This window comes from Chamaea fasciata, unplaced genomic scaffold (assembly GCF_029207755.1).
Source record: "Chamaea fasciata isolate MVZ Bird 193981 ecotype frontalis unplaced genomic scaffold, bChaFas1.0.hap1 SCAF_1, whole genome shotgun sequence".
In the NCBI taxonomy this organism is placed as follows: domain Eukaryota; kingdom Metazoa; phylum Chordata; class Aves; order Passeriformes; family Sylviidae; genus Chamaea; species Chamaea fasciata.
Window position 1 is genome coordinate 69,634,964 of NW_027094086.1, and position 243,793 is coordinate 69,878,756.

Consider the following 243,793-nt stretch of genomic DNA (forward strand, 5'->3'; position numbering starts at 1 on the left):
GAGTTTGCTCATCCCTTTCTATCTTCTACTTTGTACACTAGTGATCTAAACTCAATTCTAAAAGGAAGATAAGAACAAAGAAATTTGAAGAACGTTTTGCTACTGTAAAGTAGTAGGCGATAGCAGCAGTGAGACTGAGTTCTCCTTGAGTCTGAGCTCTATTGAAGCCAGAAATTTTATTTAGTGACTAACTTGGCTAAGGCCTGGGGAAAAAAGGTTAATAAGAATAATGGAAATATTTAGGTTTTTTATATTGTAAAGCTGACCAAAAATTGGGCTTTTCACCCAGTGAAATAACAAATTCCTAAGAATTAATAGTGCTATGTAGTAAAATGATTTCATACTCTGTGGATTGTGAAAAGTACCCTTAAAGTGGAAGCAAATTATTTTTGGAGTGTGAAGGGCTGTAAAAAAATGTCCAGGTAGTATTTTGTCCGTTTTTTGGTTTTTTTGGTTTTTTTTGGTTTTTTTGGGTTTTTTTGTTTTGTTTTGTTTTTTTTTTGTTTTGTTTTGTTTTGGTTTGGTTTGGTTTTTTTTTGTTTTTGTGAAAAACTGCAATGAAGAGCAGAATCAAGTCCAAAGTTCTTACCTAGGTTTGCTCCACAGAGTTTGCCTGTGCGCCAGGAGATCGAGAATATTTTGCCATGTTGCTTCTTTTAATTAGTTGTATGCTTTGTTTTAAATTATTCTTTTCTTAGAGTTTCTGGAGTTGTTCACTGGATGTCCTAGGTGGTCTCTGTGTGGCTGTAATGCCTGATAGCATTAGAATATCACAGCAGGGGCTTCATCTGCTGCTGAAGTCGAGAAACTTGTGAGCATTTCAGGGTACAGTCTCTGATGTGGGATATGTTTGTCAGCACATAGCAGGGTAAGATTGTGGCCAGAATCAGAAATTACACCAACCATGGGCTTTGCACAAACAAATATGAGAGCACAGCAGAGCTCCAATCTACTTCAGTTCCCGGAGAACAGAAACAGAAATTTATAAAAGAAGGTACATGGATTCCAGTGTTTCCAAGCTGGGGTCTTTCCTCTATGGTTTTAATTTTCTGTTCATGGTAGAAACTTGCAAATGCACTCTTTGCTGTTTGGTTTGGGAATTCTTGTTCAAGTAATCATAATCTAAATACACATACTAATTAGCAATTAGGATATCAAAACAAATGTCAAAACACCCTAATTCTACTCTTAGCTCTGCCTCTAACCTGTTAAACCATCTAGGTCTCTCTGCCTGTGAGATCCCCTTCTTACACTGACTGGTTTTTTATGGTGAAAACCCTAACACAGCTATCATATCTCATGATACATTTGTACGGTGCCTGGTGGAGCAGAATCCAGACCTCAGCTGGAGGTGCCAAGGGCTAAACCCATATAAATAATTGACTACATGCAACGTTTGCCTGTGAATGTTTTAATATTAACTGCTGAGTCTGAACATTGTACTACATAGTTCTCTTTATTCATATCCTTTCGTACGGTTGATGTCTTTGTGTTATGTATCTGTTCACCAAATTTTAATATATAGTGTTAAATGAGTAACAAGAAAACCACAGAGAAGCTGAAATGTTGCTTATGTAGCAGTAAGTACATCTCATGATCTCACAGTGTTGCAACCCTGTCCTCCCATACCCCCTCTTTTCCCATCCCTTGTGTGGTGTCATCACGCAAGCTCCTAGGGGCAGGGATCAGGCAATTCTATACGCCTATAAAGCATCATGCACACCTACTGTCTGGAGCTTTATAAATAATTATACATTAAAAATTATGTTAAAATAATATTATTAGGGATACTAAGTCATGTGCTCAACTCAAAGTTAGGTAACTTCCATATTAAGGCTCTGTGTGTAATCTTAGATTCTCCCCTTTTAATGTCAATTCCCCCCCTTTTTGTACAGTATGATAACATCTCTGGTTACAGTGATGGGAGTCAATTTTATTTTCTTTCTAAGTTTCAGTACTCAGTTAATAAAACAGATATGCCACTGTTCACTCAGTTCAAATTCTCTTCTGGAGACAGAACTACTTCATTTCCTTTGGCTCTTTTTATCTTGCTCATTGCACTGGTATTCACATGCTATGCAGACTTTAATTCATTTCTCTGCACAGTGCTCATGTGATATGAAGAAGTGGCATTTTCCTGTTTTAGGGAAGGAGAGCTGATGGACAGAGAGTCAAGGCAGAGGAGTAAACAGATAGACCATGACAGGACCACCTTTTTTTTAGAGGACTGAGCATTAAATAGAATTTCATGTATCAGAATGTAGCTCTCCTTTTCCTCCAAACTTTGCCATTGGAAGACATTTGAACGTTTTGCTTGAAATAAAATAATAGTATGATTATGGACATTATATAAATTGTCATGTGGACTGTCACCTCACAGAGGTGTGTAGTTTCTCAACTTTATAAGCAACTGAAATCAATGTTTTAGAGGGGGTCACTCTTAAGAGTGGTTCTGCTGGCCTGTCTCAGAGAAGGAAAAACACTTGAAAATACCAGACTTTTTTAAAAAATTCTAGAAAGATTTTAAATGTATTGAAATGTTTAAGAAATAAAAGTATTTTAAAATATAATGGGAACTTTGTAGTTATAAAGATATAAATAAATACAGGCTTGTGTGACAAAAAGACAAAATACCATGTAAATGTCTGAAAGGGATTTTCCCCTCCCTTGAGTGTCTGCTCCAGTAGCCATGAGAGAGGAATATTTTTTCACGTACAGCTAGTAGAGGACATAGGGTGGGGGTGGGGGAGCCCTCCAGAGATCAGTTTGTGCTGTGGGTCTGGACAGAGATAATCCCATTTCCTCCCTTTCTCTTGGAAGAATTTGTTACCTTTGGCTCTGGTCAGGGTAGCTGAAGCTGCTGGGAGGACAGTTCTTTTGGTTACCAACCTGAGAAGTACTTGCTGTTTGCTACTAAACTGTTTGGGATTTGAACAGTTAGTTAAAAACAAAAGCTTGAAATTATAGGGGTGGGTGAACCTGTTCTGCTTAATTTTCGGTCCATTCACATTCAAATGTTACAGGGTTTTGTATTCCACTTGGGAAGGACAGGACAGAAGGAGAAGTCAGTTGCTGGAAAGAATTCAGCGTGGAAGCTGGTCAGAAGAAATAAAAATAGTGAGTGGCAGAAGGCAGGAAGGAAAGAGAAAAACTGCGGTGAAAAATAGCAGTGTATGTATTTATTATATATACCTCTGTGCACAAACACTTTCTGTATAATTACTTGTCACTTGTCTCTGAGAAACAGGAGAAAGTTTAGTTCTGTTATTTCTTTATAGGATAGGTTTTATTTTAACTGGGTAGGGCTGTTTCACTTTTTTGAAAACAGTTTCAAGGGCTAGGAAAGTAGAGAAAGGGTTAAAGTGACAGGGAGAACCTCAGGGAAGAAAAATTATTTAATTAAGACCCAGATGTCTGACAGATTTGCAAGCCTCTGCTTCTTACATAGTTTTCCTTCCTTATCTCTGGCTTTCCCTTTCCCCTTGTTCCAGAAAACTCTTCAAATTTGGAAACTTTAGTGGACTTTTTTGCTGGCAGATATTCATGGAGGAAAGATATTATGGATATTATGGTTAAGTAATAGATACTCACAGTCATTCTAGGGCAAGAATACTTGATTAGCCTTTCTGTTAAACTCATCCACTGGAAAAATACTGTATGCTTTGGAGCTGTACAATATTTTAAATATTAGAGAGCAGCTTGGGTTGCTAAAGGCATGCTGTTGTTTTACAGGAGAAGAAGGTTCTGGTCCTTTTCTGTTTCTATTTTTCTGTGTAAATCAAGAGAAGTCATTTGACTGTACCATCTTTTAACTTGCACTGTTACATTGCACAGGTGATGTGGCTGTATTAAGATCTAAATCATGCTAGCCTACTTTCCTGACTATTTCTGGCAATTCTGTCTGCCTACGGGCTTTCCTGTTGAGAAGCCATTGCCAGAGGAGGGGGAGTGGGGGTACATCCAGCTGTATGGCAACTACAAGCTACTGTTTAGGCAGCAGGACCCTGGAACTGACATATGTCGTGTACTCTGGAAGCTTAAATCACTCTGGTATGTAACAAGCTTAGAGATTTCTAGCATTAGAACACAAAATGAAACTATGCAAAAGCATATTTGTTTGCTTTCTATTTAGATTCTTGACCAGTAATCATGGAGGAAAGTTGTAAAAGGTCCATAAACCCAGCTGCTGTTGAAAAATTGCTTCATTTTCCTCCTCGTCTCTGTTTTCAAGTTCTTATTGTTAATTGGGTAGCAGTATATCTGAAGACACTACTGGACCTATGTATTACAGAATTGAAAAATAGTTAAATTCAATCTCTGATGACTTTTATTCAGCACAGAAATAAATGCAGTGTAAAGACCTTTGTTTGATGTAGTCCGACAGAACTAGAAACAGAACACAAGCTAAAAATGGAATGGAAGTGATACCTGTACCTTGCTCTCAAAAATATGTTTTTATTGCTTTTTTTATTGCCTATCTAAGAACATAAAAAAGAAGGTTATCTGGTATTCAGCAGAATATGACCATATGCTTTTTCCCTTTCCTACTTGCCTGCCAATATCAGAAATCTTCTGTCAAACACAAGTGGTGACATTGCTATCTAACCAGTCCTGAATTGGTTGTTTAGTCTACAACTTTTGAATTTTAACAGACTTTGGTTAAAAATTCATTCTCAAGTTCACAGGAGGCAGTAGAAATGAAAGATATCACTGGTCAGGTCATGGCTTAGGTGACTAGAAAGTCCAGCACTTACTCTAGCTGCTCTCCTGCTGCAGTTATATTACTTCCTTGAAAAGAAATGAAAAAAAGTTACCTAGCCTAAGAAATGCAAAAAATGGAAAAATGGTCTCTAAGATTGTGGAAACCATTGGTTGATCCAGAAAGCAGTTATCTTCGCTTTTGAAGAGTATTTTGCCGCATCACTCTCAAAAATGAATATATAAAAACCCTGTGTTTACTTAATGCCATCTTTCTGGCCTGATTGAATAGCAAGTTGTTTTCAAAAGGCTTCAGCCATACTCCTGCAACTTGAAATCCTTCAGCATCGATCTCTACTTTAACACCTACCTTGATATATACACAAAGTAGAAGCATTTCTCTTTGCAGCATTTATGTAAGAGGTGAATATCATGGATTCATTTTAAAGAGGACAAATTTGAATACATAAAGGTGGGTTAATGTAATTCCCCAGCACCAAACTGGGATGACTGTCAGAGCTGGGAGGGGATCCTAAATGTTCCAAAGCCTGATCTTTGGAACTGGAATAACCATGTCAGTTTTCCATGTAGGTCAGTCCCTCATAGCTGCCCAAGGCTCATCTGAGGAGCTGAATGCTCTCAATGTGCCTCACAATTGTCACTACATCCCTGCATGTCCTACTGCACATTATGCCTGTATGGATTTGACTTGCTTGCAATGGCTCTGTCTTCCCACCCCAACTAGTAACAGGTTCACAGGAGCCATGTTCTCAAGTCTTTCAGTATAGCAAATATTGTGCAAAATGAGTGAGATTGCAAATTACATTCAGTTAACCTGAGATATTGTCTACTACCAGGTTTCTTCTAACCTGTTGGCATTGAGGTAGGACACCACAAGTTTCCATGTCTTCCATATTAAGTCTAAGAGCCCCAGACAGATGTTTTGAATATCCTACAGCATCAAAAATGGCACCAAGTATCTGCATTTGGATAATTGAATGCCTTCCTCTGTCCCTTCTCTGCAGTTTACATAGGTCTGTGTTGTATTTAAGCAGTTATGGTGGGTGGTGTGGTCTCTACTTTGGTGCCATACCAGAACTCCCAAGAAGTGTTCAGAGAAACTTGGATCAGATTTATCATTTACGGACCCACAGGTAAAGCTCCTTTGACAATAACAAAATGGCAGCTTCTCTCATTGCAAATCCCTTGTCTTACCACCAGTAAGGGTGGGTTTATTTTTATACAGCATTTCCAGCTCATTTTATCAGAGACATTTCTCTCTTTCTTAGAATGTAAACTTTCTCATAAATGTATGTCTCCCATGGCACTAATTTGGTAAAATGCTGCTGTAAGTTTCATTTTGTCTCCAACTGCGCAAATGACTGCCAAGGAGTAATTAGGCGTTGTAGCCTGAGCTCAGTGGAACATTAAATGCTGTAGTTTAGTAGTCACTTTGCTTCGTTCTGTGCTCTTGCACAAATCTCTGCTAATCTACATAAATAATATGTGCGCAGGCTTCCAGGAACCGTGCACATTTACCATTTTGAGCTTGGGCTGCATGCTCACCGGTGATGTATTTTTAGCACCTCATGTTTTAACCAGGAAGGCAGCATAAAGGTTATCAAGTTCTTCCCTAAGTTAAAAAAAAAAAAAAAAAAAAAAAAAAAAAAGAAGGAAAAAAAAGAAGAAAAAAGAAAAAGAAAAAAGGCGCATGTATGAGAAAATACCACTGGTAATGTTTATCTAGAATGTAAAACATGGTATTGAAATAACTCATATTTTTCTTGGCTTCTGGCCAGATCAGCTGTCAACAAAAGAAAAGTGTGTAGGGTTAGAAGGGAAGAAGGCTATGGAAAAAAGAAAAATTGAGGCCCTTTTGTTTTCCTTTTCCTGTGAGAAAGAGTCTTGGTAGGCATATTTGTAAGTCATGTGAGCTACTGGAAACTACCAGATCTTCACAAAACACATAGCCCATTCTAAATTCCCAGTGGTAGGAATTTTAAGAAAAGCCCTTGTGATTAATGCATACCTTCCAGCTTGCTTTGTAGGTGAGTTTGGAGATGCATCAAACAGTAGCTCTTTTAGAGATTTAGAAATGCAAAAGAAAAGATCAGCTTTTTCTGAAGCTCCATCTGTAAGAGCAAATAAGAATCCTTTCATTTTCAATGCATTGTTCTCTTTCCTTCAGAAAAATTCTGTAAATTGGATAATATTATCCCAGTTGTCTAAGTAATGAAATTGAAGCAGAGATTGAGAAGCAAATTCTGTATAGCCACTGCATAAGTGCCCAGAGGATAATGAAAGAGACCACTGCTGACTGTTGTGCCCAGCAAGGAGAGGATAATTTTGCTATGAGGAGTCATCAAAAGATTCCCACTGATAGATGTGAGAAAAGAACCGGTCAGTGCAGTGCAATGGACCTACACTCTGTGTTTGAAACCCAGGAATGCTTGTTCCCATCCCAAATATGTTTTTCAAGATAAATTTCCCATAAAATTCTCAACCCTATTGTTTCCTGTAGAAATTCCAGCACGGACGACCTTAGTAGTACAGATTTTGGCTGTATTATAGAAGAGCCAGGCAACAGACAGGAAAATATAATGAGGTCCCAAAAGGGTTGTGAGCTGGCACAGCCTGCATGAAATTAAGTCTCGTGAGTTTACAGATTTTTCTTCCAAGGCTTTGGAAACAACTTCTCCAGAGTAGGTCAGAGAACAAGTCTTAGTGTGTGTCACTTACTTACCTCCAGCTGTGTGCAACTATTCTGCAAGACCAACTTTGTAAAGAAGAAAGTGGTATTTGCTTTCCGTGATGGATAGACCTGTTGCTTAGCTAGCACACAGTTTGAATGGTTCTCCCATTGGAAGTGCTCTCTCTGAGTTCGCAAATAAATTGTTTTAAAATGCACTCAGAGGAGAGTGTTTTTAATAATTTTATGAAACTTTCCACTGCAAGAGCAACATGAAATTCCGTTAGTTCATTCTTTCTGCCATCTTCACATTGAGAGCTTTGTTAGCCAGTCTTCTCTCCCAATTCAGATGCTGCAGTAAGTGTAAATCTTTTTGTCAGATTGCTCAGATGAGTAATCTCATTGATTTATGGATGTGTGTGTGTGCGTGTATGTGCGCCTCAGGGTACAGAGGGACTGCAGTCCTACAGCGCCAGGTGCCTGCACTGGAAACTTCAATTGGTTTGCTCCACCATCCTCGTAATCTGTCAGGAGGAAAACTCAGTTCACCATGAATCTTGCAGTGTGGATGTTGAGCCTGAGCATCATTAGATCACACTGGCTTGTGGGGATGTTCAAGGCCTGTCAAAGCTCAGGGCAGTGGCAGATGTTGGAAGAAATTTTATTCCAGTCACAGACCACCCTGTCTCCTCCTCTGTATTTAAAACAACCAATTCTGATTTCTGTCTTATATTCCAGTTTAGGAAGCCTCTTAGTCATATATCAAGCGTTGTTGTCTTGAACTAATCCCATCTGTGTATTCAGATACACAAGAATGTGCATATGACAGTTTTGGAAGGCTTCCTTGGAGGTGTATGTTGTTGTTTTCATTGATGCCGCATACATGAAGTCAGCTTCGTATCTGCCAGGCATTTTAGGTAAAAGTAAAAGGATCAGGCTGCAGGACTACTACAAAAGACATAAAGGAGAGGTGAATGCTAAATAAATAATGAAGTGAAATAAAATAAAATACCTGATGCTTCAGCATGTCCTTTCAGTTGCTCCTTGTATGAGCAAGGGAAAAATCAAACAACAAGGTAGCAAAAAATGAAGCTACATTGTTGGACAAAATTTAAATCAATGTCAGGAAAATACCCCTGAATTTTTTATTCAGATTACTATCTTAAAGGGAAGAAGAAAAATGGCATTTTTCAGGTAGCGTTTGGTACACTAACATAAAAATCTGTCATCTGTTACTGCATCTGTGCAGTTAAGGGTATGATCTTGAAAAGGGCAAATCTGCTTCACTCAGCTAGAGTTAGTTTAAGTGTGGCTAGAACGGGGAGCTACTTTTTCAATAGGCTAATTACAAGGGGAAATCTTAGATACAGTGTCACAGACCGCAACATCTTAAATTTGGGTCAGGTAAATGGAAGAAATAAATGGTTCAATTTTAAATTAGAGTTTCAATGATTTAGATAAAAATGTTTTGCCAATCAAGATTTTCCTCTAAGAAAAAGGAGGACTTTGTGTACCAGCTTGCCATACAGGTGGTTTTTTGTTGTTGGTTTCTTGTTGTTTGTTCTTGCTTTTGTTTTTTAATTTTAGCGGGATTTTTTTAGGATTTTTTTGTTTCATTTTCTTTTTCTTCTCTTCTTTTAATAAGACAAATCAACACTTGGGACTCATTCTGATTTCAGACTTCTCTTAGGTCATTGTACAGTTTCATCAGTTTTCTGGCAAAATCAGGTCCCTAGATGTGTTTCATTAGAAACTGCTTTCACTCCCTCCGCCACCTCAAGATGCAGAGTGATTGTCTAACAGTACTTTGGCTGTATTTATTTTTCATTGCCATGCAATTTTTATTTAATTAAGGTGCACATATATTGTTACAGTGGGTGCACGGGATGTTTAGTGGTCTGCCTTAAAATTGTATGGATATGCACAACCTTTGTCCTGGCATATGCTGTGTTTCTGCAATCCAGCTGAAGTGTGTACTTCACATTGAAGCCATTTCTTTGCAGGCTTTATTAATCGAAATTTTTTGATTACCAGCACACTGGATATGCTCAAGCACCACCGAGATCTTTCCTAGATGTGGATGTGTCAGTATGCTGGTTTGTGTGTAAGCCTACACAGTTTTCATACTTTGGGGAATGAGTTTCAGAACCCCAGTGGGAGCAAAGGGGCTGAAATTATAGTGTATTTCAGTGCAAAGTGAAAGTGGAGTGACCCAATGATTTTCTCCTCTTTCCTTTAGCAGGCAAAATGAAGCAATGGCTTTGGCTAAGCATGAGAATGAAGATACAGTCATTGCAGCACAGCTCCAGCAGACTTTGGCTGACCTGGATGAAGATTTAGAAGGTAGGAAAGTGTGTGTTACCTCTGAAGTGCAAAAGACAGAGACACAGCCAGTGGATGCAAAATCAGGCTGTACTCTTGAGACATCCTGTGTGCTTCTCACTGAGATCACAGGGAACAACTCAAGAGTGTGAGGTAGAATGTGGTCTCCCCAAAGTGCCTCCTTTGCTTCAGGAGCAGACACCCTTTACAGGCTCTCACTGAACATTTTTCCATCTGCATATCAGATTATCATTGTATTTCAGTGTCTTCTACCACAAAGAGATGAACAGCAGTCAATGGACACATTTTATAGGCCAAATTTAGCATTATTTCATTGACTTCAATGAAGCTAAATCAGTTATGAATTTAGCTCTGTGTTTAATGAAGAATCCCTCTGTTTTTATTTTATCATTATGAAGTGGAAAAGGATGGAACATTTTTGTACCCAGTGTCTCTTCTGTGTTAACAGGCACATTTAAAAGTTAAAAATGGAAAAACATGAAACAATGGGAAGAGAAAAAATGTCATATTGTGCTCTTCTTTTTCCTACAGTGAATTAAAAATACTTCTCTCTTATTGGTCTGTCAACAAATGACATTGATTACTTCTTTTTTAACTTCCCATCTTCATTGTAATACTTCTGCAATGGACTTGAGTCTGATTTTAGTTCTCAGACACAGTCATTCCTTAGCTTGTGTTGTAACCTTTGATTTATACCAGCAAATTTGAGAGGATATATAGCCCTCTTGCACAATGAGGCTTCTGGAGTCACTGGTAATAAAGGGTGAGAAGAATGGAGAAAAAATAAAAGTACTGTGTGTTTGTTTGCTTGCTCAAGGAAATCCTTCAGCTGGGCTGTTATTACTAACCAGGTCTGGGAAACATTATTTGGAGCTGCTTGCTGTTTCTTAGAAATGTTTCTCCTTTGGAGTCATGTGGTGAAATGTTTATCGCTTAGATAAGTTAGTCAAAGATAAGGTATGAACAATAGATGAAATTCTGCTTTCAGCTACATATGTGTGTTTCCCACTGGCTGAAGCAGGAGGACTGCAGGAATATTTTGCCGATCCTAATCAGCAAACAGACAATAAGAAGGACCCAGACGTCTCCTTTTTTTGTAATACAGGCATAAAAAAAAAGCCTGTTACTTTAAGTGCAACTAAAATACCCGGTTTGCTTAAACTTGTACTGGCTATTTGTGTGATTTATAGTCACATTGCCTAAATACTGCCTATATGTAACATTGTATGTGTATTTTGCAGCCGTGGATGATGTCAGTAACTCTGACTCCGACTACACCAGTGAAGCCTTGAACCCATATATAAGAAAAGTTGAGGCTACCCAAGATGTTTCCATTTCTGTTCCAGTGACAATCATAGATGATGCTCCAGAAGTTAGCACCTCTAACTCTGATGAAAATCAAGAGATGGAGATTAGGGTCTCACAGAATATCTCAGCTGACTCTGTTAATGCAAGAAATTTCACAAATATAAACAACAATGCAGGTTCCTTTGATAAGGGACACACAGATGGTGGAGCTGTATGCAAGGACCTAATGTATCAGCAACCATCTGAAAATGAATTCATTCACTTGCCTGTGGAACAGAGGAGAGATATGTTTGAATCTCTCACATCCTCCTTTGAAAAAAGAAATGAAAAGAACTTAAGACTGGAACCTTCTCCTAAACATGGTGTGAAGTCTGAGGAATGCAAATCCAAGCTAAGTCCATCTCACTCCAAAGCCACAACTGAAATCAGTACAGCCAAAGAGAAGCTGAATCCAGTTAACGAATGTAGCAGCAGAGAGAGATCTCTGAAAAAAAGTAAATCAGAGTTAGAAATCAAATGGCCACCAGCAAAAAAAACAGAGGTAGAAGTCCCATCAACACCCACATGGTGTCATCGTGCCCAGAATTCAGGATCAAACTACGAACCTAAAATGGGTTTGACAACCTTTAAAGTTGTCCCTCCCAAACCTGATGTAAGACATTTTGATAGAGGAGTTTCACTCTCCACTGGTGCCATCAAGATAGATGAACTAGGCAATCTTATAGGCCCAAACACCAGTGTTAGTAAGCATGTACAAGGTTCTTCTTCTGATGAAAGTGAGGAAATTCATATTGGGAGGGTGAAGGCATTCTGGAGGTCAAGTTCTATGGAAAAACAAAGCGATGACTCTGCTGAGCATTTTCCTAAAAAGTCAGCAGTCACCACAAACTCTAAGCTTTTTACGATAAAACATGAACACAAACCTGTCTGTCTTGCAACTCCAAAGCCTGCAGCACCACAAACTGTTACTACCCAGGTAGCTGAAAGACAATCTGAGAATGAAAGGACCAAACCAGCTCTTTCAGCTACACAGTCCCAGGTAACACCATCAGCAGCCCCAGCCATTAGTAAGGACAAGCTGGAACTTCCGTTCGTAAAGCCACACAGGAGAACTTCAAGTCAGTATGTTGCCTCTGCTATTGCAAGACACATCAGTGCAACTACCTTTAAATCTGACACTATGGAATATAATGAGAAAGATGAAAACAAGCAAGGGGCAGAAGAGGTTAAGAATGAAGCAGAAGTTTCACCAAAAAGATGTATTATTGTGGCCAAATACAGCCCTGTGGAAACAGAATCAGCAGAAACAAGAGAAACGCTTTCAAGTATTTTTGCTTGCAGTCAGAAAGCTTCCCACAGATTTACACCTGGTGATAATTCTGGCATGGAGTACAAAGTAGTTAATATCAGGGCACCAAATCAAGCAACTCCTGTGAGTTTCTATAAAAAGAATGCAAGTGTCCCATTTACCAAATCCTCTTCAAAGGATAACAACAGTGCAGAAGATGATCATGGTTTAAACAGCAAACAAAGTGTAGCAGAGAAAAAGACTGTGTTTGACCAGAAATGCGAAACTTGGACCCATACTAATTCAGCCTCATCTCTCAAGTCTCCTGATCTCCAAGGAGTCCCCTTCTCTTTCACCTCGTCTTTGCGAGTCACTAAATGGCGTCCTGCTAATGGTGTAGAAGTTAGTCCACCTAAAGCTTCACCTGAGCTAAATGGTGCAACAGCAAATGCAGAGTCTGAGCAGGAGGAGAAACCTGATGATTCAGATGTTAATACTGTTGGTGAGTTGGATGTTAATGTGCAGACCAATATTTTCGGACCAAAGAAGAAGTTCAAGCCTGTCATCCAGAAGCCGGTTCCAAAAGACACATCATTGCACAGTGCCCTTATGGAAGCCATTCAAACAGGAGGGGGAAAGGAGAAACTCAGAAAGGTAAAGTGGTAACCTTTTTTAACCTGATCAGACTGCAGAGCCCTATATTCACCCTGTCAGACACCAGAGGTTTGGTAACTTGCACAGTTGCTGGTGAGCTGGAGGACACAAGGCATTTGAAAAATTTATAAAGGCAAAATGCAGACCAAGCTGGTGCTTATTCTGCACATCCTGTGTATTATGCAACATAATGGGTGCTGCACTAGCTGAAGGAGGCAGAGGGTACATAGACACAGATAAATGAAAGGTAATTGAGGTTAGTCTAAGAGCCAAACCCTCATTTCAGTGTGTTATGTAAAAACAGGAACACACAGCATGGAGAAAACTTGTGAATACCTGCAGTGACAGAAAATTCCATTTTGTTTTACTAGGGGGTAACAGTATGCCACTGACTTCATGCTCAGGGAGTATGGACTGCATCTCTAAGTATAGCATTACTATCTACACATACCCTTACTGTTCAATGTGAATAAGGTTTTACAAGCACCCCAAAAAAAGACAAACTGATTAGTCTTCATAGTTTGCATTCTGTTACAAGTGATAAAAAGTGTTTCCAAGGTATCTCTAAGTAAATATCTAATGACAATGTGAGGTTTGTTCCCTTCATATTCTAGGTTTCAAACAGTGCACTAAATGGCAGTCACAGGAAACCCTCATACACTGAGCCAGAGAATGAGCGCTCAGCCCTACTAGCAGCAATTAGAGGCCACAGTGGCACCTCAAAGCTAAAAAAGGTAAGGAATCAAGATTGTAAGTGATCTTTGAAGTGCAGTCTTTTCCTCCTGAGTATTTTGAATAAACCCAAATATCCCACAAACTAAACGTTGTGCTGCAAAGAGAGAAGTTGAGGGGGTAACCATATCCCAGAAGACCAGATCTGACTTAGGCAGAGAGCGTAGCAGGTTCAATCCTATTCTCTGCTATAAAACTTTTAAGTCTTTCAAGTAGTTTGCTTTTAGCTTAGAAAGAAGCATGTAGAAATCCAAACCAATTACAGGGAACGTACATAGAGGCATCAAATACATAGCATCAAATGTTCATCATTTTCACATTTAGGTGGGGTCTTTTTTTAGAATGATTTTGGTTGGAAAGGACTTAAGCATTATCTAGTTCAGGTGCCTCTGCTTTAGGCAGGGGCATCTCCCATTAGAGCAGGTTGCTCAAGGCCCCATCCAACCAGGCCCTGAACACCAGAAGCGGATGGGGCATCCACAGCTTCTCCGCACAGAGAAGCTGTACTTTAAAAGTTTGCAGTTGGATTAACATATTTGCATTTCCTACCATACATATCCAATCCCAGCTTCCTGAAAACACACTAGGGCTTCTTCACACATGCGGTTTATCTGCTAACATGGTGCAAGTTGTATGCAAGTAATTGATGTTGATGTTTCATCAACATTCACCGCAGCAGGACGATTCCTTCTCTCTGAAAGATTTATCTTATCATTAAAGCATCTCTTATTCCTAATAGCCAAAACCTGCATTGTTCTAGCCTTAGTTTTCACTCAGTTGACTAATCCGGCCAAAGATGTGTCCTTGGCAAGGAGGTCCCCATTTCCCTCGAGCAATGACTCAGTTCATTAGCACATATCCAGATAGCTGGCATGAGATAGAAAAATTCTCTTGCCTGTGTTAGGGAATTACTTCACCCCTCAAATATCCTACTGCCCTTGCTGCAGGTAGGGCACAGCTTCCTCTGAGCCTGTGAGCAGGATGTGCTAAGTAGCAGCAATCTTCACACGTACTTAACTGCATTCTGCATTCATTAGGAATAAATAGCAATTTGTGTAAAAGAGGCTCTGACAATGAAGTCATCACAGAGACTTTTAGGAATACTTTCCTCTGGCAGAGAAGTTTTTGCCATGATTTTAAAGGAAGTTGCCTAGAAACCGTATGCTTTTTCACACTGTGTCACCTGTGCTAGTTAAATCAGTGTGTTTGTGCATGCACAGGGCGCAACACAGATGTGCTGTCCCTTTCATGTTGTCTCAAATGTTTGCCTTTTACCTAACATGACATGATGCTCATATATATACTGTGTGTATATATGTATGTATAGGGAAGGAATTCAGGAGCTCTCTGTGGATTATTTTAGGGGAGATGAATCCTTGTAATTTTTCATCACAGAAGCTCTGCCCTGAAGTTTGTCTGAGAAATGAATTACAATGGATCTGCTTGGAAACATTTGGCCCATAGTACTGAATTTCCTAATAATTGCTGAATCATTGTAATTACTAACAATTCATCATGATTATTACTTGTAAGGGTATTAATGGCAAAAGTATCTCTTGACACGTTTGATGGAAAAACTGGCTCAGTCTGAAAGACTGTCTTCTTTGCCTGCGTGCATTTAAAGTAGGATGAGTTTTCAAGCTGGTAATTTGTGCAGAAATTTTAGTTTCTGAAATTCCACAGAAACACACTTGGAAGAATAATCAATTGATTTCATTCTCAGTGCTTTCATGTGGCTCTCTCTGGTCTTTTTTTTTTTTTTTTTTTTTTTTTTAAAGTATGGCTGGAAACTTTAGGTTTAATGGCTTTTTTTTTTCAGTGAAACTATGTCTGAGAGCTCAGATCTGGAAGAGCTTCCCTGTCATCTGAGATTATTTCTGTGCAGCGCAGACTGCAAAAAGTAATCATATTCCTGGGTGGCTACTGCAGGCATAATATATCTTCCTTGATTCCAAAACCTTTGTGGTTGTTTCCAAATTAATACCAAGTCCAACTTTCTCTCTTACCTTACATGCCAAGAAGAGTTACAGGATGTTGAAGCTCACAGTAAATAAAGATTGAGTTTCTGAGACAGACTCAATGCCAAGTTCTCGATGCTGGTAATCAGCCCAGCTGAGTGATGTGAGTGAGTAGTAACAGATGTTCAACCCCATGAGCAAACAAAAGTTCTGCGGGTTTTGCATCATCCAAGAAAAGTGAAATCGGGGTACTGAAAGTGCATCAAATGTCAAATAATTACAGTTTTACAGATATTAACCACCTTCTTTCAACTGCATGTTGAGCAGATCTCCTCACTGGCCTCCCAAGAGCTGCAGCACTTTAGGGATGCAGAACGGTCTTTGCAGAAGGCAGAAGATCTTCAGGAAGAGCAGTTGTGTATCCCACCTGCCCCTGCCCAGCCACCACCACCACCTCCTATTCAGCTCTCAGGAGCAGCTCCTAAATTCTCTGCCACAGCTTCAGATAATCCAAATGAGGCAAGGGAAGCCCTATTGGAGGCCATTCGCTCTGGTGCTGGAGCAGCAAAGTTAAGAAAGGTAAATGTACTTTTATATTTTACCGTGGATGAAACAACCTATGCTTGCTGTGTTTACAGAACCATTTTTTAACTGTTCTAGGCACAAATTCCTTTCTTCCATCAGAAGAAAGTACATGAACTATTTCCTCTAACTGAATCAAAAGTCGGGAATGTATTTGAAACCTTTGAACAGTTAATGAAACACATCCAAGCACATATACAACCATGTGAACAGACGATGCATTTTATTAAAGAGACCATCAAGAGAATTACTGTAATTTCAAAAGGCATTTTCATGACCTTTTCATTCTGTATTATCTGAGATAATACTGGATGTCCTTTATACAAAGTGAGCCTAAGTAACATCAGATATGAGACCCTGAAGTGAGTATAAATAAGTGTTCTCTCCTAATTTCAGTAGTGTGTCCTAGACATTGATTCCCAACACTTAAACCTTGATCACATGTGCTGAGAGCTGTTTGTAAAACTGTGAGGTCAATTTAATGTCTGCCTGAACTTTATTAATTGAATGATGTGTGTGTTTCACTTCTGAGGTTAGATGAGAATCGGTTAACTCCAAGATGGCTAAATGCTCAGTTGCCTGTGTGTGATTTTTGGAGTAGCTTCACTTATCTCTTTGATCAAAGTTTGTTCTTCCCAATCTCAAGTTACACTGTACTTCCTGGTAAAGAGAAGCAGATCAATTGTCCTGAGTGGAAGCATCCCAGTATTACACTGCAGTATCCAAGAACAGACTTTCATCCAAGGACTTAAGGGAATATAGAAAAGCAGATGTAGTTTTCCCAACACATGAGTTAGCTGATGCCAACCATAAATGTGTAAAGAGACTTTAACCTTGCTCACTGGTCCTCTTTTAAATAATTTAAAAGTGTGCTCAAATTTTAACATCCAAAAATTGTCAAAAAAATCTGGTTTCTGACAAACCATAAATTCCACAGACATACAAATGGCACAAACAAATCAGTGTTTCAGGGAAATTTACATCAGCATGTTCTGATTACATTAGGAATCTGGATGTGCAGCTAATTTTTCATGCGAACAATTACATCTATGTTATGCATACGATTCTGAGGAGGATCTGAGTTCACACTTGGTTTGTTCAGCTTGGAGAAGGTTGAGGAGCAGCCTCATTGGAGTCAGTGGGTTCCTTGAGGAGGGCAGCTGAGGGGTGGGCATAGTCTCCTCTCTATGGTGGCCAGCAATAGATCCCAAGGGAATGGAATACACCTCTGTCAGGGGAAGTTGGTACAACAACAGGAAAAGGTTCTTCACTAAGAGGATGGTCAGCCGCTGAAATAGGCTCCCCAGGGAAGGTCACAGCACCAAGCCTGACAAAGTTGAAGGAGCAGCTGGACGATGCTCCTAGTCATATGGTTTAGTTTAAGGCAGTCCTGGGAGGAGCAGGGAGTTGAACTCAGTGATCTTTATGGGTCCCTTCCAATTTGAGAAAATCTGATTCTGAGACTACAAATTATGAAGAAGTCAGGCCTTTATTTCCCCACTTCACCAACTGACAGAAAAAAATGGGACTTGGACATTCAAGGGTACTTCATGCAATTGTTTTCTAGATACTTCCAAATTTCTTACTCTTCCAACTTCATTTTTCTTGCAGAAGTCTCTGAGGGGACCCATAGCTCTACTCATGAAAATAAGTCTTTATCATATCTTTGGGATTTATTTCAAAACACTTGGATAACCAGTGCAGGTCATGAAAGTACACCACCAGATAGACTGATGTATTCTGCTAAATACTGTGCCTGTCTTGTATCATTTCCAAGACAGAATAATTTTTGCTACTTTTGACATTGAAACAACAGAAGAGTACATCTCATGATATAGGTCTCTTATGAAAATAAAAGAGAGCAGTGTTTTGTCCAAGACAGAGTATGATTTTCTTATTACTGTGCTGTCCTTCCAGATATTGGATATGCAAGCTAGTCTTATGTATGCCAAAGTCATCATGACACTTTGACATCTGAGATCTCATGCCCTTGATAACTGATTGAAGTAAAAATGTTGTCAGATTTCTGAAAAGGCTTTCTAGCCAGTGTGTTTCAATATCTCTTCTAGTTTTATGCATTTTATTTAGAGCCAAATTCTGATCCTTCTCTGCAGCTGGACAACTTGTGACAGCAAAAGTTGAATCCGTAGAGGAGAAAGAATACATAATAGCTGAATATCAGGGTTTTCTTCCTTTACCCATGTCTGAGGAACACTGAGGTTTTTTGTAGGCAGTGACTGACAGGTTGTTTTGTGCCAGGACTGTAGCAAAGTTCTTTCTTTGTTTTGCCTCCTCTGTCAAAGTTCTATGATGTTGTGATTTGGAGACATGAGCACAGCGCTGGTTTTGGCTTTGCTTTCTGGAAGATTTTGGTTGCAGCAACTAGACAGTAGAGTAGGTAGCTCAGTTCAGTAATGGCAACTGTTTCTTTTCCATTGTCTTCTCAAAGTCTTCTGGGACAAAGGCTTCTGACAGCAAAGTCATTTATTTAGCTAATATTGTGGCGAACTGGACAAAATCTGTGTTGCTGACAGCAACGTCATTTATTTAGCTAATATCGTAGAGAACTGGGAAGAATCTGTGTTGCATAATTATGTGTGACTCGGTGCTTATTTTTGTGGGGTTAGTTGCAATGGAAGTCAATCAAACACAGCTGTCAGGGGAAGCAAGTGTAAAAAGCAACCAATTGCCTAGATAAGGAGCATCCCAACAAACATTTGAGCTCAAGTAATATCTGTGAAATGGCAGCTCCTCCACTCCTCCCCTGATTACACAGCTGTTTGCTAAAGTCATGAACTTTAAGGTTAAAAGATTCGCTATGCAGGAAATGAGGAAAGAAGTTGCTGCATGCTGACCTTGCTTAGCTGAGAGTCAGGGTCTGCACAGCACAGTCTCTAATTGGGTCAGCCAAAAGAAACCAGAGCAGAAATAGATGCTTGAGGGAAATGCCAAGTAGAGGTAAGATAGTATATGCATAGCTCTCCTCACTCTTCCTTAATCCATTTTTTAGAGTACTGTGCCTGTTTTGGCAAATAAATCACTCTTTGTTTTGAAGAAATGACTTCTGTTTTATTGCACACTGTTGCTGTCCACAGTCTCCTGAAGGAAAATTCTTGCAGGTGCCAAGCCCAGTTGAGCCTTCTCAGTCAAATGGTTCATCCCCGGTGCAGGGCAGTTCAGAGACCTGCCAGAAAGTGGTTACACAACAGACCCTACCGAAAAGAAAGGGAGACACAGATGTGTTACAGGATTGGGATGAGTTTACCAACCTGGAGAAGATCTGACAATGTGCAAGGAAGTAACCCTTTTCTTCAGTTTTTGAAATGGTCTGTCAAGGAACCTGACAGGTGTCCAACACATCCAAAGTATAACAGCAAGTCAGGGAGGCAGCATCAAATAAAGCCACCAGCCATGATGGGTTCCCTGGTGCCTTTGGTGGTTACTTACAAGAAATGAACCTGTCTCACTAGCAAGGATGGCTCATCCCCAGCCATGGGGTCTGCCCTAGGTGCAAAGGAGAATCAGTTGATCTGGGAAGTAAACTGAGACCAAATTTTGGCTAATTCTCAAAAACATTTTGTTCTCTGGACAAAACTCAGGCCATAGAGCTGTATCATTTAACGTTCTGATTTTAAAAGTGAACTAGTAGTTTCCTTAAATTGTGTCAAACAGTGTCATATAGTTAAAATCTATATGTGCAGTTTTTAACTTCCTATTTGCCATCTCATAAAATGCAAAATAACATAGCTAGATGTCTGAAATTCTCTATATCAATGCATGTGTATTTTTGTGTTAATGTAACTTGCCTTGGGATTTGCCATGATTATTTGTGAGAAAAAAACCCCGTAACTACACATGCAAATAACCCGTTAGATGTGTAGCTGTAGGTATAGTTGCAGCACAAGTCCATGCAGGATTAAAAATCTTTCTCAACAAAAGGAAACTATAAAAGTTGCTTTAGCTTCTATGCCATACACTCATTTTAGGTGGAGTTGTACCGAAGGATTTGGTAGAAATATTGCAGGGGAATGTGTCTGCACTTGGTGGGGAAAGCAAGTTATATCTCTGAAGAACAGGCTGTTGCCCTTGATAAAGTGATTGCTTTAGACCATTTTTTAATGGTGTGTGTAAGGGAAACTCTGCAGATTCCATGCATTTTCCAGTAAAGATTGGAGCCTTTTCTGTTTGTTCACTGAGATTTTAAAAATTAATTTGACTCTATCACGGTTCCCACAAGCATTCATGGTGATGTTTGGCATCAGCATTAGGTCACGTCAGTTCTTGATACGTGCAGTGTATCATTCTGTTGGCAATCAAAGGAGCCAGGTAAGATAATTACTGCACCAATTGCAATGAGTCCCTGAGTTCTCTGGGATAATTTGGACTTGGTTGTCAACAAGTAATGCATTGATCAGAATTATGGCATGTTGAGTGTCTTCTGGGAAGCATGGCCTAGTTCCATACCTTTGTGTCAAGCAGTGGACTATTCTTCTCACATAAGCAGAGAAGTATAATTGTGAATGAACAAATACTGTTTCTTATCATCAGTATCTGTGGGTGCAGTGAAAGAAATTACAGACTCAAAACCACAGTTGATGTAGGCTTTGGTATGCTGGAAATGGAGCAGGAAGCCCAATGATAAGGTTGGCCAAGCTTGATATACAGGTAGTCAAATGAGCTTATAAAGGAATTCTAGTTCCCATGCACAGTGAGAGGCAGGCATTTGCATACTGTTACTCTCTTTGAATTGGAAGATAAAACATAATTTGAACTCTTCACCTTGCTAATAATTTATACCGTGATCTATTTTTTTCCTTAAGAATAAGAAAAATGGAAATAATAAAATGGAAAATTCAGACTTGATCAAATGCATTATTCCTGTTCAGCTTTTGTGGTGACCTTAATGTATATCTCTCTGATAAAATCAAAGCTCAGTAAGTTTGAATTTGGAAGAGCACCTTAGCAAATGTATTTAAGCATATGCATAGATGACCTGAGGAGTGGGAAGGAAGATAAGCATTTGTTTAAGTGTTTTCCTGAATCAAAGCCACTGGGAGTTTCCTTCATTCAATCAGGAAGCAAAGTACTCATCAATTGATTTTTATGGCCAGTGACAGCTAACCAATACAGAACAGATTTTGATTGACAGATGTTGCATACTTGGCAGCCTGGGCTTCTGTTCATTCCACAAAAGGAAGGAATTTCACAGAAAAATGCATCACCTATGCTCCAGAAATAACACAATTGCAAACATGATACCTAAGAATGTATGAGGTGTGGGGTTTTTAGGGAAGGATAGCACTTTTCATTAGACCAAGTGATATAGCTAGGAAAAAAAGCAGATAAGCTTAAGTAGTCTCAAGGAGCGGATGAAGAGACCAAGCTTGAGAACAGCCCCATGGGAGAATGTTTGGTTAACAATGTCAACAGTAGGAGGTTTAAAAATATCTTGAATGATCATGTGCTTTTCTTTGTTACAGGTCCCTCTACTCGTTTGAATCATATAAAAAAGAATAGGTCGCTGGAAACTCTAACCCCGTATGCACCCATAATCATCATTCAAAGTCTGAAGTGGCAAAAAACATCAAGAAGTTTAGTTTATTCTCTTGACTACAAGCCAAAATAAGTTGTAGTTAATTTTCTGTGTGTTCCTGCATAATGTTTCTAAGGGGAAAATATGTTGCTCTGCTGTAAAGCTTCTGTGCCAAGGAATTGTGTTTTGCCTCTGAATATTTAAGGTTGCCAATAAACTATTCTTGTTGGCAGGTTAATAAGAATATAAACACTGTGCAGTCCTGTGTTAATACTTAATTGTATTTATGGGCAAAACGAAAAGCTTTGCTAGCTATCTGAAAAGTAATACTCATTTCCAGCTGTTAAAAATATGTAACTATGTCAAACTATTTACTTGCTTCTTTTTTTGATTTCAAGAAGAGCTGTAATCGATTAGGGTGAAAACCAGAGTAAAGATCTATAAAAACCAATCACAAGAAAAAAGTTATGATACCTAAATTGTCATGTGCTGGGGTCATTGGTTTTTAAAATTAAATTTACTTTGTCTCTCTGCTGGAGCTCTGAGAAAGCAGGCAATCAATAATGAATGTGAGACAGTGTCTATTGAAAAGTTACTTATGGGATATGACGTATAGAATGCTAATGTGCGGAGATATGCTGAACCCTGGTAACAGACATGGCACTTCAAAAATATTGAGCCACCTTAAAGGATCTCTATTTGCAACAGACTGTGAAGGTTATAAATAAGATTCAGAGTATAGAGGTCCAAGATGTAGAATTCATTCTGCACTGTAAAATGAAGTGGAGCTGGTTTGTATCAGTATCCAGGACTTTTGTGGTCTATATTTCAGGTCATGCATAAGTTGGCCCTTGGTTTCTAATTCATATGGCTATCATATGTTGTCTCACAAGTATTTATAGCAGTATCTTTTAAAAATGTTCACTACTTTGGTATTTGTTGTTGTACATATTTTGAAAATATTTCGTTAAATTGATTAACTTAAAAAGGACAAATGAAAATGCTTTTTCACATTTCCTATATTGTAATGAAACTGAAGAAGAGGAAGTTTGTATATTTACATTTTTATAATCACAGACTACAGTGGTGGCAGATTTTTTCTTTAAGCTGGAATTTAAAATGTATAGCTACGGACTGTTGAAAGCACGAGAATATTTAGCCATCTGCATTTAATGTGACTATATATTATATATTGTAAAATATTGATGTCTGTTAGTGCCACGAATAAAAACAAAATCAAAACCTGACATGACTTTAAAGGCTCTTTCTTTGGTTAAATATTTTCCATTTACTGAAAGAAATTAGAACTAGAAATGGACTTTACCACCAAACCAGTATGCTGTGCTCAGTATCTGAAGTCTAATGTAAAATATCTCAAGCCAGGAAAGTGCCAACAACTAACAGTTTAGAAGAGCAGTAAAAATCACCAGCTAGGATCAATATGTGAGTTATATACATTTCAACAATGATGGAGTACTGGTAATGTTCCATTTCCTCATTAGGGAAGCTTATATATTCAGAATTAAGGTGCTCTGTTGCACCTAGGATAAATAAGATCACCTCTGTTGATTGTGATTACCCTTCTTTTGCCTTCAAAGTCTGCTCAGTGTGCTAGAGATCAGAAGCACTGACATTGAAAATGCTATCACTTGAAAGGATTCTGTCACTCATAAGTTTGATGTTGTAGATGTTCCACACAGCAGCAAATACTTCTTTGGCTGGCAGCTGCAAGGCAAATTTCAGTGCACCTCTGCTTCTTCTTGTTTTTAGTGTTGCCTGAAGGTCCTGGGTGCATAGCCCTCCTTCCTAACACCCTTTTAGTGTAATAAGTTATATGAGTACTTACTTTTCAATGTAAGGAATTCAAAACTGGTTTTTTGACAATAACATCCTCTGGGCTTCATAATGTAAAGGTTCTGGTTCTGGGTGCTGGCACTATATAGAACTAAAGTTTCTAAATTTTATTCATAGATAAACTTCTGAGTAAAAGCTATAAAAGCAGCTACAAGATAAGAGTCATCCTCACTTTGACAGAGAAAAAAAAAATTACAAAAACCCTGATGGCTCAGTCCCAACTCAAACTGAAAATGGAGGGGGAGTTCAGCTACCTACAGTAGGAAGCATAGGCTGGGTGTTCATTCCCTTCTCGTATTAATGGGAGTTGTATCTGCTCTTAAACTATCATCCAGGGGCTGTTGAACTTTTGGTAGGAGCTCAATTTAACCCCAGGTGAATGCAGATTATACTGTCAACCCATTTATAATGAAGTCTACTTATGGGTATGACCCTTCCATATAGTAACTTTCTGTTCATGCTTTTAGTAGTAATAATGGTTAGCTTATCCTGAGTTAAAAGAAAAACCCTGAAATGCATCTGGTAAAGACATGGCCTTCTCAGCACATAGTATTTTCATCTATATGTCTGCTCTTACTGTCCCACACTGTAGTGCAGATACAGCCAGTGTCTAGAGATGTACATGTTGCCCAGGTTACACCCTGCCATGTTCAGTCACGGCACAGTCTGCAAGCTTCTTTCTTTTTTGAAGGGCTGCAGGAAGGACAGGGGAGCTCCCCTTTTCTTCAGTCTAGACTGTACCCACGTGCTCTTGCATCATTTCAGCCAGAGGAACGAGTCAGATATATGCCTGATTCATCCAGCCCTTTATATTTTCTTTTATAGTAAGAGATTGAAATTAAGTGGAGAAATGATACACCACAGAAACTGAATGGAGAAATTGGATTTGATATGTTTATTTATTGTACAGGTATGATTCAAAGTTCAGTGCTTAAAGAAATCTAATCTCATGTCTCAAATAAAAATTTCTACTTCTTCCCTCCCCCTTTTTTACACATTTTTATTTTTTTATTTTTAAGTTCAGTTTAGAGTGTTACTCAACCATTAAGTCAGCATTAGATCTCTCTGATTAGATATTTAATTTTAAACAATACTGGTTGTCTGCACAAGCTATTTGACTTAGAGGAGTTCATTGTAGATTTTTTTTTTTTTTTTTAAATAAAGACAGCCTGTTAACATTAGTCATGCAAAGTATTGGACCGAAAGACCTCTTGACGTGCATATGAATCTAGAGTTTCAAACATGGCAGGGTTCAACTTCCCCAGCTCGTACAAGTGATTTCCACTATTTATGCTACATTTGCCACAGCTAAAAATTGACACTTCATCTGTGTGTAGGAGAAAGAAAGAAAACAAGAGATGCATTTATGAAACAATGGAAAACAACACCCTGAGATGGTTTTGCCTCTAACCTCTCCAGAAAAGAAAGAAGCAGTTCTATTGTTGAGTGCTGCTTGGCATTAAGAGCAAGGTTTAATTTGAATCCAAAGATTTGCACAAATCTTGATTTGAATCAGTTTGTCTGAATGAAATGTTTGTAAATCAGTTCATTGTTGGTGCAAAATGAAAAATAGTTGTCTTCTGCAACCGTTAATTATCAACTTTTACACATGTAAAGTATTTATTTGCGTGTATTGTTTCTCATCTCTAATCCCCTACTGGATTACATATGCATTATGTGTACCAACATGCTTTGCCTGTGAGACTTCTGTTAAGATTTATTAGACTATTCCCATTGTTACTCCATTTGTTGCTGCTGAGCACACACCATAAAATACTCCATGCCCCTGCTATTTAGCTTAAGCTGACATAATGGTTTCTTTTCCCCACTTGCAGAAAATGACCTTTGCAATGATAAAGCTCTTTTTTAGACATAAACTGAAATGAATTCCTGATTTTTCAGTGATGTTCACCTAGATTTTGTGCATCACTGTTTTGATCTGCTTTTCCTTTTGTTGCTGAGTATGGCGTGGAGTTTGATTCATAACTGATGGCTTCCTTTGGCTGGAGAAAGTTTCCCTGTAGTTGCATTCTCAGGGTTGTTCATCAAAGTATGGTAAGATGGATGACCCTTTCTAAGAGCAAAAAGGTACCTTTTTTCTTTGTTATTGTTACCAAATATAATTATTTGTGAAATAAGTATAATTTGCCTAAATACTAGCAGATTACATGATGCTGCACCAGATATCAAAGTCCCACTATCCTCTGTTTGTCTACCAACTTTTTGTTCTTGTTTAAACAGTTTCTGATTTATTGCAGTATTGAAGACTTCAAAAAGAGGGAGAAAATAGAACTACTTAACAGGAATATTGTGGTTTTCACACTTAAGGAGTTTAGGAACAAGCTCACTTCCATAGTCTGTTCCCTCCCATCACTCATTCCATATGTACAGGAGCACGCGCGTACAGAGTCTCCTTCGTCATTTCAGAAGGTCAGGAATAGTTAAAAAAGCATCTTTACCACGGGATCCTTTTCCATTTTTAACAGTAGCTTTTTTTGTCCTGTAAAATAGGAACTTCCAGAAAGTCAGGGACTAAGTTTTGGTGCAGTCACAGCAGCTATACACAGTCACTGCTGGAAGCAATGTCAAATCCAGCTCCATATAATGCTATCTTCAGCCAATTTCTTTTCCTTTGGGTTTTTTTTTCTTCTTTTTTTGTCTATGAACTGATAAAAACATGTACGTGCCATGTCTCTTTTCTGAGGTCATTATTGTGCTTGAAGCCCTAAAAGGTTTTCCCCTGAACAAAGCATAGTGGTGTTGCAGTTGAACACCAGAGTGAAAGAGGACATTTGTTCATACACAAACACCACTGTCCAGTTTGCAAGTCAGGAGCTGGAAAAGGAAACCTTGTTGAAAGAACAGGACTGTGGAACATCATTGTCTTCTACATCAGAACCTGTGTTTACTGTAACAGGAACAAAGCAAACACAGTGCAAATAGGCGTGGGCTTCCTTTGTCTTGTTTCATGCATTCAACAGAGGGGTTTCTGTCAGAAGCACTAGCATCTGTCCCTAGTAGTGCTTGGCACGGGTGAGTGGGTCACAACTTAAGGGGACTGATTTGGGTGGCACCACTGATGGATTGTGTCACTGGTTTGGGCTTTTTTTGCCTTGTGATAAGCCAAAATGTGGTTTGATTTAGCCAGTACTCAAGACTGCAAGCCAAGTGCCTGTGCTGTGGCAATGAGCAAAGGCTCCACATGAGGGCTGCAGTTGAGGTGGAGAGTGATCCGTGATCCAGTGTGTGCCAACTACAGCACCCAGATGCCAGTAGCCAGTGCAATCACATCTTCTTAAGCCAGAGGTAATGATAATGGTGAAGGGAGAGGGAAATGGATGCATTTGTCTTCTGACAGAACCTAGGAATAAGCCACATGTAATTCAAAGAGCTACAGCCCTCCCTGCCCCAGCAACATCTAACAGTGCAAAGGACATGCAAGAAGTGCCTCAGTAAGCAGTAGGTCCACCAAAACTGATAGATCTGAATTTCACCGACAAGATCCTGAAACTGCACATATCTCTGCTGATACAGCTACCTGGTGGGTTAACGTGCTCAAGACCACGCTAAAACTCTCCCCAGTATAGACCCTTTGCTGATAAAATCCAGCCCTCAGTCCTTCAGTCAGCTCAGGAGGTGGGTGTACCTGGCATGTTCCCAACCAGCAGCACCACAGCAGTGGTTTGGCTGCCTGCACAGTGCATACCTCCTCATTCATTAGCCTCGCTGCTAATGTTCCAAACTTCCCAACTTATGGAAGGAACTGTCAGAGGCAATTTGCAGGCAGCCAGTGCTGCAGAACTGCAAGGAGTTATATTTTTATGTGTTGATGAATAATTTAGCAACAATTCTGTGTTGTGTAAAATTACTGCTTTACTGCTACTGGGGCCAATGTTCGTACGAAGTGTTCTAAGCCCAGTTATACAAGTTAAAGCTTGCTAGTTTTATCCTATGCATCTGTCATTAGAGATAGTTTTTCATTTCAGGAGAGGGAAGTTCCACATCCTCATTCTCCTTTGTAGTCCTGATCATCCTACCTGTTTCCACATGGTCATTTTTGCACTGAGTTGTGCAGTAGTACTGGTTTTCCCAACAGAGGAGGACGCTATGTAATACGTTTCCACATAAACGCCATGAAAATCATCAATCCTCCAGACCTTTGCTTTATATTACAGAGCAACCTAAGACATGTTTTCATGCAGAGTGGCTACAGGTTTCATCCCCCTTCCCTTGTGAATGAAGCCTGTGCACTTAATGTGGGCAGGGAACACAGAGTATGGGCAGATGTAGATATATCTGGTTTTGGTTTTAGGTGGGAAATTGTTCCTTTGAGATTCCACCTATTCTATACTCAGAGTAGGATCAAAGGGAAAGAAAGGAGTATTATTGCCCCCCAAAAACACACTTGTAAGGGTAAAGTGAGATTGGAAACCTACAGTAACTATATGGTCCACAACCAGAAATGGAGAAACTCACAGGCTTCCTTAGGACTAATCTCAGTGTTTGCTCCTGCCATATTCTACAATTGTTGCAAAGAGATGCTTAGTTGCAAATGCAAATATGTTCAGGGCTGAAGGATCAAAGAGCAATTAAATTAAAAACTGCTGACAGGTCAATCTTAATAGTCATTTCCATGCTGAAGTAAGTCAATAATTCTTAGCATGCAATAAATCTTACCACATAAAGGTGGGCTTGCATAACAGGAAAATGTAGTAAAATATAGCAATATATTTTATGCAAATGCTTTTTAAGAGTAATGAATAGCATGTTTTATTCATGTTGTCCTGGCATCAAAGCGGTCAAGAAGACATTGGACTTCTGGAATGGGTTAATCCTCTGCAGCAGCGGTGTGCTGAGCAGGCAGAATGCCTTCTATTTATATTACTATTTACTTATATTTGTAAATACAAGCCTTAATTGAGCTCCTGAGTCCTGCTGTGTTTGGTGCTGTGCAATCGCCGTATAAGTGACTGTCCCTGCCCCAAAGACCTTTACAAACTAGAAAAGTCAGAAGAGGAGGATGGGAACAAAGCAGTCGTGTGACTTGCCTGAGGTCACCCAGGTTGTTAGTGGCAGAGGCAGAATTGGAGCCTGGGATTCCTGTGCCATTCTTTGGTCCTGTTTTCCAAGTCATACAGCTTCCTGGCCTATATACTAAATACCGTATGTATGGATCATATAGAAACAAACTCAACCTCTCTTGGTATCATTCAAGCTTCAGAGAGGCAGAGAAAAGAGCTGCACCCCTGGCCTTTATACCAGACACCTTAACATGTCCTTGTGTTTTTATCTGTTCTCTTAAATGCATTAAGTATGAAATATTAGATAATGCTCGTAAGTACTTGTGTCTATAATAGGACACATCTCCAACAAACACATAATACAAGAGGGATTTGGAATCCCACTGCTAAATTTAAAACAGATTTTCTGCATGATAGAAGTTCCCTGATAGTTTAATAGCCAATATGTCCTTCACAGCTTCCTGCCCACCTGTAGCTGTACTGCCTGCTATCCCCAAGGGAAAATCCAGCAGGAGAGGGTTCCTGATACTGCTGCTTCAGCAGTGCCCGAGTGCCTTAACAAGGATCTATTAGCCCCTGTGTAAACGCAGGATGGCAGCCCAGGCAGGCAACACCGGGTGGAGGGAGCACGGATCGTTTTAAATCATTTGCACAGTTCTAAATCACTGGGCACGATCTGTGAAGAGTGGATCTTGTGTTACACACTGCACTTGGGAGGCAATGGAGACTATTTCCAGCTAATAAAATTCACAACAAATGACCCTGCAGAGGAGAAGTCCTGTTCTCAAGGAAAAGCCTTACATTGGCACAGGCTCACAGCTTGCCCTTCTTTTTGCAGTGGAAAGACTGAAGATTTTAATCCCAGTTCTGAAACAAGTCAAAACTTGGTGAGCACAGTAATTGCACAGACAAAAATAAAAGGATTGGGGACAACCTGTACATCCCTTCATCCCCCACTTTTTTTTGCCTTGTTTCAGAAGAGCTGTTCTTAGGCTTTTATGTTCTATGGCAAGATGCAGTACCTCATTTCCAGAGTGATTTTCCTGGCACTAACTGACAGCAAAGAGCCCGGCCCAGTGCAATAATATGCTGCATGTTCCTGAAACTGTGAACAAAAGGTGAGGATTTCTTGTTTTCCTCAGAATGCAGGTATCATGTTACAAGTCTAAAGATGTAATGTGAATGAGATTTCAAAACTAATTTCAACCAGTTCCCTTTGCATACCTTTACAGAAAAAAGTTTTCCACTGTTACCAAAAATGGCAAAAATGCCCTTTTGCCTCTTATGTCTGGGACAGTAAATTGTCACCAATAATCAAAGGAGCATTAGGAAAAAATGGTTTTAATGTGCCAAGGGAGGTTTCTCCCAAGAGCGGGCAACCTTATTCTCCACAGCAGCAAACCAGTCCAGCACTGAAGTCTGCCAGTGAAATACCGAATGGAAGACATAAACCTGGTTTTATAAAACGTACATCCCAGCTCTACCTGACCTGTGCCTAGGAGCAGATTTTATTTTTCAGTGTGTGAGGCAGAATTTTCAGAGATGAAGAATGATGAGTCATGAGACCACAAAATCATGAGACCAGCATCCAGTATGATGAGGGTTGCATTTTTCTGTTTTTAAGGGAACAGGTTCTGCCGTGTGGTTTGGTGTGCCTGGTTTCTGAAACTCCTTTGTCTGTCTGTGGGGTGTGGGTAGAGCTGTCAGCACCATCCTCTCCTACTTTGTCCCCCCAGCTGTGCTGTGAGGTCAGTCAGGGAAACCCAAAGTGGCCCAAAAGGCATGAGCAATTCCAGGAGAAGGGATGTTGAGTCAGCACAGTGCTCAGGCAGCCCTTGTGAGCACAGCTTCTCACTCAGCCCCTGTCCACACCAGTATCTCTACACAGGGTGTTAATTGCTGCTTAGAAAGGAAAAGAACGAGAACAAGAAGGATTAAAGTACAATATTCCCTACTAACACTGTCATTCATGCTATCTGACTACCGAATATTTGACCCACACTTGCCAGTGAGTACTGAAAGGTAGTTCAAGCCAGTCTCAAAAAATATCTGACCAGATTACTTACTAAGACAGTTTTTATAGTATTGAGGGGGGGGAAAAAGAGACTGTCTTTAAAGTTTTTGCTCGGGTCTGTTTGACTCAGATTTTGTACTGGTACAGCTATTTCCATTCCAGGTGTGAGATTTTTTACTGAAATAGATAAGCCAATAGAACTACTAGTTGGGGACACTTCTACTGGTATAACGGTGCTTTATACTCATACAGCTTATTCGCCTGCTTGTATGGAAATAGAAATTTAAGCATAAATAAGCTTCTTTATACTGGTATAACTGTTTCTACCCTAGGGAAATTAAATCATTTTTACTATACTAGTGTAGTTACAATTTTGTGTGTAGCCAAGCCTTTGCAGTAGTACACCTTCTGTGTAGAAAAGACCTCATGGCGGCCAGTGCCTCGCTGTGCCAAAAAGCTGCAGAAAGTCAATGAGATTATTCAGGTATTAGTTACTTCCCTGGATCAGGCTATCAAAATCTGGAGGAGGAGGAGGAGGAGGAGTGCTTTCATTTAATTTAGTTTTCTGCTAAAATAGTCCATGTATGTGGCATGGTTTTCCTGATATCTAGAGGCAGCAGGCAACATATATGAGAGTCAAGTTTTTGTAACACATTGCAACAGTAAGAGTTACTTTTACAATATCTTCGTAAGTTCATTTTACATGAGACCAATAAAGCTTCGGTAGCAGAAGCCTGTCACCGTGAGTCTCTCTGCTTTGGAAATGAACATCCTTCCCTTGCTCACACCTGGGTATCTCCAATTTAACTCGGCACAATGTAGAAGCAGAAAGCCATTATCCTGTGAGATAATAGCCTATTCAGTTGTCATCGTTTACAGACAGTGTATGTTAAGCAAAAAAAAAGAAGAAATACAACTTTTAAGGGTAGTCAGCAATTATGTGAAGCTTTTCACCTTAGAAAGGCTTGCAAACTCTGTTATATTTAAACTCACACCGCTGGAGTATGTCTATCTGTGTGGGTGCTCTGTCCTTTTTTATATGCTCTATGTAAACGTACCAGGAAGACAGGCAACACTCACAGGTCACTGTATGTAACAGGAAAATGCTTGAGCTGTGCATAGCAATGGTTGGGAAATGGTCGAGCTCCTGCTGTCAGGACTCCGAAGGGAGGGGAGGGGGAGGGGGAGGGGGAGGGGGAGGGAGAGGGGGAGGGGGAGGGGGAGGGGGAGGGGGGAGGGGGATGGGGGAGGGGAGGGGAGGGGAGGGGAGGGGAGGGGAGGGAAGGGAAGGGAAGGGAAGGGAAGGGAAGGGAAGGGAAGGGAAGGGAAGGGAAGGGAAGGGAAGGGAAGGGAAGGGAAGGGAAGGGAAGGGAAGGGAAGGGAAGGGAAGGGAAGGGAAGGGAAGGGAAGGGAAGGGAAGGGAAGGGAAGGGAAGGGAAGGGAAGGGAAGGGAAGGGAAGGACTTTGTTTCTCACAGCCTTTAGTTGTGCTCAGATAATGGAGTCAGCATCTCCATTTAGGTGATAAGAAAATTTACTTAAAGAATGGGGTGCAAATGATTTTTAAATACCTGCTGACAGTATGATTACTTATGACATTATAGATGGAGCATGCAAGTTGGTGACCCAAGTCTTTTCCCACTAAATATGGATTCACACTCTTCCTCTCTTTGTCTGTAATAATTTAGAGGTCGTTTTGGCAGTGTGAAAAATGGATTAATTCACCTGCTATCCTGATGGCCATTATGGGAAAATCACAAAGTCAGGGAAGTGCCTTGATTTTTACGACTGAAGTCTTCTGCAGACACGAGTCTATTATTCAGCTGCAGAGCTCTGTGGCCCTTGAAGCTGAGTTGCAAGGGTGAAGGTCACTGCTCTGCCAGTAATCACATTGCCATTACATGAAGTTTTAATCAGCGAGTACTGGGCCGATACAGCTCTGGTACCATACTGTTAAATACAATGGAATTTGCCCCACAGGTGTCTGTAGGTCCTTGTTGTTAAATCAACTGTGGCTGTTTACCTTTCAGCTGCAGATTAAACATTTGAAATGTGCCATAATCCAGCTTTTCCCACATCAGAGGCTTGAAGAAACCACTTTCCTGTAGCATTGCATATAAAGAGGTAACGTTTCTTCATTTGCCTCACATATCAAGATTCAAGGCAATCAGTCATTCATTCTACATCATAAATAATACATGTACCCAACCAAACACAAAAGGCTGTACTTCTGTCTGTTTCCCCTCCACACTTTAATAAGATCCTCTGAATTTCAAGATGAAATGTGCAGTCTCATATTTAAATCATTAGGTCTCTGTGTGGTATTTTGTCTCATTTTTGCAAGGTCAGGGTGCCCAATGTGGTCAAAGAAAGAAAGAAAGATAATGACTTTATCAGCAGAACAAAAAACTGATTCAGGGTGAAAAGGAAATAGGGGACCTATAGAGGGTAAAGGCTTGCTGGGGATTTGCAGGGGAGCTATAAATCAGTGGTTTCAGACTACGGTGAGATACACCTTCCCTGTGGTACAGTGTCCTGCTGTAATGGGCCCTCAGCTCCTCTGTCAGCCCTTTCCCAGGTCTGGATGTCTTTTGCTGAAAGGGTAGCCGTCCAGCTTTCAAAACACTTGTGGCAATTTTAGAGAAACTGGAACAGTCACCCAAACAAAACAGAATTTCATAATATCAATATGTGTCCAGTAGCTAGAACTTCCTGGTTTATGTGCAGTTTCTGTCCTCTGTTTGGAATAGGGGATGGTTCTGAGACCCAGTAAGCCTGTGTTACATTTTTGCCTTCTCACAGACTTCCTCCATGACCCTGGGCAAATCACTCCATTCTTGCATGTCCCAGTTTCCAGGCCTGTGTTCATACAGGATATCCTCTTTGCTGGCCTCCCCTGTCCTGTCTGCTTCAAAGGAAACCTGCCAGAGGATGAAGAGGGAGCTGGATTGTTGTGCATTTGTTAAGCACTGAGAAGGTCCAAATCAAAGCCAGCAGTTGTGGTCCCCCTAACCTGTGACTATCATAATAATGTGATTATTTAACCCATCCAGCTTCCCTGGCTGTTGAACTGCAGATATTTATGGTCAGTGGTCGTCTCAGAAAGGTGGTGTTGGTAATGTTTGTGAGGCACTGCTTAGATTAAAGGTCCTGAGTTGTCTTTACTCCCACATCCCAGCAAGTGCTCGTATGAGCACTGGGCACTGAAGTATCAAAATAAATGCTACAACTCTTATTGGGTTTAGCACAAGCAGGACCTCAATCACAATCCATGAGAGAGTGGGAAAAAAATTTGGCAGGCAAAGTACACTATATTCTCATGTCATCTTTAAATACCCATTTAACAAAAAAAAAAGCTTGCCTATAAATCCAGGTAGAGACAGGTGATTGAACTCCAAAGCTAGTTTATAAAAAAGGTTTCCAAAGTCCACATGCTTATGTGTTATTTTGGACCACAATAACCTGGGCAATACCAAGACCCCTCTAGGCAGTGACAATTTAGGCACAAAATAGCTACAGAAGTGCATGATTCAATGTAGAGTGTTGAATGAGTAACACTTGCAGATGTTACACCTAGTTATACCCATGGTAAATTTTGTCCAGCTAATTAAGTCTTCTGTGATGCTCAAAGCTGCTCTCCCTTTTCTGTGATGCCCCTTACAGGACCTTTCAGTAAGAGGCGAGGAAATCACAAAGGACCTTTACAGGTAATTAACTAAGATGTGGGGGTGGTCCTGCAAGTACAACCTCATTCCAGCTTTAACACAAGTAAACTCATTCAGTCATTGTCCAGTTTGGGCTAACTGTGCTCTTCTGGCTGGTTGCTTCTCCCACCAGGACAGCTGACCCAGGCACCCACTGCAGCACTGAGCTCTAACATGCTTTGCTCCCACCATCTCCCAGGCCCAATTTCCAGCTGTGGTGCTGGGGTCAAGGGCAGACCTTGGCAGCTGGGATGGAGCTCATGGCATCACTGCTTGGCAAAGAGGTCAGAGATTTTCAGAATCCAGAGTCTCCTCACGGCCAGCACAGTCAGACCATAGTGGCTGACCACAGAGCAGTCATAGACCCAAGCTGAAGATTATCCATGAGAGGAATAGATTGTTTCCCCCTTCAATTATCTTTTTACTGCTGAAAGAAAAATATCCTCTAATTATATGGGGTTTCTTTTGAAGTCCAAAGGTTCAGGATAAACTAGCAAGCTTAAGAAAGAAAATGTCCATACAGGAAAAAAATGAAGAATTCTGACAATTCAAAACACATATTCTTTCCTAATGATTTTCCTCTCTTCTCTAAGATGCTGAAAGAAGATGGGCTGCTAGACATGGTCCTGAACAACCCTTTGTCCATGATGTATCTAGAAATTGAAATATATACCATGAGTTATATTGACTGCCTTGTACTTAATCACAACTCAGATGGAATGCAAAAGATTTTACACACACACACACACACACACACACACACACACACACACATATATATACACACAAGCGTCTTACCTCCTGAGGAGGCTTAAAAGGAAACCTGTAAAGTGATGGATGAAAAAATAAGAATCCTCCCTATGTTTGCTAAAATATGCATCCTCTGCAGTTCTTATCTAAACCCAGAGGTCTTAGAGATGCTGATAAGCATAACAGACTATTAAAGTTTCATTTGAAAATCTCCAGTGCATGCACCCAGCCCCATGTTGACTGAAACCCTGCTGTCCTCAGAACCCCCAGGCTCATGCAGAAACATCAGTGATGTCTAAAAAAGCATGTTGTGTTTCATCTCTGTGCCTTATCATTTCCAGGTGTAACTGGTAAGAGTCCACAGCTCCCTCTCTCCTCTGCAAATGCTGCTCAAGCATCAATAATTAGTCTTCAGGTCCTGACTCACAGCACAAGTTCATCCCTGGGTCCTGTCCCACACATTTTAAGCCAAAGACTGAGGTTTTCCTGAGAAACTCCCTTCCTAGCTTCCCTTGCTCCTCCTGGCAAGCAACCAGCTCAACTGCTAGGATAACCTTGGCTCCTCCTGAAAAACAACTAAATGAGCTTGGCTTTCTTCCTCCCAGAGGGCACAGGTCTTTCCAGCAGCCGAGATGGCTCAGGGTACCTAGAGGGATTTTTCTGATGCATAAACAAATCTTACAGAGGGAAGAAGAAGTCACAGAGAGGGCAGGGGCAGGGAGCCCCTTTCAAAAGCCACCAGGTGCAGTGTGCCTCCCAGTGTGGCAGGGCCTCAGCAAACGAATTCACTGGTGATGGCCTTAAGCCCTTTTTACACATGCAGTCCTGGCCATGGAATCTGGGCCAATTTCTCAAATAATTAAGGTCCTAGGGGGTCATTTGACTGAAGACAGTCAAAGGTGCACAGCAAGAACCTGCTCATACTTGGTTTCATTTAAGCACAGTCCCAGTAGATGGGCGTTAGTGAAGGAATGACTGTAAGTGCTCTCCATGTCTTGAGGCCTCCCTTTTCCTATCCCACCACAGGCTATTGAGCTAAAACTCCACCATGACTGATTTGTCTCACAAATCTGCTCCCCCAAGAGTGTAAATCTTACCCTCAGATCATGAACAAAAGTTTTTCAGTGACACAACTCAAATTTTTCTTCAGCTCTGTGGATGACTTATGAGCCATCGCTCCCTTTTGCCAGATCTTGTCTATGTGATTGTCATTAACTTGTGAACTTCCTAAAGCAAAATTTCGCATGGGGATATAGAGCTGGAAGTGGTCTTTTTGGTCTACTGATGCAAGACTTATCCCCTTTACAGATCATCACTTTTCCAGCTCTAGGGTTTGGAGCCTTAATAGGAGCTGAAAGGCAGTTGCAGTCCTGTCCCTTGTTTAAGCCTAGTCAACATGTGGCCCTGGGCAGTTTATAGTTCTTCCCTTGGAAATGTTGGAGAAATGCTGCAAAACTTGTGAGTTGAAAAAAGGGGCTAAACATTGACTTTCATTGACTTCATGTTCAACCACAGAAAGCTCTTAGGTATAGCCCTGCCTCTCTCTCCTCTGCAAGTTCAAACCACATCCCCATGTCAGGCAGCTGCTGTCAAGGGACCAAAGGGGCGTTTTCTCCCTTCTGCTGAGATCCGAGTTTGCTTACAGCCATATAGCTGAAGAGTGTATTTGCACAGCAGAATAGCTGGTAGCTATTGTGGTAGAAATGGGCTCTGTAGCCTGCTCAGCCTTACAGGTAAGTACCTGCCTGCTTAACAAGCTGTTGTTTTGGGGCAATTTTTAGGATCATCTTGTATTACAACAGCCCAAGCTTAAAAGCTTTGATGTCTCTGCGATAGCAACTGCTCTTTAAGACCATTTTCCCCCCTCTGTTATTACTCTAAAAGTGCATTTAGAAGTCCTAAACTGTTTGCTTAATTCTTTTGACCTATAAGGTAACTTTCTGATGGCCTTGTTCATGCCTGTCGGGAGGACTAATGAAGTGGATTGTGAGATTTCTCTACCATTTGCTGAAGAGACAAGGTCATATGATTTTTGAGAAACTGTCTCTCTCTACTGCTGGGAGTTCAGTGTGTAGAAGCAAAGAGCTGAGCCCATTTGGGTTCACCTGCATTATTGCTTTGCTAGTGGTAGTGGTACTCCACTGGCTCTCCTGCTACAAGGCACAGGTGGATGGCTTTCTCCAAGTCCTCAGGCTCACATCAAGTACAACAGCAAGAGGCATGCCTGAAAGTCTGAGCTGCAAAAAGAAAGAGAGAGAGAGAGAGAGAGAGAACCTGAATTTCTAAGCTAAAGTTTAAAGAAAATACCTAAACAGCTTTCCTGTCTTTTATGAGATGAGAGAAGCGGTCAGGCAGGTAGATGACTTCTTGTTATGGTTCTCTTTAAGGCCTAAAAGGAGTTGAATGAAAGGCACCATCTTATATCTTTCTTTTCTAAGAATACTGAATATAATATGTGGTTTTATCTGATTAGAGAAGCAAAATCCTGACAGAAGGGGAAAAGATGTATCATTTTCTGAGGGAATGCTTCCTGCTGGTTTTTGTAGCCTCTGGGCCAGGCTGTTAGCCTTTGGACATGATAAACTCTGTCACCTCCCCATGGGAAGGAAAGGTGGTTTGATTTTTTTGCCACTTTTTTTTCCTTACTTCTCCAAGTAATGCGCAGCTTGGCTAGAGACATTAAAGGGCATCAAATTACTTGGTTTCCAGAGTTCACTTTCCTTCTTAGAAGGACTGCTTTTCTGGTTTTTTTGACTTGATAATTTGTTGCTGCTGTCTGGAAAAAGGTCAGACTTGCTGTCATTGTACAGTATTTCTGGGTATTTTCTTAGATGGGAAAAGGCTAGGTGCTGTCACCCTGCATGCTATACATGTTCTGTCTTGCACTGAATATTGCAAAAACACCTCACAATTTCATTATTAGAATTGAGGTGCATTTGTAGGGAAATATTACCCTGTACAGCACTTGCAAGAGTGATTTCTGTATCAAATAGAGATGATATCTTAATTGCTGGTTGTGGACAAATCCTTTCCTTCTAGAGTAAAGGCAGCTCCTGCTGAGTCAGTGCTCATAGCTCTCCTGTCCTGAGACTGAATGCAACGGTCTGAGATTCTCTTTCTGATATACTCCTCAACTATACGTGTGACACCAGCTAAGCTAAAGTAGGAGATGCCTGTAGATGGAAGGAGTGGTAGGGTCCTTTCCTTCTAACACTGAACAAAGAATTGTATCAGGAAAAGGAAAACTGTGACATCCCCAAACTTGCTGTTTCCCTGCAGCACTATATGACCACAGCTTTCCTGGATTTTTCCTGGGTATCCTTTACACTACTTTATAACTCTTATCTCCAAGACAGGCCTTTGAACATACATTCAGCATGCCCCCCACCCATGGCCATGCTGGGTATAGGAAAGGACTTCTTGGAGGATGATGGGGTTTATCCACAAAATCTTTGGTCAGTCCAGCAAAGCCCTGGCAGCTCTCTCTCACCCAGCTTGTCCATGTGCTGCAGCACTTCCCTCTGCACCATGAAGCAGCTCTGCAAACAGAGCTCAGCCTCCTGCCAAGCCTCAGTGTCCGTAGCTGCCTGGTTGGACCCTCTTACAGGGATGTGTTTTTGGAGGCACAGTCAGCTGTGGTTTAGAAAGGTGAAGAGAGAGGCTGTTTCTCAAGAGAGCTTGAGGAAGAGGCAGAAACTAGATCCAGGTAGTCTAGTGCCCATCTCCACTGTAGCTTAGATGCACCCCAAGAGACAATCAGGTGTTAGTTCAAGGGAGCTGTAAGATGTCTGAAGACCAGCAGATGCTGCTGACAGGGCTGAGCTGGGCAGGGCTGTCAGGATTGCCACGGTTTACTGTGCCCTTTCCAGCCTGAGCCAGTACCATGGGATGACCTATCAGTCCCATGACTCTGGGGAGATCGCACTGTCCAAACAGGTATTTGTCCAATGCAACACAAATTTTCAGCTTTGGAGATTTCGCCCAGTGAGGGAAGAACTGTATACCTCTGTCTCTTGTCTTGTCATTCCAAACTGCCTTCAGATGCCACATCACTTCTTACAGCCATGTCACTCTTTTGTCTAGGGTATATTGACTCTTTCTACCATTTCCTTCAGACAGTGTACCCCACTCTCCCATCCTTCCCACCTCAGCAACCTGTGTCTGCTGTTCTGTAAAACCCTGCACCAGTCCTCCCCTGCCAGCCAAACCAACAAGGATGCCTGCCCCACGCAGTAATTAAACTTCCCTCTTTAGAGAAGCATATCAAAACCTCCTGGCTTTTTTTCCTGGAGTCTCTGGCAGTTAGCTGCAATAAAAGGGGCTTTTGCCATTTTTCCTTCCACCCATACTCAAGGAAAAGTGCTTCCCCCTGTGTGTCCTCTTGCACTGAGGGGCATGTTTCCTTGCAAGGTCACAGTTCCTGCCACACACACATGCACAGGAACATGCAAACACCCATTTCGTGCCCCTGCACAGCCACCCTCTGCTCACTGTCCTTCCCTCTCCACACGAGTTCCAGGCCCTATCATAGGGGTCTGCCCTTGAGTTCACCCGCATCTCCTGCCTGTGCCTGCCCTGGTGGCTGTGTCACTGCTCATCTCACCAATGTGCCCCCACTGCTATCTCACTTTCCTCAGGACTACTGTACAGGGTTTCCAGTAATGTTGGATAATACTCATATTTCTTGCAGGATTCAGTCACAACAGGAAAATACCTGAGCTTCTGAAATGAGATTGAGATGTACACATCATCTCACCAGCCCAAGTAAATAAAAAGCACATTTGTATTTTTTTCTACCAAATTAATAAGATTAATATAAATCCTTGTAAAATAAGTACTTTAGATTCTTTGTTTCTTTTCTGTGCAATTCAGTGCAATTGGGAAGACTCAGAACTACTATTTCAAAAATTACTATCAGCCTTCAAATGATATCATGACATCCAGGCAACAGGCTGAGAACAGAAAAAGAAAAAGAAAAAGAAAGCTAACATAATGCAAAACTTGTGATGAGATCCCGAGCTGTCAACATTAAATACTTCAAGATAATTAGAAGACCAGACATGACTTGCCCAAATGGATATTTGATTTACTGCATACCACCACAAATATATACTCATGGGTCATTTAATCCCTGCTTCTGGAGCAAGGTAGAGACAGTAGCAACTGCAGGCAGAGATACTGTTGGTGCTGGGGATGGGAATGGGGATGGGAACTCCTTCTCTTTGTTGACTTCAAGAGAGAAACCATTGGGGAGCAAAATGCAAGTCAGAAAATCTTGTTCCTATCATCTTTCACTGGCACTTCTTGAATTTTTAGTAACCAGATAACCATGTTTTGCAGCTAAAGCAGTTTGGGTCCATCTTGGTGTTGTTTCCTGTGCATTGGAACAAGAAACAGTGATTGCTCTGGAGTTCTGTTACATGGATCATCTGCCCAGAATTACTCCTCATGGCCATACCATTTAAAAGCAGCAATGAAAAAAGTCACCATTCAAGGAACACAGTGCTCTGTAGCATCCCAGCTCTTCTCTACAGCCCCTTCTTCAAGACCACAAAATGAAGGGAGATGTTCTGGAGTAGGGGAGGCATTTTTGCATCAGGAGTTGGTTGGTGGCATGGGCCAGGGCTGGGTGCAGTGTGTCAGAGGGCTTGGGGTCAGGCACAGGGGTTAAATGAAGTAGGAAGAAGGTTTTCCATCTCCTAAGTTAAGTAAGAAATTAAACTCCCATGTGACATGAGGAAGAGCAGAGTGATTCTGACATAGGGCAGGACCGTGAAGTCGTGGATTGTGCAATTGAAATTGTCACCCAGCCCTGAATGATCCCCTCTTTCTCCCCTGGGGAAATGCAGGGAGAGGGGAGGAAATGAATTGGCAGTTTTGGCACTGGGTCTCAGTGACACCAGCCCTCTGGCCCTGATAGTAGTGCCTATGGGGAAGCAGACAGGAGCCTGGCCCAAGGGGGCTGTGGGAAGGCCAGGGAGGCAGTGGGAACAGAGACACTCCATCGAGGGCCATGGAAGGAGGCAAGCCCCAGCAAAGCACTATTTTCAGTCCATACTGTCAGGCAGGATTTGTTCAGGGACAATACATTTCCCCATTGTGACAGCTCTGGCAAACGGTTGCAAGCGTGACTGGTCCAGAGCTCTGCTCAGGGGCTCACTTCCTAATTAGGAAGAGAATTTGGGAAGAGTTCCTGAATTTTTGCTGTTGTTTACCAGCATCCTGGTGGTCACCTTGCTAGGGCAAAGCAATTTTGCAGCCTGGAGATCCATGGTAAAACCTGCCAGAGGAATCTGATGGAGAAAGTATTTATGGTACAAATGGTCACACAAAGGTTCCGTCTGCACAGAAAGGGATGCACAGGCTTGGAGCTGACAAAGAAGACAAATGAACAATGATTTTTGCATTTAAAGCAGAATAATGAACCTTATAGAGGAAGTTTTCATAGAGTGTAGGAACAGGAGAGGATCAAGCAAATTAAGAGGCAAATGTAAGTAAAATACAATTCTTTTAAGGAAGGGCCTTTATACACAACCAATAATTAACTTGTGAAACTTAGTGCCCCAGCTGCTATTATTGAGGTCAGCAAAGAAATAAGATTTTAAAAGGCCCATGAATAATAAAAAACACCAAGCGTTGCACTCAGTAGAATAACAAATTACAAGGGATATAAATCACCATGCTTTAGATCTTAAATAATAATAAATTGCCCAGTGATTAGAAGGCAACTTCTGCTAGGGGCAGATTCCTTGGTAATTGCTCATTTTAGCACTTCTTGCCCTTTTTTTTTTTCCTTTCCCTGAACGTGTGGTGCTGGCCATTGCCTCAAAGAGACAAATGAGTTTTGATGGCAAGCAGACATTTTCTCTGCATAGTGTATTATAGTGAAGAATTTCAGCTTCTTCTCTTAAATAAGAATTACTTAAAAGGGAAATTCCCTTATATAAACAGTACAATAGCAGCAAAAAACCTGCAGTATGCCGTTGTATTCTGCAGTGTTGGGAAAAGTGGGTAAAATAAATAAATTTTAAATTATTTTAGTATTTTTAGCTTTCCCAGACTAGTTCTTAGTTTTTGTCATAGTATTATTGTCTTATTTATTTTGGGCTTTTTAATGGAGGTCATAAAAAAAATTCAAGATAAACATTTTGCTTAGGCTATTGTATTTTTGTGGCACCTACTTTTGGCTCGTCTGCCAGACAAACTGATTTATAGATTGGATAAATGCATGTTGCTTCAGTTGACACACCATAAAGCCTAGGTTAGAGCTATTTAGACTCCAGCTCCTTCCTAATAGAGATTAATACAGTTCTCTGAGTTAACATTTAATTTCTGGGCTGCCAAAAAGAAAGTAATTTGAAGCAGCTAAGAGACAGTCGTGGAGCTGAGCTGGGTACAAATTGAATCAAGGCTTTCAGAGCTCCTCTCACTGAGGCAATTCTCCCTGGCTCGCTTCCTAGCAGGATGCAGGGCAGTGTTACTGGCACAGGCGCTCTACAAAGACATTTTGTGCTGCTTCCCCATCCTGAGGTTTTCCATATGTTTTCTCCTTGCTCAGTAATTAAGCAGGGCTCAGGCAGCACCACCTCACTGCCCTTGGGATGAGGAACATGTGCTTGGGTAAGAGGTTTTGTGGTTTAGGTCGGTCTGTACAGACCAGTGGTTATTCGGGTACCACTCAGCTTTGCTGGGCATCTCTGTGGACCTTCAACAGGCACAGTTCTTTATGCTAATAGGGTTTTTTTTTTTCCTGTAACAATTCAGGAAAATTGAATTCATTTTTGAAGAAAAGGCAATTGCATTACTTTTCTGTTTCCCCTCACAACAGCACCCCCCTGAAATGCAAGACCTCACCCTTCTGAGTATCCCTAACCCTTTTCTGAAGCTCAGTTTGTCACCACAGCAGGATACAGCTGGCTGAAACCAAGTTTGGTCATCTCCCTTTTCTCTAGGCAATCACATTGTTGATACAGTAAAACCAGACTCCTGGATGACACCAAAGCTGCTCCTAACCCCCATCTGCCCATTCTCTCCATGGGAAAGCATGATCAGTCCTGCCCCAGAGAGAGAGAGACTAATAATACAGTCTCCACTGTTTTGGACCAGCTGCTTCCCTAAAATTAAATGCATTGGAGTGCCTGGCGTTTCTTCTGAGGAAGTGTTTATAAATGTTAGGCAAGGACTTTACACCACTGGTTATCACTTTGCAGGATGTGCTAATAAGGCAATGCTTGATGGAGCACAGACATCACCCATACTGCACAAGCAAAAGTGGTGGCAACATTCATCTCCTCAGAGGGAAACAAGGGAACAACCTGCTGGGTTTAGATTCAGAGGGCAAAGAAACTAGAAAATATGTATTTGCACAAAAGGCAGCCTACATGTTAACTCTGAACTAAGGACATGATTTTCAGGTTTTCTATAGGATTTTTCACACCTGCCATATTTTACATACACGCACACACACACACACACACACACACACACATATTTATTGTTTGAAAAAATTTACTGTTTGAAAAATCTGCCATATTTTGCATACAGAAACACGTACACACACGTGCATATTTACTGTTTGGAAAAATGGGATAGTCACAATTCTTAACCAACTTTTTGCAATTCAGGCCAATGTGGGACAGTACTCCCCTAGCACAGCCCTGGCCAAGGTCAGCAGCTTGCCCTTGTTGTCTCAGTGGGAGGGGGACACCAAGGGGAGCGGCCACGCTCAGCACCTGACCTCCTGGTGCCACCCTATGAATGGACAGGCTGTGGCCACACAATATTTACCTGTGAACACAAATGTTTAGCAAGAGCCTTTGGTTTGTTTTGCGTCATATTTCTGTCTCACCACAGGGCACTTATCATCATTTACCTGATTATTTAGTGTCAAATGGTTCTGCTAACTTTATTCAGCTGGGTTCTTCTCAGGGAAGGGCGGCTGTTCTCATCCACTGAGTCCTTGATAGAGCAGTTAGGTCAGCATGATCCAGCCTATTTTCTGGGCCTCCAGACAGAGAGAAAGGAGAGGATAAGTCATAGAGCATTGAGACCAAAAGGACAAGACAATTATTGAGGTTAATGATGTCTTGGATTGAATTGACATAATTCTGGCTGATCTTAGAAGGAATTTATGGTACTCAGAGATGAGATTCTGCGCCCACATAGACAACTGGGCATTCCTCCCACGACTATATTATCTGGCCTGCTGCATGTAGCACATAAATCTGCTGCTGGTATTCTGTGCAAGGAATCCCAGGACCAAAAGGGGTTGTGGTGGCAATTTTCTTGTCCTGCTCCTCCTCCTTTGAGGTGCTCAGCTTTCGGTAGCGTTGGCAAAGCACTTGGCACAATGGTGTGCACACAGGCCTGTGTGTGCAAGCATGCACAGGCACATGGGAGAAGGAATGCATTGAGAGGTTCTGTCCCAAATGCTTCCTGAAAACTCTTCCCTCCTCTGCCACTGCATTTTGCTGCAGCTCAAGAAAATCTGCTTTTGCACTGTTGGCTGAAAATTATTAGGAATATTAGCATTGACAGTTACTGTGAAAAGGAGTTTTTTTCACTTCCTCTATGGCACTGCAAACTTAGAGAACATATAGATACAAAAGACCCTCCACAAATCAAGTAAAGAAGATGATTCAAAATAACACAATTAAGTTGTTTTTTTTTTTCATCCTGTTTTAAAATCAGTTTTTCTTCATGACAGAGATCTGCTGGAAAAAATACTCACTTCAGCTATTGATTGCAAACAATTACCCAAAAATCCTCACTTGTTTGTTTGCTTGCAGACAGAACCTCATTCTTCACCCTAGAGAACAGGTAAAATGGCAAACCACTCACCATGACTATTTGTTCATCCTCATTTAAGGCCTGTAATTGATACACTAAATGACGTGATATGTTTCTATTCCCTTGGTGCTGTGATTAGATGAGTGGATCTCTTTTAAACAGAAGAATAGTGAAATAAGGACTAGTGAATAATAAATCTTTGTTTGCATGCTAATACTCTGTGGAATCTCAGGTGTGGTATAAAAAGTGGCTATCCCCCAAACAATTTGCTCAAACAAAACCCTTGTTCTGAATTCAAATGATGTTTCTGCCGTATCCAGTCATCTGTAGCCAGAGGCTTTGCAGAGAAAGTGTTTCAAGGAATGATTTAAATGAAAATGGGCGGCTGCTTGGATCATAAAAGAGGGAAGGAGTTCCAAGAATGAGAAACTGCAGAAAAAGGGACAAAATCATAAAATGTAAATTCGTGCTTTAAGGAATTGTTCGCTACGTTTCAGACCAAGGGAACCACTTACCCTCCCCTCACTGGGAAACTTGTGTCCAGCTCTGGGAGAAAGGGAGGTTTTGAGTTTGGTGGGAAGACGATGGATATTGTAAAGAAGCAGCTCCAACCCCAGCATGTGCTGCTTTTTCATTGCTGAACTCCGGCTGTGCCTGAGGCCCCATGCTGCTGACAGGCCAAGGAGATGCTCCAGTGCAAGGCCAAGGGCCTTTGCCTCTTGAGGAGAAGGGCACAAATTCTGCAGCAGTTTCTGCAAGGATTTCACTCTGATGTTATCACGGAGATCAAGGAAGAGCACGGCTTTTAAAAAGCATTACAGAATATGTACACATGCACAAGCACCGTGCATACAGGTAGCAGATATGATGGAAGGCCTATGGAATGTGGGTGGTGTGTGTGCACACATGTGCATAAAGCATCAGATTGACAATTGAAGTTGGTTTCTAAGAAACAGTTTGTTTCTAACACAGTTTTGGGGAAGTGATAAGCCTGACTGCTTGCTGAGGCTGAAGAGTTAAAATTGTCGTATGCTGTGCAAAGGATTTTTATATTGATATATTAATCTTAAATTAATTTTAATAGTTTTATTACATTTACTTAGGTATCTGCTTTGTTTGCTTCATTGGATTACCCATTATGAGGGCTAGATTTCCCTCAAACATGGCTATGTGCACGTTGCTATAGCTACCCCAGTTCTGGCTATTTTTTCCATAAAGCCAGAATTCTGAACAGCCTTCCTGTTCTAGCATCTGAAACAGTTCATCTATAGTTTTTGTATTCATGTGTATCTTGCATTTAAGACCACAGAAGCTTCTGTTTCATTCTCCTCTTTGTGGAACAGTGAGGACTTTTATCTGAGGACAATTAAGCTTCACTCAGGTACAGGAGCGAACAAAAGGACTTTGAAGAACACCTTTGAAATTAAGAATTTACAGTGAGAAAGCTTGGAGAAGGAGAGATAAAATCCCTCCTCTGCAAAAATTAACTAGCAGCGATCTAAAGAGAAAAGGCCAAAAACTAAAATGCATCCTAGAGATGGAGAAAACATGCACGGCTTTCTTGTGTGTGCTCTTCTGCTGATGGAGGACACCACTGGAACTTGCTTCCTATTCAGGCCAGGAGAGAAATCTGTCCTGAGACTCAATTTCTCTGTGCAAAGGCTCAAAGGAAAGAGTACCCTTGAGAACAAATACCATCTGTGTTGAGAGGTCCAGGGACACAGTGCAGTCCACAATAACAAGCAACCCTCTGACACGTGTGTTCAGGTGAGACTCAAAGGAAGAATGGAGGGACATGCCGGCAGGTGGGTGAATTCAGATGTGAGGCAGATTTTTTTTGTGCAGACAGGACAGATGAAACTTTACTGCCTTGGCAACTACCATATATCCTATTTGAGAAAAACTACATCTAAACAATCCTTCTTACATGGCCCCTGAAGTTGCTTCACCTAGAAGCAAATCCAATTTATAGCTCAGTGTTTCTTACGCAATGTTCATACCAACAGGCTAACTGAGAAATAGTGTAGAGTTAGTGGCACAAATACAGAGCATGGGGTCAGGGGGTGCACCAGAGTTTCCCTATTTGTGCTTGACAAGCTGTGTAGACATAGCCTAGAATTATCACCATCCTCTACTCCATCGACATCTCTGGTATTTCCTCCAGGCCTTGCAACTGGCAGAACTGGATTCTTATTTTACCTGGCATCTGTTGTTTCCTTCAGACCAAATGGTAGCCAGTGTGTCTCATACACTTTAATATCATATTAGCAAAGTCCCAAAATATGTTCGAACACTGGGAATGTGGTTTCTTAAGGTTACACATTGTCAACTATTTTAAAGTGCAATTCAAGGTTTTTGAATGGGGTAAACAAAACAGGGGAGAGAAGCTTCTACCCAAGTAGGAGTTTTTAGCTTTCAGTTTGCCTGAAAATCCTTGAAGTTGGTTCAAAAAATAGGGAAGAAATGGTTGGTTCTGCAAGGCATCCCTACATCCTTACAGTGACTGATTGCCTCACCTTAATCAGCCCCAAGTGTTTGGACTGAAGAACTGGCATTTAACCTCGATTTCACATTTTCATTGAATGCCAAGTCCAAAGGCTTTTATTATTCAACAGTTTATCGAAGCAGAAGGGCGTGGCTCTTTGCAGAAACTGATTTCAGACTTGGTGAGTATCAAACTACACCCTTATCACATATTGAATTATTTTATGATTTCTAACAGCACTGGATAGACTGTCCAGGATGTACAGTAAAACCTTGCCATTCATCAGCAAATAATATAAATGTGACCTTATGTTCCTCGAATGAGCTGTAGGTGCAGTTCACATTTCCCTGACCCCAGCTGTCACCTATCTCACCTCTCCTGAGACCTCTCCCTGTTCCCTAAAGGAGGAAAGCACCCTTTCCATGAAGTATTCAGGGCCCTTCACTTCTTTCTTAGTGCAATGAACTAAGGTCTCCTTATTTCAATCTGCAGTCTATACCTTCATGCCAGCAGAGCACAATGCCCTTTTACATGCTGTGGCACCTCCATCTGAAATCAAATTCCTGCTTTGGGGGTGCATAACTCAACTGGTGAACTGAGCCCTGGTTACACTTTGGGCTCTGCTCCTCTGCGTGCCAGTTTTTGCAAATGAAAATTTCCTCTCTTCCCTGTTCCAGGAATTAGGCCCTGAGCAGATTGCTGTCTTTCAACTGCTCTCCTCTAAACTTTGGCAAACAACCCTGTTGCTGGGCTGAGAAGCACAGACTGAGGAGTCACCTTGAGACTGTAAATGTGTTCAAGGGGATGCTGCTTAATTAGGGCACTGTTTTGATCTTTCCTGCACCTTTTTTTAGCCACCACTCATGATCTAATGTTAATCATTTAGATAAGCATAGTCTGCAACACAGACTCACTGAGGTTATATGATATGCAGCTAAGTAATACATATTAAAACTCAAACTTTGTGCTAAGAAGCTAATGATCAAGTTATCTACATCAAGGACACCCTGACCTGGTAACCTGAACAGAGACAGCTTCCCGTTTACTGTGGGCAGATGCAGAGGGCTGTGCATATATGATGGTGACTAATAACATTAAAGCAGTGTTTTGCCCAGAGATTTCTATTTTTCCTTCATCTCCTGCAGCACAATCTTGGTCATTACTCACCACTGTAGTAGTCAAATGCCTTCTGGGTATCAAGATTCAAAGTATACAGGATGTGCAAAAAACAGTCCTTGTCCTGACAAAAGGTAGCAGACACTAACCTCTGTAATCTCTTCTGTGCAGAGGCATCACTGTGTTTGAAAATCAAAGGTAAGAAGGAAGTGGTGCCTTTCCCAACCACTGATGACCTTTTGTCATTAGAGCTATTGCCTTCCCTTCTTTACCCATGACAATTTCATGTTCAGTGCTCTCCCACTTTCATCCTTCACTGGCATAATTTTCTTTGAAACCAGTTGATCTTGCTGTTATCCTCCTTTATTTTTTTTAAAGTTTTTTTAAAGGTTTTTATATTTCTCTTGTACACACAGTCTTCTAGTACAGAGAAACTTGCCTCTTTTTTATGTTCAGGTGAGAATCCTTGAGTAAGAAAAGATTAAAAAGCTTGACCTTCCATTTCTTTAGTTCTATGGATTTTAATCTGTTTATATTCATGCTGTGTCCAGCACAACATATCAGCCATCTGCTGACTTTGCTCATCTGGTCTTTGCTTTGCAATCTGTATTTTGAGAACTAGCATTTTACCATTAACAAGAAACTATGCTAAAGTAGGGAAATAAGACTTATTTTGAACTTCAACAGCATGAGATATTCATCACTAAACCATGTAGGAGTAACTTTGTTTACCTTAAGTTTTAGAAACTCTAAAGAAAGATATTCTTCATATTTTCTTGAAGTAGCTCATTCTGCAATTCAATTAACTGCACCAAAATAGCAGAGTAATAACATTAAATTACACTGGGATACCCTAAACTCCCAGCACATTTGTTTAATCAAAAGTAAATGTTGTATCTATAGAAAATTTTTAACAATGTGTTATGACTACAGCACGTTTTATAATATGTTATTAAACACAATAAAGAAACTAATATAAAAACATCTGTTCAGAGGAACAATGGTACTTTAATGCAAATATCTGTCTATATTACCAGGCTGCTACAGATAATAAAAACTATACTAAATATGACTGAATTATCTAATGTTTTATCTCCTTATTTTCAAGTTTGGCTTGGGCATCTTTCAGTTTTCAACTACTCAGCATGGTATTTATGTTACCCAAAGACATATTATATAATTTATTTATATAATTGGTTCCAGCAATATGCTGAGTGTTGTTTGAAGCACAGTGATAAAAACAGCTCTCACTGCAAATTATTTACAGTCTAGAGAGAGAGGCATGGTCCAATTCCCTCACAGTTTAAATGCTTAGGACACAAACATCTTTTTACAATGTTAAGGATTGCAATATTTTCCAGAAATTTCCCTCAAAAGTAGCAAGCTGACTGTGCACCTTTTGCTCAAAGTGCTCTCTGTTGTGGTTGGCAGTGTTACATGGGGTTACCTTCCACTCCGTCTGGAATCTTCAGGCACCCTCAGCCTGTTGCCAGTGGGCTCCAGATCTGGACAAAAGGGGTTTTGGTTGTGATTTGCCTTGTCTCCAGTTCTCCGACATTTGAGTGCTGGAGTTGGAATCTCAGGAACAAGACAAAGGACCTTCTCTGCTCCTTACACCAGTGAGGAAAAACCTGGTAAATCATACAGGGAAGGGATGGTCCCTGCCTTGGAAAAGAAATCCTCCGTTAAGCACTGTGAATCATATTAAATGCAGTAACATGATGGTTGTTAATTAAACCATCATATAAAAAGGGGCTGCTTTAGCAATTTACTTCCATCAGACATTTCTAAAATACATGCTGTCCCACCCAGATTTTTCATGAGCTGCGATCTGAGGACATGGCTCTATTCCCAGCTGTGCTGGGGAGATCGCATTTGTCATGCAGCGAATCAGGGCCAGATGAGACAGAGCTGATTCCTGCAAGGCAGCTTAAACAGGTTACAGCACCTCACACTGCACCACCAGCAAGCCTAACCACAAGAAGAGCTTTGCACGAAGCAAAGCTTTGGGATTGTTGCTGATTTATTTTACATGAACCAGGTATCAGCCAGCACTCACTAACTCTCTCTCTCTCCAAACCATGTTTGATTTACTGAAACATTTCATTTATCACAACCACAAGGGTGCTTTAAGGCTTGAAATGCATTACATTACTAAGACATGCATGCTCAGGGAGGGTGAACTGTCCTGCCATTACCGTCATTACTATGACCATTAAATGGAAGTTGTAAGAGCTTTAATTGTTCTCCTAATCATTGGATCATGTCTTGTTTGTGATAGGGCAAAACATTTTACAAGCTGGTCGCAGCTCCAAAAAGTGACAGAAATTAATCACCCACAGTCTTATTGTGGTCTAGAGATGCTGACCCAAAGCAAAAAAAAAAAAAAAAACCAAAATCACCTTTCCATCAACACACTTGGCTACTGAGCAGTGCAGCTCTGATTCCCCAAGTGCTGGTAAGAGAGGTGGGCTTTGCACCCCAGCATTCCTAAGAAAAGACATACACATAATAGGCATACACAAAAGATAAAAACACAATCCCAACAAATCCTGCCCACCAGGGAGTGGGGGTGCAACAAAAGAGGCACCAAAGAGAAGGCTGGTTTTCTTGAGGGCACTGCCCGAGAGCTGAAGACAAGACCATATTGTTTTTAGATGGTAGCTTTCCAGGGGGAGTCAGCATGGGTTTTATCTGGCCAACTGCCTTAAAATGAGTTACTCTAAATCAGTCCCCTGGAATCCAGGCAATGTAAACCTTTCCTGTCCCCAGCACATGCCAGCATTCACAGCTGCTGAGATGTGGGCATAGTCCTGCATCCCAAAAATAAATCATGACCATAGCCGATATACCTAGCCCTGCGCCCGAGGCTGAAACTGTCTTAGAGGCCAGCTGTGGAAAATGCAAGGCACTTGGATGCTTAGGAAGTGCTGGCTAAAGAAGGGAGTAGAATATGACAAAAACGCTTTTCATAACTTGTGAGAAGTCAGAGAGACAATAGATGGAAAGCTAAGACAGGGCAAGGTCTGAGGTGGACAGAATGAAGTGGGTTTGGAGGGCAGAAAGCACTGATGATTTATCCCCAAGTCACTGTCCATGTCTTCTCTGGGTGGCCTTGATGGGACTATGCTGAAGTACACCACCCAGAGGCTCTGACCCATGGGGTCAGATGAACCGAGAATTTTTGTGTGGTAATTTCTTAGTCCTCTTGAGAGCCAAGAGAAGAAGGGGAGAGTGGCACCCTGATGAAGCCAGACAAAGCTCCAGATTATGTAAAATGCCCACTGGAGGGTCCCATCACCTCTAATATGGTGGGCTTTGATTGCTGAGTCACTGGATTAGGAAAAACTAATAACAGATGAACAGCAATGTCACACTGACACCACTGCCTTGTAACTTGAATACTTCAACTGCAGGAAAGAGAAATCATGCCCAAAGCTCAGTATTCAGCCTTTCCTGTCCTTTGATCCCAAGAGATGAGATGATTGCCAGACTCCTACTTTATACTGGTAAGGGCTGAGGCTGCTCAGCACCTTGCAGAGGCAGATCCTGGAGCTATTTTTGAGGAACATTTGCATGTAGTGATGATTTTAACCATTAGCTGAAAGAACACTGCAGTCTGCCAAAGTCCCAAATGCATCAGCTAAAAGTGGCAGTAGAAGGATATTATTTGCTGCTACTGACTGTGTTTAAATCCTGTTGGTTCTCCAACAGAAAAGAAATCTCAAAAAAAAAAAAAAAAAGCTTATAAAAATATTATATCCTACTAGAATAGCCTAGACACCTTTTTCCTTTTTTGAAAGACAAATGGTTTAATTTTAAACTGATGCAGCTCAGAGGGCGTTCTTCTAGCATAGCTACTGTGATTTTTATACCTACAGTTTGTGGTTATTCTTTCTAACTTTCATTTTGGGTAGAAGACAGCTCTGTTTTCAGGGGAAACAGGAAAGAAATGATGCCAGGAAATTTAAGAGAAGACATCACACAGCAACTTCACAGCAACTCTTCCTATCAGTCATGAAATAATTAAGTACTAGCTCCACAACACCCAGCATTCACCTTTCAGAGCTGGGAGAGTTACACAGACAAGACCACAGGAAACTCCATCTCCCTATAAAGTAAGAAAAATGATAGGACAGACTTCAAAACGCTGACACAGGCAGTAACTTGCAGCTCATAAAAAAATACATGGTCAAAATGTGTTGGATAGAGAACATTGATGAGGTAATTTTTCAGATTATGAGCTGCCTGAAATCCAAAAGCAGTGTCTGATGATGTGACCCCTTTCACATGTCCTTTTGTCTGACTTCTCCCAGGCCCATTATCTAACCACACAGAGTATGTGGTTGTTTTTTTTCCCCCCACACCTAGCCTGAATAATGGGTAATCAGTAAAAAACTTTCTGAGAAGATAACCCAAAACTTCATTTTCAAATAGCATAAAAACAATTACATATAACTGGGGATCCTGAGAGAAGAATTTAATTTCACTGCATATATTTGATCCCATAGTCAGTTTAAAACATGACTTTTAACTGCAGAAGTAAAGTTCAAAATATTTTTAAGTGGGAAGCCACATGTTGTAGTATTCTAGGTACTAAAGGCCTGTGTCATTTAGGATGTGATGCTCAGAGTTACTTATGCATCTGGAAATCAAATTTAGGTCAGGAAAAAATTAAGCCATTCAAAATAACAGCAGCAGGTGCTGAGACCTGGTTGTCTTCTCCACTGATGCAACCACCCTCAAGGAATCCTCAAAATCGTAAGAAAATTACCTCGAGAAGGAATATTCTGGCAGAGCCACTGCCATTTTACTGTGCCCTGATAGAGGGACTGTTTGCTGTTCAGCCATGTTGCCCATACTAGTGTGACTAAATCAGTCTCCACACGCCTAGTTTGTTTCTTTAGACCCCATTTTGATTAGAACCAGGTGAAATTGCTGCAGTCTGGCTACTCATTTGGTTATTTGTTGGAATATTTAGAGCCTTGGACTTGTCCTGACCATCATCGTAGCAGGATTATAGGAACCAACCTGGTGAAAGAAAAGCTGACCCCAAAGAAAGGCTGTCCTCTTGCACCCCTGGGTTTGCTTGGAGGATGCACAACTTCTGCTGACCTCACAAAGAGGACTTGTAATGAGGTTCCTCCATGAGGGACTCATTCACTGAAACATCTTAGCACCTAAGGGAAACAAGTCAGGCTGAACAGCTCTGTCTGACATGGAGAGAGAAACGGGAGGGTCCCATGGCACGAGCATGACATACTGTCTGGGCTGAAATGCACAGAGCAGGAGGGCGTGCTCTGAGTCTTTTGTTCACACATGACATGGGATTATATCATCATAAAGTGTGATGGCTTTGTTTTTTTATAGTTCTGACAGATATAGATATTAGGACTCAGGACAACAAGGGTCATTGAGTTCCTCGGCATTTGTATGTTGTAGATATCCAGTTCCAAAATGTCCAAAGATTATTCATTTTCTGTTACACCATCTGCAAAATCCTAGAACAAATGCAAAACCTTTGGGTTAAAACCTAAAATGAAAGCTCATACTCTGCAAGAGAAAGAACAAAGAAGACCCTAATCATGGGGTTGAATTTCTAGCACAGATGCTCATTTTGGCTTCATTTCAGGAGGCTTTGAGTGCACCATGCAATTAAGCAAACTCTTACCCAACACATCCCAGCACTAGAGCACTACTGACTTGTGTCAGATGCAGATGATGCTCTGACCCTGCAGTGCAGCAGCCTCCTTCACACTGAACAAAACTGTGCACAACTTTTTTTGTTCTCCTTGCTGTAGTTTAAGGAAAGATAAAGTTTGATGTGGGAAAGAGTAAATAGCACTATTTCATTCTCGCTCTAGATCTGGTAGCCATTCTTTGCTTATTTGCTAAGCAGCTGAAGATCCATAGGATGGTTTTTGAGACAAAGATGGTAGCTGGTCACAGCAAACTGGATTGGCAGGCAGCCTGGGGCATGTTGTCCTTTCTTGACTGGGGCAACACTGGAGAATAAGTGAATGCAGTAGACATCCTATTTCCCTTAGCAATAATCTCCTTCCCATGCAGGGAAAAACTACTCAGTCCTTCAACATTCATAGTTTACCCAATCAGGAAACATATTATTGCCTCATAAAATGGGGCACCTGTCTCATTTTCCATTAAATATTAACAGCAGTACCATAGAAATGAACTGTAGTAGTGTTGTTATAGCAATGTCCAGGGTAAATCTTATTAAAGTGTACCGTGGATGTCAAGAGACAGAAAGAAAGTAGGAAATACATGAAAAACTGGAGATTGATGTGATTTAGACATCACAGCATCCTTTTTGCACAGGTATCGAGTACTTATTCACCTTTCAGTGCTGCACTATAGAACTGGTAACGCTTATCTCTTCTGAAGTATCTTTGTTATCAGTAGATAGCAAAGCCTTTGCTTAGAACTGCAAAGGGCCTTTGCAGGGTGCTTGTAGCAGAGGAAAGCCAGGTACAACCACCTGAAGCTGTCTGCATAATCTGCAAGACAAGCACTGCAGAAACAGGGCCGGCATCCTGACGCCGCTCCCTGGCACCCTCTCTTATCCACTTAGCGGCACTTGCTATATAAGGGACAGCCTGCCACGTCTACCAGCGACTTATATCCACACAATCTCCTTAGCTCTGCTGCCTGCCTCCTGATCTTTGTGGGCAGAGTACACCCAACACGGCCTCTGAGAACCTTGCTTAAAAAAAGTCACGTACTTCACTCTTCCCTGCTCCAGTCCACGCAGGAAGAAGCAGTACAGAAATACCACACCGAAGGCTGTTCCTGCTGCTTTCCAAGCCTGACCTTCCCGTTCCTGTTCCCTGTGGACAAGTCTCCTGAAGCCTATGGTTTGTGCTGAGAGTCTCCAGGCTTTCTCAGGGGCTTTCCAGTTTGTCTTGGGTTTAGCTGAGCTGGGAAATCTTCAAGAATAGCTTTTGTCCTGCCACTGCTGTATTCCTGTTTCCCAGCCTTGCTAAAACAAAAGCAGCACAGGGAACATTTTCAGTGTTGCAGATGAATAAGATTTTCCTGGAACGAATAAAAAGGTCAAATTTGATTCCCATCACAACTCCTGCACGTTTCTAGCTTGTGGGCCCTCACTGAGACTCGGCCACTTTATGCTCAAAAGCCAACCACTGCCTTTCATCCAGCTTCAGTCCTTTGTACAGCAATTTATTTAAAACACTCAAGCAAATAAACGGTTTATCCTACTTCTGTGGACCCAAATTGGTAACTAATGCTGTAGACATGAAAGACACAAAACCAATGAAGACTCAGTTTTGCTTTTTCTTCACATTTTTCAAAATTCCCAGAAGCAAAGCTTTTCAGATTAAACCATCCTTAATGTACTCTGTTCCCACCAGTGGTATCTAAATGGTGAGGCCTGAAACACAGTAAAGACTGAGCTGGCAAACTGCAATTGAATAGAATTGAAATTCATATGGTCATAAACCAGAAAAAAAATTACAGATAAGCCAAATAATTAGCAATAGAATCTTAGCTATACAGTACCTTCATACATTCACTGTGTGTTGTTTCCAAGAAAGAAAGAAAGAAAGAAAGAAAGAGTGCTACTTTTAGAAGTCATTCAGAAATGTCTGCTTTATATAAGTTCTATTTGTCACATGAATTAGTCTGTGATAAATTCAGACTTCCATCATACAATGCATCTACCACACATGCCTTTGGGGGGGCAAAGAAAAATTGTGGTGGGTAAGTTTTGAATAGACAAAAGCTGCAGTAGGTTTTCCATACATTCTGATAATCCTTAAAGAGAAGCAATATCAGAAAGAATATGTACCTGTCTAGTCTCCAATCTTTGCCTTGATGGAATTTATACCCGGGTAGAGTCTCAGACTAAGCAGTTTGTGAGAACAGAAGGGAAAGAGGGATTTCTACTGTTGGAAAAACAAGTTTTGTAAAGATTTGGAGGGGGAAGTTAACAAGGCTTGGTGTTTGAAGCTGATCGGAGCTTGTTTGGGTCAGTTCCAGGACAGACTCTCAGGGATTTTTACAATTATAGGGACCTGACAAACACTAAACACTATAAAACACTAGTTTTGGACTATCCCGTGAGTCAGCTGAATGATGAGAAGAAGATCTACAAATGTATGTGTGAATAAATAATCTTACAGCTGCTTGTAGGGTGGCAACTTTTGTTATTTGAGCTGCTTGTAGAGTCACGGTATTCATTCCCTTAGAATATTTATCTGATTTGAAATTGCAAAAGGTGGTTGGTTTGTTGGCTTTTGTTTCTTTTTTTTTTTTTTCTAATTGCTCTTCAATGTTATCCTGTTGAACATTTTCAGCCACCTAGTCCAGGTGCTACAATTATGCAGTATAGCACAGCATGTTAAAAAAAACCTGAGCAAACGACTTGCAGAATAACTACAGGTAGACATACCACTTACCCAAACCAAACAGAAAATTTTTTCAACAAATGATATTTACAGGCAAAAGCAGGAAAGATTTCAAGACTGGTGAGTAGTCCAGAGAAAAGACAGAATGCCACAGAAATTTATGCAATGTTTGCTTCAATAATCTTAAATGGTACTTTTCTTCCAATATATATTATTTATACACTATTTATTGAACTTGGCTTTAAAGTAGAACAAGAACCCGTCAAGTACATTCTTTATCTTATAGACTTTATATTCTGTCACTGGAAAATACTATTAATGGATACAAGAGTGTTTTAGATCATAAAGCTCAATTCTGGATTAATGAGGAGCATGTATCAATGTTATTTTATACTCAAATAGACAAATGTTAAAGGATTTTCTTGCCACACAAGACCAGTGTTACATTTAATGCCACAAAGACCTCACACGCTTTTTAAAAGTTAACTTTGATTTCTGAAAAAGCTATTGCTAAGAAAATTATTTATGCACAGTTAGAAAGACAAAAAAGGGAGGCTATGGAGCTGAGTTCTGTGTAACGGCTCTGAGACTGAAAAAATGTAAACAAATAAAAAATAGAAGCAATAATACAGTTCAGTTGTGTCTAATGGCAGATAATGTTGGTGATAAGTACTGTAATATGTTCTGCCTTCTTATCTGAAAAGACCACAAATAATGACTAACTACTGATAAAAATAACAATTCCCTTTGCAGACTCCCTTTTCCTTCTCCAAGTCTATGTGGACTCTGTGAACAAGAGCCCTGTGATGATCAAGACTTCTGAGTAACTTATGTGTTGTCTTGGAAAAATTTTTTAATTTATGACTGTGTTGATTACCCTGGCTGAAGGGGGAAAAGCTTGAAGCTCTCAAACCCCCACCTCCTCTGCTTTTTCATCCTCCGATGTTTTATTTTCCCAGAAGTCCAGCTGTACTCTCCTCATACTGTGTGTATTGTTGGGATTATCTTCAGCCATGTGAACTATAAACATGGCTCACTGCAGCCCAGCTAACAGAGTGGCAAAGGGCCAAGAAGGAAAATCATCCTCTTCATCTGAGAGGAATCTGGAAAATGGACCCAGAAAGAATTTTTTCCTCAGTCTGCTAGAAGTGGTCTGACACCACAATGACAAAGAAAAGCCCACAAAATAACAGAACTGTTGTTTCTAGGTGATGGAATACTCCCAGGTAATCATCATGACAACAAGGACTTTGATTCTGGTTGTTTGTTTTTTTTTTCTTTAAGCTTTGAGGGAAAGAAAGACTTGTCCCCATTTCCTACCAGTGGCAGGGATGGTGTCAACAACACATTTTCACAGACAAAAAAGCAGAACTTGAGGCACACATTTTCCAATTGTGAATTTGGGAAACAAAATTCCTCTATGTCTCAGGTCTGTCACATGTAAGCATGGAAAGTAAATCTGCACACTGATTTGTAATGTGTTCTTGTAGCCATAATGTTGAGCTTCCTCCTACAGAGAAGCATTTTATTTTACTGAAGTCTACCTGGAATAAGGATGGCAACAACAACAAAGGTTTGAAATCACTTAACACCACTGGTGGAAAATTAATTCTCTTTAAAATTATTGTGTACCAGAAGACAAAGTGGAAATTAAGAACACAGAGAGCTCTCTGTATCTGTCTGTGGTGATACTGATATAACAAGGCGTACCAGGGCTAGTCCCTAATTAAAAGAGAATAGTTGTCTGATTAATGGGCAGCACCAGATGGCATCAAAGGAGTTGCCTTTTTTAGCTTTACTTAGCCATTCTTCAAAAATGCTTAGTTCAGGCTGTGATGAATTTTTTTTTCCACAGGGCATCATCTCTAAGTTTATGTTCCCTGCACAAATTCTTCAAGTGCCTGGGAAGCAGCATTCAGAATACAGCAGCTTATTGACCTGATTGGGAGCCATTGTTAAAGCTTGAGCCATATTTTCTCTTCCTTACCCCACGTGCACTTTGCATTTGGGTGAAGGAGGAACAAGGACTTCATCTCCGGCCCTGGCGACTGATGCAGCCAGGCTGATGCTGGAGTCAGCAGTGGACTTCCATGCGTGGAAGCCCTGTCTCCAGCAACCCTCAGCACATATCTAAACTTTAGATTAAAGGTCAAACTTTGCTTCTGCCTCTTTCTTGACTCAGAAAGCCAATGTCCTCAGGCAGGCAAGCTATTTTGTTGTGTTTCATCAGTTGGTGGAAAGCAGCTGTACTGCTTAGCATAATTAACAAGGAGGTCAGACAGTAATGCTTTGTATACAGTAGTGTTACACTCAGCACTAAGGCAAGTAACCACCCATTGAAACAGTTTCTTGTAAAAAGAGTGGGGAAAAATCCCCCTACCCTTAAAAGAAAAAAAAAAAAAAAGGGAGCACAGTACTTCCTCTTACTCGTCACTAAAAACATTTCCCCTTCAGGTTGTTTAAAGCCAGAAAATCATTTACCAAAATATTCAGGAAGTAATCTACAGCAATACTCATTACTGTTTATTGAAAATTTGCAACTGACTGTTGCAAAGATCCATGTAAAAGGAAGGCAGTTGCACACCGTGCTGTATTTACTATCCCGCCTGGTGTATCCAAAGGTAGTATTACAAGATGAAATTCCCAACAGTTTCCTGCAAGTTCCTTTGTACACAACTTTTATTCAGGTTTTTGACTGCAAAATAATACATTTCTACCGGCAGTTAGGAAAAAGCCACCAGAATATGGTCATTCATGATAAAATACTTCCTTCCTAACCAAGGCTCAAGCAGGAGGCACATTTTCAGAAGTACTGAACAGGCTGACTCATTCTTCGGGAAACAGAGTGCTGGAGAAAATGGCAGGGTAAATGGAATCCCTCTTAATCTAAGATTTTACTTTTTAGAATAGAATAGAATAGAACAGACTATTTGGAAGGGATCTACATCACCCATCCAGTCCCACTGCCTGATCAATTCAAGGCTGACCAAGTCAAAGCACTTTGATAAGGGCACTATCCAAATGAGTCTAAAGCACTGACAGGCTTTTGGCATTAACCACCTCTCTAGGAAGCTGTTCCAGTGTGTGACCACTCTCTCGGCAAAGAAATGTTTCCTGATGTCCAGACTGAACATCCCCTGGTGCAGCTTTGTGCTGTTGTCTAATCTGAGTTTGCTTTTTTTTGATAGAAATGCAGACTAGCTTCTGAAGAACCCAAAGGTGGTAAAACTCAGTATTCATGAGCAACCATCTGATTCATTCACATGGAAGGGATGATATTCAGACCCAATGACAGGCCTCTGGCTCTGCCCTGAGCATCTTCCCTCTTTACAGCTTTTTACAAGATGATAACACAAAGTGTTTCTCACATGCTCCTTTACTTAAGAAAGCTCTTTCAGTCTTTGCTGTAATCATGACATCTGGACAGTGTGCTGCCAGACTTTCTCATGCTGACTAGTAACCTACTTGTGCACAAAAGTACTCAACAGAACTGGAGGATGCCAAGATCACAATATATATTACATAGGTTACAGCATGCATTCAGACCCTCAGTATGGGACCTTACTCTGTGCCAACACTGTGAACCAGTGCCGGGCAGCACCTTACTCCATTTTCAAGTACAACTAATTTTGGTGAGGATGCCCCCAGTGCAATATGGATCAGTGCAGCTGACCTGAAAAGATCTGGTCCTTTATAAAAATTTTAGGGTCCTATGTGAGAAAGCATATTAACAGATGAATTCCTCCAGAATCTTATATTTTATACTTTTTGTTTGAGTTTATCAGATGGTACTACTTGAACATTTACCATGCAGTCTAAAAGTAAGGAATTTAGTCCTGTCTAGTCTGTTGTGGAAGTCACCCATGCTCATCGACTATAGAGACAAATTAGGCAATAATTTTGAATTAGACACCTAAAACTTGGGTGGCCAAAGCTGGAAAATACATGTGTGTGTGTGTGTATGTACATATATATATATATATAGTGATTTTATATATAGTTTCATATTCTATATGTATTAACAAATTTGTATTATATAAATCCTATACACACGTTTCAGCATTTACTGAAATCCATATAACAAGCCATTTTCCCTGTAGTATATTATTGCAATATACCTGGCGAAACTTGTGACACACATTTAATGGTGTTCCACATTTTTTTTCTGACTTTTCTTTTGATCTGGAGAAAGTTACCTGGTAACTAGAATTAAAAGAATGAATAAGATAAAGGTTAACTAGTGCTAACTGGCTTTACAAAGGGTTGCAGAGATGTTAAGCATGTTTTCCAGGCAGGGCAGGCACTGTCTCCCACCCCTCAGTGTGGGGAAGGTGGCACTTTGTCTTTCACGTCTGTTACACAGATTTCTGCTCACCATAGCTAGAACATCAGCTCAAATGGAAAGAGCATCAGGGAGTAAACATGCTTGTTATGATGTACTCTGTGAAGATTTTACCTCAGAAACCCTTTTACATCATGGTGGTTTTGGCATGTCTTGGGGGCTGTAGAATCAAGCTGGAGCTTGGGTTGTGGGGCATTTTTGCTGCTGGAGCCTGGAACATTTGGCAAAATCCTCAGGAGCATTTTTCAATGCACTGAAGACACATGTTAATATTTCAACCTAAGACACAAAGTTAATAATATCCTAATGGCTGGCTCTTGGACTCCCTTCTTGCAGAGACAAATGCTACCCACACATTCTTTTGCCTGATACACAGACAGTCATAACTAGGCGATTAGCGTGGTTCCAAGGTCTACTGAGATAAATCACAGAAAAGCACTGCATTGCTTTATATAGACTAGTAACTTGAAGCAAGTTGGGAATGCAAAGAAAGCTGTAGGAAGGGATGTTTCTAATGAAAAGCCCTCTGTCAAAGATAACAGCAAGGAGCATGAGTGACGGATAGCACCAGCAAAATATGCAACATAGGAGAACCAGGGAGGAATCTGAATCCCAAACAGTCAAAGATATAAAGACGGTTTATAAATTCTCAGCTGATTCTGCCATCTCTGTGACATGACTAATATGGAGACAATGACAGCACATGGAAGTCTCAGGGAGAAATAAAATGGTGCTGGGAAGGGAAGCAGTGTTTGTAATGTCTAAACTGAAAAACAGTACTGTGTGTTTCCTCTTTTTTAAATTAAGTAGCATTATCACAGGGACATGGTGGATTTTAAGAAGTAAATACTTTCCTAGGAATGGTAAAAATTGGTGTTAAATGTGAGCAACATCCCAACAAAAAAGCACAGTTGCCACATAGGAGAAAAGGAAAAATTGGGGCATTCATTTGTCCCCTGCAGGATATCTGAATCTGTGAAAAAGACAGTTAACTGTCCTTAAGTGTAGAATAAAACAGAGTTGTATTTTGCTTGTCTGCAATAATGCAAGGGTAACAAAAAGAGGAAAATAAAAGTATTTAAGATCATACAGAGGTTGCATATTTTGCGTGCATCCATACTGATTTGAGGTGTTTTCTACTAGATTTTCCCTTCTCAGAAACAAGGACAGATAAAAATATTGCCTGTAGATTTATTCTGATTGCTGCTTCTTTGATTGTAAAGCTGAAATAATGTACCCTCCAAACCCACTAATATTTCCATTGTGACCAGACTTGTCCAGAGTTTTACAATCCTAATTAGTTTCACAGTTGTCTTGTTGTTTTCCTGTACTCCCCCTCTGTCTGCTCATCACCATCTGCTGTTGTCCACGGTGAGATCTTAAAGGAAGTACCATCTCTTTGTTCTGCCTCTATACAGCACTTCATAGAAATAGCTCATTATGGGAATCCAGGGCTGAAATTCCTAAACACCATGGCAATAAATGTAGTGGACAGAAAGAATAATGAGTCTCAGAAACAGTAGAGAAATGCCCAACTCCTGGCTTTTGGGTAGTATCTCCTGCTTTTTGACTCCATCTTTTGTTCCTGTGCCATTTCTGCTCAGCCCATTACAAGAATTGCTGGAAGAAGTTAGATGAGCACACAGAGCTTGGTGACAATGCAGCCATCGTTTGGGAAAAAAAGGCAGTGATGGATGTGGGAAAGGGAAAAGTGAACATCAGAACAAATCCTCTTTCAAACTCACACAAGTGCAAATAGGGAAACATCACTTTTATCGGTACCTGTGCTTCAGACCGACTGCTTGAGGCTTTTGTTCTGTTTTTATCAAGTTAGAAACATTTAAATGAAGACACCTTAGGTGCCAGTGTGTCCCAACAGGGAATGGGTGTGGGTGTGGTCAGTGACAATGACTAAAATGCATCATTAGCTCGAAGGATCAGCCTTCCTCAGTCTTCAGTAGCTCTTACTCTCTCCCAGAAGTCAGTAGCTGAGCATAATACTCAGTGGATGCTTCCTACTTATTTCACTTCTGCCCCCTATTTCTCACAAGTTCTTTATGTTTGTTATTTGTACTTGCTAAGAACATAAGATCTGGTTCATTAAGTAACTGAAAGAACTGATGACATAGGAACAACAAAACATAAATATCATTTCGTCTGGGAAGTTGTGGGTGGCCAGAATTGGGGCCTCTGCAATTGAACTCTATTATAAATTCTTGGAGTTTAGGGGTTGGGGGGTGCTTAGATTTGTGATGAAGGATATGAAAAATCTGAAAGAAATGGATATTTTCACTACTACTTAACAGAAAAGGGCAACATTTCTGAGCCAGGTTAGTTCAAAGGCCTCACTTGGATTAAATGTGATCAAATTGCCTCCAAAAATCTGTGGCTATTAGAAATACAGCAGTTTGGGAGGCAGTGTATTGAACCTCAGTGACTGGTTTTTGGCATTTGAACAAGTCAACATAAAATGATGAAACTAAATATTCGGGAGGTCTGGTCTGTCAGAATTCCTGAAGAGAAATTCATTTTCATAACTGTTCATCTTACATTGTGGTCTGTGGTATTCAGTTTCTCATAAAAAATCTTTTAAGTAGAATTGCATTTTCAAGTTAGGCTGAAGTTGTTGTTTATGGAGATTTACTAATACTTTATCAATTGTTACAAAGTTCATCAAGTTAGTATGTTGCTTATTCCCACAGTTCATACCCAGTTTCAGGATTCTCTCATAAAGTACTTAAACCACACAGAATATTCATTTATAGGACCATCATGTCAAGTCTGTAACATTCTTTCAACTATAAAAAAAATTATAAATGCATCATTACTATAAAATACAACCTTGCCGGATATTTATTTTTAATGTTTAGTATATCCACTTTTTAAAGGAATATCCAAATCAGTGCTATTGCTTTAAAATTATATGACCAATTACATAAGCTACAACCCTGTTCTAAAGAAGTAGATATCTCTGCAACACAAGCAGTCTGTCTCAGCATAGGAAATTGCTGGATGATGAGGAAATGCTAAGGTCATACTAGTTAGTTATTTAAGGTGACTTTAAAAGACCTAAATGACTACTCAGAACATGACAGTGTTCCCAGGGAAGCCCCTAGCAGGGGTAACACAGCAACCCATTGTGCAGGGCAGCAATTAGGAGTACCAGTGCTGATTGGAATCCTGGGATTCATTGTTCTTCCTGATTTTCAGGTCATTCCACCCAATGGACAGATGCTGGGGAAATCATAATAGAGATAACCAGTTTGGGGATGCCACTTCAACAGAGGAGCATGGGTTAGTGTGGGATTTCCACTTGTTCTGACACTGGTAGAGGAAATAACTTATTTTGAGAGGAAAAGCTAACTACAATGAACACAAGTATTTGGTGTTGTGTGTGGGGAGATAATTGCCAGTGTGCCTCTGGCACCTTTGGGGAGCCATCTGGGCTCACATTCCTTTCCCTCCTAACACCCTGTGATCACTGGGGTAAAGACCATCATTACCTGTTCCCTGCAGAAGTGTTCCCAGGATGTACCAGCAGTTGCACCTAAGGCATGTGGACACTTAAAAAGCCTCAGAGCAGCAGTAAATGGCCCAGAAAATGCTTTCAAGCAGTTTGGCAAGCCAGCTTCAGGCACATTCCCAGGGCCTGAACTGTCTTGGTTCCCCCTGTCCATGCTGGCTATTCTCAAAGGTCAGCATGGGGCTCTCAGGGGTGGGGCGGGGGTGCGTGAGAAAGGAGGAATTGGGAGTGAAAGGCCTCCAAGTTCTGCCATGGAGAGACTGGTTGGTAAAACTGATCTTTCTCATGAGTAGGGCCCCAGTGCAAGCGAGGTCAGCATACCCTATTGACAAGCTCCTCAGGGAGCTGGTCTTGTTGAGCAGTATCAGCATGTTCGACCACCCTCCTCCACCTGGGATGTTTCGCTCTTCGCCTTTGTTCTGTCTTGGACCAGACCAAATTTGGGACACCTGTGTGTTCTCCTTTCTTTCCTTCATCTTATCTTTTCCACCCATTCGAGCTGCCATAAGGTTTTCCTGGCAGCAGCATAATGATCATTCCCCATTGGGTCAGCGCAAGGTGCATTTATGCAGAACACACTGGGAGCTGCCTTAGCTTTAGCCTTGACCCTGCATCAGGCTCTTCACTGGGTAAAGCAGCCTGGATAGCAGTGTCTGCCCCCACTGCTGAGGGATTACTCCTGTAGATCATGGGAACAAAGCAGGCAGATGGCAGGGAGGCAGCCTTCCAGGGCATAGTGACCTGAGTGAATCCCAGGAGTAGTGGCACACAGCTGACCTGACTGGGTGTCCAAGTGTGGTGAAGGAACATGGGACTCCTTAAGGGAGTGAACAAGCTGAGGGCACTGTGAAGGGAGATTCCTGTGACTGCCTGAGGAAATACAAAGACTGTAGCTGAAAGATGAAGAATTTACACTAGAGAAGGGGCACTGAAAAGTTGGAAAAGGTCGGAAAAGGGCAACAAGGAAGGCTGGGGAGACTTTGCCTTATAGTAAACGATATAAGGATGCCGATCTAACAACTTAACAGTGAACGTAAACAATTGTTAGCACAATTTACTAAAGAACATGGTCAAATCCAAATCACCTGAAGACTTTAAATCAAACTAGTTACTAAAAAAATACAAGACAGCTGAAAAAAGGCTTGAAAACAGACAACAACAAAATTATGTCCCACGCCCTGAGTGTAGGATAATCCAAAGATGTTCATACTGGCATATCAGAGCCCAAACATGCTCTGCATCTTCATTATGAGCAACATATCATTCTTAGCTAAACTAGTACCTGCGAGTTGAGCAAATTCCTTATGCTTGTAAGAAAATATCTCTAATTTCAAGCCAAAACTCATTTTTTGTCTCAGTGTTTTGCAAAATTTTTCACTTGCTGTACAATAGGTCATGAGGAGGCAGGAAAATTTGTGATCATGATCTTATATGGGTGTATAACTGTGCAGTGGTAAAGTATTTACTTGTAGCAGATGGAATGAATATGGGAGAACATCTAATGTGGTAATTGATGCTAAAACCTAAGGCATTAATTAAATGTGTGTTCTACTCAAGGAGTCGAATAAATGATGAGTGACAATTAAAAATGATGTCTTTATAATTATTCCAATTCCTATTTATGAAAGTGGAGTGTGACTGCATATGAAAGTATGATTGAAGGTTTGATGACTCCCTATTCTTTCACAGTTAAAACGTTTGCAATTATTTCTCCTGCAGATTAGAGCAATGCATAGTGATGTAAAGTAAAACAGCGTAGGCTTGATTCTGCAGTCACTTAACACAGGTTTTATATTGGCATATGGTAACTCCCTTAAGCAGAGCACTCCTCAGTTAGGGTGATTTGAATGGACAATTAAGCTCAGCATGCTAAATACTGCAAATTCAATATGAACATCTGGGGATGCACTTAAGGATCAATGATTCATTTTTAAAAATAACGATTTGGTTAGGTTTGGAAAGTCTGGTGCCACTGTAAGAGTGGAGATTACTCCTTCCTGATGAAGCAGTGGGAAAAATCTCTTTCCTTCACAGGGCACAAGATCAGCCTATTCATAGAAGTTAGGGTCCTTTCCCTCAATCTGTGTGTGTCTAACATATCTCTTTGAAAATGCTTGATTAGTATAGCAGATTCAAACTTTTCCAAAGGGTTGCATACCACTGTCTTTGGATTATGTTAACTAGAAGTCATAATTGGTTGCAGTACCAAGAGATGTTCTGAACACAATTCTCCTACATTTCCACAATAACTCTTTAAGGTTTCAGATTGTGGAAAATTCACTTCTCTCTGTAAGTTTTGAAAACTCTTCAGAGTTACAGCCAGAGTTGTTTGGGTTTTTTTCTTGCCTATCATGTAACCATTAATAGTTCTCATTTTCATTTATTCTTCAGAAGTTGCACTGCAAATATTTTTATTTGGGAACAGAAGTTTGATTTCCTATTACACCCAGGAATTATAAGGTAGAGAAGATGAGTCCTTCGTTTATTTGAATTTTATTTGTATTTATTTTTACTGTGCATATTCTTTTGCCTTTCTTTCACCTCTCTTTCACCCTCTGTAGTTGTTGTGAATACGCTGTGGAACCAGCAGTCCATATCTTTGAGAAGGCAGTAAGCTCAAGGCTACCTGGCAATGCTGTTGATTATTTTTACAGCAGCTTTGAAAAGAAAGAAAACAAAAAGTGTGTGTATGTGTGCATGTATCCACAGGTTTATTTACCCACACTCCAAAGATAAATATTCACTGAAGCTTTAAACCCAATGCCAAGCTGGAGAAGATGGTTTTTGCACTGGAGTCTTTTCTAGCACCCAAGGCAAAGGACTCTTCCCTTGTCTGCAGAGCAGTAGCATCCTTGCAGCCTCTGCCCTTGCTTCTCTCAGGGGTGGAGAAGGGGGTGGCCAAAAGCCTGCTTCATCTGTCTGCTTTTCATCCTCTGATACTAGTACCAAGCCTCTCTTCTCAGCCTCCATGGCTCACTTCTCCTATTTATATTTCCTCAGCATTTTGCAATAAAAATGCTACCATCTTCCAGCTTGAGCCTTTTTGCTGCTGTCCCTGTCTGCTCCTGAGTGCTGCTGCAAAACACCTTCCCTACCTGCCCCAACTCCTACACCCTGTATAGCTGTCCTTACTCTTTCCAGCTGCTATAGAAACACTTCTACATTTACATTTTGTGTTTCTGTCTGGAAAACATCTTCTCTCTTCCAGTCCATTAGCAGGTCTCCAACATCTCTCTTTTGTGCTGATTCCTCCTGTCGCCTGGTGCATTGTGATACATTAGCTGCTCTGTTTACCTTGTTCAATTAGCTTTTATTCTGCTCTGAGTTGGATTTTAGCCATCCATAACTTGTGAGTATTTAGAATTAGATATATTTTGCAAGCCATTTGAAAAACAAGGATATCAAGCTTCCAGATGGCATAAAACACTGGTTTCTGGATTTAGTTCTTCTCAAGATAGAACCTGTTAAAATCATGCCTGACTGGAAGGGTGGAAAAAAAGCAAGAGGGCAGTCCAAGTACTGTGCTTCTGGGTTTTGTTTTTTCCTCTTTTTGTTTTCCTTCCAAGAGGGCCTGTTGCAGGAGACAATTACATGTAAATAGACAGAGAAGAGCAGGACAGTCAGTTCCAGTATGCATAAGATGCATCTAGGAGATGGTCAAGATGTACACATAAAACTAACCAGGGACTCATCTTCATGTCAAACACAATTAAACAAGATGGTGGAAGTGCTGACATTGTGATTAGCCATACTAGTTTTATTCATGTCACAATAAAAATTCACCATAATAATCTTATTAAAAATAAACAGCTGTATAATTTAGGAAATATTTTGTTCAATAAATGTTAATGCTACGAATTATGCCTAAATCACAAAATAAGGTGATTTTTAAGGTCAGCTCTCCACAGCTCATTCGACCCTTAAAGAAGAACTTTACTTTTTACTAGTGCCACTACACTTTGATCTTTCTTCACTTCTCAATTCCTTCTTACTTTACAAAGCTACTGCTCATCATCTCCCCTGGAAAGCTCCCAAAACTTTAATCTGTTTAGTCCATTTGTCAGGGACTTTCTCCTTTTTTAATAGGTGGAACTCAAATATTCTCACTGGCAGCCTTTATTTCTCTGGGAATATTAGGCCCCCATCGCAGCTTTCTCCTGATACGAAGGCTTTCCAAATGCTGCTCCCTAAAAAGTCTTTGATCCAAAGCAAAGGCCTTGGTATCATGCCTGGCCTTCCTTCAGCAGAACACAGCTAACAAAACAACATGGGAAAGAAAAATCTAATCTGGAAGTTCCTACCTAGGGAGGGGAAAAGTACTTCTATCACACATGCAGACATCCAGAAGAAGTCAGGGCATGCTGAGAATAAAAGAGAGTAGCGCTGCAGGATTTTGGACACTGCAGAGAGTAAAGGCCAGAAGACCATCCTTTGGCTGACCACAATATGACTGCATGGAGGAGGGAAAGCCACTGACTGGCAATCCCATTGAGCAGATGTCCTACAAGAGAAAGTCATTTGTCTCATCACCTGCTGAGTCAAAACCTCTTCTGACAGGTCAGCAATGAATACCCACAGGAAGAATCTCAATTACATTTTTGCCCATGTTTCCTCCACAGTTATGCCTGCCCAGGAACTGTGATATACCAGACTACATGTCAGTCACTTCCCAAAAGCCCCATAATGTTGTACATGAGCCATCCAACCCCAGATGCACGTACAGCAGCACAGCTAGCAGAACAAGGCATACACACGGCGGTCTTTCATTCAGTGATCCTATTTTACAATGTTGACAGAGGAATCTATCCATGTTCATTTGCCAGTCTGCTGTCAGTATTGTGGTATTTATATTACAGATGCATTTACATAATATTTATGTATTGGTGCTGCTTACACTAACTGGCTTTCCCACCCGGCAGTTGGCAGTGAGGCTGGCACCCGGGCAATTGCAGATTTAAATGATACTGTTGTGCTCTTTGAGGCAACAGGTAGACACAGTTTTGGTGGATGCAAGGGCCAGGTAGTAAGGAAGGCATGTGGTAGTTATGCCTATTTATTTATGCAGACATACTAGGCTAAGGGAATCTTAAGAAGTTTAAAAATGCATAAAGCCCAGTGGCAAGTCAAAGAATTGCTAACGTTGAGCAGAGAATTATCCCTTCCAAAAGTTAGACGTGCTGACAAATTGCTGCTCTAAACTAATAGCAGTGTTGAAGACCTCTCTGCTAACACTATCAGATAAATACATCTACAATCTCTGCTTCCCACATTTGACACTTCTTAAGGGCTTGCCTACACAATGAAGTTGTTCTTACACTGATTTTAAAAAATATCATTTGGTTTATAAGTGATTTAGTTTAACACCATTTAAATGACTTCTTTTGAAAAGTATGTGTTTATATAAAACATTGGATGCATGCAAGAATAAAAGCTCTACAGAAACCATTGTCATCCAGGTTCTGACTTGGACAGAAATAGGATTGTTGCATGATTTCCAGTCTTGGACTCAGATGAAGGTCTCTTCTTTGTTTTGGGTTTTTTTTAAATAAATGAAAATGTCTCTAGGCATTTTAAATTAATGTTAAAATTTTAAAAATTGCATATATATATATATGTATATATATTTATATAGGTTTACGCACACACATACATATAGACATATTTTACTTCTGTTGACATAGCTAATGCTTTTATTAGATGTCTTTAGCTGCTTCAAGACACTTTCACTGAATAAAATTAAGTGCTGAGGCACTCATATAGTCCTAGTATTTCTAGACTGAAGTGCTTTCCTCTGTGAGATACAGAATGTCTAACAATTCCTTATCATTAATATGGTTGTAACTGACATGACAAATCCTTTCTCTGTTGTCCATCAACGTTCTAACACTAAAGTTAAATCAGAATTGGCACAAGTGGGATTTCTCCTGTTCTATGATGTAGAAAGAATAGCTAGTCATGGTTTGTATAATTTACTTCATAGTCACTGTTATATACAATACAGTTTCCTAATGAGGCCAATTCCCTAGGCAACAGCCCAAATCTGTAAATGTCTAAGCACAGAAATACTGCCAGCAGGATGTCTAATTCAGTTGAACTCAATGGAGATGATTTGGTACTCATAATCACCTCACCTCCATGAGCTGTATGCCTGTTTTAAGCATTGTATTGAGAAAGAAAAAAGTACTGAAATACTCCTTCCTAAGGGAATTTTTCTAAAACCTCCTCATTTGCCCTGGGTATTTTACTGCCCATGTTTTGAAAAATTGTTTCTCTCCTGAAATTCAAAACAATCTTCAAGAAAAACAACTAAGAAATTAAACTAAAGAAGCCCTAAGTACACTTAATACAATGCCTTGTGGTTTGAGTAACCAAAGAAGTCTGCTTTTGACTATTTTATTTTCCTGAAGTAAAAAGAAGTTTCAGTCTTTCAGATCACATTATGAGATTATTTTCTTTTCCTTTGGCTTGTCTCTCCATCATTCCACATCTTCTCTCCCACATCTCTATTCATCTGTGTGAAAAGCCTTCCATTACAAATCAGTAGGATAATTTTGTCTTGTCCGTCCTTTCAGATAACTTCATATGCACTTTTTCATGTGTAGCAACAGATGCATTTACTGCACCTTGATCAAAAGTGAGGTCTAATTGACTTCTTACAGGAAGACTGAATAGCAATAAGATGACTACACATGGGGATGATACAGCTTGCTATGTGTCCGGGGCACCAGAAAGTTTGGCAATGTCCTGACAATACTCCTAACTCTGAAACACACCATCCATTGGACCTGATAATTGCTGGTATAGGTCACTACAGCATTATCATGAAATCTCAGTGAAATGGCCCCAGGATAGAAGGAAAATAGATTTCGAAGCTGTTCCTGTACCACTGCCTCCCAGCCATGAGTGCTGCTCAGCCCGTCCCTGTCCAGGAACTGGTGCCACAGCAGCTTTGCAAGGGCAATAAAAAGAGCAATCAATTTTTACTCCTCCTAAAGGACAATGCAAACATACATGCCTCAAACCCAAGCTTTAAAATAGACAGTGCGAAGGTTTTACTAGGTCATAAATGTGTGATTCATTGCAACCTGTCTTACATGATAGGACAGAGCTCACCTATGTGTTGGCTGCACTTTTGTTCCCAGTGAACCCACTGCACCGTGGAATATTAACCTGCTAGACATGAAAACAAAAAGAAGCTTGAGGAACATATGGGTACATTGCTCCCTATCTGTCAGAAAACTGCCCAGGGAAATGAGGTCAGCTATCTACTCAGAAATCACACTTGAACACAAGGGAGCCTAGGTTTGTTTCTCTAAATTGCAGAGGGTTTGGCCTTCCTCACAGTGAAAGTGGAGGAAAATTCCTTCTGCACTTTCACCAAGGTAGGGTCAGCAGCTTTATAAAGCACAAGGATACATGAAGCAGAAGGACTTGCTATTTAGGCTGAATAATAAAGTTTCTTTTAATTCTATGTACTGTTTAATTGCGTACTGGTAAATGAAGGACTAAAATACTCACCTGTTTGGTTTTGCCTGAACTATCCTTCCACTGCCTCTCATTTAGCTTTGGCTATCCTATTCCCAAGACTGTGATCCAGTGGAGACACATTATCTGATACAAATGTATGTTATCAGGAATAAAAAAGGAATTGCTTTTCTTCAATTGTATAGAGGTATTGGTAAGGATTTCTGCTCACTGTATGATTTTGAATCTCAAATTGTGAACATTTTCTTTGCTGATCAAGTAGATTTGAACTGCCACTTAGTAGGGGAGGAAATTCTCCTAGATCTGACTGGTGTTTCTGCTGTACTGTCAGTTTGCACATGAACTCCTTTTAGCTAATCGTGAGCAAGGGGCAAAAATAAATAGCTATGGAAAGAAAGCCTCTACAATTATGTCTCTCTGGAACCAGAATATCCTAGACCTGTTCTCTCCTATGCAACATGTGAAAAAAAACCCTGCAGTTGGCTCCCCTTTCTAATTACTATAAAGATAGGAAGGAACAAAATCTGTTCTTTTATATAAAATTAATAGAGGAGGTTAGGGAGAGTTCTCCAGCAGATGCAAATGGAAGAGGCTTTTGAGGGAAAGCCCTTCCACCTTAAAGGCCTCTAGTAGGAAGTTCCTAAAAATTGCAACAGAATCTAGATGACTAATTACTGAGGTTGTTTGAGGACTTAGCCACAACACAAATATGTAAAGACTGCAAGGTCTAAGGACTAATCATCATACAAGGAAGAAACAGTTTTTTGTTTTCCCTGTTTAGCTTTTATGGGTCATCTGCCACTGAACTGTGAGCAAGTCTGGGAAAGCTGGGACTCTTCCATCTCTCATATTTAAAGTCACGGTGTCCAGATCTGGACTTGGGTGGAGAATGAAACCTTTCACTGGGGGGCAATTCATTGATGGCTGGAAGACATTAGAGTTGTTGACATCTGTTAAGTATTTCAGAAATTACAAGGATATATAGTGATGAGCAACACAGAGGCCACATCAGACCAGAGCTTCATAGTCACCCAGGAGTTGCATAATTGAGGAAGAAACACGGATTCTTTCCAAAAGATGTCAAATCAAGTCCATCTGTATGGAAGCAGGACTGAAAAATGTGCATTGTATTCTAGTACCAATCCAAGCAAAAGCTCAGTCAGAATTTCACTTTTACAGCTCTGTCTGATGCATAGTTCTGCCTTTATTCTGATAGGCTTCTTTACACTTCTGTAGCACACATTTCTCCTTGTTATCTTTAACACAGACAGATTCAAATCCACATATTAAATTCTACTTTCCTTCTGCTAATTCTTTTACTGTTGCATTTGCATTGCTTCCTCATTTTTCTTTGTTGCCTTTCCTAGAGATGTGGGAGTGCTAATTAATTAATTCTCTTATTATTGGGAGGTAGGAATGTGTAGCTGAAAAGCAGGGGCATTACAAATATTTAGCTGAGGTATTGTAGGGAGTGGGTGGCCACTTCAACAGAAGTTTGGGATCTCATAAGTTTCAGGCAACAGTGGTTTAATCCTCAGGTACTGCTGTTGTACTCACTGCAGGAATTCCCCACTGGATGGTCCCCCACACTTCTCCACCGAGTGATTCTCTGTTGTAAGTTTTCAAGAGCCTGTGCTGTTTTGCAGCATAAGGGAATGTTTTCTGAATTCCAAGCTGTTACCTTTCATATTCTATTTTGACTGCATCTGATTTCTTTCCTGTCCCTGCCCCATTCACTGAAGTGGTGTTTGCAAAGCTGCCATCGTAGCTTTCCTGGTTCATGTAAATGAGGTGTAAACTCCCAGCAAACAGGGCTACCATGCATTTAGCCATGTCTGATGAGTGCATTGATGAGGCATGGGAAAACAAGACAGAGGAAAGTTGTGAAGAAGACTGACAGAGCTTACAGGAACCAGTGTTGGAAAGAAGTCATTTAGGATGTCGGGCTTTGATTTTCAGCAAGTTATGATTTCTGTATTACTACAGCAAATAGTTTCCACCTCTCCCACCATGGTTCTTTTATTTTTGTTAGAGGTTTTCCTTTGCCATGGATCCACTTTCTCACATAAAAGCCATCAACTAGAAATTAAAATCCCTTTTCTCTCCAAAGAGAAGAGATAAACAACCCACCCAGATTTTGGGGAAAGAGGGTTGCAATCAGATTTTGCTCTCATTCTAAATTTTGTTCTCTTTTACATACTGTCATGCAGGACTTGCACAAACAAGGAGAACTGACTAGCTAAAGAGTAAAGACACTAAAACTTAAAATATCAAGAGAGCTGTCAAACATATTGAGTAAGTGGAGAGGAGTAGAAATTTTCTTCTGATCTCTTTCAGCTATTGTAAACACATCTCACTTGCAGCAGCACATCTTATCAACAGATGTTGGTTCTTCTTGTCTTTAATTGCTGTCACTTTAGCTTCTAGCAGTTCCTGCTTCTACAGCTCAGTCATACAAAAGGACACTTCTCTAACCTCCTTTTCCTCTGCTATCATGCCCCCTCTCTGGGTGTGTGTTTTGGAGGGCTGGATGTGGGTGCACTTTCTTTGCAGCTTCACTTTCCTGCTGCCATGCTTGCACTGTAGTGTCGATGTGTGGAGGTTGGTGGTGTAATCCCTCCATGCTCAGGGTGTACCACTGATTCAAAGGATGAAAACTGTTTTCTTCCATCTGGTCCCAATCCTGGAAAGCTGCAGGAAAACTGTTTGGCAGGTGCTGCTTAAAGAAAGCTCTTCTCATGCTCAGACAGGATACCCTTTTTATCCTGCATAAAAAGTGGCAAAGTGTTTTTCTCCACATAATCCTCTCAATTCCTGTCTATTTGCTGCTCTTCTTTTCCTACCCCCACCACTGCCTTTTCTTTCTCCTATGGGACTGGCAGAATCTCAGAGGAAATAAGTAAAGCTTTCCTAATATAGAAGCTCATCTTCTCTGAAAACACTTCTCATTCTGTTAATGGAGTTCTGGAAATGTTTCAGTTCTCTCCCTACACTATTACTTTATTCTTTTCCTCTGATAGCTGTCCAAGCACCAGTGTCATCAGTTTTCCTAGCTTTATTAGCTCATTTTGCGAAGGAATGCTCAGGCAGTCTAACAAAATAATAATAAAAAATTGGCTGGAGAGTTTTATAGCTATGTACTCTCTTTAAAAAAATAAATATGCATCTGGAGGCATCTTTCTGAGACCATTTCTTTACAGGGGTTTTATGATTCACAAATATGTGTGCTCTACATACAAATATCAGTGGAAGATAACACAGGTTTCTTAGTAGATTTACATATGTTCCTTCCCCCTTCCTCTCTTACCCTGATAAACACCTGGCCCAGGGCTCTTCTTCCAAAGTCTCTCCACCTATGATATCTGTGCTCAATATTTGCAAATCCACCCGTAAAATTTTATATAATGAAAGCACAAAGTGCCTGCAAATGCTCTGCGTAGAAGGGAGTGCTTTTTCTGTGCCTCCCTCCCCCACAGTTACACTAGTTCTGGGGAGAAGCAAGGGAAGCGCAGAGCAGCAGACATGGAAACGCTCTTATCCTTCAGTGAGAGTAGGGTTTTCCACCAGGGAGAAAGTGCGTCCTAGTACCAGGGGCAGATGGATTTGCTGTACCCAACGCTGGTCTTACAGGCTGCAGCAAAGAGGGAGGGAAACTCAGGTACCCTCTTGTCCCCTCAAAACCCCAACCTGAAGATAGGGGTGGGGCAGAGTGAGCAGGGAGCCTTCCATCCTCAAAATAGAAATTGTGGGGAGCAAGGATGTGCTAAGCACGAACGCGTGTAAGGGTGGGAAGTTGGTGGGAAGTGGGTGGGAGGAGGAAGAGTTCTTCAGAATGGTGGCATCTAAGGAGACTATGGCTGAATGCAGAAGTATGGGCAGCCCATAAGAGGAGAAATGACTGCAGTTGCCCTGGGAGAGAACTACTTATACAGGGAGTATGAAGCAGGCTCAGTAAGCACATGCTTAAAATACTCCACCTGCATTTTGGAGACATTCATTAGCACAGGCTACCTTCCTTGTGCTTCATCCTAGCTGCCCAGGATGTGCTTTCTTGCCTACTCTTTTCCAGACACAACATGTGCAAAAATAAGAACTGACTGAGATAAGCACCACACAAGACATGGACAACTGCTGCTGGCACTACCCTGTCTTAATGGCTTGTCCCAAATGCCTGTGGGATTTGGGATGGGGCACAGGAAAAGAGTTGCCTGGGATGGGCTTCCATTTCACACAACCTCTCCCAGGAAAGACTAACAGGTGTCCCAGTCAGAGTGCTCCAGAGCAGCATGAACAGAATTTCCAGGCAGGTTGCAACATCTGGTGGGCCTGGTCCCCTTTCCATTTTTGACCCATAAGGACACCAGCAGAGCAGTTCCTTATCTGTGGTCCACCCAAAACTAAAAGTGAGGGCAAGAAAAAGAAACTGGATACCTGTTAGAGTAACTTGGTTGCATTAAGTGTAGTTTGGGAAATTAACTGGTCTTGATAAAGGTTGGCCATGCTGGCATCAGCGTTTGGAGTGCAGATTTGGTCATAACTATGTGCACAGAGTGCAGAGACAGGAAAAACCTGAGCCAAAAAAGTGTGTTCTCCAGCAGGAACATAGAATTAAGGTACTACTTTTGTGCTGCATTTTTATTAGTGGTATCTCAAAAATATCACTTTTAGCATGCTTTTTTTCACTTCTCCCACAGAAGCATGAAAATTAACACCAGCTAGCAAATTTTTCTATTGCTCTGGAGGAAATGTTGAGAGCTGTTTAGACATTATTTTTCTCATTTGCTTTTTTATGTTTTTTTACTTTAACAAAGTCAAGTCATAATGAAATAACTGATTATTTTCCTTTTTTAAAAAAAATTAGTGCATTATTTAATGCTTTTTTCCTCATCCCAGTGTTTAAGACACACACAGACACACCTCAACAAGCAAAACACAAGACCCTTCATTCAGAGTCATTTCCCACCAAATTTAACACTGGGCATGATATGCCAGCTCAGACAATATAGAAGTGAAAGCTGCATGGTCCCAGTACACATCTCCCAAGAACAGGCGGCAAGCTTGCCCCCTGGATGGCTGGAAAACATCTTCAATGATTGGATTCTGCCACGTGTGAGGAAATACCTGTGCTGCCCATGGAGGTGAGGTGAGGTCACATTTGGGGGCTGTAATTCATTATTCCCTACCCATCCTTTATTCCAAGGGAAAGGTGTTTAAGCTCACATCTTCTTTTGGCTGCTGCTATGCCACCTGGAATGGTCAGAAAGGGCCTGTTCCCACCACCTTTCACCTTATCTCTTGGTGTCAGCACCATCCCTTCCAAACCAAGTGGGCTAAGGAGATACTGCAACTGCACATGCAGGAAAACACGCTTCCACAGTGCAAAGGAGGAGAAATCATAGTGAAGTCCTAAGCTTCTGCAGTCCTTTTCCTGCATACCAAAATCCCAGGACATCACACCTACCTGTCTTTACCTGCTCTGTGCCTGCACAGGAGTGACAACTAGGTTTTTTTCCCCCAGGCTGAAGTGTTTCCACTTACAGGTAGCTTATGCAATCCTGGACATGAGTTAACTCTACTGCAAACAGGAACCTAAGCAGTGTCAAGGTCAATTCCTGTGAAAATATACTATGCTGCTGCTTGGTCTATCATTCAAATTACTCAAGGTCAGGTTTTATTTAATCATGCTTTCTTCCACAATTTTTTCCCTCCAATATTAAAATAAAAAACCAGCAATTAGATAACGAAGCATATGTAGCTTGTTTTCTTGAATTGTTTCTCAGCTTTTTCCTAAATTGTCACTGCCCCTTTGGACTTCAGCAGTGGGATAGCTGCCAGGTTTCCACAGAGATGCAAACAAATTCTATGCAATAAAATATCATCTCTACATAATTTAAGCCTCAAATGTACATGGTGACAGTTTTATGTTTGAGTAATATGAAAAACCGAGATATTGGATGTGGGTATAATTTAGGATTGAGAGCTGCAAATATTTCTGTGCCCTGGAATCCAGTTAAAATGCACCACTGCACATGCCGTGTTTCGGTGGTGAAGTATTGCTTGCCTCTGATTGCTGCAGGGTAAGAACTTTATTTTCCTAACCCATGATTTAATGTTTTCCACCCCCTGTAAATTGTAACTAACAATGCCCTCTATGTGAGCTCTGGTAGCTGAGGAGACAGGGGGAGATGGCTGCAGCAGGGAAAGGGAGGGGAGAAAAGGGCAAAGGAGAGGAACATCTGCAATGGGTTAAAAAACATTTGCAACTTGCCTTCTTAAAGAACTAAAGGCTGAATATTGGGCCAAAACTCCAATTAGATGGTGGCAGTGGAACTCCACTGATTTTGAAGGAGCTTTGCCAGTCTGAACCAGCTGAGAAGCTGGTCTGCCATTCCACATTTAGTGTCCAAAGTGGTTCAAGCAGGGGAGGTTTGAAACTGTACTCCTCACGTAGCACGGAGGGGCCTGCAGGAATAATGTTTGCTTTGGCATGGAGGTGGGTTAGTGTAGACCCAGCAGTTCCTGCAGTGAAAGGCTCCTTTTTGCTCTGAGTGATGGTGACTTCCATAAAGACAGCAAATTCATCCAGGGATGTGCCTTAACCCACATCCTTCTTTAATTCCTAAGTCCTTGCACAGTGCAGACCTCAAGGTGAATCTGTGTGGATGCTCTTGCCCTTGTTTTCATCCCTGGATGTCCTCTCTTTGTCTGCATGGCACAGATCTCATGGTGTTTTCCCTGGGTACCTATTCCAGGTATTCAGTACAGCAGAGTCTGTGTCAGGACCCAATAAACTCTGATGCTTTTGAAATGCCTCTCTCTACAGCTGTGGGTCTCAGGGAAAAGGAGCTGCTATGTTTCCTCCATCTCCCCTTTTCCATACAGAAAGCCCCTAAGAGGATTTTTTGGGTAAGATTTACCCATTTCTGGCATGATACCTGAAATTTGCTCTCTTCTTCCTTCTTATCCTCTTCTCTTTTCCCAGGATGCTTGCTCTGGCTCCATCTTGTTAGAAAGATTATCTTCTCACAGCATGCAAAATTAAGAAGTAGCTGTGAGGAAAAAGTGCAGATAGATAAGAGGTTCCTCTCATCACAGGCAGCCTGGTGCAAAATGTTTCAAGCAGTGAAGGAAGGCCTAAATGAGGCTGAGATATAACAGAGCTAAGATCCATCTCATGAAGGCCACCTTCTTTCCAAGAGAGGAGTAACAAAGCAGAGGACAGGTGGACAGGGAATAGTACCTGATTTCTTTTATGATATAGTGATCAGAGGATATCAAAAAAGAACAGCAGGCAACAGTTTTAGAATAGACAGAAACACCACAATATGCAACTTACAATAAGCAGCTCCTCAGATTAATCACAGCATTTTGTGAAGACTTAAAAATTGTATGGGTGCAAAACCTGATTGGCAAATACATTAAATTAAAAGAAGATAACTCTCATGTAGGGAATCCCTGAGGCACAAAACATGAAGAACAGGGAACTACTGAAGGAAATACCACTTTGTGTTTGATCTGTTGCTATGGTCTCCCAAGAGCACGTAAGTATTGGCCATCCCACCAGGTAGGGCACCGGGCTGGTGGCCTTGGGTCTGACCCAGTACCGGCTCTGTTATGTTCACAGGCCCAGTTAGTCAGGTGCTGAGTGCCACCAGACCTGCAGCACTGCTCCCTTCAAGAACTTAGAAAATAATGGGCTAGATCAACTCTCTATCAAGACCGAATACTACCAAGGAATTGGTAATTCCAGATATCCTGTCCAGGAATTCTGAAGACATTTTCCTTCCATGTAGAGGAAAATGAATGTATATGATAGATACTGACTGAACTATAAAAAATCATCTAACTGATGCATTTCTAGTCGTTATATTTACCTGAGTCAATGGTAAGATGGATATCCCACCAGTCTCAGAGAGATAACCCAGTCATTCTTTCTTCATGTCCTCTGGGCTCACTTTGTGCTGATATTCCTCACCTGACTGCAGCCATGGAAAAACATCTCCAGTGAGAAAAAGAAGGCATTTTTGGAAACCAGCACTGAATGTGTTTTGTGCGGTAAAACTCCCGGGACAATCTTTTCCCCTTAGCAATTCAGAAGGGTGGTGCAAGTGTGGACAAAGTACACATACATGCCACATGCAGGAACGGATGCCAACCCCTGAATGACTGCACTGTTTACTTCTGATGCCACATTATCTTTCTTCCAATATTATTGCAACAAACACCAGAAATCCTGACCCAGAACATGTATCTGTTGTCTTGTGGGGGCATCTGCAATACCATGGGTTTGTTGCAAGCTGGTAAATGGTAGTCCTAGATCAGCTGAGATTTGGTGGTGTGTTATATGTGGCAACTTGAGGAAGATGCTGAGTTCACAGACAGAAGTGCTTTATCACCAAAGGTGGTCCTAATTTGGATAAGCTGTTATGTCACAGCACACCACACCGCAACACTGACATTTTGCTGCTGAGGCTTCTCAGCATCTTAGGCATGTGAGTAATATTTATGATTTGAAAGCCAGATTATTAACATGTCCATTTTTCGATAGCTGGAAAAACCTCCACAATTCTGCCAAGTATCTAGGATTTCTTTTTAAGAAATACAGAGCAGATGCCACAGTTTACCAATCAGTTTCTTTTAAATTATAGAATCTATGTCATGATGTCAAGTCTCCTTGTCAGGGATTATTGGAAACATCTCACTGTTATCTGTCTGGAATAAACATCTCATGCTCTGAGTGCCCTGGTGTCAGCTAACGAGTGTATTAATATTGAGCACGGGATCTTACTAATTCCCTGCTGAATAAGGAGTAATGGCCTGAGAGCATTTAGCAGTGGAACAGATCATCACAACAAACTGACTATAAGCATTTCTAGGAAAATATAACAGCATATGTAAATTCTAGATTCTGTCACCCTTCCTCACATCAAGCCCTACCTTGCTAAACACCTCCTGCCTTCCAGAGCTCTTCCATGAGCAGGAATTCCTCAGTGAAACAGCAGTAGTATATTTACAAATAGGGGACCAATTTTGTGTTTCTACTATTCCCCCATTTTTTTTTTACTTCAGCTGCTTGAACTGGATACCCAACACAAAACAGAAGACATGTTAGTCCTGGTTCAAAACTATGTGATAACCAAACTATTAGAGTTTGGGTTTAGGATTTCTGGGGAGCCTACCTGATGGGTCCTGAAGCAAATTAGGACAAGGAAGAAAAACTATTTTCTTTCAATATGATTGATTTCGGTAGGATCTTCAGAGATTCACTTCACACTACTTGCAAATTCATATTACTTCATGAAGAAACATCAGAAATTACCATAATTTCTCCTAAGAAAAATGTATGCCTGAATTAATATGCCTAATTAGTGGGTCTCAGTTCAGTGCTGAGGGCTGTTTAATTTAACATTTAAATTTTGCATATTTCCTCCCCTCATCCTTTTTTTTACCCCTATTTATTACAGCTTGTCACACAGCCCTTTCAAGAAGCTGATAACAGTGTAGGACTTTACACTCCTTGATGTGGACAGCTATAGAGCTCGCTAATCTGGCATGGTGGCCATTGCTCTATCAGATCTGATATTAAACCTTCAGAAATAATCTGACCAGATGGATCCTCCTGCATATTTAATTCCTCCACTAAAAATTATACACCTAGCTGTCACAGTAACTTCTGGACACTTTGCAACTGCAGTCGACCCATTTAGCTTTGAAGTTGCATATAAAAGAATTGGGGCCTACCTCTGAGAATGAAGTACTTAGAAAGAGAGATGAAGGTGTTTTAGGGATAAACTCTTGTCTTGGTTTGGGAAGACAGGTATCTGCCAGGTAATAAAAAAAAAACAACTGGAGTTTCCTTTGGAATGGAGAGTGTAAACCCCCTCTCCACCCTTTTTTTCTTTTTCAATTATAAATTTACAATCAGAGGCTCTTAGGCAAAGATTTGGGAAATAGGAATAGCAGTTCTTTACTAGTATGTATTACAAAGCAAACAAACACACAAAAAAACCCCCCCACCAAACAACTACAGCATTAATAACAAACGAAAACAGTACCAAGAACCTTGAGGGTTTTGTTTCACAAAACCCAGGGCAGTTTGTTTCCGGTGTCCCTGCAGGATCCTCAGAGCACCAAGCTGAAACAGTGGAAAAGTCCTGGGCCGGTAGCTGGGATGGCAGAGTGTCTCGGCAGGCAGGGGCAGGATGTCCCAGCAGCGCAGGGGGTGCAGGGTCACACTGTAGCAAGAGGAGCAGCGCCGAAGAAGCCGAAGGCGAGGCAAGGCCTGGACCAGCTCCCACGGGTGACAGATAAAACTCTGGATTCAGGCCGAACTGGTGATAGTAGATTTCCCAGGACTGTATCCCTTTGGCCACAGTGAAACTCTTCCAGCCAGCAACAGCCGTTCTCTCTCTCCCCGAACACCGGAAAAAGAAGAGCCCATAGCTGCCTCAAGATCTGTCTTTTACCTGCGTTATCTCCCCCTTCCAACTTTGTCCACCTCTTTGTTTCGGTTAAGTACTCTCAAGTATCCAACACTTGGTGTCCTTAGTAACTTATGGGGAAAAAATTCTTTAGAGAAAGAAGGAACAAACCTAACCCCCAACAACTCTCAAATATCAGGAAGATGTCTGAATGTACAGTTTGCTATGCAGATTAACTTAGCCCATTCTGGGATTTTGGTAATTCTTCTGATTTTGCTAAGTGTGATGTGTGAGACTGCCACTCACTTAAACTCTTCTGTCACAAGTTCAGGATTTGGTAGTTTGTTTTTGTTTTCATTCAAGTTTTGATTGCCTGTAACTATTGGTAAAAGAAGTGCAGGAATGTGGTTTCAGCATGAGGATTCTTAGATTGGGTGGCTAGATGGGTCTAAAGGTGAAAGGTTTTGAATACTTACCTTCTTTTTGAGTAAAATCCATCCAGTCTCTTTTAGTTTGGTCAATTACAGACCTAACCTCATTTCCACTTACACCAACAGGAGTTTTATCCACTGCTTCACTTGGCAGAACCCTCTACTGAAGTAAGAAATAGTGTAGCCTAGTTAATATCAGAGTTCCCATTTCAAGTTGATTTTAAAACCTTTTATTTTTAATAATGTCTCTAGCCTCATGATGTGGTATACCAAAGAGCTGACTCCCCGCAGGTAACAAAAGTTTAGAAGAGTTTTATTTGGATGGAGAAATGAAACATGACTTGAACAGTAGCTGTCAAAGAAAATAGAAATTTAACATTGGGATGAAGGTAGATTTAATTGGGAGACATGAGGGAAGATGAAGGAGTTAGAAAAGGGAGAAGACATCTGTTTATATTGTGATATAAACCCATGCCTATAGGTCAGCAGTGCTGTGAGAGATGGAGAATAATGAAAAAGTCAGCATGGCCTTAATCCTCCTGGTCTTTTTCTAAAAAAATTATCATTTCATATGGCAAGTCTCACTTTCATCAAACTCATTTCCATTATACAGATTTAAGTAACAAATTGTTTGTCTTCTCAAAAAGAAATATGCCAAAGCACATGCTAAATCCACAAGTAAAACTATGAGAAATCAGTCTTCTGCTTACTTCAATCTTGCTATCCTTTTTTTTTAAATTTTAGCTTTGCTGTAGTTGCCTGAATGGTATTGGTTTCTGGAAGAGCCCGGAGTTGTGAACATCAGAAGATGTCCTAAGCTAAATTTTGTTTTCCTCAGGTGTGTTTTGGTTCACTCAGAATTGCAGTTGTCTCAAGATAGTACCTCCAAAATGTTGAAAAGAGAAGTAAAAAGCATGTATACTAGATTAATATCCTATACCTATCTTACCCTTTGGGCTTTTCTTTCCACCTGAGTTTTCATCCTTTCTCTTGTTCATTTCTTTAAGAATGTGTGAAAACTCAAAGGTGGGAAGCAGAAAAGTGCCTCTGGTAGTCCTGTGGCACCTGCTCTGTTTGATCTCCTCATGGTCAGTCACTCAACACAACTGCTCACACTGCACCACACATCTGTCCTTCTGCCCCTTCTTGTCCCAATCTACTGTTCTCCACAATGGCAAACTGCCTTTTCTTCCACAGACCATCTCTTCCACCTTTTCAGCTCATTCTGGCTCCATTCTTTTCTTTCCGATGTAGTTCTGCGGCTTGACAAGGCACATGTTATTTCCCCTAGAAACACAAATTGATGGGTATGGTCTACCACGTGTTTACGTTGACTTTAGAGAATTTTGGATGTAATCCTCTCCCTCAAAAATATGGACTGTAAAGCAATATGTTATTTCTTCCTTGTTGGTTCTAGAGTGTTCCATGTAATACTGCAAACTCAGTCCTTGCCTTGCACACAGCATTCAGAAAGTTGCTGAATGTTGCTTCTGTGCTGTACATTTATTGACTGAAACATTTGAGTTGTTGCTTTTCACACTGGTAATTTTAGAGCGCAGATGCCTAGCATGTTTACTCACATACCAGGGCTCACATTTAATGAGCAAAATGTCAAGTATATTGTTATCCACCATAAAAACTGTGAAAAATATCCTTGCCATCTGCAGTGTGCCTTCTGCTTCAGCCTAAAAGACTTTTACCAGCAACTACATGAAATTAGCATTAAAGTCAATATTTATAAATGGAACCACCTCTAAAGGGCCGGATCTTCTCCCCTCCCACACCCCCTGTTCCTCTGGGATCTAATGAGCTGGGGAGGCTGGGTGCAGGAAGGGAGCTGATTATGCTGGCTCCTGGTTGCAGTCAGCCAGAATAATCTCCCTGCACTGAGGAAGAAGCAGAAAGAGAAGAGTGGTACTAAATGGCACTGACAGCGTCCAGGGGCCAGATCCTGCACTGGTGTCAGTAGTTGTAACATCATTGTCCTCACTGAAGTGGCACAGAGACCATAAATCAGCACAGCTTGGGTGACTGACACGGCACTGTGTCTGATCTGCATTACCTGAGGATGGAGTCCGTAATAACACTCAAGGAATAGATGGTGGAGAGTAGAGCTGAAACTCTGCTCTGGGATTTTGATTGACCACCATCAGAAAAGAATGCCATCTTCCAAGAAAATGTTTGCTAATTCTCCACCAAATATGGAAAAAAACTGGCCATTTGTTCTGGCCTTTTATTGCCCTCCCGTTGCTGAGGACACTGAAGATCGTATGCCGCTGAAATCTCTAGATTGTACTGCAAGAATAATAAAATGAACAATTGCCAGTAATGGATAACTGCTCCTGGGCCTTCTCCAAGCACCCTACATGAACTTTTAATTTTGCTCTTGCAAAATCTTCAAACCAACCATGATTAGTCTGCTGCAGAACTGAGATCTAAGCACATTTTGAAAACTGTTGCTGTCCACTGCTGTTATCACCACATCCATAAGCAGACAAAATTCCAGCCAGATCTTTATGGGGCAGAGTTGATGAACTGAAGACAGAACATGCTCCCTCAGGTGGGTGACCAAGATAACTTTTGCCATTTGTTCCAGCTGTTCTGCCAAGTCGCCCACATACCATCGCCTCCACCAAACTCCCATGAACCACAGCCTAGCACAGACATCATGAAACTGGTAACTCCCACAGCTGGAGGCTAATGAAACAGAGAAAGGTAGCATCATCATATAATCCACAATACTTTGCCTTTTTCTTTGTACACATATTGAACAGGAGGATCAGGATGAAAATTGCTGTGGTGATTAGCAAACACAGCATAAATATTTATCCAGAAAATTCCGGATAAAATACATCTTAAATTTTTTATTTATGATTGTTTAGATGTAAATATATTTCATTAATTGGACTTTAAGAAGGGCACTTACATGTTCCCTTAGAGTATTTCTAATATAATCATTGCTTGGGCAATTAGGCCACTCACTAAGCCACAAATCTTATCTTTCACACCGGTGAGTCATAAATAAGGACTGAGTCACAAATAGACCAGACAGACAAATGGTGTCAGGAAGGAAATAAGATTGGCTGTGAATATATTTAGGCTGAAAATTAGAAGATGGCTGCAGACTACCTGAGGAATGCACTTCTGATATAATTTTCTAATTGGGAGGAACTGAGCTAAGAGAAGTAACCTAAATTGTTTATCATTTAGCTTTGCAAGCTCATGAAAGCAATTGTGTGCCAAGTAGGAGAAATTCCTAAGACTGAATTTGATGATAAAAGTCCTCAAGGATTCAGAGTCTTTGCCTGCCATGTAATTAGAGGGCTAGTGGCCTGCTTACCCAAGTTGTCCCAACCAGTCCTGTTGTTATCAGTAGTCCTTAGGACTCACACACAGCAAGGACAGATTGGACAGATACAGCAATGCCAGTGTCATCATACAGTCAAGGTTCTGTGCAATGCAGACTCTAGTGTTCACACTGTGAGTGTGAAGCTGTGTTGCTGTGGCTGTTGCAAAACCCTCCTGTCAGAGAAAGTGAGAACACCTTGACTTCCTATGACTGTATTCAAGGGCAAGTTCAGTTTTTCTGTTCTATGATGGGGTATTCTATGATGGGGTGCACCTAGTAAAATGGAGAACAGCTAATAGCTCTATAAGCGAATTAAATGTTTTCCAGTGTTTGACCAGTGCAATGACTTTCTGTCATGCTGACCAGAGTTCCTGGGAACTTTTGTAATACAAATGGGATTTATGATTTTGGCTTGCCTTTACTGACTTCTGTATTTCTCAAGGAGAAATGGAGACTGTGATTTTTGCTATTCATGGAAGACAATTTACTTACTTCCTTGATGTAAATAACACTGAATATGCTGATGCAGCATATAACATAGGCTGGAAGGATGTCTGTATGTGAATGCTATCTGCTAAATGAAAAGAGCCCCATGTCTGTCACAGCATGGATTTAACTGTGCCTTCCAGTTCCACATCAGCTCTGTTCTGTACCAGAAAACTTGTCTTTAAATGTGATCCTTGCTTTGCTGTGACATATTCTGACTCAAAAATATTGTTCTTTTAATCAATCTCTACAACATGGATACACATCCCATAACATATTGGCCACATCAAGTCTTTTCACCTTTTGTATCCAGGGTACAGTCTTCTCCCTCTTGCTCCCTTTCCTGCATGCCCTTTGGTCTTTGTCCTATCATATGATAGAGGCACTGGTGTTTCCCAGAGATATTCTTGCTCAGTAAGGCAGCAGGAATTCACATGACATGATGTTGAAATTATATAGCCATCTATGATTCTCGTGTGATACCGGGCACCTTCAATCTGCTATAATGAGGGCCATGTTCCCCAGTGCACCTGAATGAAAGGTGCTTTCCACTTCAGATGTAAGGGCTATCTGACCCCAAGATTCAGTACCGGTGTTTTACAGAATCACAGAATCAGTTAAGTTGGAAACGACCTCTGAGATCATTGAGTCCAATCTATGACCTAACACTACCATGTCAATTAGACTGTGGCACCAAATGCCTCATCCAGTGTTTCCTTAAATACCTCCAGAGATAGTGACTCCATCACCTCCCTGGGCAGCTCCTTCCAATGTCTAATCACTCTTTCTATGGAGAAACTCCTCCTAATGTCCAACCTGAACCTTAGGGTCAGTTACTGTTTGCTTTCTGAAAACTTACCATCAGATAGTGTATCACTGTCCTGGAGAAATACCTTTATTTCTTGCTTTTTCTTAACATTTGGTCTGTCCACACATGACAATAGAAAGGTGCCCGACCTCATTGCCTCAATGTATGGGAAGATGAGAAGACAAAAAATAAAATTTCCTCCACATACCTCGCTTCAGTTTCCTGGAAATTTAAAATAACTAAAATATTAGTGTGTAAACAATCAAAAGAAAAAGGGATTTTTAACTATACAGCATGAGCTCAGAGTTTAAAGATGAAGAAATGAAGCCTGACTCCAACTTGCACCTCGACCTCACTGGGACCAGAACTGGATCCTAGTTTATAATGCAGCCTGCTTTCTTGAAAAGTAGCCTGGCAGGGTGTGAGTGTCAGCACTGAAATACACACAGAGTAATACATCCATTAAAATCTATAAAGCAAAATGCCTTTTTATAAAAGTAGCCTTCTCTTTGCAAAACTAAATTTCTGAACTGCTAGTAGAAAAATGGAATTTCACTCTTCAGAAACTTGTATTTTTTGTCTATGCAGTTTGCCACTGATTCAGCTTTCTTTTTCTCCTTTTCTAGCTTACGTGGTGACAATAATTGTTAAGTATTTCTGTTAAGAAAGAGTCCACTTTTGAAAACCCATGAGAAATCACCCTTCCATTAGCATGAAATAAAATCCTTAAGAGGAGAAACCCCACTTCAAATCATGCCAAAGTTTCACATCTACCTAAGTGCTATTGCAAACTTTGCAAACAATGACATGTATTCCACACATATTCAACATACACCTGAAGAAAATGTTTGGCTCCTACATGTTTTCCTAGCTTCACTTCTATAGAGAGTTTAGGCCCAGTAAAAATCTGCTGTTGGGGTTATGCACTGTAATTTGTAGCAAAATTGTTTGCTGTGTGCCCAATGTTGCTCATGCTTGAGGGTTTTGTTTTTGACCTCACTGCATACTAGAATAAGTTCTGAGAACTATGCAAGCTTTCTCTTACTCTCAAATTAACTTATTTATTTTGTACCCCAACATTTGGGCTGAAATTCTTCACATTTCAGTATCATGACTGTATTGGTTACTATATCAGTGTAAGAAGTAGGAAAGTCTTTATGCTTCTTCCATTTTAAAAATGTCTCTTTTGTTGCTCAGGTTTGCTCAGCCCTGACTAGAGAAACACACTGATGCCTATTTATGGAGAGTTTCACCATCTCAGCAGGTTCCTGGGATCCAGCTGTGCTGCAGGGTATAATGTCTAGCGGGTTCAGAAATTCAGTTCCACTTTAAACAAGTGCTTAACTTGTCCAAGAGATGCTTTTTGTGGGCAAGCTGTTTCAAGAGTAGCTGGATACTCCCCATGGGCTCACAGGGAGAGCCTACAAAGCATAGCTCAGGACTGAGCTGCTCCAGGCCCTGGTCCAGCTACTTACTTTCTTGTGGGGCTTGGGAAATTCATTTTTGCCAATGGCTTTCTCTCTGCCTCTAACTAGCATCCCTTAATTTCATGTCCTTGATGTTTGAGTGCCACGCTAGTGGCAGAATGCTGGGATTTTAGAGATGCTGACTTTTCTTCATATGGAAATTGGAATCTCTTGAAAAACTGTGGGCATGGGAATGGTGTAAACCTGACACGTATCAGTTTCCCCATGTGCTAAAGCAGAGAAATCCTACTAACTTTGCTACCAGAGCACAATAAAATTGCATTCATTATTGTAAGTAAAAGGCATCAAGTTTCTTAGATCAATACTGCTACTGAAGTGCAAAGTAATAGTACTTCGTAAGGAGGAAGAGGATTGCCTTTTGAGCTGCCATCTGCTCCTGGCCTGACTCCAACTGCTTCCTAGTGAGTAATATGGAGGCAATTTCATTTTCACAATATGACATATGTAGCTCTAGGTCTTAAAGAGGGAGGAACAATCCACCAGTAGTCTGCCTCCCACTGTAGAAGCAAATGATCTAAATTAGAGCATAGTAATTAGACAGATTCATTGATTTGCTGTAAATATCCTAGCTCTATCGTCACTCCATTGTGGTTCACAGAATGAAGTTTGTTTGGTTGATTTTTAATATGACATTTTCTACATTATCTCATCCCTGAGGCATGGCTGAAATAAAGGTCTGTTTAAATGCTTGCCAAACAATATTAGGATAAGAGGATCACCAAATCTTTGGGGGGAGGAGGGAGAGCCTACAAAGCAATCAATGTAAGACCAGAAATGTCATCTGTCATCTTAGAACAAGGGCTGTTTGGAACAGAACCCACGCCCTTGAGGTGGGCACATGATCACAGAGGAGCTACATTCCGTCTTCAAGGGAGCCTCACTGCTGGAGCCCCAGTCCAGCTGAGGCCTTTTTGCCATGCAGCAGCCTGTCTAAATCTTCACAGAGTAGTTAGTGCGTGTTAAAAAGGCTCTTGGTCAAGGAGAAAGAACTGTCTTACCTGATGGGTACAACTGTTCAGAAAGTCTTTTCTGCAAAGATATTCTCTGTTCACTCTCACTAAACATTTTGAGGTCCAATTAGCATATGAGATTAGACAGATGTGCACCTTTACATAACTAAGTTTAGAAAAACAGAATAAATCACAGCTGAATCTTAGGCAATTGGTGACAAGTTTGCCGGACCCAAACTTCCAGCTAGAGGTGGTGAGAGCTTCCTGAGGAGCACCATTAGATTTCCTCTCAGCTGCTGTAGGAGCTACTGTGAGAGTCCCTGAGACTTCTCACTGCCTGTAGATGTAGAGTGCTGCTGAAGATGAATGTCTGAGCTACTGTGTTGTAACACAACTTTATTTTTTTATTTCATGTCTGCTAAAGCTTCAGAGGAAAACAGTCAGGGGCAATTTGACCTTCCTAACTTTAATCACATTTTTTGATAGTGAAATGAAGAATCCTCAAAAATTTACTTCTCAAGAAAATTACAGATTGCTCTAAGAATATATGCAGACTATTTGTATACATCTGACAATCATGGAAAAGAGGTTCTTTGATAAAGAACAGCCATCACAGTTTTGAGAAGAGAGGAATCACAGAATCATCAAGGTTGGAATGACCTCCAAGAAATCTTCATTTTGTCAGGATAGCAACTACAGGGCAGTCCTTTCTGCTGAAAGACTGCTCTCTTATCAAAGAACATATATCACTTTGTGTATACCATATAATTCATCCTCCATGACTTCTCTATAATAAAGATACACTAAATGCCTACTTCTGGCCAGACAATGTGAAGTGCAAGTCCCATCAGTCTCCTTGGATGACTATTTTTCCAAACAGAAGGAAATCATTTAAACCAGAGAATGGCTTCTTACTCCTTTAGTATAGTTGAATAAATAAACAAGACTTGTAGAAAATATACCTTTAAATCACTGCAGACAAAATTTCTATTTCAACACAAGTTCTCAATGCTCTGTTTAAGCAGCCAGCCCACTGCTTGCTATGGATGGAAATCCTTTACTGCCAGCCAGTTTCTGAGAAAGTTTTGGCTTAATTGGCTAAGAAGAGTTAGTGAGAGACTATTGCTGTATGACAAGGGATTAATTTAGGTGACAATGCAGCATACACTGGTTTTGGTTTGGCAATTTTTTTGGCAATTCTGGCACCAGGAAAGCAAAATATGACTTCCTTTGCAAACGGAAGTTTAAATACAAAAAGTCTAGTTCAGACTTGAATTGACTATTAGACATCTGCATTTTTTTAATTTAAAGTCACAGGATGGGAATAGTCTCAAAACTCCATATCACCTGCTCTGGAGAATGCCTTGAGACATGACTTGGCTGCTTTGGAGAGTGGTGGTGCCTACAGCATATGGGGAAAATCGACCTGTAACACAGCTCAGTTCTGCATCCATACCCTGCAAGCCAACAAAAGGCACACTGGCTCCCTGCAAGGCTGTACAGAGTTGCATTTTAATTCAGAGGGTGCTGGGGTCTGCACATAGCTCAGCACACTGACTGAGGGATGATCTGTTTAGGGTCCAATGCAGCTGGATTGCTGTGCCTCTTGTCTCAGCCTGGTAAAATCTACTTCTATATAATCTATTTTTGTTTACACTGTTCAAATGTTTCTGGTTTTCAGATGGCACTAGCCTGATGATCCTGCTTCAGCTGTTGTGAAAATACGCTCTGAAAGCTACAGCCTGCAGGCAAGCTATGGCATTGAATATTTTGTCTTTGTCTTTATTATTATTTTAATTGCCCCTTCCTCAGGAACCAAGAAAATACTTGAGACAAAATCAGTCACACTAAGCTCCCTAAGAGTCTTGCCACTGACTGCAGTGTGGCTGTATTTCATTCTGAGTCACAATTTTTGTTGCCTTCTCTCCTTACCTGTGGCAAAGCTATGAATGAGCACTACATTTTGAATAAATCCTAATTTTTCATGTCAAAAATGAGAATATAAAGTATAGTTTGAACTGAATCTCCTCTTACTGCAAAGTAATTTTGAATTTTTCTTCTAGTGTTATTTGGCATCCTAGTTGAAAACTTATTATGCATCAGGAAGGCAGATGACTTTGATTTGGGGAAAGGAATCACTTTTAAGGTGTCATTTTGCTTAACACATTTGATGTCCAAAAGTGCCCATTTTCTGCATCACTTCATTGGAACTGAGAGAATACAGCAATTTTTAATTCTTAGTGGTGAATCAGTCTATGTGTTAATTGTGGAGCTAGTGGTGGGAACAGATGTGTATTTGTAGAAGGGTGGACTGAATGTATTCAACTTTTTAATGTAGTTTCTGTTTGAATGATCAGCATTGCTTAAAATTCCCCTCTCTTCTACACCACCTTGTGTAACTGCTCTATTTTGTACAGTCCGGGAAGAGCACATCTCTCTCACTAGAGCTTAGGACTCCATCTCAAATTACAAAATGTCCCTGACTATTCAGCCTTTTGAAAAAGCTGTAAATAGAGATATAACTTACCTAGCAACAAAGAGTAGATCTCCACAATGTGGTCTATGAACACAGTGAGCTTATTCAGTTATGGTCATGCCATAGCTTTTCTTTTTCTGTCACTAGTCTTTAGACATAGACTACAGAAAAAGTCTTTTCTATATTCAACTGATATTAAAAAATGCTCTTGACAACAACTGGGCAGAAGATGAAGTCTCTAAACTTCTAAAACAAATGTATTTGATGAAGTGCTTGCTGAATCAGCTAAAAACCAGAACTGAGCAAATACGTAGTGGAAGACATGTAAAGTTTTGAAAATCTCAGTCTTTACAGTCTTTTCGTGAATACTGAAATTTCGTTCGTATCCTTTAGCTCATACAGCTAGATTTTTTGAGTGTTTTTACAAACTTGTTTTTTTCCGTAGCACTTTCATTTCCCCTTTCAGCTTACAATCTCCATCATACATTGAGTGATAAAATAACTACAATGGAAAAGAAGGATGTAGACAGAAAGGAAGGAGAATGTCCCCCCTGCTTCCATCTTGATGTTAGAAAGGCTATTTTTTTTTCTGGACAGCTTTTTAAAATATTTTAAGCATTTGCTTCATTTATAGTAAAAGCAACAGAAATCATTTCGAGTTGGTTTTGTTCCAGATTAAGCATTATTAAAATTCTACTGTGTTAGAAGGCTTCCCGTCTATTTAGGGTGAAAAGCTTTGTCCATGACAAAAGAAACTTATTATAATTTCAAAGCATGGTCAGCACTTTTGCCTGTATACCTACCAGGCAATAATGACCAAGTTGACCCTTTTTAGATAGCTGGATTCTTTTATCAGTGCATTCTACTAGTTAAAGATCATGCTTAATGCCGACTTTCATATAATGCTTTCATGAAAGCTCCTTTGAGAGGGAAAGCAGTGGCCAGATTCTGATCTCTCCTCTTCAGATCTTCTGCTATTGGATTTTCATTTCCTAAATCAACGTAATAGAAAAGAAAATTATGGCTGTTCTCAGTATATATATGAAATATAATAATGTTTCTAAAGAAAACTTCATATCTACTAGACAGTTTTCATTAGTCTATTTAATAAAACTTGAAAATGACCTTTTTCTCTCTTGGAACTAACTGAATTGTAGAGCTTAATGTCCTTTGGCTAAGTTCCAAAATGAAAAGTCACCCTGCAGAGTTCAAGTCTTTGCGGAAAGCAAACCAAGTCCATAGTACTTAAACTCCAGCAGTCATTTATTATCAGGTATTGAGTCTTAAATGTAGTGCTAAATAGAGAGAGAATGCCTAGATTCTGCTTATGTTTTGGACCTGGTTTTGAACCCTTAACACATGTGAAACCTGTGTTAATGCAGGTTTCCTGGGGAGTATAAATGGTAAAAAGAGCTTTTTCTGGGCTTTCTAGATTTCTTGAGGAAGTGCATTGGAGAATAAAGTGATATCCTAAGCTCAGTTGTGCCACAGGCTCTGAACTTGGAAGCTGCAGAGCAGTAAGGCCCTCTCCAGCTAGGAGGGGACTGCACGCCCTGTCCTCTTCTCCCCCACTGGCCTGGGTACAGCCAGGGAGTTTCATTAGTTCTTCCATCTTCTTCTTCCATCATGGGTCCGGGGAATGTGTCTTCTCTCACCCAAACCTTAACTACTGGGGAAAGAAGAAAACAGGGAGCTGGGACAAACTTCTCCTGGGCACAAAGTCCTGAAGGGATCAAGGCTTTTGCCAAGGCTGTTTGCTTTTACTTTTTACACTGTCCTTGAGCAGGAATAATGTTTACATAGTCAGAAAACATTATTGCCAACATTATTTTATGTGTGCTTTTTCTTGAAGAAAATGATAATCTTTTTTTCTTAGAGAAAGTATCAGCATTTTAGGCTGTTATTTTCATGATACAGCATTGTGTAGGGTGTTGCCAGAGATTCATTATTTAAGAGAAAAGGTAAGCATGCCCTTCACTGCTACCGAAAAGATGCATTGGTACTTCTCCACTTAACCATTTTAGTGGTGCTATTTTGGATAAACAATCTTATGACAGTACAGTTTTGTCTTGAACGATACAGCTGTAGTCTAGGAAACTAAACATATCTTTCCTAGTGTTTTTATTTGTCAGATGAGTATTTTCAACGTTCATGTGTATCTACTTTTTTTAACCCACCACAAAATGAAAAGTATTATACTAATAAGACTTGAGCACTTGCTTATTTTTGTGTGTATTAGAAAGAAATTTAAGTACAGACACGTGCTTAATAATAATTCAGCTGAACATTTTATCATTGTCAAAGGCATCTTTAGAGGAATCCATCAACTCTTCTGATTTCCATACAAGTCAATTTACTGTCTTCAAAATGTAATGTTAATGGCACTCAGTGTATACACAGTAATCCTTTAAAATAATGTACATGGCAAACGGATATGTTCTCATGCATTAATAATTTAAAAGTTAATTTTAGGTACTTAATATGATTAACTGATGGATCAGCAGTCTTATATATGAGAAACAGTGAGCACACTCAAAGGAAGAGCATACTGGAAGGCAGCCAGGTGGCTGCCTGCGTGATGCTTCAAAAATACCTGAGCTTTATTCCTCCAGTTTCCCTTCAGTGTTGGATGTAGAGCATCACAGTCATAAAGGTGGTCTGGTTTCAAGATGAAGCGTGTAAATTGCCTTAGAGGTTGAAATAGCAGGACTTTTGGGGAAGAAGGGGATGTTTTAGAAGGCGGGAATCCCTGCAATGCAATCCTGCCAGTGGCTGGCTGGCTCTGCAGCACCAGACCAGTTATATAACTTCTCTCCTTTCACTTCTCACTTTTTGAGGACACGATGTAATGCAGGGCTGTAAATTGATATTCTAGGGTGGAAATACTACAGATGACAAAGTATAACTGTTGCATTGCGCAGCTAAGGAATGTGCCGGGGGCAAATAGCATTAAAGAGTGTGTAGAAGAGCCATGTGTTGCAGTCCTTGGCCATGCCCACAGCAGCGAGTTCTGCGAAAGCAGCAAGAACTGGACACCTATTGCACAAACCCTGGTCAAATCACACAGGTACGTGCATGGCTGCAAAAAAGAAAAAAAGATGGAGATTTTCTCTTTACAGGGAGGCACAGGGAGCAGACAAGAGGCAACAGGTACAAGCTACATGAGGAGAGGTTTCACCTGATTTTGATGCACTGACAAAAAAAAAAAATTACAGTTAGGACAATCACCCACTGGAAAATCATCCCCAGGGATGCGGTAGCCTCCCCACAACTGTAAGCTTTCAAGATGCAATTGGACAGGGTGACAATCTCATCCCTCTCCCATAAAAAGTTGGACCAGGCAATCTTTGGAGTTCCCTTCCAATCTGGGCTGGATCTACATATGCAGAAAGTTTCTTATGTAAGCATATGGGCCTGTGATGCCAGCCTACTGTGATCAAGTGCCTCCTTGCCTCTGGAGTAATCTCAGTCAAAATCTGATACCACCTGTATTCACCTTTTCACTAAATAGTAACCTGGACATGAGACAGCTTCTCCTTTGGTGAGGCACCAGCACTCAGAGGCTGGACCCAGAAAACGCAAGATCAGGGTGAATAGTGGCTCACAGGAAGGCAGGACAGACCAGCCCGGCAGTGGGAAGAGAGAGCTGGATGGGACTGGGCAGTGACAGTCCACAGAACAAGCTCCCAATGGACTGGGTCAGGACAGGACAGGACAGGCAGCAGTGGTGCTGACAGACTGAAGAGCAATGCTCAGCACTGCATCAAGTGGAGATGGCCAAGGGAAGAGCGGTGCCGAGGAGAGGCTGCGGGGCTGGTGGCATGAGCAGGGTGAGCAGCGAGCAGGCAGCAGACTGGCACGTGTGTCCAAGAGGCTGAGATGACATACTCAAAGAAACTGGAGAGATTATTTGAGGACTTGAACAAGGGAGAGCAAGTGGTGAGAATGGAGTGAGACCAGAGCATGGCTGGAAACACGGGGACTGGAAGGGCGGGCTGATAAGAAAAGCATTCCTTTAAATATAGTAAAGAAGAGCCATGGAGGAAGAAAGAGCAAGAGCAAAGAAGGTATCATGTTACATTTCAAAATATATTCGGCTCGGGCGCTCAGCCACAATACTCCCATTAGTGTACATGCATCTGTCTAGGAGGAAAAGCCCAGAGATTTCTACCACTTCTCCTTGGGCTCAATTTCCTTTTATAGAGCTGACCATTTTCTTACCAGAGGTGTTTTTGAGACTAGTGAAGTAAATATTCCTCTCCTCACGGAGAGTGTGACGGATCTTGTTCGAAGTCAATACGTTTTAAAACAATAGCTCTTAGAGAAGCATGCAGCTTTGCTTCCCTTAAAAGAGCTTTTCCACAGTCCGAGTTATTTGCAAGCTACTTGCAAATCGGATGGCTCGGAGCTGCCGTGGTAAAATAGCAAAGGTCCCAGTGCACGTAAGTTCGCAGCAGCAGTCTGTAGGAGTGCAAGTGGAAGCCTGAGGATCCCGGGAAAGCAGGGCGCTTTGCAGTACGGAGGAGCTCGGAAGAGCCCACCGTACTGCGGGCACACGCCGGGAGCCTGCTCCGTGCGCAGGAAGGGGAGCTGGGGCACTTGCCGTGCGCAGTTTTGAAGGGGAAAATGTGAGAACAGGACCGATGAGGTTAAAGAAAAAGTCCAAGCACAAATGCCTCGCGTGTGCAGATGCTCTGTTGGTTTTATTTTAAAGAAAAAACAGTCCTTCCCAAGAAAAGCACAAGCCGCTGCTACCTGCGGGTGAGCTTTTGTCAGAGGGCAGGAGACCCGTCACAGCCCCACGATCTGCCACCTCCAGCGCCGCTCGCCCCGGGACGCGGCAGGGAGGGCAGGGGCGCCGCCGTCACACGGCCCGCGGCCACCGGAGCTCCCGGCCGCCCCCTGCCCTCGGCGGGGCGCGGGCCGGGGCTGCGGCTGCGTGCGGCGGGGGCGGGAGCGGGGCGGGAGCGGGGCGGGGCCCGCCGGGAGTCAGCTGGGCGCGAGGGGAGAACGCGGCGGCGGCGGGCGCCGTTAGCACCGGAGCCGGCGGCGGCAGCGCGGACAGGCAGCAGAAGTTTTCTCCGCAGATTCTTCCCGCAGCCCGGGAACGCCTTGCGGAGGCGCGAACGTTCCCGTTCGCGTTGGGTGTGTTTTGCCTTTTTTTTTCTTGACTTGTTTAATTGCTTTTTTTTTTTTAATTTTTTAAATTGTTTAATTTTTAAATTGATTTTTTTTTTGCAGTTTTAATTTTTTTCTTTTGTTATTGTTGGTTTTGAGGCGCGTGGCTCCGAGAGCTCGCTCTCCCCCGCCCGCGCCCCTCTCCACCCCGCCGCCCGGAGGATCCCCCTCCCCGCCCGCGCTCCCGTCCCCGCCGCTCACGACCCTTCCCCTGACCCCTGCGCCCGCCCCAAACTTGGCGGGTGCGCGGCGCCCGGCGGGGACGGTGCCGGCCGCCCGCCCGCCCAGCAGGTAAGGGGCCGGGGGGCGGCGCGGGGCGCGCAGGGTGGCGGCGGCGGCGGCTGCTGCCCCTGGGGAGCCGCAGCGGGGTGAGGCCGGGCCGGGGTGGGTGAGGGCTCGCCGGCTCCTCGGTAGCGGAGGCCGGTGGGAGGAGGAGGAGGAGAGCAAACTTCCTTTTCCTGGGGCCGCCGGCGAGCCCCCTTCCCCCCCCCCCCCCTCCCCCAGCGCCCTCGGGGAGCGCCCCCCGCCCGGCGCGGAGTCCCCGGGGTCGGACTGGGTTCGGCCGGCGGCCGCGGGCTCGTGGAATCGGCCCTTTTCCCCGTCTCGGGGCTTCCTTGCCGCGTTTTGTTTGCTCGCCTGCTGCGCGCCTCGCCCCGGCGGTGCCGGGAGCCGGGCTTTCCCGTCGCCCCGCGCTGGAGGAGAGCGGAGACCTTGCCCCGCCAACTGCTGGTGGTGGTGCTGCTGCCGCCGAAACTCCCCGGCATTCCCCCCGCTCCGTTTAGGGTTTGCGGGAGGGCTGGCTGATGGGCAGTTCGCAGAAATGCCACCCCGGAGTGCTGCCACCTTCCTGCTCATCCGCGGCGGGGATGTGCGGCAGCAGCCGGGCGGCCGTGTGCCCTGGGAGAGCGGCCCTGCCCAGCCCCCGGCGGAGCCCCCGGCCAGCCCGGGAGACCCTCCCTGGGGGGCAGTGCGGAGCTTCTCCTGCCCCAGCTCCCCGCCGGGTAGAGGCGCGCGCGCATGGCTCTCATTGTATAACTGTGGAACTGCAAGCCGGGGCTGAAACTGTGGCATCTTTGTAAGAACAGTTTGCAGTTAATTGGTTTGGCAGATGAACTCCTGCACAATCCTCTTGCCCGCTTCTGTAGCTTAAGTGCCAGCGCCCCCTCCCACCCCTTTCCCCCTTTTCCCCGCTTTTCCTTTGAAGCATCGCATAACTCTGTATTGCCAGCAGGATGGAAAGTGCTGATTCAGCAGCCAGGAGCCCCACTCCATCTGAAGTGGTGGTCTGCCTGAAATGCTCCCATTTGTTGAAATGGGAACATGTGTTGCTGGTATGTCAAAGCAGCATTGATCAGGTTTTCTAAAACAGACCCAAAGAATGTGGTTTACTTTTCTCTTCACTAAGGCAGAATGAATTTGGGGTTGGGGCAAAGTGGGAGGGGGCAGGATAGAAGGAATGTGGGCATCTGCCACCTTCAGTTACGCTTCTGTGGGGCAGCTGAAATTGTTTTGCCTCCTAAAGGTGCTTATGTGTTTTAACGGAGATGTTGTGGGATGTGTAGCAAGGATGCATTAACACTCCAGCTCCATCTATTCCTGCATTCTGAGGCTAGTAGTTGTACTTACAGCCCTAGAAAAGGTACAGAGAAGGGCAACAAGGCTAATCCTAGGATTAAAAGGAGTGAGTTATGAGGACAGGTTAAAAAAAACCACCACAAACACACAGAGATTAGAAAACCTGCTTGGAAAAGGAGAAATATGCTTGAAACGTTAGATGAGGGCTCTGGCTGTGTTTCATGATCGTTTTGGGGCTGAGGCAGGGTGCAGGAGGTAAGCAGGATGCTCTTCCCATGCTGTTAGTCTTCCTCGAGGGCTTAACCTCTCAGAGCAGTTGTTCCAGAGCTGTATTCCTCTGGCTGCCTTTCTACAGGTATATGTTAATATTAGAGCTGCTTGGGTTTTCTTCCTCTAATACCAGATTCTTTCTAAAATTCGGCACAATGTAGAGCAAACAGCAGAGCCTGAAGAGTCCTGTTTGGTAGCCTTGCTGCAAACAGTAAACTGACAGAGCAGCAGACCCTGACGCTTGCCTCCGGTGATCATTTTACCATGTTATGGTCTGATTTATTTTCTTCACTTGGTTGTTATTTGTTCTTCAAGTAGGTCTTGTTTGCCCTGGCCACAAATTAAAGATCTTGTGGTACTTCCATGGTTTTCCTTGGTTTTGTTAATCAAACTATCCCCTCTCTTAGCACTGTGTGAGTTGGCTTTTATCCTCGCATACAGCCACACCTGGATTTCAGTAGCGTGTTCCTGTGTTTTTTAATGCGTAGGCCAAAAGCTCTGCCTAAATGCAAAATGGATCTCTGCATCTCAGTTCTGCTGAAGTGTGTAGTGTGCACTCTGTGAATAAAACAAGTGTTTGCAGCCCTCTGTCTTGCGAGTGCTTAAATGACTCTAGCAAGAATAGTTACGAAGGTTTTTCAGAAATCTTTGGTCATGTTCTCATCTGTGCTTGGGACGTAAATGGGCAAAAAGTATCTGGATCTTTCAGGCAAAGGTATCCTTCCAAGGCAGGGAGTTCCCAGCTGGCAGAGGAGAGGCATAGCTGGGTCATGCACTGCTTCTGCCAGCAGCGCCAGAGTGTTGTGCTGGAAATTTGTTTTCTGACAGCCCCAAACGAGCAGATGTCCCTCTAGACTGTGAGGCACCGTCAGCTTCCCTGGGTGCACGCAGCAGTGGCTGCAGGCAAACTGAGGGGCTCAGTTTGAGCCCCTGGGTGCTGTCGCTCTGGGTGGGACCCTGCTGTTGCTCCCTTTTGCTGTGCCTGTCTGCACGTGGCTGTGGTGGTGATGGTGCTAAATAAGGCCAGATTTCTAGGTGTAACTTTTGCTTATACTAGTTCAGCTCTGTCTTGGGAAGTGTGTGTGAAATGCACTCAGGTGCTACTTCAGACCACTGAAATGTGGGAAATAGGTGGAGGGGTGCCTTTTGGTGGCCAGTGGTATGCACTTTTAGGATGCATTTAGGTATTTGCTCAATTAAAAATTTCACTGGTTGCAGCAAACACTGTGGTGAAACCCCTTACGATTTTTTGCTGGTCTTTTTATTCTAAACCTCTGAGTGACCTTTATTAATGGGGTCAGGGGAAAAGCTTTTCTTCACTTTGTACCAGCATTTCTGTCCAAACTAAGACTAAGGAAGCGTACTTTTCCTTGGATTTATCTCAGTTATGAGGGTATTGATGCCAGTTCACAGTGCAGTGTTTCTTAAGTGTGCCCACTGGCCCAGTGTTTTCATAAACAAGGAAGATAACTCCTGAGACCTCTGCCTCTGTCAGGCTTGCATGCAGCTTGCCAACTGGCTTGGCTACAGTGTGATTGCATAAGCCTCCTTCTGTAGGAAAGCAGGCTAAGAAGTTTGGATTGTTTTTCTTGGAAACTGGGCCTGCTCTTGGCCATGTCCAAAATATACCAGTTCCAGCTCTTCACCCGGGGAAATCTAGGAATGGGGATCCTTTACCGAACAGTTGAAACCCCAGAAGCTTTTTTAGGAATTACAAGGAATGAGGTTGCCAAGGAATCCCTTTATTAGCATTGAGCTTTATTTACAGGTTTGCTATCTTTACACTGCCTGCTGGTCAGGAGAGCGTGTTGCAATCTGAACTGGGAGGTGGCAAAATAATCTTGATTCCTGTTACTTTTTCTCCCAAACCTGTGGTTGTTTTGAAATGTAATATTATGAAGTAAATGGATGCCACCTCACGGACTTCTCTTTTTTTATACGTGTTGAACTGTGCACTTCTGAACTAGTCCCGTGCCAGGTCTTTCCTATTCTCATGCCATCTGTTGAATTGGACAGCAGTTCTCCCTTTAGCTCAGTATGGCTCCTCTGTTGCATCAGGAATGTGGAGAGTACTATCCTAGAAAGCCAGATTCCACTATGAGAGCATCATTAAAGAAAACTCTTGATCAGTATGAGGCATCCTGTCTACAAACAGTCTCTTTATGTCTTCAGTGATGAAACAACTGGAATAGCCTGCCTTAATAAAATTTAGTTGGATATGTTCAACATTCTCTTTTTATACATTCTTTATTCCCCTGGATACCATCTTGTCAGCAGGTACGTGGGAAGAGAGACAGACAGACGCTACGTTTTTCATACAGGTCCGTTCCTCTGAAAATGGTGGTGTTTATGGTTTCCAGGAGCTTTTGGACTTCAAGTGTACATAGGAGCACTGAATATCAGTGCCAAGATATCCTGAAACTCTTTGATAAAGAGATGTTCACGTTCACTAATGTGCTTCCATTGACTGAAAACTTCCTTCCTTCTTCACCTTCCTAGGATCTTTCATAACTCGGATAGATCAGTTCATACAGAGCATATGGACATGGCTGTCAGGACTGAAGGCACTGCTAGTTCATCCTCTGCTTTGGAGTAGTGCCCTTGTGAACAGTTCTGTCTTTCCTGGCATCTGTAACGGAGAAGACCAGGGCATTCTGTTTAATGGTGAGGAGTCACTCACAAAAATAGGAGATTTTGAGCACTGGGTGAGTCACTTTCCGTTAGCAGGTGGCAGCAGCTTTATGGTTGCTGCTTGGGTTTTTACGAGCAAGCAACCTGTAGTGGCATTGACCAGAGACTCAGGTGTGGATTGAACTAAAATGTAGTCAGGATGAATACGGATGGGTTCTTCAAAGCCCAACACTAATGCTCATTTACAAGTCAAGAGAGCTTTTAATGAAACCTGCTAATTGCATCCCAATTAGTTAACCCATGGGGAATGCAGATTACCACTCCTGAATGTCTACAGCAAAAGCTGTCATGAAGATCAGTTGTTTTAAAGTGGATGATCTTTTTAACAGCATAGGACACCTTCTCCCGTATCATGGATAATACATGGATAGTGTAACTACTGCTGTGAATTAGTGTGAGGCACCTTCTTCTGTCTGAATCCTTTCAGATATGTTTGGTAACCCATTATATCCCTGGGTATGAAATGATAACTTTGGAGCAAGTAAAATGGTAGAGGAAAATGTATAGTTCTTTGACGTATGATACAAAGTAAAATTACAGGTTATATCAAGCTTGTCGATTGCCAAACTAGATGTGGAGTAATCTAGGCACACGGCATGAAAGTCTACCTCATTGATACTGAGAGAGGCGAAATGTGTCTCTTTTGGAACTCTGCAGCTTTCAAGACTGCTGTCTTTTGAGATTATGCTGTTTCAGGTATGATGGGATGAGGCATATTGGCTAGAATAGTTTGACCTCTTCTTGGAGAAAGAATCCAAGTGAAAGCAGTGAGAAATTCCCCCTTTACCACATGATGATGGAACAGACTCTGTTTATTCTTCCCTAAAGTGAGAGCTGGAGAGAGGGTGAGGGGGCTTGAAAGTCTAGATTATATTGTGCTGTGTATTTCTGAAAAGAGCTTTGGGACAATGGTGATAGTCATGGTCCTTGGATGCAGAGGTGATGAGTGCCCTAGACAAATTACTGGGAACACCACAGCCATCTCTGCATTCTCTTCTTGTGGGCAGATGCTGTTGAATATTTGAGAGAGAAACACGATACCCTGTTTCTGTTGTATTCTTTTGTTGAACTCCGGGGGAAGACTGTGCAAAAGCTTTTCCCATTATCTTACCCTCCTGCTGTTGACCTGTCATCCTTTGGCCAACAACAACAAGTTGAGCAGCTATGTTGATCTTAATGCCCAACAATTGCATTAATGGTTGCAATATTAACCATTGGACAGTTTTGTTGCTCTAGCTGTAATATTCAAACAGTGTATTTCTTAGTGAGTATGTTTCAGATTTTTTGGAGGCCAAATCCAAGGGCCATGATGATGTTCCAAAAAAGACAGTTTTGCACAGACAGGGATGAATGGGGTAATTGTAAACACATGTTTGGTTAAACCACTAGCAAACCAACTTCTCATTCTTCCCAGCCTCCATCAATGCCAGCTTCTACTAGCTCATAACAGGACAAAAATAGGAAATGACTTTCCTGGCAGACAAACCATAGAGGAAATACCATACCATCCTGTTGGAATAAACCTATAGCCCAGTGGGAAGGAGCTCTCCTGCTGAGCAGCAGTGGGGATTTCTACATTTGTTCACACAGTAAACATGAGAGCATGGTCCTTGCACTCCCTTCACGCTCTTGCTGCAGAATTTGTGTCAGCAGAGAAATCTGAGAACCTGTCTGCATCCAAGCTGAGCCTGTGGCTGCTGAAGGCAGCTAAGGGTGGGTAATACTCCATGAGACCAGTATCATTCTTCCATTATGCATCCCTGGTGAGAAAATGAATAAGCAGGGAGAATCTGTAAGTCTGTAGACTTTTCATGGTGGAGATTAGCACTTGATGAACACTTAGAGATTTCTTTCAGTGCCCTTCTTTTAGTGCATCTGAATTCTCCCTTTTGATGACTTGACCTAGTGGCTGCAGCTCTGCTCAAACACATGTTGTTGGTTTGTAGCTTGGACTTAAGTTACTTTTTTATTTTGCTTAACTTTATTTCTGGGTCATATTCAGGTATTAATTTAAATTTTGAAACTGTGAGGAAGGGAGTCCATTAAATGTCAGCCAGGTCTCTTTCACTGCTGTTGCTGTTAGTGAACGATCTGTGATTCTGATTTGACACTAAAACGTATTTTTTGGTCAGGGAGTTGCAATAGGGCTCTGTGTCTGTTCATGCTTCATACATTTGTAGATGTCAAAACTAATTGGCAGCAAGGATTTGAATCTTTTACTAGAGGAAAAACTGCTAGAAAAATTCTCCCAGATAGTGACTTTTGGAGGATGATAGAACAAGATAGTTGTATATTAGAAAGGATTGGAGCAGAAGTTTTCAAGGCTGAAATAAAAATGAGGAGGTGATTTTTTTTTTTTCCTCCCTGTTTTCTTCTTTCCTTCCTTTCTGTAATGTTCATCTCTGCCAAACTACTAGGTACGGATTCAGATAGGAGAACGTTCTCTCTCCTTAAATGGGAATTGAGAGAGGGGGTGAGAAGGACTGGGGGAAGGTAAAATCTGTAGGTTGGTCTTGCTTAGTGTACTGTTAAAGCTCTGAGCATCCTTGGAAAGGAATGAGGAGCTTTTATTATATCAAAGCACAAGTGTGGAATTAAACTTCAAGGAGTTGGAAAAGCTAAAAATTCAGAAGGCTTTGGCACAAGACAAAAATATCACAAGCTTTCTTAAAAGGCCTGCTTTCCCTTCTGGCTCAAATGTATTAAAGTCCATTTAGGAGAATGTTTAGGGAGAAATATGTATTGCAAGACCATCAATTATTTCTGAATTAATGTCTTGTGGGGGATCATTCTTCATTCTAATAGCTGCTCGTGCTGACATCACCCGAGATGTCAGGGGATTATGTTAGAATTCAAGCCTTGATATTGTGCAGAACAATGGCTCAAGTGCTGGCAGATGCTTTCTTGGTGGGTCAGGTTGCTTTTGTTTATTCTGTCCATCTCTAACTGTGATATTCCAGTTACTGTACATGGTCACAGCAAGAGATGGAGTAAACAATTTCCAAGAGAAGCGTATCTGTGCAGCATGATTGTGAGGACAAAGTACTTCTTGCCTCTGCATCTTATGCTAGAGGCAGGTTTGCCATCACCTAGATGCACAATGCATGCATTTTTAATGCTTTATGAAAAAGCTCACCAGCTGTAACATTGTGGTCTTTTGTTTGTTTCTGTTATTTGTTGTATTATTTTGTTTGTTATTCCAGGAATTCTGAAGTCAAAAAGTTGAGGCCAAAAGTGGGTGGGTTTGGTGGTGGAGGTTTTTGGGTTTTTTTCCCCCCGGTCTGTTGGTTGATTTGTTGTTGTTTTTTGGTTTGCTTTTTCCCCCTCCCTGGCTGTTGGGCACCTAGCTTTAGTTTTTAAATGATGATTGTAATGAAGGCCCTTGTGGTTTAACCTGTCGGGCAGTTAAACACCACACAGTTGTTCACTCACTTTCCCCCCACATCAGTGGGATGGGGAAGGGAATGGCAAGAAGACAAAACTCCTGGTTTGAGATAAAGACAGTGTAGGAGAACTGAAAAGGAAGGTAAAAGAGTAACAACTTAAAAAGAGTATGCAAACAAGTGATGATTAGTGTAATTACTCACCACCTGCTGATTGATGCCCACCCAGTCTCCAAGCAGCAGGCCCCTGCCTCTCCCCAATTTTTTTGTTCAGCCAGGTATGATGTCATATGGTATGGAATATTCCTTTGGCCAGCTGGGGTCAGCTGTCCTGGCTGTATCCCTTCCCAGCCTATTGTTCACCCCAAGCCTCCTCACCGGTGGGGTGAGAAACTGAAGAGCTGTTGACTTGGTGTGAGCCCTGCTCAACAATGACTACAACATTAGTGTGTTATCAGTATTATTCTCATCCTAAATCTGAAACACAGCTCTGTACCAGCTTCTAGGAAGGAAATAATTCTACCTCAGCTGAAACCAGGACAGCTCTGTGAGGGGAAAGTAGTCAAAATAGCCCTTTATGATGCTCAAGAAGTGAATAAACTGGAATGTTGCAGTCTGTGTGATATTCATGAACTGATTCTTTTGAAATATTTTACTGATAGGCTATTATAACATTACACATAGTCATCACATTTAGCAGTTGGGAAGTTTTCAAAGAGGCATTGTGTTTATTTTCCAAAAGGCTTCAAGAGAACTGAGCAGCGAGACTGAGATGAGCTGTAGGAGTGGAGAGCAAATGCTGTTGGAGTTGCTGACATCTCTAATGTGTACTCAGACTTGTTTCACATTCAGCATGCATTTTTTTTGTTCTAGAACTGATGCTAAAAAAGGTCAAGAAAAATCTCTGTGGAGTTCCTTGCTAGCAAAGGTGGATTACACTCTTAACACGTGGGAAGTCTGAGGAGCGTTGCAAAGGCTGTTGCAGCTGATACAGTTTGGGTGTGTGGTGACACTTGTAATGCCTGGTTGAGTTGTTGGATAATTTTCCTCCCCAGAGTCCTTTGAAAAAGTGTTGATACAGCCTTCAGTAGGAGAATGGCATTGCAAGATGTCTTGCTAGTCTAAGCCTTAGCTAATTTTGATGAACGTGTAATTTGTCTTCATTTACTTGGAAATTATTCCGCTCTTCTTCCCAGGAGCAGGAAAAGTTCTCACAGGTGTTTGGAAAATTGATGATTTTGAAAAATTCAGTGAAAGAGTCCTGTGCTGTAACAGCCTGACTTTGTTTTGCTTGTATTCATCTCTGAGAACTTCTTAGGTCCTTCATGTCCAATAGTCCAGCTCTTCCTTAGCAAGATTTATTCCCCAGAGGTCTCATTTAAAATTCACATGAGCTAAGGTGACATGTCTGTAGGTGATGTGAAGTTGCCTTTCAGGTTAATTTGACAGTAGAGTGCTCAGTAAAGTTTCAGGAAGACAGCACACATGCAGCTGTCAGAGAGGGAGGTCACTTTTACCTCTTTGAGTATTTAAATCCTAATTTTTGTGTGTGTGTGAAAGCGCTACACTTTGCAGAGGTCAAAAAACTTTTCCCCTGGAGGAGAGGCACATCTTCATTTCTCAAAGGATGTGGGCCATGCCAAGAGCTGACTGCTACCAAAAGCTGACGATGTTTTGTTGGAGTGTTTGGGTGTCTTACCTTGGGCCAGCTTGGTGGTTCACTGTGTGTGTGCATGGCTGACTCTCAAACTGGGTAGGAAAGCTGTCCTGTGTGCTTGTTTTTTCTGGGATTGGTTTTCTTCTGGGTTAAAGGGTGGGATCAGTTCTTGGAAGCATGTGGTGGGGTAGCTGAGGTGAGCTGAGGTGCTCCTCCAGGGAGGGGAAGAGAAATGAGAAAGAGAAGAATAGATCCCATCTCTTTTCAGGGCCAGTAAACTTCTGGGCCAGCTTGGCAACCCATCAACTTTTTTTTTCTTTGTGAATTTCAACAAGTCTTATGGAGCTACACAAGTAAGCAAGCTGAAGACTAGACCTGGCTTTGCAGAGGGTCTCTAGAGCCTGCCTGTATTTGCAAGATTTACCTGTTGAAGGGACTTCTCTGCAATGTGTGGAGGTTAACCTTGTGTTTGATCTCTTTGCTGCCCTGGAATGTGGCCAAAGTGATGTTGTCTTTATTCATGTCTTTTTAATTTTACTTCTTTTTTTAATAAAATGGATCTGTGGTGCTGGGTTGTTTTCTTAAAAAGGAATATGGAATGTGTCAGTGCTAGGTGGGGTTTTATATTGAGCAACTCAGCCGTAACAAAAATGTTACTATTGCTCTTGTACATTTAAAGAAGATAAAAATAGCACCTTCAAAGTTTCAGGAGATTATGTAAGGTATGTGTAGCTGTACCTTATTAATATGATCGTCATGAAACAGAGCAGCTGAGGAAGTAACTGGTAATAAATCCATCATTATTCATATTATGAAAAATAGCAAGCATAATAGCTGTTCAAACACCAGAGATTTGGTTGACTTGCTCTGAAACGTAGTGGTAAAACATATTTGTTTCAGACCAGTTACCAGCTGAAATGTTTTTTTTCCTGGAATGTCTCATCTGTTCCCAGTCTCAGAATCCCAGAACTGCCTGTGAGCTGGTTCAGCCGTTCTGCTCTGAACAAGAAGGATTTCTGTAGCCAAAGTCAAATAAAGGCATTTGAGGTGACTGCTCCGGTGTCTGCTAGGAAATGGTCTTGATGGCTGTGGGGCAGATCTTGCCCATGAGCTCCTGTGGCTCTTGAGGGGCTGCCTTAAAGCTGCAGTTTCTCAGCCATGCTAAAGGTATCTGTTTTAGCCCCCAAAAAATCCCAAGCATCCAACACCTCTGCAGACTGAAAACCAAAATAAGTTCTTCAGTAATTTCAGTTATTATTCTTGTCTGTGGTAAATGTGGAATGATTATGGGGGCAAAGTGACATGTTGTGGATTCTCTTCATTCTTCTTAACAGAGTTTGGGAAGACTTGGAGTTCAGGTTCTTGGGTTCAGGATTGCACAGTAGTGACTGGGGTTTCTCTTGAGAAACATTTCTGAATAGTTTTTTTTTTTTTTTTTTTCCATGATTCTCTAGCTGAGTCCTTCTGGCTGTATACCAATTCCATTGTATGTGGACTGGGTGGATGAAGGAAGAGATGTTTTCTCAGCCTTTGTTACAGGGACTTACCTCCATCTAGAAAGTTTCTGTCTTATGCAAGGTCATTTGGAGAGTAACAAAATGTGTATTAAATGTTCTCCCCATACCCTGTGTTTTACTTTAAGCACTCTCTGTCAGCTGCTCACTGAAGTTCAGGTTTTATAACAAATGCTACTCAGGATGCTTCAGTTGCTTTGCATAGCTGTGTTAGGTTTTGGGGCTGTTGAGGTGAAGGAAGTAATGAATGAGCAGTAATTTCATGGGCACACTAATGTGGTTGTGTACAAACAGCAAGTTTCTTTCTCTTCTTGGGATATCTGGCCAACTTGTACGCTTGCCTTCAGCCATGTCATATCTGTACTGACTTTGGCAGTGGTTCAGAGAAGATTCATCCAGCCAGAGAAACATTCATAGGACGAGTTCTTTTAAAAATTAATTGTTTTATTTATTTTCTTAAAGTATGTGAGGACTGAAGCTTTCTTCCTGTGTGCAGCTGTGGCTTGTCTAAAGTCAATGTTTGACTGCAGATCAAGTGGTGTGGTCAGTGAATTTTTCCCTAAACCTATTTTAGAGCCATAAATTGTTGCATTGTGTGGGCAAGGATGCTTTCATCCAGTACCTGGTCTTAGTCACCTCTTCCTGCCAATGTCCTCTAATTCTGCAGTTGTAACTCTGTGAAACCAAGCAAGGAAGTGTGTGCTTTGTGTGAGGAGCTCAAGAACTCTTTAAATCCTGGCTTGCTGTCTTGTAAACCTGAAGGTTTCTGAAGTGGAATATATATGTACACTAAAAATATTTCTGTATTACACAGCCCTTTTATGGTGTCTGAAAGAGGTGTATTTCCTCTGCAGTTCAGTGCATGCTGCCTCCAACGTTTCTTCAGAATCCCTGGGACTTTAGGATGAAGCCTTTCAGCAATGTGGTGTATGCAGGGCTGGTTTGTGTTGCAGTTCTGAATGGGGCTGAGGGGCTGCTGGGCTCAGTGGTAGTGTGGAAGCTTTAGGGCTGTGGCTGTGTGGAGCTGAGAGGCTTGAAGGAGGGAGCTTCAGGTTAAGTCTTCCTAGAGTCTTCTGGGATCCTCTTAAAAGTAGTGCTGTAACGGGGTAACTCAGGATACCTGACACCTTAGCCATGTCAAATGAGGTCCCTAGAAAACCAAGGGACTGAAAGGTTTTATTAAAAGAGATTTTCACCTGAGATGCTGTCTCTGAAATCCATTAGCCGTTTAAAATTAACCAAATATTCTAGGTAGCTTAAATGAATTTTAATGACTTTCTGCCACTTATAAGAGTCTATTTACAACCTTGTTGCTTTAAGTGCAGCCTGGATTGCGTTTTATGTTATCAGTGGAGATGATTTTGTAGCATGGCAGTAATCTTCCTAAAGATTTACCTGGTCAATGAAGAAGTAACGGGATTTGTGTAAACCAAAGCAGAGCAATCTGAAGTAGCTGTATCCTAAAACAGACTTAACCTATAAAGATTTGAATTTTCATGTCATTTTCCACTGGGAAACACCACAAAGTCGCCTGCTCTTTGGCATCCTGTAAGAATCGAGCCATCCCATTATTAGGGAGGAAAAACTGAATACAGACTAAAGATCTAAAATTTATCTAAGAGTATAAATGAAGGCTGACTAAAAATGATTGGATTTTTTAAAATTGTGATACATACTGGAACAGAAATATTAGAAACTATTTCAGTCTGGTTTTGAGCATTTGATTAGCAGTTTCTAAGTGACCTCTTGGCTCATATGTGTGTTTTGTGGCACTGGGAGAGGAGAGGGAAAGCTGCTTTAAAGAAGCTGTGCTGAGAACCTAGAAGAGAAGGCACAAAGATGGGTGATATTGAAATAGCTCAACTTTTTCATCCCCTTGATATTTTAGAGGTTTTTTTCCCTCCTTGTAGTGCACCCACTTCTCAGCAGTGTGAGATGAGAAGGAATCAAATTGACTTCCATAGTCATGTGTGTCTTTATAGTGTGATGCAGACAAAAGGCAAAGTAGGCTGCACCCCCATCCTTCTCTGGTGAAGATGATGGGTGGGGGAATGTCTTAACCCACCACGTGGCTAAATCATGGCTCTGAAAATGATTACTGATATGATTATCTCTTTGGAGTAATGCTAACACTTTATTGGAGCTGCTGTGAGGCATCTGTATGCAAAAAGCCTGCAGTTTTTGGTGGATGTGTTTTGCCTGTGTGATGGTTTTATCACTCTGTGTTTGCTTCCAAGTCCCAGCTCATGGAAGTTAAATTCTCTCAGAGATGATGGCTTCTCCAAAGGTGGAGGAAGTGTTAATAAAAAAATGGGGGGAGAAGAAGTATTTATACCGCAGTGCATAGTAAACATCCAGCTTGCGATACAGGTAGCTAAGCTATGTCTAAAACTTGGCCTGGCTTTGCTCCTGGTCTAAACCACAAGTGTTACTTTCGAGTGGATGTCTGTGTGCCACATCCTGTGGCCTGGTGGCCATTTGGACAGTCAGGGATTCCAAGGATAACCACATGGTGAGGCACCTGAGCAAAAATCCTTCTGCTGAATGCAAACGGTGACACAGTTGAACTCCATGAAATGGCAATGTGTGCTTAGCTTTCTTGACTTCAAGTGTCTCCACCTATTGATTTTATTTTTTAAAACCATTTTATTTTCCCTTTTCTATTTTCCAGCACTACTTAGGAGTGACTAGTGCTTTGCCTTTGTGGACTGTCAGCCTCATGCTCCAAGATCCCAGTATCTGCAATTGTACATATGCAAAGTGGAGAGCAGAGGGTCATTCCTGATGGAGAGGAATGGGCACTGCCACTAATCCTGTAAATCCACAGTGGGTCCGTCCCATGCATAGAAACTTGATCTTAACTCCTACATCTTAACATCTATGTCTCCTTTCTTTGCTGTGATATTTACGTATAATTCCTACTTCTTAAAACAAGAGGGAGTTGGATCTAGTCAGATTTGAGGAAAACTGCATGAGCTAGCCTTATGAATAATTATCTTTGCATCAGCATCTTACTCAGGGATACTCAAGAAAAGATGACAAATGACTGTCTTCTTGACATGCACAATATAAAGCAAGTGCAAATTCAAAGCCTCCCGTAAGCCTCTGGGGCATGCCTAAATATCTTCCAGTTGCATGGTTAAAAGCTGAAATAAGTCTTGTACCCTGGATTTGGGAGATTCGTGAAATGCCGATCCCCAGCTACTTCTATTGATGCAAATGGTGGAGGTCAAACTGGTGTGTGGGGAGGGGGCCTGGAGAGAGAAAATTGGCTGAATAAGGTGATAGTGCTTGCAGTTATGTCTAATCAGAGCTCATTTCCTGTAGATGTTCCCAGAGGTTTTGCATAGTGAGAACAAATGCAAATGCAGTTTGGAATACACTGGTGCTCACAGTCCATGAGCTAAAAAAAATTGGAGGGATTGAGGTTTTGTTGGTTACCCCTGCCCTCCCCCAGCTTCCAGAGATGCTTGCTACTGAATAAGTTTTGGTGCCAAGCTTCAGAATGATAGGATTGCGCCTTGCAGTACTGACTCCAGTTAGCTGTGCTGGGGTAGCCATGTACAGATTATTATCTTTCACCTTCTTCTGCAAGAAGTGATTTCTCTATTCCGTGTATCCTTCAAAAGCCTGACAGGCAGTGGAACTATGAGGTTTTGATCTAAAGCTTGTAGATTGAGGCTAAGCATTAAAAAATACGCATGACATCGTAGTCAATGTGGTGTTTCTGCTATTTGTCCCCCAGACTGAGACTGAAGAACAGAATTCATAGGGCTGAGGGTATGGTCCATGTTTCTTTCTGTTGTCAGGTTTTGGTTTGTTTGTGGTGTTAGAATATAGCTGGATCTGTGTATCAACAGAAGCAAGTGCCTGTGTTACACTTCCTGAAAAGGTATTTTAACACCTAAGGTTTTGAGTTGGTTGGGAGTTGTTTGTTTTGGTTTTTTTTTTTTTAAGGACATTTCAGCCCTGAAGGTTACAGTTGATATGCGGCGTGTTGGTATTCTCATTTTGGATATACTGTGCTTTGCAGAAAAAGAGGAGACAATGCATCTGTTAAGCTTATTTTTCTTATAGCACAGTGCTAGATCTGGGGAGGAGACTTGAGACAGGTAAACTAGTCAATGAAAACTGGAGTGTAGCTGTGTTTCTGATGGCAGCCTGGTGGCAGTGGTTGGGGAAAACTGCTTATTCCTCACACAGTCTTGGGTATTGACTCACTGTTTTTTTCCCCTTCAGGAATTTTGACTTGGTGCTTCTCTTTTATCTTTTCCCTATGCCCTCACTCCACCCAGTACAGTAATGTTTTCTTAGATCTTTGGTTTTTAAACCTTTCTGTTTCTTCTGAAAGTCGTGAGCATGGAGAAGATATTATTCCCTTTCTTTGCAGCAGGCTTTCATAGATTTGAAAGATTTCATCATGACCCTTACTTTTGCTTCTTTTGGCTGAGCTCCAGTTAATTCTGTTTTTCCTTTTTTCCTCCCAGATGTCATGTTTTTCTAATTTTGTGATGTTCCTATTGCTTTTGCTTGGATTTTTTCCAGTTGATCTTTTCTGAAATTTGCTGAAGATTGGGTACAGCTTCGTGCTGGAAGCTTTATCAGCCACAAGTAGAGCAGAACTGTTGCTTCATGATTCTCACATATGTTCCTCTATACATTCCTCTATGGTATTTGCCTCTCTCTCAACAAAGAATTTTCCAGTTTCTAAAACTTGCTTTGAATTAAGTCTTCCAGCAAGCTGACAGCTTTAAGTTAGCAGCTTTCCCAAGTTTAATAAGTGTCATTTTCTCCTTCATTATCTAGATCATTAGTTTTAGAAGAGTGTGGGACCAGGGCAGATCTCTGCAGAGGTTATTCAGTATGTCAGGCTATTATGTGAGCATTTCAACTTTTTTTTGATGTTCCAAGCAAATATAAGTCAGTGCAGTTTGCTCAGTCACTTTCAAATCTGCCATAAAATGACTGTTTGCATTGATAACAGTATGACAAAGTTTTCTTACCTTGTTGTAAGAATGCAGTTTGAATCTTTTGATGTGGTTTTGCTAATGTCAGGGTTCAGATTCAGTGTCTGCTGCTTGTATCTTCCTAAAATACATTATTCTGACATAGTTGGATGTTGAGTTGGTTTGACTTGGCTTATACATGAACAAGCAGTTTTTGTTGAGTTCAATCTTTTATTTTCTTCTTGGTACTAGCAGATGGATTTAATGGCAAATGTGTGAATTAAGCAACAAGTATCTCTCTTGATGTTTTTCTTTCCACTCTTTTCCCCTCCCACTTCTGTAGGAAATCACTGTTTGCCATTCTCCAGCCTCTGTTACCTTGTCAATCCAAAACTATGGACTTTCATAAATAGCTGCTAATGATTTGAAGCTTTAAAAAACAAAACTAAACTGTTCAATTTGTTACTGAGTTTCATGAAAACTAGCTAATTTGAAAGTTGATTCTTTTTTTTTTTTTTTTTTTCTTTTTTAATCTCCTCTCTCCTGTTGTCACTAGTAGTTCAGGTTTGTTCGTTTGGGTTTTTTTGTTGTTCTTAGGTTTTGTTTTGTTGTTGTTACCTGTAGCCTTTTTGAGAAAGTGATGAGTAGACTGACCTTTCCCTTAATTATTATTTTATTGCTGTGGAATTGCAGAATGAGTTTTTGATCTCTCTTGTTTCAATTTCACTTATTTTGGTATTGCAATAATTGTCTGCAGGCTATTGCTCTTTCAGTGGAGTGCAGATGGATGGCCTTTGCTTGACATCTTTACCTAGCAAGACAGACAGACAGACTGTTGCTTGCTTTTTGTCACATATGGGCAACAGCAAAGCTTAAATATCTTGGATCTGAGGATTAACTAAGAACTGAAGATGAGAGGGAATGAACGCTCACTGGCAGAAGGCTCTCTTCAAATATAAAGCAAGTTCTTTTATCCAGAATCAATATACTAAAATGGTTAAAGGGCAAATGCCAAAAGGCTGAATGTTTGCCTCAGTTTTTTTTTGTCAGAATTGGGTTTGAGGAGAACGTTCAGTTGGTGCCCCTGATCAGCTCAGCCATAATTCATGTTGCTTCTGCTGCTATCTGAGGTTAGAATAATTGAAAATAGAAAGTACTGAAATATACTGATGAACCCAAAATTACTAGATAATGATATGATAAACTAGCGGCTTAGTCTTGTGTCACCACCAGATCTAGAAGCATGTTGGATAAGGGGATGTTGACAGAGTGGAGAGAGTGAACAATGCTAATGCTGTTCACAAAATAAGAACCCTTCTGAAAAGGAACGTACAGTTTCAAGAACAGATGGTCTAGTTGTAATAGAGACTAACAAATTTTTGTTGGCTGGCAGCCGTCTTTCAGGTTAGGATTTTGTCTTTAAAGCTCTTTCATAGAGTTGACTTCCTTGCTGCAAAGTACTTGGTAAAAGGACAGAGTAAATTTCTCCTGGGAACTTGTTCTTCCTGGTCTAACAAAAACGAGATTATAGTGGAAGCACAAGGTGAGGAACAGTCAACTTACAGTGACAGGTAAGGCTTTGTTGGAGCAGCCTATGGATATTTTGGATTTTGTTCTGCTCCCTGCACTCCAAAATTAGCATGCTGCAGGACGGTTGTCACCCCTGTGATGGAAGGTGGGAAGACTGACTTGGAAACATGCACAAGTCTTGCTTTGATCATCCTATTTCTTCTGCAGAAGAAGCATATTGTTTGTGAGACAGAGCTTACATAATCCTCCTTCTGTGGTGTGTGTAAACATATTTAACACAGGCCTTTTGTTTCTTGACTAGTTTAAATTTAATCAGTAGTGTATGTGCAGTGTGGAAGGGGACAGAAGAGGGGTGAGTTAGAGTGCATTTTAGATTTATCCTCTCCTCCAGCACCCCAGAACTTGTGTGGATGCAAACCAAGCAAAATGGAGATAAAATAATCCCATTCTTACCTTTTATCTGTACCCTGAAAACAAACTGACTATCTCTAACTAATCAATGGTATTGCAGCCCTCAGTCTCCCCTTGTCGGGTTGATTCTCTTGTTGCACAGTAGCTGGGAGAGAGGCTTTGAATGCAGAATTAGCATATAAGCCTGTGCCATTCTTGGCTGGCTGTTAATGTTTAAAGTCTTTAAAGTCGCCCACTAAAGACAAGGCAAAAGAACAAACGTCGGCCTGGGTATGTGGCATGTGTGTTCTTGTTTAATAACGGAATTTCTGGTATGGCCAGGGATGCATGCCAGCTTTGGCAGTACAGGGCACAGTTCAGATACTTAAGTACTGTACTAAAAATAACAGGACTATTTTAGACTGGGACCCAATTAGGGAGGGAATGACTTGTTGCTCTGCAATAAGTAATCTGAAGTAGCAGGCAGGCTGCAATGCACACGTAAATTCGGCTGTTTTGCTTGTGGAGCTGCCAGTTTTGACACTGCTTCTTCACTGTTCTCCTTAGATGCTTTTCCAATGATTAAAAAAAAAAAGAAAACAAACAAAAACCCCACCCCAAAATACCCCTCTTCTTAAGGCAGACTTTATATGCTTTAGTTCACATTTTGATATTGCAGTGTTTAATAGCATTACAACTCATAATCCTCCAGTGTTGGCTTGGGAAATTCCTAGAAGGCAGGGAGTGGGAGGTGAGGAGCGATGCTCTCCCTGACACACTGAGTGAGCTTCACTCTGCCACACAGAAGGGCAGCAAGGGTGAATTCGGGCAGTCAAGGAGCAGAGGGGCTGTTTGAAGACAGTTTCTTTTCCCTTGGTTTGCCTCCTGGGCATGGAGAAAGGAGTGTAGTTCCTGAAATTTGTTGCTGCTGTTACTTTCCTGTGTCAGGAAGTACAGTGAAAATAACTTGCATGTTTAGCCTCCTGAAACAAAGCATTACTTTACACTTCACTAGTTTCTGGTGGTTTTATTTTTGGTGATGCTGCTGGCTGCCACCTTGATCGTTTGGATTTTAGTGAAGCAAGTTAGAGGAATCTTAATTTCTCAGTGCACAGTATGTGTGGGGTGGCGGAGAAGGGACAAGCATGCTCCAGCATCCAAATCCTCAGGTCTTGGAGTGCTTTCAAGTGATCGGCTGCATCTGATCACAATTTTCTGCCACTGATCAGAGTGGGGTTGTGGATGAGGGAATGCATTATGGAGCCTTACACAAATGCTGTGTTGGATAGACTTGAGCTGATGCTCGAGATGAAAGCAAAATGCACCTAAAATTTCTATTTTTGTAGACATCTTTCTAGCGTGCTATTTTGAGAACATGAAAAAGCCAGAGTCTTTCTGGTGTTGTGACTCTCATGCTGTTTTGAAAGTAGCTCTACATTTTTTTTCAAAATAAAAAGCTGATAAGAGATGTTCAAGGCTTTGTTCAGCTGTGGTCTCTTAGCAGCTTTCAGTATGGTGTTGGCCTTGTGATTTTGGGAGGACTTAATCAGGTTCCCTTAATCATGCAGAAATCACGTTCTTTTAAACCTCAGATTTCAATTTGCCCTTGCCCTGAAATGGAGAGGATGGGTCTTCCTAGATGCCCATTATGAAAACAGCACCTTTTGTATTCAGTGCTAAAATGTACTGCATCATGGATGTAGTAAAATCCCAGGGAAATAGTGGGAGAGGCACTTTGGTGAAGCAGATCACGTTGTGTGTTGTAGAGAGCCAGCATTTTGGCCTGTGCTTGTCAACTTGTGGGCTGCATGTATTCTACCTTCTGCATACTGCAGCAGCCTGCAGGACTTGCTGTTAAAAGTAAATGTTACGTGGAGGATGCCTAGCAACTGTAGTTTTTAGGTCTGTGCCAAATTGTTAAAGGTGCAAATCTGTTAGATTGGTGCAGTGTTTTCTGGAGGATGCAGTGTGGCAGTGCTGAGGTGGTGCTTTGGCACCGTGGTGATGTGACTGTTCCTCCAGCTCTTCTTCACCACCATCATCCCCTAATGGGATCCCCTAACCCCATTAGGTTAACATCTAGCGCCCACAATTCTCATCCAGGAATATTAATTTTAAAAAGAAAAATGTTGATTTGAATTGCAGTTGCTTAGGTGGAAAGCTTGCAAGGAGTTTTTCTCTGGTTTTAGACCCTTCTACTTCATGGTGAACTGTCCTGCAGTTACCTGGACTGTGCACATCTATTACTGTCATTGCTATCCCTTATGAGCTTTCTCCAGTGCTTGCCTAAATTATTATTATTATTTTAACACATTCATAAATCCATGGAAAAGATTTCCATATTTCCTATCGGTTTCAGATTTTCTGATTTTTTCTTTTGAGAGGGAATGCTTATTCTCTGGGCACTTTTTCCATGTCCTCTATAACTGACTCAATGTCTGCCTTCTTTTCCTTCAGCTGTCTCTTTTCTGTGCCAAATGATCCAGGACTGTTAGTTTCTTCTTTAGGAATTCCTCTTCTCTGTACTCTTTCTAATTCTGTTTTACCATTTCAATGTCATAACAGCCCACAGTTTTCAAGAAGTGGGTGTGCCCTGGTTTAATGACTTGTCATGATTCTGCTTTTCTTGTGGCAGTTCCTTGATTTTTAATACTGTATTTCCTTGTGAGATATTGTGTGCTCTTTTTTCCTTCCCTCCCTCTTTCCTCTAAGATGATACTTCAAATAAGACTTCAGACTCCTGACACTTACTACAGTGGTACACACAGGCAGGGTTATTCTTCTAGTACATTGGCTTGAGTTTGTGGAAATTAAATCAGAGTTTCCCTTTTGGCTACCCATTTGTCTGTGATCACGAGATCCTTCTGCTGTGCTTTGCATGAAGCTCCAGCTCTGACTGAACACATCATACTGCTGACAAACTTTGTGTCACCTCCCTGGTTGTCACATTTTTGGAGAGCTTAAGGGTGTGTTGAAAAGAATGGCCACTGTGGTAATTCTGAAGACTTCTTGTATGGAAAAAAAGCTCCATGTTTTCCTACCTTTTGCTGTTATCCTTTGGCTGCATGTCAAAGAGGGGAACCACTCCTGCAAGCTACAGCAGCTCAGGTCTTTCTAAGAGCCCTAGGGATAATGCCTACTTTTGTCTTGTTCATGCAGTGTCATAAACTTTGGGTGGATTTGAGTCATAACTTCTGCAGAAGCTGTACTGACATTTGCTCATGCCATCTTGTTGATTATTAATGTCTGTATTATCTAGTTTTAGCTAGTTCTTTCAGATAAGAAGTTTCTTCCTGATTTATAAGTTCTGTGGATTTAGCTTGAACTCATTTCTGAAAACATACTACTTAGCATCTTTCATGCTATGTCCAATTCCCTTTAGGTATGACAGGGTGTATGCAGCAATTAACAGCTTGGTAGTTTTGATGTTTTCCGTTAGAAATCTTGGCTGAATTATTTCCATTGTGCAATTGAGAACAATCTTCTAATGCTGCTCTTAAAATGTAATGTGTGAGCAGTTATTTAGTATACAGGGTGTCCAGTTGGCTTATCTGTTTTGACTTTTTTTAATGAACAAATGTGACATCTCTTAAGGAACTGAAATGAAAACAGTCCTTACCTTTTCTTTCTGTCAAGAATCTGTGAAGATGTTTGCAGTTAAGGTGAGTTTTGATATGAGAGGTGTGGGAAAGACTTGATTTCCTGTATTTTGCAGCAGAGCTGGTAGCTGATGCCATCTAGTCTGGTCTTTGGATTAAGTCTTGTGCCCCCCCATTCACTCTGGGCATTTGCCTGAAGGCATCATAAGCATGAAATTGATCTTCACTATCCTGACTTCTGGGGCTCCTGCCTTAGGATATAGGACATGCCTGCATCAATACAATCTGGTTTTCATTGCTGAACTTGTGTCCCTCCTCTTCGTTGGCTGGTCTCAAATTACTGGGACACCAAGTCAACATCTTCGAGTACACTTGGCAGAACAAAGTCAGAGGAATGTACTTCTTGGTTAGAAAGCTTGCATCTCCAAGTTCTGCAGCAAAAAGATGGATATAAAATTTCCTCACCTGAGTAAGGAGTCAGGCAGGCTTCCCACTAGCAATGGGAATGACTTGGGAAGCTCTCATGCATCTTTTGCAGTGTTTCTAGCACATAACTAAATGCTGCTTTCTTGTCCAGTCTGAGAACTTGTTTATGAAACCTAATACTGCTCTGTGAAACTCAACACTTTGCTGCTTAATGCTGCAGCTTTAGTGATGCTCAGTGAGGTGGACCGACTGCTTTGTGGATCAGCTGTTTCAAATACAACACTTCCTTCACTGGCACTGGGAAGCTTCACCCATTCCTGAGAAGGGGGAAGAAATGTCCATGTAAAAGTTCAACCCTGTAGCAAATAGATCCTTAAAAAAAATAAATAAAACAACTGAATCACTTGTTCATTCTTCTTCCATGCTGCCGGCCAATCCCCATACCCTTGTATTTCACACAGGAGGGAGAAGGCAGGCAATACTGTCTTTTATTATCCATACCCTGCAGCTCACTATCTTCTTCACAAAATATGGATGGCATCTGTCTGTCTCCACTTCATGGGAAAGATTAACAACAATTAAGGTCAGCAATTAAGGTTGTGAAAACCTTTGAATAACTGCAACATCTGTTCTTATACTAGAATAAATAAAATAAAGCTGGGGCTCTAATTGCCAACAGAATACTTGCTCATATCTGTTTTGTAATTGTGGACTTGTGAAATTCATATTGTTAACTGGTCCCTTGCTGGCCAGCATCACTGGTCAGCAGTCAGTGCAAGCTTGCATGCTTTTCCCAGGAGCCACATGCTAAAAGTGAGGGTGTTGGATGAGAAGTGGGAACTGTGTGTAAGGTGTGGGGCACTGTGGCAGTGGGGGTCAGGTGGTTCCTGAGATGGCTGTGGGATGTCGTCATCCCCTTACCTTGGACATAGCAGTTTATCCTCTGAACTTCCTAGTCTGTTTCAATGTCAAATAAAACTGTTTTTCCTAAACTGCTCTTGACTCTGACTGGTTTTCCTCTTTCTTTGAGACAGAACAGGGCTGTTGATGGGAAGGTTACTTTTTCTCAGCTGTCTGTTGTTTTTTTCCATAAGCTCAAATTTGATGGCAAGAGAGCACCTGAGTGTTCTGAGATGGATGTTTTTAGAAGTAGTTATTTCCAGTGCTGCCTCAATGCCTGACCACCCTCTAGGAAGCCAGTTGACTACCCTCTTGGGAAAGGAAGTGTTTCTGTGTCTAGTCTGAACCTCCCCTGACTCAGCTGTGAACCATTCCCACACATCTTGTCACTCGATATCAGGGAGAAGGTTTCCAGTAATGAATGACACATTTGCTTGATTTTGTCTGACTATACGGGGTGATTTCTTAACATGTCTGCAGTGCAAACGATCAGCAATGTTGTACTTTCCATCCAGAGAATGAAAACTTCAGTGCTTCTTAAGTGCCAGGAGCTGGAGCCTAGTCCTTCTTGGCATATGTGGCCTCCACAGAAGGAACTGTTTGTGTTCTGACTTAGTGCAAAAGCAGAGTGATTCTGCGCTTTCCAGTTGTCTTTTTTGGTGTGTTTAAAAGTGGATCTCATTAGGCCTTTAAACCTTAAAAGGTTTAACCTGCCTAAGACAGGTCTGTGTAAAGACTTAGAGATCTATCACCAAAGTCTGGTAGAAAATCAGCAGTGTCTTTCTGTCCCTTAGGCCATGGGAGCGATTCAGGGGCTTGTTTCCTGGTGTGCTCAATATTTCTCCTTCCCCATGGATTGGTAGTGATTTTCTATAATCCTGCATTTCTTAACTTGAGCTGCAAGTTCTTTTCTGACCAAGTGCTGCTACTTGCTGTCATGGGAAAAAATTATAGCTGTGTCATTCCTGCTGCTTGCTTGTCCCACTGCGACTGACTGGAGTGCTGTGTTAGGCAAGATGTTGTTGCATTTCTGCAGGAACAGAATATGAGCAGGGTATGCCTGCAGCTTAAGAGTCAAGATTAGGAAGTTCTACAGCTGGGAGCTTCTCTGGGAACAGTGACTGTCATTGCGTGCCACAGAGAGAAGAGCACTTCTGTATGGAGCAGCCTTCTCAAACCTGACTCCTGAGAGGCATCCAGTGTCAATGAACTTCATCTTCTGTCTTGTGTTTTGGAGAGAAACTATTTGGGTTTGTGTAATGAGGAGGTCATTTAAGTAAATGGGAGAGTCTTAATGAAAATTGTGCTGCTCATTTTAGGCTGTTGACTTATACAGGTTATTGGACTAGAAAAGATGCATGGGCAAAGATGTTGCAGGATACAAATGTGATAGTTTCCAAGCCATAGTGCAATTTATCTAAGACCAATAATGCTGTAAAGAGGAGACAATATTAGGCATTGGTGGCAAATTCTGTGGTACTGTACATTTGAAGGAGATGTGTATTGTCCATTTGAAGGAGATGGGGAATATTACAAGCTAGCGATTGCTGAGATCTGTAAGCATCAGAGCATTAGGTGAAGGGAATATTCTCTCTCTTCCAGTGACAGAAAGTAGCATGAAAGCCTGTGGGAGGTATTTGTGTAAAACAGGCAGTTGTGTGAAGCCATCCCTTCATGCAGAGCTGGTTTTTAATAAAATAGAACTGCTAATTAGCAAGGCTGAAATGAAAATCGAGACTTTTCTGATGCATCTGTCAAATTGATTGTATTAATGATGAGTGAATGCTTTTATAATCAAAATACAAAGTAGCAAAAAATAATTGGAATTGTTATTTTATCAATTAACAACAGCAATTAGAAATTCAAATTTCTGATATTCACAGAGGCTTTTGCAAGAGAGCTCATCTGCTCCTTTGATAAACATTTTGTTTTATTATACTGCAGTGTATTTTGGGAGAGGGAGAACTTTTTGCAAGAGCAAAGTGTGAACAAAATCTGCATTGAACAGTAAAAGAAACTCAGGGAAGAGAACTGTGATTTTTTTATTTTTCATGAGGTCAACTGAGTTCTGCCATGTCATCTTGCATTCTGTGTTGCTGCTGAAGAATCTCTTCATCTAGAGTTCATAGCGTTCACAGACACATGTAAGTGCACGTGTGTAACAAATAGGTATAATACGTGTATTATACACACTGAGTAAAATTAAACCCCAGAAGTTGCTGGGAGAAACTGAAGCTTTGTCAGGATTGAATTCTGCAGTACAGAGACCAAAAGTCTGGGGGTAGTGCATGACTACATAATCGTCGATCTTGTCCGGAGGTGCTGAGAATTTAAAGTTGCAGTGCTGTACACTGAGGAGGGATTCCTTTGACTGGTTTTTGTCTCCAGATCACAGATGGCTACATCTAAACCAGTTTTCTAAATTCCTGTTGTTGTCAATGGAAAGCACCAGGTGCTCCAGTGGTGTGCTTCATTGGATTGTGGAGGTTGTAAGTGGCTTCTTGAGCTTGTCTCATGCAAGCCTCAGCTTCCTCTGACATCCAGATAGCTGCTGTGGAATGAGATGGACTGCACATAAGGAGAGCCTGTTTCTCCTCCCTGACTGATGTGGCAGTGCAGATGTGTACATTTCTCCTGTGCACATACCAGCACCACCTAGGGTATGCGACTGCCTTCATATCCTGAAACAGTGTTGTGGTCGGCTCCGTGTGCAGCTGGATGTTTATTTGCTTCTTTGGGCAATGTACTACAGGCCTATAAAACAATGTTGTGTAGGGGGACGCTTACATGCTGTCTTCTCCCTCCTTTCCACTGTTGCCAGTACCAGTTGGACAGCCTTGGAGGTGGGAGAATGCAGATGGGACCTGCGTGTGGGTTCCAGGCTTGGAGTACAGGTGTTCTTTGGGTTAAAGTACTTTGCTATATAGGGAAGGCACTTTGGCTGCATCTGGAGCCTACACCTTTGGAGAGCAAATGTTCCCCTTTGGCAGCTCCGGAGTCTGAAGGGACTAGGGTTGTTCCTTGTTTAATGCATATTTAGTAAACCTTCAGTGCTGGGGATATTCAGTATTTCATACCTCTGTTAGACAGCCTCATAAGGCCTGAAACAACAGATTTCCTTTATGGCACCCTGAAAGTACAGCGAAGTAGCTCTTAATGTAGGTGGCTTGGCGAAATATTCTAGTTGAGTTATTTGGCCTGCTACCCAGCCTTCGATATGTAATCTTTCGGTACTGCCAAAATACCATTCTAATTAAGTTGACATAGTCTATGAAGCCTGGGTGGTATTACTTCAGTTTTCCTCCCTGTGCTTTTCAACACTGCATTTTGAAAGGGTTGGTGGAAGCTGTGACACTTGCAACCTCACCACAGTCTTCATTAAGCTGGGATTTTGGTCACCTTGTGACCTTGAGAATCAAAGGAAGAATATCCTCTTTCTTCCTCTCTGCAGGTACAAGTTAATAGCAGTAAATAAGTGTTCACTAATGCACATGAAACATGTGATCAGTTGGCCAGATTTCAGCTTTTTGTTGAACATTAGCTCTTGTACAAAATATTAACCTATTCTGTAGGTTTATTTTCTGTTTTGTTTACACTTACTTGAGAAAGCTATGCCCTGTTTGTCCCAGGGTGGTATTATATTTGCAAGTAGGTCAGCATACTCGCTTTTGAGATGTCAGCTTGAAATTGTTTTTCAGGGGCTAAAAAACGTAAGAGGGTAAGAGAGACTTTTGCTTGCTGATATCCTCTATTTATTTATTTATTTATTTATAGGAATTCTTAGCCTGTATTCAAGAATAGAGCACCAGTAACATTTTAGTTGTGTGCTGAAAGTCGGCACTGATTGCCTGCTGCTAACCGTAAGCCACCCATGGATTTGAAGCTTGTGTGTTGCATAATGCCAGCAAATGCACTTGAGATTACAAAATGGTCTCTTTGCTCTAAGAAGAGATTGCTGTGATTTGTTAGTAAGGCAGCGTTAAAGTACACATGGGGTATCTGTGACATCAGTATCTTAAAACCACAAGCAGTTTTTTTGCAGTTGAGCGTGCTCTGGCACTGCTGGTGCTTCATTGCATGGGAGTGAATGAGTGCAGTCTCCAGAGTGGGTACAGGTTTTTATGTTCCAGTCAGTCAAGGGTGTACATATTCCTTTAATTTCTGTGTGCTATCCCTTGCACTACTTGCACTTCTTTATTATAGCCCTCTTGAATAGGCAGGGTTTTCTGTTCATCTCAAGGGCAGCACAGTATTTGTTAGAGCTGGCTCTTTGCACTCTTTGCAACTAGATGCAGAGTTGGTCGTTGCCTGCTTGCTTGGGGTTGATGTAGTCCAGAGCTCTCCTGGCTCTGTTGAGTTATCACTTACAAGCTATTCTGTGGTAACCCTTGCCCTTCTGTGCATGAGAGGTAAAAGGGGTTTGCTTGTTTATTTTTGCTACTTGCTACTGTTACTTACTATGGTGTCTTTGTCAGAATTGTTTCAACAGTTGATTTCTTTGGAATAAATAATGTTTGGGAATAGTTACCACAAAACTACTTGGAGGGTGAATTAATGTACTGTTGATGCTGGGGAATGCATCTCTGCTCACAGAATGTGATTCTTTTTTTTCCAGAGGCTAAGGAGAAAGTCTTTCTTTTGAGTGTTCTAACCATACAAATGAGGTATACTGAGAGTTACCTTCTCACTTAAGTGTACATTTTATGGTATCTCAAAAAGATACCATCTTAGTGAGTAGCTTGCATTTTGAGTTGAATTGTCTAAACTTGCCTTCTAGCTTCAACCATGTTTATGGGATGAGACTATGTAAATAAACCAGTCCTTATTCATGAACATAAATCATAGATCACTAGAAAAGCCTCTTTCAATTGTTTTTCTTCAAATACACAGAGCTTGATATCTATGTAAAAGCTTCTGATAATTCTAGTTAATAGCTCTTCCCAAAAAATATTGCACCAAGAGAACAGCAAGTGATACGTGTACAATTACTGTGTTAACCATCAGCATGAAACCCTGTAAATTGTCAAAGTAAAAACCGTAATGTTTGATGTCATTGGTTTACAATAATGAAGTTTTAAATCCAGGAAAAAGTATTTTAACCCACCTGAAAACGCTGGGGAGGAGGAGAGGTCCAAGGGGGGATGTGAATGGTATTGATAGATATCTGCCTGTCCCTTTCTGTGCACAAGTGTGAGTGTTGAAGTCAACCTTATGGTCAGCCCTCTGTAGCTGTAGTATGGTGTAACAAAAACCTAGCAAGCTCTTTGAGAAGCTGTGAAGCCCCCTGCTTATAAAGATCCAAGTAAAGAAAAACAGGCTGTGAATAATTGTGATGATTGATGAATGCATCATTTGGATGAAACAGGCTTTAAATGCTTGGGAAACTGATCAGTAGGTCATGTGATAGGAGATTGCCTTTTGTTCTGTTTCTCTTTTTTTTTTTTTAAATCTTTGTCTTTTGCATCTGACAGGAGGAGAAAAATGGTTTCTGCCTGCTTTGGAAGTTTCTCCTCCAAAATGAAAGAGTGTTGTAGAGAAATAAGGGAACAGAACCTGGGAGCAGGACATCCTTGCTGCAGATTGCTACTGTATGAATTTAAAAGTCTCTCTATCAAACCTTTGTATATATATTTCAACTATTATTATGCCCTCCTCAGCTGTTACTTTTTCAGCCTCCTAACTTTTATTGTAAAAGTAACAGCTGAGGAGTGCATGCTACCATCTTGTCACCTTAGTTAAGGCAAGTTGAGTCTGGTAGATCTTTCCAATGGATGTTTATGGATAGGCATGTAGATTACGTTATGGTTTCAAACAGACTCCATAATGATCTGAACTTCTTAAAAAAACCCCCAAAACTCAAAAAACAACACTGTGCAGAGGCTGATGAACTTCAATTGTTTAGAAAAATGTCTTGTGTATAATTTAGTTTCTGGATTGGGGGATCTAGAGCCCCTGACTTTCAAATCCTCCCACAGAGCAGGGGGAAGGACCATTCACACCAGTTACCTTTCAGAAGCATAAAGGCTCAGTAGTGTGTTGAAAGCAAAAAAACAATGTTTTGGTAAGTATGCAGGGAAAGCAGACTTTAGTTGAGTTGGTACCAGAAAGTGAAAGTAAGGGCCTTTGAGAAAAACTTCATGTTTTATTTGGAGATTTGGAGATCTGTCGGAATGTTTAACTTCTGTGAGATGCCTGGAAAGCATTCGTTTTCATGGATGTGCAGCAGGAAAGATTTGCCAGCTCCTAATGGCAGTAAACAAAGAAAATGAAAGTTCACAGGTTACCTTGGCCAATGTAATAGTTTGCTGCCACTGGAGGGGGGGTGATCCTGTTCCCTTCCCCTCTTGCTCATAGTCTCCTTCTGTTCACATTGTGCCAACTGAACTGCCTGTCAGATCTAAGTTTATTGCATTTGCTTCCTTAGCAGAACACTAACCCAGCAAAACAAATGCGTTAATTAACACAAGCTGAACTCATTAAGGGCCATACCTGACACAAAAGGGGGAGGAGGAGGGAGTGCCATGAAGCTGCTGGGAGGAAGTGGAGGAAGAAAGCAGAGCAAGGGCTGATGAAGAGAGTAGGATGTCTGTCCTGTTCTTGGCAGTAACAAGCTATTAAATCATCTTGACTGTTGTATAACTTCACTCTAAGTCTTCAGGTTGGATAATAAAAGCTTAAAATAACATAAGGAAATAATTATTTAGACTGCTTCCCAAAATTATAAAATTCTGGATTCTGTTTTTTGAGATATGTGACTAGATTGGGGTGGGGAAGGGAGGCAAGACAGTGACAACACAGAGAGATTGGATACAGTGTTTTTATGGCTCTCTGGAGGCAAAGGACATAGTGAGAAATGGTATATGCAAAACTGGAGACCACTAGTCGTGGCATTGTCAGATGAAGTTCATCCTGGGCTGCCTCACTTGTGTACATCTCATGTCCCAGTCAAATGTCTTTGCCCCTTCCCTACCTCTGCATATGGCTTGCTGGTGGGGTTGTCTGCTGTATACTACTGCATGGTTTTTTATTTCAGTTCCTGCCTTATTAACATTTCATTTAGACTTCGGTACAAGTCTCTGTTGAGTTGCCAAAGTTCCTGCTTCAAAGCTGTGGATTTGAAACTATTGGGAGACAGAAGAGGATTTTCAGTGATCAAGGAAGACTGTGTAACTGCAGAGTTTTATATATATTTTCAAAGTTTCTTACAGGTTTGAGATTTGTTGTTTGGGTTTTTGATTTTTGTTTGATTTGTTTTGCTGTTTTGTTGGGTTAGGGTTTTTTTGGTGGTTTCTTTTTTTTTTTTCCTTGGTTGGTTTTTTTTTTGTGGTGTTGTCCAATGTTGTTGGACAAAGAATACTGTTTTTTTCTCAGGACCTTATCTTTGCAGTCAGTGAAGCTGTTCTGTCAGGAGGTGAACGTGAATTCACCAGCTATGAGTCTTAAGCCCTTTCAAAATTTTAGGCAGATTCAGGAAACCAAAAAATGCTGAACTGCATATATTTTATTTAATTTTATTTGGCAAGGCTCGAAGTGGGATGGCATCAGCTCTTCTGTGCTTCTTCTGAAGTATGTATCTGTTTTGGCTTTCAAAAGCCTGAATTGCTGTTGCCAAGATTCTTCACTTTCTGGCAAAAGTACAATGGCAAATGGCTTCCTTTACAAGGTGTAATATTTAGACTAACAGCTTTGCAATTAAGAATGGCAAAAGAGAATTATATTCCCTTTTTTATAAGACCAGATTTTTTAGTATGGTTTCGTGGGAGTGTTTGGACGTAACTGAAGTGCTTTTGATTGATGATTTATATTTTGAACAGTGCTTTTCATTTTAGTGCGCAACACTCGCTTGAAATTTTAGCTAGAACAATGCTTTGTTTTCAAAGATCTTCAAAGTGTTCCTCTAGTTATGCAGTTGCTCCATATCATAGACTTGCAAATGCCTTTTGGGTATGTATTCGTAACAAAATGGGTGTGAAGAGACCAATTCCTGTAAGGGAAATGGGGAGAAACTGGGAAAGCTGCAGGTATTCTTAAATATTACCTGCTGCTAATCTCAGTAGGCCATCAGGGTGTTGATGATGATCGTGTCATTAAGCCTTTTGCGGCTGGAGAGTAACTCCATTCTGGAGTGTCTGGGGATGTGTTTTGGAGGAAACAAAAAAAAAATTGTTTGAAGGGAAACTAGCCAGGTATTACTTTTCAGCATGGGCAGACTGGAGACTTTGGGTGTGAAGAGGTTCTTGCAGAGCTGGGGGGAGAAGCAAGTGTGTGTTTGAATTGAGTAAGTTGATAAAGTGGTCAGTAAAATGTTTGAGGTGATGAATCCAGTCCTGCTGGCCAAGTGATCCCTTCGGGAGAGTGAGGGGCATTCTCAGTGTTGTAAATTGACACAGGCTCCACCTGAAGCTATCACTAAAAGAGGGGAAGATGCTTTAGGGATCCTTACATGTACTGATTGCTGAAGCTGAGATGAAATCTGATCGCAAACTTGCGTGCTGCCAAGGGTGTTTTGGTTTCCTTGGTCCAGCCAGCTCAGGAATCTGATGGCGTTTTCTTTTCAGCCCACATAGTCATTCAGGCTTCATTTTTGTGAGAAATTGTCTGGTTCTTGCATGCAAAAGCACATCTGGGCCCTGCAGTTTCAGTGCAGCTGGGGACATTGCTAGCTGTCAGGTCTTTCAACTAGGGAAAATTCACTGGCATGCCTCATGCTGCTTGTATCCAACTTTATTTCCATTGTAACTATGGCAATAGTAGACTGGTAAGAAAGTGTCAGAGTATGGGTGCTCATGCCTGTGTTGCAGAGGGTTGCTGGGTGTATCCATGGAACTGCCTTACCTCATCTTGTTAACCTGTTTTGGTGGTACAGATAGATGTGTGTGTATGTGTATATATATATGTAGAAAAAACCCCAGATCACTGCAGAAAAGACCAGATCACTTTCCTTGATGATATGAAGTAGCAGGAAGCCTGCAGCTAGGAGAACAGCCAGTTGAAGTCTTGGAGATGGCTCCTTGTGTAGACTGAGAAGGGAGGATCTTTTTCTCCATGGGTTCTTCAAGATGTGAATTTTTAAGTCCACCAGACTTAACTCAGGCAGTCCTGAGGGTGAGTTAGGGGAGAATATTGTACTGGTTCAGTTTTAAGACCTCTAGTTTCTCAGGAAAATCCAGGTTTGGTCTGCTAAACCTTATTCAGTATTGTGGGGTGAAATGGAATATTGATACTCAGTGTCTGAGAGGATAAGATCCACATTAAAGGGAGGGAAAGGTTTTTAACTTGTATGTAAAATCTGAGATCTTAGATAAAGGTCTTTAGGTCAGAATTAAGACTATGTTGAAGCTTTTTCCCCTTCCCTCTTTTGCAATAGTTCAGCTATAGAAAGAAGAACATTATAGAAGAAAAATGATGAAATACTTAAAAGGGTATAACATTCAACAAGTTTGTTAAGTTACCTTTCATAAAAGAGCATAAATCCAGTTTTCAGGAGCTCTGAAGCTTGTCTTGCAACTCTGCCAGGTTAAAATCCTTTTCTTTTTTTTCTTCCTCCTCCTCCTGTTCCTAACTAATCTGCAAGCAATTGCGTTTTAAAAATTATTTTTCTCTTGAATTTAAAGACTTTGACAGATGGCACATGTAGAACCTGGAAAACTTCCTGAATTGGCAGAGTGACCATACCCCTGCCATTTTCCTACCACAGTATCTGTAGGTGCGTAGGCTGTGTCTGCTTCCAGAGTGCTGGGCGAGATGCCGTTTCCTCTGCTGGGAATGTGCAGATAACAAGTGATAAATCAGAAAAACATACCTGGTGATGGGCTTAATTTGAAGTTAATAGACAACTTAATCTGCTGGTTATCTGAGTAATTTGATTGTGACTTAAATAATCCATTCAGAGCAGTGACAGTCTCCAGGGTTCATACATGCAGTGTTTTCCATGCAGGATTAATATCAATCTTTTAGATGATGTGAATTTGTTTTAACTTTTAATAGACTTTTGAGGGCCTGAAACATCAAAGCTATGCCTCACAATACTCCATTCTTTATTCTGGAGAATGTAATACCAAAAATTAGTCTTGTGACCTTTGAAATGTGGTTTGTCACGACTGTCCTTCTTTCAGGGCCTCTGTCCGAGGCAGAGCTTCAGACATGGAATTGTTTGGTTCTGAATGTGCACAGGCTGTCTCGCTCGATGCTGCCTGGCAGTTGTTCTTACCACTGAATGTCCCGAGTTTTGTAACAGTGATCAACTACATAGCTTGTTTCCTATTTGCAATCCTTTGGAATGTCCCTCCCTCATCTAAGGCATTTTAGAAAAAGGGCAGTAACTTGGCACTCAAATACCTCTTTGTGATTTGTGCTGTGTAAATTGTGTGGAAAGAACATGTATGTCTGTGTTCGGCTACAGTCTCGATTGAGAAGTGACGTGCTAATTACCATGTTTAAAGACAACAACACAGGAAAAATTGATCTGTTTTTCTTTTTAAGTTCTAATGATTATCTACTGAATATCTTCTAATATTTATCTGCTGAATTGGTGTAGAGTTCTGTCCCTATGAAATTTATTACTTGTCGATGTGGTACAAAAGACCTTAGGTCTTAAAGGTGAGCAAAGGCTTTTTGTACTCCTGGGGTAGGACTTGGTTGATAAACTGTTTTTAGACAGACAAAAGAGATGAGTTCTTAAATCAGTGTTAATGTGTGACTGACCAAGAATGATACCATCTAGAGATGATTGCTTTCCTCTGTTTCTGCAGCGTTAACAAATGAATTCTCAAGAATGTAGCAGTGAAGCAAATGGTTCTTGATAAATTATGCAGTCTTGACTCCCAACTATTGTTTGAGGTAATTTATGATCTTCCACTGGTGTAACGGGGCTGTGATATAAACTGCAGCACGCCCAAGAATAGACAAATTGGTCTGGTATTGTTTAGGAACATATTTAATCTATCTTGCTATAAGTGAATTGGAGCCTTTCGCTGAAGTGTCAAAAGACCAGTATTTTGATATTTAGTCCTAAATAACCTACCATTAAATTTGCAGCAGTCGTGCCTTTTCCTGATGTCTAAATACTGAAGTGATAATAAACATAAAACTGTTGCAGTGTAAAGCTCAGTTCTTTTCCCTTACCCCTTTATGTAAACTTTCTTTAGTCTTGGTGGGTTTAGAGGCTAATAATACAGTTCTCTTTATTCTTGATGCATTTTGCCAACTTCGTAACAGCTATTTCAGTGGCTTGCTTAATTTTGCTGTAGATGTGCTTACGAGAAAGAAAAGAAAATGGTACTCCCCCGAGTAAAAAGATTTTTAAGAGCTTTACTTAAATCTGGGCTTAATTCTCCCAGAACAAACTGGGTGATTAAAGTGAAATCTTCAGATCAGTCTTTAAAACTGACTGCGAACTTTTAGGTGTGGAGAAGTAGTTAGAAGACTGTAGACCACTGCTTCTATTTTTAAAGACTAGCAATAGTGCAAGTTGAACAACGTGCCTACAGAGTTAGATGCTTGATGTGGCCTCCCCCCTGCACTTTGAATCCTGTAAGATTTTGGGTTTATTTTTTTTTTTTCCATAGTATTTACTTACCTAGAATAAACAACAGAATTCATGCATATTTGGTTAAATGGATTTTCAGACTTGCTATTGCCAAAACCCGTTTCCTCCCCGGGGTAATTGGCTGTATGAACTGATCACTGCAGAAGCCTAGTAGCTGCTTCCTGGAAAGTAGTTCCCAGGAATTTGCCTGCCTTACTGATAGAGGAGGAAGCTACCATACCTCAGCCAAACTCATCCTGGAACTAGGTAAAATAAAGCTTCCTTGATGAGTGCATCGTTTGTGGACCGTAGGCAGGAGGTCGTCCAGGAACGGTTTGTCCAAGATGTTTTTTTTTACCCTTGTCCCTCACTTAACTGTCCCGTAAATTCTGCTGGCACCTTTGGTTTGATGACAGTTCGTGCTTACCAGAGAGCAATGAGTAGCCTGTTTAAAAGTCAGGCTTTTGGTTTTGAACACATAATGGATAATTAACAGCGAACCAGACAGGAGCTTGCTTGTGGTAGAAGCAAAAGTTCTGACTGTGCTTTGCAGCCTGCTTTCCCTTCCCCAGTCATGCCTTTTTCATCTACTTGGAGACGGCATCACTTGTCTTACACTGCAGGGATGTGGTCACCACTGGTAGGAAGAAATGCTGAAGCAGCAAATAGTGCTTTATTTATTTATTTATATTTATTTTTGTTTCCTTTGTTATGAGGCAGTTATAATAACTTTCTTGACGTTGTCTTGCCTTGCTATTTTTAGTTCTGTGGCCATATGTACCTCTAAATGTTTGCAGATTTCTTTTCAAGCTCTATTTGATCACAAAGTGATGCTTTAAAGAAAACACAACTCACCTTGCAAAGTTGTTGTTAATAATCACTCAGAAGAGCAAGTGCAAGACTTGAATGAATTTGTATGTGACACTCTGATATATTGTGTGAGAATAAAACCCTGGGGGAAAAGACAGGCAGGGAAGGGTAAAGGTTAGAAGTTGTTTAGCCAGGCATTGAAGGCTGATGCTGCATAATAACCTTGGTGATCTTATGGTTTTTTTCCAACTTAAATGATTGAGTCATAAGTGACGGTCATATCAATTAACTCAGAGATTTCAGTGTTTTCTTTCCACAACTGAAAACATAGCCTCAGCTGGTGAGAGCCAGTTTTCAAATGGCTAGAGTTTTGCTGTGAGGGGAGGCCTTCATTTTTGCCTAAACAGTGGAAATAAAGCAGGAGCCACATAGCCTGAGAATAGTTATGTTGGGTTTTTAAATGAAATATCTAATTGAACGTATTTGCTAGGCTACAGGCAGCAAATGTGCACATTTTCTACTTCAAGTTGATGCAAATCCTCATCACCTCATCTTGATCTTCTCAGTCTTCCTCCTCCAACTGTTTTCAATAATAAGTTGATGAAATGTCTTCAGTATGGTTTCTGACAGTTTGTTTGTACTCTGCAGGTCCTGGGAAGCAGTAGATGTAATTTGAAGAAAATTTGAAGGAACAAATGGCTTTAGCTGGCTGCCCAGACTCCTTTTTACATCTTCCTTATCGGCTAGTAAGTTGTGAAATTGCATGTTCGTGTCAGCTTGTAGCATCCTATTGCTGTGTGCTGGTGATTGATTGCGCATTCAAACTTTTCATCAAACTGCTAATAGCTGTCTGGCAATTCTCTGGGTTCTGCTAGCATTTTGGAAACAGAGCCTCCGTTACCATTCTGTATTCAAGTTCTGCTGCTGAAAAAACTGGGTCATTAATATATATACGGATTTGATATTTGTCTTTGAAATAGTCATTTCCTATTTGGGAGAAGGCACTTGTTTCCAAAGAAAATGTGGCAAGCTACAATACCAGTGAAATGCCTTGCACCAAAATGTATCTGTTTACAGAATGCTATATTTGTAGGAACAAAGACAGAGATTTTTACACTTGGTTGGATCCTATGCTTTTTGAGTCATTGTGCTGTATCTAAGCAGCCAATATGGCATATTACAAAGAGTATATTTTAAAAAACCTTCAGCTAAATTCAAAGGTACTCGACAAAAATGCATGTAAAAGTTCTCTTTTTTTGCCTGGGCAGTTTTAGTTGGCATAATGCTTTCTTTGTATTTTTTATGAAACTGTAAATTGCTAGTTTGGTATGATCTTTTCTTTGCAGTTTTTAACTTCTGTTTTCATACTATGATTACCACCCTGAGGATTCAGTTATGATTTTGGACCCTGAAGATACACAAATAATTAAACAGTGTCATGTGGCATTAAAACCTTTTCCTTTTGTCCCAAGAGAAACATTGCTAGTAGTGATTACAACAGTCATGCTACTCATTTGGAAGAAAAGCAAAAAAACAGATAAAAACAAAACCAAAATTTTCAAAAAATCTCTTTAGGATTAGGAGTCATACAGATTGTGTAATATGTCAACTTACAATTTTTTTTCCCCAACAGGAAACCTCTAATTAGTTGAAAGTCTAATGTTAGTATATGCTGAGTTGTCAGCTGAATGCACCTGAATGTTTTCCCAACAGCAGGAAAAACATAACAGTTCTTTTATAGCTTCTTTTACAGCTATAAATATAGACTGGACTTTGAGAAATTGGATGTCCTGAAAATCTGTTACTATACTTGGATCTACGAGTTTAAAAGAATATGTGACTAGATGTGTCTGGACTTCATAATTTTGATGCACTGTGAAATTATGCTTCCAATTCACTTTAGAGCATGATTTGAGTCATTATGTGAAGCTGAGGGGAAGGGAGAGCTATGTAAGAGAAACTTGACATTCTAGGCAGTCATTTTTGAGCTGCAAATTCTTTAACTGAGTGTCAATCTCTCCAGTGAAAACAGTGTCTTTAGTGGTTCATAGGAAGTAAAAATTTGAATTTTCATTTTGGTACTTCCCTTTCTCTGACAAACCCTGTAGATAATTTGCTTTAGTCTGGAGCAGTCAGCAGACTAGAAGTGTCAGAGCAACATGGGGTGACTTAAGATGGTGGGAAAGTGACTCAGTTATTTTTGGTCAAAGCTTACTGTGTATTAAGTACCCTAAGTGCTTATAACCAGTTTGAAGACTAGCTGTGGAAGCCCATTCACAACTACTGTGCCTTCTGTCAGAACTGAAGTTTGCATTAAAAAAACCCTGAACATCTGTTTTTCCACCCCTACTAAATCTGACTTAGGAGCTTTCATCAACTTGTCTTTCAAATTTGTCTGCAGTGAAAGCATTTTGCTGGTAAAGGGCTGAAAGAAGGTTAAACTAAATATGCTCTAGATGAGAGTGTAAAGAAGTATTCTATTTTTTCAGCACATTTTCTTACTTAATGTGAATGAAAAGCTATGAAGGACACAGCTCCAAAGATCCCAAGGTTGAGACCTTGGTCCTGTAAATTCAGTATTAGAATAAATTGACACACTGGAGGTTGGGATTATATTTAAGGCAAGAAAAATGAGAACCTGGGTAAGTGAGTATGCCCTACAGAATATCCTTTAGAATGCCTTGCTGCCAATCCACGTTTTCTCATTTTTTTTAATGTTTTTGGAGAGATGGGCAAGGTATAGATCTCTGACTTTCTTACTGGGCTCTTTGTTTTCAAGGTTTGATGCTTTCAGAACCTTTCAGGTCTTGTTTAAGAGCTTTTTTCTTTTTTTTTTTTAACTTTCTCAGGAGTTAGCACATAAACCACTCACACTGAGTGCATTCTCCTAGAAACAATCTCTATCTCTGTTAAAAAAAAAAAAAAATCAATACTATCTTTCAGTGGCTTTCAGGGGTCCTTTCCAAATTCTTGAACTCTTCAATAAAAATCCAGCAGTGAGAATTGGCAGTATTTGTCTTCTGTTCCTGGAAATTCAGAACATAGTCCCAGAATTTCTCAGAAAAAACAGGATGATTTACTATGTTTCCGTTCTTTTGCAATCTGTAGTCACAACAGTATTTATGTGCAGTGACTTGAACTCTTGGGGAATATTTAGTTCTTTAACCCTTTGCTTTAATTGTACAAGTCTCGGTGACATAAATAACAAAAAGCGAGGGGTTTTTTTTCTCAGTTTATGAAGATTAAAATTTTGGGCACACAGGAATATTCTGTTCATCTCCCAGCTTCTGCCTTCTGTTTGTTTTCGCATGACCAAGATGCAGGTATGACTTCAGTAATAATTAATATGGTTTGGTCTCAGTCAGCTGAATTCTTATTTGAGAAAGAACTTGCAACTTGGTATAAAATGGACTACAAATACTTGGCCACAAAGTAGGGAGAAAATGGAAGTTGCTTTCTCTTATGTGTACAGAACTCTGGATTTCAGGATTGCTAACAATCCTCTTGATCAGATAAGAGTGCAGAATATTGCACATCATACTTGAGAAGCTTTGTGCACTTCAAGAGGAGGAATTAAATACATAAGAGAATTAATCAGAGGGTAGCTACTGTAATGAAAGCCTCTTTCAGTAATGTCAGATTTGTTGATGTGAAGGTGGTTTGCTGCCAATACTAGAACTACAATAGCAACATTGCCTTCATCTGGAGCAGCAGTTAGGCAGAGGTTCTCCAGGTTTTAGTGTGGCAGTTTTGATTCTTGTTTTCAATAAAATGATACTGTAAGTTAGAAGACACCTTTGGAGGTCATCTGTTCAAAGTCCATGGCATATTGTTTTCCTAGAATGCTTCATCTTAGTGAGTATGGTTTTTTTGGGAAACCTGTTTTTTTTTATTTTCAGGGGTGGCTTGCTTAGATTGGGTAGTTAAAGAAGAGAGGGTTTCTCTTTTAGTGAGAGGGGAGAAAAAAATCCCTTTTGATTTGAATAAACTTTTAATTTCATTAGAGAATTACCTTGATGGATACAATAGTCCTCACCTTTGTGACATCAAGGTGCCTTCTGTGTGACTCAGTAATGTCTGCCACTTTGGTATTGAACATAACGGTCTGTTATTTAGTGTTCCTATAGGTGTACATGCTACAGTCCATGTTTGTGTTCATAAAATGTCTTCTATCATTAAAAAAACCTACATGAAAAACATTTGGTTGCAGAATTTGTCTCCAGGTGGGCATGGAAAGGGCTGTTGAAACCTATGTTTTGGCCCTCATTGTCTGCCTGACACTAAATGTCTTCATTAGCTTGGCTGTTGACAATTGTTTATCGATTCTTTGGAGATGTCGCTTGCCAGTTGTGGTAAGAAAGTGGCCAGAGCAGAATGGTCCTGGTCATTCCCCTCCTCAGCTGGGCAGGGGAAGAAAATATAATAAAAGGCTTACAGGATGGGATAAAGGCAGGGAGAAATCACTCACCATGTACCATCACAGGCAAAACAGACTTGACTGGGGAAATTAGTTTAATTTATCACCAATCAAATAAGAGTAAAGTAGTGAGAAATAGAGCTAAATTTTAAAAACACATTCCCCCCGCCCTGTCCTTCTTCCCAGGTTCTACTTCACTTCCAGTTTGTTCTCTCTCCTCCCCTCCGGTGATGAAGGGGGATGGGGAATGGGGATTGCAGTCAGTTCATTACACATTGTCTCTGACAATCCTTCCTCCTCAGAGGGAGGACTTTTCACACTCTTGTCTTGCCTCAGTAAAGGGCCCTTCCCCAGGAGACAGATCTCTATGGACTTCTCCAGTGTGGGTCCTTCCCACGAGAGCATAGGTCCCTTCCATGGGGTGGAGTCCTTCTGGAGCAGGCTGCTGTGCCTTGTGGGGGTCACAAGGCATAACCTGCTGCAGCGTGAGCTCTTCTCTCCATGGGTGCACTGGTCTTGCCAGCAGCCTGCTTCTGCGGTGTCACAGCCTCATTTGTGCATCTACATGCTCCGGCACAGGGCCCTGGATGGGCTGTATGTGGATCTCTGGCTCCCCTGTGGGACTCCATGGGCTGCAGTGGCACAGCTGCCTCACCATGGGCTGCACCACGGGCTGCAGGGAAACCTCATCTCCAGTTCCTGGAGCTCCTCCTCCCCCTCCTTCTTCACTGACCCTGGTTTCTGCAGAGCTGTTTCTCTCACATATTCCCACTCCTCTCTTCATCTACTGTTTGTCCTGGTTTGGGAATGACGCTCCTTGATTTTGTTCTCCCACTGAGACTCTCCAAACCACACTGTTGCTGGGTCTCCACCCCCCCAGCCCGACCCCTGGGGGTGGCCAGAGAGGAGAATAGGAGGCACACAAAGATAGCAGGTTAAGATGAGAACAATTTACTGGGAACAGCCATGAGATAAGAAAAGGAACAGTAACAGCAATAATATTGACAACTTAAGTGTTTCTTGGAGAGTGATTTCACATGCAAAATGCTCATGGAACCTGACCAGTGCCAGGCTTGCTCATCAGGAAGAAACCCCTTCTCAGAATCCCCCTTTTTCCACCCCAGGCAAGGAGGTGAGGTGGTATAGAATAACCTCTAATGTTGCGTCCCAGCTACTGCAAACATTAACCCTGTCTTGGTCAGAACCAGGACACAATTGAACTGATGGCTTTTTTTCTTCCTCACAGAAGCCACCCCTGTCCCTCCCTGCACTGCCAAAGCCCTCTTACACAAACCCAGTACATGATTTTCAAGATTCTAAACAAACAGTTTTCAATCTTAAGCCTACTCTTACTAGTCTTGAACATACAAGGATTCTGCTTGCATAAAATTAGTCCCAGAGTTTGGGGTTTTCACACTAAGAGGACAATATGGAAGGACCAGAGTGCACAAGCAGGCTTTCAAAGTCCTTGGGCATAGCTGAGTGAAAAAACACCAGATGCATTATTACATTGCATCATTCTTCTACATATTGCATAAAGAAAAGCTGAAATGTTGCTACTGCCAATGAGAAAGTCATCAGATTTGTGAAATATGGTGTCAGTCAACAAATCTTTTATTGATGATACTCTTGCTTTAACAGTTTACATGTATGTGGTGTAGAGGGTTGACGGACTGCAGCAGACAAAGTACAAAGCAGCGCGAACATTAGTGAATGTTTTTACAAGACATGTTGCCTCCAATATGAAGTTATGAAATCTGTCTCCCTGACTGCAGACTGCAAATGTTTTTTACAGATAGAGTTGATGCTGCTTGTTAGTTTTCACTGAAGACCAACTGAAGCTGGATTTTTAGCCTTTATTTTTCTTGGAAAGGAATCTGTTTAAAAAATTGTCCCGAAACCACTTGTTTTCATTAACATTGAAATACAAATGTGGTACTTACCTCCTAAAGAGGAGTGGAAGCGTACTTGCCACCATTATGATGGATTATCAGAATACTTTATATGAAGCAAAGTAATGTCAAAGAAATTTGTATCTTGCAATAAGCTTATATACAATTGATTATGGTTTCCCTTCTTACAAGAAATAGTCGTCAATTTTTTTTTTTAAATTTTTGATGAACCAGTTTACCTTTCTACATTTCCAGTCACAAGTATGTACCTTACTCTTTGCACTTCTGCTTTTGTATTGCAATTCACAGAAGTTGGTTGGCAAAACATGAAGTCTTTTTGAAAGTGAATGTGAGCAAGAAATTTCAAGTGGCTCAGTCCACATTTTCCAATTATATGAACGTTTTCAACCTATTGAAAAAAAAAAGACTCAAAACACTCTAGTGATCAATCATACCATTTGCTACTTGCATTACTACTACCATTGGTCAGGAAACAACAACATAGATGTTGCAAATCAAGTGAGGAAAGAAAGAAGTTTAATTTTGCATCTTCCTGTTAATGATTTCATGCTTAAACACTAGACTTACCCTGTCGTTAAATGTAAGCAGTCTCTTGATTTAGCCCTGGTTTTCATTCATGTTAAGCCTACGGTTTGCTACTTCTATACTTGAGAGAAAGTTGAGGAATGTATATTCTCAGGAATGTACATGAATACCTGAAACATTGTAAAGAGAATGGAGCCAGGCTCTTTTCCCTGGTAACCAGAGCCAATGGACACGATCTGAAACACAGGGGGTTCTCTCTAGATATTGGGCAATGCTTTTTCACTGTGAGAGTGATGGAGCACTGGTAGAGGTTCCCTAGAAGAGGTGGTGAAATCTCCATCCTTGGAGATCATCCAGAGCCATCCACACATGATCTCAGGTAACTGGCTGTAGGTGGCCCTGCCTGAGCAGGGGGTTGGACCAGGTGACATCCAGAGGTCTCTTCCAACCCCAAGTCATTCAGTGGTAGTGTGAAAATCAAAAGCAGTGGATCTCCTTTGGTTTTGACTTCTGTGCAGATCTTCTATTTAAGATGATACTTCCAGACTGAAAACATACCCATATTGATAGGAGTAGATATATTTTCTGTTGTTATTTCACAAAACTTCATGAGAACGTTCTAAAGCAATGGCAACAATCAGTTTAGCAGACTATAGCACCAAACAAAGTCCTGCATATTTTTTCATGAGTTGGATCTTTTCCAAATGAGTAAATATTTGACAAGCTGTTTACCAACTGGTTATTTTGGAGAAGTACCAGTATGAGTTTTTTCATGTTAATAACAGCTCTAATTTAACAGAAGAGAGTTGATGTACTAGTCCTAAGACAGCTTCACACTTCAAATGCCGGCATAAATACAAGATAGAAACCTGAAATATAAAGGAATGGAAGCAATTTTTTAAACTGCATTGGTTATAGCCAACTGGAATTACATTAGTGATAGTTTGGGGGGTGTGCTTTTAATAAACCTTCCTCCTACAGATGTTCTGTGCTCTAAATATGAGTAAATAGTAACCAGTGGAGAAGTTTATTTTGTTTTTTAAGAGAAAGATAATATTGCTGTGTATTTGGAGCTGTCACTTTTCAAGAAAGCACAGTGGCTTAGATAATTCTTAGTGTTGTCCATGCCAGTTGGCTCAGGGAGATCTTGTCTATCCTTGGAAAAGACCAGTGATACAATGTTGCCTTATAATTAAGTATTTCCAAGAAAAATATCTAGATACAGAACTTGCATAAAGTTATGCCCAGTACATTTTCTTGCCTTACATAGTCCAAAGAGAATCTGTTTGATCAAAGGAAGGACAATATTTCACAAGCACCTATTTATAGATATTTTTTAGGTTAAAAAAGAAGGGAGGAAAAAACTCCTCCAAACTACCACTCCAAGTCCTGTGATTCTGCATGAAGCTGTTTGTGTGATAAAATCTGAGAAGAGAATTTTCCTGCTTCTAGAAAGAAACTGTGGGTACAGTTTCCAGACTTCATTGTTCATGTGATGCCTCATGGCAGTGGTCTCCTTGTTTCTGCACTTGCAGACTTTCTACTCCAAATTGAAGCTGCTGATTCAAAGAAGAGTGGAGAACCTGAACTGACCGTGGCCTTGGTGTGGCATTTACTCTGTGAAGCTAGAGATAAATATATCAAGCGTATCTAGTACTAGCTATGACTGAAAACAGTCTTTACCTGCTCTTTTTGCATCCCCTAAGAACTTTCCATTCTAAGTGTAATGTAATCTAAAGTGGTCTTTTTAAGAAGTTATTCCTGGGTTCCCACAAAACTCTGCTGCTTTTCGAGGTGTATCTTTTATTCCTGCTGTTGCAGGTATGTTCCCTTCGTGGAGAGGTGCGATGGAAAGTGCTGCACGGAGCAAGGACTTGGTTCTTGTATGGCTGACTTTGCTTTTTCAGGATGGAATTTTACCAAATTGATCAGCTTTCAGGAATCCTTCATGAACAAAGGGCCAGATTATTGGTATTAATGGCCTTTTATGCTAGATAGTATTGATATTTTAATCCGAGGCATTAAGATACAGTGTTTTTATTTCTGGTTTTGAAAGGACCATGAGCAATCAAAGGTAGAGCACAAATGCCCAGCAAAGCTCTCAGGCTTTACTGCTATTTTAAGATAGCTTTGGCCTGTGTACTGGTACGACCAGTGTGCATATTTGAAATTCTAGCCTCTACAATGAAAAGGCAAGCCCTCGGAAACAGCCAGTGCTTTTGGAGCATGCTGGTCCTTTGCAAGCTGAATGTTAAACAATGACTTAAGACTCTACTACACACTGGCTGTAGCTCTTGATGTCTTACACATTGGCTCCATTTTTTGACATAATTTTGGCAAGTGGGGAAGCCTGGCAATCTTTCATGCTAGAGGCCTTAGCTCTAATAAAGTGCTTTAGTTATTAGCACAAGTAAATAGTTGTCCATTTGTGCTTCATTAATGCATATTAGTCATACAGTAAATACTGTCATGCTGGCAACTTCCCCAGAATAGTGAATACTTCTGTACAGTTCAGGAGGGGGTTTCTGACAAAGTGCTGTTGGCACCTTTCTTGAAGAAGTTCTTGAAGCTATTAGTGTAGGAGAGTGACAGGCCATTATTTCAGCTCGCATGAGATTTATAGAATTGATACTTCAGTGGAGGCAAAGAGGTATTTTTGATGATTTTTATGCTGTTGCAGTAGGTTCTTCTCAAGTATTTAGTTGACTTCTACAGCCTTCAGCTATATTGAGGCAGGTTGCTTTGGGCTGTGGGGAGTACAAATGAAGTGCCTGCTCTTCTAATGAAAATAAATGTTCCAAAAATCCCTTATGTTTGTCCAGTATTGTAAAATTTTAACTGTGTATTTGAAGAAACCTTGTCTGTGCAGCTAGATGAAATCAGAAGGCAGCACTGACCCATGATCTGTGTGTTTTAGGTTCTTGAGAGATAAGACCCCTAGTACAAATGGTATAAAATTGCAAACAAGTATGACTTTTTCTTTGGAACAGGCAGTGTAGATTTAAGAGTTGCCCTTTTTTTTTTTTTTTTTTTTTTTTTTTGGCCTTTGAGTTCCTGGCAGTGACTTCCAGAAGGACTTGCTCCATACTCTTGCCAACTTGTCAAGGCTGACCAGCTTCTGGTTCTTCATATTGTCATCCTCACCTATTTTGAAGAGAAATGTGTTTTCTGCCTCTGCACTCACCAGGATCATCTTCTGATTAGTGACTTACTGTTTGAATATAAAAGAGAGTAGCCTTGCTAGCGTAGTATTGGCTAGTGTCCTTAGCATGTTCTCATGCATCCTATCTGCTCCTAGTTAACTTGTCTGATCCTTAACTTCCCTTCGATGTGAGTAATGGTTCAATCCTCCAGATGCTGACACTACTCAAAGAACTGGAAGACATGAGGAGTAGTTGGAAAAACTGAGGCAAAAAAATCATTGGTCTTTTTTGTCTTTGGCTGGTGGATCCTGTGCACAACTGAGAACTAACAAAACTAATATTAGCCATCCTTTTGTCCTTACTTGCCTCTATAACAATTCCTTGGTTTTTTCTTGGCATCCTTTGCTTGTTCTAGCTCTTCTGCATGTGCTCGATCTCCATGTTCCTTATGTATAACCTCTTCCTGCTTCAACCTTCTTTGCATTTCAGCATCTAAGCTGAGGCAGGAGATGCCTGTCCATTCAGCTGGCTTTCTGCCATTCCCCTGTGACTTTCTGCATGCCACAGTGGACCATTCTTGAGGTTTGAGGTGGCTGTCCTGCACGATCAGATTGTTCCCCTGGTTACCTTGGTTCTTCAGAGAAGTCTGCCACGGGAACCTTGCACGCAGATTCTTGAATGGGCCAAAAAATCTGCTTTACCACAGTCCAGGACTAATTCTGCTGGTAGTCTTGCTCTCTTTGCTTACTCTTTACTATCATTTCTGCATCATCTCCACTGCCATTAACCTCTTCCTCCCCAAATTGCTCTTCTTTGTCTGTCGGTTGGCTTTGCCAGCTTGTTGGTCAAGCAGGAAAGTGCTTCCCCAGCTGGCTCACTGATCACTTGTGAAGTTATCTTTAACCCACTCCAGATATCTTTGTAGTGTCCAGTGCTGGCTGCAGCTGGAACAGCACTGTTTGCTTGTGAGTGGGTCAGAAATGTGATTTAGCTGATTTATGTCAAGTTTCTCCCCGTCCCATGCACCTGGCTGCAACAATGGACTCATTTGGCTTGAACAAGACAAGTATTCCGAACATTAATCTTCTTAAAGATGGTGAATGCTTATTTTGGGAAGAAGTATTGAGGTGGAAAATGAGGGGCTTGGCAGTGTGACAGAAACAAAGGAGAACCTAGGTGCTAGCCAATTGTTCAGGTGTTTCTTGTCCCAGCACTGTCCTTTGTGGCTTCCCAGCCAGGCTGTTGGTACTCAGTCTCCTGTCATGGCACTCTCTTGGCTTCCCTGATGTTTATTCTCTCTCACAAGGCTTACATCCAAGTGGACTGTCTCCCATGCTGCCTTCTCCAAGGACCTCCTGCCAGCCTTATCAACCTAGGATGGTCCTTGGGGTGGCATAGGGAAGCTCCCCCTTGCTGGGTAGCTTATGAGTGCCCACCCTCATATCTGACTGATGTTGCTCTCCTTTGGTCATGACTGCCTCTGGCTCCGAGTCATTTGGTGGGGAGGCACTAGGAGAGTCTTGGCCAGATGTTCCCTTTCCTCGCCACTGTGGGCCCATTGCAGAGGAGATGCCATCTGCCTGCCTGGAGAGTACAGAGGCAGTGCAGGTCAGGGAGCAAGGGCTGACAAAAGCCTTCAAATGCATGAACTGTTTTATTGATTGTAAAAGGTTTGTGCCTAGCCTGGCAAGGCTAGCGTCTCCCTTTCCTGTCCGTGGGTTTTCTACCTCTTCCATCTCTGGCAGAGACCTGACCTCCCAGGATTTCCTTGAATGGTTATGTTCAGGGCAATGGAGAGTAGTGCCTGGGGAAGCTTGGTAGAAGATGTTCTAGCTCTCCTAGAAGGAGATAACAGGCTCTTTCAGGAAGAAATCTTGGCAATGATGGTGTCAGGAGACAGACAACTGTATATCTGTGGCTAGTCCACTTCCATGGGCCATCTTTCCTCATCGCCCTCTGTGGGCTCTAGGTCTCCTGCCACCTGGCTGATTGAAGCCCTTTTATCCTGCACAGTCTTTCTCTGTGCTCGTACCCTGTTCCCCTCTGCATATCCTCCTTCTTCCAGAGCTCTTTCTTGGGCTCATTATTCTTGGCCACACCACCATGACCTCTTATCATGACATCTTGGAAAGATTTCTGCGGAAGGTAACTCCAGGATCCTATGTAACACACATTACATACATATATAAATAATCCATTTATTAAAGCAACTTAACATGTTTACTCACTCACACATGCCTTCTCAAGTTAGGTGATTTTTTTTCCTTTTCAAATTCAGGACAGACCCAAGGAGTTTTTCAACCCAAATATATGTGTCAATGTTTGAGGTAGTCACCTGAGGCGTTTTGTAGCTGGAAGCATTTGTAGAGCCTGTTTTCTAAGGTAAATTTGAATTAAGACTTCAGAGAACCTGTTTCTCTACTTCTGACCGTATAGAAGTATATAAGGCACTGTGTTGTAAATTTGATGGATAAAAATCCTTCCTGTGTTTGCTGGTGAGATTTCTGCATGAAATATATTATTTTTTGCCGTGATGTGAAAAGGGCTAACTGAAGTGTGCTAAAGATGTTTTGAAAAAGGCATCTTTTGCAATCTTGCTTTTTCTGGAGTCCTTTATGTCCTCAGAGTTATGACAAACTGCTGGCTGTTGAACATGAACTGTCTGTATGGTTAAGTCAAAAACCATAACTGCTATGCTGGCTGAGAGCAAGTTGGAAAAATAGTTTTCTGACAGTGTATCTTTTGAGTATGACTTGCCCTGAAGATTAAAATAAACCCAAACCCACAAGACCAGAAAGTTCTCATCTATCAACTGTGCCAGTAGCATCTTCTGAAACAGGGATATTGACACAATAACATGTATTAGTATGATGTGAGATTACACACATGCTATCAGTACTGTGGTATGCTAGTGGGCTTCTAGGTAATTTGTCACAATTAATTTTCTTGTTTTAGCTAAATAAGTAGTCTTCTGTTCATCTGTATCCAGAAGGTGGCTCATTCTTCTCATCCCACAGCTTGATTCTAAAGCCTAGTTCAAAGTTTTTCCTCTTCTCTTCCTCATCCTATGACTCTTTTTTTTAATCTCTGATTTGACTTTAATCTCAGCATGAATCTTTTCTACTACCTTTTATTTCATAGACCTGCATTTTTGGGTTAGAAAGAATAGCTCAAAAGTAGAGGAAGCAGTACAGTAAATACTGGTTGTGCTGTTAGAGGCACCACCCTGAATTAATCACCATTCACCTGAAGTGTGGTAGCTGCTCATGTGCAAGCTGCCAGCCCCTTGAACTGCAAGGTAAACAAGTTACTTCCCCTCCCTAGTCTTCAGCAGTGGTTTCACAGAAGAGAAAGAAAAGCCACTTCAATACCGATTGAACAGCAGCTCACCCTATTGCATCCCATCTTTTCTTGGAGTGAACAGTAGAAATCCATTTGCAGAGATGTTCTTGTGGTTGATGGCAGTAGTGTTTCAGTGTTGCTAAAGCCAGCATGATGAAACATTGCACATATGGATTTATTACAACTGTGGGACTTCTTGAACTTTTCTTCTGGCTGGCCAGCTTTGCAATCTCTATTCACATCTCCTTGTCTGGAGACCCTTTACCTGGGCAGGTCTTGTTTTGAGGTGGTTTGCTTGTTTTGTTTCATGTGCTGCCTTGGCAATGTAAGGCACACCAGACCTTCCTCCAGTAGCATGCTGGTAGTTATTAAGCCCTTTTGATCTGTTGAGGCTTTAATATAGCCTCAGAGGCTTTGTGTGGAATTAAAGCAGCTGCTGCTAACCATGTAGAAGCGCCTCAGTGTATGTTCTGATGTGCTGTGGATAACTTCCTTGGAAGTGTCCAGTAGGTGTTAAAAGAAGTGGGGAGGAGCTGTATAAAATAAGTGGTCACTTGACACACACTGTGAACAACTTTAAAACAGAACAAAAAAAAAAAGAAAACCTTCCAAGCGTGAAGAGGTGATTGACGTCCTTGCTTTTAGTATGCCAGCTTCTGCAAAACCTGAAGATTTATACTTTGTATTGTGCTTTCTGGGACAGTGTGCAATTTTACATGTAATTTGTTACTATTTAAATGCAAATTGCTGATCTTTTGTAAATTTTCTTTCTTCAGAGAATGTTAAGTCAATAAAGATTATATGATAAAGCCATCTTCTTAATGCAGGATAACTGGTAGAGCTACTTGCAATTAACTCCCTTTCCTCAAGGAAAGGAAAACATGGCAGGCACTACCTTGAGATGGATAGATACAAGTATGCATTTTTATTGATACAGAAACAAGTGCAACAGTGAAGCATATTTCATACAGTACCTAGATTTTTTGAAAATTAGACAGAGATAGGTACACTAGGAAGACCACTGAGATAAGTTCTCAGGCTAAAAAGTACCTTTGAGGTGCTTGGATTTTACTATAGTCAAACCTAGATACTTCTTTTACTAAGGACAATGAAAATGAATGAAATCAGAATCATTTAGGCTGGAAAAGACCTCTAAGATCATTGAGTCCAACATTTAACAGATAACTACCCTGTCAACTAGACTATGGCATTAAGCTTCACATCCGGGCATGAACACCTCCGGGGATGGTGACTCCATCACCTTCTTGGGAAGTTTGTCCCAGTGTTTAACAGCCCTTTTCATGAAGAAATTCCTCTTGATGTGCAACCTGAACTCCCTCTGGTGCAGCTTGAGGCTGTGTCCTCCCATCTGTCACTGGTTGTTGTATTTCTCTGGGGAATGGTTTTTCCCCCCAAGACCCCTAATGTCTGTAACCATAGAGTTTGACCTTTCTTTCCATTCTTGACCTAATTGGCTGAGTGCCAGCCATCCTCCCTGAGTGGAAGACTAGATAAGACCCCTGTACTTCCTTGTTCTTGCTCTTGCCCCCTGGAACCCTTCGAGAATAAACGCTTTGGAATAGTCCTGGTGCAAGAGCCTGTTTTGGAATCTTTTGTCATGTCCCTCTGAGATATCCCTCCAAAGCCCCTCAAGAGCTAGCCCTGGGGGGCTGTGGGGGATATTTACAGCTGGTTGCCTGGGAGAAGAGGCTGACCCCCACCTGGCTACAAACTCCTTTCAGGCAGTTGTAGTGAGTCATAAGGTCACTCCTGAGCCTCCTTTTTTGCAGGCTAAACACCCCCAGCTCCCTCAGCCACTTGTTGTAGGACTCATTCTCTAGATCCTTCACCAGTGCTGTTGCCCTTCTCTGGACTTGCTCCAGCACCTCAGTATCTTTCTTGTAGTGAGAAGTCCAGAACTGGACACAGAGACTCAAAGTGTGTCTGAGTGCAGGGTGACAATCACTGCCCTGGCACTGCTGGCCTGTTTTTGAAACAAGCCAGGACCTCATCAGCCTTCTTGGACACCTGGGCACATGCTGGCTCATGTTTGGCTGCTGTTGACCAGTGCCCCCAGGTTCTTTTTCTCTGGGCAACTTTCCAGCAACTCTTCCCCAACCTGGAGTGTTGTATGGGGTTATTGTGACCCAAGTCTAGGAGCTGGTGCTTGGACTTGTTGAACCTCATATAATTGTCCCTTTGATCCAGATGCCTCTGCAGAGCCTTCCTGCCCTCCAGCAGATCAGCTCTCCCATCCATCTTAGTGTTGCCCATGAACTTAGTGAGGGTGTAGATGATACCCTTGTCCAGATCATTGGTAAAGCTACTGAAGAAGATCAGGCCCTATATTGAGCCCTGTAAGTTTCTTTTGTTTTGAGAAATTGGAGTAAAACAGTGATTCACTGAAATAGTCAGGATGGCTCCTGTTGTTAGTCTTATCTAAATTTTTGTTTTCTTTCCAGCTGTTATGAATTGACAGTTTTGATGTAGGTCTTTCTGTAATGCAGTCTGCAGCATCATTTGTGTTAGAGATTTTGTCCAACCATTGTGTGCTAACACTTAGGGGTGGCAACTTAATGAAGTCTGATAGAGCATCACTGGGGATTTTTTTTTTTTTCCCTAGGAGAACTGTTTTGAACATTGCTGTGTGTCCTAGGGTGACTTTATGATGCTTGTATCCCCAGTTGTTTGTTCTGTTTAGGCTGGATATTAAGTTCTGCACCTTTAAGCCTGGTTCAGAGAGTGAAGGGAGGAAAGAAAAGTGCACAGTTTGTTTGCAGAAACTGCACTTGCTCCCCTGCATTCTTCTCATGGACTGTGTTATCTGCAGCAGGGACAGTGGGAAAGAGCTCTCCTTTGCTTTTAGTTAATTTTTTTTTAGCAAGCTGAGGCAGAGAAGTTCCCCAGAGTGTGGCTTTTCTTTTTCTTGGAACTGTTCAAACCTACTCTGGACTGAAAATCCAGAAAACACCGGGACCTCACACCTGTGGCCCACCAGGGCCCGGGACACAACATTTTCCTGTGCAGCAGGGACTGATGAGAGACTGAGTGAACTGAGCTACACCCCATGAACAAGGACTTTCTGAATCTGCCATCTCTCTTCAGAACAGCAAGAGGTTTTATTGTTTATTATTCTTCAATTTTTTATGCTTGTGAATACTTTGCTTGTTAAATAAATAGCTTTTTTTTACTTTTCTCCAAGGAAATATTTTCCTGAAACAGCTGGGGGCAGGTTCCTTGAATCTGCTTTCTAGAGGGGCCCCTTTGGAAGTTTCCTGCCAAATTTGCCCTAAACCAGGACACTGTGAAAGGTGCAGTTATGCATGTGACTTTCTTAGAGCTGCGCAGGTTAAATGAGATTCATACATGATTAAGGAAAGAAATGCAGACATTCATGTATGTTGTTCTGTTGGTAATGATGTGGGGTTTTTTTTTTCCCTATTCTGAAGGCTTGCAAAGTAATCCATTACTGCTAAATATGCAATACAAAACAACTGTTTTAGGTACCTATGTATTGCAGACTGTTTCTTGAACTCTAACATTTTTTTGCATAAACTACATTACTGATTTGCTCTGACTGTAACCCTTTCTGATATTTGGTTAGGGGAGAACACAGCAGTCTGTTCCAATACAAGATCTTATTCTAGGTGATTGATCATGAATAATTACTGTGCCTTAGACTGGTGTCTGTGTTTTCTGTGGGGTTTAAGTAGGGTATAGAGCAGTCAACTGAAGTGTATAAACATTTGCCCCATATCTGAGATTCTGAAATGGCTTTTTTTTTGGTAGTGCTTGCTGTTGTAGAGATGTGCAAAGAGTAATTCTGTATCGACTTGAGAACGAGTCACCTGAACTACAAATGCCCTTGTCTGAAGTGAGCAATGAGTTCTGGGGCAGATGGCACCATGTAACAGGAGAATGGATCTTTATCTGAGCGGGAAGGTGTGTGGTCCAGGTAATTAGAATCATAGGTTTGATTAGATGGGACAAGCATTTCTAGACCTAGTTAACTATGGAACTAATGCCAAGGATCACTGTTGGGAAGGAGGGGAGGGGTACCAAGAACACCCTCAATTTCAGCAATTGAGCAAATTGGCTAGAAAGTAGAGTGATGAGGTCCATGTTGCTAATAGTTGAAACAATGAAGGATAGCAAAGTAGTCTTGTATGAATTTGTTAAACATGACACTTGATATTGGTCAGTTTATCAGTTTGAAGACCTTAAGAGCAGTTTCATTAGCAGGTGAGAGTTACTTTGCTCACTGACATCCAGTAAATTTTAATGGTCTGTGTGGGCACAGTGGCTTGTTCCCCACAAGAGGTTTATCATTTTGTCATTTCTGTTGAGGGCTGTGGAGAACTTCTTCACTTGTTGGCCTGTTCAGATTCTCAGTTTGAACCTGAACCATCACAAAGACAAAAGGGGGTTAGCACTATTGCTGGTAAGAGAGCAGACCCACATTCTGTTATAAACACAAAATTTATAACTTTGTGGTTTTTATAACACAAAGTTATAAATTCCTTTTTGTTTCATGTTGCATTCCTTTGTTGAGTTTCATCTGTCTTGATGGCTAGGGCTTCCTAGATATAAGCTTACATACACTTAAATGTAATTTAGGTTATCTGGCTGTGGTTGCCACTTTCCAAAGCATAGAGATTTGAATATAAATTCCTGAAGAGAATGCCGTTGTATGAAAACAGTGATTCCTTCAACCCAGGCGGCGTCTTCCCTTTTCTCCTCCCTCCCCTGGCGTGAGACACACAAATGTGTTGCTGCAATGCAAGATCCAGAGTCCACCAGCTCATCCTTTAAAGCACTGGGCCTTCCAAGGTTAATTCAGGGCATTGTAAGCCTGTGCTAGGACAGACTGTCCAAGGAAGGCATTTTGCAGAACGTCTCCCATCCATGTGATAGAAGGATGCTGTCAAAGCCTGACTCCCAAAGCCAGTGTTCTTGGAAGCAGCTGGCCAGCAGTGCTGCTATAACCAAAGCTGTAGTGGATTCAATGCCAAGTAGAACAGATGAGCTACGTTGTATTTCACAGGTCTGGGCATGGAGAAGCCAGTACATTGGAAAGGATCAAATATCCTGTACCTTCTTTCTGTGTTACCGCCTCCCCCAAAAGAATATATGAGATTTTTAAATTTTTAATTTTTAATACAAGCTTAAAGGAAATAATTTTGAAGATGTTTTCTCAGATTGGACAGGTGTGTTAGCAAGTGAGCGATGCTGAAATTTGCCATTGCACCAGGGTACAAATATTCATTCTCATTATGTTTCTTTTTGTCCTTCTGATGAAGAAGGAATATAGTCTGACCGTGCACTTCAGAAACTTGAACAAAACATGGAAAGTGACCCTGCTAAGGATTCTTGAATAGGCTAAAGGTTTTATGATCAACAACACCTTGTTGTGGGTTGCGTTACTCCCTTAGATTGTGTGAGCACCATCCAGTATGGTAGTTAACATGTATGAACTTGTGCTTTTGGCTCAATTTAAGTACTGTAGTCTGTTAAGTGTCAGTTCTTTGATACAAGATCTCACTGAAAAGCCTCTTTTAAAAAAAAGAGGAATATGACACACTGCTTTAAGTTATACTTTCTCATGGTAACAAAACTCAATTTTTAAATTCAATTCCTCCTGATAAGTATGGTTCACTCTCACAAAAACCAGATTTTTCAGGAGACTTAATGTTTGAGTCAGTATTGACCAAAACCAAAGAGCTTGGAACATGCAGCAAAGGATGTAGCTTTGAACATGTATCTTTGTCAGTGGCAGTCCCTTGCCAGTGATAGTGACTTTCTTTGGAGGTAAGGCTAATTTACAATAAAGTGCAAGCTAGAGATACATTATCAGGTTCTGCAGGTGCCAGCAAAAGAAATAAAATTTCCATATAAGCATGCAGCTTTCCTACTGTGAAGAATTTCTTAATATAAACTACATTTATTCTGTGGTGCTTTATTAGAAATGAAAATAAACCCAGTTTGTTTTAAAAAAAGATGTTAGAGGATACTTGATCAGTAAGTAAGTACTTCATTTTTCTAAGTACTTTATAGGCGAAGACGCCTCTAAGGAGTGATTGCTTTCACTGAAAATTTTGTGCAATTGTTTCTTTTATTTCAAAACTTTATTTTTTAGCTGTAAACTGTCTCTAACAGCCACAGTAGTTTTAGTCTCATGAAAAACAGAACAAAGCTTTTAGCATTTCTAAGCCTGTCAGTTGGATTCCCTCATTGCTAGCTGATTAAAAGACAGCAACTCTGATGCACTGAATTTTCTTCTACCATAATAAATGGCAGTCTGGTCCAAAAAGTGCACACTGTGGAGTATACTATCCATTTTCTCTGTGCAGGGTACAGGGAGACAGCTCAATTTTTGCAGAAATGGTTGGTTCCTACTAAGAGAGGACTGCGTCTAGTGAGAGAGTTTTTTGCCAAATTTTAGGTTCAGGAGTGTTGAAAGCCCTTTTAATGCCAGTTTTGCAAAGATCAGCCTAGAGAAGCTGAATGTCTAATCTTAGCCCATATGCATGCTGTAGAAGTGCATTGCTGGAGCTGTCAGCTAACACTCACTATGCTCATTCCTGCCTTTTAGGAGTAAACAGCTGCTAGCAGATACTGTTGGAGGTTGCTAGCTGTGGTCCAGCTCCTGCTGGACTGCATTAATTAATTAATTAATTACTTTCCTGGATGCCAAAGAGACGCTGGGAGTTGGGGCAGGGGAGACAGGAAGAAGCTGGTGATGGTGGTTTTTGGTTTGCCCAGATAGCAATTGCAATGCAGGTAGTGATAAGTCACATAACTAGACTCCTAAAAACAAATCTGAAGCACCTTCAGAAAAATAAGTTTCTGGCTCAGCTGTAGCAGTGGCTTCTATAACTGTATGGGGCTATAGCTTTTAGGAAGAAACACTTCAGCGGCTTGGGGCATACACACTAGGGTTTCAGTGTTGTCAACAGGGTCCAAATCCCCAGGTCTTTTTTAGACTTGAAGGTTTTCTGATCAATGAAGTTGCTAAAGCCCAGAAGGGGTCAGGAGATAAGTTCCTCCAAGGTCAGACTGACAAGCCTTTCTGCCTTCCCCTGTATCATGGGATGTAATATAATTCCTGTGATTCATTCAACAAATTCTCTGCCACTGCAGAGACATGGACCACAGATGCAGGTCTGTCATGTCTGTCAGCCTCATTTTCCTTCTCCTTTTGCTAATTCCTGGTCTGTTGTAGCTATCATACATGTTGCATAGTGGGCTGGTAAGTCTGCTGAGGGTTGTAGGAATGTGTGGATCACAGCAGGTCTTTGTGCCCTGCCAGGGTATCGCGTGTTTTCGGTGATTTGTGGCACTGAGGATTGGAGGTGCTGTGGCGTGTCGGGAGGAATGTGCTGCTGCCTTTGCTGCTCCTGTAATCCTGAGCTGGCTTGTTTGTTCTTGGTCTCTAGGGTTATTGCTCCCAGCCTCGACAGCCAGTACTGTAAAATCAGAAGGATTCCTGCAGTTAGTGGCTTTGCTACTTCAGGAGAGAGAGCCCAACTTTTGACAAAGCTAAGTGGCTTTATTTTAAGCCCTTGTTTGTACAAGCTCTCTTAGCAATGGGAATGCTAAAATTCTAGGTTCACAGTTACTCTGTTGACTTACTGAGCCTTTCACTTGGCTCTTACCTAGTCAAATGACTATAGTTAAGAGGCAGGAAACCAGGTTACAGGTCTTTAATTATGTAATATGTGGGTTGTCTGAGAATGCGCTTTAAAGTTTTTTGCCTAGTGCGCAAAGCCTGTGTTTTCTTTATTTGTATGACATGTTAAACACTCTGGCAGAAAACAGTAAAACATACACACTCTCTTTGAGTAAACTTGAAATAGTTTGCAAAGCAGTGACTTTGGACAAACCCAAGAACCTCGCACTTCCCTCAGGACTCTTAATTGGAACACATTTCCTCAAACTCTGGGGTGTCAGCTTGCTGAAAATACGTCGTACCGAACAGCTGTCTGGTAGGGGAGTGTGCTGCTGTGTTTTTAAGAAAGGAGCGTCACATGGATTACTAATTGATCTGGACTGTGGAGTTTGGATTAGAACTTGAACATTGGTCTGGATATGTCAGTTGGATTTATTCTTGTAATAGCCTGTGTGTTTGCCATCACAGGGCTAAGAGTAAAACTGAGTGAGCAGGAACTCTGGATGGCTGTGGATACCAGTAAGCTATAGGAAAGTTTACTGAGATGAATGGCTGGCTACTCGGCACTCAGCATAACTGAGTCTATTATCCTCTTTGTACATTTGATGTTTGAAGTAAACCAAAGCTGCAAAATCGTGGTATAAAGAATCAGCATAGCTTAAAAAGCAGTCCAGGAAGTTCCTTTACATAAATGCAAACAGTCTTTTGTTTGGAAAGTGGGGAATGTTATGAAGCATCCTCAGAAGAAACGTTGTCTAATCTGTTCATTGCCTAAGGAAACTCCATGGGCATGTTAAGAATGGCAGTACTGAGTGAGATGAAGAAATGTTTGTCTGTCTGTATCCTTTTTCCAACAGCAACAAGTTGCAGATACAAAGAGAGTGTAATTTCTGGAAGTATCTCCTTTCTGCTTCTGTAGCCTGGAGCTGTGTCCACTTTTTCACAGCCCTTGGTGTTCATCTTATCAGTGAATTTTTGTAGTTGCCTTTTTTTTCTGGGAACCACGTACATTTGAGCACTCTGCAATAGCTTCCTCGGTCTGTGCTAACATAGGTTACTTAGTTTTGCTTTACACAAGTTGCCTGAACAGAGTAAAGCTGTGGTGGTTCAAATAATGGCTTTGGTAGTTTTCTCTTTATGCTCAGCTAGTCCAGTACCTTGGTGTGATGAAGGAGCATCGCCAGGTTGGCAGGGAGCTCCTGTTTGGCAGGAGTGCCCTCTCTGCAAACTGAGGCATATCTGCCTTGATAGTCTCCTAAATTGCGGTGAGACCCGTCAGCACGGCTGACTTTACTTTCTGTTGTGCTGGATGGTGTACAAACATCAGAAGTATGTCATGATCTTAATTTGTTGCTGTGGGACTGCTGGCATGAGTACGCGTGACTCTTGCTCAATTGAACCTTTTGTTCAGGGGCACAGCAGTGTGGGTTTGCAGATAGCTACAGTAAATCCAAAAACAGGGACGGTCTTCTTGGTGGTCTGGACATCCTCAGTCTGGCCATGCTCCCAGGAGCTTCCGAGAAGCTGTGCTGCCACTTGTAGCCTTTCTTCATCTTGTAAACGTCCAGAGACTGCTGAAATTAGAAGAAGCTGAAGCCTTCAGGGGATTTCCAGACTTCTCCAGAAAGCTGCTCTGTCTCCTCTAATGCTAGACCCCTTCCTTCACAAAGAATGAGGGAGAAGAGAGGTATAAATGCTACTTCATTATTTGTACATTCAAATGCCTCCTCCCTTCTCTAAGCACTATTTACCTGTAAGATTACCCTGAATGACTGACTGGATAACCTTTGCTGAAAAAACTAGGATGAGAGAAGCAGCAGTAGAGTGATAGCAACACACTGGTCTGTCTAATAATTCAGTCTCATACTGATAAATACACTCCTGAGCTAAACTGCAGGTGGGAACAGTGGCACTTGGAGCCAAAGAGGTGATTAAAGTGCACGTGTGCAGACAGCAGAGCTGCTGTAGTATATGTCTGGCTGATTCTCTGATTAAAAGATGAGATTTAATGTTTTCTTAGATAACTGAAATGCTTATCGTGCTAGCACAAACAGCAGCAAACATTGTATGTCATAGTTTAAGGAGTGCAACTTGAAAGGCTTGGTTATAGATTGAAAAATAAATCTAGATTGTCCTGGTTACTGATACGTAGAGATAACACTGTCTATGAGCGGACTTTGGCTCTTAAGGCGATACAAACACGTCACATTTTGTGTCGTGCAACATAGCTTTGCAAAAGGACACTGTAATCTGACCTGTAATGATGGTGTGTTTGGCTTTATGGAATGCTAATGCTTTAAAAGACCCTGCTTCAGGTCCTTCTAGCACTCTTGCTAGCCACTCAGTTAAATCATCCTTGGTTGCAGAGGCAGACTGATAGAGAAAACAGCACATGCAAAAAAAAAAGTCAACGAAGGCTAATGCTCAGCCAGCTTCTAAAAATACTACAATAGCTGGATGGTACAGTAAGTTAAGTAACATGCTTTAATTTCATATTGAGAGCATTTATTGGAAGCGGAGGGAAAGCTGGGGATTAAACCATGAAGCAAACAAATTACTTGCTTGGAGGCCGCTTTCAGCTGCAGCAGCGCGGGTGATGGTGATGGACCAAAGCAGGTGCCCACTTTGCCCCCTGAGCTGGGGCCTGACAACAAGGCTGCTGGCACAGAGTAATTATATAACTTTATTTCCTGCCCCCGTCCCCTTTCTTCTTTTACCCTTGTTCCAGCGTGTGATCTCCACTGCAGCTGGCCCGGTGCCGGTGTTTGTCTCTGCACAACGGACACAAACAGATTCTGGAGGGTCATGTGAAACTACCCCTGGCTCTTTAAACCTCACCGCCCTTACCTTTTCCCCTCCACTGCCTGCATTGCTCTAACAGGTGTGGCTTTGTTTATGCACGGCCTATCGCTTTGCTTTAGCACCTGGGTTTTGCTGGCCCGCAGTGTCCGGAGGAAACCTTTGCCTCCTTGTTTTGCTCAAGCTGCAGGAGAACTCTCTGGATCTTGTGGGCAGGTGTTTGCACTGAGCGGAACAGGCAGGGGCATCAGCTTTATAAGGGCAGCACCAGCAGTCATTAGTCACTGTAACCTCTGCTTCCGGGTACTTTGATCTACCTTACCATGGCTTTGGCTTAACTTTGTGAGTAAGGCCTGTGGTTCTCAGCATCTTCTGGTACAAGATGTAAGGTGATTCCAGTGAGGGTGTATCCTACTCGCAATTTTTGGCAATTGCGAGTTAAAAAGAAAGAAAAGTCTGGTTTAATTGAAGAGTTATGGGCCTGGAGCCAGGTGAAGTCTTGAAATAAGGTCTCTCAGTTAATTGTTTGTGTGTTACTGCTGTGGGAAACCCAATTGTAAAATCATGCATCTCGGCCCCATTTTACCTTTGTTACTGCATAGTACTTCATTAATCTTGCCTTCCAGAAGGGTCTTTTATATGTTGGGGCAACTGAAAGCACATTTAGGTATGTCACAAATAGCTTTTAGCTGGTTTTCTTGTTCCAGGTTTTATTTCTCTTGGGATGCCCTGTTGCTCTTCCCAGCCAAGAGGCAATATGTCACTGCATCCATGCATTAGACGCTGTGACTTCTTCCTGGAAAGTGAAACTAATGCTGCTAAACTGCATCTGTGAGGTTTTAGCTACCCCATAAAAATTGGTCATGTTGAATTTCGGGGAGGGAAATGCACAGAGAACACCTCTGGGCTGGAGAGGGATGTTCTCCTGAGTTATCCCTGCCTGTGATGCTTACCTCTTAGCCTTTGTACTGAGCTTCAGCTTTAAGTTTTGACTGAAACTTTTTCTAGATAAGTGTCTCCTCCCCGCTGATGCCCTTGGCACCTTGGAAAATTACAACTGAACTGTCTGAGGAACATATTCATAATTTTGTATATCCTTTCTGCAGTTGCCTTCTTACTCTGCAAGTCCCAAATTTCCTGCCTCAAGTTTAAAATGCAGATGATGTGAGTCAGATCTGTGATGGCTGTGTGGCATCCCAAAGAAAATGAGATAAATCCAGTGAGAATGACTAGTGCTCCGAAAGGCTAATAATGTTAGAATGTGATACCCTGTGATGAAAACACAGGGATTTGATGAAAACAGGAGCTCCAGAGTTGCTTATTCCTAGCAAGTGTTCAGTTAGCTCCAGTGAAAGAGCTAACAAATACTGCTGTGTTTCAAGAAAGTAAGAACAAAGGCAGTCGTGCTGACAGAAGGTCTGATGTGGTTTGGGTTGTTGTTTTTTTTTTTGATTCCTGAGAAGCAGTAACAAAAACCCATGAGATAAGCAAGATGTTGTGCATGAAACAACAGCCAGTGTTGTGAAAATCAGTGCGAAGAATGTAAAGAGCTATAAGGGGAGATAGCCAGGATGGAGGCAGAAGTTTAAGTGGTCCCACTTGTATCAGGCATAGATAGATGGATGCCATTTGTATCTTATCATACAGTGTTAACTCATAAAAACCTTCTTTAGTCATACCACTGTTGTCAGTTTCTGTCTTATAAATGCCTGTGGGCTCCTGAACTGATCCCTGATGGTGATGACATTTGAGAGCAGTGCTTGAGTACTTGAATCAAAACTCAAGCATTTGCTGAGACAGTCTCTCTGATGAAGAGATAATTTATTTCATATACTGTATAACTATATACAGTTCTAGTCCTCAAACACTACATCCATTATGATTTTGAGCATTAGCTTATATTTTGTCAGTGCTGGACTGAGGGCTCACAGTTGCGTGTAGTTGAATGGCCACTCGCTGTGTGCTTGTTTCTGCTCTGCCTTAATTACAATGTCATTTGCCATGAAGGTGGTTTCTGTGTTTTGACATAAAAGCAGGTCATGTCACTGTGTATTTAGCCCACTCTTTGGGCACAGTGGGATCATGTGTATAGTCATGTATATCACTGTGGCAGTTTATGCTCGGTGATGTATCAGTGCAGTCAACTTTGCGCATTAACTTAGTATATGCTAAGGTATGCCAGTTTTGTAAAACCACACACCTGCTCTAAATCTCCTTCTTAGAATTCTAAAATGTGACTTACTTGCTTTTCCTATTTTCTTGTTTATATTTCAGTTTTCCAGCTTTCTCCTAGTTGTCTTCTTTGGCAGGATCTTTGAGAAACTGGTATTTTAGGCTTAGCCAAATTCAGTTTGTGTTAAAACTTCATGAAACTTGATCTTGTGAGAATTCCAGTATGAAAAAAACAACAGGTTGGCATCCAGAGCCATGGATGTTTATCTAAACTGAACTTCTGATTTCTCTTGAGATTTAGTAGTTCACTACTGAATCTGTTTCAGTCCAGTTAATTAGTTACAAAGCCGTAAGCCACAGACTTGGAATTAAAGAAAACAAAGCCCCAAGCCTCCGCATAATTTGATGCAAGAAGAAGCTTTTGTTAAACTAGGAAGTGCATTTACATCACTGTTTCTCCTTTTGAAATGGGAACTGGTGTACAGATGAGCCAACAGCATAGTCATTGATTCTGGATCCATGCCACACGTATTAATGTGACAGCCTAGTGTCCCCCTGTGATCTGTTCCCCCACCTTCTCTGACATTGCTTTCTCCTTCCAGAGGCATGGCAGGGATTTTTTGTTTTGTATTGGTGGTTTGACTCCATGTAATGTTGCTTGCAGGAAGTACAGAATGCCTGGTTTTGATCAGATGTTCTGCTCTTCTGTTTTTAGGACAATGTAGATCAGACTTCAGCTCATGGTCGGCGGGATCTGGTGGAACCAGGCTTCCAAGAACCATCTAACCGCATCTCCCTGAACCACCAAGGTAAGGAGTAGTGCATGGAAATCCAGGCTTCTCAGGCCAGTGCAGGCATGGTTATGCCTCCATGTTGCCATTTCTCCTTCTCACTAGAGGAAAAAGAAATATTCTGGATGGTTGGAGAAGGAGAGCTGAAGAAATCGGGTTTTGTCACAACTGTCCTTTGAGCTGTGACTGACGGTGAGGAAGGACTTGTATGCATCTCAAACCTTGTAGCCCAAGATAGTATTACTAGCCTGGGTGATAGGGATATTCTCCTATTTTTTTGAGTAGGGAGGAGGGAAGTACTGACATTAAATTCAACATTTTTAATGTTAAAGTTGCATTTAAAAAAAATCTTTGCCATAAGACAGACTCTGGCTCAATGTCTGCAGTAGGAGAAGAAAAAAAAAGCATGTTTACTTGCTTTTCATGACAGAAATCAGCTCATTTTTGAAAATATAGCCCTGAACTAGATGTTGTAATGTAGGTATAATTATTTAGCTTCTGTAATTCAACAGGACCATTCATAAAATTCTAAAAAAAAAATCTGAAAACTCTGTCTTCACTGATTTCTGTCTGTTCAGAGACCTAGAAGACAACAATTACTATTATTACAGATACTATTTAGCTCAGCTTTTATTGTTTTAGGTTTGAAATAATTGATAATAGTGTTCTTTTAAGCAGTGAACCCTCTTACCGTCAGGCTTCTGGATGGTTTAATTTGAAACCAAGTCCTTGAAGGTCATCTTCAAATGTTGTTTCATCAGTGCAACAACTAATAGTAATGCAGACAGAATAAGACTATTGAAACAAAATAGGTTACAAGCATATTACTTAATTTTTTTGCAAAACATGACATGCTTAACTTGCCGTTTAAAAATTGAGCTTTTTTAAATTTGTCAAGGGCATTAAAACTCAAATTTCATGACTTGTAGATTATCAAGACAATTAAAGTTGCACAAACAAGTCCCAGAGTGTAATGAGGATTGTGTTTTAACTTGCTCCCCTTTCCACGCTCCAAGTGTTTTGGTGTTTTTAAAGCTTTGCTTTCAATTGAAAAGAGAAGGCAACAGGTTGCAATGTAATACAGTCTAAAACTTCCAGTAGCACAGGCAGTGTGTAGTGGCATGTTTGCGTGCATAGAACACATTTCTTGTGTTCTAATTTTCATGTGTTTTAGAATTAATAATGTTTGTTATATTATTTCCACCTGTGTGAAAGTAATATCCCCCTCTAATCAAGGGATTTTGTGGGGGGGAACACATCCTGTGTGGTCCAGGTTCCTGTGTTACAGTGCCTGTGTCTGCTGCTTTTGAAGTCTAAACATTTATGGAAGAAATAGGTAATACTGTGCTTAGGTGGCAGAACACCCGCTTTGCAGCCTGACATTTTCCCACTTCCTTTTCAGATCCTTCTTTTCCTCTATCAGTACTGCAATATCAATACTTCCTCTATTGTTGTACTGCAAAAGGATCCATACAGTGTCACCTGACATGTGGTTCTTTCTCTGTCACTTTGAGACAAATGTCCAAATTAATTTAGGAAACAGCTGTTCTTAAAGAAAATAGTTTGCATAGGGAGTAGTGGCAGTTTAATGCCTGTTTCTCAAGCAAGACCCAGTTAATGTTTTTCCCCAGTACCTTTTGAAGTAAAGATTGCTTATGCATTCATAATTTGTTTGGAATTTTTCTTCTATATCACCTGACTGATGGCAATCAATCCACTATTTCTAAAATCTTTCTAATTTTGTTGCTGCAGTAGGTACTTGGTACAGTATCAATCTTGATGCTGTTGTGTTAGTGCTCTGGATTAAGAACTGGAACCTAAATGCTTAGATGTGGCCTTTAATGCTGAGCTGGGCTGTAGGAGTTCTGCCTTTTTGCAGTGTTGGGGGGAAGCAAGGTACCTGCTGCTTTGGTACCCTCTCAGAAATGGTATCCTCTCAGAAATTTTGGTACCCTCTCAGAAATTTTGGTACCCTCTCAGTAAGCGTGATGTTGCATCATGTCTTGAGTGTTTGCTCTGTCCAAGTAGGAGCATCTACGCTGTTTTCTATGCTTTCTACGTAGCATATGAAGTAAATATTCTTGTCCAAGAACTTGAACATACAGGTCATTTTAGAGCTGGCATATATTCTAGAATTCCCAATTAATGAATAGAACATAGAAAAATATAACATGAAGAGTTTCAGCTCAGGGAGTTGTGGCATGGTCTGAACTAGCTCCCATACAGTCATATTAGTCACATAATAAATAGAAAGATTAGATTATTAACATGAAATTGATTTTTACATGCTGTGGCCACTATTTTCTTTGGTTTTTTTTGCTCTTACACTAAACTTCACTATCCATTACTTTCTATTAAAGCGTTGCTGGCACTGACACTGGTTTAAAGCTTAAAAGAGTAGACGTGTATCCAGAAGCAACTTGCTGAAGCACTGCAAATTAATGTTTGGTGGTACACCTTGATTATGTTGATGATAAAGATGTTTGCAACAGACTATGGCAATTTTTGCTTCCAGTTATATGCAGCATTACTTGCTGACTTAAGCACTTGCCTTTTAGTAGACCTAAAGCTTTCTGTGATTGGCATGAGCAGAAATTGTGAAAGGCTTAGAATTGGCTAAAATAATTCCTGTGTTAGGTGCTCTCTGCCTTTTTTCTCTTTAGTGTGTTGCGTGTTAGAGGCTGCAGCTGAACTTTGAGCAGCCATAGTTGTTACGTTGTTTTATGTGTGCCCTTGCAGTTCACACCTCACCACAGTGCTCAGTGAGCGCAGCAGATTTGCCAGTTCCTGTTGAACATTAACTTGTACTCCTTTGCTTTTTGCTGGAAGAGCCTTTGGTACAAGCACCTGCAACTCTGAACCACGACTGCTTTCCACAGCCTATAAAAATGGTGATTAGCTTCTTCCCAGGCATCTGAATCCCTTTAACACAAACTGGAAAAAGAGCGTTCAAGTGGAGACTGAGATAGCCCTGCCAACTGTCCCCGAGTGAATAAGCCCTTTCTTGTGAAGGGTATTTCAAGTACGTGTTTCCTGCTGAATCACTGTTTTTACACAAGCAGATGCTTTATAACTCTATAGATTCTTCTTTCAAAAGAATATCTTGTAAAGATTGGGGAGCAGAAGATAGTTCTGTAAAATGAGGAGTCTTTAGAATAGGAAGGTTTCATGTGAAACTGATGTGCAAAATTGAGTGCAGATGGAATAGTGTTTTTTTCCTAGAAATAGTTTAATAACTGCTTTTGTGTAGGTATGCTAATAAACTCGCTTACTTTAATAATAAGTATTTTTATATCTAAACCTATCTAACTATGATTTAGTTTATCACTTTTCAATGGTTCTGCTAATTGGGCAAGTTTTGTAAAGGTACTAAATGCAAAGAGTGTGAACTATGATGTCTCTCATATACTCCCCATAGGATACTTCACAAAACAAATGTAATAGGAAAGAGCAAGCTGTCTTGCTGAAAAATACTAGTATCCACTAATGTAAAGGAGCAGATATGCTTCAGATACCTATTAAAAGTCAGAGAAAGTTAAGAATAGCCAGCCAGGATTTGGCATTTAATAACCAGCAAGTCTAAGTACTTCTGGAACAGTCCTTCCTGAAGTTGTAGTAAAGTCTTTAGGCTTGAAGAAAAAAAAATGTGTCTAAAAGTGACTTTTCTGAAGAGGAAAAGGTAGGAGGTGAAGATACAAGCAAAATAATTATTTATCATCTCCAAAAACACCAAGAGGAAGTGAGAGCATGCTTAGGAGGCAACGACAGGTATTGTTCTTTTCAAAATATTTTCCTTCTCACTTTGCAAATGATTCAACAGTCACAAAAGTTTAAAATTTTGCAATGACAAGTTTTCTGGAGTATGTAGCCTATAGTACTTGTACTCTGTCCAGTATTGAGAGGCAGAGCTGGGGACCCATAGTAGTGATTTTACTTCCAACCCTTCCATTCACACAGGGATGCCATTTAGAGGCCTTCCATACAGGTGATAGGCTCCTGCATTTGTTCTCCCTTGTCCCTTTCCCAAAGGGTGCTGCTGGTTCTCCTCTCTCTCCCAAGTACCCAGGCAGTGCAGCCTCTGTTCCTGTTGGCTGCTCTGTGATACTGTTGTGCAATGCCATGAAATTTAACCTGGAATGTGTTTCAGTAGCAAGACAAAGGCATCTTATAGATTTCCCTGTGCTACTGTGGAAGAGCTTTGCTATATGAATTATGATGGCAAAATGCACTATGCTGCAGAAAACTCTAAGCCCAACAGAATTTGTTGACTCTTGGACTTCAGGGGCTTTAACCTGCCCACCATGCCACTGCTGTTTCTCTTCTTGCTCTGTACTTCTGGGATTTTCTTTGTTGATACATATTTTGGAGCTCATTTTTTCTGTTTGTTTTTCTAGCAGGCAGCAAATACTGCCAACTCCAGTCCCAGATGTGAAGTTTATGAGCAATGCTTTTTATTGGTACTTGACATGTAGTATTTGAGATTGTGTAGCCACTTCTTATTCAGAATTTTAAAGCCAAGCATAAATAAGGTACATTCTGTCACCCTGCCTTTTAGTGGAAGTATTGGACATGCAGTGCTGGCACTTTCTGTATGTATGTACTCGTGGGATGATTGTCAGTTTCTATACAAATGTGTTTTGCCATGGGTCTGTGATGAAAGATTTATCTTCCTTTTATTAGTGCATTCACCAGAAGTCTTCCTTTCTTTCCCAAGGTGTTCTCAGTTCTTGTTGGACTTCATGCTTTTAATCACTTCAGTTTGCAGACAGAGCTGAGCTGAACCTTATAGTACCTCTGTCTCCACAGCCAGGTGTTCCAGCAGCAGAAAGGAGATGGTGATAAGGTGGTTTTAGCCAACAGCTGCCCTTTCTCAACAGCCTTTGGTCTTTCTTCATTGATGATGGTAGGAAGTCTTGCCTATAGTGAGATGATAAATATGTTTTGCTTGTGGATTGAGTGGGCATTAGGTTTCCTGCCTGTGTGTACAGACCACTTGGCTCCCAGGAAACAAGAGGGATCCAGGGCATCTGCCAAAACTTGGATCGTACTGCAGTCAACCCTTGAGGTGGATGCTGTCCTGTACCTTGCTGGCTAGTCACTAATGCATTGTTTTTTATAGAGACTGTAAATGTCAGCATGGTGGAAACTTCCCTTCCAGCACAATGAAACAGTCCTGTGTCCAAAAAATATAAGCCTGTGTAAATACAGGCCGACTTTTGAATGAGCATGGGTGTAGGTGAAGTATTGCAATGCCTGAGATTTAGGCCCTAGAAGTAGTGCTGTGTAGCACTCTTTTTCTCCACCACTGTTGTTATTACTTGCTTTTAATATATTTTCTTCTGTATTTGCCTCAGGGTAGACATGGGAGGTTGAGGAGATGTTGTTATTCATTCTGTAGCTAAGGAGGTATGTGTTTAGTAACACTCAGTGCTGCTTCTGAAATGCCTCAGTTGTGGGCTTTGACTTGGATGAGTTGGTTATCTGGTGTATCAGAACTAACCCATGTTTTCTGCAGAATCCAGCTGGTACTGAATTGAAAGTGTAGAATGAAAAACAAACATTGTTTGTATTTCGGAGACAATACTGCCAGACATTCATGAATTCTCATGCTTTGTATAAATGTTGTTGTCATTGTCCAGCCTTAGAAAAAAGCCACCATTAGTGCCAAAATGATTTACACTGACTAATCTTACGCGGAGAGCGGAGGCCCTGCTTCCTGCCTAGCTCATTACAGTACCTTTGTCTTCTTTTGGAGAATGCTTCCATTTATATTTGGTGATGAATCTTGTTAGCATGGCTACTAGGAGGGCACCCATAATAGCTGTGTAGAAGTTTAACTTCCCTCATTAGATTAGTTTCCAAACCCTTGGGCTGACAGAACTCTGAAGAAAAAATTATGAAAAGAGAAGACAATAGATTGGTGTTTAGTACAGATTGTTTCAGAGATCTGCAGCGAGCTACAGGAGACACATGAACTGAACTAATTGAGTTTAGCTGCAAGACTCTGTACATAATGTAATGAAGATTGAGTGAAAACAATGAAATGAGAAAAACAGACCAAAAAATATTTAAACTTTAGCATATTCAAGGAAAATAATTTGTAGGTAACTGATGGATTTTGTTTCATTTTTATTGTATTTTTTTGAATTTTATTTTATTTTTTATGTATCAACCTTTTAGTATCACCTTGCAAATCATCAGTTTTGGACATACTTAAAATTAATTGTGTTCCTCTGAAGCCACAGGATATGAATTAAAAAAAAATTGTAATATCTCATTGTTGACAAGCATGGTATTTTAAGCCTGTTTATTATCTCAGGATTCAGTGTATCAATCTGTTGAATTTCTCTGACAAGGCAGGATTCAGTGGATTCAGCGCAGGAAAGGAGCCCACTGTCTTGTTTGTGTATAGGGTTTGCCTTGGGGCCTTTGTTTATTGGAAGTTTTGCAAGGTGAGATGTAGAAAAAAATTAAGAATTTTAAGTAAGTGTAAACCAAGAAGTACTACAGTATTAAAAATTAATTTTAAGCCTTTTTTTTTTTTCCTATGGCCTATGGAAGAGCGGTAAAATTATTACCAGGTTTGCAATGGCCTTCTCTCTGTGTTGGAGGGGAAGATGATTGATGGACAGAGCAGTTGCATTGGAAGAGCAAGTGGAGCTGGACTGGGAAATTTGGTTCCTTGCTCAAGATAGACCATGATGCACCATACCCATCCCTCAGGGACTGAAGCTGTATGAGTGTATGACATCTGAAATAGTGGTTTGGGATTTTTTTTTGTACTGCAGAAAAGGTGTTATCCACCTTCTCTTTCAAGATTTGTATCTGCAGTTACCATGGCACAGAGGGGAGTAAATTCACAAAGCATGAATTCAGGGCAATTAGAAGCTCCTTTCTTGTTACTGTTAAATTCTTGTCTAAGGGTTTGGGAAGGGAGGGTGTAAATTGGGCACCTGGGTGATGAGCTTCTCTTGCTTCTTTACAGGTCCCCTTAGAAAAAGAGGGCATTTGCTTCCCTCACATCTTATGTATTTCCTCCTTGAAAACAAGTTGGCTTAGAACTAGCATAAATGTACAACGGTGACTCTTTAAGAAACTCACCACAAACCAAATAGAGAGAGAGACTGCAAAATCAATTGTAAAATCAAATGTCTTTTTTAATTCACTTTTGTCTTTAATATTAAAATATATGCATTTCCTGCTGCCACTGAAGAGGAGCAAATCTCTCTGTTCTTTTTTGTATCCTTTGGCTGGGTAATGCAAGAGGCAGCATGGGATGCCCTCTCTCTTCGTTGGGGGGTGTGCATTCAGGGGCATCTGGTGGAAAACTTCCTCCCTGTGCTGCAGCTACTGCACAGGGATGGCTTGGGGGAGCAGCACGATTTGGGGGCTCTCAGTGAGGGGTTGGGTGCCAGGGGTGGGTACCTGAACACACTGCTCTCTTGGGAGTGTCTGCTCCCTTCGCAGGAGGCCGATGTTTGCATCATGGATTTGCTTACATTTGGCAGCTCCCGGAGCTGTGTGCCAGCTCCGTGAGGTGATGCCTGTGGCAGTAGAGACACTTTCTGTTCCACTGCCACTACTCCAGTGGTGTTGGGTCACCCGGCCCCTGGCTTAGCAGGCACTTATGTGCAGGCAGCCTGGTGTCACAGCCTGGCTGGTGACTCCCTGGGAGGGAGAGCACCTTGAGGGCTCTTGGAGGGAAGCAGCCTGCAAGCCCTTCACCGAGATGTTGTTTTTCCAGGTGTTCCATTTCTTGGGCTTGAGCTCATGGGTCTGACGCATCTATTTGAAATGGTGTGCCTGGGCAAATTCAGATATCCCAGGGAAACCAGTGGTTCAGTATCCACCTCGTGATGAGGTGTTTCTTCCAGGTGTCAAGGCTTAGCTCATTTCTTGTGTTTATCTCATGCCTGTCATGAGGGGAAAAAAAGTCTTGTTATCCTATGGGTGGTGCACTCCCTCCTCTGTAAGTATATTTGCTTAGCAAATCGCACCATTCCATTGCTAAAGCAGTCAAATGTGATAGATTTCGCTATTTTAAAAATTGTTTTATATAGTTATTTATACTAGTTTAATAGATATTAATATATAGTATAACTATACTATTTATATAGTTATATATACCCCAACAGGTATTGGGGCACTTCTGGTCTCAGGTCTCTCCGCCTCCGGGGCAGCGTATTTCTTCCATTTGAATTAGTGGTCCAAAATTGAGCTTAGTGATCTGAAATATCCTCTTCTAATTTAATCAATGAAAGTTAACTGTAAAATCATGGGATGAGCTCTTATGTTCTCTGGCATAACTATAGTGCCTTTATATTTTCTTTTGGAATCTGACTAAATTTCTACTAACGTCAACACGTTAGAGCAAAAGGATGGAAATTAATAGTATCAACAGACGCTCTTTTGATAACTTCTGGATGACATCTTTATGTGGCTGAGTTGAATTCTTGCCTGTGCTACTGCACCCTCTTCTTTCATGTTCTTGGATTTTGCATATTCCCTGTTAGGGGGAATGTTTTAAGTGTATTTAGCTTTATGTAAGAAGCTTTTGAACCTTTCAGTGAAGGTGTTATAGCCAAATGTCAAAACATGGCTGTGGGCACTTAAAATAGTCTCAGTACTAACGAGCTTTCCAGCTAAGAAAGTTGATTTATTATGTAGCCTGGCTTTTAATCATGCTGTAACAATGACAGTTGTTCAGTAAAAAGAATGTCTCTGCAACATCAGAATATTAACTTTGAATTCTGACACCTTAACCAAAATCAAATTCTAAGTTTCAAAGGCAATTTGATATATAAAGGGGAAGGTTATATTTAGAAATGGAAACAATCCATACTCACTGCAGCTATACTGTTGTATATTTTGAAAATAATCTTTTAAGAAGTATCTATAATTTTTGAGATAAAAGTACAATGTCACTATGCAAGGTCAGCTTTAATGGAGAGAGAACCGACTTTGAGTATCTGATTACATGGAAAGCTCTAGGGCTTTAATCTGGTTTCATGACTCTGTTTTCAAGTCTGAAATAAATCTATTCTGCTTATTCAGACTTTTAAGAGTATCATCTGTCAGAAACTGATTGCCATTTATCTGCAGCACATGGAATGTTTGAAATCACTGTGACTGTTGAGGGGAGGCTATTTTTGGTAAAAGCAGGCAGATTTCTCAAGAGAATGGTGTTGACTGCATCTCTGTGCTTTCTGAAGGTGATGGGGGAAAATGGACCCCATTTTCTATGAAACTGATTTCCAAGAGTGTGGTAGCAGTAGTGTGGTGAAGTAGGGGCAGATGTAATGTTAGAAACTGCCCCCTGAATTGATATTGGTTAGACTTCATCTTTGCAAGAAACTTTTTAACAGCCTTACTTCACCTGAACATTTAATGATTTTGGAATCAGGTTAAATCCATTTAACCAGATAAAGTCTTGATTTACTCCTATCCCTGTTTAAAGCACCCTGAACTGATTTTTGTTCTGTCTCTGACCAGCCGTGCACCTTTGATCTCTCTTGTGATGCAGGTAATTTTTAATAGCTGACACAGTGCAGCCCTCTTGTCTGCAACAATTCTCAGAGAGACGTCTATCTGAGTTTTGGATTTTTGTTTTCCCCTGACCTTCAAAGTTATATTTTTGGTCTCTGTCAAAATAGTGAGAGGGTGGAGAACAGGCAGTACAGCTCTTAGTTTCCTTCCATTGTTTGTCCTAATAAGTGTCCTAACCTTTGGTTTCTGTCTCTTCTTTCCAGTGCCTCAGGTGAAGGAAAGTATAAGTTAGTTCAATTTTTTATGAGCTTAATCTTTAAAGCAGAGCTTTTATCATCTTAGAAATTAATACAGAAATTCACTTTTCTTGTCTTTTAAAAAACAGAAATTAGCAAATAAAAAAACCCCAAACAAGCAATGTCTAGCTCTGTAACATTTGTGGGGGTGAGAAGTAGAATGAGGGTGAGGTAGGGCTTGTTTACAATAGTGAAAAGGGGCATATTTCTGATACTGCTGTTCTCCAGGCAAAGGCTTCTGGTGCTTTAGGATTCCGTGATTCAACTACTTTGTGCTCCTCCTTTTCACTTGTTAGTTGGTCTTAATTAGAGGAGGAATTATAAGTGCGAAACAAAACTTGTCTTTGTGCTTAAAAATTAAATGGATTTTAAAAGTTGGCCAACAGTATTATAGCAAATTTAGGTTAAGCAGTCTGAACAAGTATAGAATTAGTGTAAGGTTTTAGTATCCTTTTCTGCACATAAACAATTTTCAGGAGCTTAAGTACTAGAAAAATGTGATTGTCACATGAAGACATAACACATTGTACAGCTGAGAGGAAAATACCCAGTTCAAGTTACAGCTTAAACATGCTTTTCTTTAGAAATGTCTTTTATAATCTCTATATAAAATAAAGACTGGTTCTGCCAGGTGACTGGGGAGTCAAGGACTGCAGATTTTAAGATTTTTCCAGCAAGGAAATGTATCTCTTCTCGTTGAGACAAACAAATTGAACTGGAATGCACTCATGGTCTATATCAGCAAGTATAGCTTAACTTAGTTATGTCAGAAAGAACATACACTGTGGTGTATCAAAAAAAAAAAAAAAAAGAGAAAAAAGGATGTCACTAAAAATACTTGGCTAATAAATTTCTGTGGTTTTGGGTGAATGTGAAAGTAGGCTTTATTAGTGGCAGAGTTATGTTTATTTAAGTATCAACATGATTTTCTATGTTTAAGAAAATGATTTAAGATTCATGAATGAAGTCAGACTTCTGATACTAAGAAGAGTGTAAAATTGCACAGGCTTTGATTACAGGAACTTTCTGATTCTTTCGGTAAGCCCTGCATCTCTGCAGAATATCCTGCCTGTATTTACAGCCAGTCCTTGCTGAAAGAATGTGATTGACTCTGGGCTGGCTGGCAGCTTTATAGGCAGCGGTGTCCTTGTTGGGGGGATGGTTATTTTTCACTCCTTTTGGAAGTTGCATGGAGTAACAAATGTCCACAGTCTGCACTGTAGGGTGGACTCTTAGGCACAGATGGGAACAAGTGGTTGCAAACTGTAGCAGGTAATGATGGCAGCAGCAAACCTGGCTCCCGTGTGGTGGCAGCTAACCATCTATGACTCAGACATCCATAAGCTGGACTGTAGAAATCATGGCAGGATGATGACAAGTGTATGTTTCTTTACATGAGCATGCAGGAGCAGCCATGGGCTCTCCGCCTCAAAGCCCCAACCTCCTCCATGCAGAAGCTGGGAAGTACTCATTGGGGTTGGCCACTGTGCCTGTGTGGAGCAGAGTGAATAAAGAGTTAAAAGTGCTCGTTCAGTGAACCGGCCTCTACATGGAATTAAACAAATAGCTGTAGATGTCTGCCTACATTTTCCCTCTCAGCGAAATGAGGATATTACTATTGCAGAACTTCGGTCAAATATGTGGTTGAGATCTGCTTAGTCATGTGCATGGTCTTTTTGAAGATGAAGTCTCCCTTCAGTTTTGTTCATGGTATTAAGTCGAGAGCCAGTTCTGCAGAGATGAAGTCAAGACTGAAATAATATTACATAATATAACATATGTGAGACTGTGTCCTAATGCATTGGGTAAACCGTAGGGTATTACTTTGGTGTGAGGGGTAGCCTTTCTGTAAATTGACTTGTTTGTATGCAGCCTTTGACATGGAAGTGATGAGAGATGATGCAGCTTCTAAGTACCATAAATGTGCTTTGGTTGATGGTGTATAAGTCTTAACTCACAGTAGGGAAGAGGTCAGTGAATTAAGCTGAAGGGTACTTGAAGCTTTGTGCATATGGGGGTTGAAATTAAAGTGGGGAGCAGTGACCAGACTTGCCAGATGACATTTACTGCAGAAAAAAAAAAAAAAGGCATTAAATGTGGGATAAAGAGATACGTTAAAAACACTTGAGGCATAAATGAAAAGCCATGGAGTTTCTTTAAGATGGTTTTAGTATGTTGCTGAAATGAAACTAGTGAAAGAGATCTAATTTGTTTTCATTATTGTAGGAGCCAAGATGTCTACTAATACAGTATTTATGTTTGTGGTAATATCTTTCTACCATTGTGTATCTCTATAAACTTTCTGTTTAAGAAAACTACTAAACAAAGCAAAACAAAAAACGCCCTCAACCCTTCCTCCTTATGGCAATAGTGCAGAGATTTTTGGGCCAGGATACATGTCTCCTGCTGTGTTATGCTGGTGAAATACAAAACAGAGATCTCTCTTTCTGAAGTGCAAGTTTAGAGATGAATCTGTCAGATTGTTGGCTCCAAGGCAAAGTGAGACGATCAGAGAAATTTGCTGAAGGCATGGCTGGGGTGAATGCCTCCTTTCTTAGAGTGAGGGTGTTTGAGCAAGAAGACTTGGTGATCTCCGTGCTGATGACTTTCCCCTGAAAAGAGATGTTCTCAGACCATTTGCATTCCCCCGGGTCTGGTGTCTCCCAGGGGTTTGATGGTACAGCTGTGCTGGCACTCTTCCTAATGTACTTGTAATAGCAAAAAACCACTTTCTCTGAAGGAAGTTTATTCTGGTTCGACAAGTGAAATGAAATGCAACAATAAAACCATTTTTTGGCACTTGTACTGGGCTAGAAATACAGATATTTTAACAGGAAAAATAGTAGAAATGTGGAGTCATTTCTACTCAGCTGGTTGTTTGCAACCTTTCCTTGTATTTCAGGCAAATGTGCAGACCTATACAAAATGCATTTTATTGAAAGCATGTGGGAAGACAGAGTCTTCTGGTGCATCCTCAGTTTTGAGGGGCCAACAGACAGACTCGCTAATGAGGGCAAAATGGGGAGATGTTGTTGACAGACTGGACACTAGAGAGGTTAATAGGGTAGAAAAGAGCATAAGTAGCTCTCAATGAAATGGTACCCTACTGTGGTGAAAGAGGAAGATAGTAAGAATCTGAAATCCATTTGAGTCAAGTATAAAAGGAGGTGTTGATCTTCAGCAGGATAACTCTCAAAATTAGTTCACTGCAAGTTGAAAGGAAGCCCATATGGAGTGTCTACGTTGGAGGACTGTTGGAGATGGAGGAAACTTTGAAGTGGTTTCTAGTGCTTTACGTGGTACAGAACCTCTTAGCGCATGTCTTTCCTGTTCTGAGACCATATGTTGGTGTTTTATTCATTTTATGGTTAGAGTTAAGTGTGTTTAGGTGCATAAACACATCAGAAAAGAGAAAGAACCATCATTTATTTTCTACTGCTAAAGATTAAAAATACTTTTAGGTAACTATACATTCTGCATTGTTATGCTGCAGCTGCCTTGGCTTGTGCTTTAAGTTGTAAATTTGTCAAATAAGGAAACAAGTCTGTGCTTGGTGGTTTGTTTTTCTACTCAGATGATCTTCAGGTCCATCTAAGAAAAGATTGAGGAACATCAATGAAAATGTTGTCATACCAAAGAAGATTCTTTCGAGTGTTTTAAAGGGGAGTAAAATAGCAAAAGAAAATATTGTAGTCTTACATTATTTATGGTGCGGGTAGCTTTGAAAAAAATCTTATGATGTTAAGGCTGTCCCAAAATGAACTGGAGTAGTTCGTTTCTGTAACTCTGATTTCTTACTTTGTCTATAAAGCAGATATAGCAAGCTTGAGACTTGTTTTAAGCTCACGTAATAAGAGGAGGGAGGGGAGAAAACCCCTCAAATTTCACAGCTTAATAAAATAAGCAACATGTGTAGAAAAACAGCTCCGTAGTAATTTGACATCAGTTCTGCACTAAAATCTTTTACCACAGTGCACCATTGTAACAATCAGCTTCAGTCATCACTGTCTTTCAGCTTACCTGACTGCGATAAGCAGCACAGTATTTATTTCTGCCTTTATGTAAACATTATGCCGCAAGTGGTTCATGACAGCACTTCAGCAAGCTGTGTCATGTGAGGATACTTGAGAAATGCATCAAAGGAGCTGACATTCTTGCATTGAGGTTGAAAAAGGCTGCAGCCCTTCTCTTAAAGCCAAGAAGCTTCAAGGGGAAGATCAATCTGAATTTGTTACATTTTTTAAGTCTCTTTGTGCCTATTAAAGAGGACAAGATTCTGTCAAGCTAGTTGCATTTTCAGCTAAAAAAAGCCAGAGTTAAATGGGGCAAACCAGCTAAACAAACAAACAAAAAAAAACCCCCCCCAAAAAAACCCACCCCACAAAAAAAACCTTTCAAAATATAGCATGAGATGTAGCTAAATTTGGAGTTCTTAACAGCAAGCAGCTGCTTAAGTAATTAAAGTATATAAGGTGCTACTGACCAAAGCAATTAGTATGTAATTTCATTAATGGCATTAGGATTGCTGTAACAATATTTAAGTCTTTCTGTCCAAATCAAGATTTGCAGGCAATTTGTGCCATGTCCAAGATGAGGTTAGGAACAGTGTGATGTTAGGGTGTGTTACAGCACCACTGTCTGAGTGGATCTGTAACTGCGCAGGAGCGTCTTGAACTGGCTGTGCCTTGTTAACCCTCCTAATTAACATACCTTGCTCGAGAATTTACATGTGCGTGCACTTCTAAATTTTTATAAGCTAGGATGGTAATAAGTTTGTATTTAAAACAAGGCTTCGTGGGGACTGCTAATTTTTTTTGTTTATCTTTGCAATTAATTTATGAGCTTGCTGCTGTTTAAGGGCAAAAGGGAATTACTCTTTTTGTGTATGTTTTTGTGGTTTGTCCTTAAGTGGTTGAAAAATCTTGGAGAGCTCAGGCATACGAGAGTGTTCCAAGTCCCTCTGAAATCTGAAGTACTGTAGATGATAGCTTTTTAAGTTGCAAGGTCTGCAACTCAAAGACAATTGGGTGATGAGCCCAGTGACCACAGTTAGGTAGCTTCTAGGCTCCAGAATAACCATAAATACTCTTCAGAATATTGTATGTAACCGTAATATCTTCAGAAAGATAACAATGAGGTTTAGAGCCTAAGTAGAAAAAAAAAATACACGTCAGGGGGAGAATGTGGAATATACTGAAGTCCAAATACAAGTCACCTTTAAGGCTAGGGTGGCATCACTGATGAGTCATTTGTTTGAAGAACTGAAGCTGGGAAGGCTTGCTGCTGGGACACCTGTGGGTATTATTCTCATGGTGGCTAACCTGGAGGTGCTGACTTTGTTAAAAAAGCCACTGAGAAGAAGTCCTTCAGAGCCTTCAGGCTTTACAGCAACACTTCTGGCCTACCTTGAGCTCTGTCCTGTTGACGCATTGCCTCTTTCTAGGTCTAAGCCTTTCTAGGTCTGTAAATACGTGGGCGTGCTGTTGGCGGAGCAAACCAGTCTTCTCTGCTTTTCTGGGCTGTATTTCAGATGTGAAACAGAGCAAGGTGAGCAGGTTGTCTCACCTCTTGAGAACACTGACCCTGTGTCCACAAGTTTTTGGGGCGTCTCTGCTAAGAGGAGTGGTGGGGTGAGTTAAAGCAGTGCAGTGCAGGACATCGGTGTCCAGCAATCTCGTGTGAGTGTGCCGGTGACATCCTTGTCATGAAGGGTAAAAGAAGTGGAGACAGCCTCATAAGAAGCGATGGTCTGTTAACAGAGTACCCTTAAGGGAAAATGTCTTGTGTTCTGCTTCCAGCCTTGTTCTGTGGACATGCAAGGAGGTGAATCTAGGCAGGGGATTGGGCTCCATGATCACCAACTAGATGAAGAAGAGCAGCAGGCTGATTTCCCAAAATCACAGGGTATGCCCTGCGTACCTGAAGTGGGAATGCACACAGCTTGTGAAATCAGGCATGTGCATCTCAGAAGAAAAATGGGCATCATGGGCAAGTTTGTTTTGACTCATGCCAAGCTGTGATGAGTCTTCTGCATAGCACACCCACAGATTTCACCTCTGGGTGAGCCTGATCTTGACTGATTTTCACCAGTGCAGCTTACCTATGGGATGTAAATCACGAAGGACCAGGCTTTGCCTAGCTGAAAAGAAAGGAAGCTCGATTTGGCGAGTTCAGAAGAAAAATAAGCACGTGGTTTTCTTAGGCTTAAATAAAGTTAGGCTGATGTTACTGATTTTCAATGAAGTTTTGAATGGTAAATGTAGATTACTTGTTCTTTTGTATTGTTGCTGGTCTCAGGGTTGTTGGTGACATAATCCTTGATTGGGGTTGGGGGTTTTTTTGCTTGTTAATTTATGTTAAAAAAAACCAAAACAGGTTGACTAACGGGAGTTCTTGGAATCAGTGCAGTCATGGCAGAGGGAGGCATGGCAGAGCTTTTATAGATGACTGTTTCCTCCTGAGCGGAGTGGGGTACAGACACCTTCAGCGGTAGCTCCACACCGCCATTTGGGATGAGACTGCAGCAATATGCTTTGCCATCTGGGGATCCGTGCGGCAGGACTGTGCCGTTCCCTTCTCGTGCAGTGGAGGTTCACACGTTGTTACAGCAGTAATTCCTCACAAATTATCCACCCTTTGCTGACAAGGCCAAGGGAGGAGATCTTCTTATTCTGCACCCCAAAAGACTGTGTGATTTTTCAAAAGCAGCTGCTTGGCTTGCCTGGAAGGAGAGCCTAAAATAGACAGCTGATTTGGGGACAGCGTATCTGTGTGCAGATGAAATTAAATGTGTGCCCCAAAACACTGCTCCATTAGTAGGGTAAAGAAATGTAGGGAAAGCTTTTGTCGAGGTGCTGCCTATGCAATAAGAGGACATCTGGATGGCAGCTGCCTTCATCTCTGAAGTGAAGCTAAGGTAGTTAGGTTTGGTCATCATTATTTGTCGGGTACTGGGTTTAAAAGTCAAGTCAGAGGCAATTTCTAATGTTCTAGAAGTAAATTTATTTTAATCCCCAGCAGGCTCTTAAAGGAGGCTTTTTTAAGGCAGTGTTGCAATTCCAAACAACTCTCCCCCAGTTAAGTCTCTTGAAGATACTTTACCAAAATGACAATTGCAGTCAATACTAAACTGTTAAAGCAACTGATAAAAAGAAACCAAAATTACCCTGGCATTTAAGCATTTTACTTTTTCATATGACTTTGGTTCTGTTAAGTTTGACAAGAAGTACCTTAAATATGAAATATTTCAGTTTTCTGCTTTGTAAGTCCACCGGTCATAGCTAGGTAACTATTATATGCTGAAAACGCAGTGTTTAATTAACTTGGAGGAATAGCTGATTCATTAATTGCTGTGTGCAAGTTTTGGAACTTATATTACATCCTCAAACATTCTTTTTGAGCCAGCAACAAACCTGTTTGTAGTAAAATTTAAAATTCATGGTTTGACATTAGTTAGGAGTAAAGGTTAGCTTAGGTATCAGGTGATCAGGGACACACCTAATTTAATAATGATGATAATAATAATAATAATAATAATAATAATAATAATGGTTCAGCACGAGCTCTGCAGACCCATCACTTCCTGAAGAGAAATGCTTAATGGACTCTGGGTTAATCCAACCACTTTTTACTTGAAAGCTTTGTTGAAGTTGTTGTGGAGTGGATTTGAAATGAAACCCCCTATGCAAGAAGACTGGGGCTTGCTGGCTGCCAGGCAGGGACTTCACCAAGCAGTGGGGTGATGCTCTCCTGGAGCAGGCAGGGCGTTGCAGGCTTTGGCTGGAGCCACGGCAGCACATTAGGAGGTTATGCATGATGTTTCTCAGAGCAGGGATAAAGGTTGGGCTTTCTTGGCAGGATGGGAGGCACTAATCTGTGCACTGGTACTTATATTGATTTGTAAGGATTGTTCAGCTGGCATTCCTCAGCTAGGTATTACGGTGTTTAGTCAGGGAGGGAGAACACAGGGTCCTGAAAGGAAAGCAATAGATGCTTTGTCTGTTTTCAACTTTGCCTTTAATAGCTTTAAATTTGCAAGACACGTGTAGCTCTTCTCATCAGTCTGAATTTTTAACTTCCTTTTGAACTGTAAATTGTGTAGTACTGTTATTTGTCTGTATTTGATTTGCACTCTCACTTTCTTTCTTTTTTTGTCTGACATGGGCAATAAGAATAAAATATCCACGTAAAACTTCAGAGAGGCGCTATGAATAGAAATCTAGGAAATGGTAGAATAAACTGGGAAAAATAATATTTTTTCATGTAAACATAAGAAAAATATTTAATTATTAGGTATTTTAAAGCTTTTTATTCTGTTTCTGATGTAGGACTAGGTAATCTCAATAAAAATGCAACTAAACCTGGCCTTTTCTGTGTCAAATTGCATCTCTCACTGATACAAGATATCTACTTAAAGCCATTCTCTCATTAAATATGACTGTATAATATAATATGCAGTCAAGAATTTACCCTGTGGTCAGCTGACAGTATTTCAGTTCACCTCTTCATTGCCACCCAGTGTTATGCTTCTTGAGCTCTGACTTGCAAGTTCCTTAATGGCTCAGTAGGTTAACATGGGTTTGCCTGTTGTCTGAAAAGTTCCAGTGGATTTTCTGTTTGTTTTGTATGGGCTACACAGGCCAGGAGCCCTTCTGCTGCCCAGGTGTTCCCACACCCATGTCCTCTTGAAAGATAAGTGACAGTCTTTCTGTGATCATCATTTTGGGATATACTTTCTCAGTTTTGCTGTTGAAGTAGTGCATTAAGAGTGAGGCACCCAGTTAACCTCCCCAGGAAGGTAAGACTTGAATGGAGAATCCCTGGGGTCAGTTGATCTGTCTGTGTCTCATGTTCACTTTGTTTACTTTTTTGTCCAGAGTTAAGGGTGGGCCACAACAAGGCTATAGGTTCATGACTACTCCTCACAAAGTTATGACTTAAACTTTAGCTTTCCTTTTGTTCCTGTCTCCTTTTGGGCCAGGAAAATCTATCTGACCTCCGCACCCTGTGATGTGTCGCATCCTTCACCAGTGTAACTGCTCTGTCCTTAAGGGTTTTTTTGAAGATTAGTCTACTCTGACCCCAGGTTTGGCCTCTGAAGGAATATCCCATTCTGCCTTCTATGGTGCTGCTCCTATCTAGGTAACTGGGGCTGGTTTGGGTTTTCCTTATTTTGATAAACCCAAACAAAGAAATGCTTTCTTTTTAAAGGTCTTTATCAGTCTTTTTCTTTAATCAATGAATTAAAAGCAGGTGACATGAGAAAATGGTACAGGAAAACCACTGAACCCCATGTTCATGGAAAAAAACTGCAGATGTTACCAGTTACTTGAAAATTAATCTTTTCACTGGATTTTGTAACCTGCTCAAGAATTACTGCTTCCCAGAGGTCTACTTAATCTGGTATTCTGCTTTAAGTGATGTGTTTACTCAATACTTACTATACAGCAATGGCTGTGCAGGCATTGGCCTGTGAAGAGGGTTTTGAAAGGTGACTGGCTGATTGCTGTCATCAGCGATAGCTGGATGAGGGTGTGCTCACCCAACAGGAGGTGAGCAGTCCCTCAGCGTGCAGGAACACAGCATCAGCTGGTGTCCTGTTAGACTTTGGGTTCAAACTTCGACCTGATGCTTTTTAAGGAAAGAAGATACGCTTTCTTCTCTTTTTTTTTTTTCCTTTTTTTTTTTTTTTTTTTTTTTCCCAAAGCTGCAAATTTCCTTTGAGAAAATGGGTATCAGGAATTCTGTTTTCTAAATGGTCTACATGAGTCTGGAAAAGGGACTGGCCATGAGTTAGGTATTTTAATCTTATCTCTTATAGCTGGAACATGCGTAATCAGAATTCCAGGTGGTTTAGATGGTTTCCTTGGATTTCAAGCCTCTCTCTCATACTGATGCCATTACTTCTTCAGCACTTGTGTGTGCAGTAGAGTCAAGCAAGAGTTCAGCAGTGGTGGTGGTGATATCCACCTACAGCAATCATCTGTTGAGGCAACCAATATCCATCTACTCCACAAAAGGACCAACCTGACTCTGCGGTCCTTGGGTTAGAAATGGGAGCATGGACAGTGAGAGGTGCTTCTTAATGTTGTGTGTGAATAACTGCAGCACCATCAAAGGGCAAAACCATTGAAATCTCCATCATAGACATGCTTTGCCTTAGTTTGTCCCCATAATTAACAAATAAACCCTCCTTATCCACCCTCTCTTCCCTCAAATGTCTAGCTTTCATCATCTTCACTCTTTAGGATGTCAAGCGTTAGGTGTAAACTCGATGAAAATGGAATTTTTCATTTTTTAACCTTCCATCTTTTTCTATCAGAATTCCTAAAACTCATTTTATCCACTAATCCAAGTGGATTAAGTACAACTTCATTTCTTCCTGCTGCAGGGTACCTGTAGCCAATTGTTCTGTTACTCATTGAAACCTTGGTTTTTTATGAGCACCTTTCCTATGTAGCTTATTCCTATAGTTGTTACCTAGCAACATTAATTTTGTTCAATTTAGTTCGTCTTCTATTTCAAGAAATCTATCAGGTGTGTTTTGAGAACGTATCAGGAGTCTCCTCCAACCATGAACCTTTAGAAAAGAGGTGTGAAATAATAGAGAGTTCTCTCCAGCACCTGTAATTAATGTATGTATGTATCCTTGGTGTTATCCATCACAGCTGTACTGGCAGAAATGGGAATAGATGCGTGTAGCATTTAAAAATTACCTGGAGAATACTGGAGCAGCTACAAGTTCACTGTTGATTTCTCTGTGTGGTGTTTCAGTGCATTCAAAGAGCACAGACGCCTGTCTCAATTTCATGCTCTTTTACCAACCAGCATCTCTGTTTCTTGCCCTTCTCTCCACGGCACAGTCCATTTAGCATTTTGCAAGCTGCACATGTACTGATGTGACATTTTATAGGCCAGCAGCTGTAGTTGCAGTACAAAATACAGGATTTTACTTAAGCTGAAGAACATCAGAATGCAATAAAGGAAAGGAGTGCAGAGGCCCATAGGGAGACTTACAGGGTGTATAAAGTTTCGGCATTCAGGCTTGTAATTTTTAATTCAGACTGTGGCTACTCTGGAGATGGTGGTTGCGTCCAGGACAAACCAAGTTGCATTGTGTCTTCTTCTTTCACTTGAAATGAACAAAAGAACCCCTCTAAGCTTCTAATGTTCAACTGAGGCAGTCTTGATATTTTTATAATTCTGTCTGACAGCCTTCTCTGATCTGGAGAACAGTGTGAAAGCATAGGGTTTGCAAATGTTTTTTTATATTGTCTTTTTGTTTCTTGTGCTAAACTTCCCATCCATATGGAGCTTTCAAGAAATCAGGAGGGGAGAGATTGCTTGGAATTGGAACTGATATTGGGAACGGAGGGTGTCATTCAGCTGTAGCATCACTGTAGAGGACACTGTGGGGTTTTAAAAAAATTGTAATAGATCTGCTTATTATCATCCACCTTCTGTTGCATGCATCTCTCAGAGGTGTAGAAGCTGCCAAGTACTAAATACATGCACCCGTAGGGGGCTGTGGATACCAGTTGTATGAAAATTGCAGATCAACTGGTGCCTGTGGCATTAGTGGAAGCTGAAACCAGAGTAGGGAGGGATATGTGACATTTGTGTAAACATGGCGAGTGTAGTTACATGCTCAGAGGGAGGAGGTAATAGAGGAGTATGAGTGTTAGGATGGACTTCTTTTTGCATCATTACAACTGTGTGTTGTCAGTAATAGTGCACTTCCAAAAAATTTTAGTGATGGAGATTTCTGAAAAGTCTTTTCAAAATGGCATTTGGACATGATACTGGAGGGACATGCTACAGTGATCTTGTGCAAGGGATCTCCTTAATATGAGGGTTTGTCTTATAAGAGGCATTTGTATACATGTCTCACTGCAGTAATCCTTACCTGCATTTTTGATAGTAAAACATGAGATTTCCACAATGCCAAAACCCTTGCAAAACATAATTGTATCACTGGTATGAATCAGAATAACTTTCATGTGGTTTTAGAGGATTTGACACCGGATCTTGAGGTAGATAGCACACGTATTTTGTATATCTTTTTCTTTCCCTTTTCAAATTCTAGCACAATTCTTTTGTGCATTTTACTATAAATGTATTTTCCCTGTATCACCTGTGATTTGCATAGTGTTTCACTGCGTCATCACTGCAGGATGGTAGGCTGTATGCAACTGCCTGTTCCTTTTCTTTCACTCTTTCTGTCTCCCTGAGGGTTAATTCATGTGTGCTGGAGGGACTGCTCACTACTTGGATACCATGCTCTGCTCTGCTAACTTCTTAAATGAAATCTTATATTCTTATATATCTATTTTATGTCTATTTCTTATGTGAAATCTTATATTAGGTATATCTTAGCTTTTTGTTTTGTCAAGATGGCTCTTGAATGTGCTGCTCTGAAACTCATTTTGGGGAGCTGAGTGCTGGTGTTGGGTTCTCAAATAGGAATGGGTGATCAATCAACAGCTGCCTTACTGTATCAAACAGTTGTTTATATATGTGCTGTTAGGTTTCATATAGTATCAGACTTAGTTCCATGGTGGCAGAAAAGTGCTATAGTCTTTTTGTAAATCTTCTACCGAATTCCTAGTAACTCCTGCATCAGTTATCTCTGGGAACTGATATGAGGGATAATGCTGGATGATTAAATTCAAAAATGAGCAGACAAGAAAGAAATTATTTGTTTTTTAAAATAAAATGTTTTTACAAGCCTCTTGAATCACTACTAATTTAGGTCCTGTGATGTTTTTTAAAGTGTTCCCTTTTGAATTGTGGGCCATAGGTGAAAGGCAAGGGTATTTGCTGAACTGTCATTTAGAGACATCCTGGTCTGTAGTCCAAAGCTGAGATTCTCTCCATGTTCATCTCTTTTTCAGTAAATAGAATTTCTGTGATGCAGTGAGCCCCTTGACAGCTGTGAAAATACCTGCTATCTTCAGAAAGCTGGCACAGCTGAAGATGAGCAGGATCATTTCAGCTTTTTGTAGCTTCAGAATAAGTGGGATCCTGCTTAGTCTTGTTAGCTGAGCTTAACATGTCAAGGCCAACAACTACCAAAATAAGTAAATAAATGAGGATCTAGAGGATAGAGAAGGTCTAGAAGCAGAAAGGCAAGTGGGACATGGTTAAGTACAGATTAAAGTTTGCTCAGGCCTAATTTAGGGGTTATCATCTCTCCTATGTTATGGTTGAAAACATTAAAAATATATTGAATGTGCTTTTTTTAATGGAGCATGATAGCTTACCTCACTAGCTTGGTAGAGTTTTTGTAACAAAGTTTTCCTTTTTCCTTGAACTGAACTTTTAAACCTTTTCTTGTAATTGAAATCATGATTTACTTTACCAAAAATATTACTTGCAACATGCAGTGGAGCTGGTTTTTGAATAAAGCCAAAGTTTAACAAGTTGTCGGCAAAGAAACAAAAGGAAGTTCAGGCAGCTGCCAGTGTGTGCACTTTGGTTTCAGTTTGGGAAAGAACATTGCTCACAGAAGAGTCTACAAAACTGCCAGTACCCTGTCCACCACCAGAAGTATGTCAGGGCTAGGTTTTGCAAGTGTTCTTTAAAAATGACAGTCAAAAGCCAAGGGCTGTTTGCACATTTGTGGATGGAAGTGAAAAGTAGCCTCTGTGCTGTTCAGTTGAAACAGAAGAATAGACCTGGAATATCCCCTTTCATACTCCTTGATCTTATGGCAGAATTCAATACAGATTAAGGAAAATACAGTTGTGAATCTCTGGAAGTGCATGTACGCAAGGTATGTGGGGAGCTGGAAGCTCCTCAGCTACCTGCAACTCTGCCTTCTAGGTTCTTTCAGGTCAATCACAAAATCTGCGTGTGCATCCTTAAAGGACCAGCATGGTGCTGTGCTGCCTCACAGTCCAATGATTTGCAAGTTTTGCTGTTGACTAGCAAGCTTTCTCAAAGTCAGTTTTGTCAACATGTTTTTTTTTCTGCATAGGGTTGTCTTGGTGGAGGTGGGACCTCACTGGTTGGTAGAGAAAGATACTTTGAAGGGTTGCAGTATATATGAACTACTCTTCTGAACAGTATACCTGCATATGGTTGAAACAGTTAGAAATCCTGTGGAGGGCTTATTTGATTTTTGTTTAGTTAAGCTCTGTGGAGAACCATCACAGTAACATACTGGATTACTTGGCAGGCTGAGACATCTGCTGGCACTTCCGAGGTGTAGGCTACAGCAGTGAGCTTTCCTCTTGCATCATTCTGAAATCTCTCCAAAACATTATACTGATTGGTAGTAAATGCCATCGTATAGAGATGAAACTGTAAGAAATTCAAGATTCCAGGCTTTGTCTTCAAAAACCTCAAGGATCTTAAGGATCTTTTGCTCCTGCAAAAGTTTTATAGCAAGACTGAGGGCTGTTATTAACACTGCTGCTCCTGCAGAGAAAAGGAGCTGACAGAGGAAGTGAAACCAGATACTGGACTTCAGTGCAGCATATTATTATTAGAACTTTGTATGCACCTTGTCAGTGCCTGTTGTGTTAGAAATTGAATTTAGGTGTGCAATTGATATACTTAAAAGCCTGCTAATGGTAATTCAATGCTATGTACTTGTTTTGCTTAGTGTTTTGCATGAAGTGCCTCATTTTATGCATATTAGGCAACACAGGACACCTCTGCAACTATTTGCTTAATCGGGGATAGCTTGGGATGACTTTTAATCATTCCTCCCTTGTTACAGTCACCTGAAAACTTAATGATCTTGCACGCTAATAGCTTTGTCTAAATTGTTAATAAATTACCACCCCCAGGGACCAAGCCATATGGACTTGCACTGAATATATGCCTCAACTTTCTCCCCTTTCTGCTTTTCACCATGCTAAACAATTGCTGTTAGTTGCTGCAGTTTACTCCCTGACTCTGTGGTCAGGGTCTGTCTTTTCTGTCTCCTACATCTTACCCCTAAGCTTTTACTTGATAGCCATCTGACACCCTACAGCTCGGTACTTTAGATGAATGATAAAATTTAAAAGCCTTGTAATTCAGCCTCTCTCTCTTTATACTCCTACTTTTGTGGTTCCCTTGTGATTGCTCAAGAAGTGTTCTCGATATGTCCTCTCCAAATAGGATAAGAATCTGGAGGATGGAATGAAATTTAAATTGCAGCTCAGTCTCAAGATCGCTAAAAATAGCAGGAAAATTATTGTAGACTTTGTCCAAGCAAAGCAAAGCTTAGATTGTTGAAAATGCATCAACTAGCTGACATACAAAGATGATGGTGTAACCTAGTGAAGGTGAGTCTTAGCAGTAGTGTAGTAGCTGTTAAATACAAAAATTGAGGGAAATTAGCATAAAGAATTGAAAGGAGGAAGCCTGTTTGTAGGGTGATGTGGTTTTTTTCTTTCTTTTTTTTTTTTTTTTTTTCTTTTTTTTTTGGCATGTATTCAAACCTTGAAATCCTCCTGAGTACGTTCTAAGTGAAGGCTATGTGGCTGTTACTTTATAGTAGAGAGCGTACTGACTTTCAGTGAGAAACATGGTATTTCAGGTCACTAAACAGAGCTCAGGTGTAGGGGCATGACCAGAAACCTGTTTATTTCTGAGCAGATCTTTCGTTCACCCAACACTGAGAATGGAGGTCATCAGCATCCCAATACAATTGCCGTGTAAATGCCATGTTCAGATCTCATTATGGTTATCAAGGCATGTTGTTGGTGGACAGAAATGGAGTGATGCTGTTTTAGATTGTATCCTCAAAGAATGTGATATTTGTACAAAATCATTTATGGTGTCTAAAAGAAAATAGTGCAGCTGGTCGCAAGCTGCTTCTGATGGTTCATTTACCTAGAAAACATGGCAAAAGAATGGATATTGTAAAATACAGTGTGTTTAAACTGCCGGGCACTGTGTGTTTGCCAGCTCTATGGCTTGTTTCTACTTTCTATCCCTGTCATGAAGAGTTTTGTGAGATGGAAAGTTTGCAGGCAGCAGTGGAGCTGAAAGTTTTGCCCGGCCAGTTGATACAGCTGGAAAATAAGGGCACATTTTTGACTGCACAAACCTCTGTTTGGTCTGGAGTAGCTGTTCAGGCAGTGGCTGTGCTGTAACCAGAAGCAGATATCGATGTGTGTGTTCGTCAGGCCGCTGAACTCCTGATAGGGAGTGATGTAACTTGTGGCTAGGGAGTAATTACAGTGCTCTGCAAGAGGAGTTCAGAGAGTGGTTAGTGCAAAGGGCTTGCAGAGTTCTCTTGTCTTGCAGAGTAATTATGATCGTTAAGGAGGAATGATTGAGCACAAGTTACTTATTTACAGTGAGGTAAGGTGGCGTATATGGAAAGGTTGGTGCCCTTTTTAGGGACTGATGTTCCTCCAGCCAGCCACAACACATCCTTGGTTGATTTACTTTGTACTCTTGATGGTAGAAGTCTATCTATCATACTGCAAGAGCAAGGATACAGATAGATCTTTTTATATGAAAGTCATTGGACCAGCCTTCAAAATACCATATCACAAAAATATGGTGGTAGGATTTTTAACAAGATATAATGATCATTTGTATAAAGATGTCTCCCAGCACTGCAGCACTGTCTTAATTTTTTTTTCTTCTAAATTATTTGGTCTTGCGAAGTATTTATTGCAGTGTTGGACAATCTAAACTTGATACACTGCAAGCCAAACTGAGGTATTTGTAAGTGATATGGTTTGGAAATGTATGGCAGTTTATCAGTAAGTGAAGTGGTGCTTCACATTAGCATTGTCATTATTAAAAATCCCACCAAATTCTGGTTCAATACACACACGCACACACACACACAAATGCACATATAGTAAATACTGTAATATTTATTCTGTGTCCATAGCTTTACACCATGGAAGACAAAACGAATGTCCATTGCTGGCTCTTCTGCTCTTACTAGTTGAGGTTTTCTGTGCTAAAAGAAATACATTATTTCTGCAATAATAATTTGCACTGTAACGATGTAGTTAAGTAATTACGTGATCATTTCACTGTAACTTAGTCTTTCCTCTTGCCGCATTTCCTTTGCCTGGGACTTCCAGATGTGTTACACTGCCTTTATTTTTGTCTTTCAGATGACGATGTGGACCTGGAAGCTTTGGTGAACGACATGAATTCCTCATTTGAAAGTTTATACTCTGCGTGCAGCATGCAGTCGGAAACAGCCCCGCTGCTGCAGAACGGGCAGCTGAGCCGCAGCCAGCTGCCGTCCTCGGGCCCCCTGCAGCCCACGTCCCCCCGGCAGAAGGTGCAGCGCTCCCAGCCAGTGCGCATCATGGCAGTCAGGTAGGGATGGGGCACTCACCTCCTTTTCCCTAAGCTGTTGTGAGCTGGCCTCAAAAGACCTGTATTTTGAAATAGGAGACCCACTTCGGGAAGGAACTTAGTAGTGCTAGACTGGACTTTTGTGTAGAAAAATGTACTAAGTAGGTGAAGGACATAGTATTTCCGCATTTTATCACCCTTCTTTCAGTCAAGGTTTGATGTTTCTGCAGTAGCTGATTTGTAGAAGTGTGTCATTGGTACCAATTGGCAGAAGCAATACTCATATTGGGATTTTTTTGCAAACTGTTAAAACCAGTGCTCTCAAGTCTGGTGTATACTGACAGCCTATAGGTTTTATTAAACATAAGAGATCACGTAGATAGATGAGGGTATACTCAACTACTTTTGAAATACAGAAAGTGCCTCTCTCTTTGTGGAGGTTTCCTAAATGGTTTAAGACCAACAAACAAAAAAGGAGCATGCCTTAGTAATTTATCTGTTCTTCCCACAGCACTTTCAACTCACTCACTTGAGTGCGCTGTGTAAGTCATTGCAAAAAAAAAAAAAGTTTTACAGTTGTCCCCCCGTTGGAATGCTGAGGACTGGAATTCAGGCTTCAAGTGGAAAACTCTTTGATGGTGAAGGGAGAGGATATAGGTGATGTACAGGTTCTTAAAATCTTTTTAGGCAGCAGAAGGAAGGGAGCTCCTATCAGCATGAGTAGGTAAATTAATTTCTTTCCTGCTAGTTAACAGTTTCTTCTTTGAAGGAAGTGAAAAGTCATAATATAGTAAGAAAAATTCCAAGTGTGGAAGGGGTGGCTTCTAACTCTTTACACTGATGTATTGCTTGTTGGAATGATATACTTAGGACAGGCGGCTTTTCTATTTGAATGGGTATGCAGTGCAACTAAGTCAGCTGATGATGCCATCAGTTCTACAGGTGTTTCATAGTTAACCTCAAATAGGGCTGCACTAGAAAATGTACTCTCTGGAGTACTGTAGCTGTTGATGTTTTGTAAATATCTCAGTCAGAACACTTAAATTCTTTTTGGTATTTAAAAACTTAGCAGCTCTTATTTTGAGAACACTATGCCTTTTTGAAATCTATACTTCCATGCACACCAGAACATCCTGTGTTTATCATCATCAAAGAAGGTAATGATGAGGCTTCTGTTCAGGGTTATCTGGGCCCATCTTGTTTGCCACCAGAACTGTGATTGACTGTGGTCTCCTAAGGAGCACAGTTTTATGTGTGTATCAGTTACAAAGTAAATGATCCACTGGCAGCAGTACAGGCGCAGCAGAGCGCAGCACAGAGAATTCCCAGCTTCAGGAAACCACACCTTTCTAATTGTATTGAGTCTGTGGTTCCACTTCTTACAGTGGAAGTCAGTCAAAAACTTGCAGTATAGCGCACTGTTGCACAGATATCACATGCCTACTGGTCTGAAGAAATCTTACACTGTCCTATTACCCTGTGCTGTGGAAAACTGCACACATGGGGAGCATAAAAAAAAATGAAGCAGGTCAAGTAGTTGTTGGCATAGTTCGTAGTTACGGTTGGAAGCTGCTATTTATTGCCACCCCCCAGATCTGTAAGACTCATTCATGGAACACCAAGGCAACTAAGTTGCAGGACAAAGTTACCTGTGGAGCAGATTTAACAGTAGTTAAATTTTGTCATCCCCCAGGTTCTGGAACAGGAACAGACAGTGAGAGAGAGACATGGTGCTGGGGCAAGCCCAGCAGTTGTCTCCCAGGCAGCTCTGTTAAGGAGGTTCTGCTTGCTGAAGACATGCAGAAAAATGAGAGCAGACTGAGTTTTTAATGATTTGCTTTTCAAATCCAGGAGTTAGTTGATTTGGAAACTTTCATGATTGCCACTAGATGGTGCCTTCTGCTTAGGCATGGAAGGGCAGCCTGCTGCAGTCAGCTAGTGCATCTTCAGTGGTGATACCCTGGTAGCAGGGAAACCAAAAGCCGTCTGTATAGTCGTGAATAAGTCTTACAGCTGCTCTGGTAGGTTTAAGTTTTTCTTTTGTTGGTGTAGGCACTGCAGGTGTACTATAAACTGAAACTTGAAACTCTTGCTATATGCAGGCTCATGAAGTGTACTTCTGTGGATGCAAACTTGCCTGAACAGTAACTGTACGACGGACATAACGTGGGAGGGTGTAATTCCTTATTGCTTATTGCTAAAGCTATGTCTTTGCATTTTCATTTCTCCAGGAAAAGCCGAGTTGCTTGGAGATAGAATCTGGTATTATAATGCAGTGACAATATTGGTTTAAGTCTCCGCTTAGAGAACTTTACAGTGGGGTACATGTTTGTTTTCAAATCCACTTGGAATTTGGCTCTGAGTGACTGCCATTGTTTTCTCCTCTTTCATGTTGGTTTGGAAGAGCTTTACTGACTTTCTGGCACTCACAGCTTAAGCTTGTAATCTAGTGCTTACAACAGTGAGTACAGATAGATATTTCTGTTTATTTTATTTGCACAGTTACCTCAGTTACTCACCCAAGTAATCAAATTATGAGCAACAAAACAAGCATAGATGCTTGATGGGTCATTTTTCACATGCAATTACTTACTTTGTGCTAGGAGTTGCTGTAACTGTATAGTAGTTACGTAGAAAAAGAGTGGGTTTGATTCCTTGTCTTTAGTGTCATTGTCACAGACTGTGGGGGAGGAAAGCCAGGTCTAGAGATGCCAGTTTGCTCCTTTTAATGTGTAGTGCTTCTGTGTTTGTAGGCGTCTCCAAGAAGAAGAGCAGCAATTCCGAACATCATCTTTGCCGGCCATCCCAAACCCCTTCCCAGAACTTTGTAGCCCTGCAAGCTCTCCAGTGCTGGCCCCTGGATCTTTACCTCAGAGTCAACCTGCTAGTAAGCATGTGAGTATGGGATGAAGCTTTGGGTCATCCATTCGCGTGCCAACCAGCAGTGGACTACTTCAGTTTGAAGGCAGAAAGAAAGCTTCCAGATAAGTAAAGACACTTGGAGACTTTGTCCGTGAGTAGGGCAGCACTGGCCGAGAGAGTATCTTCAAAAAGGCTTCAGACCTTCTTTGAAAGGTTTGTAAGGAGGAAGTGTAAAAATTAAGTAAGCCTCTTTCAGATAAATGCATGACGTGAATGGAGCAGTGATGCTTAATTGCCTTCAGATTTTGTTATTCAACCTAAAGGTTTACTAATTCTGAAGTCAAGTGAATTAGCTTACAGTTGGATAAGGATCTGTGACTTTTGTGCTGCATATTCTAGGTGCAACTAAAACACTGAACAGCTAAATTCTTTAAGGACATGGTGGTGCTTTATTTGCTGTTTTTCATGAAGCTGCTCAAAAAGCAAAGGTGTTCTTAGAGCTTGTAACTAGGCACAGCTCGTTTTAACGGGATTTAAGGGGAAGGTTGTCCCGTGGAAAGCTGATGGAGTAATTTTCTGTGTTCTTAGCAGTTAAGATAGCCCAGACTGAGTTCTCATGTGGTCCAGAGCAGTAACCTCAGCCACACAGCAGTTTTTCTTCTCTGTCCTACTCCACTCTATACAAAACAATTACTTTGTTTTATATCATTCCTCAAGCACACTTGAACACTAAAGCTGGGCTTAAAAACCTTTATTTTGTAAACTGTGCTGACCTGCATGGGAATGAAAATATGGGTTTCTCTGACTATTGGCTTATGACAATTCTGTTCTTGAGTACCCAGAAATACTAAGAAGTTCTGTGTCAATTAATTAATTCTGCTCAATTAATTTGTAATTAGCTCCTTCATCCTCTCTGAGAGATAAAGGGCTTGGGTGGGCAGTTGGGCTACAAGCAGTAGACCCAAATGTGTGCCCTCCCATGTTCTGTGTTGCATTACAGCACCATAAACAGTTGCCTCCTTTGCTGAGAGGCATAGTGCATCTCCACTGGTTTTACTGTATTTCTTACACATACAAGACAGACAGATAACCAAATCATGCCCTGGGAAAAAATTGAGCCTTCCCTTTGGGAATTTAGCACAGGACCCTGTCAGAGACCCAGGTCCTGGCTAACCAGAGAGGCTATTTTGCCCGGGCAGTGTTGATGTGACTCTGGGGAGATAAAACCAGGGGCAATTCCGCCTCCTGGCACTTGCCAGCAGGACAGCAGCATAGCTGTCTTTCTGAATAAACTTTAGTTTCTGATGAACCTGTGTTTACCTCTCCAAATATTCCCCAGGTTCAGGGTTTCTGTGACTTTGAGCTCTATGTTTTACTAAAATTACCCAAGCTACCCTAAACTTGGCTCCATAAAACCTTAAGGAACCCTAAATGATCTGTGAGTCAGTTTTTATTCCAGTGAGATGGAATTTATAAACTAGTGGTTTAACAGCAGATAAATTTAAAAATAACCAGTCTTTTAATGTATGTAAGAAGATAGCTATAAAGGCAGAATAGAAGATATTTTTCCAAGTTTTACCTTAGAATTTTTTTTAAAAAAATATTCTATCTCACTTTATAATGAAAATTTTTGACAAATGTTTTGAAAACCTAAAATGAAATAATGTATATTGTATAGATATGCTTGCTGCTGAATCTTTTAATCAAAGACAGTCCATTATAGTGGTAGAACCTTTTAGGATACAAACTGAGTAGGTAAAGCATGCTGGGCAAGAAGTTTCTTTTGTAGATGCAAATACACTGTTCATTTCAGTATATCAGCTCATTGGAGGCAGTTGAGAAACACTGGCTTGGAGTGAGGGAAGAATAGGAAAGTGTTCTTTTCCTCTCTAACAAAGCATTTTGCTCTCTTTAAGGAAGGGTTAGAGAAATAAAACTGAAAAAAACCTTCTAGATTTAAAGTATTAATGGTAAAAGGAAAAGAGAGTAGGTTTGGTTTCTTCATGAAGGAACAAAACTACCTCAGTTTTAAACATGGAATATCATTGAATAACAAAATAATCTTTCACTTCAGCTTCCTCGTAATTTGTTTGACTCAGTTTTAGTTTCCTTCATGGGAGTCTGCTAAACATTATGAGTAAAAAAATTGATAACTTAAGGAATGTTATACATCTCTCCAACTTCAACCCATTTAAAAAATGTAGAGTTTGGGAATTTGAGTAAATTATTTTAGGACATGCTCTGGCTGAGATGAGTGTCCCTGGATACAATACAAACTACTGATTAATAAACAAGGGATGAGCTCAGTTAAAGGACTGCAATAGCAAGTTTTAATACCTGGCAGTTAGGGAAAATAAGTTGTGCTTTAAGGAAAATATAAATACAATGTTAAATGCTAACCAAAGTAAAGCATCCAGATGCTTCATTTCAGGTTCTCCGCTTGCAAATTATGAACATAGATTAAAAATGGAGATGGGAATGAGCCATTCTGTCTGCAGGGGGTATATGAGGTGCTAGTGAATTCCTTTGGTGCTTTCCAAGCATTTACAGGTAAATAAGCAAACAGCAGATCCAGCCAGCAGTGCTGCAGCTTTGAGCACGCAGGGCATCATGGCACATGTATGGTGTGGAGGAAGTGTTGCCTTTGGTCAGCTTGTATTCGTATCACTTGAGAGGGTCTCAGGTTAATGTGGCCTTTAGGGATTTCAGAAGGAAGTGAGTATTTTGTTTGCTGACCATGTGAAACAGTGTAGAGATCACTGGGAAGCTGGAGGGTCTGATTACTTCATAAGAAAGGAAATGTTAGTATTGTTCCTCCTGGAACACCTCAGTGTTACTTAATAATTGTAAAATACAACCCTGCAATGATAAAATCTAGTAGCGGTTATGCAAGAGGAATTTAAAGATCCAGTCTTGTTAAATGTAGAAGAGTCTCATGTCATATTGCCAAACCTTAGGCATAAAGAAATGTCAGCTCTATTCAAGTTTTACTAAAAGTTATACTTTTTCCCAGTATATTGCTCCCTATAGGAGAAGGATGCATGTATGAATGAAAGAGTGAGTAAAGGAGCTTTCAGGTCATAAAGCTTGAATTATATTTTTGGCTGAAAAAGTGGATGTTGTCTTTTTTCATATGCAAAAATTTATTTTTTAGCTGGAGTTTTTAATACAAATTTCTTATTGCTTCTGAGTCTCTTCCTTATTTTTTTCATGCAGTTGCCACTGCTTTTTTTAACAAACAGTTCACAGCATTGCTTTATGCACTGCTCTGCATTTGTTTCATACTCTCGGCTCAGCAAAGAAAGATAAAAACAGTAAAACAGTGAAAAATAGCTGTAATAAACTTTTCTTACTATTTATGCTAGGTTATTTTTTCTGTCCTCTCATGGTGACAAAGCATTTTCTTAATTGTACTCAAAAAAGTGCAATGATTTCATTTTTTTGAAAATATTTTTACGAGATCTGTTGGGTAATGGTAGTAATTTCACCACGGCAGGAAGCAGTATGCCACCTCTAACTCTACTGCCAGTCAGGCACTGAATACTGCTTTTAAAGCTGATGGCTGCAGCAGTGTACTGCAGCTGCTCCCCAGAAGACAGACAACAATGAGAAATAGCAGGTCTTCAGTACTAGCACAAAATTAAAAACATGTGTAGGCAAATGGGATAGTCATTTAATGGGAGAAGCAATCTGGGAGGTAAAACCAGAGTGTTCGGCATATTGAAATCATTTCAGATTTGAGGTTTTTTTTAAACTCTGGATAATCTTCTTACTTTCTGAAAAAGAACTTAATCTTGTGGATATTTTTTTCTGAGCAGACAAAGGTTGAGAAAGTGGCACATAATTTACTAGTAAAAGACTTAGAAGAGAAATAACTGTGAAATTTTAGGTTACATTTCAATGGCTATCCTGCACTGAACAACATCCACAGTGGCAGCATCTGTGCTAATAGGGTTTGTGAAACAAACCTGGTGATACTCATTCAGAAATTATTTGTAATTAAAGAGATAGATGCCTCTTTGGAGTTCACCAGAATGATCCTTTACTACAGGTCTGCAGGTGGAAATGGCCCACTTTGAGCTTAGTTTTACAGTGAAAAATGTTATATGTTGGGTTGCTGATAGTGAACAGCACATGGGTCTGTAAAAATTGGCACAGCTGAAGTTCTAGTAATGTAGCCAACCAGCTGGTGACCACCTGGATGAAACAGTACCAACCGGCTGTGATGTTGAGTCAGTGGCTGCTTCAGTTGCTGGTGTGGTGAGTGAGAGAGTGCAGGTGTCTTGTGCTTGAAGAAACCATGATCCTTCAAGTGGCAGCTGGCAAAGAACTCTTATGCCCTTGACTTGAGAGCAACATTGTCTGTGAGCTTGGACAGGAGGCTGACACAAGAGGAGCTCGCTGATCAGTGCATGCCCAAGCATTCCCCTGCTCATCATGTGCCTGATTGTTCTCTAAGTGTCACCCATCTGCCCATCACCATCACTTCAGCAGACCTCTGGGAGCACTCCCACTTTCCATGCACAGGAAGGGCAAGAAAAGGCAGGAGCAGGAAGGACATGGTCTGGGTGACACTGTGGCTTTGCAAGACCACTTGATATCCTTCTTCCTTTTACACCACAGCTTTGTATGTAAGGCTCATGCACACCTACAAACACAAGATCACCCCATGTCTGAGGGGGGGTTTTGGTTGCAGGCCAGGAGAGGGGACAGCTGAAAGTTTTTAAAACACTGTTTACTTAACAGGATAAATATGTTTGTCTAAGAAAAATGGAAACCAGAAAATTACACCAAACCAAGACCAAACATTTGCCCAAAAGATTGCTAAAAACATCAGACAGCCACCTTACTGCCAAATGAAGTCCATCTTTGTGTTGCTGGTATAAACGAAGAACTAGTTGGTAACTTAGGTTATAATTTCTGGTTGTGTACAAATATTTTGGAAAAAGCATGCAATAATTACATGTAGGTCACTGCAATGCCACAGGATATTAGGCTTAAGTATCTTGTGTGAGTCAATGAAGCTTTCAACTGTAAAAATAGGGCAAAATTCTCACATCCCCCCTCTATACAGCCCAGGCAAACTTCCAAAACGCAGTTTGATGTACTCAAATTATTTACTCTTTTCTAGCAAATTAAATTCACAAATGGATATGAATTAATGTCATTCTTTTTTCCAGATTTAGTTACCCTTCAAGGGAACTTGTGTAAACAGACTTCTTAGTTTTTATTGTTCTAATTACATGTTACGATGCACATTTTTTTTATTTTTCTTCCCATAAAACTTTTATATTGGCTCTTTTGAAGATGAGGATGTTGATTTTTCTAAAGAGAAGCTGTATAAAAATAAGAACTTCTGTATAATGCCAGCATTATGTACTAAGTTAGATTTTGCGTGTGTCACAGCAAATTTTGTACTTGATCTTTCAGTGGAACAATCTTTAGCAACAAGACATTTTGAAAATAAATACTGACATCTGAGTGAGTCAACAGGGCATTACTTTCTCTAAACAGGCCAAATCTATAGTTGGATATAATCTGGTCATTTCTTTAGGTCCAAGTCTATTTCCTTTGGCCCAACTTTAAAACACGGGTTTTCATGAGTATCTGCCATGACACATAATGTTGTTTCTCTCAAATCTTTCTTTGAAGCATGTCTCTTATGTTAAGTAAATAAATGATATATTGATTACTCTGCAGCATGTTTCACTCAGATGATTTTCTTAAAGGCAGTTGCAATTGTGTTTGGCAAAAATAGGGGAAAGAGCCGGCCTCTACTGCAGGGCTGTGATCTAACTGCATGAAAGCAGGCCTTTGAGTGCCCCTCTCTGGTTTGGAGAAATAACACTTTTCCAAACTAAACGAGCTAAATTTGATGGATGGTGTAGGACAGATTACTTGTCATTTTATCTCCTCTCTCGTGGAAACACGTTGTCCAGAAATCGGGGTGGGGGTGAGTTCACATCATTCTGAAAGTCGCATTTACTCATTTCTGAAGAAGAGAGTGATGAATATCTGAGGTCTAAGGAGCCTTCTGGACTAAGCTGAAGGCTGGCAGCCCTTGGTGCTGTTAGTGCTGCTCACCAGGTGGGTCGGCAGGCTCTCCAGCTCTAGCCCTGCACATGGCCCACTGAGAACTGGGATCAGCACAGAGGCAAAGCTGCTGTTTCTCCTTCCTCTCATGCCTCTTACAGCAAGAAACTTTGTGGCAGAAAGAAACGAGTCTCTTTGTTCCTCTTTTTTGGAAAGTGCCAGAACAGTAGTTACAGTCCCAACATGAATTACTGGAAATTCTAAGGGCATCTCATGCTCAAACCCAAGACTATGTTATTTGTTGGGGTTTTTTTGTTTCTAATGACACAAGCCTGGCCCAGCTCCCAGGAGCGTGTTGGCTCCCTACCCGGAAGTGATGCTGGGCCCGCGGGGCTGTGCTGGGAGGAGGGAGCGCTCTGTGCTCAGGGCCGGTGGGGAATGCTCCATTCATCCCACGGTGGGCTGGCACACAGGGCAGGACGAACTGGCCTGGCCCAAGTCTGCCTTGCTCCATGTGTTCTGTTACCCCACTGGGTCTCCAGCTGCACAGAAATACTTGCAGTTGTTTTAAAAAGCTGTGGCGCAGTAATAATACTGAACAATAACTGCATTAGTGTGTTTGCACTGCATTTTTGGGTGTGCATCTTAGTTACGTGTGCCTTTGCGCACTTTGTTACACATTCCTCTTGCTATATTTTAGTAGTGGCAGAGTAAGAATATAACTTTGCTGTTCCATGCTTTGATCAGGAATTGACAGAACTGAGGGGCTATCAGGCTGAAAAGGCAGTGAAAAACAGGAAAGCATAATATGAGTAGAATTCTAATTCTCTCCGTGCCTAGTGAGGCAGGCAGGAATGGGTTTTGGTGTAAACATAAGTGCAGTAGGGAATTAAAAAAAACCCAGAACTATATGAGTGACTGTAATCATACCATAAACGAATGGTTGAGATGAATCAGAGATGTCATAACTTCGTGCTGATAGACTTTAAGGAGTCATTCAGCGAGGTAGGAATAGCCACACTGAGTCTGTATGACATCTGCTGTCTGGAATCGAGGTGTGAGTTCAGGTCAACCTTAGACATTTTGGATAGAAGCCTTTTTGGACCTCTGCTACCCAGTAGGGCAGGTGAAAGAAAGCACCAACTCATAATTTAGAGCCTTTGCTGTGTGTGTCCTATGTGACCTTGTGGAACCAGTTTGTTACCAGCAGCTGGTAGGTGAGCTGACCACGAGGTCCTTCCCGAGGTGAGCTGTGGCAGCTCTTGCAGAGCTGTGCTGGCACCTGCAGCTGAGCTGCTGGTGATCCCTGGATGTATGGAGTGCAGGACTGGGAACACACCCAAGTTTTTGCTTGCTTGCTGGCATCTACTTCTAGGGATGGGGGGCAAAGCCAGTGTTTAGTTTGTTCCTTTCCAACCCATCAGCACAGTTGTTGCTTAAGTGTGAGGAGGAGTGCTGTTCATTCAGAGCAGGTAAAAAGGCTTCTTTGGACTTGTTTTGATTTCCTTGACAGTGACCTGTGCCCACAATAAAAGTGGAAATCTATTTGAAATGTCCATCTTCACTTAGGTGGTGTTTGTGTGTAGATGCATGGGGAAGAAGAAACTTGGAGTTAGTTCATTGTTTTGGTAATGGAATATTCTTGCATTGTGCCAGAGCTTGCAGATACAGTTTTGTTCCATTTCCTAAACAGGGGGGAATGTCCGTAGGAATTTAATAGTATTTTTGTATTAGAAGAATACCACTGAGTTAATTAAATCATTGTGGGATGAGTTTCAATTCTCTGTGCTCTTGATTTATAGCCTCCTATTGCTATCAAATTCTTACTATATTATTCTTCCTAGGAGTGCAGAATTACTGTACTAAAAAGTGATTTTGTTTAATTAATGTAAGTACCTTCAATCTTTGCTTCAGCCTGGATGTAATCTGAACATCATTTACAAAATTTACATTAAAGTGAGTTTAATCTGGACTTGCTAAAGGACAAGCTATCACTGGTTCAAAGAAGCTACATCTCGTGTTTCTCCACTGGCATTAGGATTGCTTGTTCTCTCCAGTGGTAGACCCTGCTGCTGCCAGGGTTACTCAAGCTGGTTTCTCCTGCTGCATTTCAGGAAGCAGCAGAATTGGAAATACTGCTGTTGTGCTTCATGCCTGGAGTGTTTGGGTTTTTCTGGTGTTGCTGAGGGAGAAATGAATAGCACTCTGAAACAGAATGGATTGACTATCAGCTGGAAGTTTGGATCCAAGATCCCATGGTGAGCATAGGATGTTTCTGGGGAATGTGAATAAAGTAGCTTTGTCACAGCAGACTTATTTCCAGTGAGATTTTATTAACAGTAAAGAAAACACTGTTCTGTAAGTTTTTATGGGAGAAGGGGATGAAAGTGGGAGAGACCTTTAAAAGCTGCTCCTGTGTCTTACCAAACAGGTGCCGCTTTATAGCACCCAGGTCTTTTCAGCCAGCCCTTTCATCTGCCTAGATCTCTTGTCTGGCCAGAGTGAGGAACTGCTCTCTTTTTATGGAGTTATTTAGAGATGGGCTGTGAGGACACTGCTTCACCCTGCACACACACAGTTTACAGTGTGCACTGTCCATCCAGACATTCCATAGGAATGTTATCTCCTGCACTGTGCCTCACGCCTGCCAGATGTCCCGCACTGTTGGAGGAGGAATTTGGCTTGCTGAATCGCGCTCAGGAACTGCAGAGGAAGCAGCTCCTGGGTGCTGGGACTGATGCTTGTGTCTGACAGTCACCAGGGAAAGTTGGCTGCCTCACCATGTGCTGGCCTCGCTTTTTTTTCATCCTCTCGCCTCTTACGTTCACCTTTAAAAATTCCTTACCATCCTTGCCAGAATTGATAATAAGAATGGGGAAAAGCCGTTCATAAGGAACAAACATTGCTTAAAAAAAACTGCTGAAAAAAAAAAGGAGGTGCAGAACTTTAATGAGTATATTCCAAGCTAAATAACAGTGTCCCCCTAGTAAAACACTTGGATTTAATTTTACAGACAAGTCGCCCTCAGGCTTCTATGAGTCATTTGTGAATGTGTCCTTGCCTGCAAACTTTAAGAGCAGCTACTTACTCTGAAGACACTTGTTTGTCACATTTTTGCTGGTTACACTTATTTTCCCTATTGCTTACGAAAATCCACGGAAAGCAAGACAACCACAGTGTTTCTAGAACTTATAAATGGCTTTACAGATGTTTTCAGCAATTCTCATTCACCAAGTTCACGTTCTGCTGAGCAAGCCATAGATGGGATCTTTGATAAGCATCAGGTACACAGTTTTAGCACTGAAAAATACCTGTTGTGCTTCAGTTTATAAATGCTTTTTACTATGTTGTCACAAACTCCAGAGCAGTGTTATGTTTAAAAGTTTGAAGAATATATATATACATACACATACACATATATATGCTTCTGTATAGGAGAAAGTCAATAGATTGTTTGTACTGTCTTGTGATTGTCAGTACTGTCACCTTATAATGGATTTATGGGACAGCTTGGAAAGAAATAGATATTAAATATATAAAGATCAGCCTCCTCTTCATGAGGCAAAGAAAAGAAAGCTAATGTTACAGTAATAATAACATCTAGTCATGCAGGTAAAACCTTGTATTTGATACTCTCCATGTGTTTTTCTGTGTTATATGCTAGCTTGTTCCATGTATTTTTTTTTCCATGGCTGACCTTTGAACTTTTTCTTTAACAAACTAGCTTGTTAAAGCTTTGTAAAGCTCATCCAGGTGAGGGTGAGCCTTGCCTCTTGTTACAGCCTTGTCAAATGAGTGTGCTCTAAAAGGCAGACTCAAATAATGTTTTGCTGAAAAACGCTCTTGCTGCACTTGAAGCTAATATCATTTCATTTCTAGCATTTAAAAGGTTCTAAATATGTTTGAGAACCTCTTTTATTGTCTTCATGAGTGGTGCTGAGACTGGATTTTACTCCTGAATATGGATCCAGTCAATGTTTTAGGTGAAAATTTTGGTTTATCCTTTTTTTTTTCCTTTGAGGATACTTGCCCACCATGATTTGCATCCTAGTCTGTTGGGGGTTTTGGTTAGTCTTCTGGCATTGGGTTGCTGGGTGTTTTGGTTTTTGTTTTTTTTTTTTGCCTGCACATGTGGAGAAGGTAATCTAAATCCTGAGTTTTTCATCTTCTGCAGAGAGAGCCTGTCATTCCAAGGGAAGTGAAGTGTTTGTCAGCTTGGGGGGCCATGAGAGCACCACATTCAGTACCAGTGATAAAGATTGTCAATTTCTAACCGTTTGTACAATGCAACACATTTTTTAGTATTTTTCTAGGATATTAATAAGAAGGGGAAAATCAGGAGGCTGCCAGCTATATTTGTGCAAATGTACCTTCAGTGTAATTTCCCTTTGCTCCTAGTGAACATTCAGTTCTGCCTTACACTGCATGCAAGTTACATATGAGCATTTGCTTACAGCCTAATTAAGCATAGCTTAGAGCAGTACTTAATTGCAACACTCCGAGTAATACAGAGGAGCTTCAAGCCAATCTGGCTAACAAGAAATTAACTTTGTGCTCTGCCCAAGGTTGTGCTAGCTGCTGTGTCTGTAAGGTTTCATCGTGTCTTGCCCTCTGTGTCCATGGAATAGCACTTGGGCAATCTTCAGAGGTCACAGAAAAACCTTTTAGGATTTCAGTTGTAGCAAGAAATCCTGCAGGAAGTGAGACAGAGCATGATGGAGTCTTTCAGTGCGTAGAGAAATTGCTTTTGCAGCAGATGCTGGCTTTGAATGTCTCCAGCAGTTCATCCATTGATGTCTGAATGGCTCTGAGGTGAAAGACTGCTATGATGGCATATAATCATTAAAATGAAAGAGCTGTATGAACTTTATAGGAAGCTTTCTATGTGTTACTTTTATTCCTTAAATAAATAAATAACCTAGTAGCTCTGAAGATGGTGAAATAAATCTTACAGCACTGTAAACATGCTCCCATCAGTTTCTCTACTTTGCCTCTTTCTCAGGCTTTCTCCAACGTGCAGCTGTAAAAGCTGTGATGTCTAACTTGTCTATCCAAATCCTAAAGGATGATGTGCATGCAAAGGGCTTGTTTTATCCCTATGCCAGAGGCCTGAAATTGCTAATAGCCCTACATTCAAATACTAACCATTAAGAAAGGGGAGATCCTAATAAAATTCCAGCAAAAATAATATAAAAACTGTGTATAGTGTCAGACATGATTCATAATGACTTCATTCTTTGAGTTTGCACCTCAAAGTCTCTGCTTCCTGCATAATTGAGTTCATCTCTACTACAGCTATGTCTTTTCTGAACACAATTAGGTGCACTTTAGTGGCAATGTCTAGGTATGAGGACTGATGGATTGTGGCGGAATTAGTTGATTATCTTCACTTCTTTATTTTTGCTCTTTTTTTTCTTTATTTTCTTTATTTTTAAAAATACATTAATGTAGGGAAGGAGAATGTAATTCTTTTTCCTCTTAAATTATGTCACGATATTTATATAAAATTTCAAACCAGGAAGGTCTCACTGAGATCAAGAAATATATTAGAAATATTTGAAGAGAAGGTATTTAAACTCTGACTGGATACTAGCTCAGATTGCTTGGCTTAGACTTATGGTCAGAACTCTGACCCTGATATGGAAGGACTTCCATGATTTTTTGTACAAACCTTACTTCGTTGGTGCAAAACTTTTGCAAGGCCAATATCCCTATAGTGACTTAACGTATCTTTTGAATGGTTGCTGAAGGGTATTTCTTTATGCACTAGAACCATAAAGAAGTATTTTTGAAGAACATATTTGACTTTGCATAACATGATTGCAAATTAGGTTTGTATTGTGCAGCTGAACTACCAGTATCTGGAATTAAATACCTATTTTGATTATTGATTGGATATTGAATTATAAAATGTGTGCATTAATGTAAGACAAACTTGGAGATCTTTACATATGACAGACAAGTAGTAGGAATGGCCATGCTTTTCATATTATTTGCTCTACGGTGGCTTTTTTTGCTGCTGGACAGTGGCATGTAGACAAATGAACATATTCAGCATAGTTGTTTTGCCCACCTACAGGGAGCCCTTCTTTGAATCTCAGCTTGGAAGAAGTGGAGATAAAAAACTTTGACTTCAAAGGATGGTAGTGGGATTTCTGGGTGAAAGTAATCTTCACATTTTTGTGTCCGACTTCGTAGTGGTCAAATTAGCAGTTGGCTCAAACTCTTTGAGTCTCATAAAGGGTCTGTCAGAGTTTTGGTTTAATCGCCGTTAGGTTGCCAGATTCCTGCTGTCAGATGCAGACATGGTAGTTCCAGCCTTTTACTGTCCTTCTGTTCACGGACCTCTTCAGGTAGAAGCTTGCTTCCTGTCAAAAACAGCAGCAAGTGCTATTTTGGGAAGGTGTTGCATTCCGTATTTTGCTTGATGAGCCTTATGGTCTGACCAAGGGACCTTGATGTGTGCTCTCTTCCTCCTCACCTCTTATTTGGGTTGCTTGTCTCTGGTTAATGACATATGGAAGTACCTTTCAAGTGCTTTCATGCTGTCTTAGGGTGGCAGAGCTATAAAAGATGGTAAGTTGCACAAGTGCCTCTTCCTCTTTCTGTTGACCGCAGTGGGAACCTGAATGACTAGTGAAGACAGGATGTGCTCTGACTGAGGTGGCTGGTGACAGTTGAAATGACTGCCACCTCTGTGTGATTCAGGTGGAATGCAAACCAGGTAGTGATCTGTGATCATGAAGATCCTTTCCTTCCCCTAAGTTACCAAGCTGTTTTGTTAGGACCAAATTGGGCCTTATTTCTAAGGTGGAAATTTTTGTTGACCTTGTGCCTGAAAGGCCAGTGTCCTCAGTTGCAGCAGCGTTTGTTTATCTGGAGAGATGCTGGCAGCTCCAGGGCTGATTTTTTTCTGTCATTTGTTAAGGGTTTGTGAAAAATGATGAGTTTCATATCACAGTCTTGTTGTGCAAATTCAAGTCAGTACTCTTCCGTATCTGTTCAGCAGTTTCACTTCGTGTGCAGTGTTCAGAGACATTTGAGGTATTTACATTTGAGGTATTTCCTCCTTTTCAATTAGGTAACTCCTCAAGGTAACTCCTCCTTTTCAATAGAGGAGTATAGATAAGATTTAGGGAGGGAGTACAGACTTTCATGGACAGATAGTTTTAGCCATTGGCACTTGATACACAATAGTGATGCCAATTTTTGAGAAAAAAGAAAATTTAGTAACAAATGAGAATCTGGGCTGGGGAGATCTCTCTTCTTCAAGAGCCAGTAAGCCCATTGAGGGGAGAGCAATACCAAGAGTTTCTAAGGGAGAGAGTTGATGAACTGGACTGCCATTTGAGCAAGTAACTTACCTCTGATTTGCTTTCTGATTTTGTACTAAGGAAAGCTATCCTTAGCTCTTGTTTTGTGTAGAAAACCAAATGCAAGAAACCCGAGTTGGTTTGTGAAGAAAGAAAGAGGTTTAATTTCCCCAACTGATTATCTTTGTGATGGACAATCAAAGTAATTAAGGTCTCTTTCTGATGTTTTAGCTAACTAAAAAACTGAATTTGTCATCTCAAGGTGCTCTCCATGTAGAACCTCAGAATGCGGCTATCTGGTAATTTATCTAATCCAGTCTGTACCTATGGAGAATAATGGTGTCTGCAGAGAAGATTAAGACATTTGGCTTAACAAGGCACTGTCTGTGGAAGGGAAATGTGTTATAGCACACTCCAAGAGGATGTAGCTTTTCACTTCTTCTTTAAACAGGGTTTTCATGGTGTAGCTGAAAGAAATTCATGCACTATTTTGTTATGCTTTAAAAAGTGAAATTCATAGAATGCACAGGTTGGCAGAGCCTTGGTTGATGTGAGCCAAGCAAACTTGGGTTGTTTGCTGTTCAGCTGGGTTCACTGAAAGAAGAACCTACAGAACTCTGGAAACAAATCCACAAAACCACTTATTTATTACAAGCTACACTTGAGGACTGATTAGTGTCAGTTGTGTTGAAGAGTGATAAGCAATAGTCGAACCAAGAATAGTTTCAGTAACGAGTATTTTTTGTTAATACTCTGTAGGTAGCAAAGATTTTCTACTTTTGCCATGTGTAATCTTGTGCAGGAAGATGGGGGAGTTGTGGAAGAAGCAAGTGTTGTGACCCTTTTCTATGCTGTACAAAAGGCAAGATAGATGTTTCTCCAGTAAGAAAGTTAAGTTCTGCCACCACCCAAATCCATCAAACTTCTGAAGCTTGAAAAGGCAATAAAGTTTTTCTTGTGTGTAGAATTGTCTCTACATGAATGAATTGAAAGTGGTAAGTACTGAGATTTGCTGAAGTCAGCAGATTTGGTTTGACACAGTTAGAAATGAAGAAATAATTAATAGTTAATATTATTACTTCCAGTTATTAATACAATATGTTTTTAACAGACACTTCAAAATAAATTAGTTTTCTCATGTGCAACTATGCATTTAACCTATGAAATTCTACATCATAATTGAATGGAAGAATTAGATATTGAAATTTGAAATGGATAGAATGATATTTAAATGTATGTTAGTAGTTTACATAACTACAAGAAGCAATAAGCATAGAGACTAAGGGAAGGAGATCTTAGTATGCAGATTCATATCAAACCCAAGCTACTGTTTGGGGAAGAAAAGGAAAACCACTGTTACATTGAAATATATTTTATTCAAGTTTTGTCTAGAAGGGACTATTTCATTATTATGTTGCCCAGGACCCTGAGATGTTTACATGTCTTCTGTTATATGTTGATCTAAATTGTACTTTTGCCTTTTGAGGCTAGCTTCCTTAAACTTATGTAGCTGGGTCTGTGAGCCAAGAGGACAGGATTTTAAAAAATGTTTTATTTTGAAAGGGAATGGAATTATGCACTAATGGAAATAGAAACTTCAGAATAAGAAGGATGTCCAAATGTTGATCTATCTTCTGCCAGTCAGTCTGGGGGGGGAAAATGAGCTTGGGAAAAGGCATTTTCCTTTAATAAACCCGACACCAATGCCTTTATATTCTCTTTCATTTTCTCTGTGGTTCAGTTCAAGAAGGTTTCAATGACCCAGATTTTTCTCAGCATAATCCTAAAGAAGATCCATGATATAAATACAGACCCGTCAAAATCCTTTGAGAAGAAATTACCATGTGTGCCAGGATAAAGTTACTGGTGTCTTTGCATGGTGGATTTCTTTAACCTCTTGACAATAATTTAGGGAGGGGAGAAAGGGGCAGAAGGAAGCATGTTTGTAGGTAATGACTTTTATGTGTTATCTGTAGCACATAAAAACACAGTGTCAGCTTCCTTGTCATTGCCTTTTGGAGTCTTGGAAATGGTTGGTTTCTCTATGATCAGCTACAGTAGAAGGGCCACTGTTAAAAGATTTCCCACCTAATATCATGCAGAATTGGTTTCTAGAGAGTGTCTCTTGTCTTAAAAGATTCACCCAATGTTTGCTCTTTTCCTCTTGGGATTTTTTTCATACCCTTTTGCTTACACTAAACAAAGAAACTAGGCATGTGAACTATTTGAATATAATTGTCTTTTTAATACAGGTAATTATTTTAAATGTTTAATGGGATCCTCAGGAAAATTGTTGCATAAACTTTTCAATTAGAGAGAAGGCTCTTTGATTGCATTTGTGTAAGATACTTAATTGGGTGGACAGCACAGAATGATTATGTTTGGAAATTATCTCAGATTACCTGCTTGTAGGGGGATGCCTATAGGGAGGAGAAAGCTTTGCTTCCAATTAACTTCAAAGATAAGATAGCTTAATTGGAAGCTGACTGTGCCTTGACAGCTTCAGAGCAGCAGTGACTTCCATGTAAAATAATCTGAAGCAGATGCTGAATGAAAAAGTAGCGTTTTCTTTTATGCAGGCTTTGGCGTCAGATCTCTGGCATTATGTTATCTAGTTCTATATGAGGAAGCATTTTTTTATCGTGACATTGATTTCAGCACACTACTTCATATTTATACCTACACTGTTCAGTTTGTCAGCCTTTGACAAAGAGACCATAACACTAACTTAATGGGAACTTTGAACCACTTTGGCTTGGGAAAATAGTGAAGAAGAATCCTACAAAGAGACCCATTTAGGGTTCCTGATCTGTGATCAAACTAGATCTTTTTTATGCTTTTAGTTAATGTCGTGGTTATGTAACTTTTCACTATCTGTATAAGAGCTTAGAGGCTAGAGAAATGGGCTGAAAAAAAGCTCCTGAGGTTTAACAAGGTCAAGTGTAAAGTCCTGCACCTTAGGAGGAACAACCTCAGGCACCAGTACATGCTGGGAGTCACCCAGCTGGAAAACAGCTTGGCAGAAAAAGACCTGGGGGCCCTGGTGGACTCCAAGTTGAGTGTGAACCAGCAATATGCCCTTGCTGCCAAGAAGACTGATGATATCCTGGGCTGCCACAGTCAAATCATCGCCAGTTGGTTAAGAGTGGTATATTCAGCACTGGTGAGGCCACATGTGGAGTGCTGGGTCCAGTTGTGGGCTCCCCAGCATAAGAGAGACGTGGACAAACTGGAGAACACCCAGCAAAGGCCTAGAGGGATGATATGGGGACGAGCATCCGTGCTGTGAGGAAAGGCAGACAGAGCTGGGGCTGTTCAGCCTGGAGAAGAAAAAGCTGGGGAGCATCTTATGAATGTGTATAATTACCTTGAAGGAGGGTGCAAAGAGGACAGACCCCCGGGGCTTTCCAGTGCTGCCCAGGGGTAGGACCAGAGGTAGCAGGCTCAAATGGAAACACAGGATGTTCCCTCTGAATGTGAGGCAACACTTCTAACTGTGAGAGCGACTGACTGCTCTCAGTCACAGCCCACAGAGGTTGTTAATCTCTGTCCTTGGAGATACTCCAAGGCACCTGGATGCTGTCCCAGAGAAAGGGCTTTAGGTGACCCTGCTTGAGTTACAGGGTGGATCAGATAACTTCCACAGATCCCTTCCATCCCTCAACCCTATGTGAGCCTGTGGTTGTTCTTAAACTTTTATTATGAAAAAAAGGTCAACCCAAAAAACAGGTAAAGGTGTGCTGATCTTTAAACATACAATCTCTGTCTCATGTCTTTAATAATAAAGTTTGGAGTTATGAGGGTAAATCTCCGTGTTAATTCATTTGTAACTATTGAGTTTCTAAGAGTAATATTTTTGCTTGCCTGGCATGCACCAGCATTACCAACATAATCCGCTTGAATATCTTGTAAGAATTCTATTAAAATTTACTTTAGTGGAGGGATTTCTATGTTGAATGTTTGGATCTTTTTTGATTATGAACAGTACTGAAATTGAACAATGGCAATCAAAATACACCTAAATATGTGTTCTATTTCAGATATCAGTAAAAATAGAGGAGCCAGTCATCTGATTTATAAATTATGAGAACCTGGACCAGAGCACGTAGAAGATGATCTGTTCTCTTGGGAAATCCTCAGCCTTAGAGACACTAAAAATAACATCACTCAAATGCTTATTCAACTAGTCACAAGGGATAGAATGAAAGATTACCAGTTGGCAAAAAAGATGATGGAAAACATTTAAGGGCTCTGAAAAGAGGTTTATATGATTCAGTGCAGCTTTGCACTGAAATCTGTTTGATAAGCAGCAGTGGAATACTGATAATGGTGTACCTGCAAAGCAGAAAGACGTGTGTAGTATGATGGGAAGGACTGGGCAGGGAGGATGTATTGATGTCAGGGTAAGAGGAGCTGCTCTGGAATAGGTGTTGGTACAAAGCTGCACTCAGATCTCTGCACTGTGACCTGCAGCAGGAGATGCAGAGAGCTGACATGTTAATCTTCAGGAACAGGCTGCAAGAGAGGAAGTATGGAGCAGTTTGTGATACTTCAAATCAGGCTGCTGAGAATTGGGGAGAACATAGGAGAGAGGCTGTTACTGTTGCACATCTGCTATGTGGCCACAGGTCCTCTAAAGCAACTTATGTGTATGCCTGCTGAATGTCTTACTTATTGTCGCTTTAGCAAAGTAACCTTCTTTTTAAAAGTTGGCATAAATGCTGCAGACTTCAATCCATATAATACAACCTATAATGAGCTAACTACTTCACTTCTGAGCCACTACTGCTCCAGGAATTAATGCCTGGAAACCTCAGTACACATAGATGATATGAGAGAGCTGAAGGACATTGTTGTGAGTAGGATTGTATAGAGGACCATTTAGTTGCCTTTGTTTCTCAGCTTTTGGTAAAAACTGGTTGATTCCTTTCAGTTCATAATAGGCTGAATACCAAGCTGTTTCTATAATGTCATGGATTGCTTGTTCGGCATCTTTTTAATTAGTGACATTTTGTTTAGTCCAAATTAAATATGCCAGATGTAGCTGATTTAGTGGCTAACAATGATGAGTGAGGGGAGGGAGAGCTAACATATAGCCGTCTGTTCTCAGGGAAGTTTTTTTTTTTTTTTCAATTTTTTTTTTTTTTTTTTTATTTCTAGTGCCATAGGAGAAGTTGGAGTGGTAACCATGGCAGCAGGGAATTTGTCCCTGTAAGCTAAGCAAAGGGTTGGGTTGTGTGGGGTTTTTTTGTGTTTGTTGGTTTTGGTTTTGGTTGGTTTGTTTGTTTGTTTATGGTGCTCCTACTCGGAGGAAGGGGTGTACAAAGTAGTCTCAAGCAAGCCCTGGAGAGGGTACTTGGAAATAGCTAAGTTAGAGATGCTTGCTGTGGACTTAAACTAAAGAGTTGTTCTTCTGTAGTGTGCACGGATGGATGGGTGCAGCAGTGAAGCAGAGCAGTGAGAGATGTGAAAAATTGCTTGGTACCTTGGATCTTTACATGAAGTATTTTGGGGTGAAGTAGTTAGACACTGTATGCTAATAAATCTCTTGTATTATTGTTTTTGGATTTATGCCAATATTTTTCTCACTTTTTTTCCCACTGAAAATGAATAATGCTTAGCAGGTTGGAAGAGAGTGAGATTTGCATGGGGATAGCTGCACGTAAGAGAGAATATCCAGCTTAATCGTGGTGTCATAACCCTAGATCTTACATCAGCCCTGGAAACTTTTGCTATATCACATCACTGATTTTCTTCTGATACTTAAATCTACCAAAAATTAAACAGCAGAGCAATTTGGTGGAACACTTTTCTTCTCATTAATGAAATCACTGAAAACGAGAATTACACATATCTTGGGGAGAGGATAAGATAAGCTCTCTTTTTACATTGGCATAACTTTTCCTGGGTAAAGATCTGCAGGGGGTTAATTCTGGCCACACAATCGATGCTTACACAGTTGCACAGAAATCCCCTCCCCGCCCAATTCGAACAGCTCTGTTAAAAGCATTTATTATGTGCATGTGACAAACTGACCCATAAAACATCCTGAACGTTGCAGGCAGCAACAATTAGCTGATACTCACTGCTTGGAATCGCCGGCTTCCAGAGCCGGTAGCTTGGGAGACGGGAAGTGAAGCAATATTGCTGAATACTGTACAGCGCGGAGGCAGCTGACGGCCGGGCATTAGGGATGCTCTGCCATGCTGCTGGAGTTCAGCCTGTCACCCCCTCCTCATAAAGCACCCTGCTGCTGCTGTCAGAGCAGTATGAACTCAGCTCGGTTGGAAAAACCGATTGTGCATTGTGCCTGATGCTGTCGGAGTGCGGGAAGTTTGTATTTCTGAGATGTGCTTGAGCTTTTGGGGTTTTCAGCACATGGAAGCCATTGTGCTGTAAATTTCATACTCTAAATGGTCATCATTCCTTGAGTGTCCGTAGGTTATGGCCAGTTTTCATGAGGACTCTTTCTCCATGTTTTGCCTTTTTTTTCCAGTAGCTTCCGTTATCTTTTTCAGTATCATAAGTTGTTCTCATCTTCATATTTTCACATTTTGGTTGGCTGTAGCCCTTGTATTTTGTCTCCATGTGACATATCATACTTGATTCTTATCAAGCTGCGCATGCTGAATTCATAGAGGTTTTTCTTTAAAAATTTCATTTGTTTTGCTTTCCACCTTCCCCCTCTCTCCTGGCATCTTCGGTGAAACTTCCTATTCTGGGATGTCATTGCTTCATCCGGATGTGTGTGTGCCTGTGTGTGTGTGAGGAATAAAGGAACTCTTGTAAAGATAGATAATCGATTTTTTTTTTTTTTTTTTTTAAATCTGGTGCACCACTGTATCTGTTTCTGAAAACTCTTTTCATGCTGCTGAAGTCGGTTCTAGCCACATCTAGGAGCTGGGGCTTCAGCTAAGGACTTGTTTTCATTAATTTTTTTAATTCATTTTAGCCCTCAGGGATGTGGAGGAAACCTTAGGAACTCTGCTCTTGTAAGCACTGGGGAACAGATTCACAAGTCCTTAAATCCTTGGCTTTTTCACTCCTTGTGATTACTTTTTTGGGAGGATGGAGGAAGACACAGGAGTGGGAAGAAGGTCTATCTTTGTCTTACCCAGTAGTGCATTCTAAGTTTAATTTCTGTCCAGCGCTACATCTTAATGCTGGCTTAGATTCCTCTGCTACCAGAGTAGGTAAATTGGATTGCATTTCTTCAAGACAAATTTCATAACTACTCATTCTTAAAATAAAGTGTTTGTTTTGTTGTGTCTGGACATTCCAAATATAGTTCATTTGGCATTGTCCCCTGTTGTTGGGCTGCTGGTTTTGTTCTGTTTTATTTCTGTTACTACATCAACCACAATCAAAATCCCAAGGTCCCATTTTATCACATAAGAGACAGTCACCACCCCAAAGGTTTTCTCATGCATTAAAAATGCATACATTTTCAGATAATCCTCAGTCTCCAAAGACATCTTTGAAAGCAGTCTTTGGTCCCTTTCCTAATAATATGTGGCTGGACCTGTAGATGCAGATAGAGTGCTGAAGCCAGGTGTAGGTATGTGTGCAGCCCTTTAAAGTGTTCCTGTTGTCAGCTCTGCCAACCTCTCTTCTCCTCTCTCCTCAGAAAAACTTGCAAGGGAAGGGTGGGTCTGTGAGCTACCCATGCAGAAGTTCTGCTTGGATAATCGTAAATCAAAGTGAGAAGTCAATTCCACCTTGCCAAGCCCTGTGCTGAAATGGCTTTTTGGCTCATAGGGTGGCCTGGGCCCTAGATGACAAGGGCCTCAGCTGCTGTTGTTGCACTGGGAAAGAAGGAGCCATCCAAGTCTTGAGGACCTGTACCATTTCCTAAATCTTAGGGGAAGCTGCTCCCTGGAGCCTTGTTGCACCCTCTGCCAAGCTTCAAATTAACGTGGTTCTTGTGGTTGGAAGCCTATGCAGCAAGGAAGATGTGGTAATAATTCCTTTTCTACAGTGTAATTTATAATGGCAAAGCAATTTAAAATACTCAGTAACCAGCTTGGTTGCTTAAGGATTTAATCAAGAAATTATTATGGTTTTTCTTTGCATTACCCTTTCTAGGGTTGTTAGTGATTTAAATAGTGTTTGCAAGAAGTTTTGTACTAAACCTTTCTCTTGGAGCAAATTCAGACAATAAATAATGCATTCTGTAAGCACAGCTGAGGAGAATTGCAGACTATCTAGGGATAAATTGCACAATAAAATATATGAAAGATAAAGGTTAATGCCAGCAAAATCATTTAATGCCTTTCATTACATAATGAAAGGAGTGTAGCAGTGTCTGTAACTGTCTTTTTTAATGTATGTAAAGGATCTTGAAACCAGAAAGGATTTTTGCATAAAAAGCAATTGCTGTTAGGAGGAGCTGTGTGGAGAGAAGGGAGCACATTTAGAGACTTACAGTCAAAACTAACAGAAAATGCTAGAACAGTCTGGACCCCCAGATCCAGGGCTGAGTGAGCTGTCTGTTACTGCACTCCCTTCCTGCTGGTGTGGACTGTCAAACCTATACAAACTGCTTCCCAAGCTTTCTCTCTTCCAGCATTCGTCAAATACCCTGAAGCTTCAGCAAAATTCATAAAGGCCTATTGTTACTCTTCGAAGGATTGAAAAAGTCTTTCTCCTTTCTTTTACCTAAAAGTGAGAGGCAAATGTGGAATCGAGTGGGAAGATGTGAAAATGTCAAACAGGTCAAATGATCTATCTGAACATCTGAACATTAAACCAAAGTGGGAAAGAGTTGAAACAGCTTTTGGGAATACTGTCACAAAATTGATGTGTTGTCTGTATGTAGTTATGTATCACTTAAAACTGCATTCCAGTATTTGTTTTTAAAATATGGAAATTACAGGGTAGCAGCTTACAGTTTCCAAACCTTCAGCCTTTAAGTGTGTGCACACGCGTTGAAATAAATCTTTTGTTCATACAGGCAGTGGTTATGTCTTTCAAATATGCTCTGCACAGCTGTAGGTAAATAGTTGAGGTTTTTGAAGATGATTTGATGCAGTTGCTCTACAATGCTAAACCTATACAGAGAGCAATACTTTTAGATTTAAGAAATGCTTTAAGTTTTGAGAAGATAGAATCAGGTAATTCAGTGCCTGCATAGCAAATAATCCTTTTCACATGCAGTTTTGAATTAGAGAAGGAAAAGCTTTGGCTTGTTATTACACTATTTCTATTTGAATCTTTAATAGTACCCCAAATTGCTCATTGTATATGTTCCTTTAAATGTGCTTTGTATACATACAAGGTAACACACTTTGTTTATTTCTTTAAGCTCAAATGTCAACAGTTGCAGTGTGTAATTGTGCTAGTTTTGACTGGGGTAGAGTTAATTTTCTTCTTAGTAGTTGGTATGGGGCCATGTTTCAGATTTGTGATGAAAGCAGTGTTGATAATTCCAGAGATGTTTTAGTCACTGCTGAGCAGTGCTTACACAGAGGCAAGGTCTTTTCTGGCCCTCACCCCACCTCTGTAGCAAGTAGGGGAGAGGAACACAAGAAGCTCAAGGGGATGCAGTCAGGACAGCTGACCTCAACTAATCCAAGGGAAATCCTGCACTATTTGGTATCATGCTTGGCCCATGAAGTTGAGGGAAGAAGTAGGATAGGGGCAAGGGGGAGAACATTTGAAGTGATGGTTTTTGTCTTCCCGAATCACCATTACTCCTGATGGGCTTTCCTGGGGGTGGCTGAACACCTGCCTGCCCATGGAAAGTGGGGAATGAATTTTTTGTTTTGCTTTGCTCATGTGCATGGCTTTTGCTTTGCTGATTAAACTGTCTTTGACTCAACCCATCAGTTATCTAACTTTATTCCCTTCAGCTCTGTTCCCTCTTCCACTGGGGGCAGTGAGTGAGTGGCTGTGTGGGGCTAAGCTGCTGGCTGGGGTTAAACTATGATGTAAATAGTGCAGAGAGATGATGGCTTGTTTAATCACCACAGTGGCCTGAATTCAGCCAAAATAGCTTACAGCATCCATCTTAAGTCCAGAATTAGGAGCCTTTGTCATGTGCTTTAGATGTTAAGTTACTCCATTGCTCTCCCTTACTTTCACAAGGGATGTAACTCTCCAAAATTACTGGGTTCATGTGTGACTGGATGTTCATACATGATGGCTTCAGAAGAGCTAAACCTCTGAATACCAATGCTGACTTGAACCTGGCACTGATCCTGTCCTGCCCACCTCTGTGATTCCCAAAACCTCTCTTGCTGGTACAACCCTCATGCAGTTTAGGACTTAAGTATTGGTTTTGATGACCACTGAACATAAGATGATATTATGATTCCCCTTCAGGACCCTTGGAAATGGGTTTAAAACTCAATAGTTCAGTGAAGGGGGACAGAATGAGGGTTTTAAAACATGGTCAACTAAAGTGGGGGTTTGTGGGATTTTTTTTTTTGAGATTGCTGTTCTGAATATGAAAGTCATAGACTAAGATCTTGATCGTACAACAGTTGTTCTCCTTCGTTGTTCATAGGCTTTTAAATGTGTACCTAAATATAGTGTATGCCAGAGGAGAGAGTTAATGTTGCTATGAGAACCTTAACCTCAGCATTTCCAAGGGTTTTATGTGTATATGTAAGGGGAAAAAAAGCAATGATAAAATACTTCACAGGTTTTTTCTTTTATAAGGAAGTACTATCTGATGCCTTGTGTATAGGTGATCTTATCCATGATGTATTGCTGTTACCACTGCTGTTTGTCTGAAGGGCTATATTTTTGCATGAGCAGTGCAACAGAGGAGGCAAAAAGAGCCATAGGGTTGACCTATATATTTATTTCATTGCAGCAGTTGAAATTTCCATGTTTTATAAAGCTGCCTTAATGCTGCTGGGCAAGTAAAGGGGGACTGGCTGGTGCTCCAGCATGCAGATGTGGTTGACTGAGTTGCTTGCCTGTCAGGTGTGCACAGAGCATGCCTGGAGGCCTTTATTTTTCAAAGGTTTGTAACTTTAGGAAGCAAAACCTTCCTTTATTTGTTGCTTTTTCAACCAGGCAAATAGCAGTTCAAGGGTAGCCTGCAGGCTGAGCTTGAGTCTTCAGCAGCTTTGAGTTGACCTAATTGAAAGCTTCCTCATTCCTCCAGTGACTCTGACTCTGCTCTTGTGAGCTGATAAGCTTTGATTATAAAAAGCTTTTAGAAAAAAGATCTCATCAAAACAGGGTTCCAGTGAAAACAACAAGTACCTGCCTGGTACATAGGTGCCTTCTGCAGTAAATAGCTGCTTCTGCTTGCACAAGGTACATGCATACATTTCAGATCCATTTTCCTTCTATTTACCTCACTGATTGTATGATTATCATGTCTGAACAATCTTGATGAGTGAAACTAGGGGATTGAAGTCAAAACTTGCTGGACTGATTTTCTGTTTGTGCAGCTCTTAGTAATGTCTCTTCAGTGTATTTTAATAGCTTTCTGTGAAGTCTCTGATCTCCATCTCTTATAAAGGGGAACTCTCGAAGAGCTAGTGAACTGAAACCTTTTATCTGTTAGATTTCAGTCAGAGGGCCTTCTGATATAACTGGTGTTTCCTTCTTATGTTTGGAGTCATAACCCAGAATAACACAGGTTGGTCTGCACTGATATAAATTACACTGTTTAATTTCAGACTTGTAGAATTTCTACAATTTCAGAATTGTAGAATGCAAATGTAGATCTGTTTGCCACTGAAGATTTTCAGCATAGCATCGTGTAAAAGAGTGAATTTCTGTGATCATTGTGTATAGTCATAGGTTTTGTTTTGAAGAAAAAGGAAAGAAATAACATAAAAAGTGGAGAAGAAATGATGTGACCATCACATGACTGTTCGGGTTTTCTAGTTTTTATTGTTGGGTTGTTTTTTTCCCCCTTCACATTCCTAAAATATTTGCATTACTTGATACACACAAAATACTGCAATGAGGTTAAGGAACTGAGGCTGGAAGATGAAACAGCCATGAAGATACTCAAGATATGCGACCCATTATATGAAACCACTGAAGTGATGAATATTAATGTTCTTTTAAATTTTTAATTTTTAAGTCTTTTTGTCTTTCGAAAAAAGAAAAGAAAAGCTTGGGGGAAGACTTCTTCCCAGAACAATGGTGCAGTCTGTTATCTGCTCCTTTGCGCTGTAAAGCACTGAATGTTCAGCCAATATAGTGCTCTGGTTGGCTTAGCATTCTTAACCTTAATTTTGAATAGAAGGTGCCTTGTGCTGCTGACGTAATTAGGGCCTTTTGTAAATCACTGTTGCAGGCAGTCTGCTGTTGCATTTCATTGCATTTCTCAGAGGGATGCAGGGCAAAAGTGTCAGACTAACTTTTTGAACCTCTCATCAGGCTAAGTGTTTTCATTATTGGAGTATTTTATGCAAATAAATCCTGCTTCGTTTTCCTTTGTAGATAATAGGCCCCAAATCAATTTTGGAAGTGAAACAGTGTTTCTGCTGGAAGAAGTTTGAATAGGGAGCCCTTAAAGTGGGAGGTGCTTCCTTAGGGGAAAAAAGAAAAAGGAAAAGTGAGAGAGTTGGATTTGACCAACTGACTTTAAATTCAGTCCCCTCTGTGATACAGGAATACAGTTATCTGTGTCTTCTGTCACAGAAACTGTCAGAAGGTTGGGGGTTAAGCTTTGTCATCAAGCTGGTTTTGTATTTGTGGTTATACTTCATAACTCTGCAGCGTTGTGTGGGGGCATAAAATCCTGTTACCTTCCACGTAAGCCTCGTAGGGTCTGTTGCCCTCTTGCCTCTGCAGAGGCACAGGGTTTCATTTCACTTCTGCCTCTCTCCTGTCCCCTGGGGCAGAGTTCAGCTCAGGCCGTTACATCCCCTCCTGATGCAGTGTTTTATATCTGAGATGTCAGTGGTGATACATGGCCTTGCTCTGTCCTTGATGGCAAACACAGCACTATTAATAGTCAGTGAAGTTAACTTGCTCATCACTGCGTTCACACTGCCCACCCTCTGCACTCTAGACCCTGGGCTTTAAAGGCACTGTTAACACCCCAGGGGCTGACTGGTCCCACGAATGAACATATCAATGTTTGTAACCCAGCTCCCATAGTGGCTGTGGTGTGGGGATAGTGGATGCTGCCTCCAGGGCCTGGCTCTCTGGAGGAGGGAACATGGCATTACGGTAGCCATACACCAGACTGGAGCGTTGGATATCCAATAGTTTGAAATGCTGTGGTTCTTCAGGGAGACTGGCATCAGCATCAGCTCAGACTCTGGGCAAGGAGGGGGAGGGTAGGACATGTACCCATGACCCCTTTACTTCATACCGAGAGAGCACAGCATGAATGAGCATAAAAGACAGCTGTAGCTTTCTTCCAGTGGCCACACGGCATTAAGGCTTTCCATGCTTGGGAGCCGAGAAAAGTGTGGTTGGTTGTGTTACAGCTCTCTCTTTTCCACCTGCACGGGCTGGAGAGGCACCCTCAGCAGAAGAGCTTTGCCTCTCTTCTGGGACTGGGCACTGGCAATGATCAGGTGCAGTCTGTCCTGCCTTGTTCCCAGCAGGAAAGGAAAAGAGGGGAGGTTTGTCCTCCAGGAGTTGCAAAAGTGGTGATTGCTGTGGCGTATTCCTCATTCGGGCTCCCCCGTGAAAGCTGAGGCGGAGAGCAGAGGGCTGTGCTTCTCGTGACTAATGAATGAATGATGTCACCAGGTTGGTTCCCGAGGCAGGAAATCCATCCAAAATAGTTTAGTTTCAATACAGAAAGTGCAGTTATGTGCACAGAGTAAGCTGAAAGTAGAAGGGGATTCTTTCACCACCAACTTTTCGGTCCAAATTATGGCTGTACTGTAAAAAGTAGAAGAAAAAAGAATATCAAGCGGATGTTAGTCCCTCCCATTCCCCACTAAAACAAACAAAATTGCTACTTTCTGTCTTGTTCCATACTGGCTTTTCGGTGTGCTCGCCCATCCTGGGAAGGAATACGAGAGCTGCGCTCCCACTCGCACACTGCGGTGCGATGCCTGCGGGGTCATCCACTCGTGTCTCCCCGTCCCCGGGGCCGGGACCGCTGCGGGTGTGATGCGGGGCCCTGCTGCGACACGGCGCTAGTGACACAACAGAGACTTGCCCGGGGGCAAGAAAACGGGGGCACCCCCACGCCCAACAAATTCCTGCGTGTGTGAGGATACCTCTGGCTTGGCTAAGCGTTGGCAGGAGTGCAGCCGTAACATTGCACAGCATGCATGCCTTCCCCAGAGCAACCGGGATTCCCCCTCCTCTCCAGAGCCACTTCTGAAAGAGCTGGCTCATCCCTGCTGTCAGATGAAGCCGTTTCCTGAACGCGCGGGTTTGAGTCACTTGGGCTGGATGAGGCTTTAACTCCTCCCTCGCTGGGCTCGAATTCGTGCGTAGCCGGGGCACCGGGGAGCGGGGGGTGGGGGCGGCTCCGGCCGCGCTCGCTGGCCCCCGGCGCGGTGGCACCGCCGGGGCCCGGAGCGGAACCGGACCGGGCGGGGAGCGGCGGCGGAGAAGTTCAAGTGCTCAAGTTGCAGGCGATGACATCAGCGCGGGCAGGCCGGGCTGCGGGCGGGACCGGCACCGGCGCCGGGGCAGCAGCACGCGTGCCGGGCTCCCCACACCCCGCCCCGCGGCCGCCCCTGGGGTCTCAAGCCCCCCGAGGTCTTCATAAAAAACCCCACATTTCCTTTGTAATTCCTTCGTTTTCTTTTGGGGGGTGGGGGAGGCGGGAATAATTTGGAAGTCTGATAGTGTGTGGGAAATGATTACATCAGTCGGAGGGAGGGCTAGGATTGGTCTGCACAGTGTGGTTTGATTCACTACCGCAAAGATTGCGTGTAACCCTTTGAGTGGAGCTCTGGCAGAGTTGTTTCCCTCCCCAGAAACAGTCCCCATAGCAGGGGCTACGTGACAGGTAGGGTACGGCCGCCCCTGACGCCGCCGGCACCCCAGGCGCCCAGCCGCAGGCTGCAGAGGGTCGGCGGAGGCAGAGAACTAACTCTCAAGAGGCAATCCCCATTTAAAATGCCATCTTGTTCTTCCGACTGCTGCCTTTTACGTGCCGTTGAGGTAAGATTTTCCATATCGAATTACTACCCTACAGGTTTTTGTTAGACTCTCCTTCTCTCGCTAGGATGCGGAGCATTTTAAACACGGAGTTGATTTAAATCTGGGACCTGCACATTTGCCCGGAGAAATAATTTTGCGGGAAGTGTCTCTCGCTTGAGCAGAACAATGCAAAGAGGAAAGCATCTGTATTATTCAGGAGGTGGGGGAGAAGGTTCTTGACATGTTCTCTCATCCCCATTGATATTTAGGATGTGCAGCGTATGCACATTTGGTTTCAAACTACTTTCAAGCTAGGATCAAAAGAGAAGTCAGGGCAGGGAGAGAAATGTGTGGACTGTGCTAGATAATTGATTTGCCGGCAAACTGCAAGTGGGACTTCCCCACATGAAACAGTCAAAAGTTAGTGGGGAACAAGAGAGCCCTTTTGAATCTTTGGGGTCTTGGCCTGCTCCTCTGTGACTGTTCGGAGGCCTCCGATGGGATCGCAACGAAAATTGTGTTTGACTGGATGTGATTTCTCTCGCCCACTGTTGCCAAAGTACTCTCTTGACATTGTTTCACGTTTGCTTACCTTACACAGCTTTATACAGAACCTGCTCTCTCACTTTTCCTGTGTACGGTGGTCGTATTAACCCTGCTGAATCTTTGTTTAGTGCAGGGAGGTGTTGGGGAGGGGGGAGGGGAAATAGGTCTAGGGGGCATCAAGAGAAAGTGTTATAAAGTGAATCATCCATTTCATTTGTCCTGGCTGCCAAGATGCTTGGAACCCTCACACCAAGAGGATGATGCTTTTCTACAGTAGCTGTGTGGTTTGCCTATGTTCAGAGCTGTTGATCTGTAAGTGTACCCTTTATGTTGCAGGATGTAAAAGTCTTTAGTGAAGATGGAACAAGCAAGGTGGTCGAGATTCTAGCAGACATGACAGCCAGGGACCTCTGTCAGCTGCTCGTTTACAAAAGTCATTGTGTGGATGATAACAGCTGGACTCTAGTGGAGCATCACCCTCACCTAGGATTAGGTAGGGAATGGTCAAAGGGGTGGCATGGTTACCTGGGAACATAAAATATTTGTAATTCATATAAATGTGCTTCCAGACGGAACATTTTCTTTTCCACTGCTTTTATTTGTACAATTAGCTGAAGTCACATACGTGCTTTCTGTGTATTACAATTTGATGTGTTAAGCGTTAAAGCCATTTAAAGTCCTTCCCTTATTTCCCATCCTCTGTTTTTTTATTGAAAAAAAAAGGAAGAATTGTCTAATCTTCATGCTAGTGCTCTGTTGCTACCTTGCTGTGTCTGAAGCTATTGCAAATAAACAGCTTAGGCAAATTAAGCTTGATCCTTAGAGTACAGTCCTATGAAACAGCTCAGCTCATCACCAGCTGGGAGACCTGGGTGAACAGACTCAGCCTTGCGTACCTACAGTAATGCTTATGAAAGCTTGACATGCTGAGGTGGGGGAGGGGGTTGGCTAAACTTGACTTCAGGCAGGGAAAAAATGGTGGCACCACCCACAAATCCATGGGCAATTTCTGGACCAGCGGTGGTATCTGCTCTCCAGGCAGCAGCTCCTCCACCTGATTGAAATTAAGGTGTCATGGTTACAGTTTCAAGAAGGCAGCAAGAGGAAGAACCGTGGGGAATTAAATAACACCGTGAATTGGTTTAACTACAGTACCTGAAAGGATCTCATGTTATTCAGTCTTGCTTTTCCTGTTATTTTGTGGCACTGATTAGTTACAGGGTTCTGCTGTGCAGCTTGCAACAGCGTATCGCTCAGATAATGCTACCTATAATTCTCCATAGCATACAATAATGCTTTAAAAAGTGTAGCATTTGTTGTATTAGTCGATACACTTCATGGGGAATGTTTTTTCTAGAAAACGGAGGAAGGCAAAATCATAAGCTGCAATCGCCAGCACTGGAATTGTGAATGCTATCTGTAGCTAACAGAGGGGCTTTTATGTCTAAAAATGTAGTTCAGAACCCTTACGAATAAAAAAAAGCAAATGATTTGCTGGAAATGCGATGCCTTAAACCAATACTGTTAAACACTAATAAAATCGCTGCTCTGCAGACTAACACTTAAAAAAACCCCAAACACATAGGATATTCTGATTTTTTAGTGTTTTTATTATCTCTCCTAATGTAGAAATATATGCAAAAAAATTACCATGAAACACTCACTGGTCTATATCAGTGATATACTTTCAGTTCTGAGGACATAGGATGAGGTGAAGAATTAAGGTATAAATTACAGAATCTTTATCTCCGTAACTTAATACGCCACATGCGCTTCTAAAAAACCTTTACAAATTTTCAGTTTTATCAATGCTCATTAAACTACCAGGCTTCTCTTTTTCTATATTCTCTTTCCCATCATTGCTGATTACCAAGGTATTGTGTAAACAGAAGCCTTCTCCTTTGTAACCAACATCCTTCTCCTGCCAGATTCATTCAATGATGCCACAATTCAGTGTTTGTGACATCACAATAGCTTCCATGGTGACTAATTGTGCTGTCAAACTCTGGTGTGTGACATCTCTGAATGAATCGGGCAGGAGGCTGATTAGGAAATCAAAAGCTTCTGTTTACACACAAATAACTTGGTAATTAACAATGATGGGAAAAGAGCAAGATACTTATCGGTCTGCATTTATATACATGGGGACCTGCCTGCTTTGGACCTCTGTTTCACACTGAAGCACAAAGCGGGCCCCCAGAGAAATGGGGTGTGCAGGTTGGGGCTTCAGCAGCCACCAAACTTTGTTCCACAGGGCTGTCCCCTGTAGGCCACGCAGTAGATCTGTGTGAGAAGTAATGCAGTCGTTGGGGGTGTAAAGCCAACAGACAAAGAAAAAATATTAAAAGAATTCAAGAAAATGTAATTAAACAGATTTCACATATTTGAAAGGATGAAGAAAGAAAAGGGAATAAATGAGTTCATTTAACAGGAGACAACATCATCCAGTTTCTTGAGTTTGGGGTATAAAGTGTGCATATTCCGTGAACTTTAAATACCAACTTTTATGCTTCCACCAGTTTTGGTTGCAGATTGAATTTTTTATTATTTGGCTGCTTATTTCTAGCTCGTCTGTAGCTTAAATGCTTTCCTGTATTTTGAAGACTGTCAGGGTAGTCTGCAACCTGGATGAAGTTACCATCAGGCATCTGATGGTCCATATTTGTTCCTCCAGATGTAAGATTGCTAGTATAAGTATGAAGCAATGGTGAATAAATACTTAGTGTGAAAAGAAGTATGGTTAAAGAGCAGTCAGAATTCTGTGTTTCTAGAAGACATTATTTCTTATACAATACATCCTTACTGACTTAACGCTGTAGCTGAAGTCTTGAAACACTCTAGTCTTGAAACTCACCAAAAGAGAGGAGTTCCTTCATTTAGTTGACTATCTTTTTTTTTCCTTCCCATATTTTGCCTGTTAGTACTTTCCAAAACAGCTTGGTTTGGAGAACCAATCCATTGTTTTACTATTGGACAGAGTGAGGACAAGATCAAATTTTTGAAGCCAGCTGCATATTTATCATCGCGTTGGTCTTCAAGGTCCCACTTTGTAAGGAGCCCTCACCTCACTGTTCACACACATAGCCAAGTATATTCCATATAAATAAGTGTTTATATTCCATATAAAACATGTGCTTGCACATAACTTAAAACAGCTATTTGACTGTACAAAATACTTGTGTTTTCACTGGAGGCAGTGGTGTGACAATTTGCCATCAGACTTTCTTGATTTGACATTGGAAAGTAGTTCCTGCTGCACCATACCGCTAATATCTAGAGCACATTGTAGTCAATATTTAAGCAGTCTATGAAATTTGAATTGGTCCCATTATTTAAAATGCTACTATAAGTATACCTAACCTGTTTATAAAACGTGGTATTCTCCCTGTGTTCTATTCCGTGCTTAACTATCATCAATTTAAGACAGGGACAGAATTCTATGTACTATTCTATGTACTATGTTCTATTAACAAAAATAATAATGGTGAAAACATTCACATGATTGTATGTGACTGAACACTGAAAGAATCCCTCCCTACCTACAAACTTCATTTTTCTAGTTCCAGAATTGACTGTACACCTTACTAAATACAGTTAAAGCAAGAGAGAATGTTGTAGGGCTCTGAACTATGTGAGGGTTGGAAGAAAGCAGCATCGCTGCAGTTTTGTACCTAGATTTTTTTTGTGAAGGTGCATTGATTTCCCTTAATATGAGTGAATTAAAAGTGGAATAGTTAAACGCAGCGCTTGCTTAAATGCAAAATTGGGATGGGCTATTTCATATACGAGTCCACCTGTCATTTGTAGTGATTCTCTGATTGGGAATTTTGGGCTATGCCTGTGAGTTATTCATAATGGAATCCAGCTCCTTTTCCCACCTTGTATCACTGCTACAGTTCAGTAGAAGTTCTGATAATAATGCAGGTTAACTTGGGTGGGGTTGGGGGAAAGTCTGTTCCAGGAAGTGTGTAGAGGAGACTGAGCGGGGCCTATCAGATGAACTGAAAGGACACATTTCTGGTCACAGCAATGCCACTTGAAGACAGACTGACCTATTGGACTGAAATTAACAGGCTGACATCTGTCCTTCTAGTTTTGTAGCAGGAAGCTCAAAGCAGGGCTGAGGCTGAGTTGCTCCTGTGTCAAGTTTATCCCGTTTGTACCAACTGAGTGCAAATTACCAGGCACTTGCAAAGTGTACAACTTCTATGAAGTAATAGCAAACTGACCAGGACCAGCTTCTTCTTTTTTTTGCATGCACAGTGCTATTAAATGGTGCACCTTTTCTCCAAGATGGCTTTGACCATCAAAATGAAAATATAAACATGAAGTCAGTGGGAGTATCACCACAGAATCTCAAAAGGGTCTTGATGTAGTAACAGAATACATCTAGGTCAGTTGTGTAAGGCATCTAAGAAACAGGCTCTAAGTATATTTACACAAACTAAATATTGAAATACAAAACCAATTGACAAATGTTCATCTATACTTCATTTCCTCAGAACAGAATAAACAGTTTGTCCCTGACAAGTAATTTTTAATGTGTTAGGAAAGGGAAGACCACAACTTCAGGTGGTAGCAGAACAAGACTGTAACAGGACATGTGGTCTTTTGGGGTTCATACTGTGATGAAGCTTCATACCAATGTAATTAAATGTTGTTTGGAGGAAGCGTAATTTAAAAAACAGGTCCTTCATCCTCATAGGCACACTGTCCTCATCACAATGTGGAGATTTGACTTCACCAGTTGCTTAAAAACCATGATGGTAACACCAGATTAGCAATACCTGAAATTTTATCTGCAAAGCCCCTAGAAATGTGTAGGTTTAGGTGATGAATGCTGAGGTGGTGCCAAATGTCCTTTATTAAAAGCCACCCTGTAGCAGTATTGTTGCGCACATTAGTCAAAAGAACTGCCCCTTCGAAGTTGTGTTATGCCTGATGCACTAAGAAACAGCTCCTGGTTTGAGAGCAGCCCACTATGGAGGCTGTTCAATGTTAACCCCTTTGAAAACACAATCTATAGCAAGGCTGGACATCACAAATGCACAGTAAATGCTGAAGTCATCAGTGAGCTGGTGATGACTGACAACCTAAGTGCAGGTGAAAAAGATGATGGGTTCATTCAGTCACAGGTTAAATTTTCAATCAAAGAGCACCACGTAATCTGCTGAGTTCAGTAATTCAAGTGGTATTTCAGAGCTTGCACTTTTTGAGATGCCAATGACTGCTTGCATTCAATCCTGAAAACAGCCCAAGAGAACTTGGGTGGCGCCCTGTCATTTCTTACTGTAGGAATACAAGGATTGCAGGAACACAAAGTGGGGAAGGGACTCTGCAAACTTCTTTGGTCAGCAAGTCACAGAAATTTTGTTTAAAGCTTTGCAAAAGTTATGTTTTGTTTGACCTAGTTTTTAAATTCTGTATTATATAAGGCATGGAAGCACTGACTAGTTAAAACTTTTGAAAAATACCTAAGTATTTTCTCAGAAAGTTCTGAAGACTTGTCAAGATAATGAGTTCATTAAGTAGTGCACACTTAGCCAGTTGCCTTCTTTCGAGTTACTGCTTTCAGTAAATTGGGTTTGTTAAGCTATCTGTTCATGCTTTGATGTGCCATTCTTTAGACCAGAGAAGTGGTGGTTATGGGGAGTTACCTTGTAACCAAATCTAGAGCAGAAAATTGCCCTGTCATGTGTACAAAACATTTGTCTCTGTCAGTATTCCTGTAAAGTAGATCCTGTGACCTCTTTCATAATAAACCCCATTGTCTAGCATCTACAATAAAGGCCTGAAGTTCACCTTGAAATGAACTGGTTTTATAGAGTGTGATCAAATACAACACTGTATTTCTGTGATAGTTCAAGACCTAACAGTGGCCTTTCTGTAACTTTTTTCCCCCTTGTCTTGGGTTGCAAGACACCCCTTAAACCTGTCCACCTTGCCAGTTCCACAGCACCGGTGCCAGAAGAAGAGATTTGTCTGTATTACTGTAGCTACTGCACACAAAAAAATCTATTCCTTTCTCAAAAGTCTGTGCTTATGAAGCCCTGATGTAGGAATTCCTTGAAGAACACTGCCATATAATGTTAAACTCTGTAATACATTACAAAGTAAAGGATTGCCTCATGGCAATGTGGTTTGAAAGCTAGAATGTGCTTTGCTAATTTCTTAAAAGGTAATGGAATTGCACTGGGTTGTTTTAACTTCTGTTCTTAGTTGGTCTCACTCCTGCTGGTTGGCTCTGTGTTAACATTGTGTTCTTTTTCCACAGAGAGGTGCTTGGAAGATCATGAGCTCATAGTTCAAGTTGAATCCACAATGGGAAGTGAAAGTAAATTTTTGTTCAGGAAGAATTACGCAAAATATGAATTTTTCAAAAATCCCATGGTGAGTCTCATACTTAGTTGTTTATACCACAGAGGGGTGGGTTGCAATAACATTGCTGGACACTGTTGTGTCTTAAACATTTATTGGTAAAAAACCAGGAACCAACTAATTGAATTCTTTCCAGAGAAATTTTAACCAATATTTCAATTCCTTGTATTTTCCTTCCAGCCTAAAAACCTCAAGTTTTTTCAAGTTACCAAATATATTTGTTTCAAAATGTGTGTAGTTACGTTGGAGAGTGACCAAGACAGGGAAATCTTCATTGGTTTAAGAAAAACAATCAGAAGTGCAATATACTCGTTATCGTCAAAGTTACTTGATTCAAAGCATATTCATCACATAACAAGCAGTATACAAACCTTTTAATTTCTGACTGTAATAATTAATAAAACACCAAATCTATGTGGGTAACCCCTAAAGCACTTATTCCATACAAGGAATTTCCAGTTTATTGTTACATATATTGAGGGTTGTTTCACTTATGGCTGTGCTTTTTACTAGTGTGCTCTGCCTTCTTTACTGATCACAGTAGCTTGCCCTCTCTATGTCCTCGGTACACCCATGCCTGAAAAGTACTGTATGCCATTGCTGTACCTATTCCTGCATTTCTAAGATCCTTTGAAAGTTGTGATTTCAAGCTGGTTACTGTGTAACTGCTTATCTGAGGATGACTTTTTCACGTTTTATCTAAACAATTATATTGGACCAGACTGTTGGCATGAACCAATGTCAGCTGGTGCGACCCATCGAGATAGCTGAGGAAGGGTAATCCAGAGGTGGTTAGGTAAGAACAGATCTTGGGTCAGTCAGGCATCTGTGGTGCGAGAAGAATAAAAGACACACGAGGTCACATTCAAACTCATTGCTGAAGTAACTGCGGGTGATAAATTCCTTCCTTTGCTCGTAGATGCAAGTGCACAGTTGCTGCAGCCTCGCACGTGTGCTTGCATGTACATTTGTCATCTGCTGGTGCTTGTTTCAGAGTCTGTGCCTTGACTTACTCTGCGAAACATTTCTGTACATGGAGTATTCCTAGTCTTCCACTTCTCTTGGCTCACCATCTGATAACCTAAGAACATCTGAGCATTGTACAGAAGTTTTGGTATCACAGGAGCGAGTGCATTAGTTTCAAGTGGTATGTTATAATTAATAACAGAGCATGGGAGTAAAACCCAGAATGCTTGGCATTCAGTCCCAGGCTCCTGCAATCACAGAATAAATCATTCTCGTGGTGTAAGAATGCAAAGGCTCCCTATCCGTTGCATTAGCTGTTGCCATATGGCACTGTTTCTACTCAAGAGAGGCTGGTAAATGTTAGCTTTCATAACTCATTGTGCAACTTACCTGGCAGAAGGGTGACTCCTCTTCAGCCCTACTCTTCATGCCCTAAAGACTGAAATTTATATTGCCTGAAGAGTGACAAATGTTCTAAACTGGAAATGTTTTTGTTGTGATTCATCTTGTTATAATCAGTCATTGTTTTATTTCAGGCATTTCTGTATGTCTCCATGCTTCAAATAATGTTTAAAAACTTCAAGAATGATTTCATGTCATTTCTGTGTATAGTAATTCAGCATACCAAATTACACAGGAATTTTACAACATAGCAGATGAAAGGGGAACTGGAGGGATAAATCTGAAGTCAAGTCATTGGTACAATAAGCAAGGAGTCACTGCATACTCAGCTTGCAGGATCATTCATCCTTCCCAAGAAGCAAAGGCTGTTAGAGATCCCCAAAAGTCCTCAGTAGAAGAGGAAGTGAGAGGAAAAATGCACTTATGAAATGCTGCACATCAGATATTTAAAAAACCCACAGTCTGTCTGCATGGGCATCTGGTGAGCAGAAGGAAGGGAAGAACTGCACTTGAAAAGCCCTAGTATTACTTTCTGTGTCAGGGGATCTCCAAATTGATTTAATAATGATAGTTGCAAAAAATTAATGACCTGAAGAAAATGTCACTAGTTCTCTGTAAGTGTTCAAATATAATGTGACTTCCAATTGTCTTCTTTTTGTGTCTAGAATTTCTTTCCAGAGCAAATGGTTGCCTGGTGCCAGCAAACAAATGGCAGTATCCCACAGTCACAACTTTTGCAGGTACTGTAAATTATCTGTATGGACAAAGAAATTTTAGAATTGGAGGGGGAGGAGTTCAGAGGAAGGGAGGGAGGGAGGGAGGGAGGGAGGGAGGGAGGGAGGGAGGGAGGGAGGGAGGGAATTCAGAAGTCTGGAAAGTAGTCAGTCAGAGAAAGACCAGTATAGTGAATTAGCATATGGGGCTATAGTTGAAAATACCTGACAAAGATCTTACCCAGTGGCATTGAGGTGTAAATTGTAAACACAAAGTATTCATAGCTATGGTCATACATATTTGTTCCATTAATACTCAACTTACTCTGTGGGTATTTGGTTTAGCCACCTGATGTTACTTGCAAACAGTCTTGGCAGATGTTTTTCTAGAAAAACAAACATATCTTTTATAAAAGGCAGAACAGAAGTACTCTTCTTTACTCCACATCATAGCACAGGAGAAAGTGTAAAAATGCAAGTGGATATTAGAAGATGAGTTTGAGATGATGAGACGTTTTGCTTTTGCTTTCTGTGTCCCATGTTTGTGCCTGGCAAGAATTGACAATAAGGACCAACTTCCCCATGGTTCAGCCAACTAGCTGCTCTTTTGTATAGAAAAATAATGCCCTAAGAAGTAAATGCAAGTAGAAATTTGTACGCAGTATTTGCAAAGTAATCCCATTTAAAGCTCTCCAGGTTAAATTGCTGGGGTGTGTTCCTTATGCCTATGTGTTGGTGGAGTTGTGCAGTCTGTGTGGTGGTGGCACGTGTGCCGCATTTCTGCTGAAGTTTTGGTGTCACTCTACAGTTTCTTGCTTGCTTAAAAAGAAACCGTGGAGGTGGCATAGTTGGTTGCCCTTCAAGAATGGTGTTGGAGGGCTGCCTCTCTGACCAGTAACTGATTCACTTAAATCTCTCCATTTTAGCACTCCTATCTAAGCCCATAGTCTAAATCCTTCTCACTTCACTTATTTTTGCAACCTGTGGACATTTAACTCCGGAGCCAAATTAAAACAGAGTTTATTAAAGAAGTACTGTACTAAGAACAAATGACCATGATGCCTGGAAGACAGTATCATGAATAACAGGCAAATTATGTAGCACAAATATATGAAGAATATAAACATAGAAATAACTGATTTTAGCTTGATTTCTGTCACTTTGTATGTTTGCAAATATGCTCTGACTCTGTTTAAAGACAAGTTTCCACTGACTTTTGATCCAGAGCACTCATTTTGTCCCATAACCATACCAAAGTCCATTAAATTCTGGTTCCACATTCACTTGAGAAGGATTCAAAACATTAGTATCCACTTACATCTGGGAAAAAGCAAACAAAAAAAAACCAAGCCAATTTCTGGAATTATAAATGAAAGTCATGTGCAATGAGGTTGTGATCAGGAACCAAAACTGTCACAGAGTGGCATTTCCACAGACTGGTAGGAAGAGGTCTTCACACCTTGGACCCTTCTTACCGTAGTTTAAGTGAAGAATTGAATTTGCTTGTTAATACAAGCAGCAGGACTCCCCAAAAGAGCGAGATGTTCTTGAAGATAGAAAAGTTTTGAGGGTAACTCAAGTGGTAGCAAAAGGAAAACTGTACAGCCTCTTGAGGTATGAGTTTGCTTCTGGGGAGGCTCAGAAAGGTACAGTCCTGGAGAAGCATAAGTCATGGGGGTTAACAACATAAGAGTGTGGGGGAAAGATGGAGAGCAGATTCCCTCTAGTTCATTATTTACCCATACAAAAACTTACATTAAAAAGTTCCTTTTTTTCACTTTCATTTTTTCATACAAAAAATTTCATTAAAATTTTTATATTAAGTACTTCTTTTCATTTAAAAACCACACAACTATTTTTCAGAATTTCTATGGCAACTGTAATTTATTGAAGGTAAACCTCCTGCAGCCTAGCAGTCATTAAGCATGTTGCATCTGATGCCACCTTAAAAACTGAGCAATTTCGCTGGTTTTAATTACACATATTAACAGGGAAGAATATTAAATATCATCTCATGATATTATATACTGCATTAAGAGCTAGTATTTTTAGTTATGACAGTAGCATTAAAACCAGTGAGATCTGTTTTCCCTAGTCTCAACCTGGCTCACACATGCAAAAAAGCTTACCATCTTAGTTTACGTTTATTTTGACTGACAGGACAAAAAGAATCTATTCTCCTTTTGGTCTTACCCTTTCACAGCTGAGAAGTGGATTCCTAGTACACATAGCAAGAAAATTGATTATTCTTTCCCATTCTGTTAGATGACATGAGGAGGAGGACTGGAAAATAAAATAGAGGGTTTAATGCAAGTAAGAATTCTGACACAGGGCGCTGTGTTTTGGTTTTGTTTCCTCTGGACATTGTTCACACCAAAACACAACTTTAAAGAATTGCAGAGACCTCTAGGCCAACCAGGTTTATGCATTTTTCTTCATACTTGTTGAATTTATTAATTTGGCATTTAACTTAATGATCAAGCCTTCTGTCATTTAAAAACCTGGCCTGTTGTAATAAGGGAGCAATCCATCAGTTCCATAATTAATTCTTCCTTCCTGTGATAAATCACAAATCAAATTATTTTGTATGTGGTCCCTCTGCTTATGTCAAGAACTTAAATGCTTCTCAGTCCTGAAGTCTGGTATAATTGCTGGCACTTACTTGACTGCTCTACATTTCATTTTCAGTTAAATACGCTGTTGTCTGTTATGCCTCTTGTCTTGGGACAACTTGAAATCCTGAAACAGGCTCTTCCCTCTCAAAAACTTTAGGATAAAGATGGAGATTTTGGCAGTGCTTCCAAGTTAGACAATTTGCCAAAATTGCTGTGACAGGGTGTTGTTTTAAGAATTATTAAGCTTACTTTCTCTCCCTTTAGGCCAGGTGCAAGACAAATGGGCATACAGAGAAGCAATAGCTTTTTTGAGATTTAAGTCTTGATGCAGAGAATAGGAGGGTGTCAGTTGCAGGAGGAGATGGCCAGGTAGATGCAATGGAAGAGAAGGAATATATGTTTTGGTTATAAATCAGATTAAACATCTAGGTCAGTTGAAGCCTAGAAACTGCACCTCAAGTCAGCAAAATGATTTGCCATTTTCTTCTCCATTCTGCAAATACAGTGACAATTTTATAATTCATCCATAGGATACAATTTTCATCTACATTTTCCTCTCCAACAGAACTTTTTAAACTCCAGTAGCTGCCCTGAAATTCAAGGTTTCTTGCACGTGAAAGAGCTGGGTAGGAAATCATGGAAGAAACTGTTTATGTGTTTGAGGAGATCAGGACTTTATTGTTCTACAAAAGGAACTTCAAAGGTAAGATTAAAAAAGAAGTTGCACAGTACTAGCATGTGAAAGTATTTTCTGCTTTTACAGTGGGTATTTTTGCTGTTTGGTTTTTTGTTTTTTTTTTTTAATCTCCACACAGTGTTCCCCTTTTTTTGTTCCATAGAAAAAGATAAGTAAGGCATGATCAAATGACAGTCAAGCCCTGGGCTCTCAATGCATGAACACAGCCATACAGTTTCATTGTAAAATAAAAACAAACCAGCCAGACAACATCAATGTGGCCACTAAAGTTTTGCTAACCTTCAGATTTCTCCGGACTAATGTAATAGGCCAGGCCATTTTAAATGTGATAGATTTGCATCAGTATTTTGTGAGCTTCCTGTACCAAGCACTTTCTGCTGGTAGGCTGATCTGTAAGGGGTGTGTGCCATGGCCACTTGAGGCTGCCTGAGAGAGGAGCAGCGTTCATGCACTGCCCTCTGTTGGAGGCTGGGCTTGAGAGACTGCAGAGCTTGCACAGCATCTTCCAAAACCTTTCACTTACCTGTGCTAAACCATGTTATTTCCCCAGGAGCCAAGACATTTACAATTGTTGGCTGACCTAGAAGACAGCAATATCTTCTCGTTGATAGCAGGCAAGAAGTTGTACAATGCCCCTGCAGAGTATGGATTTTGTATAAAGGTAAATCTCCTCACTGAGCTCTTCCAAAGTTCCAGACAGTGTTGGTAGCTCAGAGTCACCCCAACCCCCAGCTGAATGGGATTTGTATGTAAAACTCTGCAAGCCTTTTCTGTGACAAGGACTTGATCTTTAACATCTTTCATTTGGCAGGCATGTCCTGTGAATCTTGTCATCATTTTATGTGACACTTTTAACACTTTATCTGGTGCTCCTTTGGTTTGGGAAATTTTTGTGCAAGAGCAGCTCAGTGCTGAAGCATGGTGTGCTTGTGAGGTGGCCTTGGTTCACCTCACAGATGAAAGCTTTTTCCAAGTTCTCTAATCAAACAGAAAAGTTGCTCTGGACAGCAAGCACCAAAGCTATATAGCAGCAAAGGATTAAGCTCTGATGGGGTGCAATTTTATTGTGGGCCAGAGGTTTGCCTTTAAAGAGGAAGACTGTCTTGGAAAAATGAATGCTAGAATAACCAGTTGCCTTGAAGATTTTTAAAACTGTTGTGCTGAAAGATTCATTTGGAAAGTATTTCAAAGGTTTGAAAATTGTAATTTTCTGAGAAGAAGATAAGGCTGTGGGAGATGGTTTTATGACATTAATGAAGTAGTCTCCTTCCTAGCAGCTGTTCCAGAGCTAGACAACAAGGGTTTGCCTCATAGAAACTGTCTGCTGGACAGATCCTGAACTGATGGAAGCAAACTTCCAGTTACCCTAAATTATGGGAACTTTCATCCTTCATTTCAAAATGGGGGTTTATAAAACTTCTCAGAGATTTGAAAACAGAACAAATAAAAAACCAAAAAACAGCCCAAACCCCAAACAAACAAAGAAACCAAAACAATAATAATAATAATAATTTAAATAACCAAACAACAACAACAAAAAGACCCCTCCAACTACTCAAACCGTGCCCAGTTCTAGTATGGCCTGAGTACCTTGTTCCTATAAACTGCTAGGACTGCAGGTTATTTCAAACCATAGAAGCCCCTGAGTTGGAGGGGACCTACAAGGATCAGTGACCTCAGGTTCAGAAAGTCAGGAGGCATCAACATTTGATCTTGTTGGTCACAGCTGAGAAAGTGATTTCCTTCAAAGCATGGTCAGCCTTTCCTGAGCTTTAAATTCAGTGTGGTGGGAGCTTTTTCTGGCTACTTCTTTAGACTAATACTTTACCTTGCCTTTACCCTGCTTACAGTGATTCTAAGCTTACAGTGTTGTTGGTTTTCTAATGATTGTGTCTGACTTCCCTCTAATACTTTAAAGCCAAACAGAGTGAGAAATGAAACCAAGGAACTGCGGTTGTTGTGTGCTGAAGACGAGCAAAGCAGGACGTGCTGGATGACTGCCTTTCGACTCCTCAAGGTACCTAATCTCTTCTACTTTTGCAAAGCTACACCTAGAGTTAAGTGGCATTTATTATTTTGTTAATGAGAAATTACCTACATGTTCTTAAATATCATCTGCTCCAAAACAGTATGGGTAAGAGCAAAATGCCAAGCAGACCTGTCCCACCTAAGAGTTTAAGCATGGACTGAGATATATTCCTTCCACAAATTAATCAAGTATAGTTTTAGTTTTGGATCCAAATTTGAGATAGGTGAATGAATTAAAAAACCTGCTTAACAAGGTATTTTCAAGTTATCATAGCACTAAAGCATATGTTTCCATAAAGGTTCTCTTAGAAGAAACAGAAATAAGTAACCCTATATTTGGGTAAAAGTTACTCATATCTGAGAACAGACAATGAAATTTCTTGACAATATCATAGGAGGCTTCACTGCTTTTTGAAACAAAATCAGGATGGAGGGAACTGAGGAGAAAGCTGACCAAATTGTGGCCTTTGAAGGAGAGAACTTACTGATCTTCATAGGAAAATGTGCATAAATTCTGCTTTGGTTCTAAGTCTTTTTCTGAATGTGCTTCTTTGAAAACTGCTGTGTTTTCCTCTCTACCTTACTACGTCCTATGTACAGAGAAAAAAATGACTTTGTTTTTAAGACACCCAAAAGATGATTAAAAGTGTACAGTCAGTGAAAATTAAGGCTTTGCCCCAAGGCTGGGTCCATAACCCTCCTTTTTATTCACCATCTCATTTAACTTTCCCTAGTCCTATATTCCCCTGTTTGGAAGTGGTATAAACTGTTTCAGTTAGAACATTCAGTAAGCAATTTTGCTCTACTTCAACGCTGTGCCTCTAGGGAAGGCACTGAGTAGGTGTTTATCTACCATCCTGGCTACTAGTGTTGCTAAAAATTCATCATGTTTAACCAAGGGCATGACTGGAAATCAATCACCTTATTATTTTAAGGATGAGAAAAGAACCAAGTGATATGAAATTTATCGAAAGAGCTAGTGAATTAGAAAGGTTCTTATTTTTTATCATTATGAAAACTGAGTTTGAATGTCTTGTGCAGAATACTTTTAAGTTCTAGAGGGTAAAAAGAAGGGAATTAATATGTCTGTTCTGATCTTGACTGAAAGCTTGTGTTCTACAAGCAAATCATGTTGGTAGCTGAGAGTGGCAAAAAGAACCTGTGTATATCATTCAAGCTTGTATATTCTTAAATAAAACTTTTTGGTACATATTTACTCTTTGATTGCCACCTGCCAGTCACTATTACTCAATGCAAATGGCTTTGGGAGAGCTTCTGATCAGGAAAATAATAAACTTGATGGCACCTTGCTCCAGTGTAAGTGGTATTATGAAATCACTACAGTTTGTTTCCTAGGGCATATATTTGAATAATAATGTCCTTGTGTTTCTGTTGGCAGTATGGAATGCTACTGTATCAGAATTACAGAATTCCCCAGCAGCGAAAAGCCATGCTTCCACACTTTTCCACTCCAGTAGTAAGTGATGAACTTTACCTCACTGATGTATGTTGTTGGAAAAGATGCATTTGCCGTTTGCATTTTAAAAGTGGAAAATTTTACCCTAAGAAATGTAAATTCAGCATTGTGTAGCAAATCAATATAAAGTTCATGTTTTGCATGAGTACAGTTTCCGTGGTTGGCTCTCCATTATCTTAGGCTTACATGATCCACATGATTGAAGAATCTTGGCTACGTCACGCTCTTTGAGATGTATGGCACAGAGACATCTGGCTGTCTCTGCAAAAGCCAGCTTAGGTCTGGCAAAACTAACACGTAGATTTCCTAAAATATGATGGGCCAAGAGCTGACTGTTAACTACCTAAAAGGGAAGAGCCTATATTTGGATCCCAACTGGCCCTGAAAATGACTGGAAAATAGTAATAGAGCAAGTGGGCAACTTGAGCAAACAGATTTTATTCTGAGCCTTTGAATTGTCTCCCTCCCCTACAATCAAAAAAGAAAAACCATCTATTTTTGTGTCTGTGAATCTTTTGAAAGGGGGAAAAATAAGATTGTTTTCTGTGCTGTTGAAGGAGGACTTTAGACAGTCTTCTGAAACCAAAACAGTTTGAAATGAAACTCTCAAGCTGGTTTTTCCTTTCCCTGTTTTTTGAAACAAGTGAAAATTCCTTTTCAGAGAAGTGTATCTGAAAACTCACTAGTAGCAATGGATTTTTCGGGGCAAATAGGAAGAGTTATTGAAAATCCTGCTGAAGCACAGAGTGCTGCCTTGGAAGAAGGACATGCTTGGAGGGTAGCTATCTTCTCTTCTTTTCTATTTTTGCAATCAGTAAGTGTCTGTTGAGAGCCAAAACACAGAGTGTGCTATGATGTTAGTGCAGTGCTGGTCACAGTATAGCTTAGCTCCGACCTGAAGCAATCACACTGCAAGCATGCAGATCTGAAAGTCAATATCCATCTTTAGCGAAACTGTCACATTCACAACAACCTTCTACCACTGCTTCTCTGTCCCCCTAGTGTCCAGAGGAAAGTTGAGGGGGAAAGCAGACCCACCAGAACTTTACTGCCAGTTTGCAAAACCAGTCTCTGAGGAGGAGTATGTCAAATTAAATGCTTCCCCACATGGAAGAGGCTGGGGCTCTGACTAATGGCTTGCTCCCAGTAAGTTTAATTGCAGAATATACAAGAGGCAGGACCTCTTGGAATGAAAACTGATGTAACTTGTTTATAGTGTCTTGTGGACAGACAGCTGCAGTACAAGTTTTCCCACATGCGCGTCTTTTAGGGAAAAGGAGTCATTACTGAAGCATTAGCTGGTGCTTAATGTACGGGAGGGAAATACTGCTTGATTTACTGAGTGCCTGGTGTTTTGCCTGAGCAGAAACATATCAATCAGTCTTTTCTTTTTTTCTTTTTTTTTCCTTTTTTTTTTTTTTTAAGATACTGAGTTTTCATCATTAACATCTGGCTTGTGTTTTAAGCCAGCTGAAATGAGCTGCTGCTTGTAGATTAGCCCCCTTCAAAGTTGCATTTCTTTTTCTCATCCTTGCATTAAATCTGCCCAGCCCCCAGTTTCCTGTAAATTAAATCTATATTGCATGTGCACTAATTCTCTTCTCCTGAGGCGTTAGTGTGGATTTAACGGTAATTCATTTTCTCTATAGAAACGTAGCACAAGAATGAACATCTTGGGTAGCCAAAGTCCACTCCATCCTTCCACACTGAGTACAGGTAAATTCTGATGGTTTGTCACCATAGTATCAGAGGCCTCTGTGGGTAAAGAAAAGGTACATTTCATACAGACACAGAGTGCAGCCATTTACTACGAATGCCTTGGTGTCAAGTACAATCCTTATCAGTAGCTTCATTAACATGCCTACCCATATGGACACCATAGAAGAAACTTGTTTTCCTTTGATGGCCCACTCAAGCTTTTCTTTAGGACTAGTCTTTTGAAACTCGTATTTTGTAAAAATAGACACTCTATAAGTGTTTCCATTTAAAAGAATCCAGCAGTTAATTTGCTGTTTTGGACAAGGAAAGTCAATGAGTGATCTCTTAATCTTTAAAGACTAGGAATGAGCATTTTCAAAACGGAATTTTTTCCATAATAACTGAAAAATGTGAAATATGCAAGTCCTCATTTCTCTGAGACTGTAAATTTATTAAAACAACAGGAAACTTCATATTATTATCCTAGACTTCTTGCAGGAAACACAGCTATTTTCTCTTGCTATTCTGTTAATGGAATTTTAAAATACCATTTGAAAGACAAAACAACAAAGATGAAAAATATTGGGGGCTAACTTGACTCTTGCAAGCATCATCTGAAGTGCATTTCTTTATTTGACATTTAGAGGGACTTGTTTCTAACTCATTAGCTTATACATTGAGTTCTAAAGATTGTTAGTCCCAATATGTTCAAGAAGCTATGAGAAAGCAGTATTATAAGAGACTTCTCTTGTTTACCTAATTGTATATCTGAAAATCGGAAAATAGATGGAGATAATGCCTCTCTACTTGATATATTAAGTAGATGCATTTTTTGATATTGATTCTTTTTTATATAGGTTGATGGAAGACACTTTATATTCTGTAAGAGAACTATACCCACTTTTAAAATGTTTAAATAATTAGTATGTGGAAAAAATGGTTTTGTGTGTAATTGTTTTTAACCATCCCCTCCCTCTTTTTCCTCTCTCCTCCAGTTATTCATAGGACACAGCACTGGTTTCATGGCAGAATCTCTAGAGAAGAATCTCACAGGATTATTAAGCAACAAGGGCTTGTAGATGGGTAGGTATTCTTGTTGTTCAGTATTTATGATCTGACAGTAAGTTTTATAGATGAGAGCGCAACTTCTGCTGTAATGGTTTACAGCACTTCTGTAAGGTTTATGAGCACTTCTGAGTAACCTGATTGTCGAGTAGTCCCGTTATAACCTGCCTGGATTCCAAAAAGTCAGTGTGTGCTTGTAGGAGTGGATCCTAGCTTTTCATTTGAAAAGTAAAATCTTAGGAATATACTTAAATGTCTTTCTTTTTTTCCAACAGAGGCAGTCAAGTTTTAGACAATGTCAGAATTTGAAAATAATCAATTCTTGTAATCTGCATTGAGGACATATTTTTCAGGCAAAGCTGTACCTAACCATTTGCCAACAAATTTATAATCGGCCATCCATGCTCTTCTGCATGAATCAGAGCAGCTATTGGTGCTTGCTCACTATTTCTGTTCTAGAGCAAAGAAATAGAAGTACCTGTTCCAGCACTCTGTAAAAAGTCTGTGGTTGAGATTTAAGTATCTTCTGAGCATCTCTGTTTTCTTTATTTATATGGAATTACGGTTATTGAAGGGAAGTTGCTTGAACTGCATTGAGCATTGTTGATTTGTAGGATGGGAAAGGCATGGTTGCCTTTGGTTCACTATCTTCATTGCTTTCAGGGTTAAGGTAGAAACATCAATGTTGGCTTCACAGGAGGCAGTGAAGTTCAAACCTTTCTTCATCATTTTCTGATTCAGAAGCAACACTAATCTTTCTGAAGACTTAAATACATTAGGGAAGTAGAAATCGGTAGTGTGTGTGTGTGTGTGTATATATATATATATATTAATATATTCATCAAGCAGTGTTTACTTATTTTTGGGGAGTTTTGTCTACCCTAAGGCTAGACAGGGGATTTTAGCTAAGCAGGTCCAACAGAAAAGCAGGGGAGCCCCGCTGACTTTTTGAGTTTCTGGTTTTCTCACATTATAATCCTGGGCTCATTTTGTCTTGTTGCCTTAGGAATCTGGTGGCCCATCCTTCTTGAGGTCTTCATAAATGTGTTCATGTGTTTGATGCTGTGTTAAATTTGTGCATAATCAGTTTACTCACTGTGGAATATGAAAATTGGTTAGTTTGGCCATAGTAAGGTCCACCAGCAGTAACAAAAGAACCATGTTACCTATGTGCTCTGAGACCTAAGGATCATGATTTTCAGGGTGGAAAACTCTTGCCTATGTTTTCCTGCTTTGTGTGTTCTCGAACAGAAGAAGGTAGAAAGTTAACAGTCTTCTGATGGTTCATGGAAGATGCTCAATACTGTATACAAGCAACTGATGCTGCTGTCTTGGATATCTCTGGAAGTTCTTGCTGAGGATGCATCTCTCTTGGTGTAGTCATTGCTTGTGTGGAAGCTGGTTGCTTGCCAGAGGTTGAGTAAACAGTTGCAGCATCAGTTGCGCAGACCTTTGCCTTGTGTCACCAGCTTACAGTACCATGCATAATCTGAAACAGCTAGATGAAAAATAATTGAGAGATACCTGCATGAACTGCAGTAACCAGAGGGCAGATAAGGTCTTTCTCCCTCACATGGATCCTAATTTATTAAAGGCTTTCTTCCCTTTTCCACACATCTGGTCTTCCTAGGACTAGAATGGGGTCTTCAGATGCCATGCATGGTTTCTGAGAGTGGCAGGACATGCCTGTCCCTGATTACTGAACTGACTGTGGTTATGATGGTGCATTTTTGTGGTAATGACATTTCTCAGTCAGTTCTGAGGGGCTGGAGTAAATTTTTTTGGGTTCTTAAAACTACAAGCAGTTCTTGCAACTGCACTTTGGAAAAGTGTGTTCCTGGCTTAGTGGTTCGCAATTAAGAGGCCTGCCCCAGTCCTGTGCTCAGCCATCTCACAAATCCACTAATGATTACTGCTATAAGCTTTCCACCGAAGGTATATTATTTTCTGTGGCATGGAGAGGATCTGCTTCCTTTGGTCATAATTCTTATCTAGCTTTTTTCCTCCTCTTCCCAGTATGGATGTTAAACAAAGGCCATTTGGGGTAGGACTTCAGTTTTGTGGGTTAACTTCAAAGTGACAGCTACACAGTGTATGATGTTGGTAGCTGTATGCCTAATGTATATTTTTTTCCACCAGTGCTAAGGGAAAAATACTTTGACTGTTCTAGTGGAAAAATCAGTGTGTGTTTTCCCCATCTTGATAATGTGGAAGCAGCTTAACTGGTAAATAATTTTAAGAAAGTATTGAGCTGTTTCTGTGCAATTGCAGCCATTTACCCTACGTGTAATTTTGCTGACACTGGTTTTCTGTGAACTGATTCAAGATATATGGGGGCGGCTTCCCATATATTACTTTCCCATCTACAGAAATTCAGATTTTCTCTAGAATTAAATGATCACATTTTCTTCATGAGAGTACATATCATTAATGGAAAGCTGAGTTAGAGGGAACCTTTAAAAAAGCCTCATAGGTACATTCTTAGGGGAAGAACTACCATCATGTATCTTGCACTTCCTGTTTCTTCATCCACTAATGTTGCATAGCCATGGTGTAATAATTGAAAGCAAATTGCCAGTTACAGAATCACCTCTTGATGCAACTAAAGAGTTCAGCAGTGGCACAAAATTACTTAGTAGTTCTGATTATTTAAGAACAAACAGATGGCGGTATTCAATTTGTTCTTAAAAATGTTCTCTCCTAGATTATTTCTTCTCCGGGACAGCCAAAGCAATCCAAAGGCATTTGTACTTACATTATGCCATCATCAAAAAATAAAGCATTTTCAAATCTTGCCGGTAAGTAGATTATTTTTGATACTTATAACAAACCCCAAAATTTTAGACCATGGAGCTTTTGCCAACATCTGAGGAGACCTCTTATTAATTACTCATGTAACTAACAAGGATGTTTCCATAAGCAAGTATATAAGTGGGTATTCTTTAGAATTGTCAAATGTCTGATTAAAATTATTAGCATTGGCAGAAAACTAGCGTACGTCACTACATTACATAAGTCTGTGTAATGCACAGAACTTGTTCTCTGTGACTGTCAGCAACCACAGTGGCTGTTGTCTCCCTTCTCACTTAAGCAAACATAGAATAACTTTGAGAAACTTTAAAAAGTTTTATTCTGGAGGTCATGCAGTAATGTTGAACTTCAAATAATGTTGCACTGAGATATTGGAAAACAGTTTGATTTTTATCTTGATCCAAAAAAGCATGAAAAGTTTAAGGTTATATAGACCTTTTTATTGTTCCAAGCTCTCTTCTGTTGTTTAGCCTGCCAATTTTACAAACAGCTAACAAATCCTTTAGGGGTATTTTTATTTTATCTAATGAATGCCAGTGCTGTCTGTACAACTTTCAATTACTCTGCCCACAAGTTTTCACTTTCATAAGCAAAATGTTATAAGTTGGGTTAAGGTATGCTTTTTTCTAGTGCTGTGCACGGTTTCATAAAGAACTGCAGGCACTGGGTTGTTTGGACAACAAAGTGCCAACCGAGTGCCCATCATTTATTTATGTCACACACTGGTGGTACTCACTAAGCTTTTCTGGGGGTATACCTCTTCATGTGCAGCCTGACTTGAAAAGGATGTTTTGTTTCCCTAGTGTGAAGATGATGGACAGATATTTTTCAGTCTGGATGATGGGAACACCAAATTCAGTGATCTAATCCAGCTTGTTGAATTCTATCAACTAAACAAAGGAGTCTTGCCCTGCAAACTCAAACACCACTGCATCCGAGTGGCCTTATGACCTCAAATCTGACTCTCACTGAAGACTGGATTTGATAGAAGAGTAATTGTAAGAGAACGTTGACACTGGGGAATTGGCAGATTTGTAAGTTGGTTAAAAAAATAAATATTATGCACCTTGGGACTCTGAAAGGGATGGATTCGACAGGTGCCAACAGACCAAGATTGCTGGTTTGTCTAACACCTAAGAGTGATTGCTGCTGAGTGTCCCAGCATCCCAAAAATGGGGGGAGGGTCTGTAAAACAATGAGTAAATTTGAAACAAAACTGGAAACTATCTTGGCTGGGCCACTTAACAGGAACAAGTGTGAAGAGAAATCTTTGAAAAGAACTCTTGCCCTGGAATAATCTTGACAATTAAGACTAGTGTGTTTACTTTTTGTATTGATCACTTTTTTTGCACTCCTACTTTGTTTCGGATATTGTATGCAGCCTATATTAGGAGCTGATGTGGCTTTTAAAATTCATGCAGGAGTTGGGTATTAATCTGCACCCTAAAACGTATGGAATGCTTCAGCCTAAAAGGATCTAGAAGAAAATCAAGAAGTGTGTGTGTGTGTGTGTGTGTGCGCGCGTGCGTATGTCTCAGTACTTCTCTGGAGACCTGAGGTTCAATGATCTGCAGATGTCTTTGAAGAAGCAATGAGGACACAATTCTAAAAGAACATACCACCAATATACATACTCTTAAAACTGTTGACTCGTAGCATTATGGCTGTAGTATGTTGATGGCATATTAGTGGCATCCAGTCATGCAGAGACTGTATTAGATTCTATGCACAAATTTTTATTATTGGAGTGGTGGTTCATTTTTTACAGCCTTTTGACTGTTTTCCTGAGGAAACTTACTGTTACTAAATAGAGTAGGACTGAATGACTACACTTGTATTTGAAACCACCATTTTTTTTGTGAGAAGATTCTTCTGCAGGTAGTCTTAGTATGACAAAATAAAAAAATTAAAACCAGTGTTTTTAGCTTTATAGCTCCTTGAATTTTCAGACTGTTTCAAAGAGCTCTTTCAATATAGTAAAGCTACAGTGACACAACGCTCTCCTGGGGATAGGGCATAAGAATGGAACCCCTTCTGTTTTTTGTAGGGCCATGAAAGTTTACATGGTGAGAAGGAACATGCTGGGAATAGAGATAGATTTGATTGTGAAGTAGCTGCTGGCAATATCATCCATTGAGGTAACTGGTGTTCCCTGTGTCATGTGTGCTACTGCACTCCAGTACCTGTGGCAGACAAGCATGTATCTTGCTCTGGTGCTGGTTTGTCATCAGAACTACTTTATTGTTAATGTTTAAATGAATTATTTAATGTTTACACAATAACTCCTTCTGATGATAAATTAGTATAAAAGTCAGACAAGTCCCACCTTCATCCTGCAGTTGCAACCAACCATTCCTTCAGCAACTGTCTGAACTGAAGTAACTTCCCAGTGCTCAGTGCCATTAGCAACAATGAGAAGTGTTCCACACTGGGAACTTGCAGAGTGTAGTGCAGAATGGAGCATTTGTAAAATGGTAAATTATTTACACAGGCTAGTTAATCCTTAATATTTGCCACTGGGTTTGAAATCCTAGCCATCTGAAAGGGTAAAGAAGGAAAACCAATCCTAAACTTTTAGGTCTTCATGTAGTGTTAAGAATAGCTTAAGACAAACCATAACCTGCCTGAGTCGTCCATATCAGCTTAAACTATGTCAATGGTATAGAAACACTGTATTTTAGTTTACAGAACACATTTAGTATTTTTTTTCCATTTAATGTCTAGATACTAAAAATGAAGAAACTTGATTTTGTTTTTAGTAGAAGCCTTTTTTGTTTTGTTTTGTTTTGTTTTGCTTTTTTTAATTGTACATAGTGAAATGAGTGTTCCTGCTTTCTAGACAATGTATTTTAAAACCTTGAAATTAAGCTAACTTAAGTCTGACTTCACTTTGCATGCTTCTATTTGGCCCCTATTAGGAGAAAAAAGATACTTGTATTGACTACATTACCAGTTCAATAAGACCATTTATGCTGTAGTTTTAAGTTTTTCTGTTTACATAGCTTAGTGACAACCATGCATTTTTCGCAGTAGGCGGATAGTATTTGCAGTGTTTCATATTTATAAAAAAAACCACAAACTTTGCATCTTATTTAAATTGAGAATAAAAGTTTGACTATGAACCATGATTTTTGTATGTAGATGGTTGACTTAGTATTTTGTACTCTTCCCAGCTAAAGTGAGCTGTTTTGAGAAAGTGACCACCTTCAAAGTGGCAACAATCTTACTTAAGCAGATCACTGCTTTGTCTTCTTTCTGCTGGAAAACAGTCAATGCCACCTTAGTTTTCCAACAGATTCAGCTGGCTGCCAGCTCAGAATACCAAGGACTGAAGGACATTTGACTCTTATTTTTGTATTTAAATGACATGAATGTAAAGGGGATGCTCAGGGTTGTTTTGGAGCCTGTTGAATTTTTATCTTTTTGCCTGTGATTTTATTTTCTAAATAAATACTTCATGTAGCAATCTTGAATATGTTGAGAAGGAAAATGCCAAACCATTTTGGTAATGAGGTTACTAGTTAAGTTATGTTACGATAGGTGTTAAAGTACAAAAAACTTTTTATTTGTTAATTAATCTTGAAGAAACACGTGCCTCAGTTTAGATGTTTTGTCTTATCTTTTCTGCACTAAATACCTGACAGTTTGACCAATCAATGCACCTTTCCAGTGGCAAGACTTGCTTATCGTAAATTATATTGTCACAATGCAAGATTTAGTGACTGTAAAATGGAATAAAGTTTAAAGTTTCAGGGAATGCAAAAGGTATTAACTTAAGAGACAAAACCTTTATTCAATATGCTTTGCTTCATACTGTAAATAGCTTTTTGGCTTGTGAACCTAATTGTAATCTTTCAGGTATTTTTGTACAAATAAGGGACTGATATTCTGTTTCTTGTAATTAGAAATAAACGTTAATACAATGCTATTCATTTTATATTGGAATGAATGTCGTCCTTTGGATATATCAGTACACTGTGTATCTCTTGCCTTAATTCAGGTTAATTGGGTGGGTCATGTTAAACAGCTTTTAAAAAGTGTGAAGAGGAAAACACAATCGCCACAATACCTCAATTCTGGCTGTTCTGTCTTTAATAGTCCTATTAGGATAGACTCCATTTTATTTAGAAAAGAAATTGTTCACACCTTTTCTTTGAGAAAAAATACTGGGGATATTCTGCTATGATATTTACAATATTCATTTGGGAAGGCTGCAAGAATCTTATCAGAACAACTATGACCAACCTTCAGATCATGAAGTTTTAACTCATTGGAAA

General features: G+C 40.9%; 2 protein-coding genes across 3 annotated transcripts; both read left to right on the plus strand.

Moving 5' to 3' along the window:
- Positions 1 to 3,127: 3,127 nt before the first annotated feature.
- Positions 3,128 to 23,032, plus strand: LOC136291010 (protein cordon-bleu-like). Its single transcript, XM_066185563.1, has 6 exons — positions 3,128 to 3,171; positions 9,630 to 9,730; positions 10,972 to 12,980; positions 13,595 to 13,714; positions 15,998 to 16,249; positions 21,733 to 23,032. The coding sequence occupies exons 2-6, from the start codon at positions 9,643 to 9,645 to the stop codon at positions 21,748 to 21,750; spliced, it is 2,487 nt and encodes an 828-aa protein (XP_066041660.1). The 5' UTR covers positions 3,128 to 3,171; positions 9,630 to 9,642; the 3' UTR covers positions 21,751 to 23,032.
- Positions 23,033 to 97,671: 74,639 nt separating this feature from the next.
- GRB10 (growth factor receptor bound protein 10) lies at positions 97,672 to 243,445 on the plus strand. 2 transcript variants are annotated; one of them, XM_066185598.1, is made up of 17 exons: positions 97,672 to 97,804; positions 133,704 to 133,801; positions 159,751 to 159,844; positions 186,687 to 186,897; positions 189,630 to 189,771; positions 219,003 to 219,159; positions 224,941 to 225,056; positions 227,078 to 227,152; positions 230,306 to 230,443; positions 230,988 to 231,098; positions 232,356 to 232,454; positions 233,865 to 233,942; positions 234,604 to 234,720; positions 235,592 to 235,658; positions 236,636 to 236,723; positions 239,410 to 239,503; positions 240,320 to 243,445. In XM_066185598.1, the coding sequence occupies exons 2-17, from the start codon at positions 133,751 to 133,753 to the stop codon at positions 240,464 to 240,466; spliced, it is 1,785 nt and encodes a 594-aa protein (XP_066041695.1). In that variant the 5' UTR covers positions 97,672 to 97,804; positions 133,704 to 133,750; the 3' UTR covers positions 240,467 to 243,445. The 2 variants fall into 2 exon arrangements, with proteins under 2 accessions (XP_066041695.1, XP_066041704.1); XM_066185607.1 differs by lacking the exon at positions 97,672 to 97,804 and adding an exon at positions 97,816 to 98,128.
- Positions 243,446 to 243,793: the final 348 nt, after the last annotated feature.

Bases quoted from the DNA above. Each gene is read 5' to 3' on its own strand.
- LOC136291010 (XM_066185563.1), top strand. From the start codon at position 9,643: ATGGCTTTGGCTAAGCATGAGAATGAAGATACAGTCATTGCAGCACAG. The intron at 9,731-10,971 runs GTAGGAAAGTGT...TGTATTTTGCAG, and splicing joins CCTGGATGAAGATTTAGAAG to CCGTGGATGATGTCAGTAAC. The intron at 13,715-15,997 runs GTAAGGAATCAA...CATGTTGAGCAG, and splicing joins GCACCTCAAAGCTAAAAAAG to ATCTCCTCACTGGCCTCCCA.
- GRB10 (XM_066185598.1), top strand. From the start codon at position 133,751: ATGGCTTTAGCTGGCTGCCCAGACTCCTTTTTACATCTTCCTTATCGG. The intron at 186,898-189,629 runs GTAGGGATGGGG...CTGTGTTTGTAG, and splicing joins GTGCGCATCATGGCAGTCAG to GCGTCTCCAAGAAGAAGAGC. The intron at 233,943-234,603 runs GTAAGTGATGAA...ATTCCTTTTCAG, and splicing joins CACACTTTTCCACTCCAGTA to AGAAGTGTATCTGAAAACTC.